Source organism: Sabethes cyaneus, chromosome 3 (genome assembly GCF_943734655.1).
Source record: "Sabethes cyaneus chromosome 3, idSabCyanKW18_F2, whole genome shotgun sequence".
Classification (NCBI taxonomy): Eukaryota; Metazoa; Arthropoda; class Insecta; order Diptera; family Culicidae; genus Sabethes; species Sabethes cyaneus.
Genome location: NC_071355.1, coordinates 81,114,686 through 81,376,862, shown reverse-complemented (window position 1 = coordinate 81,376,862; position 262,177 = coordinate 81,114,686). Strand labels below are relative to the sequence as shown.

Here is a 262,177-nt window from a genome sequence, read left to right as displayed (position 1 = left end):
AGTTGCGGCACGCTTGATTTATGTCATAAGTTATTATAACGGCACGCGATAAACGTCGTCATGTTATTTCCCGGAGCTCGTTAACGTTCACTTATACTAAATGCGCCCTTAAAGGCGATACTTGGTGAAATAAAACGCATTAATTTCCATCTGCATAGGCTAGCATTTATACGAATCCTGATCCCTTCCAAGAACGGTTGCATATGCGGTTTGTTGTTTCTAGAATGGGTGGATAAGCAGCTTCCCGATCAGAACGTTTGATAACAACGACTTTTAAAAGTTAGCAGTTGAAATTCTAGCAAGACTTCTTTGAAACCACATTGCGTGTCATTGATTTCCTATCGAAGGTACATATACCAAACGAATTGACTTATAGGATTAATGCAATCCTTTTATCACTAAGCTCTGACCTGCAGTTTTTTCTATGTAATATGAACAATTTTGTTTCTAAATTTCAAATTAACTGAATCAAAATATATATATCTACTCGATTACTGTATATCACCGTGTTTATAGAAGGACATTTTTGTTTCGTTGGAAATCTGGCAGAATGACGCACACATAATATAGTTACAGATGGTCAATGAACTGAGGTGTCTAGATACCTAGAATGATTTCGTACAACAAGTATGAGTAGGTGGAAAAATAATCCACACAATTGCTATATTACAATAAACTATCGACCACTTGTTAAACGATGATGACAGACAAACTACTTCGAGTTGGTAGGTGTGAATAGCGTGAGACAGTTCCAGTTTGGATGCATAACACCGCCGTCGGTTTCACACACACTGGATAATTATGGGCTTTACTTTTTCCATTTGAACATAAATAAATCGTACATTTAGACAGGAGCAGCTGTTGAATTTCATTTATACGTCCAGTCATACATCATACTGTGTTTGAGTGATACCGAAACTACTAAAATCTGTCTGTCGTGCTCTTCGTACTCCGATTTTACTTATTTGGCAGTAGCACAACAGCCGGCAGCCAAATAAGTAAAAATAAATATAATGGGCACACAAAGAATTCGTTCAATCGACCAATTTTGGTCTTAAATGCCATCATAAGAGTGTCATAAAACCTAAGTTGTTACTTGGGAGTGCTCACACATCGTATTTTCGTAGATTTTAGGACAGCATACGATACAGTCGTGCACGAACAGCTGTAGTGCAGCCAACCAGATCTAAACACGCTACAACATTGACTCTTTCCAACGCGATATGGTGAACTTTGCATCGTTCTGCGTAAATAGTATGAGTACCAAGGCTCAAGTGGATACAGTTCATACTGACTTGAAAGCTGCTTTTGATAGCGTTTATCATACCATTCTTTTGAGCAAGCTGAGGAATCACAAGATTGTGCTAATGGCTGGAAACGTACCTTATGGATAGGCAACTTTTTATACGACTTGATAACTGCCGGCCAACATTTTTTACAAATAGTTCTGGTGTACCACAGGGTAGCATCATGAGGTCGCAGCTATTCTTTATCTACATACATGACGCAGCGTTACTACTCAATGATAGTGCAAGGCTTTTCTTCGCAGATGACTTGAAAATCTAACTTGAAGTCAGATGATTCGAGGCGTGTAGAGTGTTGCAAGAACTTCTGGATTTGTTTGGTGACTGGTGCGTTAGGAATCAAATGTTATTAAGTGTGGAGAAATCAGTTTACAACACACTAAAAGCACAATAGAGTTTGATTACGAATTTTTTCGGAACCACACAGAATAGGTTTGAACAAGTAAACGATCTAGGAGTAATACTTGACGAGAAACTCATGATAAAGTCCCACATTTCTGCCATAATTGACAGGCCTTATTGTAATGTTGGGTTCATATCTAAGATCGCTGATGAATTCAATGACTCGGCTTGCTTCAAAACTTTCTATTGTTCTATTGTTCGGTCGACATTGGAGTTTGCAATGATCGTTTGGACTTCCACAAATTGAACTAGAGTCAACATCGAGAGTTTTACAACATGATGATATTACAAGAAGACTCCTATTTAACGCAATATGCTGCCAACTCTCCCATCGCTTCCAACTGTTTTGCTGACAATTTTAATCTTGACGATCCATTTCGGAACTACCACCGACAAATTCTTGCAGTTTATAATGTAAATGTTAATAATTAAGTAAATTTTAAGTGATTATGTGATTAAATAACTATAATAGACTAGCTGACTATCTGATCTTACTCGGCGATCCTTTATGTGTCAGCCATTGTAGGGTACAGCACTGGCCGTTCAGCCTTATTCTATTATGGGCCTACCGTTTGTTGTCCACATCCTAGCGGGAACTATTACTATTTCCTACCAATATACAATACTTACTACGATTACACGTTTATTTCATGGTGATCAATTGGTTCTTCAGGTAACTCGAAAACAAAGTAGACCCAATGATTAGAAGCATGCCGAAAATACCATCCAAGGCCCTATATCTGTTTGTTAATGATTTCCACCCCTGTCATTTTCAGACCATCTCTTGTTTCACCTACTTTTACATCTGTTACCAGAAATTCGCAGAACACAAGACACCAAAACTAACAATTCTAAAACCACCTGGTTTTATTTTAATTTTATAAAGGTTTTATTGCGGGATTAATCATTACCTCCGGTTTTCTTTTGGTATTACGCAATACTAAGAGGATACGAGTCAAAACACACCTATAGCTAGCTGTAAAACCATAATAATAATAAACCAAATTTATTGTGATTGCTTATGATAAAGTTAGTTGGCTGCACCACGTCCCATATGAACTTACCATACGTGTAGCGTAGCAATATAATATGGTGCACCAAATAAAATTAATCTTATTGCGGTTGTTTGTAAAACTGCAATAAATCTGTTAGTTTTATAGAGCTACTAGCTGATTACCCAATCTTACTAAGGGCTCCTTTGTCTCTCAGTCACTTGTAAAAAGTCAAAGTCGTGGGCTTAAACCGTCATTAGCCATTACCCTTCTTTATCGACATACTTCGTAACCGGCTGTTTAGAGTACAGGAACATTACGGGGCCAGTGTAACGATTCTACTGTCTCTATCAAGCAAGCACCGCCTAGGCGAGATTCGAACATGCGACGACTGGCTTGTTAGACCAGCATCGTAAATCAAAGCTAACTGGGTGGTTCCTCAGTCACTTGTACATCTATTATTGTAACTAAAATTCTCATAATGTAAAATTTAAAACCCTTTTTTCATTTCAATGTGCCTACTCTCTTTGATAGCTTCCCTCATTTTGTCCCCCAGCCAGTTGCAAATCTGACTTCTTCCCGGTAATCCCTATAAATCGACAAAAAACCGGTTTTGAACCTTCCCTATCCCCCCTTTCAGAAATCCAACTTGTACAACTGCTATCATTCCAATTGCAAGAGAAACGCCCCCCTTTACCCATTTAAACCTTTCTTTCCCCTTGTAAGAGAGCATCTCCTGCTTTTGTTAACCCCCCTGCGCTGATTCTTTTATGGCAAAGTACATGTGTTCGACAAACGACGTTTAATGAAGAACAGTCCAGAAGTTTCGGAACTATGGCGAAACATACACGAAACATACTCACGTCCCCCTACTTGTCGATTCTTTCCCAGTCGGCTCCTTCTACTGTCAAGTAGCTAATTATGGATTGGTTTGCTCTATGAAAATCACTATAATGGAAACTAAACAAAAGTCTTTTTTACCATATATTTCTCTTCGGAACCCCCTTTTTTCTCAAAGTTATTTGCACAACTGCAATCGGTTAAAATGCAAGAAGTGCTGATTCCCTTATGTCAAGTATGCCAAGTTTGATGAAGAGCCAGCCTGGCGTTTCGGAGTAGGGGCCTCCCCTCCTGTTACGACCCCCTGTTAGGAACCCCCTGTTATGAACCCCCTTTCCTGTTGTCAACCCCTTCAATTCTGATTCCCTTATGTCAAGGAACATGTATGCCAAGTTTGATGAAGTACCGTCCAGGCATTTTGGAGTTATAGCCTCCACCCCCCCTCCCCTGTTACGAACACCCCCCCTCATATCCCCCCGCCAGTGCTGATTCACTTATATCAAGGAATATGTGTGCCAAGTTTGGTGAAGAACCGTCTAGGCATTTCGGAATTATGGCCTTCCCCCTGTTACGATCATCCCCCCCTCTATTATCAACACCCCAGTGCTGATTTCCTTACATCAAGGAATATGTGTGCCAAGTTTGGTGGAGATCGGTCAAGGCGTTCTGGAGTTAAGGTGGAACATACCGAATGTCGCACGTCGATTATTGCGGTTTTCAACTGCAACAACAATACATCCCCGTGAGCAAAAAAGTTAAAGTTTTGCTGTCAGATCATCCTGATCTATTTGGTTTATAGCGAACATAATACAGTATTCCATAATATAATTAATAAAATTTTAATCAATCTTAATTCGTTTGCAGCATATGCGTATTAAATTTTATCGTGCATATTGATATGTGAATATAATCAACGCGCCATTATAATTTTGCAATTTTCGAAAACTGGTTGTTTTAACAAAATAGTCAGTTAGTAACAATAAAATTAGTTAGTCAATCTCAATTTCAAGCAAAATCATTCTAGTTGCTTCCTGTGACAGGAAAACTGATTGATAATAACTTTCTTTCTGCAAAACACTTTGCTTTGATGATTTTTTGTTTGCGCTAAAATAAAATACTAGAATATGGCAATATGGCCTCGCATAAAAAATGATTTTGGTGTTGAACTAAGCATTCTTCATAATAGCAGCAAAAAAATTGTTTGGTCAGAGTGTTACCGTTTTAATAGCTCTATAAAACTAATAGATTTCTTGCGGTCTGACAAGGAACCGTGATAACATCAATTTTGATTGGTGCGCCATTTTATATTGCTACACCACACTTATGGTAAGTTTATAAGAGACGTAGTGCAGCCAACAAGTTTTATCGTGATAATATAAACAACCACAATAAATTTACTTTATTAACGGTTTTATTATGGTTTTCTAGCTAGCTATAAGTTTGTTTTGGCTCGTATTCTCTTGGTATTGCACAATACCATAATAAAACCAGCGGTAATGATTAATAACGCAATAAAACCTTTATAAAATTCAAGTAAAACCAAGTGGCTTTAGAGTTGTTACTTTGGTTACCGACTTCTTGTCTATTCGGCCTAACATTCATTCAGACTCACGTTCATTCTACGTTGCATCAAATATCTCTTTTGGAAGTATCCTTTTCATCCATTTCCATTTACCTTACACCTGTATATCTCCTCACACGTGGCGTATTACGCCTTGCTTCCGTATGCCTAACATCAATTCATATATCTATTCCCCCTTCTCCGATCGTAGTACATAAGCATAAAGCCAAGGTGGATCGTTCTGTTTCAAACAGTAATCATAGCCCTGGACATCCCAAAAGTCACAAATCACGTTCGACCAAATCGAGTCATTTGGTATGTTGCTCCTTTCTGTTCTTGGTGCTGGTGAGGTCTATAGAGACCTGCCTATACGACACTGCCGTCTTTTCCTAGCCTCCACTTTTTTAGTCTACAGTAGATTGTCCCTGCCCCTGTTTCTGGGCCAGAAATTCTGGCTATGACATTGAAGTAGGTGGCCTATGCGGAAATCCGTATTTGTGCATTATGTGTTAAATATAGCTGGTCTTGATGGACTTTATCATACACTGCTTTGAAGTGGATAACTATGTGATGTATAGATACTTTGTATTACAGGCATTTCTGCAAGATCTGTCGAATGGTGAAAATTTGTTCAGCAGCGGCATGGGCTCCTATGAACTTACTTGATTATTTCTCACGAAACCTTAGGCTCTCAGCGATAGCCGGCGAAACAAAATTTTTAAAAGCACTTCGCAGTAATGAAAAAACGGATTATTCTATTCTATCAACTTCAACATGTGTTTTTTTAGTTTGATCCCACAAGCAACATCTTATATGTAAAGTGAAGAAACGACCTGAGTAGAACCCATGATGAAGTGCCATGCCAATTAAATGGCTAAAAACTGAAAATATCCGTGAAAATATAGATGAAAAATGGCAGATGAAAAATAAACTCAAGGTCAAGCATTACATGTTTTAAAACGCGTATAATCTTACACCGAACCAGGAACATGTCACATCGTGTTTTCAGACGATTAAAGTAGATTGCATTAAAAGTTTCAAATTTATATGAGTCGAAGCATAACTGTACTGAATGTACTGAACTACATAACTGAAACGAAGCCAAGTTCAGTTTCTTTCAGTTTTGTCTCAACGTTTTTCTCAAATTAATGGCAGCTTTATCATATTTATGGGTTTTTCCTATTCTCAATTTAGTTTTCCTAATTTTATTCCAGTATTTATCAACCGTACCTCAGTTTTATTATGAACTTTTGTAGACCGGGGGCCTATTACGGCCTAGATCAATTAATGATAGCAGTGAATACGAATAGAAAATGTCAATACTGTGTCGGCACGAATTCTGCATGCTATGGGATGAGCTCCAATTATACACCAACTCGAAAAAATCTTAGAGGTAATTGGAAGTTGATGCCAACGTCACTACTGTCAGGGCTAGCTGATCAACTCTGCCAATCTCAGAACCGTGGGAATAAGCGTATTTATCTTACTGATTCTTTATTTCGTCTTAGTTATGAGTTCAAGTTTCACAGTTATTATGCCCATTCATCACTTCCAAACACACCAATTAATTACACGTTCTATTTTATATTCCAATATATCTTAGTCGTTCGTTGTTTATTTTCGTTTAAAAAAAAGTTTTGTAATTTTTGTTATACATTATGTTTCCATTTTACTCCACTTGATGCAAACGGTAATAAAACGAAGGAAATACTAAAGCAATAAAAGCAATATATCGATACGCTAGTTAACAATAAATCAAATAAAAGTAGACTACAATGACGGGGATACTTTAAAATACTATTAAAAGAGATAAAGGTACACTTAACGTGGTTCCTATGACGTTAAGGTTGATCGCATCAGCCGGCTATCTCTCTCATACTTGATCAACACGGGTACCGTCGTGAAATTAGGAATTGCTTGAATTTAAAATAGTGCTTTAAAGTTGTGGAATAATTGGCAACCGCAAAGTTATTGGGGCAAAAGTCTATTTATTTTAATGACGATATACTTTTATATTGCATTTTCGGTGGATAGAAACCATTTGAAAATTTCAAACCTAAAATATATTGATAGGTATATCCTAACACTATTTACATTCCAAATATATCATTTGAAAAATAGTAACATAATAGGTTTACAATAATTTCCGCCGCACTAGTTCTGATCGTTTTTGTACGGTAATATAATTTTAATAGATCCCTTCTCCAATGGAGAAAGTATTTTAATTCATCTCCAACCACTAAAATGTTGTTTAGATAATCACAATAACCACATGTTAACATAAGTGTGTTTTTTATCTCACTGCCTTAATTTTTATTCTTGGCACCGATTCAATGACATAGTTAGGTTTTCACTGGTCTAAAAAAAATCAGGACACGATGTTAACATCCGTAGGCACGTCTTCATAGGAATTTATAGCAGGCATGCATATTCATACATACTTGATATAAAATTATGTCCTGTTACAAATTGATAAAATACTTGCCAAACTGAATGTATATCCATGGTATTTCAGTTTCGCAATTAACAGATCCACTAATAACACTCGAAAATCCGCTGACTAGCGCCTTTCCAGTACATCACTTGCCAGCGGAAATCCGTTCCTTGCGGCTTGATGACATGGTACGAAGCTGATTCCCGCTTGAAAAAGTTCTACCCAAACACACGCGCATCGGACGTACTTGTCGGAGTCCGAGATCAAAACCGTTCTGAAAGACGTTCCGAACGATACTGGGAGCCATTATCCCAAACCCGAGGAGGACATCCTCTGGTAGAAACGATTCCACTGATACGCTACTTTACGTGCGTTATGGTTTTTCTACCATCATCGCCAAAGGAAAAGTGCGTCCCGTCCCGATGATGCTGTGCTGCAAGCGACAAACAAAAAAGCACACACAGTTTCCCATTCAATACTTCTACGTTTCGTTTTCATGTTGTTCCCATTTTTGAACACTAAGATGCTGGATGGGATGAATTTTGCCTAGGGCTGTGAAGTAGCTTCGGCATAACGAAAATCTCGATAATTATGGGAAGCACGTTGTTGGTTTGTCTATACGTTGCAATTGAACTATTGTAAACAGCAGTATATGTAAATATGAGAAAATGAATTTCTGCGGCTGTTTTATGGATTACTAATTAATTCATAGCCAAACATTCTACTATCCTCTTTTGAAAATTATTATTTCATTCATCATCTTAAAACGAATATTCTCATAAAGCAGGAGAGTGCAGATCCACAATACATTACAACGCTGAGCTGCAGTTTATTATAGGAGAAATGTAACAAACATCCTAATTACTTCAGAAACCAGAATATACTATAGATGAAAAAATTATCTGTTCCTAAACTTAAATTTGTATTATATTTCGCCAAAGGCCATCGATTTTAATTCGACATAAGATAGAGCAGTTAGCTTAGCAATTTTGTTTTATTAATCAGGCATTAATGTGGCCTACACTGTGTACAGGCGTCGTTTCCATTCGACTCGGACCTCAACGGAGCCTTGCAGTTTGCGACGTGAAGCACAAGTCGGCTTTCACTTGGTTTTTTCGTCTTGGCCTCTGTGCGATGTGGACGATGGGCTACGAGAGGTCTTACTAGATGAATAATTCCGTGGGGCGGCGAATTTTGCTCAACTAAAGTGTTTCGTGGAATTCACGTTTCGTTTTAAAGAACGAGAAAATTCGGATTGAAACAATCGCAGTAGACTCACGCGACGAAAACTGATTGGAACGTGGAACTGCCGAATTTTTACCTACCAAGGGAGGAGTGCACTTAATAGTATTGAAGAACCACAAGTTCGACGTAGTAGTGCTCTGCAAGAGTATGGTCATAAGTTGTACCTTCTTACAGTAAATTAGACAGAAACACAGATCGACCACGTTTTGATTCATTGTCAGTACTTCTCAGAGGTCCGGTGCTAACGTTAAATCGAATCACTACCTAGTGATGGTTAAAATTGTCAGTACTTCTCAGAGGTCCGGTGCTAACGTTAAATCGAATCACTACCTAGTGATGGTTAAAATGCGCCCAAAACTCTCCGTTATGAACAACATTCAGTACCAACTAGAGATGGTCGGGCATGATAATTTGAATACCCTAATCCGACCCGTACACGATTAAGAAAACAAATTAAAAACCAGCACCTGGCCTGAACCCGCAAATTTAATTTTTTTTATACTCGAACCCGATCAGAACAGAATGTGTTCTCTATTGAATACTCGAATCCCACCCGTACCCGATTTCAAAGCAAAAATTAAGAGCCTTTACCCGACCCGAACCCAAATTTTTTTTTTCAATACCCGAACCCTACCCGAGCCCAGCAGATACGGGTACGAGTGCGGGCTTCGGGTAAATTTTTTGCTATTAAGGTGAGCATTTATGGTTCAAGGATTTTAGTTTGCGCTGTATATATACCGCCGAACTAAAGCAATGATGTGGCAATTATTGATGCGCACGCAGCCTCTGTGCAAGAACTTTTGAGGAATAGTTCTGATAATGGGAGTGTTATTGTTTGTGGCGACTATAATCAGCCACGTATCGCTTGGATCATACAAAATGATGTGATACAGAGTCATTATTCCGAGCAACTTCCAGTTGCCAATGCAGTATTGATCGACGGTATGGACTATTTAAAACTATATGAGGTCAATGCACAACGCAATCATCTTGGTCTGCTGCTTGATTTGGTGTTTACCAGTGATACAAATCTGCTAGTTGTACCATCAACACAACCGGACTCCTCCCCTGCTTGTTTCGCTCCCATCAACTGACTGCGTAGAACCCGTTCAGGAGTACGTTATTCCTGTAAGATGCGAGTTAAATTAACGCAAAATTAGCTTTGACGCTTTTTCTGCACATCTTTACAATATTGGTCAGTCCAAATTATACGAAACTGGCTCTGTTGATACCATGGTTGTGCGCTTTTGTGATACCGTTGGCTAATGGCTAAATGATAATTTGTCTCTTGTGGGACCCGCTTCTTCGCACGGTATAAACTAGCGCGATTGAAGCAACCGGATGTCGCCGAAAGCTACGCGTTATCTCTCGAAACCGCGCTGCCGAAAGAGGGTAAGCTGAATGAAGCCCCTCTTGAGAACTGTTGAAATGCCGTGAAAACACCCATTCACAGCATAGCGGAAAAAGTCCTAGGCCGTGTGGCACCGAATGGACGTAACGAATGGTTTGAAGAGGAGTGCCAACAGATAGTGGATGAGAAGAACGCAGCGCGGGTACAGAGCCACGCGTCAGAATCTGGAGCGATACAAACAGAAACGGAGGCAGCAAACCCGATTCTGCCAGGAGTAGAAGCGCCACTAGGAGAAGAAGGAGTGCGAAGAACTCGAGCAGCTGTTCCGCTTTCACGAAACACGGAAGCTCTATGAGAGACTCAACGAATCTTGCAAAGGCTTTGTGCCGCGAGCCGAAATGTGCATAGCTAAAGATGGAGGTTTCTTGGCGGACGACCGTGTGGTAACCGAAAGGTAGAAGCATTACCACGATGAATACCTGAATGGCGTGCAGCCGGAAGACCATGAAAGCGGTGGAAGTGACCTCATATTAAAAATGGAGCTAAAAGCATGGGAATGTATGAAAGTGGAATCAAATTGGAATAACAATTTTAAATGCTAGCCAGTCAAAACCGGTTTCATGACTCGGGAAATCCTGGAGCTTTCGAAGAAAGATCTAAGCATTTATACTGGTCTTGTAACAGGACATTGTCCGAGTGCTGAAGCAAACGGGAAAACTTCAAGATGTTATATGTCGCTTCTGTGTCATAGAAAAAGAAGACTCGGAATACCTGTTATGCCAATGTCTGGTTCTTCGACAGAGGGATGTTAGTACCCTCTGAGAACGCACTCCCAGCGCAGTAGTGCACTTCATTAGTCAAACAATGACGATCGCTTCTGATAGTGGTGCGTCATCTTGCCAATATATCTATAATAAAACGAGGATGTATCACAATAGATCAAACAAATGGTCACAGTGATAAAAATACCAAACACGGAAAAAAGTAACCACATTGGTGTAGCAAGCAACGAAGATGTGCCACCCCCATCGATAAGGGAAGTTAAAGAAGCCATCCAGCGGCTGAAGAACAATAAAGCAGCGGGAAAGGATGGAATTGGAGCGGAATTTATTAAAATGGGCCAGGACAAGTTGTCCGGCTGTCTGCATCAACTGATTGTCAAGATTTGGGATACGGAACGACTACCGGAGGAGTGGAAAGATGATGTTATTTGCCCTATCTACGAAAAAGGCGATAAGCTAGATTATGAGAACTACCGAGTGATCACTATGACGAATGTAGGGTTGCCAAGTGGCCGGTTTTTGGCCGGCCCGACCGGTTTTTCACTTGTAAAGCCGGTGGCCGGTCAATCCGGTAAAAAGGCCGGTTTTCCGACACATGAAACCGGATTTGTACTTTTTGCCTGATTTGTAAAATTTCCTGATAAATTTATAAGCAATCCTGAGTAGTGGATCATTGAAGATTATCAGTTTTGCAGTGACAATACCTTGCTTCTGGCGGTAATATATATTAAATGGTCCACTAGCGCCAGAAGCAAGAAGTTGTTCTAAAACTAAGATAGCTAGTTTAATCCATTCAATGTTCGTTGTGGTTGCGAATGTGACGTCCTGCCGTTAAACCCCCCCGCATGTTTGAAGGCAGGACCAACCGGTTTTTGTAATTTTCCGACTTACCCTACCTGAATGCCGTTTACAAATTGCTGTACCAAATCATCTTCCATCGATTATCGCTAATAGCCCTTACCCTTAGGATTTGTGGGAAGTTATCTGGCCAAATCTTCACTCTACGGGAGATCCTCCAGAAGTGACGCGAATTCCGAGTCCCCGCGTTCATCGATTTCAAAGCCGCATATGGTTGTGTAAACCGACAACAGCTATGCAAAAATTTTGGACGAAAACGGCTTTCCGGGTAAGCTTACTAGACTTATCATAGCTACGACCGATGGGATTCAGTGCTTTGTGAATTGTGAGTATCTCGTGTGGTTTGTTGGACCCATTCGAATCTCGCAGCACGCGTACCAGGAATAACAATATTATTTTACTAGAATGAACCTAAAATGTTTCTTTACAAGATTTTAGTATATAATAAACCTTTTCAGAAAAACATAATCCCAAAATATTCTATCGGGGAAAAGTTGAAAAAATCATGTTTAAAGGTTTTTCCATGAAATAAGCAAAACTCGTACGTTGTTCGGACGACCAAATAGTTTAAATTTACCTCCAGTGTCTCTCAGCCTCTGAATTCGTGAAAATGGTGTAAGAAAGATTTGTCGATAAAAAAATTACCTATAATTTTTCCAAACATGATATTGTTCTATCTCCAATATACACGTCACCAGGGAAGCGAGACCTCTAGCGCATGTAACATGGAAACTAATTTCTAAACCTTCATCTTTTCCTTACATTGAAAAAAGCACAAATCTAACTTTTGATGAATTTCTTCATGAAGTTCTATACAAATTCTTACAAGACTTCTCGACTTTTAGACGACGACTCGATGAAAAACATATTTTGCGTAGGTATGGGAATATTGGGATTTAAAATCTTATAGATTTCTATGCACATGCACTTTCAATACAATTCGCCGGTAACTTCACGCATCAAAACTGCTGCAATCTTTTGCAGAATGTTTCAAAATTGTTTCAAGTTTGAGAATTTAGTCATTAGGGTGAACCTTTTGGTATTAGGGTGTTTCGAAAAGCCGTCACGTGTTTTTTTGTTAGAGACGTTTTAACCACTCGCGGTTATTCGCGAAGACACGAATGTTATTTAAAGACAAACAGTTTTTTAGTTTCCAGCTCGATTTTGATGATTTTCATGGCTGCCAGCAGCAACAGTCCCATTAACAACTCTTTTATTTTGTTATTTTCATGTTGAAATATTTAGTGGCCATGTGGAATTTGTTATTTTCCCCTAAAAGGTCAGAACGTTCTGCAAAACAAATCATGGATTTTAGATTGATTTTTGATGCTGAATATTTAGCCATTTTTCAATTACAAATGAAACCAAATCCATAGATGTAACATAATCCTTCAGAAAACTGCAGAATGATTACAAGGCGAATGATCCTACTTGATAACTTCATATGGGATTTCGAGTAGCTATGAAACCATTAAACGATATGTTAAAACTGTGATGAAAATAAAAAAATTAGCAGCGAAATTTATGACGAAACTCATAAGAAAGTGGTTACGTGTTTGTAATGGCAAAAACGTAAATATAGCGCTTTCTCGCTTTCTGACACAAAAATCCTCAATCAGAAATCATATGAGTATATTATTAGACCCAAGGATGAAATTTTGTTTTTTTTTTGTCACGAGAGAGGGCTTAAACATGCTTTTGATTAGCATTTCCATGTTAGATTTGACATTTGACGTACATTTGATAGTACGATCATTGCCGGTCAGATAGACAATCTGTTGGAATATTTAATTCAATTTAATTGAATATTAATTAAAACTGAATCTCTTGCAATATGAGATTCAAATCTTTTGAGATTCATGCTTGCTGAATGTTGGTTTGCTGTAGTTTGAACTTTCAGGAAAAAAATATCGATTAAAATAAATAACTCTGCCAATACAACGACTTGACGTAATATTTGTAACTTTGTCTACTTACTAACTTTGTAACTTTGTAATTTTGTGCACTTATTATTTATATTTTTTAGAAAGCTTTTGAAAACTTATTAATTTGCTACATTGTACCAAAACTTTCAAAGTTATGAGTTTTTAAAAACAATAAATGTGACGATTTTTGAATCATCCTAAATGAAGAAATTTTAACTTTTTTTTATTTTCAATAGGGTAAATATTGTTTGTATAGCGGAATATTTATATTCAAAATAGAGAAAAAACTACAAACCGACAAGTTTATTGAGCATGCTTTAGAACATCTCGTAGAAAATGTTTATTTTGTGCTTTTTTGAAGCACAGGAATGAATGAAGGAATAGATGAAGGTTAAGAAACTGGTTTCCATATTATATGCGCTGGAGGTCTCGCTTCCCTGGTGACGTGTATATTGAAGATAAAACAATACCATGTTTGGAAAAATGATAAATTATTTTATTATCTACAAATCTTTCTTACACCATTTCGACGAATTCAGAGGCTGAGAGACACTGGAGGTAAATTTAAACTATTTGGTCGCCCGAACAACGTACGAGTCTTGCTTATGTCACGGCAAAAAACTTTGAACTTTGAACTTTGAAAAAACATGATTTTTTTCAATTTTTCACCGATAGAATATTTTGAGATTATGTTTTTCTGAAAGGGTATATCAGATACTAAATCCCTGTGAAGAAACATTTTAGGTTCATTCTAGTCACATAATATTGTAATTCCTGGTATGCGTGCGCAGGGGACTTTGACAAGGTGATGGTTGTTATAAGATTTCAATAAATCCAGTCATTTTATCTGCTTTGCTGTCGACGTGAATGCTGAATTTGAGGCGGTGGAAGATCAGTACAACAGACTAAAACGCAAAGTAGACGGGACTGAGCGCGACAGGGCCCCCTTTGGCAGTACTGTACTAATCGACGGGGATGGGTTTGAGATAGTTGAGGAGTTTGTACACCTTGGCTCACTGGCAACAGAGGAAAATAATACTAGCCGTGAGATATTAACAGCGGAAGTCGCGCTTACTACGGATTCCACAAACACTTGCGGTCGAACAATCTGAGTCCCTGTACAAAGTGCACACTGTACAAAACGCCAATTAGACCGATAGTCCTCTACGGGCAAGAACTCAGAACTTACGGCGAACTCAGTATTCAAAACGTGGTTAAGGTTGCACGGATATGTTGGGCGGGACATGTTGCTAGAATGCCGGACAACTATTCTGCAAAAAATGGTGTGCCCACGAAACTGGAGACCAACTGCCTTGTACCGAAATAGATGAAGAAATTAGATTGATACTGAAATTAGATGGAGAAATAGATGGAGGATGCTACGCAAACCTTGTCGTAAGACGTTAGGCCAATTAAGTAAGTAAGTAAGTGTTAAGAACAATCTTCGGAGGCGTACAGACGAACGGAGTATGGAGCCGAAACTGTGAATTCGCGTAGCTGTACTGCGAACCCAGTATTCAAAGGGTGGCTGATCAGATACGATAGACAAGGCATGTTGCAGGAATGCCTAACAATTACCCTGCAAAGATGGTATTTGCTGGAAATTCGGTAGATACAGGGCGACCAATACGAATGATAGGAGCGGCGAATAGGATGATAAGACCAAGTGGAGCAAGATATTGTAGCGAGTGCACGATCTACAAGTAACTAGAGAGCGACTGCCTACGACCGAGTTATTTGGAGGAATTTTGTTCACCAAGTTTAAGATACAACTACGTTTAGACTGGGTAATTTTGTTTGGTAATATGTGGAATGTAACGTGCTACTAGTTGTAGCTCAGTGTTGCTTCTGTCGCCACCTGAACGTTTGTGATACGGTGCCTTAGTTGCATGAAAACAACAGTTGCATGGAAACAACAGTTGCATAAGCAACAGTTTGGAATAAGTTGCATGCCACATGCTGCTAATCTAAATAGCCGCACCTTTAGGTGGAAAGCTGTCATATCCCAAGCAGCACACGTTTCGAACTTATGGTTGCAGAAACTTGTTTATAACTGAAATTAGTCATAAACGGGTTGCAACGACTGGTTTTGTAACAACTGTGCTAGTATGGATATTGCCTCCTGCTACGCGTGGAGCATTTGCTTCTCGTTGAGTCTTCATTGCAATTGCAATGAAATTAAAACTACACAGAAATAATATAGTCCAGGAAGTTGGGTCCGCTGGATGTTACCAAAGTTTGATGCCTCCCCATTAATGTTGGGTCACAAGTGAACAAACGTTTACTCAACCTTGATATGTAAGTCGACTGGTTTATACCCACAACTGTGCTGTGGGTATCTCCATTTAAAAACAGACAGCGAAATTAAAGCCTTTCCACGGTGAGGGAGGCAAAAAGTGAGGTTTCAGCTAGTTTCAATAATGATTGCTTTTCAGTCTATCAGCTGGCCTTCCAGCCAGGCTGACCATTTATATTCCAATCAAAAACGGTCGAGGTTTTATGATATGCCATCTGCTTACAGATACAAAATAAAAAGAAAAAATAACTAAACAAAGCACGTTTTCGGCGCAGTCATCGTCGTCGAGGAAAATCCACTCTAAGAACCATGTACCGCCGTGTGTAGTCAGCTGGAATATGAAGTAGATGACCACCCAGGCAAGCAGTCAGTGAATAGAAACAGCGAAGAAAAGAAACGAAACATTTCCTCTATCATAATCAAGCAATGGTCAGGAGTTTTCCGATGCTAGCTGTGAAAAGCGATAAGATCTTCTCGGGAAACTACCATAACAACCGCCTCCAATAACGATGACAAACGATTGACGAATCATCGGACAAAAGGCTTTCCTGGTAGTTGTTCGTTTAAATGATCGTTTAGCATCTGCTGTGGTGTATAGTGATTTACTCCAATGTCGTACGAGGTGACAAACCTGACATCAACTGGCAGTACACCAGTTTCCACGGGAGACAGGAACACGACTGACGACGCTCTGTTTGCATGCGTAGGCTTTCTCGGCAGACTAAAACTGCCCCCGTTTCCGGTGCAGTGCCACTCCTTCCCGTCAAAAAAACAGATTATTTGTTCAATCAGCTGCCTATGCCAATGCGAAGCAAAATAGAGGATGATGATGATGATGAGTCAAGTTTAATCCTCCGCGCTCGAAGGACAGAAGCACTATTGACTTTTCCTCAGAATTTTCGTCGCCAGAATGATGGGGAGGCTGCCTGACAATAACGGCGACTGGAAACCAGAAGTAATGGCAACAGCAACATCAACAGCAGCAGCAGCTAGTCGTCGATATTGATTGATAAGGCGTGAGTTGTCGCCAATTACCGTTTTGGTTGTGATTTTATGGAATGTGGAAAATCGAGCATAGCACTCGTTGGTTGTTTTGTTAGTGCTGCTCCTGCTGCTGCTACTGCTGCTGATGATGAGCTATTTGGACGTATGGCTTTCCGTTTAACTATTTCGAGAGGGAAACGCACAACAGATTCAATCTACATACGTTAGTGATGTCCGGGGGAAGATTGATGTGTCATTAGTATTTTTATCACTTTTTTACTTCTGGCTGACATTTCCGTACGATTTCGTAGTTCTGCCACTTTGCTGGGTAGCTTTCCATCAAGCTTTGCTGATGTGTTTTGTCTGTTTTATGAATCCCTCCAGACGAATTGATTTCGTTTCTATGGTGTATTTAATATTTCTGAGGCGATGAAATCCGTAATTTAGTGTTATAGGTGCGGTTTGTTTTTCTGTATAGTTATATAAGTTAATTAAGTATTAATAGTATTATGTTTTCAGGCGCCAAATAGGCTAAGGTTATTTGGTATCATAACTAAATTACTAAAACTCTATAACCACTGCTGACTGGTTCTAAACTTTACATATAGGGTTTATTTCTAATTCCCGTCGTGGTAAGGAAAGCCACTTTAATTTTCATTATTTATCAAGTTGGCTTCGTTGAAGGTCGGCCCACAACGCATCAAATATTTACACTGCTGCAGATCCTCCAAAAAGGCCGTAAATACAGCGTTCCAACGCACCATCCGTTCGTTGACTTCAAAGCCGCATATGATACCATCGCCTGGAAAGAGCTATGGAAAATCATGAACGAGAACAGCTTCCCCAAGAAGCTCATCAAACGCATTCAATCTACGATAGATGGTACACAGTGCTGTGTTCGGATTTCGGGTGGATTGTCAAGTTCATTCGAATCACACTGGTGCCTTCGTCGAGGTGATGGTTTCTCATGCCTGCTGTTCAACATAGCGCTACAAAATGTAATGAACCGAGGGGATGCGGGGCACGATCTTCAACAAGTTTAGTTGGTTCGTCTGCTTTGCCGATGACATGGATATTATCGGCTGAAGCAAGGACAATGCTCGAGGAGGACCTGCGAGTGGTCGGTGTGTTCGAAAGACGAGTGCTAACAACGATCTTCGGCGGCGTACAGGAGAACGGGGTATGGAGGCGAAGGATGAATCATGAACTCGCACAGTTCTATGGCGAACCCAGTGTCCAAAAGCTGGCAAAATCTGGACGGATACGGTGGGCAGGGCATATTACAAGAATGCCGGACAACTACCCTGCAAAGATGGGATTTGCCTCAAATCCGGCAGGAACATGACAACCAGGAGCGCAGCGAGTAACATCGTTAGACCAGGTGGAGCGAAATCTGGCGGCAAGCCACTTAAGTAAGTAAGTTATTAAGCTGTGCTGAATTATCCTTTTTCCGCAAGATGAGTGATGGTTGTAAGAGAAAACAGTCTTCATACATCTTTCGGATGCAGAGCATACGGTTTAACAGAAATAGCACGTGGTCGTTGTCAGGCAGTCTCTTTATGATTAATATGACCGAAAACAAATCTGCCTATAAGAAGCCAGTGGTTCCAAATCACGACGATAAGCAAAACATAACTCCCAAAACATGATTCCGGAAGCTGTACACGACGATGCCGATGAAGTTCTATTGTGTGGTTATGGATGACAAAACCTATATCAAAGTAGGCTTCAAGCAGCTTGCTGGGTAGGACGGTACGGTAATCGGAAGGAGAAAGGTGATAGATATTGCCAAAAAATGTCTTTGCCTGTGACTTGAATGGCGGCTTTTTATTGCAGCCGAGACAATCGATCAAGAAATTCACGTGAACATTTACCTGGAAAACGACTGTTACTTTATCTAAAGCAACATTATTGTTCCGTGCTGTTTTGGCCGGATTTGACATCCTACGGAATGACGGAATAAATCCATTGAAAGATATGCCGCCAACGACGTCCAACTAGTGCACAAGGACACCGAACTCAAAACACCAGAATTCCACTGAAAAAGAACCAAAATTTATTTAAAACGAGACGCAATTTAAGGCAAACTGGCTTCCGGCGACCCAACATTACAAAGCTCGTTCCCGGTTCGTTGGTAGTGCCACCGCTCTGGAATAAGAGGGTATTTTCGCCGCGGATCTTCCAAACCTTCTCTCCTTTGCGGCAGATTTCCTGTAGAGCTACGATGCCAAGTTTACTGGGTTCAAGCAGGCTTTCTGCAGCTAACAAAGTGCACGAGGTCGCCATACAGAACCTGATGGCAGGAATCAGACGAAAAGCCCCGGCAGATTCAAATTCGTAGCAACCGGAAACTTAGCAGAATATTTTTTCTGTGCTTTATACTAATTAAACTTTAAAAAGAAAACGTATGAAAATCTGTGCCTGGAGGCACAACCTCTGGGTAGACTTTTCAAAACATTAATATCAAAACAACATTGCTGCAAGATTTTCAGCACATTGAAATTACACAGTGCGGATCGACTGAAATCAATTTTCATTCCATTAACCATCTTAAGCTTAATGCATTTTCAAGCAAAAGGCACGTCATGAAAGAAGGTGGAAGCAAAATTCAGCTAATTTACGTTCATAATACCTGCAAGTGCCTGTAAGTAAACTGGTAACCAAATTAGCATGAAAAACCTTTCGTTTATTCTAATGAGATAATAGATTGCTAATTCAAATGCCTATGCACCAACAAACGCGTCGCTACCGTTCGACACCGGTAGCCTCCGTTGCAATTTCCACTGAACCTTTTAGTTTTCCACTGAACCATTGACACCAAAACTCAATAGAACGCATCATCCCGTTACTGCTGCTCTTCAGTCAGTTTTCCGTCTCCAACGCTCCAGACAACGGTCCGACAACCGTACCCGCAGCCACGGAAGGTAAACGTAAATAAACGGCTCTCAGAGCGCTAGCAGAGCTTTCTGCTCTCCGGAAAACTCCGACCGTAGTGCATCCCCTCGAAGGGGAAAATGAGTATCCACAGGCGACACACAAACCATCATAGCCTGAGTATCCGGGTCCACACAAGGAATAAGGATGCGATCGATGCTCTTGAAAGAGCGCGAGCGGAAAACTGTCGAATCGAATCGTCCCTCGTGACTTTTGCCTCCCCGTTCCGGTTCACGTGAGTGGTCTAATCATATTTTTCCTTTCAATATAGTCATTCTCGTTTACGTGGACCTTGGCCCCAAAGTGTGGATATTATAAAAATTACTAAAAATAGCACCTATTCAGATTGGTGGGTTCTGCCGTACAGAGATTTTTTTGCAAGGCAATTAATCAGGGGGATTCTTCTGTTACTAAAAGGTTACGATCTTCGGTGAGTATGTTCAATCGAACGGAGCAAGCCATGAGGGTGAGAGGGGTAGCAGTATCAGTAAGCGGCGAGAAGACTGATGAAAAGCGCGAAATGTAAAAAACAGCGTTACCGAAATTCTCACTGACGTCATCCCGGCTGGAAAATGTTATTCATGTTGGTGAATAACTGAGAGTGCTTGAATCTCTGTTGGATTGGAATTTTGTGGTAGAATGGTTGATTGGGTGTGCAGCTTTATGAAATGCGCATCTGTCAGAATAATACATAAATAATGGATTTCAGATTTTACTAAGACGCTAAATAAAACAACTTTAGTCAAACGTTCCCCCCGAATGGTCCTGCGGCCAGATCGACCACGTTCTGGATAATGTTAAGCGCGAGTTCGGATGTAGCAGATGTGCGGTGTTTTCATAGATTAACACTAGATATACCAGCATTTTAAATATACCTATTTATACCAAAACCAGTCAAAATGACTGGTGGATAAGAAACGATTGGTGAACGACTGAATAATGTGCAACACAGACCCTATAGTGGTCCTTAGCCTCTTATCCAACATCTTTTATCTCCACCTCCTCGTGGTAGGGTAACCAACCTGTTTTGGACCTCATCTGCAGCTGTACATAATTTGGACACTTTCATTTGATTTTGCTGTAAGTATCCAAATTATCTACAGCTACAGATGGGGTCCAAAATAGGTTGATTACCCTACCAGCCGGAATACGAGCAACCTTAGCAGAGGTGTGGTAACCAACCCTGGTGGAAATTAAAGCCGACAGGCAAGGAGGCACTGTCTTGTCTCGGCACTATACGATAACAGCCCCATCATGAGACTCGGCAGCATAGCCCTAGTAAGGCAAGCTTTTTATATCTAAAATATTACGAAAAATCAAGAAAATTCATCTCGAAACATTTAGCATGGACAGGCGATGAAACAAGGATTTGGAATGGATGCTTCCTACCTGGAATTGTAAAACCAAATTTCGTGGATGGCGACAGAATGTTGCTCGTTCAGTTAGAACCGCAAAAGTTCGACATTGTAGCACTACAGGAGACCTATCGCAAAGGCGGGAAGGTTTGGGGGATCGTTGGCGGCAAGGCCCAATTTTGCCAGAACGGTGGAGCAACCAACGAGCTGGGAACGGGTTTCGTAGTGATGGGCAGAATGCAGGATCGGGAGAGGATATGTGTGTTGAGGATAACAGGCCGCATCTTCAACTACACCATCATAAACGTGCACTGGCCACACGAAGGTAGACCCGACGACGAGAAAAAAGCGTTTTATGTCCAGCTAGAGGCAACATACGATAGCTGCTCGAGTGCTCGCCACGGGATATCATCGTCATTGGGGACATGAACGATCAGATCGACAGGGAAGCAATGTATAGTGATAACGGCCAGCGATGCACAAACTTTGCAGCTTCCCGAGGCCTGGGGATCAGAAACACATTCTTTCCCCACATAGATCTACGAAACCACCAGGAGATCACCTGACCAACTAACATTGAACCTAATCGACCATATTCTCTTCGAAGGTCGGGTTTTCTCGAACATCACCAACGTACGCTCCCTACGGGGTACGGAAATCGACTCAGATCATTACCTAGTAGCAGTACACGTGCGCTCAAAATTATCGACGGTATATACCTCACGACAAGGCCATCCTCGGTTAAACAATCGATAAATAGACAACCCGGAATGTAATGAGAACTACGCGCATACTATGCGACTTCCTCTGTGGCCAAGTGCTTCGACCCTCGAAGATAAATGTAGCAGGATACGTTCGGCCATCAGTGAGGCCGCAAAACGCCAGAAGAAGAGCTAGAACTACTATTTCAGGCTAGTGAGATGCGCAAGTTCTATGAGAAGGTGAACCGATCTCGTAAAGGATACATACCGAGGCCTGATATGTGTAAGAACGAGCAGGGAAACCTGGTCAAAAACGAGCGCGAGTTGGTTGGTGAGTGGAAGCAGTTCTTTGATAGGGATCTCAATTGCTGATATGGTAAAAGGAAATGGAGCAAAAGTCAACGTATGAGAGTCTAAGGACGTTTCGACTTCCGATCTCAAATCGGTCAACTGAAGAATAGAACCGCCGAAAAGGACCGACTCTCGACAAAACTCTACAAAAATGGCCAAGAACCATTAGGAACGGCAGTTCACTGAATAATTTCATGCTTCGGACTCACCGTTCCCCCGAAATGCTACATTTCTTCCTAGAATCTTGCACCAGTCATTTTGACTGGTGATGGTATAAATGGCAAAAACAAAAATTATATTTGTTACTAATATATATAAAGTAACATTAAGTTCATAAAATGTATTCTCTACTTATAGCTACAAAAGTCATAACATCGTTTCTAAAATCAAATGTTAGATGTTGTAGAAATTTCAAATTGAAATTGCACGACCAGTCAAAATGACTGGTCTGGTATATCTAGTGTTAAACGTTGACTCGGGCAGTTGTGCTATAAGACGCGTTCCGCCAAACATAGGGTACGGGAGGGCATTTTCAGCAGGTTTCTAAATTCAGCCTATTTGCCTTTTCTTTCGACAATAAAAATACTTCCCAAATAGCACACTTTAAGTCCATTTAGTCGTACTTCGGTTACCACTTACAATTTTAATATGTTATAACTATTTTCTCAAGACTGTAAGTAATCTACTATTTTTTATTCAAAGAACGTCAAAACCATCTATTCTTCCACTAGAATTAGGCCATAGGCCGAAAAAATAGATGCCATCGCTTAATGGGCTGAAAATACCCTTCCGTGCCCTATTTGAATCGAAATCAGTTGCTAATGATACATATTGCCTGCAAATGTGACACTCTAGAGCAGAAAGTACTACACTCTAGTATTGTACTACACTACTGAAAGGAGACTCCATCGTCATAAGAAACGTCAGCAGTGGGATCCCATTCTTGCGTATTTCTCGCAAAACACTTCTTCGGATGTCTTTTGAGGCTCAATAAAACGCAACTTTTGGTGAAAAAAGAGATATAGCAGTTTGAACAACTGCTGGTACTGTGTGCATACATTCTGCTACCTGCACACTCGCAAATGTACAGGCTCATAACAACTTTCTGCACAGCCCGCCCGCGAAGCCAAAGCTCACGAACTGTCAACAGGTCGTGAGCACGTGTGGCACACTAGGATGTATTTTGGAAGATTTTGCTTCTTCATTTTACACCCTCGCTTACACACGCGGATAAGAGTGCGGGCCACTGCGCGCGATCATAGGTATCAACTGCTGGGCCGCCATGACGATCGTGAGCGACGACCGTGGTTGATAATTAAATACACACTGGCAAAAACTTGTTCCACTGCATGGGAACATCAGAAAAGGAATCCGAAAGAAGTGCTTATGCATGTGTGTTCGTTAGAACGAAATCGCTCGTGATAGAACATTGAGCCACACGAATGCGGGTTTTACAACACTACCTTTCGGTTTGCAAATTCTCATAATCCAAAAAACAAAGCTTTTTTCCCCATTTGGACATATCCCCATAATTAGCTCTCCTCGGTCAGCGCCCCTTTTGTATACAACAACTTGTACGTCTCTCCGAAGGTAATGAAAGAGAAACACAGGCGTAATTCCTTATATTGTTCTACCGTCGTAGTTGTGACCCTTCCATCTTTTCACACGCTCTTCCTCTTATCTCCCAGCCACTTGTACAACTTTTAACGGTCCAAATGCAAGATAATCACAGCCTCATTGACTTATCCCCCACCCCGTTTTAGCGACCACCCCCTTTTATCAACCCCCTGTGCTGATTCAATTATGTCAAGAAACATGTACGCCAAGTTTGCTGAAGAACAGTCAAGGCGTTCCGGAGTTATGACGCAACTCGTTAACTTTTATATACTTAGGGTATTGTCGGTATCGTCGGGCCATCACGATTTTACAGTTTTAGTAACTGATGATATCTATGATACAACCATTGTAAAACTTCTTACTGTGATAGCTAACTTTTCACTATATTGTGAGTTTCAATCGTATACTCAAAACACCCGTACTGAAATTAGTGACTAAATATTACAAAAAAAGTTTTCCAGGCGCAATGAACTTTTCTTCAAGAAATGATTCATGAAATGCAATAATCGAGATAAATTTTAAAAATGTATGAAGTGTGTTGTGCTGCAAACAAAGACTATAGAAAATCCCCTCCAGTAAGGTGTTTGGGAAGGCTAAGGTGAAATACTAGAAAAACGCTATTTGTAAAGGTTGGGCCACTTGAGTAGTCATGGTTGGGCTACCATAATTTTAAGCGTAGAAGCGCAATAATCGCTAGAGAACGTCAGTAACGTAAAATGTGATGAAATAAAGTAAAATTAATACGATAAAAACCTAGATTTTTGTTGTTCTTTTTTCATTGTAGTTGTACACTTCGGAAAAGGCGATTGTAGCGGTATTGATTTTACAAGATCGCCAAAATTTCGCAAAAATGCAATTAAAAATAGGGTATTTGTACCTATATAAGCCATTGTTTACGGAATTCATTCTTTTCAGGTCTCTATATAGAATTTCAATACGTATGTCTTAGATTTTCTGCGGTGACCCAACCTGTACAACATGGCCCGACTATGACAACATTTCAAGAGCAACATGTGAAAGTCTAAGAATAAGGTATATTTTCGGAAAGTTTTGAACTGATTGTTTGAACTATAAAACCTGATTTAATCCACCTAGTGGTGAAAGGAACCTTTGTTATACCGTCTTACTTGCAATTTGAGATAGAAATCGACACGTTTGGTTTACATGAAATTTTTGGAAATTGAATAAGTTTACAAAATTTGAACCATATAGAAGCACTTATAAATTTTTATAGTTCCTTTTCTCATGAAATTGCTGAGTAAGTTGTTACAAATGAGGGTAAGTGCAAGTAAAAGTAAGTTGTAAGATGAAATATTATTCTTTAACATATACATTGCGTAGTAAAGGTCTAGTTAAAAGGTTTTTGAACTATGCATAATTTCCTGTAACGCCATTCTATTTGATTCACAACAATAAAGTTCTCTTGAATAAATTTCATCAATTTTTATGAACCTTCGGTTACTCACGTTGTTGTATTTTGTACACCATATGTAGGTTTTTGAATGCCATATTGTTATATAGTTACAAATCGTATATTACGTATATACTAACGTATATTCTTCAATAAACTTGTTATGAGCAAAATGTCAGAATTATTCAATGCATTATCACTTTAAATTGTTAGGAAAACAGATTAGCATAAACCGACATCACAGAAACGAAGCAAGTAGCATGTGAGGTGTACCGCAATTGGCCACAACTGGAATTCTCTTTCGTTTCTTCATATGGAAAAATGGTGTCTGTGTGCAGCAAAACTACCAGCAAATGTAAAATGTTTAAAATGTATCCGTCTGTTGGTAGTCGAGTAATTCGGGGTCAAAATCAGGGTATTTTTTATAATCAAAGTTCTACAGTTCGTAAACAAGGAAACATAGAGGTATACTATGTTCAGCAAAGTTGTGTATTTTTATTATTTATACAACTTTGTAATACATGAAAAAGTCATAGAACAATTACAAAAAGAGCTAAAATAGAAAAACTGATTTTTCAAATTCATATACAATAAATAAGATCTCTTCGTTGAAGATATAGAAGGTTACTGTCTTCAGCAAAATTTCTTGTAATAATATGCTCTAAAACTTTGCAGAACACATCAATGTGTTATATTGAAACTGAAGGAAAATAATTTTTTTATTTCACTTTTAGGGGGATTAATCAAAATTCAAATTCTACCAGACGATAGAGCTTTCAATTTCAAGAAACTCTTTCAAAGGTTCGATAAACTTAAAACCAAGTTTTCCTAGTCAAAACTCTAGTGCGCACGTTTTCTTTGGTTTTGGGCTATTGTGCGTGCGAGTAACTGTGTTATAAAAGTTGGCGCGAGTGTTCGAGGGTTAATATCTTTTGACCGCTAAAACCAATTCTTATGAAATTTTGCATATATATTCGTAGTGTCAAAACCTCTCGTTTGATATTAAAATAATTGAAATTAGGTTATTTTTCTTGGTTAAAATCATTATAAATTATTGTTAATTTTGGTATGGTGTATTGAATTACGCATAACTTTCAAATTAAACATCCAATCAAAAAACCATTCAATAGTGATCTATCCGGCTATATTACCTGCCAAATGAAACTAATAGCACGTAAATCGGTTTGGCCATCTCTGAGAAACAGGCGATCATTTGAACCTTGTCAAAACTGGTTTTTTAAGCATAACTTTTAAACCACTTGTTTGTTTTCAATAAAAATTGGCGTGAAGTTTAGCAATAGTAAGAGCTTTTATTTGGTACTAAGATCGATGAAATCGGTTATGTGGTTCCGGAGAAAATCGTGTCACGTAATTTTCACAATTTTGCTTATAACTTTTAAACTAAAAGTCAGACCACGAAACCATTTAATGGTGATATACTAGGTAAAAATACCTTTCAAATAAAAGTTATAGCAGACGGATCGGTTCATCCATCTCCGAGAAATAGGCGATTGAAAATTGAAGCGCACACACGCAAACGCAAGAAAGGAGACACAAAGAGAATCCCTCATTTGCACATAGGCCCTTTTCACATGTTGCTCTTGATTTTTTGTCTTCACGTAAATGCCTATAACTTTTTTATTTTTCAAGCAATCAGCTCAAAACTTTCCGAAAATATACTTTATTCTTAGACCTTTGCAATGATGTATTTAGATTTCCAAAATTTTTTTGGAAACGAAAGTTATGGGCGAATTCCAAAACGTGGCCCAACCACGACAACACTCCCCTAAATATGTTAAAGCCCCGCATATTCAAAGTTGATTTATTTGAGATAAACAAAAATCCCCTCTCCAATTTTTTGATATTATGCACAGAAAACTACGTTCTTTCAAACGCAACCGATGCATTCAACCTCTAAGTCAAGCCTAATTTTCCCTTTGCAAGACGCTTCAAGGAGCATACACCAACCTCTGGACTATCTAATAAATGGTTGTGTGGTAATAGTTTAATTGCCAAAACACTCGGGTGGCAGACAGAGTTAGAGACAAGTAAAATAGAAAAACACCAACTTGGCGGTTTTGTCTTGATCCTCCTCATAATGAGGTTAGGCATTTATTTATTTCTTTATGACGGTAGCAGAAAATTTGGGACGAGTGGGTCATTGAAGCAACGCTTGTAAAATATGTGTAATGTTCCTCTTGACCCAAGCTAGGGGATCTTATTATAGCTTGACTCGATCAGCATATCCCCTAACTTGCAGCGTTGCTTCAATGATCCTCCGTTATCCACCCTATCCGCTTCACGTCTTATCTACCGTTATAAAAACATTGAGAAGCATACGCTGCCGCACAAAGCTGATGATGTACAAAACACGAATCAGACCAGTAGTCCTGTATGGACTTGAAATTGTAACTTTGCTTACGGAAGACATTTGTGATGAAAGGTATTGCGGACTATTTTTGGCGGAGTACATACAGCAAGCGGAGAGTGACGCAGGCGTATGAACCACGAGCTACAGGCACTACGTGGACAGAATCACATCGTACACCTGGCGACAGTCGGGAGACTACGGTGGCCCGGCCACGTCGCAAGGATGCCTTATTACTCGAATGAAATCTGTTTTGCCTGTTCATTATTACCTGTATATACGATTTTAAATCAACTTCTGCGCGATCTATTAAGCATTCTTTACGATTCCGAAATCGTTAAGAATATAATTGCGATAATTGACGTATATTAATATGGGATTTGGCGCCAGCTGGGATAATAATGTCTTCCGCAGCCTAAATCATTGCTGGTTTATCAATATAGGCGAGATACTTTACATGAACTCACAAAACAGTAGTCTAGATCCCGAAACGTGTACCTGATGATGGTTTTTGTATAGATTCGATCAGTGTAATCTAAAGGCCAGTGTAAGGGTTCCAAACAACAGCTGCTGTCTCTAGTGAAGAGAGTACAAGAGCGTAATACAAAGCTACCTAGCAGTATGGATCACGAAACTCTTTTGCAAATCTCATTATGAATTTCAGAATCTAGTTTGCTTTGGAAATGATGCTGCTGTAGTGGTCCTAGAATGTAAATTCGGTATGCGGTAGAACACAAGGCTGTTACGCGTTCAATATTCTGGTCAATATTATGGAATAACTGTATTGGATTGGAGCCTTCTTTCGACTGTAACTGATTACGGAGCACTTGGCAACGCTGATGTGATGCAATCAGTAACTGAGTGAACTGCAAGATAGATTTTGAGGTCCTTACCGTACATGACTCTGTGTCCTGCAGAAAGTATCGTGTAGACATCGTTGTAGTACAGCAAAAATAGCAAGGGTTCAACGTTGCTGTACTAAGGTACACCTGATGATGCTCAATTGACTACAGTGTCTCAACTAAAAAGAATTCGAAAAAGTAATGTAGCAGCTCCATAGCGCCGTAAATGCAAAAAACTACAAGGTATATAGCCCTAAGGGTTGTACGAAAGGGTGACGTAGGACTGTGTCATATAATACTCATTACATTGATAACATGTTTCAATCGATGAAGTATAACTTTATGTCTGATCATTAGATCAAAGACTAATGCAAACTGCATTTATGGCATATGCATATTTGAGTATCTGTGAGTATCATTGTTTGAGTGTTTATTTGTAAAAGAAGAGCGAAATATTCTGATTTAATTCTTCATTGAATCAATGGTGGTTTTGAGAAAAACCGTTTAAAATTGTTTAGTGGCCCTGAAAAGAACTATGTTTGAGCTGATAGCACTTCTTAAAAATCAGTAGTATAATTACTGTTGCCAATATATAGATGGATGTCGCTATTCGGTCCTTTAGACTCTGGAATGATGGTTGCCCGCTAATACAGGAGTGATAGGAAATACCAAATCACTGTAAAGTAGAAATGGATTAGTTTTATCAAAATACTGACCGTCCGTCAGTGCGATCGTGCGATAAATGAGCAGACGGTGAACCTAGTGTGCTATTTTATAGTCACTGGCACTGCCGCTGCTACTTGTAAGCTAGTGTAGGTGGTGGAGGAAACCATATCGGCTGCTGCTGCTTAAACGATTGTCCGACACTGATTGAGCAAGCTATCGAACAATTTCTCATGTCTGCGATGGGGATAATGCAAAATGTAACGTAAAGTGCATCGTGTGGGATGCACGTTGGCCATTGCCCGCTGATTCCGCTTGTCTTCGGGGTCGGTGTTGCCGCCAATAGCCGTCGATGTTGCCAATTGGATTGGAAAAGGGGTGTGGCTTACAAAGTGGTCTCAAAGGTTATCATTTGGATCCAAATCCTTTGGTGTATCTAATTGTCGTCCGTGCCTGTGAAGCTAGGCGATCACAAGGGAAATGTATGGGAAAATTCGACCTTAAAACTTTACACACATTTTCACTATTTAGCGTATAAAAAATTATTATTAATATGTTACTATAAAATTGCTGGACATTTTATCTATCCAACGACATATTAACTGTTATGTTTCGTTCAGTAGTATAGTAGCTATTAGCGTTTAAAATATTTCATTCAAACGTTACCCTTCTATTTTTCGTTTTTACAAAGTGCTACCCAGTCCCAGTATAGTAAACAAAGACGTAGTCCTACGTCAAAATAGAACTGTACTTTCTTCAACAATAATGTAGATAATAATTAGGCATATAATTGCCATTTATATTACTTTTTCGAGTTCTGTTTAGTTGAGGCGCTGTAGTTAATTAAGCATCGACTGAGCAAATAACCGAGAATGAAGCCTGGGTGTGGTCAATACTATCGAACGTAGCTTTGATGTCAATATACACCATGTCGATTTATGCTCCATCTCTCCCATGTTGTAGACAAAATTAGCTAATCTCCGCCAGATTTGTGCTAATCGAGCGACCAGGAAAAAAATCATGCTGAAATTTTAAACCATGTTGAATTTTAGTCTCTTAAATTCACCCAGTCACAAAGTATCAAGTCTCGATATATTCTTATTCCCCCGTGATTGAGTTAATTACGTCGTCTTTAAGCTTAGTTTCCACGTATTAAGTTTGAAGCTTACAGTGATAAAGTTCTGCGAGTTGAAGTAGAATTAAAAGGATAAGTCAGAAATATTTTTCTTCTCGGTAGGAACATGCTAACAACATATCTATATACTAGTATCAATAGCAAAGATTATAGATTATAGAAACCAAATACCAGTATTCAACATTATTTTGAAATCCAAGATGATATACGTGGTTGGGCTTTGAGCGGAATGAGGGTGATTCATAGAAACCAGAAATCGCCATCGGCACCATTTCTAAATCCATGGTAGAGGTTGGAGTTAAAGGTTCTAGAAGCCAGAAATCGATGTCAGATGTTATTTTTAAATCTAATACGGCGACGAATGGGTGGAAAATTCTGCATGAAAAATCTTGCGATGTGGGTATTTTTGTAAAATTGATTTGTAAAAGCCAAAGTAAAGACAAAATCAATTTTTGACCCCATTTCGAATCTATCCGATGGTGGAGGGTGATTGAGCAGGATTCATTCTGTGGATTCTACTTTAAATAATAAACTTATGCTAAACGATATCCTAACCGAAGAACGAAGTCAGTTTTCATCTACAGAATTTTCCTACTGGTACATATAAAAATCAGCTTTAACATATTCCTTTCGATATTTTTATTAATCACCACAACAAAGGATGGTGAAGTCATCTGCAGGCAACCCCTGGCGTTGCTCCAATATTCATCTTGCCTCTTTTAGCCAAGCTGCATTGAGCACTTGCGCGTTTTTCATGCAAAATGCTAGTTTGAAATGCTAATAAAAGTGTAATCGAAATATGTATTAGCATAAAGTTGAATAATATCTGCCGCTTGTATCCCGGGAAAAGCCAACGCTTCAAAACGGGCAGATCTTCAGTTAGCACGACCTGCCTGATTTTCAAGCAAAAGCTTCAACAACACTTTTGCGTGAGATTACACTGACTATATCGTAAAGCACTGGTAATAAGATTTTACACAATGAATTATAAGTACTGTTGGACAAATGATTGACTTTATAACCAGTCCAACAAAGAAACATGGAAACCATAGACTTTAAACTAACGAAAAAACAGAGTTGTGACAGAAAAAATGAGTATTGTCATAAATTTGTCGCTATAAAACTTATTTTTAGATTTGTATGCCTACCGGAGCTAACAATAAATATTTTAAAAGCAAATAAATGATTGACATGAAAAGTTCATAGCTATTTTTAGCAGCCGGTAGTCTAGTAAAAAATCGATAAGGAAAAATCGTCAGCCGTGTAAACGACCTTTAATCATAATTAATAGATTACTTTCCTAAGTTAAATAAGCACAGCTCTTGCCGTTCGGTCTGCTGAAACAAAACAAGTTGTAAGTGTGTAACTTTTAAAACTAGTTCGCTTATAAGGTCACCTTATCGAAATAACGGAGCAGTCAGGCAATTTTCGAAGGTCAAGGAAATTTACTGCAGATTTACGAATAGATATCACAGTCCGTAGTGTGGCACAAACCACACGCGGTTCACTCAACGGAAAATCTGCTTTCTTTGCACCGCACTGTAGTAGGTCCTCCTCTATGCTCATATGCCACTTTCACTGCTATTCGGTCTTTCCGATTCGCTGGCTGCCTAGTTCTTCGCTACATGCTACATAAACACATTCTTAACGTTTCGTTGGATTGGATGGTAAACTTTCATACGTACACATGCTGGCCGCATGTCACATCAGTGAGCAGAAAATCGATAAAATCACACACGAAATGAAAATTACAAGGCTTTATCCTGCTGCTGGCTGGCTGACTGCGGTGCGACCACCGCGTATGTAGATTTGCATATAAGTCAGCTGTTGAGCAGCAGTCAGTAGGTCGCTGCTGGGATTGACTTCCAGTAAAAGGAGCGAACGATTTCGTCTTCCATTCGGGTGAGCATTCTGTGTGTTCTGAAATCCTATCAATTTAAGTAAGACACGGATTGAGCATGGCAGTATCCTCGTCGAAGGTCATGGAATGAAAGTATGCCAGTTGTGTTAATGAGAACTTTTTACAATAATTTTGCAGGATGAGAGGACACAGAGTGAAGGGCTAAGTAAGGATTCCTTTGCGGGATATATTCAGTGTTACAACAAACTGTAAAACTAAGATAACATTTTTATAAGGGGATAGAGAGTAACTATTTCTAGGTATATGGTTGAATCGTGTTTCTGTTTTCCTCTACGAATCCTAAAAGTCTTTATAAAAATTCATTATTGTTTGTGGCTAATTAATTCTACGGCATCCGTAGAGTGGATTAGAAGAAACCGAACATGCTTATCAGTGCTTATCACTGATGTGCTCAAAATGTACTAGATGGCTTTAACCAAACTGATGCCCGCGGCCAAAAAGTACAGTATGCACTTCTCTCCATTTTGATACTTTTTCTTTTGTCAACTTTGGGTTCGCTGTACCTGTGCGAAATACAGTTGCAGTTCCATCAGTTTATAACAATTGTTGACATTTTTCAAAAGTTTCATATAAAACAGATGACAGAATGGACTTAAGAATGAATACAATGGATAAAGGAATCGAATATTTGGAGTTGTCCACTGTTTTTTGATTTTCTCAGATATTGCTTATCTTAAAAGTTCATAACTCGGGACCATCGTAGAACAATCTTTTCTATTTTTTATTTAGTTTTATATGTATATACAAGTAATTAAAAAGAAAATACATTCCTTGGTGGTTAATCGCACGAAAACTTGCTGGAGCGACTGTCGGCACCGCACTGTTTCTATTACACTGATCTAGTAGACAACAGCCTATCTTCTCGGTGATACAAACAAAAGCACAAAAAACAGTCATACAAAAATAATATCGTCGCAAGAGGAGTGCGTGGTGCGAATGTAGAATGATTGTAGAATTGAAGAATAAAACAAAACTAGGTATTAGATTACCTAATATAACAGGCGACAGTAGCTGATCCGATCAGGAGGGCATAACAAGATAATATCAAATTTATAACACATTCTGATATTTATAACACATTGTGTTACAAATCGGAAATAAACTGATCAGGAAGTGAAAACAAAAGTTTCAAGTTTGCAACAGATTCTGATTTACATGCAATACCAGTCTAACTTCAAGTAAAATTTCAAGTTCACTTTTAAGTCCTATTTCAAGTCAAATTTCATGTTTATTTTTAAATCAATTTGAATTCTAAATTTAAGTCGAATTTAATGTCCAATTTCAAGTTTAAATTTTGGTCCAATATCAAATCCAATATCATGTCCATTTGACATCCAATTTCAACTTGAATTCAAAGTGAAATTTCGTTACTAATTTCAAATGCAATTGCAAATTGCAATCTAAGTCCTATTTTATGTTCAATTTCAGTGCATCAGAACGAAATAAGGATTACATGTAGCGAATTCTTATATCTACGTCGTTCAATTAATTTTGCATTAAGAAATTTTTGTCGTCAATTCTAGACTTTTTTTGTTTGATTGGATAACAATTTTGCAAGGATCCGACAACAGCTAGTGTATAAAATGAAAACATAAACTATTGCAGTTGGAAATATACTCGATGCAAAATGCCGCTCCTGTTAAGCCTTCCTTTTATGTATTGTCTGCACTTTATTAGGTTCTAACAACGAATTGAAAGAAACCTTTGTTTTAATAAACGAAAGAGTTATTTTTGAATTTTTGTGGAATCTTAAATATAGCAAACTAGATTTTTTTTTCATTTAAAGCTACGACCATAGCATTGTATTAGGATTAAAAAGAAAATCTTTCATACTTTTATTTTGTTGGTAGACGCTTAGAACAAAACGTAATCAAGGGTAACACGTATCAGCCTAATCAGTTATGTTGGAAACCCATGTTCAAGCATAATCTGCCACATCTCATTTCGTTTAACTGAATCGTACGCCGCCTTGAAGTCTATAAACATATGGTGAATGAAGAATTGAGAAGAGTAATATCTCGGTCTCGACCTTTTTTGTAATTCGAGCATATAGAGACCTCCCAATCGGTCCGTAGGTAGTTTCTCCTCAGTCCCTAGCTTTAGTATAACCTGATGGACTGCATAACACAGCCGTTCGTTATCAACTTTCAAAAGTTCGGCGGGGATACCGTCCTTTCCAGCTGCTTTGCCGTTTTTCAGCTCTCTCGCTGCTTTTCTAACCTCGTCTAAAGTTTTTTTTGTTTAGATTATAGTCACTTTAACCAGTCATTCGTGACTTTTGCGGGGTTGGGATTTGACCCGGCACCCGGGTCCTCGGCGTGAGAGGTGTGTATGCTAACCACTAGGCCGGGACTGATGCCTCGTCTAAAGTTGATAAATTCACAGTTTGTCCATCATCCTCAATAGTTATTCTATTGGTTTTCAACGCCTAGCCACCTATTTAATCCATTGGTTGGCAATTTCGCTGCCCATCAAACCGGATTTACTGGAGTATATTTACAAATTAGGATAATTTTCAATTGATGTTCTATACAACATGATACGTAACAAATAAAAGATAAAGAAGAGTGCTTTTTCCGGTTATCTAGCAGCACAAGTACTGTAAACATCATTGAGAGTTTGCCCCAATTCTGCCACCGTGGTTAAATAGAGTAAAAATTTCGTCCTGTATCGTAAACGAATAACTACAAGTCGCAATTAACAAATTATCGGTAGGAGAAATGCTTTATAACACTTCTAGGTGGACAAAAAAGGGATTTTAGTTATACTTGTTGCGTAATAAAATTATTCTATTTCAAACAATATCATTTTCTTTTTGTTCTATTACTCAAGTGTTCTGGATATTCTCGATGTACCATGCGCCTCCATTGACTCACATTCCCATACCAATTTCAAGTTAAGTTTTCTCAAAAAAGTTCCATAGGCTACACCTATATGAGCAGTGCAGTTCTGGATCGCCAGGACTACACTATGGTAAATATGGTTAAGCTCTACGCCTGTAACCGATAGTGATGTTCCGCCTTGTCAGCTTGTATTGAAGTTTGAGATAGACTGACCGGATTGTAAGATATGTAATAATCAATCTAAATCTTTTTGTTTTCGGGTCTCCTTCCAAAGACGATCTTTTTCGGACCGAAGCAATTAATCCCAACGTGAGTGAAGGGTTGAAACTCCATCGCTGAACAGGAAAACTGGTGCTTGCGCTACTGACTGTTCAAAATAAATAAATAGACAACTATGATAATAACTGACATACATACGATTTTTGGCACAGAATTGTATAGCAGTACGAAGCGAGTCGCACTTAATCGGATATTATAAATACTTATATCGATAAAATGCGTATAATTATTTCTCATCACGTATATCACTTCCAAAATAGTACAGATATGCCAGTTTTGCGCATTATATACGGGTTATTAGCAAGCATATCTGTACGTGATGCAGATTTTTAGCTTTCAACTGATATAAAATAGACAACACAGTGGTGCTTAGCTTCTTATCCAACAACTCCTTCTAGTAGTACCAGTCAGCGGAATACGAGCAACCTTAACGGAGAAAGGGTAACCTTTTTTTACGAGTAGGGAAATCTGGGAAAGCACCTTAGAAGATACGGTACTATCAGACACCTGAGAAGATAACTCTGGGAATGGGGTTTAGGTATCCCGACCCCCCTAATAGGGCGTAAGGATCCCGACCCACTAAAACCCTACTCGAGTCTCCAGACTCAATCCCCCCTGGCACTACCTTATCCGTATTACTGCAGGGAGGGGCTATTGTGCTTAACGCACACTCTTAGATAACTACTGGACTATAGTAGTTAGGCTGTTTATTCGCCGTTGTTTGGCTTTCCAGTGGTTTTGTAGCTTAAGTACAATCTGGGTAGCTGCCGCATTGACCGCTCCCCAGACGTCCGAGCTTTGGTCCTTTGGACTAAGTTATCCGGAGTAGTATCCTGTCCGCTCACTGCCATCATGTTGCTTCTCGCGCCCGCCAAACGAGGGCATATGAAGAAAGCATGTTCTGCAGTTTCCTCAACATCCACGCATTCGGGACACGCGCGGACTCCGCATGCCCAAACTTGTGCACATACTGTCTGAAACAACCATGCCCTGACAGAATCTGTGTCAGGTGGAAGTTGACTTCGCCATGGCGCCTGTTGACCCACCCGGATAGTTCCGGGATATGTCGATGTATCCACCGACCTTTTGTGAAATTAGACCATGCTCGCTGCCATGTGGTCATCGAGGCCGATCTTCTGGTACTCCGCACGCCTCTAGTTCCACGTTGGTTGAAGCACTCTACGTCCTCGCTGATGATGGTGCCAATAGGCATCATACCCGCTAAGACACATATTGCGTCATGTGAAACTGTGCGATACGCACTCACCACTCTCAAGCACGTGAGACGATAGGTGCTTTCCAGCTTGGCTAGATAGCTTTTGGTACCTAACGCCGATGACCACACCGGTCCGCCATACCTGAGTATGGACTGGACCACGTTGGCTAATAGCCTTCACATGCTGCCATATACCGCAGAGCTATTAGACATCATACGAGACAATGCCGAAATAGCTGTGGAAGCCTGCTTGCAGGCATAGTCGACGTGGCTCCCGAACTTGAGCTTGTCGTCGACCATGACTCCCAGAAGTTTTAAGGACCGCGTTGACGAAATAGTGCAGTCCCCGACGCTGATATTTGCTTGCTGTACCAACTTGCGGTTGTTCACCACGATAACCTCCGTTTTATGATGCGCTAGCTTCAGTTTCCTGGATCGCATCCAATCTTCAACAATGCTTATAGAGTGGGCAGCCGTCAACTCAACTTCTCTGATAGATTCACCGTAGACTTCCAAGGTGATGTCGTCCGCCAAGCCAACTATCACCACCCCTACCGGGAACTTTAGCTTCAACACCTCGTCATACATGACGTTCCACAACACCGGGCCCAGTATGGAACCTTGCGGAACCCCTGCGGTGATTGGAACGCACTTCTGACCCTCCTCCGTGTTGTAGCATATCACACGATTCTGGAAATAATTTTCCAGGATCCTGTACAGCGACACCGGCACTTGGACGTTCCGAAGCGAGTTGGCTATGGAGTCCCAGCTAGCGCTATTAAACGCATTTCTCACGTCGAGCGTGACAACTGCGCAATAGCGAATACCTATCCTCTTGCGCTGGATCGCCACCTCGGCTGTCTTAGTGACAGACAAGATGGCATCCACCGTAGATTTGCGATTTTCGGAAGCCGAATTGGTTCCTTGACAGACCGTTTGTACCCTCCGTATACTGTACGAGTCTGTTAAGGATAACCCTCTCCTGCACCTTGCCGTCAGTATCGAGCAGACAGATCGGCATATATGACGAAGGGACACCCGGAGGTTTTCCCGGCTTCGGCAATAGGACCAGGTTCTGTCGCTTCCATCTGTTCAGGAAGTGGCCATCTTCCAGGCATCTACTCATTACTACTCCGAATAATTCGGGAGTCTCCAAAATAGCCGCTTTAATGGCCAAATTCGGGATTCTGTCTGGCCCCGATGCCTTGCTCACCTTTAGGGATTTAGCGATCTCAATGAGTTCCTCGTTCGTAACCGTCACTTCCTCCCCGACCTCTAAACCGCCATCGCCCACGTTACTTTGGATGTTCGGCTGGGAGGCCGACCATCCTACGCTATGGTCTGAGATAGGGTAACCATGACTGGTACAAACTGAAGGTTGCATGCCGGCAGGGAAGAAGGCACTTACGCAAACGTTGAGTGTAGCAAAGAGGAATAGGCTTGTCAGCCTAGAACGTCTGTTCCCTTATCAAGGGTGGCTCTTGATGGCTTGATGATTGCTCTACCAAGTGAGCAGTTGTATTCCAGCTAAGTTAGAAGTGGATTACGACAGCGGCTGAATTAACAAACGTGGTATCTCGGCGCCCTAGTAAGGCCCTAGTAAAGCAATGTACTCCAACCCACCTTACTACGAACATTCAAGCAAATACGAATTGTAATATTCGGCATCGATCTAGGTGAGCGAAACTGAACACACATTATTAGCCGCATCGAGTCGCAGTGGATGAAGGAGAGCATTAAGATCATTTACAGGAAATTTGAACATCAAAACTTTAGAATGCTTCCACCTTCACCTGAAGTTGGCGACAGAAGACCTCGTCAGATTCTCACTGCTTCTAACAAAAGTTCAAAATGCCGAGAACTGTGAGTCCAAGAGAAAGAGAAAAATAGGAGAAAGGAAGTTTTAACAACTACGCCAACGCAACAACAGCACATGTCAAGAAACGTCCAAGGTTCACCCACTATAAAACTTTGTAGTCAATAGGTCATCACATCACAATAATTCATCGACGAACAGATCAACATACTCAATAAGGGACCAAACTACGCAGTAACAACAACATAGAACATCGAGCACACTATCATAGACTTCGACAACTGCAGTTAACATCTGTAATCCTCAACCCTCCTAAATGAATCACGTCAGAACAAATGTCGCCAAAGACATCAAGGAGAATCATCATCCAAAGAAGAGGAACCCTGAAGTACGCATCGTCAAGAAGCTGAAAGAAAAACCAGTATACTACACGAAGGTTGACAAAGGAAACAAGGTGGTCATAATGGATAAGCAGGACTACGATATGCAGATGCTGGTGAAAATCAACAATGGCCTATGTCCCGAAATATTGAAACGAGTTAATCGCACAATAAATGAATTTCAATCAGCGCTACGAAAAACTACAGACATTATACCCTACATTACCCAGAATAAAAAGACACCCCAAAATAAACAAACCAGGAACCGAAATGAAGAAAATAATCACGGTTCACCCACGGAAAAGAGGTGAGATTCCCAAACCGGTCTGCCAGCAGCACAGGGATTTGTCGAGTACCTAAGAACATCGGGAGAACTAAAAGAAGACGACATACTAGTTTCTTTCGATATTACGGTCTTATTCTCGAGCGTCCTCGTGAAAGAATCGATAAGCCTCTTGGAAAATTGCGTGATGATGGAAGACAAAACCTACGTCAAGGAAAGCTTCCAACAGCTTGCAAAGCGACATTTTCAATTTCATCCACTAACGTACGTACAAACATCTTCAGTCATTTTCATTACAACCAAGACCATGAGTCAGGAAATTTACTTGATAGAGTGTCTAGAAAAACGGCTGCTGTCCTCTCTTACGCAACACGATTTTCCGTGCTGCTTTGGCCGGATTTTCCATCCTGGTAATGGAGTGGTATACCACCAACAATCCAATTAAATGCAATGAAGACCCAAAAATCTGTTGTTTGTGAGAAGATATTGAAGGCAAACTGGCGTTTCGTGGCCGATAAAATGGACGAGGTGACAGAATTCGATGGCAATAGTTAACCAAATGCCTTGTGTTTCGGATTTGATGCAAATGGATAACCTTATTTATCACAACAATTGATAGTGCCTTAAATAACAGAATGAAAAATAATTTACTGTCTTAAAAGTTGGGTAATAAATCCGACATGGGAAAAATATTAGTTTACTTTACATCTATTTATACCAAGCGTCATTATGTCTCAGTATAATGTACATCGCAGTGAATTTCTGCTTATGGAAAGCATGGTTCGAGTTGCGATATATTTCTCCATCTATTCACAGTGCAGAATCACGTAAGCTTTATTTTCGAAGTTACGCTTTTACTCTCATTTTCTTCTCTATCTTATGACTAGTGACTTTTCCAACGCTTCGACCAAGGATGGAATGACATTAGCCTTGGCATTTTTTTCGAACTGAACAAGCACGATAAAGATAGCAGTAAGTCGGTATGAAAATTTTCTTTTTTATTGATAGACATAAACGGATATCCATTTCAGCATTATGAGAATTTGAATCAATGAAACGTTAATTTAAAAAAATATAGTGTAAAAGAAGTTAAGTAATGATAAAAGCTCCTATTTATCCAGTGAACTTGCCGACGTCACGTTGTCGTGTTTAGTTAGTAAATATGTAGCTATTCAGAAGGGACAAAGAGTTCCAACAATTGTTTCACGTCATTGTCGTTTATGTGTATTTGCATAAATGCATTTCATTTCTGTATATGCCTCAATTTAAGCAAAATCAAGGTCATTATATTAGCATAAGGCAGATTAATACCGACATCCCTGTTTTCAATCAAATATTTGATTCTGCATCATAACCTCCGCATTCTACATTAAAGATTTATGAAGCTACACTGTCGGCTAAGCATCAATCCATATTCACAATTGAAACTTCTGAAGCAATATCAAAAATTTCCCCATAGGAAAATAATCTCTTTAGAACCAGAGAACGTTGAAAATTTCACTATTATAAAATCACCGAACTGCCATGAAAGTTCAAAGGAACAATTTCAATGTTCAGTTTCTACAATACAACTGTGGATACTTGTAAAACTTTGCTCCGTGACCGGCATATAGCTTCAATCTGAAAACCTCGGCCGGAAGCACAAATCATCGTCACCAGCAGGGTTATCAACATGCACCTCCCATCGGTCACATTCCGAAATATCACTCAACCGGGCGACCGTTGTTCGTCCTGTTCGGCTATTTTGCGTCGGCTCATTGAAATGTAGACAATAGTCATGGAAATGGAAATTACTTGCTAAATAATTTTGCGACATTCTGCTCGTCCAGACCGAGATCCTTGTACAGCCAAGCGCGGCAGCGGGCAAACATCGGGAGCACACGCGCGCACGCACACACACATACGCACAAACACACACGGGGCGCGAGTAAACTTTCACGGACCAGCAGCAGCTGAATCGACGATGGTCGTAGCCGGACCACCACAGCAGCAGCGGTTGCCAGACGTGCACTGAAACCGAACCGCTCTTGTATTAGAATAATTTGCGCCCCTACGGCGTGTGGTGCCTTGCACCATTCGAACCCGGTCGGCCGTCACACAGCGGGATTTCTCCAAAAATATTCAGTTACAGTAACGGATGCCTCGACAGTCTCGGAAGCCGAGCGGTTGAGAGACGATTGCTCTCCGACAGTCAAGGAGATGCGGAATGTCGAGACAGCAGAGTTGGCAGAGTGTTTTTCATTACTGGTTTTGCCAATTTAACACAATTTTTAGGTATTATAGAAAATAGATTTCACTTAAATTGAAGATTTGAAAAAATGTTGTTGGCAGCTTAGTTTACCTAAAAATAAAAAATAAGAAAACTTATCGAATTTAATTCTACTATGTTTATTTTATTCACGACAGATACGTATTTCGCCTACGACTTGCAGGCTTCCTCAGTGTCTGTTTTTGAACTGTGGAAGCCTGCAAGTCGTAGGCGAAATACGTATCTGTCGTGAATAAAATACACATAGTAGAATTAAATTGGATAAGTTTTCTTATTTTTTATTTTTAGGTTTCGTATTCTACTAAGACGCTCCAAAAACTTCAGCTTAGTTTAAAAATCCTTCTCCCCAAGAATTTTTCGTTATAATTATGAAGTTAAAGAGTATATAGGGTAACCAATCGATTTTGGACCCCATAAGCAGCTATATATAATTTTGACACTTACATTTGATTTTGGTGTAAATATCCAAATTATGTACAGCTGCTGATGGGGTCCAAAATACGTTGGTTACCCTATCTACTCTTTAACTTCATAATTATAACGAAAAATTCTTGGGGAGAAGGATTTTTAAACTAAGCTGAAGTTTTTGGAGCGTCTTAGTAGAATACGAAACCTAAAAATAAAAAATAAGAAAACTTATCCAATTTAATTCTACTATGTGTATTTTATTCACGACAGATACGTATTCCGCCTACGACTTGCAGGCTTCCTCAGTTCGAAAACAGACACGTATTTATTATAGATAGACACAATTACACGAAGAGTGTGTATAATCAATTTTTCATGCTCTTAAAGTAAAATAGACATATTACTAGCATTGGTTGAGAAATAACCGAACTAATAGCGGTCGAAACGTGACCAGTTTTTGCAATGCTCTAAACTGTAGATTTTTTGGAATAATATATAAATTTTTATCGGCTGGCTGTTAGGTACAAGACAGTTACGGGGCTAGTGCAAAAATCGTATTGACTGTATCTAGCCGCACCACCTTACTCGAACTTACGCAACCAAATCTTCGAATTTCACTTAAGGAACGAACTTGGCAGTTCATATTTGGTTCAAATTTAGTTCCGCAGAACTTGCTTGCTGAACAACAAGACACTACATTTATAAACCGAACTTAAATCTTAATAAAGTATCCTTATTATTTGTAGCAACTTGAAAGTTCAACATGCAACTTGAAAGAAACCAAGAATTCGGATAATGGTGTCTAAGGAAGGTTAACACCCCTTATGTGTATAGATCTAGGGGAATTGTGTATAACGTGCCCCGCCTGGCCAATGTGCCCCCCCCTTCGTTTTTCCCTAAACAAGCGAAATTAAAATGCAAAACCACCCAGAAACCATAGTATTTGATGTAACTAGCCTACTATGCAAGTATGACAGTTGTCACATGCTGTAAAAACAAAACAAAAATAAATTTGTTTTTGAGCAGCTTCCGATGTAACTTTTGGCGTCATTTCCATAAGCTATTTTCTTGTCAAAATCTGTAAATAACCGGTTGCTGCGATTCGATTGCGTAAAGTGAACTTCAAAAAGACATCCCTGCCAAAAATAACGGTATGAAACGCTTGATTTGCTTTAGCATTTAATATTTTTTCAAATAAGTAAAAGCAGGCCAGTATGCCCCACTTGCGGTGGTGCAATTTGCCCCCCTTGCAAATGTGGCTATAAACATAGATAAACAGATCTAAGTTGAAGCCAATTGCCATTATTTAATTCAATTAGTATTGTAGAGCAACCGTGGTGGGAAAAATTTGTTACCAACGTCCAAATTCTACGTAATTCAACTACCCGGTACAAAACGCCACAGCTGCAGTATAATATGCCCCATGCAGAAAAGAAAAAGTGCACCAGAAGGCCGAAACTAGGTTTATTTTACATAAAATAACGATATTTTGCAAAACAAAGGAAATAGTTTTACTTTCCACAAAATAGAGTTGGTCTGTCACTGGTAGAAATACTCTAATTACCGCATTGGGCATATTATACCTCAGGTGGGGCATTTTACCCCGCGCAGATGAGAAACACAACATTTAGGTGCTTTTATTAAATAATTCCTAGCATGTTTATTCCACAATACTAAATGAAATAAACAATTGCAATTGGTTGTCAGCTTAAATACCAACATATACACGTAGTTGTAACGCTAATAACGGGAAGTATAACGGAGATATATCCATTTATTCTTAGGGGGGGCACATTATACACATTTCCCCTATAGCTTGCTCAATATTTTCACTGTCACTTTCACTTAAGTAAGTAAATAACAGAACTCTAAAGTTGCCGTGAGTTCGCTGCGTAGCACGTCAAGCAGCTTCTGAAAAAACTTTGCCCAAAAATTAATAAAATTAAATATTTAGTTCTGGTTTTTATACTTTTCTACCTTCTACCTACTCCTAACTTCTGAAAATTCGTTTCATGCTAGATAGACCACATAAAAAAAGTATAAACTATTACATTCCGCCTGACGCTACAAGTGACGTGAATTTTGCCAGTGAGTTGTTCTTGAGTGAAGTTCGTTTTGGGGCTGTTGTAAATGAGAAATTAGCACATAGAGTAAAATTAATACAGATCGCAAATTTTAGCAACAGAGCAGTGGTATGCATCCAGGTTACCGAAAGGAGGAATTTGAGTTCAAATTCCCGATGGAGTGATTGTGTGTGGTAAGTTGCAAGCATAAATTCTGACCATATTTCACTAAATCAATTAATATTGGTTATCATTACCATTATCAATAACCGAAATAAATACTAAATGTCATGAAGAAATAAATACAAAACAAGTGAAAATTTACCCCAATCTTTTCAATTTTCTCAAGATTATTATAGTTTTTTCAGCTGAACAGTCTTCTATATAGCACCTGAAGTGAACTTTTAGCGAACTTTCAAGTTCTGTTAGAACTTGCATTGCATTCTTTTCGAAGTGTAATCATCAAACATGAACTAGAAAGTACGGTTAGTTGCTTAAAAATTAAGCTGAATAGAATTCTATTCATGATCCTTACGTTAGCTGATCAAGCCAAAAAATCCACTTTTATCGGAATTTTTGGTTAGTTGGGTAAGGTAGACAAATTAATCGACTACTTCAAAGTATATTGGTGAAAACCGAGAAACATCAACAAACAAACTATAAAAATTGTTACGGTGACTAAAAACAAAAAGCACTTCGAAGTATCTTATATTCTTCATCTATTACCATCGCAAGCGAATGGTCGTGGGTAGCGTTCAATAGGTTACAGCAAACACCCGAGCAATATCAGAAGAGATCTACAGTATTGGTTGTAGTGATAAGTCCACCCAAAGAAAAAGTTGAAGGTTGTGTCTGAGACACTACCGCCGTGTTAACGTTTAAAAATTTAAGCAATGTGTATAACCACCCTTAAGAACTTGACCCCTGGGTGGTAAACGGCCTTGCGCGTCTGTAGACATAAAATACACCCTACAGTGGCTCACAGCCTCTTATTCAGCAACTCCTATCTCCTATCGCTACCTCCTCGTGGTACCAACCGGCATACGAGAAACCTTGGTGGCCCTACCACGAAAAAAAAACTAAAACAATAAACGACGAACAAGAAAATTCGAACTTGAACAATCGGAATAGACCCACGCGACGAAAACGGACTAGGAATTAGAAATTCCAAGGGAGCACTCGAATGTTCTCCGACGTTTTGAAGAGCCGCAAGATCGACATAGTAGCGCTACAGGAGGTGTACTGGAAGAGCTCAACGGTAGGTACGTTCAGTAATGGACATACCATCTACCAGAGCTGCGGCAACACACACGAGCTGGCTACAGCTTTCATAGTGATTGGCAAGATGCGGAAACGGGTGATTGGGTGATGGCCAATCAATTCTCAAATGTGCAGGTTGAGAATTAAGGGCCGGTTCTTCAACATAAGCATCATCAACGTGCACAGCCCTCACCTCAGAAGTACCGATGATGACCATGATGAATTCTACGCGCAGTTAGAAAGTGAATATGACCGCTCCCCAAAACATGATAACAAGATCGTCATCGGGGATGTCAATACTCAGGTTGGTCAGGAGGAGGAACACAAACCGGGTGGTGATTAGAGGGTTCAGTGCACACCAGCTGATCAATGAAATGGTTCTAAGACTTGTCGACTTTGCTGCCTCCAAGACCATGGCCGTAAGACGTACCTGCTTCCAGCACAGACTCCTATACAAGTACACCTGGAGGTCACCAAATCAGACAGAATCACAGATCGACCAAATTTTGATAAACTGTCGGCACTTCTCAGACATTAACGAAGTCAGTTTATCAAAGCGCTACCGTTGACTCGGACCTTGGTTAAGATGCACCCAAAACTCTCCGTTGCGAACAACATTCAGTACCGATGCCAGCCTCGGTTAAAACTCACGCGGTTGAAGCAGCCAGACGTCATCGCTAACTACGCGTACTCATTCGAAGCTGTGCTGCTGGAAGAGGACAAGATGGACGAAGCCCTTCTCGAGGACTGTTGGAATACCATCAAATCAGCCATTAGCAGTGTAATGGAGAGTTCCATCGGGCATATGGCACGGTTGGTTTGACGATGAATGCAGGAGGGTGATGGATGACGAGAACGCTGCGTGGGCGGCCAAATCGTAGAAAGGCACAAACAGAAGAAGATGATGTGAAACCAAATCTTCCGGGAGCAAAACTGAAGAGTTAGAGTGGCTGCATCGTTCTCAGGAAACGCAAAAGTTCTACCAGAAACTGAACGGATCCTGCAAAGGCTTTGCGCCATGAGCCGAAATGTGTCGGGATAAGAATGGCAGTATTTTGACGGGCGATCCTGCGGTGACCGATAGATGAAAGCAGCACTTCAATGAACACCTGAATAGTGCCCAGGCAGAGAACCATGGCGGTGGGGGAACCGATTTCGACGGTGCAGCAAACAAGGAAGAGATGCCTGCTCCAACAATAGGCGAAGTTAAGCAGGTCATAATGCAGCTAACCCTAGCAACAATGTGGGTTTATTGTACTCTTATGGCAGTTTTCATGAGCAATTTTGGCCTTAAATGCCATCATAAGAGTGTAATAAAACCCAAATTGTTGCTTGGGAAAGAACTACAAAGCAGCTGGGAAAGACGGCATCGGAACGGAGCTTATTAAAATGGGAGCAGAAAAGCTGGCCGTTTGTATGCACCGGCTAATTATTAGAATTTTGGATATGAAACAGCTACCGCAGGAGTGGGAATAAGGGGTTATCAGCCCGATCTACAAAAAGGGCGACAAGTTAGACTGTGAGAATTATCGAGCGATCTCCGTTCTCAATGCCGCCTGCAAAGTGCTATCCTAAATGATTTTCCGCCGTGTATCACTAATTGCGAACAGATTTATGGGAACTTATCAAGCCGGCTTCGTCGAAGGTTGGTTTACAACGGGTCAAATATTTACACTGTGGCAGATCCTCTAAAAAGAGCCGTGAATACAGAGTTCCCATGCACCATTTGTTTGTTGACTTCACAGCCGCGTATGATACTGTCGATCGAAAAGAGCTATGGAAAATCATGGACGAGAACAGCTTCCCCAGGAATTCCCCTGACCAAACTGATTTAATCTACGATGGATGGTACACAGTGCTGTGTTCAGATTTCGGGTGGATAGTCAAGTTCATTCGAATCACATAGAGGGCGTCGTCGAGGTGATGATCTCTCATGCCTGCTGTTCAACATAGCGCTACAAGGTGTTATGAACTGATCGGATCGGCCGCTTGGGCAGTAGTATAATGATTGGCGGCGATGAGTTTGAAGTAGTTGACGAATTTGTCTACCTTGCCTCACTGATAACAGCGGACAATGATACCAGCCGTGAGATTAGTAGGTGTATTATCAACGGAAGTCGTGCTTACTATGGGCTTCATAAGTAATTGCGGTCGAGCACACTAAGCTCCCGTACAGAGTGTAAGCTGTGCAAGGCGCTTATTAGACCGGTTGTTCTCCATGGGCATGAAACTTGAACAATGCTCGAGGAGGACCTGCGAGTGCTCGGAGTTTTCGAAAGACGTGTGCTAAGAATGATCTTCGGTGGCGTACAGGAGAACGGAATATGGAGGCGGTGGATGGACCATGAACTCGCACAGCCCTATGGTGAATCCTGTATCCAAAAGCTGGCTAAAGCTGGACGGGCATGGTATGTTGCAAAAATGCCGGATAACTACCCTGAAAAACTAGTGTTCGCCTCAAATCTTGTATAAACAAGACTAGTGATCAACATCGGACCGGGTAAAGTCCGGTCCGATGCCCGGTGCGAAGTCCGATCGGAACGAAATTGTAGAGTTTCGGGCTTCCGGACCAGACTCAAACCAGATCCGGAACAGAGCCAAATCGCACCGGAACGAGATCGGACCTTAAAAGTTCGTTCCGATTTTTAACCGTACCGAACCGGACCGGAACCCGGACTTCAATTTTCGTTCCGATGGCGAACACTAAAGAAACTAAACAAGACGACCAGGAGCGCAGCGAGCAAGATGGTTAGACCAGGTGGAGCGGGATCTGGCGGAGAGTACTCGGTGTCCTAGGAATTGGGAGCGGTATCCCACAACCGAGTTAACTGGAGAAACTTTGTTCAACTTTGCCTTAGGTAAAGTAAGTATACTGAACATAAAATAGAGAAAGTATGTTCCCGCCTGCTGGGGGTAGGCTGTCCCCTGAGATTTCTTGTAAATCTTCATGCTCAAATTAACATAACTCGAACTTACAATTTACTGAAATAAATTATGTATATCAAATCGTAGATTATATGTCTACTAAAAGTAGTGCATAATGTTTAGCGTAATATTTGAAAAAGTTGTTAAGGTTTTGTCCGAGCTTTTTCGGGTTCTACCCCATAGTGAGACGTAACATAACATAGAATTTTTTTTTCATCGTCAACAAAAATAATTATTTCAAGTTAACGTATGTTAGTTTGTAAAAAAACTAAGCTCAAAAAATACATCGCTAATTTAAAAGATAAAAAACCCGAATTAATCCACCTAGCGGCGTGACCTAGCCTTTCTACTGCCACAATAATCATTATTTAATTTCTCAGGAACATCTATGTATAATTAACTTGACTATATTTTTAAATATCCGTTCCGTATTCCTCAAAATCCTTATTTGCCAGTAAAATTACCAACATATTGCGTAGAATAATTAAATTTTCTTTGCTTGGGTGCGTAAATACTTGCAACACCTTATTTAGTTTTATAATCGGTCAGCCTTAACTTTCGGGCTTCAGAGCCACATACGAAACTTGTTTTGAATTGACAATATGAAATATGTTTTCAGAACAGATTTTTTGATAATTAATTAATACCATGTGTTCAAAAGTTAGCATCTTTGAAAAACAAGAGTTCAGAAAAATTATTATTATACTTCGCCTTTGAAGACAAAGGATATCGACAACAAAATGATTAATCTCAAAATTTTACTATTAGTTTGCTTGGCTTTAATTTTGCAATATATCTGAATTAGAAAAAATAACTGAATAGAGCATTAGATATGAAAAAGAGAAATTGAACTTTTTCTTAGCTGGCGCTCCTTCAGATAATTATTTTTGCATGAAAATCAAAACTTATGCTTCTTTTGAATGTACTTTCATGAAAAGATAGTCATTAGCTTGATCGCATCGTTTTTATAATGTTGGAGGGTTAGGAAAACAAGAGGGTTGCAAAAGCTGCGCCTTGAACATGCTTGAGAATGGGAAATATGATCGATATGATTTTCAGTGCTTGTCATTTTTGATTTATTTGTTGAAACATGATACATGACATAAGACATCTGTCCTTTAAAATGTCACTAACGAAAACAAATCTACCGTGCAAACAAAATTACTACCGTGCAACGTTTACTTCCTATTTTTTATATAACATTTCTAAGCTCTAGTATCTATTGATTGAAAAGAGCATCTATTGATGCGCAAAATTTGTTTGAAATACTTACATGCTTAAATTAACTGCTTTTCTTCGCTGTTTGCTTTTCGTGTACAATTGTGAGTAACAGCAAGTGAACAAAATGACAATTGAAATCTGAAATCAAAGAAAAGAAAAAGCTTTTCGATTGAATCCCACTATTTAAAATTTATTTGCAATAGATACGTAGTTCGCCTACGACGTGCAGGCTTCATCAGTGTCTTTTTTCAAAGCGTATACGTATCTGTCGCGAAAAAATATCAAATAGTGGAATTTAGTCGTAAAAGTTTTTTCTTTTCTTTAATTTCAAATTTCGTATTCCACTAAGAGGCTTCAAAAATTTCAGACTATTGATTCAGAAAAGTGAGAAACATCTTTTCTTGAATTTCAATGCAAATTTAAAAATTGCAAATTGTCATCCCAAGTAACAATTTGAGTTTTATTGCACTCTTATGATGGCATTCAAGACCAAAATTGGTCATGAAACCCACCATAAGAGTACAATCAAACTCACATTGTTGCTTGGGATCACATACATACACATACATACATACATACATACATACATACATACATACATACATACATATATACATACATATATACATACATACATACATGCATATATACATGCATACATACATACCTACATACATACATACATACATACATACATACATACATACATACATACATGCATACATACATACATACATACTTACATACATACATACATACATACATACATACATACATACATACATACACACATACATACATACATTTATACACACATACATACATACATTTATACACACATACATACATACACTCATATATCACACACATTGAATACTATCAACATTTGTTTTGATTTCACGCGTTTTAACGGTTTAATATACGGTGCTTAAATGTTAAAGTTTAAATAACTTTTGAATGAACCGTCCGATTTTAAATAACTCGGTTTCGTTTGATAGATCTCAGTAGTGATTTTCAAATAATAATAAAATGTGTGATGTTTTTCATTGAATTAATGCTTATATGTTACAAAAATATGTTTTAAATACTATTTTTTCACATTTCTTTATGAAACTTTCAAACTACAAGCCCAATCGTCATGAAATTTGGAAGTTAAGGGTTTACAAGGCTCCTCTTTCATATGCAATCAATTTTGTTCAAATCGGTTAAGGGACCTATGAGATAATGAAGTCCCATATTTTTCATATTTTTATACATAACTTTTGAACTAAAAGTCCGATCAGTATGAAATTCAATAGCGGCCAATGGGACACCTAGACCTTTCATTTGACACTAAGAACATTAAAATCGGTCCAGCCATCTCCGAGAAAAGTGAGTGAGATTAAAAGCGTCACATACACACACACACACATACACACACACACACACACACACACACACACACACACATACATACACACACACAGAAAATGCTCAGTTTTAGAAACTGAGTCGAATGGTATATGACATTCGGCCCGCAGGACCTTCTTTCCATTTCCGGTTTTCCAAGTGATTTCTATACCTTTATACTATATATTTATATAGTAGAAAGGCAAAAAGCAAGGCGATGGGATCACATTTTAAGGGATTTTGTCTACTGTGCGTCGTAAGTAGTAGAAGACAAAGCGCCTCCATTATTCTCTTGTAGACAATGTCCAAAATCACGATACACTCCACTTGAGTCAAGAGTCTTGATAAATTTTATACCGATTTGGGAACACTTCAGTGTGATAAACAGTGTAATCTTAAGATCGAGTGGACGATGTTTGAGAGCTGTTGAATTTTTTATCTCTCGTTCTCTTTCTCTTTAACAACGAAGCGCTCTGCGTATAAGAATATAAAATCAGTATACGAGTTAAAGATTCAGGTGCTATTATGTTTCTTTGCCTATATAATTCATATACTAAACAATTGCCATACTGGGCTTCGTGGTATCGAAAACCACAAAAACCGATACTTCCTTCAATTGTCAGCTTGTTGTACTGTAGCTACTGTAATCCGTTGCTGCTGGATAATTGTTTTACTCATATGTCAATACTCTCGTTGGTCAAAAAGAACTGCTTTCCGAGTTCAATACAAGCAGCAAACACTAATCGCTGTTTTTACAATAACTTTTCCTTCCAGCATTATTTGCTAGCGAAAACAGTAAACAACCATACAACAAACGAAGCATTTATCCTTCTTTTCCGGGTCTGTTTTCATATTTTATGGCTATCCGAAAATAGTTCGCTACAATTCATCTCAGCTGTCGCCGCAATCAGCCCCGTTTTCGACTTTGTGCCTTTCATCGCAAACTGCACGCTTTATATGTAGGTAGGTACCTACTTCTGTGAACAATCCGCTCTTTTCGGGTCACCCATTAAACTTCTGTTCTGTTCTGTGCCATTCAGGACAATGCAGCAGTTATCGACTTGTTTTTCCGGCCAAAAGCGACCAGCACAATTTGGTCCTGTTGCATTCTTCTTCCACTGCTGCTGACCGGTGCCCGGCCCGGTCGGTGTTTATTCATATGGAAGAAAGTTCGCCTTAATTGTGGCATGCCACTGCTGCACTCCGGTTATTGTTAGTTGTTTTTGCATAGGACGGCATTTCCTGGTACAAACGCTGCTTTGCTTTGGTCTATATGGACAGCAAGTTTGACCAGTGCAATTTTTGTTTTCAAGTTGGAGAGATGCTTTTAAACTGGAGGCATCAGTAGAGTATTTTTGGGGTTTGATAGATGGTGATTAGAATTAATAGGGAATTTTCCTCTGCAATGTTATCTCCGGCAATAGAATCTCACAATAATTTAAAAAGAACTGACCTAGTTTGGGGCAATTTGTTTCCCACCACATTCTGCTGCACAGCTCTTGAAGTGTTTTTTTTTTTTTTGAATAAATATGTATCTAAACACAACCAACGTTTCTTACTCCATTAAAGTGTGACAGTTTTTGCTCAGAACGGAATTTCAAACCAGTTCGTTCTGAGCTCTAGGCACGCTAGAGTGCATGTTGAAGTCACACTGCGTAGCTGGCAGGCACGAACTGGAAACGCAACCTGCATTATCACGTCGTTTGATTGTTTCGTGTGAAAAAAGCATTGTGTGGAAAAATTCTCAATAGGCTATCCTGGGGCGGCAGCTTTTCTCCGTCCATTGTTAGCCATGTATAGCCTTGCTGCATTCCACTTGAACGCGCGGAAGAATCATGCAATTGAGGAAATAAACGTGGCAAGACGGCCTGGCAGACCGGTACAATATAGCCTGGCATAGTAAACAACGAAAGTACCGAACGTGCTGCAATTCCAGCTACCACTACAAGGGCGCACGGGCGCCACGGTAAAATGAAAGGCATCGTTGAGTGGCAATGTAATGTAGCTGCAAGCCTTGAATGCCGCGCACGTCCGCATCCGCTTCATCCCGTTTTGTTATATCGTTTTCCCGACCGGACGCGTGATAGTAGGCGCGATGTTTTCCGGTACATACTGCATTGGTATGCCTTTTTATGAGATTCCTTTCAAAGGCGGTTTATTGTTATCATGCTTCAATTCGACTGACAAAGTCTGTCTGAGTAAAGGCAAACACTGTCAAACCCTTTTACGAATGCAATGTGTTTTTCTGCCTCGTGGCTAAAATACAACTGAATCTTTATGGTCGACCGATGTCACTGAGCTATATCATTGTATTATTCCACCACCAGAGAACGACCGCTGTATGTTTGCGGTTATTTGCCTTTCCATCGATTTATTGGGTCCATGATCGGTAAAAAAATCTAATACTTTTTTGCCGCAAAAAGGGTCTTTCATTCACTTGAGGTTACTATCGAGTTCAACAAACAGTTCTCTTTTTCTCTCTCGAAAGTTTGCCCAACTTATCAATTCAATTTCAAGGCTTATTTGGAACAAAACATGAGTGAACCGACAAAAAGAAGGGCCTTAACTGATCATCTTATGTAAAAATCAGCTGAACTAGCTGCTGTCCAGTTCAATTTTGGTGGACAAAATATGATTCCAGTGGGACGCAGGAGGAAAGTAGAATCCTTTTTGTAAAGCCGGCTCTGTGCTGCGGATTACGCGCTCTTACTTTACCAAGGGATTACATGGGACACCGATTATTTACGGTCGTGTAGCGGATGATTTGTGGAGTAACGCAAAAAGATTTTGGGGTTCGATACTGTGTTGAATTAAATAAAATGTGTATATCGTATGTCTTCAGACATACAATACAACCAAAATAAAACCCATAAATTATATCTTTTAATCAATGCTAGTTTTATCACTATAGCAGAACAAACCAATTTCACACATTTTGAAAAATGTGCTCTGCATATTAAAACAAATTGCAATAAATGACAAATAACATTATCACTTAGTATTCTTCGTATTTCCACTACTAACAAATGAATAAAACCATTATACATAATAAAAAGCTTAACTTTATTAAAAGTTTAATCCATTCGATACGACAGGTAAAAAACTTGTTTTCCGTTAGGCACATTTAAAGGTAAAATCACCATTGTTGCTTGGGATGAATATTATATGAATGCTTCTGCAATGGTTAGTCTTTATGCACATAGCGAGTTGTCATTGTTACATTTCTGTTAGTAATATAACATAATAAAACATATATGAGCATAGGTCTTATGCTGAAAACATATTGCTTAATGCTTTAAAAAAATGACTACTGATTTTTCATGCGATAACGTTGCCACATGGTGGTGAATCCAGTTATGCATCGCCAATCATAGCAATCCGGTTAAGTACAGAAAAAATTATTTATTTATTTATTTATTTCCATTTGGCCGGCCGCCAGCACAGCTAGGGCTATATGGGCCGTCTGTTGATTAAAACTAGATACAATATTATAAATACCTAAATACTACTAACATAATTTTCAAGTACCTAACCTAATAATAATATAATAAGATTTTTCACATATTTACATTTTTTGATAGTTGTTTTTGAATTAAAGTAAATTAATTAGTTGGTTATGTTTATATAAAATCATACAAATCAGTCTCTTTCATAAATCGAATCACATTTTTAATATTTGCTAGATTATCTTTAAGAGTATCAACACCTTGAATAGATAGTTTTTTTCTAATGGCTGAATATTTGGAACAGTGGTTGAATATATGCTTGACAGATATTATTTGTTTACAGGAAACAGAAAAAATTGCAACTACGCTTGATGCTTTGTTAGTGCTACCGGCTCCACCCCCGAGCGAAGAAATTAGACAGTGAAGAAGTACCCCTCCCGTGGACACTTTTATGCGGAAACAGCAAGAAATCATCCAGGAGGAGCGTGACAAACATCTTTCCAGTGAAGCGCAACGTCGTGGTCGTAAAGAACGATAAGATCTAATTGACACTGGACGGCATCGGCTTTACGTCTCACACCAAGGAGGTAAGGAATGTTATCAAGTATGTCTCCCAATCCATGATCCCGTAGATGGCTCTCTGGCTGACGAAGGGAATGTCCAAGCTGCTATTCAGTCCTTCTGGGCTACAAAGAGCCTGCTGGATGTTCCCGCCTTCATCATTCTTTCCTCCACAAAATTGTAATCAACTGGTTCTGCACTCTTCGATACTTAGCCAAACTCTTTCTCGTGGCAATATTTAGATATTCCTATTTAGATTTAGATTCCAATATTTAGATATTTATAATATTCCTCACATGCACACGGAGTTGCTATGAATAGCATAGCATCGCGACATCTTTTACGGTTAAACGCCATTAACCCATCCACCCTCGTGGTTTGAAGCACTTAGCTCCACAGTAAAGGTAGAGCTTCATCCAGCAGGTGAATGAGGCTTCCCACTCAGGTGAAACTGCGACTTGCCGTTACGGATTTTATCAACATATTCTCGTCTTTGCGATAGATCTCTGCAGGGGTACAATGCCAATCTTTTGGGGTTCTAGCTGCACGAGAAGCACCCTATTGTCACTCACAAAATTCAGCGATCTGTAATTCTGTAATTTTTGTACCTTGCCTTCATTCTATATCTTTACATCGTGCAGAATGTTCCTACTCGAATTTTATTAAATGTTTGTAGTCGTGGATATTTTCTTAGGTTACCTTGGTTCAGTTGTATAGTCCACTCTTAGTTGGCCTCGAGGTACGACGCTGTTCTAACAAGCTAGTCATCGTTTCGTATGTGCGAGTCTCGGCTGGACGAGGCTGTTAGAGTCAATAGAATTGCAGCACTAGATGCGCAATTGTCCTGGACTCTAACAGTTGGCTGCGAAATCTGTCGAATAAAACAACCGAAGGTCAAGTTTCGATTACAGTATGTAGCACCAAGACTTTGCTTTTTTTTTGCTTTACTATGACCACGCTACCGATTCTTGCAGTCGGGTTGCCACCTTGACAATACATTTCTTAATTCTACTGCCCATTCCGTATCGGACGCTGTGTTAAGCCGCTCCTACCATAGAATGCAGTAGAATTATCATGAAGAGTCGCCCCTGACATAGAAACAAACGCTCGTGACTGACAAATTTATTCTCGTGTTGGCATTTCGCCTCCTTCTTTATCAGTAACCGAGGATAAATACCTCGGATGCAAGTTGTTACAACACTTAAGTGAATGGACACTGTTTTTTTATAGAGACTTTGCCTTTGCGTTTTGACTTTGGACACTGTTTTTTTCTTTTTTTTTGTGTGTGTGGATATTATCACTACGACCAGCATGTTTGATCTTATCCAGGTGTTGTTCCGCACTTTGTTCTTATTGCAGTATCGCTATAGAGTGAGCAAACTACTTATTATCCGTGCTTAAAGTGTCGGTGTGTTTTCACCACTTTTTTTCTCTACGCTTCTTACTACTTTTCAACCAATCTAGCTCTAGAGCCAGGAAGTGCGGAGACTAGTTATAATTTGTCCTTGGACAAGAGGCTTCATTCGCACCTCGAGCAAGTGTCATTCTTATAACCAGCCCCGGCTAAAGGTTTCATGGTCGGTAAAGTAGAGTTCAGCACAGAGTGAGGGTGTGTATGTGTGTATGTATGTGTTCCTTACTACTTATGCATTACCAATCTCGTTCCTAGAATCAGGAAATGGAACAAGCTATAATTTGCCCTTGAACAAGAGGCTTCATTCGCACCTCAAGCAAGTCCACTCTTATAGCTTGCCCTGGTAAGAGGCTTTCACTGTTAGTAAATGCAGAATGCAGTAGAAAGGATGTGGAGGGGCCTGAGAATAAACCCATGCTAAAGTCACTTAACATCGAATGGCCTGATTCTACTAAGAATCGAACCCACATGGACACTGTTACCAATGGTTCCAAGGTCACACAGTTACAGCTTTACTAACCAATATTCCGCCGCTATAAGAACAATAGATTCTTTGCATTATGGTCCGATTTAATATTAATTGGAATGCGCTCGGTATGACGACGTTATCAGCATTTTGTTTGCATCTCATCAAACAATGTACAGTCATATTCATCGTTATGCTTGGTTACGGATCCATCTTGTAATCGTACAAATAGAAATATTCGAATAACCAAATACTCACGCTGCGGCAAATCCTCCAAAAAGTGCTGCAGTGAAAATTCAGAAAATTTGCACAATTTTTTCATCGATCTCAAAGCTGTATATGATACCATCGACCGCCAAGAGCTATGGAAAATCATGGACGAGAGCAATTTTTCCGGAGAGCTGACACAGAATGGTACAGAATGCTTCAAGGGACTGTCATTCAACGGTCTTTTATGCATGCTGTTCAGCACAGCGCTAGAGGGTGTTCTAAACCAATGGGCAAAGCACACCAAAGCCCGAAGCTGGTGCTTGAAAATAAATACGGTAAATAAAGTACATGTTGGCTGCCGAAACCGACGCTACTTAAGCAGTAGTTTAATGAACGACATCTACGAGTGCTCGAATTGTTAGACACATGCGCAACTCTACGACGAACCCAGAATTCAAAAAGGTGGTTAAAGCTGGACAAATACGTTGGAGAGGGAATGTTGCGAGAATGCCGGACTATTACTATGCGAAGATGGTGCCCAAGTAGCACGCTTTCGGCACTTTTGGTTGCTGCAACGTATTTTGACTGAAATTACTCCACTAGCAGAGTTGTTATAAAACTGTTGTGGCAACTGATTAAGAACCAATTTCAGTCGTAAAAAAGTTTCTTCAACTAAAAGTGCCAAAAGTGTGCTGCTGAGGTAGTCAACACACATTTGTAACAATTGTGCTAGTAGGGTGTTTACTTTAAATCACAGTGACCATTTCAAAACTAGGTGGAGCGTGATCTGGCGGTGAACAAATCGTGTCCTAGAAATTGAAGAGCGGCAGCTCACAACAGAGTTAACTGGAGAAACTTGAATAGATGCTGTTTTTGTTAATTTACTGTTAGGACTGTATTGCAGAATAAGGCCCCCAGTATCAAAGGCCCGGTTGGCTTCCAGTCCGTTCCTGGGTTTGTGTCGTCTAGGAAAAGGACGAACGGCTCGATTACCACTGCATTACGCTGAATAACGCCGCTTGTAATGTGCTCTCCCAGATCTTGTTGCGTTGTCTATCCCGAATAGTAAGTGATTTCGTACGACAGTATCAAGTGGGCTTTTGCAGGGTTTGTGCTACTACGCATCCCATTTTCACACTCCAAAAAATGCTCAGAAATGTCGAAAATGAAACGTGCTTACGCATCATATTTTCGAGGATTTCAAGGCAACATACGATACAGTTGATCGCGAACAGCGGATGGCAGATGATGCATCAAAACGGTTTTTCGGACAAATTGGCCCAGCTGATTATAGCTATATACCTTGGAGCGAGTGTTGTGCTCCGTGCGTGTTTCGGCGGTACCTTCGAATCGCCACCAAATACATAACCGATCAAAAACCAAATATATGGTAGGAAGAGGCTCCTGGGAAAATATTATTCTCTTCCCACGGGCAATGACTATTGACAGCGATGAACTTGAAGTGGTTGAAGAGATCGCATTTGGGATCTCTGATCACTGACTAATGAACAGTAATAATACGAGTAAGGAAAGTTAACGGTGCATTAAAACTGGAATTCAGGATTCTTATTGTCGGCAAGATATTACGATCAACAGCATATGCCGCTGCAGAAATCTGATGATGTTATCTAGGGACTTGAGATTGTAACTTTGCTTAACCTTCCGTTACTCGCGCTGTTGTATTTTGTACATCACTTGTAGATCTTTGGATGCCATTTTGTTTCAAAGTAACACATCGATGTCAAACCAATGTGTATTCTTCAATAAACTTATTATGAACAAAATGCCATAATTATTCAATACATTAATGCTTTAAATATTCAGAAAAATATATCAGCATATACCGAAATCGCAGAAACGATGCAAGCAACGTGTGAGGAGTACCGGAAATGGTCTCTACTGGAATTTTCTCTCATTTCTTCATAAGGGGCCATCCATATACCACGTGGACAGCTTAGAGGGGGGTGGGGGGTATGAAAATGTCCACGCTTGTCCACGGAAGGGGGGAAGGGGGTACGGAAAATGTCCACGTGGACAAGTTTTTTTTTTCATGCAATAGAAATTAGAAACAACTCAATAGAACTGCAATAGAAATTTTTTTACAACTCTTTCCTTCTTTGGGAAATGATAAATGTAACGGAAGAATCCACGAATATTACCCAGTCACGTGACTCATTTATCACATAGGTCGCACTTGCGCCAAATGATTGCATTTTGCCTCAAAATCAAATGCAGATCGCCAAAAAAAGGGCTTCCATGGATAACCTATTTCCAAAAGGCTTCGCCTTCAAACAATTTTACGAATCATATTGCGTCGAAAAGGTCTTGTGTTGCGTTGAAGTAGACGGCCAAGCTGAGATGTTCTGGATAAAGATACTCTAGACAAAGATACGCTGAACAAAGAATAATCGTTAAGCGAAAGTCAAGCTATCAGCTTTCTTGCAGTCGATAATAATTTGCAGTAGGCAAGATCATAAGAATTAAGGTCCCTAACACCTTGCATACGGATTTTAATACGCTGCGGAAATTTTACGGAAAATCCATGGAAAAACTCAAATTTCCGCAACGCCTAAAAAGCCGTATGAATTGTGTCGCGGCCTTTAGACTGGCGCTTCCTTTCACGTCAGCTTTTTGATAAATACTGCATAAATCAAGTTGAAAACAAAATTTAGAACAATGCATTTCTGTTTTGTTAAATTTGACATAAGAAAAAAAAAATGTCCACGTGGACAAACAGGGGAGGGGGGTGGGGGTTGAGGGAATGTCCACGCTTGTCCACGAAGGGGGACGGGGGGGTTGAAAATTGGTATTTTTCTGTCCACGTGGTATCTGGATGGCCCCTAAGGGAAAATAGTTTCTGTATGCAGCAAAACTATTCAGTAGTTAATGATCATTCCGAAAGTGTGCAGAAGTTCGCAATTTCGTTACTGCACGGCGCTAGTGTATGGGTCAGCTTTCTGAATGTGTTGTATCTACTAAATCTGTTTATTCGCAAGGTCTTGCTTTCAGAAAATGTTTTGGGTGGACCAAAAACGCTAGGCAGATGAACGGAAGTTTTAAATTTTCACTGTTAAATAATCACTATGTATTATTACTGTGCAAAATACTTTCTAAACATTCCTGCCCAAGCGAATCAAAACACCCCCTCCCTCCATTTTTTTAAGCTTCCAACAGCAGAAATGATATTATCCTATGTTTTATGTGAAAAACATCTAAGATAATATGATAACTGCTAGGAAAAAATCTATTCAATAGAATATTACATCGTTTAGGAATGATAAAATGATCTTTCCTAATGCAACAACCTGTATCTTCTTCTTCTGCAATTGTAGGATGCACAATTTACAGCGCATTTGAGCGCCGTCTGGTGACAAACTTATAAAATATTATCCCACAAAGGAAAGGTATTGACCTACTGATTAACTTTGCTGAAGACAGCAAAAAGTTTTCTATATAGCCAGGATTCCGAGATATTCCGAGATAAAAAGTGTTGTACAAAATACAACGCGCGAGTATCCGTGTTACAAAAGTTGGCGCGAGTAACGAAAGGTTAAGGAAAATGTCCGTGCACTTGCCCTATTTGAATGGAAGGTGCTGCGGACTATTTTTGGTGGACTACAAACGGAAACCGAACAGGCATTAGTTGAAGACATCGTATCACCTGGCAGATCGAGGAATGCCGAACGACTGTGCAGCGAAATCTGTTCTCTTTGAGAACTCCGTTTGGCACCAGAAAGGCGTTGTCTCGTTATTTAAATAGCATATTAAACTAAACACAAAACAAGCGGCACCTCTCTAAATGGCACACACACAACAAAGTGTTGCAAACTTAAAGCTCTACGCCTCTATAAAACCACAAGTTACACACACTCAAGGTTATGTTTTGTATTCACTGGGATCAGAAGAGCTTATACATTATGGCAGAAATCAGATCAAACCCTTATTAGTAAGCTGTACCGACAGCTAACTAGTTTGAGTTGAGCATTAACACAACAGTTCGAGTCTGGGAAGCTAGTAACTGTAAAATTTAATACTGCAGCGCCATTCACCCTATATTTATCCACCAATGAGGGATTGTGTCGTAAAAATAATGTTTTTGGGAAAATACATTCCCAAATAAAAGGGGTCGGTCCCGGCGTAGTGGCTAGCATTCACGCCTCTCACGCCGAGGACCCGGGTTCGAATCCCAACCCCGCAGAAGTCACGAATGGTTGAAGTGACTATAAAAAAAATCCCAAGTATAGATGACAACCGGGTCCCGAAACAAACATCCTAAGCAAAGCAAAGTCGTGGGCTTAAACCGTCATCAGACATTACACTGCTTTATCGACAGACTTCGCAGCTGGCTGTTTGGAATACAGGAAAATTTCGGGGCCAGTGTAACGATCCTACCCTTTTTCCAATGCGGTACCCATTCGCTGACAGAAAGATAAAAGAAAAAAATCGCTAGTTATGAATTCTACGAGAACATTTGACTCTGTGAAATTGCTAAATATGTAATATTATATTAAGTCATTGAATTAGGGCATTATTTTTAATGAAAAACACTCGGCTTTCATTACTGTACAGTAAACTTTTGAACAATTTTTGTAATCTAACAATTAAAAGGGGTCAATCCCGATGAAGTAGTTGGCATTCAAAACAATTAAAAATGGTGCGAAATTCTATGTCAAAACATTACTGTTACGTATTGTCGCGCTGATCGTCGCATATCATTAAACAGAAGAAAAGCTATAAGCATTTTAAATCATTCATTTCAGTGGGCGGTTTCATGTTCATTTTCACAGTATGCCACCCCCACTGCAGTAACACTTCGTGCTCCTAGTCGTGTCGACTAAAGCTTCCGGTGGGATGCAAGCGGTTCAATCTGCCGCTTTTCCTATTAGCTGCTTCAGTAATACACAATAAAACATTCAATGACGCCACGGGTTGCTAGTTATATTGTTAACATTGTCGCCGCGACTAGGGCACATACTGCGTAGGTACGTGGATTACTCAAGTGACAAGTAAGAGCGGCAGCAAGTCAGCCTGCCGAGCAGAGTGTAGGAAAGATGTTGAAGCCACAAAAAGCTATACTTGTAGGTATATGGCGCTATCGAGTAGACGCCATATGTGTTATAGGGGGCCAAAATAAATGTGGCTAAAAATCGGAACTCAAACATCTTAAAATTAAAGCTTCTGTTATCTCAAAAACTTTATTTGATTTATTAATGTTAACAACACCAAACTTTTGTAGGGTGGTTTTGTGGTTCTTTGAGTCTGAAGCTTACAAAACCTCATTTTTCTAAACATTAATACCTTAAAGCGTGTTTTAGAATGTTCTTTTGACAATTTTTTTCTTCAAAATTTCAAGTTGTCTATTTTATTGTCACCCTACGACATAGGGGAATTTATGTGTCTGGAATTACAGTAGGAATGGGACGAACGAGTGGTTGAAGCGTTTTCGGTTACTATTTGAAAATTTATTGACTCTGGAGTAATTGATTGGTTTAGGCTGTAACTATGTAACGTAAAACCGGTTCGTTTCAGTTATGATTAATCAGAGAGATGTTATTATGTAGGCGTTCGATTCTTTGCTTCGATTTTTCATTCTTTTTGAAAAAGGACATAGTCTGGCAAAGCGGTGCTCTTCAGTTTGAATTTGCTTTTATCAAAATGCTATATTTTAACTAAACACTTTCAAGAAATACGAGTTAGTCAGACAACACTTTTTTTTTAAATTAATATAATTTATAACGACCAAGTGTAACCGTACTTTGACTTACACCCAAGAGACCAATATTTGTGATAGCAAAAGCCGCAATTAACCAAAGGGCTGAGATAATATTTTAAAGTATTTTTTTACGAAAGTTAGTTATTATAAACGAATAATTCACAATGTGTAGGTATTACTGTTACGCGATTCCATCCGCAAACTATTTTGTGAACGAATTTTAAACTGGACGTCAATTTAATAGTATACAAATCAGCTTGATTATCATCCCATTTGATTGTAACCTAGAAAGCTTCAACTGGTTCGGCATATGCTGAGAAAAATCCTATTAGTTAAATCAGCGAGGCTAGACACTCAGGCACGCACGCAGTCATTTGCTCAACTTTCGACAAAAAAGTCAATTGGCATACGTGACTTTGCTCTTGGAGCCTATCTCGACTACCAGCTATCGGCAAAAAGATACAGCGCTCAGCGCTTTTCATCTCAACCAGTCAAATAAACAACGCTCAGCAAGGATTATGTAGGTTCAGATTCTCCTTTCCTAGAAGCTAGAAATTATCGATCAAGCGGAACTTTTCAGCCAGCTACACAAACACACGCGGTTGTCATTTCTGCCGTCGAAATCGGAAGTCCCGAAAGTTGTCATCAACCGTAGCGGACTGCGCGCCGGTCGTGCGTGTCACTTCGCTTTTCACGACAAATAACTGACAGCCAACGAAAGGCTGGCTCCTCGGCCAGGCGGCCCCTCCGAGTGGGTCGGAGTCGGCTATCGAAAGGCGAAACTGACCCGGGAAAAGGTTCACAATTTGCTGATTGCGCTAGCTAGCGGAGAAAATACCGTAGTGACAAACCGCAAGCTTTGGTAATGGGTTTTGGGTTCTGTTCTGGGCAAAGTTGAAATCTAATTTTAAATACACAGAAGCTTAGCGATGACAAAAAGAAAAGAGGCACGGAAAATCCTACCATGGATGCTTTCGACGCCGACGCCCGACGAGGGTGGCGAATGGAAGATAATTGAATATCACCGAATCGACAGAAGGCGGACCTTTGTATGAGTGCGCTTAGCAAAGAAAAACAATTTCTGACTGAGACACACGTACTGATGTTCTATTTTTATCTTGCAAATTTTCGTTCTTATTAAACGGAACTTTCTGGTATGCCATTTGAATTTGAAAGGAAGTTTGCGAATAGGTTCAAGTGGCATTCAGCGGGCTTAACTGCAATCATGTTAAAACGTGTACGAATTTTGGGTTGGAAAAGAGTCCTCTCACTGCTTTCATGTTTGTTCACGGATTATGAAAGACAATCCCCGTATATATTATCATTTGTTAGCTAATAACCCCTTCCGGGTATTATCACAGACCACAGGTCACCCACTCGATTGTGTGACTCACTGCAGTATTGTGTCTGTCTGTATCACGAGTATCAATTGACCGAAAGAAACAACCCCCAGAATAAAGGCAATCCGGTTAGCATTTCGGTGGTGGAGCTCTTCTATCGATAGCACTTGTTGTAGTGTTGACCGTGCAGTCTGGTAGATGTATGTGAAACCGTGAAGCACTCATTTGCTCTTATCGTAGCGGATGGATCGTTACTGTGAACGCACTCCAAGCAGGAGTTGTCGTTGCATCTTTCGTTTACTTCTTCCTACATGACAGGACGTTGTAGTGGTGAGTTCCGAGTTCCGCAATGGCATATTCGACTTGTATACATGTAGTAAAATGAGCCGTCTGTGGAGTCATGAGTACATGGTTAAAAGAACAATTTGCTAAACAATGATGCGCATTGAATAAGAGTGAAATAATAGTTTTGTTTTGGTTTTTATTCACTTTAAAAAGGAATTAACTATGCAATGTTAAATGGCTTGCTAATTTCATTCCGACATGCAAAGTAATACAAAAAATGGGAAATAATACAAGAAATGTGGCGCAGATAAAACGGTATCATGACAGCTATTGGCACTTATTTTACTAGCCATCCTCCATGTTGTCCTAATAACTCCTTTTGAGTCCCAATAACTTATTTCTGGCTCTTGAAATTCATACAAAACTGTTGAACTCAGTGGGTTGCTGAGGATCTTGAAGCGACCAATATCAATGGAAAACTGAAATGATATATGGTTTCAGCAAGAAGGCACAACATGCCACACAATAAGCGTAACACGGATCAATGGTTTGGTACTGGCAAGCCAGTGCAAAAACCCAGTATCTTTTCACTAACAGTTATATAATTATAAAATTTATTAACAATGTAGGGGAATGTCGTCGTGGTTGGGCCGTCTTTTGGTTCATGAATTCCATTTTAAAAGAAGTTTTGGAAATTTAACAAAGGTCTAAATACGAACTATTAATAAGACCTTTGTTCAATTTCCAAAGTTTCTTTTGAAATGAGATTTGTGGACCAAAAGATGGCCCAACCACGACGACATTCCGCTACAATTTTATCACAACTTAAATTAAGCAGAACTTAAATCTGCATACCACAATAGATCAAAATAATGGTCGCAGTGGTCAAATCTTCCGACAAAAAAAAAGCAGCAGCATTAAACATTAAAAATATCATCATTCTGATTATAGGCTAAGCCCAGACAACGGATGGGAAAAAGTGTAAAATAGGTAAGTAGCAATGCTTAAGAAGTTGTGTATCGCATCTTTTACCCAAACTGAGGGATCCGCGCATCGAACCAAGCTATAATTGGTGCCAATTATAACCGGATTTGGCCCCATTTCTCCTTCCAGGCCCTTGTGGATCGCAACTATTGGCTAACCTTTAAACCCCAGCGGGCTGGATAAAAAAAAAAGACTCTACAATCTCCTTATGAAGCGTGCGACGTACTACAAACTACACCAATACAGGCGAGTTCAGTTATTTTTAAACACAAATTGTGCCTCTTCCTCTGTCTATTGTAGTCAAACCACCGACCGAGAAGTTAAATCTAACTCGTTTACAAACCGGAACGACGAAGTTGGGTACCGTTCCTCTTAACCCAACCTAGGAGATCCGCGTTCGAAACTAACTATGCTATTATCCCGACAGATAAGGTACACCGTGACAAGTAGGACCTAAAAAATGCATAGTTTGGGTTTATTCCACTGTGTTTTCTATACCTATGATTATTTCAAAATTCTTTTAGCACAGAAACTCTTCAGTGCTTTCACTTCGAAGAATTAATTACGAAAAAGGCCTATCAATTTACATGAAATGAATCTGGAGGAGAATTTTCAAAATTATGGCGATAGGTCCCACTTGTTCCATTTACCGGGGCAAGTGGGACCTATATTCAAATTTGATTAAAAAGCATAAAATAATAGTAAATTGTGTAAGTTAATATACAGCAATGTTAAAGCATTGCAAGAAGCAATCAAAAACAATGTTTGTACGAAGGGTTCATTCAAAAATAGCGTAACAAAATGAGATCACAACGGGCAACTTTATAATTTATATAAAACACAGATCGTGAGCAATTACGCTGTAAAGCATTATTGTAATGAAATGTAGTTGAATATGTCGTTGTGTCCAATTCTTGCGAGACGTAATTTAGGATTAATCATTGTTTAACCCTCTAGTTTCCAACCCTGCCAATTGGCGGGCTTCAGGAAAAACGTTATAAATCTACTATGCTTATTCGTTTTATGTTGGTACCCACTGATATCTTCTCAGTATAGTGTAATCTAACTATTCGAGTGGTTTGTTTGTTTTATTACGTTAATTTGAAACAGATATTTCGTGCGAAACTTGAAAAATGCCAGAAAACTGAGAAAAAAATTATTTTGCTCTGCAGAGGTAAATTCAAATTGTTGTAAATTGCTTATTTCTTGGAATAAACGAACAAAAAAAATTATTGGTGAGTAGCCGATAAGTTGTACTTCATGGTAAAAAAGGAAATTTGCAATTAGTAGTTTCGGAACTGGTCGATTTTTACCAAGGAACTGACCCCGCCAATTGGCGGGGTTGGGCATTAACGTCAACTTTTTTTTTTGGTAATTTGACAACGTGTTGTTTCCGTTGTATTTATTGATTTTTTCGAGTTTAGGCTAAAAATTTTTGTTATAGGCCTTGTTAGTTTCTTTTATATGCCTTGAAAAATACACAAACATGCAGAGGCATTAAACGGAAAGGGAATTTAAAGGACTTATCACCTAATTTTCAGTGCGCCTTTTTGACGAGCTGCAATTTAGCGCTTTATAGCTATATCGCAAAACATTTTTGCATTTTATGGTATTTAAAAACCATAACTCTATAACCAAGAAACAGATTCAATGAAACAGCGAATTTTGCTGCTTAACGACAAAATGTTGATAAGCAAAACAATTATTCAAAATGGGATCTATCATAGACCATTTTAACCGCAAATTTTAACCTATTCCACTTAATAAGTTTGTGTTAATGAACAAATTGAGTGAATTACCAGTCGATAAAAGATTGTAGTGAACAAATGTGTAGAACAAAAATGAAAAACCCAATTTATCAAACAAATCACATAAATGAGGATTTAAGTTTCATGTTCTATCAGACTCGAATGGTTTTTCAATGGTTACAGTTTCAAAGCATATTATGGTGTAGGCAATCCTGACTAGGGAGCAGCTACTAATGTTGTTGTTCGCTTTTCTAAAATTTTACCGGATCTTTACACGGACAATGACTATAGACAACGATGAACTGGAAGTGGTTGATGAGTTTATATTTGGGATCTCTGGTCACCGCCGACAATGTGACGGGTAAGGAGATTCAATGATGCCTTCAAGCTGGAAGTCAAGTCTAGTTTTTTATCTTTTAATATTTTTTCACCAAATTTGGGAATTTTTTCGAAAATTTTTCTATTTTCATAATATCTATAGATAATAGCCATATGTCATATGATCCCGGAGTTATTCCGGAGTTCCTTGGGGGACCGTGACATGGCTTTTTAGATGAAGTTGCCAAATATTTAAAATTTGTTTGAAATCTGTTGATTTTTATAAACATATCGACTGTGAACAGGACATATCAGTTACTTTACCGCAGGTATGAGCCATAGTGCCCCATCCGAATCCGGGGGGACACTATAAATCCGGAACCGGTTCCCATAAAGGGACATTTCATCATCAGTAAAGTATGTCGTGTCGCATGTCAAAAAACATCAGCACTCGACAAAATAACGATTGGCGCTCATCTCATGTCTCTCAGAGGTCGTATGACCGGTTCCGGGCCCGGGGAGGGTTTCTTTTCTGATTCAAGCACGGAACGGATTTCAAAGGAACTTGTCCGGGACCTGGAATCGGCCATATGGCCAAAAATTTCAGTTGAAGATCATTATAACTAGTTCCATAAATACGAGCACTGTTATAGATGTTCTGAAATGGATGTCCCGAATTAAATCGAAAATTTTGATTTCGCAACTTTTTTGCGCCCAGGTGCCCAACCCCGCCAATTGGCGGGTTACGAATTTTTATAAATAATCAAACTATTCCTGAACTTAGTAATTAGAGAATATTTTTTCCATTATTCTGGCCACGAAATGAGCATTTTAAAATTTTTTCGAGCAAATCAAAAATTTGGGCACTAGAGGGTTAATAGCTCGAAAATACGATTATGATCTGTTTGTTCTACCATGCCCAATTCGGTAGAGCTACTCATAAGAGATAGTTACGTTTTAATAACCACAAGACTTTATTGTTTCAATTCCAGTTGCAGATTTGCTTGATTATATCAAATTTGACTTTCCAAATTCAATTAACATCGTTTAGGTGTAAGCCACAAACCATATAAAACCTTTTACTCTATTTTTACCTTTGTTATACTATATAACAAAGGTTTAGAAATTGGTCGAAAAACACGAAATTGATCCAAGGCCCGGAGGGCCGAGTCACATGTACTAATCGATAGGGTTCGACGAACTGAGCAATGTCTGTGTGTGTGTGTGTGTGTGTGTGTGTGTGTGTATGTATGTGTGTATGTGTGTATGTGTGTATGTGTGTTCGCTCCGAATTTTCTATTGCCTGTTACTCGGCGATGGCTGAACCGATTCGACCGCTATTACTTTTGTTTGAAAGGTATTATTGCCTAGTATATCACTATTAAATGGTTTCGTAGTCTGACTTTTCGTTTGAAAGTTATAAGCAAACATGTGAAAACTACGTGACACGGTTTTCTCCGGAACCACGCAACCATTTTTAACGATATTAGTACCAAACGAAAGCTCTTACTATTACTAAACATTTTGCTAAGTTTTATTGAAAACGGACAAGCAATTTAAAAGTTAGCCTTGAAAAACTTGTTTTGACTAGGTACAAATGAACGCCTGTTTCTCAGAGATGGCCAAACCGATTTACACGCTGTTAGTTTCGTTTGGCAGGTAATATAGCCGGATAGATTACTATTGAATGGTTTTCTGATTGGACGTTTAATTTGAAAGTTATGAGCAATCGAATGCACCACACCAAAATTGACAATAATTTATAATGATTTTAACCAAGATAATTTATCTAATTTCAATTATTTTAATATCAAACGAGAGGTTTTCACACTACGAATACATATGCAAAATTACATAAGAATTGGTTTAACCGGTCAAAAGATATTAACCCTCGAACACTTGCGCCAACTTTTATAACACGGTTACTTGCGCGCACAATAGCCCAAAACCAAAGAAAACGTGCGCACTGGAGTTTTGAGTAGGAAAACTTGGTTTTAAGTTTATCGAACCTTTGGAAGAGTTTCTTAAAATTGAAAGCTCTATCGTCTGGTGGAATTTGAATTTTGATTAATCCCCCTAAAAGTGAAATAAAAAAATTATTTTCCTTCAGTTTCAATACAACACATTGATGTGTTCTGCAAACTTTTTGAGCATATTATTACAAGAAATTTTGCTGAAAACAGTACCCTTCTATCTCTTCAGTGAAGGTAGAAAAATCTTATTTATTGTATATGAATTTGTAAAATCAGTTTTTCTATTCTAACTCTTCTTGTAATTGTTGTATGACTTTTCCATGTATTACAAAGTTGTACAAATAATAAAAATACGCAACTTTGTTGAATTTAGTATACCTCTATGTTTGCTTGTTTAGGAACTGTAGAACTTTAATTGTAAAAAATAACCTGATTTTGAGCCCGAATTACTCGATTGCCAACAGACGGATACATCTTAAACATTTTACGTTTGCTGGTAGTTTTGCTGCATACAAACACCATTTATCCATATAAAGAAACGAGAGAAAATTCCAGTTGGGGGCAATTGCGGTACACTTCACATGCTACTTGCTTCGTTTCTGTGATGTCGGTTTGTGCTAATCTTGTTTCCTAACAATTTAAAGTATTAATGCATTGAATAATTCTGACATTTTGCTCATAACAAGTTTACTGAAGAATATACGTTAGTATATACGTAATATACGATTTGTAACTTTATAACAATATGGCATTCAAAAATCTACACATGTTGTACAAAATACAACAGCGTGAGTAACCGAAAGTTAATAAAAATTGATGAAATTTATTCAAGAAAACTTTATTGTTGTGAACCAAATAGAATGGCATTACAGGAAATTATGCATAGTTCAAAAACTTATAAACTAGACCTTTACTACGCAATGCATATGATAAAGAATAATATTTCATCTTACAACTTACTTTTACTTGGACTTACCCTCATTAGTAGCAACTTACTCAGCAATTTCATGAGAAAAGGAACTATCAAAATTTATAAGTGTTTCTATTTGGTTCAAATTTTGTAAACTTATTCAATTTCCAAAAATTTCATGTCAACCACACGTGTCGATTTCTATCTCAAATAGCAAGTAAGATCGTATAACAAAGGTTCCTTTCACCACTAGGTGGATTAAATCAGGTTTTCCCATTTATTTTCAACTGTTTATGTTAATTTTCCTATAGGAAATGCTGTTATATAGGCGATAATCTTCCACATTTTCAGCGAAAATAGGACAACTTAGTAACGCTAAAATCTGAATTTTAAAACAATAAGTGGATGGAGCAGCGAAAGCCAATGAGGCCCACATGTAATTAATTACTGTCAATATCGGAAAACGAATTATGTCCCCAGCACTAGTCATCCATTCTACCCAAATAACTTGCAACGGTGCCAAAGTACTGTCAGACTTTATGATTCATAATTAAGATCAGAATCGATTGTGTTGCTAGACAGCAGACTTTCACATGTTTAGCTGCTATGGAAGCTTCTGTTTTGATTTATTGGATTGAGGCTCCAGAGTCACTTTGTGTGCTTCATGTACCACACAATTTTTACACATGTAAAGTCTAGTTGATTCACGTTTAACCCATTATGACCCATCGTATGATATATCATACCTCGTCTTCAAAACCTGTTTACTGCTGAATTTCAATAGTTAGCATTGTTAATATATCGCTACAAGAGAGATAAGACGTCAATCTGATGTGTGTGTGATATAATTTGTCAGTTTTTGTCATTTCATCTGTATTTTCAACAGTGCAAAGTTGTGACAAATGGCGGAAAAAAAGTTGAAAAAATGGCGAAAAAATTTTTGTCTCCAAAACGCATGAAAAAGTCTACACTTAGTGACGAAACATTACCTGACATGTAAATTAGTATTTATATGTAAAATCTATCACAAAATTCGATAAGAAATCTGTAAAAAACTTTGTAATTTGTTTGTTTGAAACTGAGCCTATAAAATATTTAACCTCCGATATTTTGGCCTTGAAAGCATTCCAAATGACGATTTTGCGTTTCCCGACACATTCGAGCCATAATATAATAGACTTTCAATTCATTTGGTCCAAATTTAGGTATACCCGGGTCATAATGGGTTAAAAGAGGTAGAAAAGAAGGCAATCTTCAGCCAGAACTTTTAAAGAACAATTTTTTCTTGACTAACGAAACCATAATCCCCTTTGCCAGTATTCCAATCTATATATCTATATTCAAATAATATATTCTTCTTTTATTGTCAAAATGGTTTGGTTGACTTTCTGCTTGTAACCATTCAACCATCTAAAATATATTTTGATTCAGTTTCTTTGCTTTCATAGTGGAAAGGTTTCCATATGGTAAATCATATGTTGAAAAGATACCATTTTATTTTGTAAAGAGTGGTTGGACGCGATAGGTATCATCTATTTAGTATTAATCGGTTTCCTAAAAATTTTGATTTCAAAATTTGTGAAACTTGTTGTAACAACTACCTCTAAGAATGGAATGGAAATGTGGTTTTGTATCGAATGTAAAATTAGGCTTATACAAATTTGAAAAAAAGTTTATGTCGCCCTCCCCTTCAAAAATTTTCAAAATGTGAAGGGGCAAAAAAATAAAATGTAATACTATTATGTTGCACTCGTTTGTGATAAGCGGATTTTTTTACAGTTCAACGAGTTTACATCTCTAAATTACCCAATTTAGCCAAGTTGAAGTAATTATCCCGTTAGTCTCGATCAACATTGCCTTTGATCAACTTTGATTCCTACGGCAGGTCAAAGGCGACTACTTCTGCTTAATCTTTAAGTTCCCGACGTCAGAAGTTGGGGTGCTTACGATCAGACATTTGAATCCATTTACTTTAAATTTTGTTACAATTTAATTTAACTTGAAGAACCGAATTAGATTGAGGCAACAATCAGTTAATCTATCATATTAGTGAAATATGGTACCGCTTTTGACGGAGATATTCCGAATTGCAGTGGGATTAGTTTTTCTCATCATATGTACTAGATAAGTTAAAAATGGAAATAAGACCAATCACGATCGACAAACGACTCTGGAATATCAGCTATCGGTGCTTTCGGAGCGCCAAATTTGTCGTTTTAAGTTAAATTTCGATGTTGTGTTGATTTTACTCACCTATCACATCAATATGCACGATAAAATTTAATGCGCATGTGCTTCACAATTAAAGAAACTGCTGAAAATTTATTATTTATTCTATCGGATATTTTATCGCTATAAATCAAATAGATCAGGATGATCTGATAGTAAAACTTGAACTTTTCTTCTCCCGGCAATACCGTTCTGATTCAAACTTAGAACAGTCTCAAACTTCGAACACTTCAGAATAAAATGCTTTTAGTATCGCTAATATAATAAAATATTATGATTGTTGTATACCAGCGGACAGAGCACATTCTACCAAAAACGGTAGTATACAATAAGCATAATTTTTTATCATATTAGTGATACTAAGAGCATTTTGTTGTGCAGTGTTCGGAGTTTGAGATTGTTCTAAGTTTGAATCAGAACGGTATTCAAGTTAACAAAGCTAGCTAACTGATTTAGCTTCTTTGCCAAGCAACAAGCTTTTTATGCTTTATAGCTCTGTCGAACGAAAAGCTTCAGTAAAGTATAGCGGTGGCTGTCAAGCAATGCATTCGGTTTATTACTGCTTTGAGCTGTGAGTGTGATAAGACAAATTGAGCTTATAACCTGATTCTTCAATAGGTTATAAAAACCTTCTGAAAAGTGAGCCACTTGATCGGAAGACAGTTCTGTAGCGGTCATCAGAAAGTTCTGGTGGAACTGATAGTTTTATTGGCGGTTTTATGAAATTGGTAATGAAAACCACTAGAGGAAAGTAATAAAACTTGCTGCCTGTGATGTCAACTCAGGTTTTTAATTTTGCAATGCAATTTCCTGTGCTCTTAAGTGAACGACTTGAAAATTTCTTTGGCATAGCTTGAAATTCTTTCACAAGTCGGAAGAACATTCTTTATTCTCGGAAGAACAAAATTGGATATACGTAGACTTTTCTAGGAAAGATTGGATGTACACGCGCTTTTGATATTTTCTGGGTTTAAATAGGAGACCAAGCTGCTATTCTGTAAAAAGTCTAAGTATTGGTACTGAGGAAGAGCTCCTGTCGGGATCATTATATAATTATATAGGGTATGTTGCTACATCGTCGTAATTGCCTATTCCCGTCCTATGCAACACAAATTATTAAAAATATCAGTATTTTTATGACACACTATGCAAAACTAGTTATTCCCTAATATTTTAGTTAGTTGTCTATCATACGCAATCAATCAAAGTGAGCTGAGATCTATTTAAATGCTTTTTATCATTAAAGAAGTCCTACCAGCCAAATTTCCTACGTTTTTTCGTGCGACGAAGAAGACAATGTCGACTAATCGTTTTAATTTCCGTCATTGATAAATGAAAATAACTCACGCAAGGCATTGTCGTTATTCTACAGCCAGAAAAACTTGCCTGACCTGCAGAAATTTTGTAGAATAACATTTGTCATGCCGTCCTACACAAATACATGCGCGTTAGCTTCGTAAACATTGTTGTGATTTTTAGTTCGGATGATGAAAAATTTTGTTGGACGGATTTTAAAACAGTACGACGAATTTTAGCAATAAAGTCAGTTGCGTAATTTCAATAATATGCTTTAATAGTCGCTTTTCAGTGATTTCAAAGTTCACGGATCGGAAGGTAAGTGTGTTTTAGTCAAATCAGTACAAGAACTTTTGGAGTATTCACTAAATCCATCCAGCAAATGATGAAAATTAGAATGGCTTTCCTTATTACGACGGGAATTAGAAAAAGACCCTAATTAAAAAAGCCAGTAGAATTAAATGGGAACCCGATCAGGAGGCCATAACACATTTTGATATTTTTAACATATTGTGTTACAAATCAAAAAAAAAAAACTAATTAGGATGCAATTTCAAGTTTGTAACAGATTCAGATACAAGTAGCACATTGAGTTATGGATGAGCTATTTAGATTCCACTACTAAGAATGACACATTTCGCTTTAATAATAAATTATGTTACTTGCAAATTACTTGTATAACAAAATATGTTACTTGCGAAAATTATTTTAATTACCATCATCATTTCAAAAGTATTTTAAATACGTAACTTCACAGTTACTAAAACTTGCTAATATATCTTTATTTACTATGTTATTTTTGGAATGTCTTGAAATGTTGACAATTAACCTTTAACACAATGTGTTACAATTAAGATAAAATCATTACAGGATTTGTTATGAATCAGGTATTAATTAAAGGCAGTTTAGTTATAATTTTTGATATTTTAACCACTTACGGAGGCTAATTTATAGCAACGGTTGTTATAATGTATTATAATATATCTAATTAATAACAACTATTGTTAGAAGATTTGATAACAAAATAACAAAATCTGTTATAATATTATTAGGTCCTCCTGATCGGAAACACTAACATTTTTTGTTTTCTTTCTTATCTTTTCAGTTATTCTACTAAGACGCACAAAAACTTAATTGTTAATTTGAAGCTCTGATTGTCTAGACGCAGCTCTTAATAGCTTATTCAGTTCTTAGAGATTTGCGATACCTAAGATAGGATAAATTTCCGTCATCAAACATCAAACCACCGACCCGCATACGTACAGAGGAGAATATTATTGTTGTAGTCATCAGTGCTGACGAGAATCCCGAATTGCGTTCCTTCACTATTTGGATCCCATTCGGACCAATGTGGTTTAAAAAGGTGTGGATAAAGAAGACATTTGATGGTATTAGTAACGAAAAATCAGAAAACGACGTCAAACAACACAAACCGCGTCGAACAATGGAGTTTGTTTTTGGAGTTTGACGTCACGCTTAACCATGATTGGCCGACTTACGATTTCACCCACACCATGATGTAATTTTTTCATGGCACTAACACTACTTCACCAACATCGCCAAACCAGTATAGACCACATTGTATTCGGACCACACAGAAGATTTTAGTTAAGGATCTTGAACAAATATCGTAGAAATATTGCTCGTTCGACTGGTGAACATGGTGATGGTATGCATAAAATTGGTGTGCAACGTTAGGCATACGGACGAAAGGTATACGAACGATAGGCATACGGACGTTAGGCATAAAGACGTAAGACATACAGATATAATGAACGTTAGGCATAATGGATGATAGACGTAATGGACGTTAGGCATAATTTACAAAACTTCGCTTTTCTATGAATACCGACTTGAGTTAATCATCGTTCTTTTATAATAGATTAAGAACCAGGGCCGCCCATTTAATATAAATACATTTCGCATAATGCTGTTTGGCATGACGTTTGCCATAAAAACCTTGGCATAAACTTAAGGAGCCAACATTAACATTATCCCTTAGTTTAGTTCGAACGAACGGTAGCGAGTAAGAACATTATATACCCAACATTTGAGCAGGTCGAAGGTTGCGAATATTTTCAACGATATTCGGTCATACATTATTCGGCCATGTGTGTTTCGGCCATTTGCGATTCAGTCATTCGCGTTTCGATTATTTATGATTCCATTAGATCTACTATGCCATTTGTTATTTGGTTCAATTGAGTTTCGGCCATTCGTGATTCGGCTATTTGTGTTCCAGTTTTTCGTTTCGAATCGAATGGGTCTTTTGTAAACTAACGCAAGATTGTCTATCTTCCATTATGCCTACCATACATTATGCCTTCCGCACGTTATAACAATCGTCCATTACGATTATGATCCATTATGTTTATCAACCATCATGCCTACCGTCCATTATCCCTAATGTATTTCTGCCTAACGTCTATTATGCCTAACGTCCGCATGCCTAGCGTCCGTATTCCGTAATGGGGCTCTTTCGCATAAAATAACTCCCCTCAACGTCTTATCCAGGTACTCCTTACCTCCTACCCTAATCCCTAATCCTCATCATTATACTAGCCGGGATAAGAGTAATGCTAATGGAGACCGAGTAAGCAACTCCGGTTAAAACTAAGATCGTATTCCGGGGGGCTCCGTAGCCGCAAGGTTACCGTGTCTGCTTTGACAAGCGAGTGGTCGTGGGTTCGAATCTTAGTAGAATCAAGCCATTCGATGTCAAGTGACTTTAACATGGGTTTATTCTCAGGCCCCTCCATTTACCCTTTCTTCGTGCTGAATTCTATATTTACTCTCTGAAACCTCTTGACAGTGCAAATGTCCCTCCTATAGTTAAGTGTACTGGTCAGAGGAACGAATGAGTCCTCGCCAGGGACGGCTGTAATATGGGATAGTGCTGGCAGCGAGGAATAAGTGGGTAAAGTAGATCAAGCTTTGAAGGAAGGGTAACCCCCAATACACGCAAGCACTCATAAAATTTAATAAGCATATCGGTAACTCAATAACGATTATAGCAAAAAGAAATGCAGTGCAGGTCATACAGCAAACACCCGGGCGATATTACAATAGATCAACTATACTGGTCGCAGTAATGAGTCCACACATGAAAAAAAAAGAAGATCGTATTCCGATAGAGAAGAAGGCACTCATACGATTGCTGAGTGTTGGAACAAGGACCAGCCTTATCAGACTTGAGCGTCTGGTCCCCAGGCAGGGACGGCTCTCGGCGGCTTAACGATTGTTCCTCAACCGGTTGTAATAAACGGTTGTACTCCATGTTATAAGCGGCTCACGACAGCGTTTGATTCGGAGCGTGCGGTTTAATTGAAATGGTCCCGTGATGGCCCCTACTGGATGAGGACCCACCTTCCTCTGTGGAGCTAGGTGTTTCGATACTTGAATAAGGGTGGAGCAGGATACACTCGGTACGATTGCGGCCTCATTGGTGAACAAGTCCCGAGTACACGAAATTACTGGTTTGATGTGGAAAGTCAGCAAGCGATGGAGAGGGAAAAAAGGGTTTGGAAAAACAATCGAAGCATTTTCGCGAGGGATGGCCTAGTAACGATGAGCGCGGATTAAACTGACCCCAGTCCTAAGGAAGAAAACGTGCCAGGACAGAGTAAATTAAGAACTAGAATACTATTCCGGGCAAATGACACGCGCACGTTCTATGGGAAGGTGAATCAATCTCGTAAACTATACACACCGAAACCTCATATGTGTAGAGAAGAGGAGAGAAACCTGAGCACAAACGACCACAGGCGATCGACAGGCGCAAGCTGTTCTCTGATGAACATCAGAATGGAGATATATCAGGAAGCGGAACGGAAGTTACCCTGGGAATGCCTAGAAATGCAAATAGTCAACTAGGAATATTCATCAACAGAAGTATTCATTTCTTTGCCAGAAATATCTCTTTCGCTGCAGATGGAAACAAAACAAACATCATGCGTCTCCATTGTATTTTAGCAACTTTGATTCTTAAAAAAATCAAAATCATGAATATCGGTTCGGCCATTTAAAAGTTATGATTAAAAAATCAGTTAGGACGATTTTTGGAGCCATCCTATCTCTGAAACAGGTACCCCAAATACTTAATGAAAAATACAGGTTTAAAATTTTCAAAAAATGAATATGTTTACAAAATTCGGACAAAATCAGACCACTTTTATATTTTGATAGTTCCTTTTTTCATTAAATTGCTGTGTAAGTACAAGTAAATTGTTATTAATTTGAGTAAGTACAAGTAAAAATGAGTTGTAAGAGTACATACAGGGATACAACGATATAAAGCAATTCATTATTTCAAAAAATATCATAATATCAACATCATTAAAATCGGTTAGGTGGTTTAAACGTTATAAATTTTTAAAACTAGATTTAAAGACATAATTTGGGCATAATTATTAATAAATAATTACGATTTTTGGGATTGCCTCTACTGAGGGGTGGCACTCTATGCACCAACTAAAAAGCAAGAAACTATAATTCTTCGGAAAGGAACAAGTAAACAAAATTTGACCAAATGGGGAGCACTTTTAAATTTAGATAGTGCAATTGCTTTATTTTTAGCAAAATTTGGAAGACATGCTTTTCCTATATCTCATTCATATTGATTAAGAGTAATTTTGTTTAAGACAATTCCGATGGAAATGGGTGCATGTTCCAGCCAAGAAATAATTAAAATTAATTAATCATAAAGATATAAAGTTGCTGGTTTGATAGTTTAGGAAATCCAAACACAATTGAATTTATTTGTTTGTTTATAAAATACTCCATTAAAAATAAACTCAATTATATTATATAATGAAAATCCCCGATACTGCACATCATTCAATTCCTACCAATATAGAACATCTTAACTTGGAAACTTACCTTAAATCAGCGATTCATACATCCAGGCACGGCACAGAAGATAAAAGCCGCTGTCGCCGCTTGAACAGATGTCCTGTGAATCCGTTTTCCCGACCTCGTTCTGGGAGCAACCTGATATAGCAAACGATCCGTTGTCGGCCCACTAAACTAATTTTGCCCATACTCGGCAGCACCACCAGCCACACAGATGTACAACATGGATAGCAAAGAACGGCCGCCTACCACTGCTGCTGCTGCTGCTGCTCTTGTATTCTTGTCACCAGAGCACCGAAAACTCCCACCCCCATACACAAACACACATACACTAGCGCACGGGTTGAATCCGTCGATAGCTTCCTCTCGGCAGCTTTGCTAATCCAGTTGGTGGCCCGCAGAAATATCCTCTCGTTGGCTGGCGGCCAACGGAAATTAATTTTTAATCCTTTTTCTCCTCCTAAGGTGCTGGCGTTTGTTTCACTATTTGCGATCCACGTATTTTTTGAAGTTTTTATTCTTGCGCTTCCCGTAACTGCTTGGCTCTGCTTTGGGACACACGAATGCTCTATTTTATTAGCACATAACCTTTCCTACTTCTTCACTACTTATGCTGCCTTTTCGCCTTTGCTGTGCTTGGCGCAAACTTTTGCCGTGTAGAACACAAAGCTCACTCACTCACACCGAAACCCACATCACTCATACTACTGCATAATATTCTGCGAAAATTGGATAATTTTCCCTGGATCCCTGCGTTGGAAGTTTCCTGCAAATCAGCTACCAGCCTTTTCAAAACTCGATAGAACATCCATTTGATCACAGAAAGTAACTTTGCACTCTCAATTAACACATTTGGCAAGAAAAAGCATTGAATTTTAATTCATAATCCCGAAAACGTTATTCCATTTTCCTTCGCAGAGTTCTATCGGAGGCCCTCTGCAGTACTTTTCTGTCCCGTGTATCACTTTGCAACAGTTCTGTCCAGCTAAGCTTCGCTAGTTTTCCACTTTTTCAGCCCAACAAAATACGTTTTCCGTTTCGTAATCCACGCCAAGCGACTGTGATCAGCACTATTTCCGTTGAGATCACTGTTTTCACCGAGTTTTGCGCGAATTTCCGGTCCAGTCGGGGGTTGGAAAAATTTTCTTTTCACTAGCTAGACGTTCTGCTGCAGGATTGACCGACCGTTCCGGAACAAAATCAATTCTGCATTTTCTCGGATGTGTGTGCTGCTCTGCTGACTGCCGTTGCTCGGCTGTGGGTTCTGGGCTTCACTCGTGCTCTCCCAGCACGTACGCGGTTGTCGGAACCGAATCGAGTTCGGCGCTGGTTCTGCTGGCTGCGGGAACGGCGAGAACCTTATTTATACAAGTGACGTGCACGTGTACGAGCGAGTGGGACGATCGTAATACCCACACACCGACGTGCCGAGACTCACCGTTCGTTATCCTTCGAGCAGCACCACCATCAACAAGCGACATCAGTGGCAGAGTGCATCGACTGTTCTATCGTAGTGGGCGGCAGAAATGGGGCACTCTGCCAAGAGAGGGGGCGTGAGTGTATGGCTGTTGCAACAGCACCCGCGAGCGGATTGACCTCGTGCTGGACCCGGTTGCCAGATTCCAGTTGTCCAATGTTGAGTATTAACAAATATGAAAGTTGTTCTTGTGTGCGTTTCCGTGTGTGCCTTTTTCCCGCGGAATTTGCGTTGATGACAGTATGGGGCGTTCTAAAACCAAGTAACGAAGGTATTCCGTAAAAATTTCGTAACTTTTTACATGAAAGCTAGGCAATCTTCAACATTATCTTTAACGTGATAGATGTTTCTAGATTCCTTATTAGAACCCTTTTATTGAATTGTATTGGGGATGCACACGAAATTACCAAATGATGACGGTAGAGGTTTTCTAATCAAAAATATTTTTTGATCTGCAATTTAATTCTTTTTTTTTTGTATTTGCTTTATTGGTACTATATTTTTAATTGTTGTTTATTCATTCAGCCCGTATTTTTGCGAAGACACTGACCATATTAAATGTTTGAAAGAACAAAATCCAGAACCCGAGTCTATGTTATAAATTATGTAGATGCTTATTGACTGTGAAACTATTTTTGTTTAAATGATTGAATGATTTGAATTTACAGTCGCTTGATACCAGCTAACACAGTTGCCTTGGTGAAATGTCATTTGGATACAATTTAACAAAATTAAGAACAAAATACTTCTATTCTGTTACATTACAGAAATCAAAGATTGTTTTTAATACCACCCCTTCATCCACATTGTAAACAAATTAAAAATACGATCCATTCTCTATTCACTATATTTTCAATGAAATGGCAAACAAGCGCATATATAGATACTAGTTGAGCCCGAATCTTACGATCTGGAAAATGTAAATGTCTGTCAAAACTGTGGATGCATTCCATTGACCAGTGTTTGCGAAGGACCTTTGTATTAGTTCTTTGAGCTTAATGTGAAATTTATTTGCATCACAGTATGTGAAGATCTTACGATTTTCGTAATATAGCTCTAAAATGTTGTACATAAAAACGTCAGCCTGAGACTGAAATAGTTTTTATGCTCGCGTTGGGTTTTATTTAACTGAATAAAAAAAACCTGATTTAATCCACCTAGTGGTGAAAGCAACCTTTGTTATACGGTCTTGCTTGCTATTTGAGATAGAAATCGACACGTCTTCGGAAAATAATTCATCTATTGGTTAACGTTGCATTGTGCGTTGGTTTACATAAAAAATTTTGGAAATTTAATAAGTTTACAAAATTTGAACAAAATAGAAGCACTTATAAATTTTGATAGTTCCTTTTCTCATTAAATTGCTGAGTAAGTTGTTACTAATGTGGGTAAGTGCAAGTAAAAGTAAGTTGTAAGAAGAAATATTATTCTTTAACATATACATTGCGTAGTAAAGGTCTAGTTTATAAGTTTTTGAATTATGTATAATTTCCTGTAATGCCATTCTATTTGATTCGCATCAATAAAGTTTTCTTGAATAAATTTCATCAATTTTTATTAACCTTCGGTTACTCACGCTGTTGTATTTTGTACAACATGTGTAGGTTTTTGATTGCCATATTGTTATATAGTTACAACTCATTGTTTAACTAACGTATGTTCTTCAATAAATTTGTTATGAGCAAAATGGCAGAATTATTCGATGCATTAATACTTATGTTAGGAAAATAGATGAGCATAAACCGACATCACAGAAACGAAGCAAGCAGCACGTAAGGTGTACCGCAGTTGACCCCAACTGGCATTTTCTCTCGTTTCTTCATATAGAAAAATGGTGTCTGTGTGCAGCAAAACTATCAGCAAATGTAAAATGTTTCAAATGTATCCGTGTGTTGGCAGTCGAATAATTCGGAGTTAAAATTAGGGTGTTTTTTATAATCAAAGCTCTACAGATCCTAAACAAGCAGACATAGAACTATACTATATTCAGCACTGTTGTGTATTTTTACTATTTGTATAATGAAAAAGTCATACAACAATTACAAAATGAGCTAAAATAGAAAAACTGATTTTACAAGTGCATGTACAATAAATAAGATTTCTCTGTCTTCGCTGAAGAGATAGAAGGTTACTGTCTTCAGTAAAATTTCTTATAATAATATGCTCTGAAACTTTGCAGAACACATCAATGTTTTATATTGAAACTGTAGGAAAATAATTTCTTAATTTCATTTTTAGGGGGATTAGTCAAAATTTAAATTCTACCAGACGATAGAGCATTCAATTTCAAAAAACTCTTCCAAAGGTTCGATAAACTTAAAACCAATTTTTCCTAGTCAAAACTCTAGTACGCACGTTTTCTTTGGTTTTGGGCTATTGTGCGCGCGAGTAACCGTGTTACAAATGTTGGAGCGAGTGTTCGAGGGTTAATATCTTTTGACCGGAAAAACCAATTCTTATGAAATTTTGCATATATATTCGTAGTGTCAAAACCTCTCGTTTGACATTAAAATAATTGAAATTAGGCAAATTAACTTGGTTAAAATTATTATAAATTATAGCAAATTTTGGTGTGGTGTATACGGTTGCTCATAACTTTCAAACTAAAAGTCCAATCAAAAAACAATTCAATAGTGATCTATCCGGCTATATTACCTTCCAAATGAAATTGATAGCGCATAAATCGGTTTGGCCATCTCTAAGAAACAGGCGATCATTTGGACCTTTTCAAAACAGGTTTTTTAAGCGTAACTTTTAAACTGAATATTGGTTTTCAATGAAACTTTGTAAAAAGTTTAACGATAGCAAGAGCTTTCATTTGATACTAAGATCATTAAAATTGGTTGGGTAGTTTCGGAAAAAACCGTGTCTCGTAGTTTTCACATTTTTGCCTATAACTTTTAAACGAAACGTCGTACCACGAAACAACCGAATAGTGATATACTAGGCATGAATACCTTTCAAACAAAAGTAATAGTGGATGAATCGGCTCAGCCATCTCCGAGAAACAGGCGATTGAAAATGAGCTGCACACACATGCATACACACACACACACATACAGACATTGCTCAATTCGTCGAACCCTATCGATTGGTATATGACAATTGGCCCTCCGGGCCTTGGTTCTATTTCGCGTTTTTCGACCAATTTCTAAACCTTTGTTATATAGTATAACAAAGGTAAAAACATCTTCACTTTCACTATTGGTGGGCAAAATGGCTCATTTGTGTGAGTTTGTAAGTAAGTAAGTTAAGCAGCCGATTTGAAAAGTCAAATCGGGCAATTGAGTCGAGTAGTTCAGTCGAGCAGTTGAGTCGAGCAGTTCAGTCGAGTAGTCGAGTCGAGCAGTTGAATCGAATTGAGCTGTCCAGTCGAGCAGTTAAATCAAGTAGTATAGTCGAACAGTCGAGTCGAGTAGTTGAGTCGAGTAGTTGAATTGAGCAGTTGAATCGAACAGTTTAGTCTAGCAGTCGGGTCGAGTTGGTAAACTTCTAACAGTGAAATCGACCAGTCAAGCAGCCCAGTTGAGCAGTTAAGTCAAGCTATGAAATCGAGCAGTCGAACCGAACAGTCCAGTCGCGCAATCGGGTCGAGTGGTAATTCGAGCAGTCAGATCGAGTAGCTACGTCGAATAATAGAATCAAGCAGTTGAGTCGAGTAGTTCAGTTAAGCAGTTAAATCGACCTGTTCAGTTAAGTCGTCAAGTCGATCGTCCAATCGAGCAGCTGAGTCGAGCAGTCCAATCGAACAGTCCAGTCGAGCAGTTCACTTGAGCAGTCCAGTTGAGCAATCAAATCGAGCAGGCTAGTCGACCGGTTGAGCAATCGACAGTCCAGCAGTCGACCAATGAGGTAACTGAGAATAGAAACCATTGCTACAGCCCCAGCCTCTTATGACGTCCTGTCAGAGACCTGGTTTTGGCTACAGACAAGCCTTTTATATAGAGAGATGAAAGATGAATGAATATGTAGAGTCATATCCAACCGAACAGTACAGTTGTGGTACACTTATCCAACACTGATATCAAATTGACGTAGGATAAATCGCCATACATAAAAAATCTACGATTTTGTCACCTTTTTCTTGCGTACTTCCCAAACGCGGACATCAAAATGATTCAGTTTGATCGTCGTAAATAGTGAGGTCCGAAATTTTGAATTACTCGATTACCAATTAATTGTTGAACATTGTCTTTGGGGGCCATCCATATACCACGTGGACACCAAAATTGCAATTTTCAACCACCCCCTCGCTTTCTGTGGACTACCATGGTCATTGACTCTACTCTCCCACCCCCTCCAGTTTGTACTTGTGGACATTTTTCTCTTAAGTAAAATTTAAGACACAGTGTGCTAAATTCTATTTTTAACTTATTTTATTTAGACTAATCTCAAGTTTTTAGCCTTGACCTTGAAATGCGGTCATACATATATATTAATGTTTTTTGAAACGATGGTTCTACAATTGATGAAGGGACGGTAGAGGAAAGAAATGAAAATTTTTTGGTGAACGATGGGAAGAGCGGAAAGGAAGGGGGGGGGGTATTGGTAGCTATGCTTGACAAGTAGTCATTTTGACTCCTACCTTTTGTCCAATGCTGGAAGGTGCATGAGTCGAACCAAGCTGTAATCTGAGATTATAACCGGATTCGAACCCACAACACCCGCCAAGGCAAGTACCAGCGAACCACATGCTCTGGCGGGTGTTGTGGGTTTGAATCCGGTTATAATCTCAGATTACAGCTTGGTTCGACTCATGCACCTTCCAGCATTGGACAAAAGGTAGGAGTCAAAATGACTACTTATCAAGCATAGCTACCAATACCCCCCTTCCTTTCCGCTCTTCCCCTCCTTCACCAAAAAATTTTCATTTCTTCCCCCTACCGTCCCTTCATCAATTGTAGAATCATCGTTTCAAAAAATATTAATTATTTTATTTATTTTATTTAGTAGAAAGAAACTGTACTAGGCATCTAGTCTATTTTTCTTTTGTCCATGATGACATTGACCATTGCGGAATACTGTCCATTACAGGAAAGCCCGTTCGAACTTGACTTTGAGTTGCCGATTCGTCTTCTTCAACGGTATCCCTGTCCAATCAGAGTACTTCAGCTTGGCCGTTGACTTCCTCGCGACACAAAACCTCTTCCGTCGTGGCTTGCAAAATTTTCAGAGGGCGAGTCCTTTCAAGGCGTTGCCCATAGATGTCCGCTGCATTTGATTTTGATGCAAAATACAGTCCACAATCTGTGCAAACCACATCCCTGGCACGAACGCCATTCTCCTACGTTTTTCTTGAAGCCGTTTGAGCTTGCTGGCTCGATTTTACGTCAAATTTGACAGCAGCTGTAAGAATTACGCAATCATACGGTTTTATGCTTCAGAAATTTTGTTACATGTAGGATGTAGATAATGAAACATGTTCGTTTTTTCCACTATCGGAGGCGGCTTCAGCTGACAGCTGTCGTGACAGGGATCTTGTGCAAACGCGACCTAAATAATAAAGTCAAAGAATTTTAATTTCATTTGCAGTCACAACCATTTATACTTTTAGCCATCCACAAAATAAATAAATAAATACCTGAGAGCTGATCATTAACCGATGGACGGTACAGATCATAAGGCGGAGGATCTGGAAAGAATATAGCCTTGGGCCTTATGCTTAACGCATTCCTTAATAAACAAAAATCAGAGGGACACGACCGCACTGGTAAAGTAGGACTACGTAAATCTCTTTGTAGCGATAGTAGCTTGTATCCATGTATGTAATATTACGATTCTTCATGTATAAATGCTCCATGCAGCATATACAGGGTTTGTTGAGACTAGCTGCAGGTTAAGAAAATTCGATTATTTTTAAATGAACGTTAATACCGCCTCAAATCTTGTTTTAATATCAAGCACTAGTTACATATATACGTGTTTTGATGATACCAAAAATTATCTTAAAATGGCTTGGCTGTGCTGTAGATTGAGAAACCCAAATTTTTGTAAATCCATAATTTTTTACATCGTCTTATTCACTTTCATGATTGAAAGCTACTATATAAATAAGTTAAAATTGTTTGCAAAAGGTTTCGTACGTTACTGCTTTATACTTAGTTGATGGTCAAATAAACATTAGCATTACTACGGATCCCTTCTACCTTGTCTTATCCATTATCCATTTTTGAAAGTAATTGATCTAAATATAATGCTTGACTTTTGAAACTATGTAAAGAATTGCAAGCGACTAACTGACGCAAAGCAGCAAATGAAACGTTAAAAACTATTCTCTGATAAGAAAGACACTGATTTTCCTCGCTTTGAAAATAAGCAGTACCTCTATGGATACAAACTAGCAGAGGAAAGGATTACCGCTCACTTTTCCATGACGTTTCACTTTCAGGACATCAAATTGAGTTAGATTCAATGTTTAAAGATAAACTCGATTGAATAAAGGGGTGGTTTTATACTTTAACAAAATTGTTTACTTTCAGGACATCAAATTGGACTAGGTTAAATGCTCAAATGATAACATCGGTTGAAGAAAAGGAGTGATTTTGCACTCTGGCGTACTTCCCAAGCACAGATATCAAATTTGTATAAATTTAAACGTCGTAAAGAATCTTCGACCTGTTGGAACGGGGAGTTTTTGTCACTTTTTTGCAACAAACACGTTCATACTTTATTGACGTCTATTCCAACAAATCAGAATGCGAGAATTTCTTGTTAGACAATGCTTCATTATTTGCAATTTTTCAATACTGTACAGTTACCAAATTTGGGCCAAAGCCCTACGTCAAAAGAAGGAAATTAATCTCCAATAAATTAATCTTTTCTGGTTCTGGGATTTACTAGCCCAGTGCGAGTCCGTCGCATTGGAAGCGGTGCTGGAAAAAATCCATCGGACCTTTTTAGATCATTCCGAAGCAACCCAAAGCATTCATTTATGTCACATTTAACTACCTATTGAAAATAAATTATTTATATGAATATATTATTTACTTGAAAATAAATTAATATGTTAACATCACATAGAACTGAAAATATACACCTTATCTGTAGAAAATATTGGTTCTTCCGTACGTGTGACGCGTACCACTCCAAAGACAACGACTGAACCAGCATCAGTACTACTGTGCAGTCACCGGAAAGCCGTCAATTTCCACTTTACTCCAGATTTCGGTCAATAGTTGTTCTGCATACTGAAAGTTTGTCTTTTCTCGATCTTCATCGACTGGTTTACATTTGGTATCTAAATGGCTTCCAAAGTGATCGTGAGGTAGAATCACTCCAGCTATCTTACGGTTTAATAGGGTCAACCTTTTTTACCTTTTAGAATAGTGGCGAATTGCGGTAAATTCAGCAGCACATCAAAATTAAACGCATGAACGGCAGCATTTGAAGACGAGTATTTTCCGCTGCGGATCGCAACAAAGTTAGGTCCAGAATATAAAAGAGCCGAAGGATCGCCATATATCTTATCGTTCGCAATTTTAATTGTCGTATAGACGCTGGTGAACAATTTATGCCGCGCCGCAACTACCCAGTTATAGTCGGGAAGAGTAACTTTATATTCCAGACTCATTAAGAAATACTATCCCTAATTATTGGCCGCGGTTATGCCAATAGGTACTCGAGCTTTGTCATCCTGCGACTCGATGGCCACTTGGGCGTACCATGAACAAACACTACACCACAGAGTTTGCCTTCAGTAACCGTACGCACTTCTCCACTGTACTGTTGTAGGGTTAATGAAACCGGGGGGGAAACAAACCACTTACACAACCACAAATTAGCAGTCCATTAGAGTTCTTATAAAAATATTTTTCTTTTAACATCAAATTGTTTAGGGTAGCCCAGCGGCATATAGAAATATTGAGATAAACGTGGTTTTTTTAGAAAAAATCAGAGGGGTTGTGTACAAGACATGACCGCATATATAGGTGACGCAGGACTACGTAAGTCTCTTTGTAGTGATAGTAGCATGTATTCATGCTTATAATCATTCGATTCTTCATGTATACATGCTATATGCAACATAGATACATGCTACATGCGTTGTATGTAACATTTATCAAAGTAGGAACATTGCATACGCTCAATTCTCAAAAGATTGTGCATTTGAAAACAATTTAACAAAATCAAGAACACAAACTATTGCTTTCCTGCTACCTTACTGAAATTAAAGATTGTTTTTATTACCCATGGTTCCCCACGTTGAAGGGATTTTACCAATTTAATCCTATTTTATCAACAGCACATCTTTTCACTGCACTTCTAATGAAACGGCAAGCATGCGTATTCATACAGAGTCATATTATAACCGAACACTACAGCTGTAGCACATTTTTCCAACACAGATATCAAATTCGCCGAGGTTTAATCGTCACGCAGTAATGAATTTGCGATCTGTTGGGACAACGAACTTGTGTCATTTTTTCTGGCACACTTTCCTAACACAGACATCGGATTGGACTAGGTTTAATCGCGTTCGTAAGAAATCTGTTGGCACGGGGAGGCTGTGTCACTCTCTCTGGTGTACTTCCCAAGCAAGGACATCAAAATGGTCTAGGTTGAACCGCGGTGTTAAGAAATCTTGTTGAAATGAGGAGACTTTGTCACTTGTTTTGGCTTACTTCCCAAGCACAGATATCAAATTGGTATAGGTTTAGATCATCGTAAAGAATCTTCCAACCAATCACGAAGCGAGAATTCTGGTAAAACATAGGTTCATTATTTTCAATTTTTCAATAGTTCAACATCAAGAGTCCATACTTTTCTTCGTTTGGGTCAATTCTTAGAAGATTTTCCGATCGATTGGTGTAAGAATATTGAAAATCGATTGGAAAACTGCTGAGCTATTAGCGCTTAAAACCTTTCAATTTTCGTGACGCTCGCATTTTTCGATTTTTTGGAATGACATCCTATCTCAAAACTTGCCGTAAGACGTAGTCCTACGTCAAAAAAAACGGGCTGGTACCGAATGGACGGATCATGAATAACCGAAATCCAAATAGCCGAATTTCAACAACAGGCACAGAAGGCCGAGATTCCGTTTCACCGAATCACGAAGGCCGAATTTTCTCGGGTTCCCAAAATAACTATTCAATAAAAAATATGAATTGGCAAGCCGTTAACAAATAGCTTTAATCAAATAAAAGACAAAATAAGCAACACAACTATTTACTATAAAACAAAAAACAAGCTTCAAGAACGCCTTTGTTTAGCGTTCAATAAAAGCGCAACTGCGCCAACAGAGTATTTACAAATTTTGAATAGATGTTTTCATCGAGAAATTGAATTCCGCGAATTTGGAACTTCCCCTAAAATTTTCCCTCAATTGCCTTCCACCCCAACACCTATATTTCGCGTCACTTGCAAATGTTTCCTGAATGATTCAGGGCGAGACACAGGCTATGAGTGTGCGCTGGGGCGTGGGGGAGGGGAGAGGGCAGCCCCCGCCGAAACCACATCTATTTAGGCGCAAGCATTTTTCCAGCTTTACTGACTAGTAGAGATTATCCCTTAGTTAAATCCGAACGAGCGGTAGCGAGTAAGAACTGCATGTGTCCACCGTTTGTGCAGGTTGAAGGCCGTTACTTTCGTACCCAAGGACTTAGACCACCCCTCTCACGCACCGAAACTAAAGCTGTTGCGGCAGAGAGCAGCATTGTAATATTCCCTCGCAGTTAGCTTCTATTGTCCAGCCGAATTTAGTCACAAAAGACTATTGTTCGTTCGACTGAACATTACACGCAGGAGCTATTGTTCTGAACGTAGAAAAAATCTATTTACTACAAGTGTATAAAAGGCGATCAATAAATAACTTTCAGTATTCAGTGCACTAGCAGCCACCGCCGTTGCCGGATGGTTGCCGTAAGACAATCCTGTGTTTTATTTTACTGTGTGAAGAAGCCAGTCCCGTTAGTAACCGGACTACCCTAACGACGATCACGAACAAAGGTTTAGGGTACCGCCAGAGTGCAAGCTACATACGACGCGACGCGACATTTCTTGCTGTAGTTATACGCGCAGCCCTTTTTGGCCCGAAGTAGGACTGTGCATTTAGCAACATGAGAGCGAAGTCGCGTCGCGTCGTTGTCGCGGCACTCTGTACGGGGCCTTATCGAAAAAAACTGGGCTATTATAAAACTGGCACTATGGAAGCATCCCAAGGAGGTTAAATCTGAGGAAGACATGAAAAAAAGTGGATTTCCATGCAGAAGAAACTGCAGCCAGATGTTGTACAGAACCTTATGAGTGGAGTTAAGCGTAAGGTGCGAGCACACGGTTATGGTATTGAAGTTGAATGAAATAAATATACCAAAAGCATACTAAAGGGTTATATTTTATTCATTTCAGCAATGAAATGGCATCGCAGCAGAAACACCAACGAATCATGCACGCCGTCGTGGCGAATTCGACTGTGTCCCATAAATGGATCGGGAAATATCTGAAAATTCATCATTTTACGACGTCCTGGATGGTGAGGTAATTCAAAGAGACCCACACGATTCGGGCACAGACGACAGTGGATAGTTTACAGCGAAAAATCGAAAAAAGCTGGCTTGGTAAAGGTCAGGAAGGTGTTGAGTCTGTTGCGTCTGCAGTGTCAGCTGAAACTTTCGACGCTTCTACAAGGTCAAGTAGTCACCGAACCAGAACGACAAACAAAACATACTTCTTACTTCTACGGGCAGAGGGTCGCGGTTGCTCTTACCGTATCAAGAATTCTTCTCCACTGTACTCGGTCCAGGTTAATTCGTTGAGCGTCTCGACACACGCAAGTCGGTTTCAAGCTGTTCGAGCTATCTAGCACGTCTGGCCCCTGTATTCCTGGTGCCGGTTGGGCTGCAGAGAACAGGTTTCACTGCACAGTCATCCGGTATCTTTACAACGTGACCGGCCCACCGTAGTCTTCCAACTTTTGTCAGGTGTACGATGGGAAGCTCTCCAAATAGTGCCTGCCTGCGCAGATTATCTCTGCCCTCCCAAGGTTTCTAGTATTGATGTCGAGGTCGTCTGCCAAAACTAGGAGTTGGTTACTTTTGCAGAAGATCGTTCGTCTCGTTTCGATACCTGCTCACTGGATTACACTTTCAATAACGATATTGAATAACATACAAAACAGTTCATCCCCTTGCCGCAACCTTCTACGCGATTTGAACGGACTCTAGACTGCCCCCGAAACACGTACGTAGCACATCTTTCGCTCCAGAGTAGCTTTGATCACCCGCGTTAGTTTGTCCGGCAAACCGTACTTGTGCATTATCTGTCGTAGCTCTTTGCGTTCGACTGTATCCTATGCTGCGCCAAAATCCACGAAAACTTCATGCGCGGGCACGTTGTATTTCCCCATAAAGCCCATCTGATACTGACCTATAAATTCTCTTGCTATTGGGAATAGACGACGTAACGAAATCTGGAAGAGTACCTTGTAGATGACGTTGACTAGCGTAATGCCGCGGTAATTACAGCAATCTATTCGATCGCCCTTTTTGTAGTTGGGACAAACCACATCTTCTATCCACTTCTCCGGTAGTTTCTCCTCCTCACAAATCCTTGAAGTTATCCAGTGAAGTGCCGTTACTAGCGGTACGACACAAACAAAACAAGGTAGCCAAAATCTGCTACATAAAACTGTACCGAGAGTGTCTGACGAAACAGACCATGTCCATCCAATCCAAACCATTCATCCATCTAAAGCTCCTGCTGTCTGTCCTGTTGTTTCACAAAGAGCGTGACGCTATTTTGACCGAATTTGGCATCCTGCCACCGCGCGCGATCGATGTCAGACTAATAACAGACAAAGCAATATTTTTGACGTAGGACTACGTCTTACGGCAAGATTTGGCTAGGTAGGGTATCATTCCAAAAAATCTTTCTCGAAAAGTGGTCAGGTTTTGAACGCTAATAGCTTAGCGGTTTCCCGATCGATTTTCAATATTTCTTCAACGGCCTTTAACATTTAAGATTGAAATCAGTCCAAATTGATGTCCTGAAAGTGAAACGTCATCAAAAAGTGCACGGTCATCCTTACCTTTTGCCAGATTGTATCCATAAAGGCACTGCAAGAATATGTTTGAAACGGTTGTCTTGAATTTATGCATGTGACGTGACACAGAATTCTCAAAGCGAGGAAAAACAGTGATTCTCATAAACTTCTTTAAAACTTGAGCCTTCTTTATAAACAGACTTCGCTGCCGGTTATTAGAATACATCATAATTACGGGACTAGTGCAACGATCTTACTGACTCACGCAGCACCGCCCAACCGTTCTTCGATTCGAATACACAACAACTGGCGTGTTGGCCCAGAATCGAACCTTGAAGCTAACTGGGCGGCCGTAAGTGTAAGCGAGGGTGTAAGATGAATAAGAAAAGAAGAAATAAAGCATATCCTGTATCAACATATCTTAGTGTGCCGTTCGAGTTCACGATCTGCTGGTTTCGTGAGTGGGTTGTGCAAAAACCCGCTACGAAACGGTGCGCTCGCGAGCGTGTAGGTAGCAGAACAGAGTACCAGTTGTTGTTTGTCATTCGCTTGCGTCAGTGGAGTAAGCGGTGTATGCTATGATTCTCACATTCCCTCGCGTTAATGTAGATACCATTTGCTTCTCGCTCGATTTGCAACATTGTCCATGAGTACCTTCAATTTGGAAAAATATGCCTGACATTTATTCTCATTGCATTGAATTTTTGACTATATCTTTCAATAGCCTAAGATAAAATTGAGTTTTGGAAACTTGGAAACAAAATATGGAGTGTTGTCATCATTTTCTACAATAGAACCAGCTCAAAAACTAGTTTCTGTGGTTTAATTTATTACCTTCTTTTAAACTTCTTGAACATAATAATTAAAAATTTTGTTTGATAGTTTCCTAGCTTTTTATATTCCTTTGTATTCCTTATCTCATTCTGTCTAAAAACTTTTCCGTCCATTACCTACTGTGTCTTGACGAACCACAATATATATTTTTCCACTTTGTGTAATACTCTACTATTTGGCTAGAAATTTCGACAACATAATACCTGCAAGAATTGCGTTACCTACACTAACCGCAACTAAATGATTCGTCGTGTTAACATGCAATATTTATCTAATATAGTTAAACAGAATTTTAGCTGGAGAAAACCGGCAAAAATAAATGTTTCACAAACATGCAATAACAGATTGTTTAAAACTCTTTTTAAAACCATCTTTCACCGATCAGATCCGACCTTTGAATCCTTTGTAGATACAACAGCTGGCAAAACAAAAATTTGGTCAAAATATAATAGATCAAACTCGAAAGTCCTGTCGCTGTAGGACGCAAACAAATTTAAATGAAAGCTAAAGCCTGACCCTGCGAATGCACTTTCGGACCCCTTGGCTGTGTGCTTCGATCTGTCGCATTCTCCCGTTGGAAATTGCAGCCTTTTACAATTTATATATCACAGAAAAATGTATTTACAGGATTCCGTACAAGATTAAAAAGTATGCTTTCTATAATATATTTTAATAGAAATGTTTCCTCTCCGATGTCAAGCAATTTGGTTTGGATTGCTTTGGACTTCACCTGTAGGTAGGCTTATGGCCCTGCTACAGTCCTCACGGTACTTTTGTTCTAAAACACTACACTAACGGCCAAGCGATGTGGTTGGTGTGTGGATGAACGATGAACTAATGGGTCTCGAAATGGTTATGGGTCTACCAATGCAATGGGTAGACTGCAGTATGAGGAAAACACGATTTCTACACTCGACGCTTTACACCGGGCTGTCGTCTCACATTGTGAGAATGGTTCATTGCGAGTTTATTTTTTTCTTCTTTGTGTTGTTAGCTTGTTGCTTTTTTTATTTGGTATGCACATTGATAGCCCATCAAGGATTAGCTTTTTATTTGTTTTTCTTTTTTTTTAATATTTTACATGATCGTTTTTACTACAATAACTTTCGCATTTAATCGCTACCCTAAGGATATTGAAACTCTTTCGCGATACTACTTCGGATCCGGAGGTGGCTTTCCGTATCCAGTAAACATAGTTTCGAGAGAGCCATCGGAACCGATTCGAATGGTAGAGAAAAGAGGAGCCTGTTTGATAAACAATTGCAGTTATCTGTTTCCTACTAGAGTCTGGCAGTTTGGCAATTCAAGCATATTGGTGAAGAAATTTTCGAAACACTGGAGAGTTATATATAGCGAATAATATATGTATATCTGTGGTTGGAGAAAACGAAGAATTAGTTAGAATAATTCAATTAACCGGCTTGTTTTGAGCGATCTCGTGGAAAAAAACTTAAAACAAAAACCAATTATTATTTTAATAAATTCTGAAAGGATTTTTTGTTTTGTAAATTTTATTATTTATACACTTTGGGTACAAAAATTTAAAAATTGTTTTTTTATATTTTTTCATATAACGGAACAACAACATCTTTTTTGAAGATGTAGTTGGAAATAACAAGAAGGAGATAATAATTGAGAATCAAAAGCATGGAATAATTTGATTTCCAATTTTCTTTTATCAAATATTTATGAAAAAATTGATTTTCTGGCAGAAGGAAAGGAGTTTAATTAATCAACTTAAAAATCCAAGAATGATTTTTATTACGTGTTTTTTGACAAAGAGAGAAAATCTCTATACTTTATTTCCTACACAAAGAATCTATTATTTTAAAAATCATTCTTTATAGATTGGCTCAAAATATAATAGCCAACTCAATTTGATAACCCGGAAAGTAGTACTTCATTTACGTTGTAGAGGAAAACGTGATGTGGATGAATGGCTATTCATATTCTAAGCCAGTACAACCCTCCGACTGCTGTACGGGACTGTGCATTCGTTATTCTAATTCTCTGATTCCTAGCGAGAGTAAATACTACAATTACGTTATAAATATGATCATATAAAAAGTCTAACTTTTACTCGTCCATTGTTTGCTATCCGATGTTGCTCCACTACGTATCTAGTTTTCGTCCTAGTTTAACTATTCGCATAAAGGACCAACTCATTTGGCAATCGCTAAAGTGATATATTAGGAGCCATACCCTTTCAACAAAGCGAGATAAAATTCCCTGCTTCAACAATATACTCTGCTAGACTGACCACATCAAATTTTCGTGAGTACACTCTTCGCACTAGTCTTCTAATCTACGGAAAATTTCGCGTTCCAATGTGCTCATTTCTGCTTGTTGTATTCCATTGATATTTTGGTTAGAATTCAGTCTTTTGATCTAAATATCTTGGTAGAGGTGTTTTTGTTCTTGATCCGAAGTAATGATTATGACATGAGGAAACTCTTTCACGGGTCATCAAATTGAAAATTTCAATTCAGAGATGCTTTTGAAAAACGTGAAAAATGCCACCATAAAATACTTTCGGAGAAAGTTGAATTTTGATTACTTAATGAAAGGCAATATTAAAAAAATAATAAGGAGTAAAAGAGTTTAGGTTTGTAGAGTACAATAAAACCTAACGAAAGTAAAAGTTATCAATTTATGAAATCTACACCTCAGCCACTGGTGCACACTTCAAGTGGTAGTTAGGTATTAAACTAGGCTACTCTATTGTGACTCATTTTGTCGTATTTACAAAACGTTTTCGCTTTTGCTATTTAGAAATATGAAACACTTGAAAACCAGTAACTCTATAGAGGACTCTTTTCTCAACGTTAGTGTTACAGTTTACCTTCGCGCAGTGGTAAACTTGTAGTAGTATAATAACTCTTTGTGATTATTCGACCATTCTACATTTGTTTTTTTTTATTTTTGTGGCTTTAAAGGCAGGTTTAGTTTGTTCTTATTCTCTTAATTTCAGTAACGATTAAGCAGAGTTTCTCGTATTCTCCGTTCTGGTTCGCATAGCGAAAAGTGTTGATTTTTGAACTCGTTTTAACTAAGGCCTTACTCAAAAAATTAAAGAAATCTAACGTCAAGCACTACCAAATATCGTTGATGATAGCGCACGAATTTCATATTGTTTGGCATCACACGGACTGTCCCACTGTTACCGGTAATGGGACCACCGATCGATCAGTGAAAAATCGTCCTTGTCATATACGCTAATCGATAGGACCTTCTAAAGCCCAACTTTTATTTTTCTTCTTGGTCCTGGTGGGTTGTAAAGCTTTATTTCGAAACATTCTTCCTTGGAAATCTTCAACCATTCGCCGAAGTCGACCGGCGACACCCAGTTACAAGGAAATGTTCCGACGTTTTTCGAGTTTTGTTTCAAGGGGGCGTGTACACGTTAAGTTCACCAGTAACATACATGCTAATTGTTGCATCACACCCATATCTGTTCCCTGCGTTTGCGTTCGCACTGTCGCCGTCTCACCCTGTGCTAGCACCAATCCTCGTCGTCCGAGTCCGAATGGCGGGACGAGTGGAGACCGCCCTTCGGTTTGTAGCCGTTCAGTATCGGTGATGGAAGAACGCGGCCGCCGGTTCGACCCATCGCCAGCGCCTGCTCATACGAGAGGGGCACGTGGTGCTCCATGCTGAAACGAGAAAGTACATTTTTATATTTTTTTGAACCCGATTATATTTTTTAAAAATAAAAATATTTTTTTCCTGGTAGGTCTCAGGCTTACACAAAAGTCAAATTTAAGATTAAAAATCAATTCCCCAGAATATTATGTTGTAGGAACAAGTTCATATGATCCATACATATATCCTGTTTACAAAATTAAATTCTGCTCTCAATCGTTTTCACTACCACGACGAGCATAAAAAGGTGACTAGAAGTTGCCTTCAAAAACTGGCTATATTTGGTGATAGACTTACAGCGACCGACAAATGGAAGCCCAGCTTCAAAGGAGTACAAGCGTTGTTTGAAGGCATTCCAGCTGCTTTCTCTGTATTCAAATGGATTTTTATTACCAAATATATGTTTATTCTAGTGCGTGTTTTGATAAGAGAATCAGGATGGTGAATTTTTTCTTATAGCGATGTGGATACGAGTCTCAAGTAAACCGTAGAGTAAACTATTCGATTGAATTATGCAATGAAATCAAAGGTTTTTAATGTCAAACCCACACGGAAAGAAATCTGTTTCAGATACCATGAATAAAATCATGAAATCATAAAGCTTGAATTGCTGGCAAATCATGACTGAAGTTTTTGGAGCGTCTTAGTAGAATACGAAACCTAAAATTAAACAAGAAGAAAACTTATCCAATTTAATTCTACTATGTATATATTATACATAGTAGAATTAAATTGGATAAGTTTTCTTCTTTTTTAATTTTAGGAAATCATAACTCTTTTGCCATATCCGGCAATCATCCCAAGTAGCACACACTAGGTCCATTTAGTTGAAGCAACCGAATTACGACTGAAATTAGTCATAATTCGGTTACCTCAACTACTTTGTAACAACCGTGCTAGTAGGGATGAATAATAGTTCACGATCTTGCGTTGTGTTGTACTGCAAGAAGTTTATGCTATGATGATTATTATTAATGGTGTATTTTCTTAAAACATAAGCTACACACTTAACAAAAAGCACCGAATTCGGTAAAATTTTACCAAAATCTAAACAAAAACAAAATCTAAAATTTCGATGGTGCCAATCGACGTTTACAGATCATTAATAATGTTTGGTGCAATAAAAAATTTTACCGAACGTTCTGCTGTTTAGAATTCGGTAAAATTTTACCGAACCGATAAAGTGTGTAGAAACCTGAAATCATGAGTCATTTTGCTCGTTTTGAAGATTAAATTTCTATTCGTGCATATAAACTTGAATCTATCTAAAATCAGAGCAAAGGGTTCAAAGTGCTCTAAAAGAGGATTGTTACGAAATAAATTTTCCATGGCTATCACTTAAAGATCAAATAGATAACCCTCTATGCTAAGGTGTAATGTGACCTTTGCAAAGGGTTAGGGTTTCCCTCAACCTTATATAAATATCGATCCGCGAACGGAACCCGTGGTTCCGTTTGATCCAATTGAATTGATTTCCAATTGATTGAACTATGGGTTAGGAGAGGAAGGAAATCTTCTTCAACAGCGAGTCATCAAATAGGAAAGTGGAGAGCCATTCGAACAATTTCCGATTCCTGTGACCCAAAGGATCAAAGAACGAAGGAGAACCTAAGTTGTTTTGTACTGTTGTCACGTGGCTCCCCATTTCTCAAAAAATACAGTTGATATGTCCATAGGAAATAGACAAGTGGAGAGGTTTGAGATCAAAACAAGAGATCAACGAAACCTGTATTGTTTAGTACGAGCGCTAAAGATCTGAACAATACGAAACCCAAAGTATGCTACAATATCCACGGTTCCCAAACCCCAGGCAGGGGATTCCTATTAAGGGATAGCTGCGGTTACTAGTCTCGCCATCACTTCCAGTGATTACCCATGTAGGGGAGAGTAGTCAACAGTGAGACAACAGGAACAGTGAGACATCGGGAATAGCTTCGACATAAAACATACAAGATCCATGATATTTTCCTGCAAAGTAAAGTTTGTGAATCTATATCACATAATACAGTTTGAAAAAAATTTGTTAGTTTTTTAGTATATTTTTCAACAAAAGTCGTTTTTGGGGGGGTCAAAGTAAATTTTATTGCGATCATTTTCAGGTGATTTTTAACGGCAAATCGCATAACTAATCCAAATTAAATTTACTACATGGCATCTCATAGGAATGAGAGATAAAAATAAAAAATATAAGACCATCGAATTGTTTGCTAACACCACTATTTCACTATTTCTTATAAAACATTCCTATTGGGAACAGTGAGACAAACAGATGTGGGTAATTTTCAAAAAAAAAATTGTGTTGAATTGTAAATCAATCCATAAAATTGATTGTAAATGAGTTCTGAAGTGTAAGTTGAAGGTCAGATAACCAGGATTTGCCCTTTATATGAATATAAATGTAGATGTGAGAAAAATCGGAATTTTCAATAATGCACAACAATAATGTATCCTTTATGCACAAAATAAACAGTATGACCTCTAAACTATTCTTTGTAACCAAAAAATATGGTTTAAGTTTAATTCTAGTATGTGTCTCAGTATTCAATACTCGTTGTCTCACTCTTCCCACCTATTGGGGAACAGTGAGCCAAAAAGACACCTTCACATTTGCGTTTGTAACTATTTTATCTTTTAACCAAAAGGGCTGAAACTTTTTTTCAGACAACTAGAAGGATATACCTCTCAAATGGATTGAAGACCTCGTTGGTAACTATCACCAAAAAATTTTTAAAATTTTTAGAAAAAAAGTGTCTCACTGTAGACGTCTCTCCCCTACGCAATGGAATCTTCAAATACATTGCAGATCAGGGTTCTCCTCGCATTTATATTTGAACTGATGAATGAATTTTCTCCATTTAAGTAGGCATCAATTGTTGGCTGGCGCTCACCAATTTCTTGACTTGAAATCGTGCACTTACCGCCATTCCATCCATCCACCCGGGCTAACCTAGAACAGGATATGCCACGTGGCTTGTCCATTTTGAATTAACGTTGCAGTTAGCTCTTGGCAAGTCCTATTATAAGGCCTAACCGATTCACCGCCTCAAGTTGTCTAGTAATGATGTCTAGGTCGTCTGCAAAGGTTCAGCTTCTTTTGCTGAAGATCGTGTCTCTTATTTTAATGCCCGCTCACCGGGTCACACTTTTAATAGCGATGAAGAATAACATACAGGACAGTCCATCCCCTTGCCGCAACCTTTTGTGCGATTCTTAGGATTCTTTTCCGAAGTGTATCGAGAAGTTCTAGGGTAGCTTGTTAGTTTGTCCGGAAAAGCGTTCTCGTACATTATCTGCCATAGCTGATCGCGATCGACTGTATCGTATGCTGCCCAGAATTCCACGAAAATATGATGTGTGGATACGCTATATTCCCGACATTTCTAGAGGATTTGTCGGAGAGTCAAAATTTGTTCCACAGTGGCACAGGTCCTCATAAAGCCCGCCTGATACTGCCCTACGATTTTTGTTGCTATTGGGGATAGACGATGTAAAAAAATCTGGGAGAGCCCCTGATAGGCGGCATTAGCTAGCGTAATGGCGTGGTAATTATAGTATTCTAGTCAATCACTCTTTTTGTAGTTGACACAAATCACACCTTCCATCCACTCTTCTGGTAGTTGCTCATTCTCCTAAATTCTTGAAATTGTCCAGTGAAGTGCCGTGGATAGCGGTTCTTGGCCATTTTTTGTAGAGTTCTGCAGGAAGTCGGCCCTTTCAGGCGGCTGTGTTGTTCTTCAGCTGACCGATTCCTCGCCGAATCTCTTCGTGCTCATCGAAGAACTGCTTCCTCTTGTCGACCACCTCGCGCTCGTTTGTAACCAGGTTTGCTGTCTAGGGGCGGACTGGCCCACCGGGCACCCAGTTTCGTTGTTACACAAAATGAGGTTTTGCAAAATTTTTATTCCAGTTAAACTCTTTCTACGACTAATATATGTTCAATTGCTGGGGCCCCATGATTCATGAAATCATTTAAGTAGAGCTGTTGGGCCCCAGCTCCAAAAATATTACCAGCTTCAATTCTGAGTATTTAAAAGTAGAATTAGTATTTCATCCGCAGTCATCCGCAGTGAGTAGTCAACTCATAAATATTGAACAATCGACTCCATACTTAGTTTACTTCAGTGGCGATGGTCCGTTATCGATTCTGCGCCGAATGAGTTATGGTCCTCCAGTACTCAATCCTGGGCTACCTTTCTTCAACCCCCTCGAACACCAACTGAACGTGCATCATCCTCGATAGCGCACATCTGTCAGTGCGATGTCTACTCCGAAGTCTACGACCTCTTCTTGATTTTCTGCTTAAAATAATTTTGGCTACTCTTTGGTCGAGCATTCTCGACGCATATTTGCATTCAACAGCATATTTGCATTCAGCATAACAGCATATTTGCATTCTTAATACAGCTCGTGGTTAATACGTCTGCGCTACACTCCATTTTGGATTTTGTAAAATTTTACACTAGAACCTCAAGCATTTGTCGATCAGCTTCTTTTAGCGTCCATGATTCATGTCCGTAAAAAGCCACCGAGAGGATTAGTGTTCTCTAGAGCGTCAGTTTTATGCGAATTTGCAAGCTACGGGACTTCAGCTACAAAATGTAATACCTGCATGAAGGCCAATTCGCAGCTGCAATTATTAGTCGTTTTATTTTGAGACTTACATCATTGTCACATGTCACGAGCATACCAAAATATATACCAGTTCCGCTTAGGCACCAACACCATTTGGATTTCCACAACATGTACTTCGTTTTGGCGGTGTTAATTTCTCAATAAATGACCTAAAGGCTTCTTTCTCTGCTCTACTTTTGATTTCGGTGGTATCGACGTCATCCGCAAAATCAAAAAGCACGTGAGGTCTCATCTGCTATTCTGACTCATAATTTTTACTCATCCAGCGTCACATGAATCAACGTAACTAGTTCTGTGAGAAAACCATGTCCTAGCGTTAACTGTCACAGCTCATTTCGTTTGACTGAATCGTATGCCGCTTTGAAATCCATAAAAATATGATGAATCTGCAAGTTGTACTCCCGGAACTCGTCAGTTACTAGACATAGGATAAATATCTGTTCCATCGTGAAGCGACCCTCATGAAAACCAGCTTGGTACTCGCCGACGAAGAACTCTGCTAACGGTCTCAGTCTAAAACACAGGACAGGGAGAGCACCTATCACCTGTGGCAAAATTCTTGCACCTGACCGTTTTGTAGAAACTCCGTTTGTCGTTGCAGGCGAACCTCTCCTCTGGACTAGCGGGCACGTGCTCTTCGTACTGGCGTTTTTAGACGGTGAGTTCTTTTTACCGCAGCTCTACTAGGACGAACCAAAAAGATTCGCGCAGAGTCTCTGGGACTCCTCACATTGGAATCGTGTGAAGAAATTCTGCACAGGATTCGCACAGAATACTTTGCTTATAGAAGCAGGATTCTTATAGGAGAATCCAAGAGTTTAATCTCAGGGATAGCTATAACTCGGCACGGGAATCGTCTGCACCATGAACTGTTCTGTTCTGACGTGTAGACGCAGTAAGCTACTCATATATATTGAACTGTTGACATCCTATCATTTATAAAATCAGCTTTTTTGATTCTTGCCATTTTGCATGTAATTAACCCTATAACTTAAAATCTGCAGAAATATTAATGGGTTATAGATGAGGTAAACGTTGCATTGGTGGCAAAGATGCACAGTGGCACTCATCAGAATGTGGAAAGTGCTCTTGCGGGTTCGCTGAAGGACGGTCAGTAAAGAATCAAATATTCACGCTGCGGCAGATCCTCCAAAAAGTCCATGAATACAGAATTCAACGCACAGTTATTTCATTGATATCAAAGTTGGGGATGATACCATCGATCGTAAAATCATGGCCATTCTAACCTCGCAGGCGACTTTATCAACGTGATGGTCTGTTCAACATGCCGCTACAGGTTATTATGAAAGGAGCAACACACAGGCACAATCTTCAGCAAATCTGTGCGTTTATATAACCATCTCCGATGTATGCTACCTCATATGCTAATAGTAATGCTAAAAACATAAGCAGCTCAGCAGAATTGTCAATGTGAGTGATCTGGAACTGAGAAATCAGCCAAAGTGCTGCACCGAGACTGAGTTGATCTTAACTCGTACGTTGTTCGATGTGACAAAGGGCGATATTTGGGGATGATCGTTCAGCTGCCATAATGATTTATGTCGCATCAGAGTTATACATCGTTAGTAGGATGTATTTACAGGCCGTGACCGACGTCCTATTTGCTTAAAATACCTATCAGTTCTTACGTTAGCACAAATTCAGTAATTGAAGAATCAATTAACTTCTTAGTGCGTTGCATGAGAGCTACAATTCTAGTAACTTTGAATGTAAATGAATAGAATTGGGTAATACTTCCTCAATGTAATGCCTAGTAACTTAGTCAACTTCGACAAATCGTGCCTGATTTTCAGTCGTCGTCACTTGAAACAGTCACTAGCTCCAACCAAGGATGGTTCGATCACTTTGACTCAATTTTGATTTATTTGACAGTACCGTCTCAACCGAGCAAAATTTGTTGAAATGAAGTATTGAACATTTGTAGAATAAGTTATTATCTACAATTTTGCTGAACAAAATTTTGCTGTATCTTTTGTAGTTACAGTTCTACAATGCTAGTACCGCTTTAGTAACTAAATGAACGTTCATTTAGTCACTAAAGAGTTACTAGCATTGTAGCGCTGTAACTATAAAAGATACAGCAAAATTTTTTGTTCAGCAAAATTATTGATAATAACCAGTTTTACAAATGTCTCATACATCACTTTGTCAAATTTGGCTCGGCTGAGGCGGTACTCTCTAATGAATCAAAATTCAGTTAAAGTGATCGAACCATCCCTGGCTTCAACTGAAGATTGGTTGAAACGTTTTGTTCAATAAATGAAACAAGTCGCTTCATGTATGAAGCGAAAGTAAAAGAAAGTCAGATTTATTTATTTGTTTCAGGGATGCCGCGCCGAGCCTTCGTCGCAATGTACATGCTGTGCATACGTTGAAAAAAGTCAAATATTGTCAGTGATATTAATCAGCAAATCATTTAGCATAACTTTGGTACGACTATCTCTCGAACGGCTTGTATTTTTTGGGTTAGGATGATAACGATAAAACTTATAAAGGTGATATAATGACGCAGACTTTATATCGATAAAATTTTCGATATACGCTCTCAGAATCTTATCGATTGTCGACAATAGTGACGTCTTCACTATTTACTGTAAAAAATTTTACCCTCGCCAACTAAAATCATTGAGGTGTCAAAAGTTTGAACTGCCCATTGGGCACGTATAAAAATATTATTTTGAATAAATATAGTGTAGTACTATTTAGATTACGTTACATTACGTTCTAAAAGTATGTGCTTGTTCCGTTTTGCACAAATTTCATTTTTCTGAGCACACTGACAATTTGCGGCACTCTGAATATTGGCATGTGGAAATCTTTGACATTAAGAAACGTTATTCATGCAAAACCTTCAAAATCTGTACAACCGCCGCGAACGGACGTAGGGTTCACTGCCAATTCCCGTCGTAGTAAGGAAAACCACTTCAATTTTCATCATTTCTTGGATGGATTTAACGAGTAACCCAAAAGTTCTTGCGCTGATTTGACTCAAACACATTTACCTTCCAATCCGTCCATTTTAATTTCACTAAATAGCGATTATTATAAGCATTTTATTGAAATTCAGCGTGACGGAAATGGAAACGATTAATCTACATTTTTTCTTTGTCGCACGAAAAAAGCTAGGAAATTTGGCTGCTAGGAATTCTTTAATGAAAAAAGCATCTAAATAGATCCCAGCTCACTTTATCGGTCGCGTATGACAGCCAACAAACCAAAATATTAGGGAATAACTAATTTTACATTGTCTGTTATCGAAAACCGTGGATATTTGTAATAATTTCTATTGGATAGATCGGGAATATGCAATTACGACGAAGCAGCAAAAGACTCTGATAAAAATAATTGTTCAAAGATTATTTATTGCATTGTCAGCTTTGGACCCATCGAAGTGATTGATCCTAAAAGAGTGAACGGATACCCACATCATTTGAATGCAAAAGACTCCATGTTTGGTTAACCACGACCAAGTTTTTATTTACAAATGAAAAGGCTTTTATATTAAAATATCGGTTATCGGTTCAACATCGTAATTTTGTGATATCGTCCCAACACCGATGTTTGATATAAAAGGATATCGCGATGTCAATAAACCACTGTTTTACCCATGGCTTAATTGTTCAAAGATTTCTGTGTGTGTTAAATTCCAGTAAAATGATAATCATCCCACTTTGTAAATGATTCGGTATTTCTTGTAAGAGATGACTACCTCTTCCAAGCCCGTTAGTAATTTTCAACATTATTTTTCCCACAAAAATGACCTAGTCAATTTACCCAGTTAATGTAGCGATAAAACGACACATACATAATGGAATAGTTTTATATGTGAAGGTCATGTTCATTTATTAATGCGAATGATTTTTGTTTTGACCCAAAAAAACATTTTCCGCGACCCAATCAACTTACCGCTCGTACTCTCGTTCGAATTCCCGCTCAATCTCCCGTTCGCGTTCGTACAGCTCCCGTTCGCGATCCCGGAACTCGTAATGCACCTGACCGTAGTCCCGAGAATCGCGCGAATCCCGCTCGCGGCTAGTGCGATAACGCTCCCGATCTCGTTCCCGGTCACGCTCTCGATAGTACAGATCCCGGTCGCGATCTCGCTCCCGTTCCCGCAGGAACTCCCGCGGTTGAGGCATTGAGTGAACACTGTGTGGCGTCGTGTGAGTTGAGTGCAATGTCTAGAATCAAGTCAAGGTTGAGGTTATGGAATAATCTAAAAATGTTAAAATATTTGGAGATATAACTTACGTGAGTTGGGCTAGCATTCAGCTTGGGAAAGTTAATGTTGGTTTGTTTTAGCTGCAGCGTCGATGGTTTGCACGGTGTTGGTGGCAATCTTCGACCCTGGCCCTGCCTTCGAGTTACCAGCACGGGATAACTGTGTTGTACGTGTCCTGGTGGACCTGCAGACGGTTTGGAATTGCAAAAGTAACATACTGTGAGAGATTTGCTCACTGAATTTTGAAACCATATAAAGTTAGCACACAAACGCTGTTTTATTCATTATTTTACTATTCACACAGTGTCGACAGATACAAAGTTGTTGGTTTGAAGATGGTGATGAACTGTACATATAGGGTTTTCGTGTTGGGGACATGCAATGACATTTGGGAAATGACTGTTTTAAGTTCAGTCTGCTTGTAAATTCACAGTAAATTGTGATGTTTAACGCAAGAACACGCAAGACGAGTGTTTATTGGACAATCGGTAGAACAGTGAATAGGAGAAGAGCTCGAAGAGCCTAACGACAACAATATGAATTGAGATGAAAAGGAAATGAGCTCGGAGTACAAACAAGAAGGACGTGAAAACGAGAGGATTGTAGACTGAAAAGAAAGAACGAAAAGAAACATTCCAGTACCCATTCCATTCCTATACTTCCGCCGCGCATGATCCCGGTCCCGCAGCTCTTGGAGCAAACTGGCAGGACTCGGCGATCGAGACCGCTCGCAGAGGATCGTCGTGTCGTACGTTTGGTGGGCCGGATGGTTTTTGGGACGATCTTTTCTACTACGATGCTGGGCACTACTATGTACACCAAAACGACTGGGTGATGGCGAACGGGCGGGGCTGGTTGATGCTGACCAGGAACCTATATTGAAGAAGAATGGATAATAGCACAAGAACAGATGCGGAGAGACACAGGAAGCTGGAGAGACAGATATAGCACACCGGTGTCGGCAATGTGTCCCTCGCGTTCAATCTCGCTTCGGATTCGAACAATTGGAAACTGTTGACATACGAGTATACGGCTATGTGAACAAATTTAGATCTATAGCAGAGCAATAAAAACTCCAGAAAAGCTAAAAAAGCCGAAAGATGTTGCATCTCAACAAAGAAAACAAATACTAATCTGAAAATCAAGCATAATTTGAAACAACTCAGCAGCTATCATTTCAATGGTCAACGTTCTTAAAGTTAAACCAAACAAGGGAGGACAACACAAAACTAGCGCAAAACTTGATAGCGAATCCTCTAGCAGGATGAAGAACAGTCGTTGGGAACGAATAAAATCGTTGCTGGAAAGAGAGAAACAATGCGACTCTCACCGTGGCCAGTGGTGAAGAAATGAAATGGGTACTACGGGATCGATGGCAATCAATATGGTGACTAGTCTAATAATATCTAGCTTTATCGGTGAAAACACTATAAATTATTTACACTAAAACTATTGTTGCAACAGTTTGGGTGCTGTTTTTTTTTGTTTGTTTTGCAAAACTACTATACTATATTGTGAGAGAGGAGGCACCTAAGTGGAACAAGTATTCGGTAATATTTAGTATATGTATAACGTGTGTACTGTATTGAGTGAATGAGCCGGTTTGGAGTCGCGCAGAATTTGAAAGAAAAATTCTTACACGGAGTAATTCACGCTTATCGGTTATGTTTAGTTTTGGAAACTAGAAGTGGACTACATGCTCTCTAATATCTAGCTATTCTTAAATTGGTTTTATTTGGATGATAAATGATTGATTATTAGTTGTACTATCACTGTTATTATCATTTATAGTCGGGATGGGAACTATCAATAAAAATCGTTACTGATAACTATCGGTAATATCCATCACGTTACTGATAACTATCAGTAAATATAAGTAATTTTACTCATCATGGCATTGAAGCAAAAGCTAGCTGTAACATTGTATCAGAATTATTGTAAATTTACTTTATAATATATCCTGATTATATCTCGAAAAGACAAAAATTTCTGCAAATTTCAAGTGCAGTCTCGATTGTCTTTTAGAAATCATGTTCCCCGCTATGAAATTCGCATCATTCTCTGAGAACACTAATAATAAGGCAGGAACTATCAAATATTGTAAAGCAATTAGTTGCAATACTGGACATTCGAAGTAATTTATCTAGTAGGTATTTGAATTTTTATTATTGCATGAAACATGTTAAATTTGCACGAATAAGAGTTTAGTATAATTAGTGGTGAATGACCCTCTGGGTTGAAACCACTTTAAAAATTAGAAAAAAATTAGTTTACGAAACAAATCATACTAATACTGCTTTACTAAGTAAACGGCTGAATAAAGGGTGTCCACGGTGAAATTGCAACACACTCAAATTGCTGTAGCTTTCGAACCGTTGGGTAAAATCAATTGAAAATTTGTATGGAGAAAGTGCCATTGTTTATACTGTGTCAGTTTTTTTATCAGGTGCGCAAAGATATGCAAAATGCCTTTGAAAGAACAGCTCGTTTGTGAAAAAGTTCTAAACAAGTAAATCGAAAATCAGAATCTGTCACATCGCCATCGCATCGTGCCATCGGTAAAAAGTTGAGAATCTCAAATTCTGTCTACTGCAAAGGCAATGTTCCAATGAACCTAAAAATACTGAGAACCAAAGCAGAGGGTTCTTTTTAGATCTCCTTAAAAGGAGAATGCTTTTAATTGCTGCTATTCATGGCTATAAAGTAAGTTCTATAAATACTCAGCCGCAAACGGATCCTGTGCAATACCAAGGCGCCCTTCACAATAACCTGCCCTTACCGCATCATGAGGGGCTCTGGTGTGGTGGACCTTTCCTTCCCCTCAACTCGTGGAACTTTTTATGGAGAACAAAATGAAAAATTCTAAACTTCTAGGCACTGACTGCCCTACAAAGCTGTAACCAATGGAGCAACGCAATTAGTCGAACGAAGGAGGAACAGCTGGAATAAATCTACACTCTCGACAGCGACTCGCTGTACTGCAGGACCATCAACGTGCCGTTCCTGATCGGCTGCGAAGCCAACGCCCACCACACGATTTGGGGCAGCACGGATGTAAATAACACGGGTGAGCACCTACTTAAATGCTTAACTGCTAACAATGTCAATGCATGCAATGTAGAGAACGTCCCCACATTTGTTAATACTATCAGAGATGAGGTCCTAGACCTCACTCTGTGCAGCACTTCTATTGCTGAGAAGGTCAAAAACTGGCATGGCTCTGACGAACTTAGATTATCAGACCATAGATATATCGTTTTTGATATTGAGGCACACTCTCGTTCCCTGGGGGAGCACTCAACAACCTTCGTCGGGAGGCTAGGCGTCTATTCAACAGGGCTAAGATCACATCCAATTGGGAGGCCTACAGGGCATCTCTCATCAAATACAACGCAGAGCTTCGCCCAGCCAAAAGGAAGTCTAGAGTTAAGTTTTGCGAAAACATCCAGAGCCTGAGGCGTTGTGACTCCGAAAAGCGTTAGCCATAGGCCATAATAATGGCCTAGAGGAATTAAAAAAAGAAGATGGTACTCTCGCTGATACTACCAGGGAAACGTTGGAGATTCTTATGAACACGCATTTACCTGGTTTGACAGTGACCCCTGGAAGCGACGTCGATGAACAGCAGCAAGTGGAGTCATCACGTAACGTGCACAAACGACACGGTTCTGCACGCTGACTTTCTACGGAGGCTTCAATCAATTAGGCACTCGGCACCTTTGAACCAATGAAGTCTCCAGGTTCAGATGGCATACTACCCATCTTCTTACAAAAAGCGGACGGTATCCTAATGTCCGAGCTCATAAACCTCTTTCGTGTCAGCTTTACGTTGGGGCGTGTCCGGCTGTTAGAGTGCTGTTCATACCTAAGGCAGGTAAAAAACATAGAACCATGCCAAAAGCTTTTAGACCAATTTGTCTGACATCAACGCTTCTCAAGTTCATGGAAAAAATCACAGAAAATCACATCCGAAATGAGTCTTAAAGAACTCCTCTCTGCATGGCAATCAACATGCTTACCAATGCGGTAAATCTATGGAAATCGTACTTTACCGCCTAGTGATGCTGATTAAAAAGTCGCTCCAATACCATAAGACGGCACTATGTGCTTTTCTTGACATTGATGGCGCTTTCGACAATACTCCCTTCGGTTTAAATAAGACGGTTCTCCTTTACAAAGGAACTCATCAGGCGACAATGAGCTAGATTCAAGCAATGCTATCAAGCAGGGAAATCACAGCCTCATTGGGAAATACCTATCAGCATTACGTTACTAGCATTGCATATATACACACTAATAAATCGTATTTGATGCGCAAAATTGGAAAATCCGTGGTATTTTGGAGGCGATATACGGAATGAGGAATAAACATACGCATTTCATCGATATAAGTAATTATATACGACAATATCCGATTAAGCCCGACCCGCTCCGTGCTGCTGTACGATTCTGTGCTGAATATCGTATGTATGTCAGCTATTATCGTTATATACGACTGAAATTTACTTGGGCGGACTATATTAAACTTTAAATACGATTCCGAATTTATTAAGAGTTATTTACCATAATTTTCGGTTATTGATGTACGATTTGGTGCTAACTGGGTACTCATTGGCAGAGGTAAACTTAACGCAGTTCTGTCTAGTCGCGGCAAGGAGCTCTAAATACCACTACTTCGTGGTGTTTATGAGAAGGGCTTAATATAAACCACACCAAACAGTCGTGATGCCATTTACTAGACGAAGGAGACATACACTGATAATAAAACTTGGTGTATAGTACGAAAACGATCGTTTGATTTACGTCTTCTTTCGTTGTTTTCTACCAAGGAGTAAATTCACAAAATCAGTTCTGAATGTTGTGTACATATGAACAACGCTATATTCGTACGAATTATTGCATTTTACAAAATGATTCGTGGATTTTACGAATGTACGAAAAAGCTCACGATAAAAAGAAATATTAGATTTCACTATGTTCCGATAGGTGTTAGTAATAGCGAAATATCAAAATCTCTTATCTCCGAAAAAAGCTGATTTTATCGGGAATTGAACCGAGCTCGTTTGTCATATTTCTTTACGAACAGCCGATGATGCCGCAAACCACAGAACCACAGCTACTACATACCAAGCAGGTCATAATTGCCCGTTTTCGTCGATAACGATGCCAGATAACAACCGTGCAACAAATGGGTTTGGATGCAAGACAGCCACGAATGTGCTTTCGTAGAAAATACGAACCATTAGTAATAACAACATTTGCGGTAAAGAAGAAGCCTACGAATGTTTTTAAATTGTATGAAATTGTTTTTATCAGCCACGAATATAGTTATACGAATGTTTTAAAAAAAATGCGAAATTATATTCTCAGTCTACTCTTACAGTACTCCCCCTACACTGAATGGCGTTAGACTAAGCTTCAGCAATAAAGTTAAACATCTGGGTATTATCTTGGATCATATACTCAACTGGATTGCTCACCTAGACTATGCTGTCTAGAAAGCAATTCCAGCCACCTGGGTATGCAGTTCACTATTTGGCAAAACCCAGGGACTTAAACCTCAACTAGATCTTTGGTCATACACTACTATTGCACGGCCTAGGCTAACTTATGCCGCTCTTGTATGGTGACCAAGGGTGAACGAGGTTACAGCGCAGGCTAACAGCTAACCAAAGTTTAATAGCTGGCATGTTTGTCAGTGTACCACAATAAATCTCAAATAATGGTCGCAGTGGTTCATTCTCCTACAAAAAAAAATGTTTGTCAGTGACCAACACCATGCGCACAATACCAACTGCAGCCATGGAGGCAATGTTATGCTTGCTGCCTTTAAATCTTCATATGAAGAAGGATGCGGAACTCGGTGCCGAATTGGCCACCTTCGCAAACTAAGAGAGTTCAAATTATCACCCCTAGTATTGAAGATCTCTGGCTGGATGGAGATACAGCCTAACATGGAAGTTTAATATAAAGCTGAGCGAAATCTCGCGAAATTTCGAATTACTGACCTGGGAAAATGAAAGGTTTGCTTGCCTCTGAGATTCCTACAATAGAAATTCATATGATACAATTACAATACAATCGTTCAAAGGTTTCAAGGCAGCATACGATACAATCATACAAGAATAGCCAGGGCAGATGATGCACGATTTCTAGAAAAACTGACACGCCTGCTCAATGCATGCGCCTTTCGAATCGATCGAGGGGTGATTCTGCATCTTATTTAACAAAACCCTTTAGAGTGTAGCAGGATAAATGAGTATCGAAACGAGAGACATAATTTTTAGGTATCTTTAAACTCTCTGGCTACGGCAGACGAGCATGATAGTTTAACGATGCGTTAAAGCTAGAAATTGGCCGCGTCGTCCGGATACCGGACGAAAGTAAGGCGAAACCTGCTCTCTTCAAGTACTTCACCGCAGTCAGAGGTAGTAGCGTCCAAAGTGCGAGGTGTATCGATCAGATATTATCAGACTTGCGAGGGTCGAGATGCTAAAGAATTTAGCGAGGAATAGCCCATAACTAGAGATGGTCGGGTTTCATACCCAAAACCTAAATCCCAGTCTGAACCTAACAGGAACGTTTTTCTTTGGTCAAACCTGAGACCGACTCAAGCTTGACATGTTTTGGCTAACCTTAACTTTGTATTTTTAGTTTTTGTCCATCCGAATTTGACTTGAGACCTTCACGAACCTAGATATACTTATTTGCAAGTTTATGGTTTGCATCGCCTTTCTGTTTCCCTTTACATTGAGATTTTTTTTTTGTAAATTTCAAGTGTCCACTGAAATCGTTTCTTAAGTGTGAGATATGTTCCCAGTTTTCTTTGTAATCGCGTAAATGTAAAAATTATAATGCATTCTAGTAATATACTTTAATGTAGTTTTGATGAGTGAAAAGTGCAACAGCTAGATAAAGCAGCACGAGTTATATAACAAAAATTTGATCAGAAACTCAAATTTTCTGGAACATGACGAAATGTAGAATATCAAAAAATAATGAACTTTTATCATCATATTAGGTACATTGGTTTGCCAGCAAAACGATGACTACATAGCCAAACTAGGTATTAAACTAGTCATCAATATTTCAAAATATATTTCATGGTATTCATATTTCGCTAATAAATAATTAAGGGAAAAAAATGAGATAGCGCCCGGTGAAGTATTTCAAAATCTTTTACAGAGTATTTGCGAAGCACAGAAACTGTCCCTTAGCAATGCATTATAACGCGCCTCCATTAATGCAGAAAGACGACAACACATGGTTATTCATTGAACTTATTCTTAGTTCGCGGTCCTGAAAACAATGAAGACGCATGGTAGCTGAAAAGTGCTTCCACCGATTTCAAAAGTGCAAATTGTTGACAACAATAATGCTATCGTTTGGAACAAATTTGGTCGTTAGATCTTGATTAAAGTTGATCGATGACACTAACTTACGATAACATCGTTCAGCAGAATATTTTAATTTGGCAATTTGTTACGAGAATTTTCTTGATTTACTACCTTATATCTACGTTGACTAGCTCTATTTTTGAAAACTCTGTTTTTTTCTAAACATTAAAAAACTATAAAACAACTACCTAGCTTCGTGTACCGACAAAAGCGCACAGACACACAACTACTTTGATCTAATTCGCAAGTAGCATAATGCATAATATAAAGTATGCAAGTATGCATAATATAAATAAACGAGCTGAACAAACTGAATTCCTCTAGACATTCTGCTATGTTCGAGACGTGGAAGAGATTGAACCGGCACGGTCGGTGATGCTGATAAAATGAGAGTGCGAGGTAGACAATTTCAAGTAAAAATTCATAACCTTGTTAATTTTGCTTGTTTTTTATTGTCTGTTACCGTTGACGCATCGGCGTGGTGTTGCACTGTTGTTGTTGTTTGGTTGCGGTTTCGCGTTGACACTATTGCCAACAGGTGGTTTTTTGTTTTCTAGGAGCTGAGTTGAAAGAATCTCTGTTTAGTTGTGACTAAAACACACACGCACGAGTGTTTAGAGAAAACGTAATGCAAAATACTATGAAGAAGAAGCCGCTTAGAGGGTTTTATTTTGAGCAACAGAACATTTGATAGCAATTGGTAATTACTTTTGTTTCAAACAAAATACTACATAGTTACTCACGGCAACGCAAAAAGAAAATAACGAAGAATTTGAAGAGGCAAATATTGTTGAAATTTTCTTGAGGATAGTTAGGTACAGTTTCGACAACTGTGGTGCAAAATAGATAGCTTAGTAGGGATAATCACAGTTGTCGTCTGTTCGTTTTTTTTTCTGATTGATTAGAGATATTTCACAACATCAACACCAACATCGAAACAATCTGGGCCTGACTGGGGCTAAAGTATGAATTTTTAATGAAATACCTCGATTGTGCCTGTGAGCGTAGCCGAAATGATGCCTACCGCGTCTCTGCTCTTCCTTTTGGATTTCGACGACGTTCGATACCGTGTCTGAGAAGCCTATATCATGATGGTGATGTCGCCGTCTCGGGCTCGGTGTTCTTACTAGCGGTGATTCTCTCCTAGAAAATTAGGTTAGAAATAGATTTGAACAATTATTAGTTCGGATATGAACGTCACTAACCTCAAACTAGGTGACCTTCGATGCCCGTTCTGGAATACGTGGCCCGGGCGTAGATGACCATCATCAGCTCCCGTCAGGGATTCCAGCGACGGCTGCCGGGAAACATCCTGTAGCTCCTGCGAGGGTTGAAGCGCACGGTGCAAGTTTCGTGTAAGAAAGCCGCATAATTGAGAACACGACGGACAAAAAAAGGACAAAACAGAGACAGACGAAGAAAGAGAAAGCAGAGAACAGAGAAAACGAAACGGGAAGACAATGGGCAATCGGTTAAAATACGCTACACTAGCTTTCGGTTATTTTAAACCAAGATTCCGTCCTATTAAAAGCTATCAATAATAATCCTAGGGACAAGACTACTTTCACTACAGATAAATCATTTCTAATCGAAGAATGGTTTTTCGATTCATATGTTGTTTCTTCGTTTGGTATCGAAACGTTTGTAATGTTTACTCTAAGGAACTTGGCAAAAAAATCTGCTTTCATCAACCTTTTAATCTTAAATAACTAAAACCAATTTGTCAATTTTGTGAATTCGTTGAATTTGTCCTATATTTATATTAGCCTGAAATGTCGTAATCGGCTGAGCTGATGCACCATGAATATATGATTCATACGTGAAAATGTACCGTTTAGTGTTCCTTACATACTGTGTGAAAAGTGTCTGTGAATTTCTGGTTACAGTTACATTTGAGCATCACAATCACGACTAGAGCATGCGGTTGAGCATTACAGCATTACTTGCAACGAAATAGGCAGGAAAAGCAATATGTACAGCGCGTAGTTATGCACAAGCAGAGATCAGGCCATGCACGAAGGGCTGAGGAGTTTCTGCGATTAAAAAGTATCTACTAACAGTGTCAGATGAGAGAAAAGTCGAATAGAATGGAGACCTTTGCGTTACTTACCGCCATGTTTTTAGCTAAAAATTCTATTCTACCAAAAGAAAGATGATTCGGAAACACGAGGTGGGACTATTCTATTCTAGATTTGTATATTTTTGATAATGGAAATAAAAATTTGTTAGATTCGAAGACAATATCGTCGTATTTACTCGACAAATTGTGAAACATTGAAATATGTTGAATAGTTTTAAAGAGTACCAGAAGAACATATTTGGCAAGAATTCCTGTTGAATATTTTCTAATCTTACTGAAAGGGACATTTTAGTATGACAAATTCTATTTTTAAATCACGTCGACGCCAGTTGAAATCCATTCTACCCATTCTTAACGTCTACTTCTAGACTTAGCTGTGAGTAAATGTCGTTCGATTTGGATGAAACAGTATTTTTCGAGTTTTTTTTTGAAACTTTTGTTGACAATTTCACCAAATTGCTTAGAATTGCACTATTAAATCAGATCGATTAGAGTATGCCTTTTTTAAAATTAATCAAAATAAAGCACACCCCTTCAGAGGAGTAAGAGGTGTGGCCATCATCATCAAAACAGAAGTATATAATCTTCTTGTTTTCTATTAATAAAAGTAAGATACCCATTTTTTGTTCTTTCAAAACTCAATAATGCGTGAAGCAAATTCAACCAAAACCAGCAAATTGAAGAAAGAAAGATTTTTTCTGCATGTTCCAAATTATGCGCAGTTATGTCTCCTTCGAAGAAAACGCGAAAGAATAAGCAACCGCACACAAATAGCTGAGGCTGAGGGATATGAAAATTCAAGTAGAACCTTTAACTTGCATTGATTGGCATCCTATGCTGCGTCTCGGGGTCTAAACTGGCGAGCGCCAATTTATGCAACCATGTCTTCTGATATTTTTTAATGTCCAACCTCGTGGAGCTGTCAGGGAGTGAGGGAGTGGTTTCTATATGAACACATATTTTGAATATTAGTCTTAAGTGTGATGTTCAGTGTGCAGAAAACTCGAATCAATTCGTTCTTCACGTTATCGAGAAGAAAATATTTAAAATGAGCCAATCAATATGATAACAATATTCCTGTGTCACCTGCACTTCACACTTTAAAACATCAGCTATGCATTAATCAGATGTTTTAAAGATGCTTCGACTCTCGAAGATCACCTAGAGATTACCTGACCAACGAACATTGAACCAAATCAATCATATTCTCATCGATGCCGGTTTTACTCAAAGATTACCTCGCGAAGAAGTCGTCCTCCTCCAAAAACATTCGACAATTGAACTACACGCAAGTTGCCGCGAACCATGCGCATCTGCTAGACGGAGCTCTAGCTTGCTCTCAGGAGCTTGGTGCTTCGACCATCGATCACGGATGGATCAGGTTACGCTCGGCTGTCAATTGGACCCCAGCCGCGGGGCTAGGCGAAGAAACTCCGAATGACTGGTTATGGTTTATGGAGAACCCTAGCAAGCGGCGATGGAGAGAAAAAAGCTTAAAAAACTATCTAAGTATCCACGAAGGAGAATTGAGTTGAGTAAGATTCTGAGGAGGAAAAGCGTCAGAAGAAGGACATATAGCTAGAACAACTTGTCCAGGTTAACGACACGCGTAAGTTCTATGAGAAGCTTAATCAATCTCGTGAAGGATACACACTGTCATACGATATGTGTACTTTTCCCTTCGCAAGACGTTTCGATCAAGGAGCATACGCCGCCGCACAAAGCTGACGATGTACAAAACGCTAATCAGACCGGTAGTCCTCTACGGACTTGAGACAGTAACTTTGCTTACGGAAGACATACGTGCACTTGCCGTTTTCGAACGAAAGGTGTTGCGGACTATTTTTGGCGGAGTACAGACGGAAAGCGGAGAGTGGCGGAGACGTATGAATCACGAGCTACAGGCACTGCTTATAGAGATTCCCATCGTACACCTGGCGAAAGTTGGGAGACTACGATGGGCCGGCCACGTCGCAAGGATGCCGGACGACTGTGTAGTGAAATCCGTTCTCTTCAAGAACCCCACCGGCACCAGGAATAGAGGGGCTCAACGTGCTAGATGGCTCGACCAGGTTGAAGCCGATTTGCGTGTGTCGAGACGCGCAATGAATTGGCGACGAGTAACCCAAGACCGAGAACAATGGAGAGGAATTCTTGATACGGCAAGAGCCAACCCGGCTCTCGGCTGAATAAGGTAAGGTGATATGTGTAGAGTTGAGGAAGAAAACCTTTTTACAAATGTGCGCGAGGTGGTCGACAGATAGAAGCGGTTTTTCGATAGGCTTATCATTGGTGATATAATAGAAGGAGAGAAAACGAAATGCATACAAACCATAACAACGCCCCGGCTCCCAATCTTAAAAATATCCGGCGAGAAAGCAGACGGCTAAAGACTAATTGCTGTAATCATTGTAGAATTACACTGATCAACGTTGGCTCAAGGTGCTCTCCTAGATCTTAACACGGAGGCTAGGAGGATTGGTTTACAAATCAGTGCGCCGAAAACCAAATATATAGTAAGAAGAGGCTCCAACACGTTCGTCTCCCACGGACAGTGCCTTTTAACGGCGATAATCTGGCGATAATAAATGATTGATATGTTTGGGATCGTTGGTCACCGCCGACAATAGTACGAGTAAGGAGATTCGACGACACATTCAACCTTGAAGTTCCTCCGCAAGACCATCATCTTGTTATCGCTGAGATACGTATGCGCGTCGCACGTTTCCAACGATGGGAGGAGAAAGTTGGGTGCCGCTACGATGTCCGTCGATTGAAGAATCCTGAGGTGAAAACGGCCTTTGTCGAACAACTTGAATCTCGAGCCTCGGAGCTGCTACCTGGTAGAACCGTCGAAGAGCAATGGACCGGCATCATGAACGTCTTCATCACGACCAGTGATGAAACCCTCGGCAAAGCGCGCAGCGGGCGGAGGGAGTGGATTTCGGATGAAACTTGGAGGAAGATCGACGAGCGGAGAGAGGCGAAAGCCGGCATTGAGCGAGCGCGGACCAGATCGGCTAAGACAGCTACCCGTCAACGATACGCCGAACTGGAGAGGGCTGTTAAACGTGCTTGTAGGCGGCACAAAAGAGCCTGGACTAACTCCCTAGCCGAACAAAGAGAAACCGCCGCCGCCAATGGTGATATCCGTTTGTTGTACGATATTTCTCGCCGCCTTAGTGGTGCCAGGATGAATACAAAGATGCCGCTAAAGGACAGAACTGGTCAGCTACTGACTGACCCTACAGAACAGCTTAAACGATGGACTGAACATTTTGAACATTTCTTCCGAGTTTCAAATGTCAGAGACCAACAAAACCAGCAGCGTATGATGCCTACAGTTCGTCAAATTAATCGCGTCAACTTTAAGGCACCATCGCTGGATGAAATTGTAGCAGCCATCAAGAGTTTGAAATCCAATAGTGCGCCAGGGATAGACTGTATTTCAGCCGAAATGCTCAAAGCTGACCCATCTTTGTCAGCCCAGATGATGCATCAGCTTTTCAGCAATATATGGGAAATCGCAACTTTTCCGGTGGATTGGATGCACGGCATATTGGTCAAAGTACCTAAGAAAGGAGACCTAACTGAATACGGTAACTGGCGTGGCATCACGTTGCTCTGTATTACTCTCAAAGTACTCTGTAAGGTAATCCTCAACCGGATCCAGGAGAAGAGCGACGTTGCTCTCCGGCGGCAGCAAGCTGGATTCCGTGCTGGTCTATCATGTGTAGATCATGTCACAACGCTCCGCATTATATTGAAGCAGATCAGCGAATTCCAGGACTCTCTTTTTCTGGTGTTCGTTGACTTCGAAAAGGCGTTCGACCGGCTCAATCACGAAAACATCTGAGGTGCACTTAGGCGTAGAGAAGTGCCAGATAAGCTATTCCATCTCATCGAGACTCAGGACGAGGCGTTCTCGTGCAAGGTTTCATGGTTTCGTGCAAGGTCCGATCCCAAAGGGGTTACTGCTGGCGTGAGACAGGGCATTTTATCACCGCTTCTGTTTCTCTTCGTTATGGATGAGATATTAGTTGGAGCAATTGACAGACCAAATCGAGGATTGCTTTGGAATCCGCTAACGATGGAGCAGCTAAATGACCTCGACCTAGCCGACGACATTGTCTTGCTCGCACAACGCCGAAACGATATGCAGAGCAAGTTAGATGACCTCTCCGAGAGCTCCCAGGCAGCAGGTTTCACAGTCAATGTAGCGAAAACTAAGTCTATGGTAGTGAACACCGACAATTCCACCAACTTCACAGTAGCGGGACAACAAGTTGAGCAGGTAGACGCCTTTCAATATCTTGGTAACCAGATAACGCCCGATGGTGGTACCAAGACTGATATAGCGACACGGATCAGGAAGGCCAGGGGTGCCTTTGCAGGTCTGCGAAACATTTGAAGCTCAAACCAGATTACTCTACGTACGAAAACCGGAATCTTTAATTCAAATGTTAAATCCGTACTGCTGTATGCCTGCGAAACGTGGTGTGTCGCAGCGGAGACAACGCAAAAACTGCAGGTATTCATTAACCGGTGCCTGCGATACATCATTCGTGCCTGGTGGCCTGATAACTGAACATTCAATGAGAAACTCCATCGTCGGTGTCATCAACGGCCGACAGCCGCAGTAACTCGTGAACGTAGGTGGAAGTGGATCGGACACACCTTGAGGAAAGAAGTGAACGAGGTTTGCAGAGAAGCACTCGACTCGCAAGCAACACAGCTTGTTATAGAATAGTATAACATTACATACATCAGAACTTCTCTATTACCAGAAAAGCGCAAAAATATTGAAGTCTAATGAAACAACAATTGAAAGAAGTATGTATCAGGTTAATTTAAACCATTTTAAAACGTTATTATAGCATAAGCTACAACTTGTTCTTCCAGTAGTTTAAATTTAGTAATGAAGACATAATAAAAACTTCATGTTGACATGTTGACAAAAACAAACATTATTCATTTGTTATGAGCTGTCAAATAAATTCGTGTTATCACAAAACGTCTCAAAACCTTAATAATAACGACACATGTTTTCAAAGCACGTTTATAGTACTCTTAATCGACTACTTTCCATGAATATTATTTTCTAACTTGTTTTGTGTGTTACTTGGGCTGGAATCCACAAGGACAGCGTAGAAGAGGTAGACCCAGAGGCTCATGGCGACGGAGTTTAGCCAACGACATCCGGGCTGTAGACGAGAACCTGTCCTGGCGACAGGTAAAGGCCATGGCGGGTAACCGTCAGCAGTGGAGATCTCTGATTTCATCCCTTTGTTCTGCCGGACCGGCGGACATGGACGCATAAGTAAGTATGTAAGTAAGAGGCTTCGAACAAGGATTATACGCCGCCTCACAAAACGCTAACCACACCGGTAGTTCTCTACGGACTTGAAACTGTCATTTTGTTTACGGAAGACATACGTGCACTTGCCGTATTAAAACGAAAGGTGATGTGGACTAGTTTTGGTGGAGTACAAACGAATAGTGAAGAGTGACATAGGCATATGAATCACGGGCTCCAGGCACGACTTGGAGAGATTTCCATCGTACATCTGGCGAAAGTTGGCAGTAAAACCTGTTCTTTTCGAGGACCCCACTGGCACCAGCGATAGAGTGACCCAACGTGCCAGATGGTTCGACCAAATAATGCCGATTTGTCGTGCCGAGACGCTCAACGAATTGGCGAGGAGGAGCCCAAACCAAGTACAATGGAGACAAGTTCTTAATACAGCACGAGTCACCCCGGCTCCATACTGCTTGAAGAGGAGGAGAAAATAGGCAAAGATGGTACCTTGCTGAAGTTGCATTTCGGTTAATGCCATGGCCGTCTTCGGTTACCTTGTTGCTACGGCGCTGGAGAATGGCGTCAACGTGAAAGCACATTCCCAAAAAACCGTGGTTGAATGCCCAGATCACCAGATCACGGCAGAACAGAAGCTGGCATAGATCATAGCAGTAATTCGGCTGGTGAAGGACAATGCTAGAACGCTGGCGGCGGGTATTCGCCGTTCGGTAGCAACAGCGCTATTATCAGCGGAAGTCGGGCCTCAAAGGAACTCCACATACAGTTGCGGTCGAACCATCTGAGCCTTCGTACAAAGTGCACATTGTACAAAACGCTAATTAGATCAGCTGTCCTCTACGGGCATGAAACGTGAACACTGCTAGAAGATGGCCCGTGATCACTCGGAGTTTTCGAACGGCGGGTGCTAAGAACCATCTTTGGCGACGTGCAAGAGGACGGTGTATGGAGAACAGATTTCTCCTCCCGGATTGCCCCCAGATCTGGAGACCAGCTGCCATGGATCGAATTATATATAGGAATTATGTTACGCAGGCCTTATCATAAGATGTAGGGCCAACTAAGTAAGTGAGTAAGGGCAACAGCGTGTAAACTACTGAAGAAGGGCCCCGTTCATAAAAATATGACGGAGAGCGAGTAGAGAGGAGGTAACTCAGATCAACCTCAATCATTGCGTCATAGTAAAACTACTATGGCCAGCAGGAAACGGAAACTGGACAGCCGGTAGAGCAGTAAGAACTGCTTTTTATGCAAATAAGCAAGGTTTTGACGTTATCATTCCGACGAATTTGGCCTTTTACTTTCTCGTTCGACAGACTTCGCTGCCAACTGTTAGTGTGCAGGACAATTGCAGGTCTAGTGCTACGATTCTATTGACTGTCCCTTGCGAGAACATACGACGATCGGTTTGTTAGACCGGTGCCGTACCTCCAGGCCAATCTGGAGGCTATGCGATTCAAGTAATAGGTAAGTTGCCTTTCGAAGAAGTGGTTTCGGTTCGGTTCGTACGAAAGCTGCATAGTTGTCAAAATCAAAATAAATTTCGAATGCAGCTGTCACGCACCCACAGGATCTGAATCTGAACGATTTGACCAAGAAACTTATGGTTACTTAAGTTGAGTAGCATATACAGTAACGCTAGAGAGCCGTGACTAAGCTGGAAGTTGCGCTACTAAACGAAGATGCAGTTAGCACTTTTCATGTTGACAGTCGCGAATCCATCATCGAGGTAATTTCCAGCAGTCTATCTCTGATACTGAATATTAACTATTGAATAGTATATAAGTGGTATACCCGTGGTGACTACCAGGATCTCTGCTATAGCGTCAGCTTTCGGAATCCGGCGGTAATACAAAAAACAAGAACGTAGGAGTGTAATTGGAAGTGGCCTTTCACAACCTTGCTAGCACATTTATTAACAGTAAATAGTTAAGCTGACTCTTCTATGACTAGTTTGAGTCATTAATCAGTTGATACAACTATGAGCATCGTAACTGTGCTACTTGGGAATTAACTCTTTCTTGAGGTACTTCGGGTATACAGTGGAAGACAAATCTTGTTTACGGATGAGTTGACGGATTCTTTGATTTGAGGGCATGCTGTACCCAGCTAGCACCAACTCGTATATCAATGTACGAAAATTATCGTAAATATCTCCTAACAAACTCGAAATCGTAACTAAAGCTGGATAAAGTGGGACCAAGTTGATTTTTTATTGTATATAATGATAATAACTGACATACATACGATTTTGAGCACAAAATTGCATAGTAGTACGGAGCGACTCGTGCTTAATCGGATATTATCGTATATAAATACTTATATAGTCGTAACGCTCAAAATTATTCATAATCACGTATATCGCCTCCAAAATATTACGGATATGCCAATTTTGCGCATCAGATACGATTTATTAGCATGTATATCTGTACGTAATGCTGATTTTTATCCTTTTTATACATATGAAAATGCTAGCTGGGTATAACCCTGCTGAAAAAATTAAAGCCGAGGAACAACCAGCTCCCGCTTAACGGTGAAATGCTTTGTAGTCACAAGGTGACCGAATCTGCTTTGGCAGGTGGGGAGTCGTAGGCTCGAATCCTAGTAGAATTAGGCCACCCGATGTCAAAGTGTCTTTAGTATGGGTTTATACTCAGGCCCCTTTATTATCCTTTCTGTGGGCTGAGTTCTATATTGCTCCGATGAAGCCTTTTGACAGTGTAAAAACCACTCTTATAGGTGAAATGTGCTGATCAGTTATCGCTCGCTCAATAGCGGTTATAGCAAAAAGAAATCACAATATATCAATAGTACTGGTCGGAGTGATTAGTCCACACATGGAAAGAAATACGGCAGGAACGAGACTCTTAACGATCTTCGGGCTAGTTGTATCATAGTCAGAAAAAGCGTCCAGAGTAGTAGAACGTAGAACTGTAGTACAACGAGAAGAGCATAGTATGGCGTCTGGAGCAGTTAACAAAGCATTGGCGAGTAGCAGACGCCAGCCTCTGGAGTGATGCGTAACACATTAAGATGGTGAGAGTCTTAGGTCTAATGATGTCCTACCACATCCGGTGAGTAATGACCGGAAAAATTGAAGACTATCATGGAATTACTTTTCTCGACGCATGACCGTATGACGTGGCTACCAACACCGTACGTCGCAGAAGAAAAAAATCGCGCTGGAAATGCAGGTTTTTGAGGCGATCGAAGGATCGCGAACTAGATACAGGGGCAGAGCTACAAATTTTACGAAGCTCAATATGCGGGTAGAGATCAATGGTGACAAATAATGTTGCGGGCATGAAACACGATTACCCTAGTGAGAAAACGGCAAAGGCTATCAATGCAGTAGCTAGAATCATGCCAAATGGCTACCGGACTACTAATCGTACCACGGCCGTGTTGCAGGTTTGTGTTTAATCGTCGAAACTGCGTTATGAATGTCCAGCCTGAATCCTAACACTAGCTACTAAGCGGGAAAGCACGAAGTTAAAGAGCTCGTTCCGGCTCATGGTCATCATGAAAGTCGTCAGTGGGCACAGAACAATGTCGTCAGAGATGTCGGCATCATGCTGGTGGAAAACAACGAGGGTTTCGAATAAAAAAAGATACCTTAGGGGTTTGTAAGCTGATGAAAGATCAGTACGTAGAGGCAAAGGAAACACCTTTGAGTACTTGGTATTCCAAAGTACGAGATTTACCTCTTAACGTAGACTGAACAACATGATGAATGAAATATATTGAGAAGAGTAGATGGAATTGAATTGAAATTAAAGTAAAGGGATGACCCGCGAATTGTTAGCGACGACAGCTAGCACATCCCGATAGATGCAATGGAAACGGAGACATTGGAAGCATAATGCAATGGCATGTAGTTAAACAGAAACTCTACAACGGTAGCCGTATAAGGATGGAATTGGTTTGTTGGTCGTCATTTTACTTCATGAACTTTTTTATCAGTTTAACCTCAAATCTATCTCAATTTCCCAAGCTTTTATTTATATTTAGTTTGCATAATTTTGGTTCAGACTTACTTTACGATGCTACTTGAATTCTATTTCAGTTCATTTTTTGTATTGTTTAAGTTTTCTCGTAAGTTTTTTTTTGCTGTTACAAGATTGCTAGACTTCCCTAAGTTCTTGTTTTGTTTTACTGTATCCCCAAAAAACATTTTCATTGTATAATAGCTTCCCAAGTGTTATACGAGTCTTAGCTAACAACAGCTGAATAGGCATCTCTTAAACAAACCTGTTTATTGGGTCCTTATCAAGAACTGGATTAAATATAAGATTGTGGTAATGAGGTTACAATAACGTATGTTGAACTCAGATGCGAACAAAATTTTAAAATTTTGAAACCGTTTCATCCAAATCGAACTCTTGATAAGTATCGGATTGTATCTGTTATTTTGAGCATTTTTTGTAAACGTCACCTTCGGTATTATGACAAATATCTAGAGTCAATGCAACCCTCCCCTGAGATAGTCAATACCCAATTGTGAAGCTTCCCATTACAACACGGTTCTGTAGTATCGCTAGAATTGGTTTTTATGGCACAGCATTACGGAAGAATTCATAATTTTCGTCGGCGATGGGACGAAAAATCTGACCAGTAGTTAACAGCTGTGCGCTAATTGTATCAGCCTAGCGTTTAGTAAACAATGCAGCAATCAGGCAGCTGGCAAAAGCTGCTCCACCGAAATTGTTTTCCAAATGTTAGTGTGTCTATAGCTAGTCTAATCGTTTAACAACTCCAAACTCTGGAACCTAGTGTTCCAGACTACTACAGTTTCACCAATATCGGAGAAAGTCGTCGAATATCGCATCAGGTACTAGTTGACTTATAAGAACCGGTTCGTGAAACAACATTCGCGATCTTCATTAGGGAACGCCACAAGTATCAACACAATTAACCAACACCAAACACATCGAAAACAGGAATTATATTGGTGGTTAAACAAGTTCAATAAAACATATACAGGTACTCTCTCGCATATAAATAATTACGATTAACAGAAAAGGAGGCAACAAACGGACTTGTTTTACCAGTTATCAGCGAGAAATGACACTTCACCTTTCTGTTCCTAAAGATAAATCGTCGGTTCGAGAAAAAAACGAGAAAAGAAACAGAAAACAAATATAGATCGAATGCAGTAGCTAAAATGGTGGTTGAAGATTAACTTTGAAAAAATAACATTTTTGTTTTTGACAACATTTTTACAGCAGTCTAGGGCAGACAATTTAGCCCTAGATAGAAAACAAAGTGAGACGATAGTACAATATTGGTTGGCAAAATGTAGCACGTGCCGAAGGGACCTACCTGAAGGAGCGCTTGCGCATGGTGGTACGTCGCGCCAGGCTGGCCAGAGTACCCTCGTGTTCAGCCTCGTGGTTTCCGTTCGGTGCCGGCACATACAGCAGGTGCGTCTGCGAGTTGACACCTTCGCCGTTCTCAATACTCAGCGAACCGGTCCGCGAGCCGCCCGTTTTTTCGAGGGCGGCCATGTCCAGGATCGCATTGAACAGCGATGGCTTCTATGGGGGTTGGAGTTCGATTGGTCGTTGCATTTCGGCCCGTTGGATGTTTTGGATTTTGCAGTGGATATGTGAGATTTTGTTGTTGTTTTTTTTTTAATTTTTGGTTGCATTGGCAGCCGCGGGATGATGGTATGGATGTTGTGGTGAGGATTTGTGCCGCGCACATTCGCCAGTAGTATGAACACGTGCATTTGGGGTGCAGATTGGCCACAGGCACGGATGATACGGATTTGTGACGTGGTTTGTTTTTTTCAACGTGATGACAGTTTTTATGGTACAATTGAATGCAGTATTTTTTACAGTAGTTTTATTGATGAAAGTTAGCGGAAGCAAGTTTTAATCGAAGCATAAAACAAACAAATAGAATATATGAAATTGTTTAGAAATTTTAAATACAATGTTTAATAGTTAAAGTTTATAAAAACTGCTTTTAACAGGCGGATGTGACAAATCAAGAAATCTTCATCGGATTCAAATACAGAACGAGTTGTTTAGGCTGATTGTTGATTTGTCACATTCTTTGCAGTTGAAATCGACTATCAAATCAGATGATTGCATTGCAAACAGAGGATTTCAATTGCTGCTTTTGGGATTCAATCGTTTGTATTTACAGTTTAGTGGTTTTTTATTGCGATTTAAGTGAAAAAAATGTAAGAAAAAATTGAAATCCACAAAAAGTTGAAAATTGTATGCTGTAAAACATGCAGATAAGAAATAATTTTGAAATTCTATACTAGAAGAAGGTATCGAAAATCCAATTCACTCATCATGCAAAATGTAAATTCTTACTGACTTATTGCAAAATGTATGTACAAAATTCTGATGTGATTTTTGATCGACTGTAGGAATGCTTCATGTTGTTTTCTGGGTTGTGATTTGCTTAGTGATTGTTTGTTGTTGCTACTGAAAAATGGCTATTTTGCAACTATGACTATTGAACAAGAATGGTACGAGTCCTAATGACGTTCTAGATGCTAATACTATCTCGAGACGACACAGAACTTAAAAGAAAACTTCAACTATATTCTTGCTAAGGGCAAAATTAGAATCATAGGACTTCAAAACCAACTATTTACTAAACTAAAAAGCATAGAAATATCTATTACTTAGGGGCTAGAGGTTATGATGCTATTGCAGATTAAATATAGGACAAGTTTTCTCCAATTAGTTGTTATTTGCTGAAAATATTTCATCCTTCTATTCTGTTTTCAGCCTAAAATGAGTATCTAAATTGTTTTTATGAACTACTTTCGTTATTAATTAGCTTGTGTTCTTTTATTAAATGAGCCACATTTGAAAGATAGATATAGATTTGAGAACAGAAAATTCAGCACAATTATCAAAATGTATCGGAATTTATCTCAAGTGAGCTAGAAACAACTTTTATTACAAAGTAAATTGTTATCCTCTAAACATTTACAGTGGTTAAACCATTGAATCATACCATATCATACCTGACTGGGAACGTGTAGCGGCAAATGGACAATCACTTGTATAATGGTGTTTGGCTTGCCTGACACGTACAGCAAATAGGGATATACTACAAAAGTTCAATTCAATGGACAAAGTAGTCTAAGCCCCCCCCCCCCCAACAAATTTTGGATTTAAGTCACTTTATCAGCATGGGTCATTCGTGACTTCTGCGGGGTTGGGATTTGAACCCGGGTCCTCGGCGTGAATGGTAATCACTACACCGGGGCTGACCCCTACGACATTTTTAATATCGGAACTCATTTTCCTAGAAGCAATCTATTTATGTATCTGTGGAAAATCAATTGGACGTTCTTCAAGAAACATTTGCTTGCCTCACCGCATCTATATATATAAGAGCCTAGTCTGTAGCCAAAACGAGGAGCGCGATATGTACTTTCGTGGTAATAATCGAGTGAATTGGAGAAATCTTGTTCATCACGCTTTGTCTAAGGATGGAAAGTCAATATGTAAGTCCTCGAACATTAAGGACAGCTGAGTGTTACTCTCCTCCAGCAATGATGGATCTCCTATGGACTTGAAAGCATTGAGAGCTAGTGCGTCTAAAGAGAATGGTTGTAATAGCTGTTATTCGTCGCTATCACTTAAAAGCAGTACGGATAAACATCATATCCAAGTTACCTGGGCGCCCCCAACAGTAATTTGCCCTTATTGGCGGATCTCTGATGCAGTAGATCAACGCGTACCGCGACGCGCAACTAGTGAGATTTAATAGAAGATCTTAACATAAAAAAACTTCTGGGTTCAGGCAGCCTCGCTTTTTTCCGACAAAAATGTTGAAATGGAGGAGGAGGAGATTATGAGTATAGAGGAGTAGCATGTATTGAACGATACGGTAACAGATGTTTAATCTTGCTCTTCGTCTATCCTCAATACGCCGACTCGTTGCGACGAATAAACGTCACTCTAAGATCCGGACCTAAAATGGAAGAGCTGAGAATGACGTTCCGTGGAAATGTAATCGAACAACAACTCAGAGAAAAATGTGACAAATCTTTTATGGTTTACTTTTTATATAACTGTCCATAATCACTCTGAGCAAACTAATGCAATTGATTTTGAACTAAAAACGGCCTTTAATAGTAATAACTACGAAATCGCCATAGCCAAATTGGAAAACTAAGATTCGGTGCCAGAGTTATCAGTCGATTATGTTTGTATCTCACTTGGTTGGCAGTGAAAACTGTTGATAATTATTCTGACGAATTTTCTGCTTTATCTGGAATTCCTCAAAGCAGCCACCTAGGATCGTTGATATTTCTTTTATACATCAACGATGTCAATTTAAAACTGAAAGTTCCCCATTTGTTCTTCGCCGACGATTTGAAAATTTTCAATCGAATCAACTCTAATATCTTTATTGTGAGTGACGTAATTCTTTTGTCGTGTAAAATCTACATTTCTCCTGACCAGTATGGTTTCGTACCAGGAAGATCAGTTGATACACATTTGTTAGAGTTCACTCTATTTTGCATTAGCACAATTGGCTCGGGCAGCCAAGGTGAAGCCATCTACATGGATTTTAAGTCAGTATTTGTTCGGATTGAATATGATATTACCCTGAAGTAGTTTGCTAAGCTTGCGTTTTCTCAACGACTTTGTCGTTTGTTGGGGTCTTATTTGAAAAACAGGAAGCTACAGGGTAAAATTGGATCATCGCTCTCTGATAGCTTCGTGAATGAGACTGGAGTTTGCCAAGGTGGCAACTTTGGCCTGTTGTTATTCTCGCTATTTTTCAATGATGTAACGGTTCTACCTTTAAGACGTAAACTGGTATATGCCGACGACTTAAACATATACGCTGTTGTGGGAAGCTTGGCCGACTGCTACGTTCTTCAGTCTTTTTCGATTGGTGCCAAAAAAATAGAATGACATTCAGTATTGATAAATGTGTCGTGATTTCATTCCATCGCAAACGGAATCGTGAAATTTTTGAATTAGAATATCGATCTGATACTTGAGCGTGTGGAGTGCATCAAAGATCTCGGAGTTTTAATTGGCTCAAGGTTGACTTTTCGGAACCATCTGTCAGCTATCATCGATAAAGCAAATAGACAATTGGGACTCATTTTCAAAATTGTGGCAGAGTACGACGCTGCCTTCGTTCATAGTTCTGCGCACTTGTCCGCAACAGAAAACTCTTCAGTTGTTTGGTCGCCGAATCGTGGAAACTGGATCCAACGCAAGTTTGTATAGTATGTCCTTAGGTATTTACGATGGAATAACCCGCAGAATCTCCCATCATATGAAACTCGCTGGTCGCTGTCAGTTGTTGAGACTGACAACTCTCGAAAACAGAAGAAAAGCATTCAATGCTGTCATGGCAGTAAAACTTCTCAATTCTGAAGTGGATAGTCCTACTTTACAAGAACACTTGCAGGCAAGAGAATTTCATCATCTTCTTCTTCAGCAGCATAGAGCCGGGGTGGCTCGTGCTGTTTCAAGCACTCGTCTCCATTCAACTCGGTCTTGGGCCACTCGTCGCCAATTTCCTAGTCGTCTCAGAAGTCGCAAATCGCTTTCGACCTGGTCGAGCCATCGTGCACGTTGGGCCCCCCTGTTCCTGGTGCCGGTGGGGTTGTTGAAGAGGACTATTTTTGTCGCACTGTCGTCCGGCATCCTTACGACGTGTCCGGCCCACCGTAGCCTGCTAACTTTCGCTAGATGTACGATGGGAGTCTCCCCAAGCAGTGCCTGTAGCTCGTGATTCATACGCCTCCGCCACTCTCCGCTTTCAGTTTGTACTCCGCCAAATATCGTCCGCAGCACTTTCCGCTCAAACACGGCAAGGGCGCGTATGTCCTCCGTAAGCAGCGTCACGGCTTCAATTCCATAAAGAACTACCGGTCTAATAATGGTTTTGTACATTGTTAGCTTCGTGCGGCGGCATACGCTTCCTGACCGTAACGTTTTACGAAGGGCAAAGTAGGACCGATTTCCCGCTTGGATGCGCCGCTGGATCTCCTTACTAGTGTTGTTGTCCGCGGGCACCAGCGATCCCAAATACACGAACTCCTCTACCACTTCAACTTCGTCGCCGTCAACGGTTACCGTTCGTGGGAGGCACGCATTTGTTTCCTTTGAGCCTCTTCCTTTCATGTATTTGGTCTTCGACGCATTTATTTTTAGCTCAATTCTCCTAGACTCCACTTTCAGTCTGGCGTAGATTGCCTCCGCCGTCGCAAAGTTCCTGGCAATGATATCGAAGTCATCTGCAAAGCCTAGAAGTTGGCTACTCTTGGTAAAAATCGTGCCTCTCGTTTCGATGCCCGCTCGTCGGATCACCCCCTCAAGAGCGATGTTGAACAGCATGCAGGATAGACCGTCACCTTGTCTCAACCCTCGTCGCGTCTCGAAGGGACTCGAGAGTGTCCCAGAGATGCGTACGAAACACATCACTCGATCCAATGTAGCTCTGATCAGTCGCGTCAGTTTGTCCGGAAAACCGTATTCGTGCATTATCTGCCATAGCTTGTCTCGATCGACTGTATCGTATGCTGCTTTGAAATCAATAAAGATGTGATGCGTGGGCACGTTGTATTCCCGACATTTCTGCAAGATCTGTCGGACTTGGACTTGGACTTGGACTTGGACTTGAACTTGAACTTGGACTTGGACTTGGACTTGGACTTGGACTTGGACTTGGACTTGGACTTGGACTTGGACTTGGACTTGGACTTGGACTTGGACTTGGACTTGGACTTGGACTTGGACTTGGACTTGGACTTGGACTTGGACTTGGACTTGGACTTGGACTTGGACTTGGACTTGGACTTGGACTTGGACTTGGACTTGGACTTGGACTTGGACTTGGACTTGGACTTGGACTTGGACTTGGACCTGGTTTTTGACTTGGACTTGGACTTGGATTTGGACTTGGACTTGGATTAGGACTTGGATTTGGACTTGGACTTGGACATGGACTTGGACTTGGACTTGGACTTGGACTTGGACTTGGACATGGACTTGGACTTGGACTTGGACTTGGACTTGGACATGGACTTGGACTTGGACTTGGACTTGGACTTGGACTTGGACTTGGACTTGGACTTGGACTTGGACTTGGACTTGGACTTGGACTTGGACTTGGACTTGGACTTGGACTTGGACTTGGACTTGGACTTGGACTTGGACTTGGACTTGGACTTGGACTTGGACTTGGACTTGGACTTGGACTTGGACTTGGACTTGGACTTGGACTTGGACTTGGACTTGGACTTGGACTTGGACTTGAACTTGGACTTGGACTTGGACTTGGACTTGGACTTGGACTTGGACTTGGACTTGGACTTGGACTTGGACTTGGACTTGGACTTGGACTTGGACTTGGACTTGGACTTGGACTTGGACTTGGACTTGGACTTGGACTTGGACTTGGACTTGGACTTGGACTTGGACTTGGACTTGGACTTGGACTTGGACTTGGACTTGGACTTGGACTTGGACTTGGACCTGGTTTTTGACTTGGACTTGGACTTGGACTTGGACTTGGACATGGACTTGGACTTGGACTTGGACTTGGACTTGGACTTGGACATGGACTTGGACTTGGACTTGGACTTGGACTTGGACTTGGACTTGGACTTGGACTTGGACTTGGACTTGGACTTGGACTTGGACTTGGACTTGGACTTGGACTTGGACTTGGACTTGGACTTGGACTTGGACTTGGACTTGGACTTGGACTTGGACTTGGACTTGGACTTGGACTTGGACTTGGACTTGGACTTGGACTTGGACTTGGACTTGAACTTGGACTTGGACTTGGACTTGGACTTGGACTTGGACTTGGACTTGGACTTGGACTTGGACTTGGACTTGAACTTGGACTTGGACTTGGACTTGGACTTGGACTTGGACTTGGACTTGGACTTGGACTTGGACTTGGACTTGGACTTGGACTTGGACTTGGACTTGGACTTGGACTTGGACTTGGACTTGGACTTGGACTTGGACTTGGACTTGGACTTGGACTTGGACTTGGACTTGGACTTGGACTTGGACTTGGACTTGGACCTGGTTTTTGACTTGGACTTGGACTTGGACTTGGACTTGGACTTGGACTTGGACTTGGACTTGGACTTGGACTTGGACGTGGACTTGGACTTGGACTTGGACTTGGACTTGGACTTGGACTTGGACTTGGACTTGGACTTGGACTTGGACTTGGACTTGGACTTGGACTTGGACTTGGACTTGGACTTGGACTTGGACTTGGACTTGGACTTGGACTTGGACTTGGACTTGGACTTGGACTTGGACTTGGACTTGGACTTGGACTTGGACTTGGACTTGGACTTGGACTTGGACTTGGACTTGGACTTGGACTTGGACTTGGACTTGGACTTGGACTTGGACTTGGACTTGGACTTGAACTTGGACTTGGACTTGGACTTGGACTTGGACTTGGACTTGGACTTGGACTTGGACTTGGACTTGGACTTGGACTTGGACTTGGACTTGGACTTGGACTTGGACTTGGACTTGGACTTGGACTTGGACTTGGACTTGGACTTGGACTTGGACTTGGACTTGGACTTGGACTTGGACTTGGACTTGGACTTGGACTTGGACTTGGACTTGGACTTGGACTTGGACTTGGACTTGGACTTGGACTTGGACTTGGACTTGGACTTGGACTTGGACTTGGACTTGGACTTGGACTTGGACTTGGACTTGGACTTGGACTTGGACTTGGACTTGGACTTGGACTTGGACTTGGACTTGGACTTGGACTTGGACTTGGACTTGGACTTGGACTTGGACTTGGACTTGGACTTGGACTTGGACTTGGACTTGGACTTGGACTTGGACTTGGACTTGGACTTGGACTTGGACTTGGACTTGGACTTGGACTTGGACTTGGACTTTGATTTTGACTTTGACTTTGACTTGAACTTGGACATGGACTTGAACCTGGGGCATGGATCCGAACTTGACCTTGGACTTGGACTTGGACTTGGACTTGGAGTTGAACTTGTACTAAAACTTAGGTTTGGACTTGGTCAGAAACTTAGAACTGGGCTTCAATTTGAACCTAGACTTTTGTTTTGGACTTAGATATGGACATAACCTTGGCTATGTGAATAATGGTCGATTTCCATCTTTGAACGTTAGCATAGCATCGTTAGCAAATTGAGGGCCGATGAAGATGTATTTGTGTTATAAATTCAAATCAGTGCTCACCATAATTTGTTTGATTGAACGGCTATAATCCTCTGTTCTCATGTATCTATTCTAAGATGGGCTCGTTGATTCATTTTTCACTGTCACTGTACTTTGCAACCCCCATTGAACGCTTAAAAACGGTATTCCATCTTATCAGTGATAATTACAATTTATCCATAGTGAAATTATCAATCAGAGTTACTTCAAAAAAGTGAAGAATTAAGAAAAGTTGGAGAATTTTGTAGACTCACAGTGCGCAAAAAAGGAATTCAAACGATTTGTTAATTCACAATATGCACCGCAAACAAATTTCTGTACAACATTTAATCGTAGTTTTGCTTCCAAAAAATGGTGGGTGCAATCGAGTTTAGTAAGTATAAATATTTTACAAGGTTAGTATTTGAGTGGCGGTTGATGACTTTTCTATGTTCAGATGTGTTAGTTCTAAATGATGATTGAAAAAACCCACTAAAAGTCTAAGTTTGCAAACTACGGTCTAAGAAAAAAGGAAGGATTCAAAACAACAATTACCTAGTCAAAAATTTAACCCCGATTTCGGCTCTAGTCAAATGGAACTGGAATATTTGAGGTAGCAAAGAAGTGGTTCTCTTCAACGGGGAGGCAGTTTTTGGGGCGCTGTTTTACGAAAGTCCCCTCACTCGGCTGTTAGGGAGGATTCGCTTGGGAAGCATTCTGACTTCTGAGACAAAGGAAGAGATGTCAACCCTCGATGTCTGGAGCGAGCGGGCTCAACCGGGACTGGCATCTGCCTGCCGGGCGCCGGATGCGGGAGTTTCCCGTCGCACGGGTCAGGATATCTAGTTCTAGTTTCTGGCTTAGTACTTTTCATCTGGACAACATGGTTTAACTTTGACGAAACGGATCGAGAAAGTGCTCTGGAATGAATGGTACAGAAAGTGTCATTTAGGATTTCGTGTGCCGCTGGGAGTTGGGCTGGTTGATGGTCGTGGTCGGGCGACTGGTTTAGGGAAAAAAAGTACTGCTCCGATGCCGAAAGTTGGATTAGATGGCGAATAACTTCTTAATCGAACTAGTTCCAATTTAGGATGGAAGTCGACTTGATGTTAGATTAATGAAACTGCTAATACAAATTGTAAGAATTCAATCTGTGATAATTACACCCATAACATAAGTATTCTATGGAATGGGAATGCTTTGATAGCAGACTACTACAAACTACTATTTTCAACTTTCCAATTTGATTGAAATTTCTACATCAATCAACTAGTTTCCTCAGTTGCATTATGAAAAGTGAAGAAATGCTCGATAATTTTCATACCAGAATTACCGAAGCGTGCTTGGAGCCAAGCTACCAATTAATCAGTTTTTTTTGTTGTAGTACAAAAGTTCAATCGCAGGATTGGATAGAACGTTTCTGGTATGACAAAATCGAATGCTTTTCATGTACAGTTCTGTAGCTTCTAGTGCTAACAGTTTTCTGTAATTTACTCTATTATCTACATCCCGCCAAACAAATTTTTTTATAGGTTGCTACAAAATTCTCCAAAGTCTTTTCTTGGAATTTATGATCTGTCGTTCGAACGTTTTCTAATCCACAGGCATTGTGTTTAAAGTATGTTTCCCGTGATTCGGTTATAGAAAAAGAATTAGGGTGGATTATCTTTGTCATATGATTTTTTCTCTCCAGTGATCCTATATCAAGAACTATACTAAAGTGCTGCATAAAATCTACTCTGAACTAATCTAAGAAGTAGGTATTTTAGTGTGTGGTTGTGACTCTCAATAGTTGTGTTGTTGTTTAGTGATTTTGTAGAAAATCATGAATTACTGATTATTATTAAAATACTAGAGAGAACGAAACAGGGCATCAAGCTTTAAGAGTTAAACCCGAAGTTTCAGTCTAGTCTATGTAGTTAAGTGAACCGAAAAACAGAATATTGAAACAAAACAAAAAAATATTTCAAACAATTACTTAGAACCTTCTATTCTAGATTGAAACTTGACAGTTCAAAAAAAGCCTTTAGGAGAAACGAAAACGTTTTGATAAAAAAAATCAACTAAAAGCAGTTAAGAAGGGAAAATTAAAAGAAATAGTTTTGATAAAGTAGGAAAATTCCAAAAGGAATAAATTGAAAACAACTCGATTGTAGCATTAAATAAGAAGATAATATATAAAAAGTGAGTTGTACCGGCAGTCTGGCCGTGGGACTATTTTTGCTTGCATCTTGAGCCTGTAAAAACGAACGGCCATCATATTACGATATTGTGTTGGTTTCCTTCTCTTAATACTGTTCTTATTGCTAAGAGAAATATTTATCACTGAACTACCACCTACTGTGAAACAGAAATGAAAGCCGAACGATATGTTTTTCGTTTTTTCCTGTATGATTGGAAATAATAGTACTTGAGATGTTCGATTCAAGAAGTTAACCGATTTTTTTTTGTTTTCCGAGTGTAAATTGGCAATTTTAAAGACGTAAATCTGCAATTTGGGACCTAAACGATATTTGGGAACCAAATACAATAAACATACGAAATGACATAACTAAGGGACCGATCAATAATGTCTCTAGACACAGAAAGTGAACGGAACAAAAATGTAGAGAAAGTGATAGATTTAACGACAGAGACGACTTACGAAAACAGTGTTAAGTACTGAATAACTTTCCACTAGACGATAATAAATCGTATATAAAATGCTAGTCGAACAAATCAACGAAACAATAAAAACGTGTAATAACACAATAGGATAACTTTACTCGAACTCGCACGAACCAGCTAAGACATAAATCAAGATCACTGCTGATATCTTCTTTATCGAAACTTACGATCACTTGCTGGTAAAAAAACGAAAACAATCAATCCGACTGAACGAACATGAACGTGAATGGGTATTTTATGGAACATAAGAAAAATCATACAATTTCGATCAAAGTTCTAGTTCTACAACGTAATCAAACAATAAGATCCAACAACGGAAACGAATAAGAACTGATATAGTTGTATCGAATGGCTGAGCACACTAAATTATTTTAGTAGAGCTCACGTTATGTCTAATCGGTTTTGGTTTGTTTTGTTAAAAATTTTTATCAGCCATGGTTTTGCAGTTTCCGATATGTTTCACCTTAGTCTATAGCATTTTGCTTTGTACTCATATGTTTTGCCGAAGAAACCAAAGAAAACGAAAGAATTTTTGTTTCCGAAAACCAATTCTGCAAGCCACACACTTACCGGCAGATCCGACTCAATCTGACCGAATTTCGTATTCCGCCAGGACTCCAAAATGAGCAGCCCGGCGTAGATTTTGCCCACCGACAGCTTGCCGGTGTTCAGTTCTTCCTTTCGGGGCACCAACAGATCCAACATCTTCTTCGCTTGCAGTGGCCAGATATGGCTGATCGTATGTCGCAGTTCCTGGTCCGCTTGGTCCATTTCTTCGGCTGCAATAACCGAAAAAAGAGATGACCGAATTTGTGGAAATAAATTAGTTCAAACTCCACTTACCAGTTCTCATTTTGATGTTGAGGTTTTCCCGGATCAGCGCAAAGAGGGTCGTAGTAAATCCGACCTTTCCCTCCGCGTCCAGTGGCATGTTCATGCGGATGAGCTTTTTGTAGGCGAGTCGGTTGGGACATTTGTTACCAAATCCCAAAGGAGGATCCATGTTTTTCAACATGTCATACATTTCTGTATAGAGTATTTTACCCCTGGCAAAGTGAAAGATAAACAGCATTGGTGCAGACGTCTATGAAAAAGATTCTAAGCTCTCTAGCAACTTACGTAGCATTTGGATCGTACTCGGCCCATATCCGTACAAATTCGTCCAGATGATGGGCTCCGAGAATACTGGAATCACGTGTCAGATAGTCAAAGTTGTCCATAATGACAGCAACGAACAAATTCAGCATCTGTGAAAATATAAATGACGGTGGAATAAGGCGTTTTCTTATAGTTATTCCACGCTCCTTAGTTTGGTCTCATTCCAAAAATTATCTTCTCAATCCCAAACCCTACAATAACGTATACCTACCCACGACATTTATTAACAATTGAAATAGTCATATGCACAATCGAAAGTCTTAAGCCTTTGAGTTGATACTTACAAGAAACGAACAGAAGAAGATGAACGACACGAAGTACGCATAGGCCATCGTCGATCCGCAGGTTTCATTGGTCTTGCCTGCCCTCGGGTCACACGGTCGCCCCTTGAGACATGCCAGCATAATGTTCGGCCACGACTCGCCCGTTGCACATCTGTATTTTCCAGGGTTTTCCAGGGGTTCCAAGCAGTTCCAGGGAGCGGGCCGTGCATTCGCGGGAACAAAAGGGTTGCGCCGGACAGGAACAGAGGCAAAATCGGATTAGCAGGATTCTTTGGAGTTACATTCGCAAAAAAGCAGTAGTACGTAATATGTGTGTTTTCAGGACAAGCTGAGCTGACATACCAGGTGTTAAGTTGGATGGCATTCACTCTGCACTTGGTATGTCACCGTCACTTGATCAAGCTTTTCAAGGGTGTGTGTGTTATTTGCTTAACTGTTAATTAGGCTTAGTGTTTTGTATCATTGTTAAGTGAGATACGTGAGGGGGTTTGTGAGTATGGTATAATGTGTTTAGCAATTTTGATTTTAAATCCACATTTTCTAAGCGGATTTCTTTTCTGATGAGCTGATGGATTTGAAAGCGGTAAATCGGATCAGCAATAATAATTAGACTAATTATTGATGATTCGGATTTTTGGTTTGCAGTATAATGAGTATAGCAAGGCAAAACTAGTCAACTAGTATCTAACAAACTCTATGAATCAATGTTTTGATTCGAACTGAACTGGAACTAGCAATAAACTACTTCGAGAAACTAGCAAGTAATGTGAACTCTAAACAAATAAAACTTATTGAAGTTGCTAAATCCTAGATGAACTAATGAACAGAACAGAGCAATTGGACTCATAACAGGGGTTGCAAACTATAATGCTTTTATCTGTACATTTTGACCGATTTTTGTGCCAAAAGAGTTCAATTCCTGTTGGAAAGGTTCGATTGCGAAGCTGGTTAGCAGTAATGTAGAGTTTACAAAGTGTTCCTCTGATTGGTGTGTTAAAAGAATTGAATTCCTTTCAATGCGGTGTGGTCAAGCTAAAGTTACTTTCAAAAGGTGATGGTAAAAAATCAAAATAAGGACAATATAAAAATCAATTACTCCAATTGGAACACGACATCCCTCTACTAGGGAGCACTGTCTCCAATGTGGCTTGAATCCTTGTTCAAGTGTTCGAGGAATCGCACTATGGTGGGACTTGCCTAGTTCCGACTATGTACAGAATCACTAGATTGGGTGGAAGCTATATCATAACCAGCTACTAGTACCTGTTTGGGTTGTAAGAGTCCTAGGTTTAACTCATCGTACTATGGTTTTCGGTCTCTAGATAAAATATGAATACTACATGTTTTTTTTCTCTGGTTTGATATCATTGACCACTAGAGTGAGATTTAATCGAAAAGTAGATCTAAGTCAAAAGTGAGTCAAAATTTGCGCATGGTGATCTATTACTGCTGGTTAGTAAAAATCGAAAGTGTCCTATCTATCGCTATAAAGAAGTAACTATCCAGACTTTGCAAACACTATCCGTAGAATAAACTAGCTTTTCGGGAGACGCTGCTGGATTGGACGTCACATACAGTTTCGGCCATTAGTGTCGAGGAGTTTCATCACTCATTAGATAAATATTTGCTAAATAGACTCAACCTCATATTTTTTGCCTTGGCCCATAATGAAGCCAAGCATTATTTATTTGTTAACTAGCTGACCCGACAAACTTCGTATTGCCACAAACTAACCTGTGTTGTACATAAATCATGAATCTCGGATGATCTTTGTCACTTCTCGAGTTTTGCAAGCCCCCCAGTGGGCGGCGCTTCCGACGGCGGGACACCGGCAACACTCGCGACCGGCTCGTCCTGAATGATCTAGTGTTACTATAGATAGTTTTTGTGGTCTTGTTATTGATTAATGTTTTATGGAAGAGTCTCGAATTTCTCGAGTTGGATTAGTTTTTGAGTTTCGCAAAAATTTCTGTTTTATTTGTATGAGAGTCCATATCCCCCTACCACAGGGGTGAGAGGTCTCTAACTATCATAAAATAAATTCAAGACTCAAAAATCTCCTACATGCTAAATTTGGTTCCATTTGCTTGATTAGTACTCAAATTATAAGGAAATTTGTATTTCATTTGTATGGGAGCCCACCCTCTTAAAAGAGAAAGGGGTCGTAATACACCACAGAAAAAAAATTCTGCCATCTAAAACTCTCACATGCCAAATTTGGTTCCATTTGCTTGATTAGTTCTAAAGTTATGAGCAAATTTGTATTTCGTTTGAATGGGAGCCCCCCCCCCTCCTAAAAAGGTAAGAAGTCCTAATTCATCGTGGGAAAAATGGTTGCCTCCAAAAACACCCACATGCCAAATATGGTTCCATTTGCTTGATTAGTTCTCGAATTATGAGGAAATTTGTATTTCGTTTGTATAGGACCCCCCCTCCAAAAGTGGGGAGGGGTCCCAATTCATCATTGAAAAAAAAATTGTCTCCAAAAACACACACATGCCAAATTTGGTTCAATTCGCTTGATTAGTTCTCGAGTTATGAGGAAATTTGTATTTCATTTGTACAGGAGCCCCTCCTCTTAAAGTGGGGAGGGGTCCTAATTCACCATAGAAAATTTTCTTGCTCTCGAAAACCTTCACATGCCAAATTTGGTTGCATTTGCTTGATTAGTTCTCGAGTTATGAGGAAATTTGTATGGAAGTCCCCCCTCTTAAAGGGGAGAGGAGTTATAATTCCTCTTATAAAGAGGGGAGGGGTCTCAATTCACCATAGAATAAATTCTTGTCACCAAAAAAAACACCCACATGCCAAATGTTGTTCTATTTGCTTGATTAGTTCTCGAGTTAGGAGGAAATTTGTATTTCATTTGTACAGGAGCCCCCCCTCTTAGAGTGGGGAGGGGTCCTAATTCACCGTAGAAAATTTTCTTGCCCTCGAAAACCTTCACATGCCAAAGTTGGTTCCATTTGCTTGATTAGTTCTCGAGTTATGAGGAAATTTGTATGGAAGCCCCCCCTCTTAAAGGGGAGAGGAGTTACAATTCCTCTTATAAAGAGGAAGGGGTCTCAATTTACCATAGAATAAATTCTTGTCACCGAAAACACCCACATGCCAAATTTGGTTCTATTTGCTTGATTAGTTCTCGAGTTATGAGGAAATTTGTATTTCATTTGTATAGGAGCCCCCCCTCCTAAAGTGGGGAGAGATTCTTATTCATCATAGAAAACATTCTTGCCTCCAAAAACACCTACATGCCAAATTTGGTTCCATTTGCTGGATTAGCTCTCGAGTTATAAGGAAATTTGTATTTCGTTTGTATAGGAGCCCCCCCCCTCTTAAAGTGGGGAGGGGTCCCAATTCATCATAGAAAAAAATTTTGTCTTCAAAAAGACACACATGCCAAATTTGGTTCCATTTGCTTGATTAGTTCTCGAGTTATGAGGAAATTGGTATTTCATTTGTACAGGAGCCCCCCCTCTTAAAGTGGGGAGGGGTCCTAATTCAACATAGAAAATTTTCTTGCCTTCGAAAACCTTCACATGCCAAATTTGGTTCCATTTGCTTGATTAGTTCTCGAGTTATGAGGAAGTTTGTATGGAAACCCCCCTCTTAAAGGGGAGAGGAGTTATAATTCCCCTTATAAAGAGGGAAGGGGTCTCAAATTACCCTAGAATAAATTCTTGTCACCGAAAACACCCATATGCCAAATTTGGTTCTATTTGCTAGATTAGTTCTCGAGTTATGCAGAAATTTGTGTTTCATTTGTATGGGAGCCCCCCCTCTTAGTGGGGGGAGGGGTCTCTAACCATCACTAAAACCTTTCCTGGCCCCAAAAACCTCTACATGCAAATTTTCACGCCGATTGGTTCAGTAGTTTTTGATTCTATAAGGAACACAGGACAGACAGACAGACAGACAGACAGACAGACAGACAGACAGACAGACAGACAGACAGACAGACAGACAGACAGACAGACAGACAGACAGACAGACAGACAGACAGACAGACAGACAGACAGACAGACAGACAGACAGACAGACAGACAGACAGACAGACAGACAGACAGACAGACAGACAGACAGACAGACAGACAGACAGACAGACAGACAGACAGACAGACAGACAGACAGACAGACAGACAGACAGACAGACAGACAGACAGACAGACAGACAGACAGACAGACAGACAGACAGACAGACAGACAGACAGACAGACAGACAGACAGACAGACAGACAGACAGACAGACAGACAGACAGACAGACAGACAGACAGACAGACAGACAGACAGACAGACAGACAGACAGACAGACAGACAGACAGACAGACAGACAGACAGACAGACAGACAGAAATCCTTCTTTATAGGTATAGATAACGGTAGTCTTTTCAATAGCCGGAGGAAATGGTAGAAGGAAGTATTGAAATCAGTGGTGTACTATATCCTAAGGTGTGATAAGACGTCAAAGGGGTGGGCGGAACATTAGGTAAGGAAGAGTGGTCATTCTAGTAAGCGTTACTTCAATGACACTTCCTTACCTATGTTTTGGATCTTTCCTCCTTCACGTTTTATCACACTTTAGTGATAGAATAAAATACGTTTGATTTCATTAGGGGGAAGTCGTGTATGACCGGACAGGCCGCTATGCCCGGACACTAGCGATTTCTTTGGAACTACACTAGCGATTTGGAAAAAATAGAACAAGAATACGTCTAAAGTTCTATAATGTCATTCTTTCCAAATATCATTTCATTTTTTGTTTTTGAAAAATCACCAGTGTTCGGGCATATAAGCCTGACTTTCTTTTACCATTCACTCCGTTTATAGGAAAAACTGTCGTTATAAAAAATTTATTTAAACTATTTTACCCATGCATAAATATAGTTTACAGTAATACATAGCGCAATCACTTGCTGAATTACGGAATAAAATTATAAAAACTATCACAACGGATGACTTTAACAATTTTCAATATATGTCAATACTGTTGAAACTTTTTGATCAAAACCTAAAAAAATGTTTTAATAAAGTGTTTTAATACGTCATAGTTCCCAAAACGGCGCTGCCGGAAGAGGGTAAGCTGGATGAAGCCCCTCTTGAGGACTGTTGGAATGCCGTGAAAACAGCCATTAACAGCGTAGCGGCCGTGTGACACCGAATCGACGTAACGAATGGTTTGACGAAGAATGCCAGCAGATATTGGCTGAGAAGAACGCAGCGCGGGTACAAATGTTGCGAAGAGCCACCCGTCAGAATGTGGAGCGATACAAACAGAAGCGGAGACAGCAAACCCGACTCTTCAAGGAGAAGAAGCGCCACCAAGAGGAGAAAGAGTGCGAAGAACTCGAGTAACAGCGCTTTCACGACACACGGAAGTTCTAGCATAGACTCAACGAATCTCGCAAAGGTTTTGTGTCGCGGGCCGAAATGTGAAGAGATAAAGATGGAGGTATCTTGACTGACGACCGTGCGGTGATCGAAAGGTAGAAGCAACAATACGATGAACACCTGAATGGCGTACAGGCGGAAGACCATCATAGCGGAGGAAGTGGCCACATTGGTGTAGCAAGCGACGAAAATGTGCCACCCCCATGGATAAGGAAAGTTAAAGAAGCTATCCAGCGGCTGAAGAACAACAAAGCAGCGGGAAAGGATGGCATTGGAATGGAACTTATTCAAATGGGCCCGGACAAGTTGGCCGGCTGCTTGCATCAACTGATTGTCAAGATTTGGGATACGGAACGACTACCGGAGGAGTGGAAAAATGGGGTTATCTGCCCTATCTACAAAAAAGGCGATAAGCTAGATTGTGAGAGCTACCGAGCGATCACTATCCTGAATGCCGCCTACAAAGTGCTGTCCCAAGTCATCTTTCATCGACTATCGCCAATAGCCAATAGATTTGTGGGAAGTTACCAGGCCGGTTTCATGGAGGGTCGGTCTTCAACGGATCAAATCTTCACCCTGCGGCAGATACTCTAGAAGTGCCGCGAATTCCGAGTCCCCACGCATCACCTATTCATCGATTTCAAAGCTGCATATGATAGCGTAAACCGACAAGAGCATGGAAAATTTTGGATAAAAACGGCTTTCCGGGTAAGCTTACTAGACTTATCATGGCTACGGTGGATGGAATCCAGTGCTGTGTGAGAATTTCGGGTGGATTGTCGGACCCATTCGAATCTTGTAGGGGACTTCGACAAGGAGATGGTCTTTCCTGCCTGCTATTCAACATTGTTCTTGAAGGTGTTATAAGACGAGCGGCGATCGAAAGCGGGGCACGATTTTCAATAAATCCAGTCAATTTATCTGCTTTGCTGACGACGTGGATGCTGTCGGCAGAACATTTGAGGCGGTGGAAGATCAGTACAGAAGACTAAAACGCGTAGCAGAGAAGATTGGATTGAAGATAGATACGTCTAAAACGAAGTATATGCTGGCGGGCGGGACCGAGCGCGACAGGGCCCGCTTGTGTTGTACCGTGGTAATCGACGGGGATGAGTTCGAGACAGTCGACGAGTTCGTATACCTTGGCTCACTGGCAACAGAGGACAACAAAACCAGCTGTGAGATTAAAAGACGTATTACCAGCGGAAGTCGGGCTTCAAAGGAACTCCACAAACACTTGCGGTCGAACAATCTGAGCCCCCATACAAAGTGCACACTGTACAAAACGCTAATCAGACCGGTTGTCCCCAACGGGCATGAAACGTGGACACTGCTAGAAGAGGACCTACGAGCACTCGGAGGTTTTGAACGGCGGGTGCTAAGAACCATCTTTGGCGCAGTGCAAGAGAACGGAATGCCGGACAACTATCCTGCAAAAATAGATTTCGCATCGAATCCGGTAGGAACAAGACGAAGAGGGACACAGCGAGCGAGGTGGCAAGACAAGGTGTAGCGAGATCTGGAGAGCACTGGGTGCCTCCGGAACTGGAGATCAGTTGCCATGGACCGAAAAATCCGGAGAAATTATACTGCGCAGGCCTTGTCGTAAGACGTTAGGCCAATTAAGTAAGTAAGTTCCTAAAATGAAAAGCATTAAACTTACCAGATTATTTTTAGAGATAACAGAACTTAAATCTCTCTATCAAACCCAAATCCGTATTCTTCCCTTCTCCGTCCCACCCAAATTTATATTCTCCCATTTTCTGTTACGTATTTTCTCATGCTTTATTTCTCTCTCACTAATACATGTACTCGGTGAAATGCTCTTTCTCACTTTGATAACTGCGATATAACAATGCCGAGGAAATGGGGCTCGCCGGCTTACTGCTAAAATTATGCACTTGGTGTGCTTCGAGCTAAGTACCGTAGGACCAGGAGAAGTTCTCATCGGGCCCAGGATACTTCTGAGAAAGGTGCGTGGGGAATCGTGAACCGGGTGGCCAAGGCTCCACTGAAGTTGACACTAACGTATGGCATTAAAAAAAGACTTTTTTCGGATGGTGGTAAAAAAACTAAGCTAATTGAGTTTGATAAATTTCCCATGGAAGGTAATTATATTAGCTTATTTGCAAAAAATCTATAGCTCTATTAGTCGAGCTCTAACCGTGATGGCGAAAGAAGTTAAGCTACTCGGTTCAGAAGTGTGCGCGTTCAAAGAACGCTACCCGGCCGCGTCGAAAACGGACATCGTACGGCACTTCGTGCAGACTTGTGAAAGCACGCACCGCCCCGGTAACCGTGCTTAAGCATTCCCCTCCGTTTATAGGTCACACGCTCCCGGTTTCGGTGTATTTCGCTTGCTCTCGTTCGAACTAATGTGATACCGCACCTCAGTGCCGATTTTTTCTGTTCGGTACAGTATTATGCGTGTTTGGTGCGCTCCGGGCCAAAAATTCGATAATTTTTACTGAGCAGCAGCAGCTGATATGGCACAAACACGACATTGTGGCAGGCACCCGCTACCGTTCATAAGTTTATACCGTATCGCACCAAGCAGTTACATAGGTTCTTTAGGTTTGCGAGCGAAACCGTGCCAGCTTACACCAGCCGGCACCTGCTAGAGCACGACTAAAGCACGGCTAGAGAACGAAGCCCGAACGTCCTGACAACTCAGTCACGTACACCGAATATGAACGAATAAGAAAGAAAGCAAAGAGCGAAATCACGTTGGTACGGTGCACACCGGTTCTTAGCCGAAGACAAAGCACTTCGATCAGGCTTTTGCGTTTTCGGGGAGCGTGCCAATAGCAACGCCAGTGCGTTTTATTATCAAAAGTACCCGTTGCGGTGCCTATCTGAATGGGTAGCAGCCGTGTTGCACCGGACGGTGTTTATAACAAGTCTAACTTTGTGGACGCCGGATAAGCCCGTTCCGGCATTTACAACATATTGGCACTATTGGACAACAGAGCATCGAAAGAAAGTCCGATTCCGGACGGCAAATGACCCGCGACATGAAGCTTCAAAGGAAGACCGAGGGAAAAGTGGCTACATCGCTACGTGCGCTTCGCCGGGAGGTCGGTGTAACCGGCCAAACAGTGAAAAAGCACCTAGCGAACATGGACATACAGCCTTTATTGCGGTTTTTCTCATCTGACATGCTAACATTCATAATTGTCGGCTCTCAAAGCACGGTTACCATTACCATACCATATATATAGATTTTACAAGGCGCGCCCGACCAACAGAGTTTGAGTTTAAGTTTATTATAGAATGGTTTAACCGACGCACTATGGGCAAAAACGAAAGAAAAAACGGACGCAATTAAGATACGGCCTGCAGGTTTATAAAATATAAATGATCTTATGTAAAATTTTCCGGAGAATCGCTTGGTGCCCACCCCTTTCGTGTTTATCATCGGGAAGTGCCCCATTTTGCTCATTTCCCCCTATTTTTAATATGTTTCACCCTTATTGGACTGTTCCAAGCAAGACTTTGAGAAAACAAAAGTTGAAAACCTAATAATTCTATGTAAAAAAGTCCGCAGAATCGAATAGGGCTTATCTCATTTAGTTTAGAGCACATTATTTTTTTTTGGTTGAGCTCCCGTTATCAAACCGACTATACCGAAGGGGAATTCAATCAAAAAAATTAACGTGCTCTAAAATAATCGAGATAAGTTCTATTCGATTCTGCAGACTTTTTTACACAAAATTAGTAGATTTTTGCGGTTTGTTTTCTCAAAACCTTGCTTGGAATAATCCAATAAGGGTGAAAAATGTTAAAGATAGGGGAAAATGTGCAAAATGGGGCACTTCTCGATGACAAACAAGAAAGGGGTGGGCACCACGTGATTCTCCGGAAAATTTTACATAAGATCACCTATATTTTATAAGCCTGCAGGCCGTATCTTAATTGCGTCCGTTTTTTCTCTCGTTTTTGCCCATAGTGCAACGGGTCATTCACCAAGTCCGACTAACAGACAAAGCACAAAATCTTCCGGATTTCTGGCAAAGTGCCCGATTTTTGTTTTACCGGCTTGGAAAAATTTCATCATATCTCATTTTATTCAAAATGTTATATATATGACCAACGAAATGTTAGTGAAATATCTGTTTTACTAGCATCTGATGATAGTCGCAGGATAGTAGACTGAAACGTCAAGTGTTAACATTGGATTGCGATGTTGTCATCGTTTCACCGAAATTAATCAACAAATATTATAAATAAATAAGTAAATAAATAATGTTTAAGATGCTTCCCATAAACTGCCCCTTCCTCGAGCCAAATGAAGCGTAGAGTTTTGCCAACCCCTTATTTTCGTTAGCCAGATTTTCGAAGCAAAAATCCTTTTGGCGATCCTGCCCACAAGTAATGTTTTTCCCAAAGGCTAACGCATTTAAAATTTTCATGCAATCCGTTCAATCGCTGTTCGCTAACTTGAAGTTGAACTTTTTATAGATTGATTTATTTAGTTCTAATCAAATTTATCGCAGTTTCTCGAACGAACGTATTTCAATTGGCCTACGGTATATGTATTATAGCTAACCATCCAGCAGCGTAACAACCCCTCAATTACTATGGAATTCATTTTGCTGACGCGAGAGATCTGAACTCAAATGCAAATTCATAACGATTCACACAAACACACATAATATGTATTTAGAAAAATCTTCAGATCAAAGATGTTTGATGATCGCGAAAATCGCGATCATCGTGAAAGACACTCGGATAGTCACAGATAGGACGGACACGTTTGCACATCACACATACACGCACACACAGTCGAGTTCGACAAAGAGAATGAAAGATCGAGAGCGAGACAGAGACGGACAAAGTGTTTGATTTTGTTAGAGGCGTTGTGTAAGCAATCAAGTGTGGACCTACCTGAACAGTAGCATCAGTCCTTGGACAAAGGAACGGAAGTTGTTGTGTCTAGTGATAGCTGATTCAGGCTCTAGTTCAATATTCCCAAACACCTATGGCGGTACATACACACATATACATGGCGCGAAAAGTTGTACGGAAATTTGGTTGGTTTAGTTTAGTTTAGCGTAAGTAATCGGATTTATTATCTGGTTTGCCGTAGCGGTATGTACTAAACTTTGTCGCTTTTCCCTTCTTTTTTTTATTTGGTGTTAAATAGCATTTTGTGATAAAGGAGCATCGGGGGGAGTTATACATAAGGAAAATACTAGGAATCAACAAAAGTGGTAAATAAACAAAACTTAATGGTTTAGTAAACAAATCAATAGTTTCTTGCTGAAAGGTGGTTAAAAAGCGCATTTTGGATGTTATCCTTTCGATTGCTTGTAGAGATTCTAGAAATCTATTTCAAAGTGAGGGTCAATTACTTGAATATTACAGTCTAAAAATTTTAATTTAATTGTCGCCAATCAATTGGAATACTGCTAGTCTAGTGGAACTCAATTTTGATACCTTTTTGGACGGATTTAGTTTAACACATTTACAACATGCTTAATAATATGACTTTTGTAATGTTGAACACAAATATTGATCTTGTTATTTTCATTTATTTAAACGTACTGTCATTGTTTGTGATGGTCATACAATAGGTATACTAAAGCTTTATGCTACAGAAATCTCTGTACATCTGAACTCGATTTCTAATAAGTATTTTTAGTCTTTGAACTTTTAATAAACACACGCCCATCATTAGTCTTTTTTTCACAGATTTTTATCGTCGTTATTCAGGAGAATTTTAATGGTTGGCAATCAAACCAATTAGTACATTTTTATGATATTTAGTTTATTTATTGTCGAAGATGAACATGTGCGAATGTGGACGAAATAATTTGAACATTGCAGAGGAATTTTAAGGCGATCTACAAACAGTCCATTTAAAACCTAGCGTCCGAAAATCGTCACGCTACTGTATGACCACCCAAACAATCGGCCGGTTTGCAATGAAACTGGCCAAAATTGATCTAATGCACAACAATAAAACGAACCTTTTGCTGTAGTATTTACATACCGTCCAATGGAATTACTCGAAACTACACTGGCAATGCAAAACGAAAATAATGCACACACAGACAGACAGACAGACAGATGAAATACTTCAAACGATGGCACACACTTCCGGGAAAGCAAACTGTCACGGCGGGTGGTAGGTGTCACTATGAGTAGTTGGGGCCTAACTGGCAAGCAGGTTGTATTAAATTGCAAGGCACTACCGGATGTACTCTTTTTTTTTTGTTTTTGGTTCTGTAAACTGTGGACGGACAGAGTTGCTTGCCTGGGTGAAAAGGCTCTACGTTGAGTATAAAAAAAACTTTACTAAGGAGTTTGGTCATTACCGAAAAAGCAGCAGTAGCGCTCCGAAAAATGTCTGAAAATTATTATGACGATTTAAGGCGGTGTCCGGATCGAACTTCATATTTCCGAAAACCTGATTGGTTATTATGATTTATTTTGGTTTCAGGTCGTGAGTTTTGATTTTGGGATCGTTTTGCGATCGGTCGATATTTGAAATGAGTGATTGCAAAAAGAAATGGAAAAGTTAAAATCATCTATTCTAGGGAAAAAGAAACGAAACGGAAAAAAATCTCATTAAAAGGAAACCAGGTTGAATTGGGCGCACTTATTATAGCTAATGTCGAATATCGAATGCAGAAAGCATCGAAAAAACTGGCCAAAATGTGAAAAATCCAACGAGGTAATAAAAATCGCAGAAAACAACTGATAAATGGTCCGAAACAACCATGAACTGATTAAAAACTCCTTCATGCTGAGAAGATATTATGATAAATATTTCGAATGGAAAAAGCATAACTCGAGTGAGCATAAATAATGTATCGCAAATGGAATCGCTTATTTGCTGAGTTGATTGTTTTGCACTATTCTGTGACCCTCTTCTAGTAAATTTTGACGCTTCTGTAAAAAAAAACCAAAGTATTCAGCACAGTAACGAGGTAAAACAAGAAACTAAATCGAACTGAAACCAATTAAGAAAGGGGAAAACGAAATAGTTATGCGTTTGCACTTGCTTTGGCTGATAGCTGGGCACACGCGAAGTTTTTGCATAGAAGGAAACCTGACGAGGAAGAGGCAGAGGAGTTAAAATCGGTCTAAGATAATGAAAAATACCTGCATGCCAATAATTGCGTAGATAAAAAATAGCATGGCAATCAGCAAACAGACATATGGCAGTGCTTTGAATGATTGAACAAAGGTCCAAAGTAATATTCGTATTGTATAACCTTGTCGAAGTAGTTTGATTAATCGTGCAGCACGAAACAGTCTTAAAAATCCAACGTTGAATGAGTTTTCCTGTGGAAGGAGAGAGGTGAATAGCAAAAATAAAGATAAATTAGAATCATATCGTGATTTAGTTAATTTTATTAGGTTTCTAAATGATAAACATACCAGGTTTTTGAGCTATTTGAAGAATCGTGACAGTAGTAACTACTAAACTATCAATTGCTTGGCATTCGTTGTAAGATTTAACAAGCCAAATGTAAATCGAAAAAGCAGTCGATTAAGAATTGTTGCTATCAAAACCTGGTATCCTTTATTACCGAAAAGGGAACGATTAGTACTTACCCCTAATTCTAAAACTAATGCGTCGATAATACTTCCAATAACTGTTATAAAATCGAATATATTCCAAGGATCTTTGAAAAAGTTCTGCAGTTAATGCGGGGAAGAAACGATAGAGAACGATGGAAAAGTTCGATTAGTACAGTGCAATGGTTTACGAACAGAAATAAACACAAAAATAAAACCAACCGAAAATCTCTATTCAGTGAATCGGTGAAGTGCGACCAAATGCTAAAATGTTCTCTATTAATTGTATATAAGAAAATGATAATTGAAACTAACTCTGAAGAGAGAAAAAGTTAAAAGAAAACATTTCAAACTGATTAAAATCTAGCAAGAGCTTTAAATAAAACTACGGGAAAGGAGCAAAAATTATCGGACTACGGCTTTAAGATAAAATTTACGTATGAAACAAAATGGCCATCGTTGAGAGGAGGGATGGCCGATCGTTCTAAACTAAATACTATTTTCAGATGGCTTTAATATATATATTACAGGAAAGAAAACTAAGACAACGGAACTGTCTAGAGGGTCGTTATCTGAGTGTACTACTGATAGAAACGGAACAGGATGACAATGATGAGGCGTGAGCTGAACTACTGAGAGGAGAAAAAAATGGCATTGTTTAGTAAAAGTCGTGAAAAACTCGTTTCGTTGCATCGCCGGGAACAGAGTTTGTGCGCTGTTTTTTTTTTCGGATGAATTACCGCACCAAAAATAAACGACTCAAAACGGTTGTTGTTTGAACGGTGATCTTTGACGATTTTGATAACAGAAAAGAAAACAGAAAAGTGAAAACAGACACAGGATATCGCGCAGTGCTACCAACCTTACATCCGAATGCGATTAGTTTCATTATAGTCTCCAGTAAAAAGAAGAATGTGAATACCAAATTCATGAAGCTCAGTATGTCAATCAGTGTCGGTGGCGCATCGTGAAACTGAAGGAAGGGGCAATAGCAATGGTAAACGTGTCAGTAGTGTTGGGGGTAAGCAATCAGGTTGTGGTTGTGGTCGGAACGTTGTTGGTAAGATTTCCATTTATCGCGCTGACAAGATAAGACATGACGTTTCGTCGTTGGAGAGTGGTTCCGAAAGATTTTATTTGATTCGAGGGCACGCGCGAGTTTCTAATTGACATCCGTGGGTCAATGGTTTACTGCCGGTTCTAAATCGAAGACGAGATCCTACTTCAAGCCGCCTTTCTCTTTCTAATATTTGTACCGCAGTTAAGAAACCAATAAAACGAAAGACAGCATGCAAATTTTTGATGCCAACTCACGCGGTGTTAAATTCTTGTTGCATCGGCTGTTCAGTATAAAATAAGGACCTGCATAAATCTCACGGTAGTGCAAGTTCATTTCAAGACAAACGAATGTCCTGTCGAAGAAACGGTGCCGTTGCAAAGAACCAAGCACATCAACACTCACATTCACATCAAGGCACATCGACCATTTGCTGAGTTGGTTGCTGAGTACGGTCACATTCTGCGTGTGGTGCTGGCAATCACATAACGGAATCCACGCCTCGTGTTACATGCTGCGTTCCGACGACATCTAAAGCAATATATACAGTTCACTGGGACATGCACATGCAAATGAATAAATCAGGCAAAAATGACATGCTCGAGAGATCATGCAATAAGAGTTCATTCTCATGGAGGTGGAAGCAAAAATCCTGAATGCAAGCATGCGAAACTTATCTCAATGATACCCTGATACTTGCTACATTTATTCTGTATGAAAGTTCATCATCGAATACGTTAATTTGAACAACGGATAATCTTCATTTCGATAACAATAATCATTGTGAGAAACACCGATTAATTACGTATTGTTTATAATTTCGATTATAAGATTGTTTATAATATCGGCGTAATTGATCATAATGTGAATTGATTGCTACATTTTTGACGCGTCTTCTGTATGATGAACTATACCATTCATGCAACTACAGAAAAAGTTCTTACTTTGCCGGGAATGTACTTGTTTTACTAACTAAATTATTTGCATGCAGATTTCCTACTTCAGATATATATCACTAGCACTAGCAGTAACTAAGCTGCCTGCTAATACTATAATTTCTAAACAGATTTGTCATATATGTATTCTATTGATGGAGAATGGTTTGAACAATGAAATTTATGGCAGTGTAAATTAGCTTTGCAAACTAAACTAGTGAAAACTAAATACTGTTCGAAAAGATCCATTTCTTTGTTGGCTGAATTATTTTTATAGTTACTCAAGGGATACTCTTTACTCTTTACTCTTTACTCTTTACTTTTTACTCTTTACTCTTTACTCTTTACTCTTTACTCTTTACTCTTTACTCTTTACTCTTTACTCTTTACTCTTTACTCTTTACTCTTTACTCTTTACTCTTTACTCTTTACTCTTTACTCTTTACTCTTTACTCTTTACTCTTTACTCTTTACTCTTTACTCTTTACTCTTTACTCTTTACTCTTTACTCTTTACTCTTTACTCTTTACTCTTTACTCTTTACTCTTTACTCTTTACTCTTTACTCTTTACTCTTTACTCTTTACTCTTTACTCTTTACTCTTTACTCTTTACTCTTTACTCTTTACTCTTTACTCTTTACTCTTTACTCTTTACTCTTTACTCTTTACTCTTTACTCTTTACTCTTTACTCTTTACTCTTTACTCTTTACTCTTTACTCTTTACTCTTTACTCTTTACTCTTTACTCTTTACTCTTTACTTATTTTACTCTTTACTATAAAAAGATGTGGCTTTTCGGTCTAGGGTTTTTTTTACGAAAACTTTATTTTACGTTTTCGGCTGACGTTTCGAAGACCTATGCCTTCATCATCGGAGCAAAACGTTGAAAAATGTTTTCTTAGTCAAGTGCTTAAACATGAGAATGTTAATTTTGTTTAACCTTCTATAACTATAACCTTACGCGCACATCACAAGCAGATCGATTATTACTTACTTTACTCTACACTTACTTTACTCTTTACATACTTTACTCTTTACTTACTTTACTCTTTACTTACTTTACTCTTTACTTACTTTACTCTTTACTTACTTTACTCTTTACTTACTTTACTCTTTACATACTTTACTCTTTACATACTTTACTCTTTACTTACTTTACTCTTTACTTACTTTACTCTTTACTTACTTCATTATTTACTTACTTTACTCTTTACTTACTTTACTCTTTGGTTTACTTTACTGGTTGGCTTACTTTACTCTTTGGTTTACTTTACTCATTGGTTTACTTTACTGTTTGGTTTACTTTAATCTTTGATTTACTTCATTCTTTGGTTTACTGTACTCTTTGGTTTACTTTGTTCTTTGGTTTACTTTACCCTTTGGTTTACTTTACTTTTTGGTTTACTTTACTTTATTTTTCAATTTCAATTCAACAATACTTTTCAGTTTAGTACTCTTCATTTTATTTTATTAACTTCGGCTTTTAAAGGCCATTGCAAATTATTTTTAAAATTTTTGTTATGCTTCCTTTAAAATTGACGAAGAGCAAAAGAAAATTGTCAGACTCGAGTAAAATGATTTAGCGTAAAATCAATTTCCTAAAGCCTAAAGAACTCGATGAATTAGTGTACGAAGAGTTTACGCTTCTAGCACCAGAACGAAACAAAAGTAAAAGTTCAAACAATGTAATGGTCGAAAAGCGGTAACTTTTTCCGATTTTGTCTCCTTATGGCAAATTTTTTGGATGGAAAGTAATAAGGTTATTATAAATTATTTTTATAGTTTTTGTCCCAACCCCCTTTGTAATTGGCATTTGTCTTTCTTTTCGTTGATTTTTGCGTGGAAAATAAAAACGTACGTATAAAGAACAAGAATAGATTCAGTTTTCACGTTTAAACTTTAAGTAAACATGCTGTTTTTTTTGCCCGAATAAAAAAATCTTTTTTGATTAAAGCAGAGGAGCGTTTGGTGCGGAAAATGTTAGACTGAACCGTCCGTGATATCGCGGCAAGCAATTCAGTCGAGTAGGCGAGTCGAGCAGTCGAATCAAGCAGTCGAGTCAAGCAGTTGAGTCGAGCAGTTAAGTCGAGCAGTCAAATAGAGCAACCTAGTCGAGCAGTTGAATCAAGCTGGACTCTGCAGTCTACACAACTCAAAAAATGAGTGTACGAGTGGAGTTAACGCTTCTAGCACGAAACAGAAATGGAAGTTCGAAGTTCGAACAATGAAATTTTCGAAAACCGGCAGAAAATTTTTTCTATCGTTTTTGTCTTCCATTTCGTAAGATTTTGCATAGAAAATAACGTATATGTGAAAAGAAAGATTTGGTTTTCACGCATTTTTTTTAGCTCGATTAAAAAAATCTGTGTTTTTTTTCGCCCCACCATCCCCTTCAGTGGCCCAACACCGGAAGGACAAAAACTTTATAAAATATTTGTAATGGCCTAACTCATTTTTTAAAATTTTGCGGCTTGGTCCGGTCTAATTTAACACCGACCATATGTTATCGTGACAAGCAATCGAGTTGAGCAGGCGAGCCGAGCAGTCGAATCAAGCAATCGAGTCAAGCAGTTGGATCGAGCAGTCGAGTCGAACAGTCAAGTCAAGCAGTTAAATCAAGCTGTTCAGTCAAGCAGTCCGGTCAAGCAGTTGAGTCGAGTAGTCGAGTCGAGCAGTAGAGTCGAGTAGTCCAGTCGAACGGTTTATTCGAGCAGTTGAGTCGAGTAGTCCAGTTGAGCAGCTGAATCAAGCGATCGAGTCAAGTAGTCCAGTCGAGCAGTTGAGTCGAGTAGTCAAGTCGAGCAGTTGAATCGAGCAGTTAAGTCGAGCTGTCGAATCAAACAGAAGTCAAGTAGTTGAGTCGAGCAGTCAAATCGAGCAGTCTAGTCGAGCAGTTAAATCAAGCTGCTCAGTCAAGCAGTCCAGCCGAGCAGTTGGGTCGAGTAGTCAAGTTGGGCAGTTAAACCGAACAGTCGAGTCGAGCAGTTTAATCGAGCAGTCCAGTCGAGCAGTTAATTCGAGTAATCCAGTCGAGCAGTTGAATCGAGTAGTTTAGTCACGAAGTGGAATCGAGTAGTCTAGTCGAGCAGTTGAGTTGAGCAGTTCAATCGAGCGTCGAATCGAACAGTTGAATCGAGCAGTCTAATCGAGCAGTTAAATCATGCTGTCCAGTCATGCAGTCCAGTCGAGTAGGCGAATCGAATAGTCCAGTCGAGCAAGTCAATCGAGCAGTCGGGTCGAGTAGTAAGTCAAGCAAATGTATCAAGCAGTCGAATCAAGTAGTTAAGGCGAGTAGTCCACTCGAGCAGTTAAATCGAGCTGTTCAGTCAAGCAGTCAAATCGATCTGTCCAATCAAGCAGTTGAGTAGAGCAGTCGAACCGAACCGTTCAGTCGAGCAGTTCAGTTAGGCAGTCCAGCCGAGCAATCAAATCGAGCAGTCTAATCGACCAGTCCAGTCGAGCAGTCTTGTCAGCCAGTTGAGCAATCGAGCAGTCCAGCAGTCGACCAGTGAGGTGACTGAGAATACAACCCATTACTACGAAAGCATGACGTCCTGTTAGGGACCTGTTTTTCGTTACCGATAAGCCTCTTATGACATCCTGTCAGAGACCTGGTTTTCGGTACAGACATAAGCCTCTTATATAAATAGATTATATGAATAGATTATTTAAATAGATTATATAAATAGATGAGAACATTAAAAGTTGTTCTCACTGTTAAACCACTACTACTTTGTATACCTTCATGTAATATAAAATTTTGTTTTTCGTATTGATATACTAAACGCTCGCTTATGTGGTCAATAAAATTTTTTCTTATTTTTGCGACACTGGTATCAAATTAGCCGATTTGAAATAGAGCAAACAACAAGAAATGAATCCTTCGTGATTGTGGTGATTGTTCTTACTGGCATTTTCCAGGAAGAATTGTCCTCTAAATAGTGAACAATGGACACATATTGTGGATTGCTACGCTACCATTCACTAGCATTACTGATGGGAGCCTAATGGAAATTGGATGATGGTATTTCTACTGTTTTTTTTTTATTTTACATAACAAAAATGATAAGAATTATTTGAAACCATAAGAAAAATCAAAATAATACTGGCATTCAAAACAGGATAATAAATTTTCAATTTTTTCAGTGCTCGTTGCTGCCACTGTCGTTGTTCATATTTACGGTTCGTTAACAAATAAATGTACATTTTTGAAAATAAAAAAAATCCATTGAAATTTTATTTACAGTTGTTTTGAAAAAAAAAAACAATATCATAAGATGAACTGAATTTAATGTGAATTAAATATGTTCTGGATTCTTTAATTACTATACAATTATTTGATTAGAAATAAAACGAAAATGATCGCTCAAAGCTACTTGTAATGGATAACAAAACAAAGTAAATGAAGAATGTTTTTGTATTTAAACAAAATCATACCGGTGTGATTTATTCGCTAACATCGTTAAATGTACATAACATGATGACCACTGGTACTGCGATCTCCATGCGATATACCCACCTTTACGCCAAATCCGATAATTTTAAGTATCGTCTCAACACTAAACATCCCGGTAAATCCCATGTTGAGATACTTTAACGATTTCTCAAACTCTTTTCCTTGATTGTGATACTGTCGAATTGGGAAGGCCAGAGGGGATGCGTGTATCGAGTAGTATGTGATTTTTTGTATAAAAAAAATTGGAAAAGTGTTGCGATTGCAGGGCAGTTATGTGTTGAGATAAAAAAATATATTGAATAAAAGAAATTGTTGGGAAGAAAAGTGTCAGTGTACATTAGTATGTGGATTATGTATGAAAGGGATGTTATTCGAGAGCGGGCCAATCGGAGTCGTTCCGAGCAAGGACGCATTGATGTACGCATCAGTGATTATTTTGCATGATTTTTTTTATCGATTGGTTGTCCGAACCGAAGAGGTGATGGTAGTGACAAAAAGCAGCAAATAAAACAGTTTAAGGTTAGTTCTTTTTACTTTTTTTGAACAGGAGAAACACTAGAGATGGATGGGGTGGCTTTTCGAAACGAATAGATTTAGAATAAATGTAATCTACTGATACTAGAGCCTTATGATGGGGGAAATCGAAAGGCATTAATACTTTTCTACTTCTTCGATAGTCGAAGAGTATTTATTTGTGATCTTTTTATCGAGGGCACTCGTAAAGTTAGTTGTTCTATGTTTAGTCTATGAAGTGTGTGGAGATAGCAAGTGAGAGAAACCGTGTTGAAAAACGAACTCCTTCCACTCGTTGTGAAAACTTTGCAATATAGCAAAAAACTGTGAGGATGACAACAGATTCACGATGAAAGTCTTCCACATTACAAACTTATAACAAATTAAATAGACAGCATGCCACTTAAAACAACAATATAGATGCTTTAAAGACGCTTTCACAAATCCAACAACATTCATGCTAATCGAACGATAAATCTTCGAAGGTGATGCCAAATAGGAAAGATCGTATTTGGAAAAAATAAGACAACACTGTTTTTTACGATATACACAAATGAAATCGAAATTAACACGCACAGAAATAAGAGAAAAAAAACGCAAACAAGTAAACGAACCAATACACAAACATGTTGGTTGACATGCACGTTGATGAGTAGGTCGGAACGGATGAAACCAGAAAACAATCAACTGGTGCTGTTATGTATAGGACTTATTTCAATGCATTCGATTCAGACAAAGTACAACCGAGCTACAACAAATACATAGTATCATGCCAATAAGGAAAGACAGCTTGTGAAACCCAAAGTTGAAGGAGTAAAAGTAAATAAAAACACCAGTAATTAATAGGTATTCGCTTCGATCCAGTAGTTGGTTGCATAAATTGGGATATTTCATAGTGCCTAACTTGAATTGCATCTTGCTCTTAACCAAGCATTTGAATAACATAATTGAAAGCTCGTTTTACGTTTTTACAACTACAATTAAAGATGCATAGTTACAAATATTCTATGGCAGCGTTATACCAAGTCACGTTTAAAATTAAATGAATATATCTAGCACCAGCAGGCTAATTTAGTAAAATAGTCATCCTTTTAAAATTCAATATTGTAGAGCATTGATTCGTATATGTTATATTTTACTATATATTATATTTTGAAATTCTAATCATGCTCTTTACGTAGGAAGAGCAATGAAAAACTAAAGAGTAAATCGTTATAAAACTGATACTAACAATTCGCCTGGATCGGAGCGAGTGTAAAAAGGTCATTCATTCATTCATTACAATAATATTAAAGCCGTAAAATATCTTACAACAAATTATAACCATTAATTACTTTACACTATTATATAATTTAAATATTTTGATATTTAGAGTGTGTGAGTATGCTCAAACACAATATCAACACCAAATTAACCAGATAAAGAGAACATATTGATAATAATTGAAACATTTTTCTCGAACAGCTCTAATGTATGTTCCATACATTGCATTGCATTGCAGAGACAGAGGTGGATACGAATGGTATTGATATCCGAGTCCGACTTTTGGCTATTGCTACCGATAGTAAACAGTGCAACCAAAGTCTCCATCTGTTGCGGTCCTCCACAAAGTTACAGTAAACATTCTCCCTGCCTTTTCGAGATGCAAGCAAGGAATCCAACAACTTTAGCGCAGATTAGGTAACCAATTTCGGTGGAAACCAAAGTCGTATGCGTACAGAGAAGGAGACACTCATGCTTTTGTTGAGTGTTGTCACAAATTTGGATTTATGATAACGGCTCATTGTATAAAAACATGGATACAACTAAGGACATGGAACGTCTCGACCCTTGCGCAGCAGGACAAGCTTACTTCGTTGACTATCAAAGCTAATCACCTAAAGCTCAAAATAGTGGGACTGAGTGAGATCCATCGGCTAAACACTGGTGAGAGCAAGACATTATTCCATCACTAAAGGTAACTTTCAAATCGATTTAGACTAGGGCTGTCGGTATTGAGCACTTTTGGTGAAAACCGGTATTTCGGTATTAGCGTAGAAAATACCGGTAGTACCGGTAAAATACCGGTATTGGCAGATTATTCGCAATCAATATAAATGTTGATGTTTTTCAGTAAATATCTTTGTTTTTCAACTATTACTTCAGTATTGTTGCTTTGCAAAATAGTATTAAGGCAGAAATAATACGCTTAGCGATTTATTTCCTTTGGTAGAACGAATTTTGATGTCAACGCTTCTAACAATTGAAGAAACTTTCGCTTTCATCGAAGTTTGACGAACGGCTTTAAGCGCATCAGGAATTTTCCTATCATTTCTTCAAATTTATAGTAGGAAAACCCGCTTTTAACTATTTTCAAAAATCTCCGTATTGCAGCTTATAGTATAATGAATGCACTGGTCTCTTACAGTCTCTTCCCGATTTTTTCTTCTATTCCTAAACCGGAGCCCTTGCATCGTCGTGCACAGATACCTTCTCATCTCTGCTTTAAATCCCACTCTTCTTAGATAGTGACTTGAAGATATCATCTACTTGTTTAATCAATATATCACATGAAAGACTTGAAAAATATTTCAATTTCTCCTGGTAGGTCCTTTGATGCCAAGAATACTCAAAAAGCGCGAAAATTCCCATATTCTAATCACGGACCGGCATCGTCGAAACAAATAAATGAAGCTGACTTTCTCGAACCTTCGCTTCATACATGAAGTCACTTGTTTCATTTGTTGAACAGAACGTTTCAAGCAAACTTCAGCTGAAGTTAGTGACTGTATCAAATGACTACGGCTGGCAGTCAGGCACGATTTATCGATGTTGATTAAATTCAAAGTTGTTAGCCTGCTAGTGAATATTTGAATTGTTAACACTTCACCATGACGACTGGTTTTAAAGTTTCATTTGTATTTTGCTATATACAAATGAAACCGGTCATCATGGTGAAGTGAAAATGGTTTCATGATTGAAGTCAGTTTTGAAACGAATCGGCGTTGCTGCAGTTGAAACTGAAGTTTCATTACTTCATTGTTGAGTGACTATTGTATTTACTATTGTAAGCGACGGGCCCTGATCTTGTTTCCTAAATTCGTTAAGAGAGAGCTTCGAATAGTTGGTGGCTTGTACATATGTATCAAGTCAAGTTGTTCGAAAATAAATTGAAACGTGACGTCTGGCTTATACACTGAAACATTTGCTTGAAACATACAGCATCTTTGTACTGTGCCTTAAACGGGTTCAAGAGCTATAATCATTTGACCCACAGTTTCGCCCTATTCATTGCTAGTAGTCGAAGAATCTCGTCAGCATCAACACGAAGTTGTTTTTCTATGAGTTTTACAATCTTTTATCATACTTAGTTCTTTTTTGAATAAGGATACTAAAAAAACTAGGATATTAGAAAATACCGGAAATACCGGTTTTTTGCCTTTCCAAAACCGGTATTTCGGTATCCAAAAATTGGCCGGTATTACCGGTTTCGGTACTACCGGTACTACCGGTTAGACAGCCCTAATTTAGACGGCTTCAACGCGCAGATTGGCTCACGGTCACGTCAGACCACGGTCTAAAAGAGATGAACGAGAACAAAGAACTGTCTGCAAAGTTTTGTGGCCACGAGTGAGTCCCCTACTCTTCCCTATCGACTAGCTCGTAAGGTCATTTAGATCCCCATGATGGCCGAAGACCAAACTAAATAGACCACATTTTCATCAACCGAGAGTTCAGAGAGGGCTTGATTGATGTACGCATTACGCAACAATGCAGCACTTACATGTTAGATCACATCAGACCACCAACTCATCGGTGATCGCTAAGATACGTTTGAGCGTCGCTCGTTTTCAACGATGAGAAGAGAAAGTCAGATGCCGTTACGAAGTCCACTGGCTTGAAAATCCTGAGATGTAAAATGCCTTAATTTTTTGTATCGACTGCTACGATTGACCGGCTTCTAGCAACACATACCGCAGTGCCACTACGTAGCCCTCGAAACCAGCGTCAGCCGGACGACGCACTTTTGAATCTGCAGCGTAGCAATCAACGCTGACGACCTGCCCTTGTCGTCCTCATTCATCACTAGTGCAACGAGAATCAACGGGTGATGCGACCACAGTCGGCCAACGACCCGTTTTCAAACGAGCAATGGAACAAAGTCGTGCCTTTTCTGTTTCCGACACTCAGCCATCGCTAACACATCTAGCATCGGCCTGTGACGCTGCCGCATCACCATCTTACTATTAAGCGACGCAAAACCAAGCTATTGCTGCAGGGAACAACAATTCTAATTATACTCATCAGCGAATAACAGCAGCTGATCAACAGATAACCAATCAAATTAGCCTTATCATTACTGTAAAGCGAGAGGGAGAGATAGATGGAAGGTGATAATACCTCTTTTTTATAGGTTCTGTGTTCTTTGAACCGCTAAGATGGTCGTCGTCTTCGCTAAGTGTAATAGTGGCACCATCTAGACGCGAGTAGATAATCGTCCCAGGTGTAAAAATTCACCGTTTCTTTGCGCAATTTGGGACCCATCTTCCACAACCTGCCCAGAGGAGAGGTTTCGTGCCGGGCACCCCTAACCGAGAAAGTGGACTTCTTTCAGAGGTGGTTCTTAAGCCACTCGTCTTAAACGGCCGGAAAAGCTTTGGTGAACGGAGGGAAATTTTGGGCAAACCGCCTCGAGAGTCGCAGGACAACAAAAGCTCGTGACTCTCCACAGTAAACATCAACCACTGAGGTACCGTCGTTAGCTGAAACTGAAGAAGCGATCAAATGTATGAAGTCCTATACAACTTCTGGAATAGACTGCATTTCAGCTGGGCTGCTCAGAGCCTGCAACTTAGCTCAAAACCAACTTTATATTGTCAGCGCAAATGTTGCATACATACACTCTTCAGCAATATCTGGGAGCTTGCCAAATTTCAGATTATACATGGATGTTGTTACGACACGACGCCCTGTATTATATTGCAGCAATTTCAGGACGTTTTCCTTTAGTGTTTGTTGGTTCCTTACGGCCATTCGATCCTGTGCACATTCGATTAAAGCGTACAAGACCGGAGAAAAGCTAGTCCAATTCATCGAGGCTCGAGCTGTGAAGATCTATTTTGGACGCCAAACAACACCAGGTGGTGGTGCCTGCGCAGAAGAGGCATAGCCAGAGGTTCATGGCGCTGCAGCCTAATAGTGAAACCGAACTTTATCTTTTTATTCAGCCGAACAGATGGGCATGGACGCATTAGTGAGTAAGCAGGAAGCATCAGTTTTGAACTTCTTGGGAAACAAATCAAGCCTGTTTGTGTGGTGGTCAATCAAAGGCCGTCCCTGCACATTGAGAATTAGGAGTAAATAATTCCACTATAGTATCGATAAATGCGTCAGAAACCATATTCACCTCTTATGGACAGTGACTATTGACGGTGATGAATTAGAAGTGGTTGTCATGAGTACACATGTTTGGGATCCCTGGTCTCCGCCGACACTGATTTCAGTAAGGAGATCTAACAATGAATTCAAGCTGGAGGTCGAGCCTACTTTTCCCTTTGCAAGACGCTTCGATCAAGGAGTCGATGCCGTCACTTGCAATAACGAAAACGCTAATCAGACCAGTAGTCCTCTACTAGGGAGTGTAACTTTGCTTACGGAAGACATTCGTTCACTTGCCATATTTGAGCGAAAGGTGTTGTGAATTTTTTGGCGGAGTACAAACTCAAAGCGGTTAGTGACGTAGGCGTGTTAACCGCAAGTCACAGGCACTTACAAGTTGGCAGGCTGCGGTATGTCGGCCACGTCACAAGGATGCCGGACGACTGTGCAGTGAAATCAGTTCTTTTCAAGAACTCCATCGGCACTACCATAGCAGAGCACAACGTGCTAGATAGCTCCACAAGATTGAAGCCGACTTGCGAATGCCGATACGCTCAATGAATTGACCATGTAAGTTGTGTGGAGTTCATTCGCCGCGCTACTGCTAGTGAAAGTCTCTATACCACAAACTGCAATGGCGTCGGGTGAATTAACTTCGCCACATCCAGAGAAATAGTACCATCTTTGGACGTCGAAATACTCGAAAGAATACTTGAAAACGCCTCAATGGACAGGCTTCTTCTTAGATCAATCAAATTCTGGTTGATGGTCGGCATTTTTCAGATATTACAAACACTTGGAGCTTCCGAGTAAGATTCTGATTTCCCCCTGCAGATATGCTACCGCGATACTAGAGTTGCTGAAAAGAGACTTCAGATTCGTAAAATCTGAACGCAAGCGCATGGATCGCGGTGAATAACACTTAGCACACTAACAATCAGGTTTAGAGAATCCGTTAGAGGTCGACGACCATAAGGTTTAGCTAGTCTCACTTTAATAGATTACCTACGAATGACCGAAACACAAATGGCCGAATCACGAATGGCCGAAATAACTAATGGCATAATATATCTAATGGCCGAGTCACGAATGGCCGAATCACGAATGGCCCAATCACAAAAGGCCGAAACACGAATGGCCGAACGTTATATTCGGCCAAAACTATTCATGGCCTTCAACCGGCACAAACGTTGGGTACATGCTGTCCTTACTCGCTACCACTCGTTCGGACTTAACTAAGGGATAATCCCTACTAGTCACCAAACCTAGGGAAATGAATGCACTTAAATAGAAATAGCTTCTGCGGGGGGTGCTTTCGACGGCGGGTCGCCGCGCACACTTGCAGCCTGCGGCCGTCTCACCTTAAATCATCTAGAAAACGTGATAATGACACGATAAATAGGTCTCGTACCTTGTGATGAGCGTAAATCATTTGCGTTTAGAAGAAAGAAGAACTTGCAGTCATCTATACTCTATAGTAAATAGTTGTGTTGCTTATTTTGTTTTTTGTTTGATTAAACTTATTTGTTTTTTATAGAATAGTTATTTGGGCATTCCGAGAAAATTCGGCCTATCGTGATTCGGTCTTTCGTGATTCGGCTTTATGTGACTGTTGTTGACTGTGACTGTTTCGGACATTTGGATCTCGGACATTCGTGATTCGGCCAGTTGTGTTTCGGCCTTCGGTACCAACCCACTTTAACGTAGATAGAAACAAATTTATAGTGAAGATTCCATAGTAGAGATTTTTCGTAATTATATTTACACAATGCTATTTACAAATTAAATCCCATTAAACAAATCATGCAATGATTTATAGCACGCAATTGAAAACTAAACAGAAGTAACGGTACGGAAATTCCGGAACTTATGGAACAGACAATGATTCTGGACACTTAAATATATGATATAATCTAAATAAAAATTACATGTTAACAACTCAACCCAACAATTTAACAAGACAATGAAGGGATCATAAACAACATATTTAAATATTACATCCTAGCTGTACCCGCATGCGTTGCCACGCATCCAAAAAAAAGCAGAGCCATGGGTATAAACGTTCTGATGAGAACTTGACCCTTCTCTACCGACAGACTTCGCAGCCGGCTATTAGAGTACAGGACAGTTACGGGGGTAGTGCAACGATCCTACTGACTCTATCTAGCAGTACCGCCTAGCCGAGATTCGAACATACGACGATTGGCTTGTTATCAGCATCAGATCAGCATCGTACCTCGAAACCAATTAAGCGGCACGCATCCAACTTTAAGCGAATAGGGTATTTTCTGTAGTAATAGGACACCACACGAACGGGTTTACCTACCTGGAAAACAATCACTAATCACATTTTATTTGTGGTACAGTTATTCTGTTATACTTAATTTTCATGACTTCTGCCTAATATTGATAAAAAATAAATTTTTCCTATATACCTCTCCATAGCATCTTACTACCATTCTTTCGTGAGTGGTTTGATACAGTACGAGAGCCGGGAGCTGAATATGTTTGCAACATTTCAATTCGAAAAAATCAAATTTCGCAACATGAACACAATAAAACAATGTTTACCAACTATTTATTGGTTCAGGTGTCAAACATTATATTGCGATTAGCGAAAAATACAAAAGAAACTGAGATGCATGAGAGAGTAATGTTGCTGCGCTGAATCAATTTATTGTCGCGCAAAATTGGGCTGTTTCCAATATGTACAATATGCGCTACAAAGGAACGACATCTGTTGTATTCAACAGGGAAACATTGACAGTTTCAAGCATACTCTCACGCATGGCGCATGATGAGACACTAGCGCCAACTTCTGTTCTTTATTATCAGAAACTAGAGGCAGTGTCCTATTATGCAGAAATATGCCACAAAACTTGATGAGTCGATCTTTTTTCTGAACCAAAACTTGCACACAACATTAGGTTGCACCTGGCGGTGAATCGCAGGAACGGCTGTTCATTCGCTTGGGGTTGCGGTTTTCTTTACCTACAGGCCGAATAAGGTTCCTATGTCATTAGATTCAAATTCCAAATGAAAGTACAAATGTTAATACTTTGTAATGCATCACGAAATAATGATTGCACTTGTAGCGACCCTGTCGACATTCAACTCAATTTAGAACCCAGCCTAGGTACGGAGATTTGATCACGATCGATTTATGGCCTAGATGATTAAGTTCATACTTCGTTGGTCAGGAAGTTGAATGACCAAAGGTAGCAAGCAATGGTTAATAAATTTGCCGAATTGTAGTGTGTTACAAGTTACAACGCTTCAGGACTTGGCGTCTCCAAGCTCGCGTACGCTAAGTAGAGGGGTCGCTCTCCACTTAGACAATTACTATTTTTTACCCACGGGGCGTGGCGTGGATGAACGCGCGCGAACGAAACGACAGGGGAGCTCAGCGAACGGGGAAGGATTCGGCTATTGCCAGAATAAACGGGACGCGATTTTCAAAAAGGAGCATTCGCATAGGGCAAGTGGGGAATACAATAGCCCAAGGAACATTTTCGTTGTATAATAGCTTATCAAGCCCTTTTCCAACGGATATTAGCTATACAATAGTCGAACAAGTTACTGTTAAACAAAAATGTTTGTTGGGAGGTTAGGTAAAGTTCGAATGTATTACTGAGACATAAGCTAGTTTGAAATTAGCAAGTCAATTAGTACGTGGACGGTGAGGAAATCGTACTTTCATTTTTTATTCCGCATGGTTTAAAGGTAATAGGATCCTCGGCACATCCTCATCGTTTAATGACAGCGGTGGGATCCGAACCCACGCCATTTCTTACTGACGAGTTAAATCAAATAAAGATATTTGCAACCCCAATTAAAAGAGGTTCATGGAACTAACCTGTTCTGAAATGTTGGGGAAAGATATAGAAATGCTTGGGGATTCAAAAACTGTCAAAAAGTCAATTTTTATAAAAAATTGTTTTAGTAGGGCTGCTCAAACAGATGATTCAATTACTCTCTCCTGACAATAAAGAAACTGTCAGTGGTGAGCAGGGCTTGAAAAGGGATCGCAAGTTGAAAGTGACTGCCGTGAATACGAACTTTCCGCATTCAAACTCCGCTTTTTGAACGATCATTTGACTGCTTTTCGAATCCAGTCAATCTGCCGCTTGCGCTGCTGCCGTCTTATAATTCATACGGCATCTCAGCAAAAGCAAACAGTCAATCTCCCGTTTTGCTTTGCGCTTTGAGAATATAAACTGCAAACTGACTGGAAGCATACGGTGACGTATTTTTTCGTTTCTCTTTTTGTCTCCAAATCGGCTGCTCACAGTAATAGTTATTACTAGTCACAGTAATAGTCACCCGGACGTCGGTCCGACGCAAGCAAAATATTCGTTTGTATTGGACGGAGTCTGACCGACTTCTTCCATGCACATGTAGTGGTTGTTTTTTTTTGTAGTATTGAATCATACGATTGTGCGGTTGCTTTTCGTTAGCGTGGTGATTGCCAGTCATTTGACTGTTTTGCAGTCATTCGCTGCTCCAAACGGTAAAGGCAACTTGATCGAAACGAAAATGTCAGAAAGCTTTAGAACGCGTTCATTCTGTTGCGTGCATTCGGCGTTTGACTGAGCAAACTGCCAGTTGTGTTATGCATAGCGTTCGTATTCCACCTCTAAACGGACGGTGTGAACTTGAATGCGCGTTGGTGTAACTGCGGTAGAAAAAAAGGATCGGTCGAAGCCCTGGTGGTGAGAGTTAATAGAGTTATTTCATTCATATTTTGTGAAGCTTTCCCCTACAGTGGAATATTTTGTGACTAACTTTTTCTAGATATTTTTTCGGAGCTGTTAAATTGCATGTATTTGTATTAAACATATTTGTTCTATTAACCTTGCTTCATGAGATACGATTTTTTTAAGTAGTAAATCTAGTCACGGTCACAGGTGTACGGCCGGTCGTTAGATATTTGACCATAGCTCTGGAACAAAAATTTTTACAGAACAACTAGAAAAGGAAGTCTGCAGTTCTGTTCTACTTCAATAAAATCGACCGAATCCTATCCTCAATTCCAAAATATTTCAACTTTAATTTTTGTTTTAATAAACCCAACTAGATAACATTGTCTGTTCCTTACATGCTAACAAACACAAAAAATCATTCAGACGAGATAACCAATAATAAAACGAAAAACCAATAGTAACATGCACAAACTTGCAGTACGTTGCACAAGAACATAAAAGTTGAAATCATAACGTTATACACAGAGAGAGAAGTTCAATGCACAAATGTTCGATCCCGTTGTTGTTCTATCGTCGTCAGAATTCATCAACCACAACCAATTTGGGAACTCAACTCGACGCCGCAAGTTTTCTGTTCTAATCATAAATATTCCGTTAGGGACCATTCATAAATAACGTATTGCACTTAGGGAAGGGGGGTTAGTAGCAATGAGGTACACTCCAATAACCCACTATACAAAATACCGTTAGGTTGGGGGGCGGAGGTTTTGAAAATCATTGTAATCTGCGCTATGAAATTAATCAATCTTTGCGTAAGATATCAAACTTTTAGCTTGAAAAAGCTGCGAACGTCTATTGAAATGTATCAATCGTGCTGGTCGAGTTGAGTTCATTGGCTGGTTGGATCCACGACTGTGCGTGTGTGTATTGGTACACTGGAATGAACCGTTCGTTTTCTACGGAAAGATAGAGTGGATTCAACAGGTGGTTGAGTTTTCTTTTTTTATACAGTTTTCCTAATCGGGGTTGCAAGAAAATATTTTTGACTACTAGATGGCAGTGTTCTTGAGGTGTGGGGAAATTTAATCGCGATGGTCATATACAGGTATTTAACATTCCTGGCGGGCCAGGAGAAAACCGATTTTGTTTGCGAGTTGAGGAGTTTATTTGTAACCTACGGACTGAGAGCATTTACAGTGGATAAAGGCTGAGCCGTTCCTTTTATTGGAAAGCTGCAACCTTTCGGGAAGATCTGTTCCTCTTTTAATGCAGTGTAATCTTTGATTTTGTTTATATCGAATGACGGGTATGTTATGGAAATCGAAGATTACACTGCGTAGGAGTTTTTTTTATTGGGGTGTAAGAATTGGGAAGCTTGGAAGTGGGAAATACGTACCTTCATCATTAGTAGTAACGTATTGAACACGATCAACATCATTATAAAATATTCGAATGGCGTGGAAACGACTATGCGCCAGACTTTGTATTTAAAACTATTAAGTTTGTTTGGCATATATCGTTCTAACGGTCTAGCACCTATCGTAAAATCTATGCACGATTTCTGAAAGTTTTTGCCACGTATGAGTAATAAAATACTATCAAAGAATCAAGCGGAAATACCTGATTTTTATCTATTTCTCCGTCCTGCAGTTCGGCTTCACCTTGCTCTTGAAATGTAATGATAATCAAGGCCACGAATATGTTAACGAAGAAGAATGGAAACACTATGAAATATACTATATAGAATATGGACATTTCTATTCGGAAATTTTGGATTGGACCCTTGTCTTCGTAGGTAGCGGCCATCGAGTTTTGTAGTACCCTGGAAGAAAGACAAACGAGCGGTTGATGGATAGAACGTTCGACCGGACGAGTGAAGGTCAAAACTTACTGAGGCCAACCTTCACCGGTTTGCACAGCAAACAGTGTCAGCATGGCAGTCGCCACGTTATCGTAGTGAAAGCTCTGCGTTCTCCACTCCCGAACCTCCCGTCTCGGCAGCTGGTCAGTACCATCATACACGAAGAACGAACCTCTGCAAGTAAACATACGCTCGTTATCAATTGTCTTCGATAGGTGGCGTTCAACTAAACTTACTTGCACTCCTCGCTGGTGTGTTTGCTGTCATCGGTGCAGTAGAAGAACTTGCCGTTGAATAACTGCACTGCGATGACAGCAAAGATGAAATGAAACAGAATGTACACGATTAGGATGTTGGTGACGTTTTTAAGCGAATTGACGACACAATCGAAGACCGCTTTTAGCTTCGGAACTCGTTTGATTGTTTTCAGTGGACGCAACACTCGCAGTACCCGAAGCGATTTGATTGTGGACAAATTTTGACCAGCGCTGCTACCCCTGTTAGGAAAAATAAAAACCGAACAATGTGTGAGTGCTGACTGCTGATAATAAAAGTGTTGGTTTAAAGTTACGTCATATCAAAACCGAAGCTGACGGCCGCACAGATGACGACCACGGCATCCATAATGTTCCAGAATTCACGCAGGTAGCTTCCCGGATGGAGAATAACACCCAGGTCCACTACTTTCAGCAACATCTCGATCGTAAACACTCCGGTGAACGCGTAATCGAAAAAGTTCAGAATCCTATTTCGCTCGGACTCTTCGTCCACCGGATCTTCCGCAGCTAAGGCAATCGATGACAGTGAGATGACGACCATGATGAAGAAATCAAAATAGCGTAAATTAACCACCCAATGTGCGGCACAACGTATTCTAAAATGAAAAGAATTTAAATTATAAATTATTTCACCAATTAGGATAGATGCTTTCTATGGATGAGATCTTACGGATTTGTTGGCGAAAGTACAAACATCGACGAGTACGGCAGCATTGGTTTGGGCCCGTCCGGAATATCATCGTCGTCTTCTTCTTTTTCATCTTCTTCTTTCTTATTCGACTTGCTACCGTTCCCTCGGGACGGCGAAGGTGACGAAACCTCTACCCGCGGCGGCGACCCGTCGGTCTGCAGATGCAAAGCTTCCATTTCCTTGTCCAGTTCCATCTGCTGCTTTTCCTTGTTCTCCTCCATCTGTTCCTCCTCGGCGGCAGTTAGCTCTTGTGCGTTAGCCAAATTATCAACGGCGATAGCCAAGAACACATTTAGCAGTGTGTAGTTACCGAACAGCACCAGGATAATGAAATACAGCGAGTAGATCATACCCTTCTTGTGGCCTCCCTGAGATTCGATACCCTGGTACATTACTTCGTTCCAGTCCTCTCCGGTCAAGATTTGGAACACCGTCAGCAGTGCGATCGGAAAAGTGTTGAAATTTGTTGGCGGTGTTCCGTCCGGCAAATTGAACTGTCCTCCGAACAGTTGCATGCCCAGCAGTGCGAAGATAAGTATGAACAGGAAGAGTAGGAACAACAGGGAAATGATGGATCTCATCGAGTTGAGTAACGATATCACCAAGTTGCGCAGTGATGACCAGTATTTTGTAACCTTAAATATCCTAAGCAGTCGTAAGGCTCTCAGCACCGACAAACCGAAAGAGCCGCCCTTCACCGCGGACCACACTACCTCGAAGATGGACCCGCTTATGACTACGCAATCGAACCGATTGAAGGACGACTCGAAATATATCCGTGGCCCGAGAGCATACATTTTGATCCACATTTCCATCATGAACAGACCGAGAAACGCATACTCGGCTACATCTGCAAAACCAAAAGATCAGAATTAATTTTAAAATACCTAATATTTATTTGAGCTATCAAAGGCTTACAAAGAAACTGGGTTAACCAGTCCGGTTGACCGTAGTGCTCGACGGCGACGCAAACTGTGTTAAAGAACACCAGCACTATGACGAACCAGTAAAACCATTGCGTTTTTACGGTGTGCCGGATCCAGAAGCGAAACCGTTTTTCCGCTCTCCAAAATCCTTTGCATTTGCCCTGCGTTCGAACCTTGGACTTGAGGTAGCCTGTTTGTGCACAAGAATGCAAGAAAAATAGAAGCGAATGGTGTTAGTACCGATCACGATTGTTGATCGGGTTGTTGTTTTGGCTTTTTTTTTGTTCTGATAATGGCAAAATAAAAGGTTTTGAAGCTGCATTTTAGCTTAATACGAAGCAAATTTTTAGGTTTGAAGATTATTGAAGTATTTCATATCATCTACCAAGCAAGTTGAAAAATATAATTTGTTTAATTAATGTGAAGGGTTTCACTACTTGATGTTTGCTTTAGATTATTTCTGTTTGAGCAATTTGAAACAGAAATCCTAAACTCGTAGGGGTTACCAAAATTTGTTTGAATTTGTTTTTGACTTAGACGGCTAATAAAAATTTAGTAAAATTTGATCTAATACTTAAGCTTTTTCTACTTCACCATTGGTGTTATATTTATACGGTTTACAAATGAAAGCTACCAACATAAAAAACTCAATCGTATTGACTTAAACTTAAACTTAGCTAAATATGTTTAATTAAAACGTTCCCTAGACAGCTGACGAACTTCATTGAAGTCTATATATTTTATCTTCTTAATGTCTTAATTGGTATAAGTTCGAGTTTATTGCAGAATGTATTTCTCATTAGTAGGTAGTATATGATATTGAACGTGTATAAATTAAGGCAAGTCAACGGTTGATACTATCCAAACAGTAAAAGACGGCGGCTGAACAGGATCGAAAAGGCGATCGATATTGTCCCGTGATAATAATAGACATTAAAAAGGCCTTCAACAGTGCCAGCTGAGAGGCCACCTCAGCGTCACTGCATAGAATTAAGGTCCCTGACTCTCAGAACAGAGTGTGGGTCTATGAGACTGTCAGAGAGCAGAGATCTGTGGATATTTCGGCGGATGTTCCTCAAGGCTCCATCCTTGGTCCAACGCTTTAGAATGGGTGTACGATGAGTTGCTGACACTGAAGCTACCCAAACGGGCAATAATCGTTGGCTTTGCGAACGACAATGTACTGTCGGAAGCAGGAGAGACGCTGGAAGAGGTACAAAGGGTAGCCACCGAGGTGATCGTAATGATTGAAAATTAAATGCAAGGAACGAAGTTGCAGATGGCGCAGCATAAAACGGAAGTTCAGTTGTTAACCGCAAAGCGGTCCGGGTGTCAAAAACCCAGCCGTGAAATGGCCGTGAAAGAATGGAAGTCATGTTGGTCGCCATTTCTGGATCGGTACACATCCCACATCCGGTATACGGAGCAGTGCGATGACACAGTCTTTTCCCGTAGTCTCCCTGCAGCAGTTCTAGGGGGCCAGCTAGAGCTTGTGGCTATACGGCTAGAAATCAAGAAGGCGCTCGGTCCAGATGGAATCCCAAACGTGGCCCTGAAGGCTGCAATACACGCGTTCCCGGATACGTTCAGGACAGTGCTGCAAAGATGCTTAGAAGATGGCAGGCTTCATTTTGCTCATCTTAGGCATACAGAGGCAGAGCAATCTGCTTCTCACAACTATCAAGTTGCTTTCGTTTTCTGTTCAACCGTTTCCTCTCTCTCCGGACGATGCCTAAATACTGTTTTCTCTTACGACCACTCGTCTTGCGCAGAAGGAGCACAACGACAAGCAGAGCTAATATTTACTTCACACACTGGAGACACAAGACTATTCGCTCCGTGTCACAAAGAGAATATGCGATAGGCAATTATATGGACTGGAACGATTTGCTCCGTGACCTTGAGAGCATGCATGCTCGGTAGCACTCCGGCAGAAAAAGAAAGATGAAACCAAACTGATGGTCACTCGCCGGCAGAGCAAAGCAGAAAAGCAAAACAAAACTCGTCGCGTCGGAGAAGGTAACATCCGACTGAGTGAGAGCAAATCGATTCGTCTTCTGTGCTTTGCCAATAAAACACCGAGAATTGAGATATTTTGCAGAGCACGACAGAAGCCTGGAAGATGGTCACCTCCGGAACCAATGGAAGCTCCAGAAGCTAGTGCTAGTACCGAAACCAGGAAAACCTGCGGTGGATCCGGCGTCGTACAGGCCGATATGACTGCTGGATACATGTGAAAAAGTCCAGGCGAAGATTATCCTAAACAAGCTGGCGAGGTACACGAAAGGTGAACACGGTCTGTCGAACATGCAGTTTGGGTTCCGGACAGGGAAATTTACTGTAGATGCTATCCGGATAGTAGCCTAGTGAGCGGCGAAGTCGTCCAAACAGAAGCGAGGACGAGATCGTTTATGCGCCGTCGTAACGATCGCCCCAAAAAAATGCGTTCAATAGTGCTAGCTGGTTGGCCATTGCCGAGTCTGCATAGAATGCAGGTCCTAGAGTATCTATGCAGGGTTCTGGAGAGTTACTTCCGAAATCGAGTGTTTATCTATGACAAGCGGCAATAAACGATGAACATTACGTCGGGTGTTCGGCAAGGCTCCATCTTGAGGATGTACAATGGTGTACTAGCTATGAAGCTACAATACAGTAGTACAGTAGCCGTTGGCTTCGCCGACGAAATTGTGTTATCGGTGGCCGACAAATCACAGGAAAAGGTGGAACTGGTGACAGAGGCGATTGGAAGGATCGAGAACTTGTTTCCGGGGGGCAAAGCTACAAATTGCCCACCATAAAACGGAGATCCAGCTGGTCAGTAATTGCAAAGCAGTAAAGCGGGCTATTACCACCATTGGAGAGCACGTCATTACATCAACGCATGCTATCGAGCGTCTTGGAGTAATAATAGACGACCGGCTGAACTTCAACAGCCATATCGACTACGCCCGTGAGAAGCCGGCGAACGCTATCATTGCGTTAGTCAGAATTATGTCAAATAGCTACGGACCTAGTAGTAGCAAGCAACGGCTGCTGGCTAATCACAACGCTACGAACCAGGCGGAATCACGCAAAGCTGAACAGTACGTACCGGCTCATACCCCTGAGAGTCGCCAATGCGTACAGAACCATATCGTCGGAGACAGTATGCATTATTGCAGGAATAATCCTCATTGTCATCACGCTTGTGGAAGATAACGAGCGTTACGGACGAAGAAGAACCAGAGAAGTTCGGAAGCTGGTGAGGGTGAAATCATTGGCCAAGTGGCAGCAAGTCTGGGACACGACCTAGAATTGTAGATGGACGAACCGACCTATACCGGTTCTGTCGACTTGGTTGAACAGGAATCATGGAGAAGTCAGCTTTCACGTGACTCAGTTTCTGTCGGGTCATGGTTGCTTCAGGCAATACCTGCACCGGTTCGATCACGCCGCGGCGCCATTCTGCCCGAAATGTAGAAGAATGCGCGAAACACCATAGCATGTGATCTTCGAATATCCTCAGTTTGCTATGATGTGAAGCGAGATGCCATCCGTGACCGTTGGGACTTATAGGAAAGGGACGTAAGTGGAATGGTGCAAGTGGACGAAATGTTTCCGAAGGAAATCATTTGGAATGCAACAGAAGCGGAGGGCCGATCAGAAAACATGCTAAATCCCAAGTAGCCTCAGCTCAGCCTTATGGATAAGTAGAAAAACTTTCGGAAATAAATGGGGACTGAAACCTAAAATGATTCATTGGATCTACACAGCAATAGTAAGACCCAGGATACCATATGCGGCCTTAGTTTGGTGGCCGAAAACAAAGATTAAATATGCTCAGAAGAAATTAGAGAAGTTGCAAAGATTAGCTACAATCTCCATAACCGGAGCAACTAGCAGTACGCCATCAAAAGCGTTAGACTCTATTTTAAGTTTGCTTCCACTGCACTTATTTGTTCAACTAGAGGCTGAGAAAAATGCACTAAGGTTAAGGAGAACAAAAAAATTCTTTGATGGAGACCTTAGGAGCCATCTCAGTATCTTAAAGGATTTTAAAATTAATCCCATATTAACGCATGAGGACTGGATGGATAGGTAATATAATTTTGAATGACTATTCCATGTAACAGAAACAAGTCGCACGGAGTGGGAATCAGGTGGGCCCAATATTAAACCAGGATCGTTAATCTTCTACACTGACGGTTGTAGCTGGCGTAACGGGCCCCGGAGTCGACATATCAATATCCATGGGCCAATGGCCGACTGTTTTTTAAGCAGAAATACAGGCAATAATTGAATGTGCTACAGTTTTTCTGCGACGAAATTATAGACATGCAAATATATGTATATTTTCTGACCGCCAGGCTGCTTTAAAAGCACTGAAGTCAGTTTCGTGTTCATCTAAACTGGTTTGGGAATGCTTTCAATTGCTACAGCAGATGGCTAGAAAAAGCACAGTAAATCTTTTATGGGTCCCTGGGCACTGTGGAATTGAAGGCAATGAAAAAGCAGATCAGTTGGCAAAAGCTGGATCGATTAAATCTTTCATTGGACCAGAACCACTCTGTGGGGCCTCAGAATGTACCATTAGAATGGAATTAAAAAAACTGGGAAAAATCAATGATTGATGATGTCTGGAAAAAAAATCTAACAGCTCGACAATCAAAGAAATTTATATCTCCTAATAAAACAATAACCCAGAAACTTCTTAGCCTCCCAGCTAGCATTTTCATATGTATAAAAAAGGTAAAAATCAGCATTACGTACAGATATACGTGCTAAATAAATCGTATTTCATGCGCAAAATTGGCATATCCGTACTGTTTTGGAGGCGATATACGTGATTACGAATAACTTTGAGCGTTACGACTATATAAGTATTTTTGTACGATAATATCCGATTAGGCGTGAGTCGCTCCGTACTACTCTACGATTTTGTGCTGAAATTCGTATGTATGTCAGTCATTATCATTATATACGACAGAAAATCAACTTGATCCCACTTTATCCAGCTTTAGTTACGATTTTGAGTTTGTTAGGAGATATTTACGATAGTTTTCGTACATTGATATACGAGTTGGTGCTAGCTGGGCTGTCTAAAAAGGACTTACGTACTTACTGTGACCTCGTAACAGGCCACTGTGCAAGTAATATCACTTAAAACAACTGGGATAATTAGAAGATGACACGTGTCGCTTCTGTAACCTAGAAAGTGGAAATGCGGAACATCTACTATGCTATTGCGTGGCACTACTTCATAAAAGAAAAACTTTCTTTGACATGACTTTAATACAACCCTAGGATGTATGGATAAATTCTCCCAATAAACTTTATTCGTTGTATAATACCTTATTGGGACAATGCCGTCGATCAGCAAGTGAAAATCACTCATACTAATAGTGATATGACACCCTGATGTGGCGTACAATAAACTGAGGCCTGCCACAATAGATCAAATAACTGGTCGTAGTGGAAAGTGTACCCAACAGGAATAAAAAAGCGTCAGCAAAATGTACTGGAAACGAAAGCGGAGCGGTTTTCACGAGGGAGCAGTACTTAGCTTGATAAGAAGTCCTGCGACGGTACCGTGAGGTAATAAAAGTCAGGACGGTCGTCATGCCCGCATCAGTTACGTCCCGACAGATGAACTGGAAGTGAAGCAGCCGGCGTGTCAAGAAATCCGACGAGGGTGGCCGTGAAAGGACGGAAGTCATGTTTGTTCGCCATCACTAGATCGGGACACGTCTCGACAGGTGCAGGAAAATTGGATTGTCGAGCAACAGCTAGAGAAAGAAAGTGTGGGTGAAGATCCGGAGAGAGTGGCCATGTAGGAATGGACATTCAGATTCAGACAGATGACGGTCGCCATCTTCGGGTCAGTACTCTTTCGACAGGGGTACAGAGTGGTATCAAGCTGGATTTCGTGAGGGTCGCTCCACGACAGATCAGATGTCTACCCTTCGCCAGCTACTATAAAATTTCCGGGAGTACAACTTGCAGACTCATCACCTGTTTGTAGACTTTAAGGCAGCGTACGATTCAGTCAAACGAAATGAGCTTTGGCAGATAATGCTAGAGCATAGTTTATCGACGAAACTAGTTTAGCGGGTGCAACCTCGACCGTTGTCGTGACGTTGGATGAACTGAAGCAAGTCGATACACCCACTAACCTGCTATACAACATTACCTTGGACCTTGGTGCAAAACGAAGAACAAAAGTGGATCGAAATGGTGCTATCAACACAAGATCTCACATGCTTCTTGCTTTTGCGGATGATGTCGATATCATCGGAATCAACCGCAGAGCAGTGGAAGAGGCCTTTGTAGCAGACAGCGGTGGGCTGAGTAAGTGTGGCCAGAATACCCAATGATAGAGCAGTCAAAATTGTTTTCAGTGGAGAACCAGGAAGATAGTGGAGGAGGCCTTTATAGCAGACAGCGGTGGGCTGAGCAAGTGTGGCCAGAATACCCAATGAAAGAGCAGTCAAAATTATTTTCAGTGGAAAACCAGGAAGATATCAAAGGCTCCTGGGTCTACGCCACACCCGATGGATGTGCACTGTCCAAGATGATGTATGTTCAGTTGGTGTTCGAGAGGATTGGAGAACAGCAACCCAGAACCGACAGTACTGGAAGACCACAGTTCGTTTGGCGCAGGATCGATAGTGGACTATCGCCACTAAAACAACAACAACAACAACTGGAATATGGGCATCAGAGAAGAGTGAAAAGAATACGTGAATTCGTAAATCGTAAACATGTAGCAAAGGGAATCAAGCAATACGGGGAATGTAAGATGGACTGATCCCGAACGTGTTCGCGTAGATGAGCAAAATATAAGGAGAAATTAACCTCTGCCTGACACAATCCTGTCAGGCCATGGATTAGAGTTTAGACATGCGAAGTCCTTGTCTATCTGGCTTCCGGAGTACGCTGACGTCGAAGAAACACCGAAGTACGAGACCTTTGACTATCTACTATTTAGCTCAATCTAGAATGCACGGTTTACCAGTGCGGCTGCGGATACCAGCGCAGATAACGTCCTCCAATATGTCGTGATGAAAACACGTGGAATATGGTAGCGTTACTTTAACTTAATGGAGCGTTGCTTTAACTAAATGGACCTACATTGTGCTACTTGGGAAACTACTACCGCTGGACAATTTTTCGGTGGTGTAGGGTAAGTCCACCCTCGGACTAACTAACTTGCTGACAGAAACCTTCAGAACTAACAAGACTTGCAAAAAGGCTTCTGCCGTGCTCTGCAAAATATCTCAATTCTCGGCGTTTTACAGGTAAAGCGCAGAAGACGAATCGATTTGCTCTCCCTCAGTCGGATGTTACCTTCTCCGACGCGACGAGTTTTGTTTTGCTTTGCAGTGCTTTTCTGCTTTGCTCTGCGGCCGAGTGAGCGTCAGTTTGCTTTCATCTTTCTTTTTCTGTCGGAGCGCTGCCAAATGCATGCTCTCAAGGTCACGGAGCAAATCGTTCCAGTCCATATAATTGTCAATAGCATATTCTCTCTGGGACACGGAGCGAATAGTCTTGTGTCTCCAGTGTGTGAAGTAAATATTAGCTCTGCTTGTCGTTGTGCACATTCTGCGAATTACGAGAATTTTGTTTTCAGATGAAAAAACCTTTAGACTTTAAAGCAGCGTGCGATTCCGTGAAGTGAAATGAATTTATAGACTTCGTAGACAGCGTATGATTCAGCAAAATGATAGCATCATTATGAAATCTCAAATGCTCCTAGGTTTAGGTATGTTTCCACCGTAGAACGTTGGAAGAGCTCTTCAGACCCCTCACAAAGGAAGCGGCGAGAATTGACCTCGACATAAACAGAGTTCGAACGAATTAAATACGCAGTGGTTGGTTGGATGGCTGTTGATGCTGTGGTTATTGGTGGAGTTCATCTCAAAGTGATAGAATAACTAGAGACAATGTGCGTGGGATTTTTGAGTAACTACTACCAAATTCGCCTAATTTTATACTTTTAAAAGTTTTAGAGATATTTTAGTTTGTATATTTTTTTATCGATGATCTAGTTGTTCAGATTTTACTTATTTCCATACTTATGTTTCAACATTTTTTATTTTACGAGAATTCTGTTCTCTGTATATTCTGTTTTCTAAATCCTTTCCTTTTTACCTTTTACTTCTCTAAAAACAACACCTTCACAAATTGTTTGCTGGAAAAAAGATCGAAAGCTAAGGCTTACTTATCCGCGCGGCATATTTCGGCTCTACAAGCAGGTAAATTTACTTAAGTAATTCGGCTACGTAAGGATTTACAAGCGCAATTGTCTATGGTTGCTTTTGCTTGGCGGGCTACGACTACGGCTGCTTCTGTAGCTTTTAAATTACCTTTTTTACGTTTCGTGACACTAACTGAGTGCGAAATTTACCCCCCAGCGATGACCCGTTAAAGATCGAGGGTACGTTTAAAATCGTTTAATTGTCGGATTGATCAAAGGAAATAATTGAAAAAAAAAACAAAATAAATTAACCTCCGTAATGACGCAGTGTATTATACAGTATATTGGCAACACTTCCGTTGCCATGGTGACGCTTAGGTGAAGTGAATCTTTACTCTATACACTGCAGTTAGAGCTGTTGCACGAAAGAAACACGATACTCACCATCATCGGCACAATCGTCGTCCGGATCGTCCTCCTCGGTGTCAGTAGATTTGGATTTTCCAAGATTTTTCAGCTTTTTCCGTTTGGCAGCCGCTCGTCTGCGAGCTGTTTTCAGTCCGTCGATGAACGAGTGGTTGAAGATTGCGTGAAAAATAAATACATATACATGTAGTTTGTTTTTGTTCGTACTTTTTAACTAGTTACGGTGGCAACCCAAATGGCCTACCCACACCATAGTACAGCAGGACAAAACCTACTGATAAGGATGAACATTTGACAACTTGCTCCATTCCAAATAATACACTTCGTAAGGTTCACGGTGGAGAAAAAATTCATTTGGGTTCATCCGTCTAAGCGCATGCCCAACACAAACCATTTTTAAGGCTCCACGTGTAGGTGAACTTTCAATGTTTGAATGTAATAGTTAGTGATTCGCGTGCAGATAATGCGCTATGAAACCAATACAAAATTGACCGAAATGTCAAAGAATGGGGTTTGAAAATTTGTCGAGAGCGATAATATCATTCTGTATCAATTTATTTCACAATCGGAAAAATATCGACTCTATGAATAAAATATCCAATAGCTGCATGTGTTTGGCCCTCTTTCCTACCACTTGACACACACATGGAAATTGTTATGAATTTTGTTTTGCTGTCCTTTAACATCGTAGTTTTGTAGTTACTGTCACAACATAATCATAGGCCTACCTTCCATGATGTGCAAGCGTTCCTCTTCGGTGGTTCTCTCTTCTGCCAGGATTACTTCCTCTGCAAGTGGTTGGTAGTCCCGGTATCCAATCATTGCAAGACCAAGTAAAGCGAAACGGTAAATGAATATGGGGCAGCAATTAGCGAACCAATTAAGCATATCATAATTGAAGCACAATATACAATGAAGCATAGCATCGAATTCTATTCTATAGTGGAGTGACACTACGGGCCAGATCAGCTAAATTTGGCCCGGTGCCTACGGGTTTCCCCACCAGGCCTCGACGGAAGGTGCCACGACTGAGTTTATGTGAAAGGCAGTAGTGCTAAGCTAAGAAAGTTAGTTCAAGCGATACTATACCGGCTTTACAGATCCACTCGACGTATCCATTTAGTTCCTTCTCGAGCTGCTGCTGCCGACGAAGCTTTAGAAACTCTTGCCTATTCTCTACCTTCTCCCTTTCCTTAGCAAACTCACTGTTGGATGGGTGGTGGTGATTATGGATGGAGCAGCACGGTTAGCGACGTGGTCAGAGGATGCATAGCGGGAAGATAAAAAGAAGCAAGTTTGGCAAATTCGGATGAGATGAGACATATGAGATGACTGCAAAGTAAAATTATAATCAACTCGCTCCTGAAAGGGTATATCACAGCAGCAGCGACGGGTAAAAATGGGTTACATTTACAAAATGCTTGACATTTGCGACAACAGACATCATCGCAACCGCTTACCATGCGTTACCATCGTGTTATGTATTTTTAGATTGTGCCTTTGAAAAGATTTCAGGAATCGAGTTGGTTTATTTGAGTGTCTGGTTCTGGATTATGAAGCTCTACTAAGTTTGATTTATTGGAAATATTACAAATATTAATGCACAAGGCGCTATACTGATACTAGCATTTGTGAGAACATCTTCCGCCACGCTGACTAGCCTACCGTTAGCCTAGTGATCAAAGAGATATCGCAGCATAGCTCAATTTTTTTATCGTATTCGATGGGAATCGGATGGCGCTAGTTGAGGGCTAAGGGCTAAGGCCTTGTCAATATTTTTTGCCCGTGTCGCCTGTAGTTTATTTCACAGCAAATTTTGGAAATACCACAATAATTATATGATGATAATGAAAAATTATTTATATAAAACTTGTGAACCTAGCTACAGTCATTTAGTTAATATTAATGCACACCTAATTTTATGAATGTTTTTTGTAGCATTCTTTCAGCTTTTCAATGGTAGTCATAAAATGAAAATCGGTTGGGGGAGTCATGGCGAGAATGGCTATTTTTTTATTTTGAACATCCAATATAGCGACCAATTCCAAGATGGCCACGAAATTTCTTTTTACTCCATTTGAAAGCCCTGTTCTTTTTAACTGAATCGTACCATTCGTTTGTTGTTTCATTGCAAATTTATAAAATACCACATTTTGGATCTCAAGGTTTGCCAAAAACCCATCTTTTTTTTAAACTGCCGGGACCCTTGACGAACGAGGGGTCCACTGTTTCGGGGTATTCAAAGTATAATTCTCAACTTTTAACCATTTGCAACCAATCCAGTTCAAAAGTTCCAATATTTGAAGACCTCGTGTCAGTAGTGGCCCCGTTTTAACGTGAATTACTCAATATCGAAACAGTCCAAGAGAGTTCAGTGTTGCCCTCCCTCTCTTAATAATATTTATTTATTTTTATAAACAAAAACCATTCGAAACTGAGCTAGAAAGTTAAATTTCTTATGGAAACCACTTATTTTGTATACCTTGTTTTTTGTTTCTTGCTTCTTGTTTCTTGTTTCTTGTTTCTTGTTTCTCGTTTCTTGTTTCTTGTTTCTTGTTTCTTGTTTCTTGTTTCTTGTTTCTTGTTTCTTGTTTCTTGTTTCTTGTTTCTTGTTTCTTGTTTCTTGTTTCTTGTTTCTTGTTTCTTGTTTCTTGTTTCTTGTTTCTTGTTTCTTGTTTCTTGTTTCTTGTTTCTTGTTTCTTGTTTCTTGTTTCTTGTTTCTTGTTTCTTGTTTCTTGTTTCTTGTTTTTTGTTTCTTGTTTCTTGTTTCTTGTTTCTTGTTTCTTGTTTCTTGTTTCTTGTTTCTTGTTTCTTGTTTCTTGTTTCTTGTTTCTTGTTTCTTGTTTCTTGTTTCTTGTTTCTTGTTTCTTGTTTCTTGTTTCTTGTTTCTTGTTTCTTGTTTCTTGTTTCTTGTTTCTTGTTTCTTGTTTCTTGTTTCTTGTTTCTTGTTTCTTGTTTCTTGTTTCTTGTTTCTTGTTTCTTGTTTCTTGTTTTTTGTTTCTTGTTTCTTGTTTCTTGTTTCTTGTTTCTTGTTTCTTGTTTCTTGTTTCTTGTTTTTTGTTTCTTGTTTCTTGTTTCTTGTTTCTTGTTTCTTGTTTCTTGTTTCTTGTTTCTTGTTTCTTGTTTCTTGTTTCTTGTTTCTTGTTTCTTGTTTCTTGTTTCTTGTTTCTTGTTTCTTGTTTCTTGTTTCTTGTTTCTTGTTTCTTGTTTCTTGTTTCTTGTTTCTTGTTTCTTGTTTCTTGTTTCTTGTTTCTTGTTTCTTGTTTCTTGTTTCTTGTTTCTTGTTTCTTGTTTCTTGTTTCTTGTTTCTTGTTTCTGGTTCCTTGTTTAAATTCCGATTTCCGAGTTTTCATTTCCGTTCTTCGAATTTTGAATACTCCATATCTGATATCCCATTTACGATTCGATTCGAATTTCGATTTTCGTTTATTGATTTTCAATTTTCAATTTTCAATTTTCAATTTTCAATTTTCAATTTTCAATTTTCAATTTTCAATTTTCAATTTTCAATTTTCAATTTTCAATTTTCAATTTTCAATTTTCAATTTTCAATTTTCAATTTTCAATTTTCAATTTTCAATTTTCAATTTTCAATTTTCAATTTTCAATTTCCAATTTTCAATTTTCAATTTTCAATTTTCAATTTTCAATTTTCAATTTTCAATTTTCAATTTTCAATTTTCAATTTTCAATTTTCAATTTTCAATTTTCAATTTTCAATTTTCAATTTTCAATTTTCAATTTTCAATTTTCAATTTTCAATTTTCAATTTTCAATTTTCAATTTTCAATTTTCAATTTTCAATTTTCAATTTTCAATTTTCAATTTTCAATTTTCAATTTTCAATTTTCAATTTTCAATTTTCAATTTTCAATTTTCAATTTTCAATTTTCAATTTTCAATTTTCAATTTTCAATTTTCAATTTTCAATTTTCAATTTTCAATTTTCAATTTTCAATTTTCAATTTTCAATTTTCAATTTTCAATTTTCAATTTTCAATTTTCAATTTTCAATTTTCAATTTTCAATTTTCAATTTTCAATTTTCAATTTTCAATTTTCAATTTTCAATTTTCAATTTTCAATTTTCAATTTTCAATTTTCAATTTTCAATTTTCAATTTTCAATTTTCAATTTTCAATTTTCAATTTTCAATTTTCAATTTTCAATTTTCAATTTTCAATTTTCAATTTTCAATTTTCAATTTTCAATTTTCAATTTTCAATTTTCAATTTTCAATTTTCAATTTTCAATTTTCAATTTTCAATTTTCAATTTTCAATTTTCAATTTTCAATTTTCAATTTTCAATTTTCAATTTTCAATTTTCAATTTTCAATTTTCAATTTTCAATTTTCAATTTTCAATTTTCAATTTTCAATTTTCAATTTTCAATTTTCAATTTTCAATTTTCAATTTTCAATTTTCAATTTTCAATTTTCAATTTTCAATTTTCAATTTTCAATTTTCAATTTTCAATTTTCAATTTTCAATTTTCAATTTTCAATTTTCAATTTTCAATTTTCAATTTTCAATTTTCAATTTTCAATTTTCAATTTTCAATTTTCAATTTTCAATTTTCAATTTTCAATTTTCAATTTTCAATTTTCAATTTTCAATTTTCAATTTTCAATTTTCAATTTTCAATTTTCAATTTTCAATTTTCAATTTTCAATTTTCAATTTTCAATTCTCAATTTCCAATTTTCAATTTTCAATTTTCAATTTTTCAATTTTCAATTTTCAATTTTCAATTTTCAATTTTCAATTTTCAATTTTCAATTTTCAATTTTCAATTTTCAATTTTCAATTTTCAATTTTCAATTTTCAATTTTCGTTTTTTGTTTTTCGTTTCTGGATTCTTGATTTAGGATTTTCGATTCTCGATTCGATTCTGCTTTCAGGTTTCGATTTTAGTTTTCAGTCTTCGATCTTCCATTTTCGCGTTTTGGTCTTCGATTTTCGATTTTTCATTCATAATTTTCGGATTTTGATTTGCATTTTGGTTTAGCGATTTTCGGCCCTTCGTCTTTGCCTTTCGGTTCTTGATTCTTGACTTTCAATTTCCGGTTGTTTCTTTTCATTCACCAGTCTTCAATTTTCATTTGTTGATTTTCGATTTCCGATTTCCGACTCGAAATCTTCGATTTTTGATTTTCATTTTTAAATTATAGATGCTCAATTTCTTTTTACTTGTCTATGTTAAATTTTTATTATTCGACTTTAGATTTTCGATCGTTAGTTTTCAGTATTCAGGCTTCAATTTTCGGTTTTTGGTTTTCGATTTTTCATTCTCGATTTTCCATTCTAGATTTTCGAAGATTTCGATCGAAAATTTCGATTTTCGATTCAGGCTTTGCGATTTTCGACCTTTCGTTTGGATTTTTGATGCTCGATTTTTGATTCTCGGTTCCGCGATTTTCGATTGCTAGATTTCAGTCTTCAATTTTCGGGGTTTGGGTTTCGATTTCTTGCTTTGGATTTTCGATTTTTGGTCTTCGATATTTCATTCTCGATTTTCTATGTTTGGTTTTTAATTTTCGATTTTTTGTTCTCGATTTTCAATTTTCTGCTTTCGAATCTTCGATTTTTCAATTTTTAATTTTCAATTTTCAATTTTCAATTTTCAATTTTCAATTTTCAATTTTCAATTTTCAATTTTCAATTTTCAATTTTCAATTTTCAATTTTCAATTTTCAATTTTCAATTTTCAATTTTCAATTTTCAATTTTCAATTTTCAATTTTCAATTTTCAATTTTCAATTTTCAATTTTCAATTTTCAATTTTCAATTTTCAATTTTCAATTTTCAATTTTCAATTTTCAATTTTCAATTTTCAATTTTCAATTTTCAATTTTCAATTTTCAATTTTCAATTTTCAATTTTCAATTTTCAATTTTCAATTTTCAATTTTCAATTTTCAATTTTCAATTTTCAATTTTCAATTTTCAATTTTCAATTTTCAATTTTCAATTTTCAATTTTCAATTTTCAATTTTCAATTTTCAATTTTCAATTTTCAATTTTCAATTTTCAATTTTCAATTTTCAATTTTCAATTTTCAATTTTCAATTTTCAATTTTCAATTTTCAATTTTCAATTTTCAATTTTCAATTTTCAATTTTCAATTTTCAATTTTCAATTTTCAATTTTCAATTTTCAATTTTCAATTTTCAATTTTCAATTTTCAATTTTCAATTTTCAATTTTCAATTTTCAATTTTCAATTTTCAATTTTCAATTTTCAATTTTCAATTTTCAATTTTCAATTTTCAATTTTCAATTTTCAATTTTCAATTTTCAATTTTCAATTTTCAATTTTCAATTTTCAATTTTCAATTTTCAATTTTCAATTTTCAATTTTCAATTTTCAATTTTCAATTTTCAATTTTCAATTTTCAATTTTCAATTTTCAATTTTCAATTTTCAATTTTCAATTTTCAATTTTCAATTTTCAATTTTCAATTTTCAATTTTCAATTTTCAATTTTCAATTTTCAATTTTCAATTTTCAATTTTCAATTTTCAATTTTCAATTTTCAATTTTCAATTTTCAATTTTCAATTTTCAATTTTCAATTTTCAATTTTCAATTTTCAATTTTCAATTTTCAATTTTCAATTTTCAATTTTCAATTTTCAATTTTCAATTTTCAATTTTCAATTTTCAATTTTCAATTTTCAATTTTCAATTTTCAATTTTCAATTTTCAATTTTCAATTTTCAATTTTCAATTTTCAATTTTCAATTTTCAATTTTCAATTTTCAATTTTCAATTTTCAATTTTCAATTTTCAATTTTCAATTTTCAATTTTCAATTTTCAATTTTCAATTTTCAATTTTCAATTTTCAATTTTCAATTTTCAATTTTCAATTTTCAATTTTCAATTTTCAATTTTCAATTTTCAATTTTCAATTTTCAATTTTCAATTTTCAATTTTCAATTTTCAATTTTCAATTTTCAATTTTCAATTTTCAATTTTCAATTTTCAATTTTCAATTTTCAATTTTCAATTTTCAATTTTCAATTTTCAATTTTCAATTTTCAATTTTCAATTTTCAATTTTCAATTTTCAATTTTCAATTTTCAATTTTCAATTTTCAATTTTCAATTTTCAATTTTCAATTTTCAATTTTCAATTTTCAATTTTCAATTTTCAATTTTCAATTTTCAATTTTCAATTTTCAATTTTCAATTTTCAATTTTCAATTTTCAATTTTCAATTTTCAATTTTCAATTTTCAATTTTCAATTTTCAATTTTCAATTTTCAATTTTCAATTTTCAATTTTCAATTTTCAATTTTCAATTTTCAATTTTCAATTTTCAATTTTCAATTTTCAATTTTCAATTTTCAATTTTCAATTTTCAATTTTCAATTTTCAATTTTCAATTTTCAATTTTCAATTTTCAATTTTCAATTTTCAATTTTCAATTTTCAATTTTCAATTTTCAATTTTCAATTTTCAATTTTCAATTTTCAATTTTCAATTTTCAATTTTCAATTTTCAATTTTCAATTTTCAATTTTCAATTTTCAATTTTCAATTTTCAATTTTCAATTTTCAATTTTCAATTTTCAATTTTCAATTTTCAATTTTCAATTTTCAATTTTCAATTTTCAATTTTCAATTTTCAATTTTCAATTTTCAATTTTCAATTTTCAATTTTCAATTTTCAATTTTCAATTTTCAATTTTCAATTTTCAATTTTCAATTTTCAATTTTCAATTCTCAATTTCCAATTTTCAATTTTCAATTTTCAATTTTTCAATTTTCAATTTTCAATTTTCAATTTTCAATTTTCAATTTTCAATTTTCAATTTTCAATTTTCAATTTTCAATTTTCAATTTTCAATTTTCAATTTTCAATTTTCGTTTTTTGTTTTTCGTTTCTGGATTCTTGATTTAGGATTTTCGATTCTCGATTCGATTCTGCTTTCAGGTTTCGATTTTAGTTTTCAGTCTTCGATCTTCCATTTTCGCGTTTTGGTCTTCGATTTTCGATTTTTCATTCATAATTTTCGGATTTTGATTTGCATTTTGGTTTAGCGATTTTCGGCCCTTCGTCTTTGCCTTTCGGTTCTTGATTCTTGACTTTCAATTTCCGGTTGTTTCTTTTCATTCACCAGTCTTCAATTTTCATTTGTTGATTTTCGATTTCCGATTTCCGACTCGAAATCTTCGATTTTTGATTTTCATTTTTAAATTATAGATGCTCAATTTCTTTTTACTTGTCTATGTTAAATTTTTATTATTCGACTTTAGATTTTCGATCGTTAGTTTTCAGTATTCAGGCTTCAATTTTCGGTTTTTGGTTTTCGATTTTTCATTCTCGATTTTCCATTCTAGATTTTCGAAGATTTCGATCGAAAATTTCGATTTTCGATTCAGGCTTTGCGATTTTCGACCTTTCGTTTGGATTTTTGATGCTCGATTTTTGATTCTCGGTTCCGCGATTTTCGATTGCTAGATTTCAGTCTTCAATTTTCGGGGTTTGGGTTTCGATTTCTTGCTTTGGATTTTCGATTTTTGGTCTTCGATATTTCATTCTCGATTTTCTATGTTTGGTTTTTAATTTTCGATTTTTTGTTCTCGATTTTCAATTTTCTGCTTTCGAATCTTCGATTTTTCAATTTTTAATTTTCAATTTTCAATTTTCAATTTTCAATTTTCAATTTTCAATTTTCAATTTTCAATTTTCAATTTTCAATTTTCAATTTTCAATTTTCAATTTTCAATTTTCAATTTTCAATTTTCAATTTTCAATTTTCAATTTTCAATTTTCAATTTTCAATTTTCAATTTTCAATTTTCAATTTTCAATTTTCAATTTTCAATTTTCAATTTTCAATTTTCAATTTTCAATTTTCAATTTTCAATTTTCAATTTTCAATTTTCAATTTTCAATTTTCAATTTTCAATTTTCAATTTTCAATTTTCAATTTTCAATTTTCAATTTTCAATTTTCAATTTTCAATTTTCAATTTTCAATTTTCAATTTTCAATTTTCAATTTTCAATTTTCAATTTTCAATTTTCAATTTTCAATTTTCAATTTTCAATTTTCAATTTTCAATTTTCAATTTTCAATTTTCAATTTTCAATTTTCAATTTTCAATTTTCAATTTTCAATTTTCAATTTTCAATTTTCAATTTTCAATTTTCAATTTTCAATTTTCAATTTTCAATTTTCAATTTTCAATTTTCAATTTTCAATTTTCAATTTTCAATTTTCAATTTTCAATTTTCAATTTTCAATTTTCAATTTTCAATTTTCAATTTTCAATTTTCAATTTTCAATTTTCAATTTTCAATTTTCAATTTTCAATTTTCAATTTTCAATTTTCAATTTTCAATTTTCAATTTTCAATTTTCAATTTTCAATTTTCAATTTTCAATTTTCAATTTTCAATTTTCAATTTTCAATTTTCAATTTTCAATTTTCAATTTTCAATTTTCAATTTTCAATTTTCAATTTTCAATTTTCAATTTTCAATTTTCAATTTTCAATTTTCAATTTTCAATTTTCAATTTTCAATTTTCAATTTTCAATTTTCAATTTTCAATTTTCAATTTTCAATTTTCAATTTTCAATTTTCAATTTTCAATTTTCAATTTTCAATTTTCAATTTTCAATTTTCAATTTTCAATTTTCAATTTTCAATTTTCAATTTTCAATTTTCAATTTTCAATTTTCAATTTTCAATTTTCAATTTTCAATTTTCAATTTTCAATTTTCAATTTTCAATTTTCAATTTTCAATTTTCAATTTTCAATTTTCAATTTTCAATTTTCAATTTTCAATTTTCAATTTTCAATTTTCAATTTTCAATTTTCAATTTTCAATTTTCAATTTTCAATTTTCAATTTTCAATTTTCAATTTTCAATTTTCAATTTTCAATTTTCAATTTTCAATTTTCAATTTTCAATTTTCAATTTTCAATTTTCAATTTTCAATTTTCAATTTTCAATTTTCAATTTTCAATTTTCAATTTTCAATTTTCAATTTTCAATTTTCAATTTTCAATTTTCAATTTTCAATTTTCAATTTTCAATTTTCAATTTTCAATTTTCAATTTTCAATTTTCAATTTTCAATTTTCAATTTTCAATTTTCAATTTTCAATTTTCAATTTTCAATTTTCAATTTTCAATTTTCAATTTTCAATTTTCAATTTTCAATTTTCAATTTTCAATTTTCAATTTTCAATTTTCAATTTTCAATTTTCAATTTTCAATTTTCAATTTTCAATTCTCAATTTCCAATTTTCAATTTTCAATTTTCAATTTTTCAATTTTCAATTTTCAATTTTCAATTTTCAATTTTCAATTTTCAATTTTCAATTTTCAATTTTCAATTTTCAATTTTCAATTTTCAATTTTCAATTTTCAATTTTCAATTTTCAATTTTCAATTTTCAATTTTCAATTTTCAATTTTCAATTTTCAATTTTCAATTTTCAATTTTCAATTTTCAATTTTCAATTTTCAATTTTCAATTTTCAATTTTCAATTTTCAATTTTCAATTTTCAATTTTCAATTTTCAATTTTCAATTTTCAATTTTCAATTTTCAATTTTCAATTTTCAATTTTCAATTTTCAATTTTCAATTTTCAATTTTCAATTTTCAATTTTCAATTTTCAATTTTCAATTTTCAATTTTCAATTTTCAATTTTCAATTTTCAATTTTCAATTTTCAATTTTCAATTTTCAATTTTCAATTTTCAATTTTCAATTTTCAATTTTCAATTTTCAATTTTCAATTTTCAATTTTCAATTTTCAATTTTCAATTTTCAATTTTCAATTTTCAATTTTCAATTTTCAATTTTCAATTTTCAATTTTCAATTTTCAATTTTCAATTTTCAATTTTCAATTTTCAATTTTCAATTTTCAATTTTCAATTTTCAATTTTCAATTTTCAATTTTCAATTTTCAATTTTCAATTTTCAATTTTCAATTTTCAATTTTCAATTCTCAATTTCCAATTTTCAATTTTCAATTTTCAATTTTTCAATTTTCAATTTTCAATTTTCAATTTTCAATTTTCAATTTTCAATTTTCAATTTTCAATTTTCAATTTTCAATTTTCAATTTTCAATTTTCAATTTTCAATTTTCGTTTTTTGTTTTTCGTTTCTGGATTCTTGATTTAGGATTTTCGATTCTCGATTCGATTCTGCTTTCAGGTTTCGATTTTAGTTTTCAGTCTTCGATCTTCCATTTTCGCGTTTTGGTCTTCGATTTTCGATTTTTCATTCATAATTTTCGGATTTTGATTTGCATTTTGGTTTAGCGATTTTCGGCCCTTCGTCTTTGCCTTTCGGTTCTTGATTCTTGACTTTCAATTTCCGGTTGTTTCTTTTCATTCACCAGTCTTCAATTTTCATTTGTTGATTTTCGATTTCCGATTTCCGACTCGAAATCTTCGATTTTTGATTTTCATTTTTAAATTATAGATGCTCAATTTCTTTTTACTTGTCTATGTTAAATTTTTATTATTCGACTTTAGATTTTCGATCGTTAGTTTTCAGTATTCAGGCTTCAATTTTCGGTTTTTGGTTTTCGATTTTTCATTCTCGATTTTCCATTCTAGATTTTCGAAGATTTCGATCGAAAATTTCGATTTTCGATTCAGGCTTTGCGATTTTCGACCTTTCGTTTGGATTTTTGATGCTCGATTTTTGATTCTCGGTTCCGCGATTTTCGATTGCTAGATTTCAGTCTTCAATTTTCGGGGTTTGGGTTTCGATTTCTTGCTTTGGATTTTCGATTTTTGGTCTTCGATATTTCATTCTCGATTTTCTATGTTTGGTTTTTAATTTTCGATTTTTTGTTCTCGATTTTCAATTTTCTGCTTTCGAATCTTCGATTTTTCAATTTTTAATTTTCAATTTTCAATTTTCAATTTTCAATTTTCAATTTTCAATTTTCAATTTTCAATTTTCAATTTTCAATTTTCAATTTTCAATTTTCAATTTTCAATTTTCAATTTTCAATTTTCAATTTTCAATTTTCAATTTTCAATTTTCAATTTTCAATTTTCAATTTTCAATTTTCAATTTTCAATTTTCAATTTTCAATTTTCAATTTTCAATTTTCAATTTTCAATTTTCAATTTTCAATTTTCAATTTTCAATTTTCAATTTTCAATTTTCAATTTTCAATTTTCAATTTTCAATTTTCAATTTTCAATTTTCAATTTTCAATTTTCAATTTTCAATTTTCAATTTTCAATTTTCAATTTTCAATTTTCAATTTTCAATTTTCAATTTTCAATTTTCAATTTTCAATTTTCAATTTTCAATTTTCAATTTTCAATTTTCAATTTTCAATTTTCAATTTTCAATTTTCAATTTTCAATTTTCAATTTTCAATTTTCAATTTTCAATTTTCAATTTTCAATTTTCAATTTTCAATTTTCAATTTTCAATTTTCAATTTTCAATTTTCAATTTTCAATTTTCAATTTTCAATTTTCAATTTTCAATTTTCAATTTTCAATTTTCAATTTTCAATTTTCAATTTTCAATTTTCAATTTTCAATTTTCAATTTTCAATTTTCAATTTTCAATTTTCAATTTTCAATTTTCAATTTTCAATTTTCAATTTTCAATTTTCAATTTTCAATTTTCAATTTTCAATTTTCAATTTTCAATTTTCAATTTTCAATTTTCAATTTTCAATTTTCAATTTTCAATTTTCAATTTTCAATTTTCAATTTTCAATTTTCAATTTTCAATTTTCAATTTTCAATTTTCAATTTTCAATTTTCAATTTTCAATTTTCAATTTTCAATTTTCAATTTTCAATTTTCAATTTTCAATTTTCAATTTTCAATTTTCAATTTTCAATTTTCAATTTTCAATTTTCAATTTTCAATTTTCAATTTTCAATTTTCAATTTTCAATTTTCAATTTTCAATTTTCAATTTTCAATTTTCAATTTTCAATTTTCAATTTTCAATTTTCAATTTTCAATTTTCAATTTTCAATTTTCAATTTTCAATTTTCAATTTTCAATTTTCAATTTTCAATTTTCAATTTTCAATTTTCAATTTTCAATTTTCAATTTTCAATTTTCAATTTTCAATTTTCAATTTTCAATTTTCAATTTTCAATTTTCAATTTTCAATTTTCAATTTTCAATTTTCAATTTTCAATTTTCAATTTTCAATTTTCAATTTTCAATTTTCAATTTTCAATTTTCAATTTTCAATTTTCAATTTTCAATTTTCAATTTTCAATTTTCAATTTTCAATTTTCAATTTTCAATTTTCAATTTTCAATTTTCAATTTTCAATTTTCAATTTTCAATTTTCAATTTTCAATTTTCAATTTTCAATTTTCAATTTTCAATTTTCAATTTTCAATTTTCAATTTTCAATTTTCAATTTTCAATTTTCAATTTTCAATTTTCAATTTTCAATTTTCAATTTTCAATTTTCAATTTTCAATTTTCAATTTTCAATTTTCAATTTTCAATTTTCAATTTTCAATTTTCAATTTTCAATTTTCAATTTTCAATTTTCAATTTTCAATTTTCAATTTTCAATTTTCAATTTTCAATTTTCAATTTTCAATTTTCAATTTTCAATTTTCAATTTTCAATTTTCAATTTTCAATTTTCAATTTTCAATTTTCAATTTTCAATTTTCAATTTTCAATTTTCAATTTTCAATTTTCAATTTTCAATTTTCAATTTTCAATTTTCAATTTTCAATTTTCAATTTTCAATTTTCAATTTTCAATTTTCAATTTTCAATTTTCAATTTTCAATTTTCAATTTTCAATTTTCAATTTTCAATTTTCAATTTTCAATTTTCAATTTTCAATTTTCAATTTTCAATTTTCAATTTTCAATTTTCAATTTTCAATTTTCAATTTTCAATTTTCAATTTTCAATTTTCAATTTTCAATTTTCAATTTTCAATTTTCAATTTTCAATTTTCAATTTTCAATTTTCAATTTTCAATTTTCAATTTTCAATTTTCAATTTTCAATTTTCAATTTTCAATTTTCAATTTTCAATTTTCAATTTTCAATTTTCAATTTTCAATTTTCAATTTTCAATTTTCAATTTTCAATTTTCAATTTTCAATTTTCAATTTTCAATTTTCAATTTTCAATTTTCAATTCTCAATTTCCAATTTTCAATTTTCAATTTTCAATTTTTCAATTTTCAATTTTCAATTTTCAATTTTCAATTTTCAATTTTCAATTTTCAATTTTCAATTTTCAATTTTCAATTTTCAATTTTCAATTTTCAATTTTCAATTTTCAATTTTCAATTTTCAATTTTCAATTTTCAATTTTCAATTTTCAATTTTCAATTTTCAATTTTCAATTTTCAATTTTCAATTTTCAATTTTCAATTTTCAATTTTCAATTTTCAATTTTCAATTTTCAATTTTCAATTTTCAATTTTCAATTTTCAATTTTCAATTTTCAATTTTCAATTTTCAATTTTCAATTTTCAATTTTCAATTTTCAATTTTCAATTTTCAATTTTCAATTTTCAATTTTCAATTTTCAATTTTCAATTTTCAATTTTCAATTTTCAATTTTCAATTTTCAATTTTCAATTTTCAATTTTCAATTTTCAATTTTCGTTTTTTGTTTTTCGTTTTTCTTTTTTCGTTTTTCGTTTTTCGTTTTTCGTTTTTCGTTTTTCGTTTTTCGTTTTTCATTTTTCGTTTTTCGTTTTTCGTTTTTCGTTTTTCGTTTTTCGTTTTTCGTTTTTCGTTTTTCGTTTTTCGTTTTTCGTTTTTCGTTTTTCGTTTTTTGTTTTTCGTTTTTCGTTTTTCGTTTTTCGTTTTTCGTTTTTCGTTTTTCGTTTTTCGTTTTTCGTTTTTCGTTTTTCGTTTTTCGTTTTTCGTTTTTCGTTTTTCGTTTTTCGTTTTTCGTTTTTCGTTTTTCGTTTTTCGTTTTTCGTTTTTCGTTTTTCGTTTTTCGTTTTTCGTTTTTCGTTTTTCGTTTTTCGTTTTTCGTTTTTCGTTTTTCGTTTTTCGTTTTTCGTTTTTCGTTTTTCGTTTTTCGTTTTTCGTTTTTCATTTTTCGTTTTTCGTTTTTCGTTTTTCGTTTTTCGTTTTTCGTTTTTCGTTTTTCGTTTTTCGTTTTTCGTTTTTCGTTTTTCGTTTTTTGTTTTTCGTTTTTTGTTTTTCGTTTTTCGTTTTTCGTTTTTCGTTTTTCGTTTTTCGTTTTTCGTTTTTCGTTTTTCGTTTTTCGTTTTTCGTTTTTCGTTTTTCGTTTTTCGTTTGTCGTTTTTCGTTTTTCGTTTTTCGTTTTTCGTTTTTCGTTTTTCGTTTTTCGTTTTTCGTTTTTCGTTTTTCGTTTTTCGTTTTTCGTTTTTCGTTTTTCGTTTTTCGTTTTTCGTTTTTCGTTTTTCGTTTTTCGTTTTTCGTTTTTCGTTTTTCGTTTTTCGTTTTTCGTTTTTCGTTTTTCGTTTTTCGTTTTTCGTTTTTCGTTTTTCGTTTTTCGTTTTTCGTTTTTCGTTTTTCGTTTTTCGTTTTTCGTTTTTCGTTTTTCGTTTTTCGTTTTTCGTTTTTCGTTTTTCGTTTTTCATTTTTCGTTTTTCGTTTTTCGTTTTTCGTTTTTCGTTTTTCGTTTTTCGTTTTTCGTTTTTCGTTTTTCGTTTTTCGTTTTTCGTTTTTCGTTTTTCGTTTTTCGTTTTTTGCTTTTAGTTTTTCGTTTTCCGATAGTTAGTTTTTAGAAAACGTCTTATGATTTTCGGTTTTTGGTTTCCAACATTCCATTTTATATGTTTTGGTTTACGAATTTCAATTTTTAGTTTTCGAATTTTAATTGTCGACTTTTGATTTCTGATCTTCGACTTTTTCGATTCATTGAAAATTTGGTTTTTGAATTTCAATTTTTGGCTGCCGATCTTCGATTTTTGATTTCTGATTATTAGTTTTCAGTCTCTTATTTATGATTTTTTGACATTCGATTTTTGTATTTTTGATTTGCGGTTTTAGATATTTGGTATTCGATATTTGGTTTTTGACCTTCGATTTCCAATTTTCCATCTCCGATTCTCAGTTATTGATACTTGAGTTGAGATTTTCGATCACAAATTTTTATTTGCAGTTTCTGGATTCTTGATTTAGGATTTTCGATTCTCGATTCGATTCTGCTTTCAGGTTTCGATTTTAGTTTTCAGTCTTCGATCTTCCATTTTCGCGTTTTGGTCTTCGATTTTCGATTTTTCATTCATAATTTTCGGATTTTGATTTGCATTTTGGTTTAGCGATTTTCGGCCCTTCGTCTTTGCCTTTCGGTTCTTGATTCTTGACTTTCAATTTCCGGTTGTTTCTTTTCATTCACCAGTCTTCAATTTTCATTTGTTGATTTTCGATTTCCGATTTCCGACTCGAAATCTTCGATTTTTGATTTTCATTTTTAAATTATAGATGCTCAATTTCTTTTTACTTGTCTATGTTAAATTTTTATTATTCGACTTTAGATTTTCGATCGTTAGTTTTCAGTATTCAGGCTTCAATTTTCGGTTTTTGGTTTTCGATTTTTCATTCTCGATTTTCCATTCTAGATTTTCGAAGATTTCGATCGAAAATTTCGATTTTCGATTCAGGCTTTGCGATTTTCGACCTTTCGTTTGGATTTTTGATGCTCGATTTTTGATTCTCGGTTCCGCGATTTTCGATTGCTAGATTTCAGTCTTCAATTTTCGGGGTTTGGGTTTCGATTTCTTGCTTTGGATTTTCGATTTTTGGTCTTCGATATTTCATTCTCGATTTTCTATGTTTGGTTTTTAATTTTCGATTTTTTGTTCTCGATTTTCAATTTTCTGCTTTCGAATCTTCGATTTTTCGGTTTTAAATTTTTGACTTTCGATTTTTATCTTCGATTTTCAAATTTTAATTTTTGTACTTTTGATTTTCGGTTTTTGGGTGTGGGCTTTCAAGTTATGATCAACGACTTTTAATTTCAGTTTTGGGATTTTCGATCCCCGATTCTCGATTCTCGATCGTTTCGGGGGTGACATTGCGATTCTCGTTTCGAGTGATAGTTTTCAATTTTCAGTTGTTAGTTTTAACTTTTCGGCTTTTGATTTTCGATTAGTGTTCTTCAAAATTTTATTCTCGATTTGCCATGTTTGGTATTCGATTTTCAGTGTTCATTTCTCGACTTTCGATTTTGGATCTTCGATTTATATATTTTTGATTTTTGATTTTCGATGTTTGGGTCTCGTTGTTAAATTTACGGTTCTGCTCGACTTTCAAGTTTTGATTATCGATTTTTAATACCAATTTTCGGATTTTTATTTGCAATTTTCATTTCTTGATTCTCGATTTTCGATTTCCGATTATTAGCTTTCTGTTTTAAGTCTTACGTCTTCAATTTTCGGTTTTTGGTTCTCGATTGTCGTTTTCTTTCATTTGTCGACTTTCGATTTGCGCTTTCCGATTCTCTATTTCCGATTTTTGATTTTCAATTTTCAATCTTTGATTTTAGATGCTCAATTTATTCTTACTTTTCTATGCTCGATTTTTATTATTTGAATTTCGTTTTCAGTCTTCAGTCTTCAATGTTCGGTTTTTGATTTTCCATTTAGGTTTTGCGATTTTCGTCCTTTCGTATTCGATTTTCGATTTCCGATTGTTTCTGTTTTCTGTTTTCTGTTTTCTGTTTTCTGTTTTCTGTTTTCTGTTTTCTGTTTTCTGTTTTCTGTTTTCTGTTTTCTGTTTTCTGTTTTCTGTTTTCTGTTTTCTGTTTTCTGTTTTCTGTTTTCTGTTTTCTGTTTTCTGTTTACTGTTTTCTGTTTTCTGTTTTCTGTTTTCTGTTTTCTGTTTTCTGTTTTCTGTTTTCTGTTTTCTGTTTTCTGTTTTCTGTTTTCTGTTTTCTGTTTTCTGTTTTCTGTTTTCTGTTTTCTGTTTTCTGTTTTCTGTTTTCTGTTTTCTGTTTTCTGTTTTCTGTTTTCTGTTTTCTGTTTTCTGTTTTCTGTTTTCTGTTTTCTGTTTTCTGTTTTCTGTTTTCTGTTTTCTGTTTTCTGTTTTCTGTTTTCTGTTTTCTGTTTTCTGTTTTCTGTTTTCTATTTGCTGTTTGTGTTTGCTGCTTTCTTTTTTCTCTACAAATGATTTATAGTGCTATTTCTCTTTGTAATGCGAGTCAAACATACAACAAAGCTGCCACATCCCATCGAATATCAACCACGCGCTAGAGCTCAGCCATTTCGTACAATTGAGCAGTTCGAAAGAAGCTTTTCAGAGCTACGAAACCTGCTTGCGTGATCCAGTCTAGGTAGGCCGTCATGGCTTCTGCGAACATTTGTCGCTTCCGGCACTTGTGAAACTCTGCCCGGCGTTCGACGCGACCTCGCTCGTTGGAAAATTCCCTTTAGCGTCGTTGAGGTTCCAAAATTATTAATTTTCGTTTGTTTGATTTGGCATGTATTGGACAAAATATCAATCACACTTACCCACTGAGAACACCGAGAACTAGGTTGAGCATGAAGAATGACCCCAGCACTATCAGTGGTACGAAGTAGATCCAGTTGAAGGTTGATCCTAGTGCGTCGTTGGTCTGGTTGAAAGGATTGAGCGGTTAAAATGTGTACGCCTGCTCGTGCTAGAAGAGTTAAGAACTTACCCAGTAGAGGATTGCCGTCCAACCTTCCATCGTAATACACTGGAACACGGTTAACATGGCAAAACCGATATTGTCGAAACTGGTTATTCCAAAGTTGGGACCTTCCCATTGCTCCACGCACGTACTCTCACTGCTGTTGCACACGTACGCACCGGTCGGTGCTATCGTGTCATTGTCCGCATTGCATGGCGTCGGAAATTCGCCCTCCTTTACTATTTGAGCTGTTGCCGAGGAAGACAAAAATCTCCTATTTAGATCCAGTCGAAATGCTATAGTAATAGTCCTTCGAGTACTTACAGATATCTTCTAAACTATAACAACTTCTATGCAGAGCACCAGAGTAAAATTCTAAGCCTATGATTGCAAAGATAACAATTGCAAACAAGACCAACAATCCTATTTGCAGCAACGGTGCCATGGCTTTGATGATAGATTTTAAAACTACTTGTAAACCTGGATGGGATCAGAGAGATAAGCATTAGTAATGTGAACCTGCCTTCCGTACACCATCTATCTAAACGCTAGTCAAAAAGAACAAAATTCTAAATTGTCAAAAATGTTTCTCTATCTACGGTATTTTTTTAAAAAAATGGCCAATATCTACAAACTAAGTATTCGATTTGAGCTTAATCTAGCGCTCGCTACTCACTAGGAATTCCAGACACTAATTTCAGGGGCCGTAACACACGGATTGCCCTCAACGTTCTCAGATCTACTTCCGGCCCCTTTTGTGGGAATAATGTGATGAATCTGTATAGAGCAGGAAAAAAACAACGGTAGCACACCGGGGGGTGGGGAACGAAAGGTTGTTGTTGTTGTTGATGTTGTTATAGTTGTTGTTGATAGTAGTTGTTGTTATTGTTGTTGATGTTATTATTGAGGAGGCAAGAATCAAAGAAAATTGGAAATAGCACACTATTACTATCGATGATACTACAAATCTATCAAAACTGAAGGAGATTGTATTTAAGTAATTCGGTTATATGTTGTTATGCTATTCTAAACTAAGTATAATGTGGCTTATTATAAATGGCGCAAAATGTTGAGGAGCAATCGAGGGAAGCTTTCCGGACTAGCTATGGATGTATTTATTTTTAACAGTTTAATGGTTATCTTCCAGGTAAATGGAATGTTATCATTCGCTATATGTGTTAATTTCTCAAAATTAGAGCAACTAGCAGTTAAGTGGTTTTATGTGAAGCTGTGAATCGACTCGGGACGAACGTTTCCGATGCGGTTAAAAATTTACAAATCAGTACGCTTTCAATTTTACATGATAAATATGACATTTCTGGAAAAGCAGATGCAAACTATCAACTGAATTGGAAAAAGTCTGCTAGAAACACTTTTATTTATTCAACAGTTGCAATTGAATGCCTCAGTTCAGAAATTCTTCTTAGTGCCAGTGACTAATAACCATGCGTCCACTTTATTACAAAAGCACCATAATAATATGGAGCCTTTTGAAAAAGCCGAAATACTGAAGGCACGTAATATGAGGCGGAAATGCTAATCAAATTTATCAAACTGGATTGAGCTGGTTTGGTATTGATTAATTTAACAATATTAGTTAGATTAGCTTCATAACTGTGAAAATTGGAAACTTGTCGATAGTTTTGGAGGAAAGCAATTAACTGTAATTATGATAGATTAGTCCCTCGATGTCGATTACTCTGTCAATTGTTTGATATCGTACTGTATGTGTTGTTTTGTAACTTTGAACTAGACCGCCTTGACTACTTTCATAGCAGCTGCGGTCACCAGGACTATTTCACTATATTTTATCTAAATGAAAACTATTTTCTATTTCTAGCATCTGTAAAAGGAAACCACACACACACACGTACAGACGAGCACGGAACCGTGCCCGTCCGTAGGAGCGATCAGCTAGTCGGGTCAAAAACTCAGCAGAATCTCTATTCTAGAGCACTCTCGCAGAACGGGAAACGAACGAACCAATTAGCTAGGAATGAACAAATTTGCACAGTCGTTGCGCAAACCGGGATCGGTGGCTTACTTGGAATCCTACTAACGAGTTTAAGCGGTCGCAAAACACGAAACGATCGAAGCATTCGCAAATCGACATCAACGTTTGCTTCGGCGAATATAGTCATTGAGCTGCCAGGGTAGGCGGTAAATCATGGGATAATGGGGAACAAGAAACCGATTAGTATTTCCTCGCAGGTGTGGAATGCACGTAGCGGTAACTATAGTTTATCGCTTCGGAAAGCTTCCGATAGGTTAATTAGCGCTGCTTTGCTTTTTAGTTTTCTTTTGCTCCCCGTCAGAGCAAACAAGGAGCAGCGCGTCGTCTTCGGAGGCTAGATGCTAACTGATTGGCTCGATTTAGAGGTACTTTATGGAAAATATTTTTTTTTTGTAGTTGGAATTTTTTGTATGAATTTTTTTAAGATTTTCTAATTTGGGTTAAACCTTTTACTCTATTTGGCTGATAAACGAGCGTGTTGAAAAATGTGTCGCCGAAACCAATCGTACACTTTATATGCAACACCATTTAGTGTTCAGCATAAAGCCTACACCTACCGACGAAGCTTAACACGACCCATGGGGGGTATTAATTTGTCATCGTAATTCGTAGACATTCGCAGTAAACCGAGTATAAAAAGCACCTTAATGTTGGCTGCCTCCGCCCGAACAACAATCATTTTAATAGCAGACCGGCACAGTTTCCTGTTGCTATTAGCCTATAATAATGATAATAATGTGGAAAACAAGGTGTGGTAACCAGCTTACCCCGTGACTACGACGAAAAAATCCATAATGTTCCATATGTTCCTGAGGTAGGAGTGTTTGTGCATAACGAATCCCAAAGCGAGGATCTTCAGCGAGGCTTCCACGCAGAAGATACCCAGAAAGTAGGCCTCCGTCTTTTCCAGTTTCTGGGCGAGCAAAGTCTTGTCGCCATGGGGCAGATGTTCCTCGAGTGCCAGCACCACGCAGTTAGCAATGATTGTCAGCAGTACGGCATACTCAAAGGGTGGCCATTCGATAATGAATCGTGTGTATCTGGAGGGAGATGATGTAAGGCAAATAGTGATTACCTCGTGTAAACCAAGTAGCGATGAAATTTATTGCTAGTCCACCTACTTTCTAATGATGTTATCCTCGGAGAGGATAAAAAGCGACGTAGGCCCGCCTCCCGATGGAGCCTGGCCTCCCTGACTACTAGGGCCGCCCATCTTATCAGCTAAGTAGTGGCCTCCTTTGCGCCCAAATTGGCCCCCGTTGGAGCCCTGACCTGCGAGCGCCGCTTCTTGAGCCGCTGCCAACCTGCGAACAAGCAAATAATAATTTAATAATTAGTTATGTATCATATGTGAGCTAGTCTGCTAGAGCTATTCTATGGGAAGCGTACATTGAATGATATTGAAGCAAATAATTGGAGTCAATTATGCAAATTGTTACACAAACTAATATCCCCATCAATTCCCGGCTCAATTATTATACACAGCGACCTTGTTTACGAAAATGATTTTTGTTACTTCATTTTTCCTAACTTTCTACTTGATAGATCGCTAACTGTAACATAAAGACTAATATTTTAAAAGCTATGCGCTTGCCAATCACACGGAAAGAAATCCGATACCGAAACCATGTATAAAATCATGAAATCATAAAGTTGGAATTGCTGTCAAATCATAACTGAACTGCTATATCAGACAGCACAAAATCATGAATAATAGTTCATGATCTTCGGTTTTATTTTACTGTAAGAAGTTCATGTATTATGATTATTATTTATTTTCATAAAACATTAGCTTAAAACCTGAAATCATGAGACGTTTTGCTCATTTTAAAGATTAAAATTCTATCCGTGCATCTTCTGTCCACTAATTTATAGTTGGTAGTTTTTTTTGCTGTTTCGAGGGAAATTTTTTTATAGGTTCTAAGGATACAGAAAACACATTTTCAGTTGGTAGTGCCTATCTTATAATGAGCGTTAAAAATGTATGAAAATCAAAACCCTAATAATAATTAGGGAATAATTTCATAATCGAGTAATAAAATCAATTTTTTATTTTGGAATGATATCATTATTTAATTTAGTGCAAAACGATTTGATATTCAGCTCTATAAGCCTTCTTGTGCCTTGGGTTGCTTATATGTGGCTTTCACGGCAAACTCAATATCTTTTTACAACAACATCCATTGTCATATTTCTGCGTAATGTTAACAGGTAGTATTTTGATCAGTTCCAGTTTTCCTCTCTATAACCTTCGATGCACACTCAAACTTACAGAAAATCAGAAGGGTTGTGCACAAGACACGGCCGCATAGGTGACGTAGGACTACATAAGTCTATTTGTAGCGATAGTAGGAGTACCCATGTATGTAATAATACAATTCTTCATGTATACATGCGTTGTACGTAGCGTTTATCAAAGTAGGAACATTGTAAGTATACGTTCAATCCTCAACAGATTTAGGAGTTATTTATATGAATTGATTGAATCTATTTTATTAAATGGAAACCAAGTCACACTAAACCAAACAGTAAATCAATTTTCATGATCTGTTTCTACGTTGAATAGTGTTTTTCCTCTTGTAATCGGTACACGGTACGCGCAAGTTTTCAAAAAACTGAAAATTTTATGCAAAACTTTTCTGCGGCTTACAAAAGAAGAACACTGATTTACAAGCTGCAGACGCTTTGGAAGTAGTAGAAAATGTCGTCCGTGACCAGAAAACTTATTCCCGCCCGTTGGTCATCCGCAACGGCGAAAAATTCAACTTTTCCCTCGTTACCTGTGTTATTAACGTATTAACTGGACAAGAAATATAATAAACTCTTCAATTGTTGTGTGGCCCTTAAAAGAACCGATTGTTTGATTATCATAACTCCAGCTTGCAATAAACTTGCACTAACGCACTTAACGTAATTTTCTTTTCGGTAAACGGCTTGTTGCAACGAACCAACCGGAAAGCCACAGCAGCTATGCGATCGACGAAACCGTTCGTGTATAGCCATGAGTCACGATGAAATGCCAGTCCAGGTGGCCAGCTGCAAGCGACGTGGGATGATTCTGGTCTTTTTGTTGCCGTGAGCAGCACTTCTGCAGTTAATTATTCCATCACGGCAGCCAGCTCCAGCTTCAATAGTTTCCTTTCCTCAGCAGCCGATGAATACGACCGACCGGGAACTGCCGACGTGCACGACTCGAGCGTAACTTTCGTTTGCTCTTGATGCTTTCTCCTTTGTCGCGTCCAGACATGCCCGTAAGATGTTGGCAGTGGCTCAGCTGGCGTTTGAATAATGCTGTTCGCCGGCTTACCTCGTGTTATGTACCAGAGCAAACGAAAAGAACCGGTCCCGTTTATTTTTCGTGGTCCTTCATTCTATCATCTACGTTGAATAAAATGGAGCATTTCAATTCAGTCTGAACAAAAGAGCAATGTTATCAGCGAGCCGTTCGCCTTTTGCTGTCAAAGAAAAATTACGTTATCCGCACGCAGGCGGGCGGATTGTGTGGTGACGAGAATATCAATCTGCAGCTGGCTGTCCGTATCGACGGAGAAATGAACAAATTTTTCTTCGGGAGTTACTAGAGGTGTTTTGCTAAACATTCAAGCTATGGTATTGCCCAAGAAAAGTGAGAAGAATGCCGATATTTCTAACTTTGTGTCAATTACCAGACACCGTCCTTTTGAGGATAAAAACATGCTTTTATGAAGATATAAAAGATTATTGTTCTCCGCTGATCACAATCAGGGATGGAAAAAAATCGCTTCTAGCGATCAAGATCATAGAACCGATCAGATTCAGATTTATTGACATCACTACTTGTAAGCGACAAACACTTTGTCGCGATCCGTACAGATTATGATAAACCTCATGTCAGATCATGTTCACTGCATGATTGCGTGGAGAAATATAACAGATACAGACAATTGGTTGTGTGCATCGTATGAATCACAATACAAACAACATATGTGACCTTTTTTCTCGTAGCTAGGTAAGATGTAACACTGTGATCGACTGCTAAGACTGTTAAGAGAACAAAATCTTGTAATCAACGCTAAAGATTCACTGTTTGTCATGATCTGTACGGATCGTGATCTGTGCGTGTGGCGATAACTCACATATTTTATCAAAATCACTGATCTTCCATTCCTGATCACAATAAAGTTTATTGGGCCAGCAGTATTTATTAAAACAAAACGTTGGGTTTAGTTTTAATGCGTTTTCCTGCGCATTTGTTGCGGCGAATCAGTGTTTAATTTGATGTTAATTTGGTTTTAATTGCTATCACTTATTCACGGCAGACAATTTTTCAACGTGACGATTTTTGAATATTGAGCACAATAAGGAATTATCAAAGCAAATAGCAATCAAGGAGAAATGGTAGAATTTCATTAAGTTCTCTTGTTCTCTTTGTTATAGTAGAATTAAATGGAATTTTCCATCGACTTTCTCGTTGATTCCTGAATTGTACCAAGACTGGTTCGATAATAATTGGAAATTATTAGAACCAATCACAAAGTGACAATTTCTACTACGACCGAGTTAGAGTTATTTTCAATTTTTCAAAGACGCGCATTGGTTAATTATTCTCAATTTTTCAATAGTTCAACATCAAGAATCCTAAGCTATTAGCGTTTAAAACCTAACCACTTTTCGAGAAAGATTTTTTGGAATGCCACCCTATACCAGCTACCTTCCTGAAAGACGTAGTCTTACGTCAAAACAACGAAAACGGCGAATAGCATCATGTTTCTATCTGTGATAGAACTTTAATTAACTCTTAAATAATAAAACATCTACGATTTAAGTGCATTTTGTCATTTTTTATTGCTCACCCTTTAGCAGCTTAGAGCTCGGTTGGCTGGTTCTGTATCAGAACCCGCTTTCCGTTTGTACTCCGCCGAAAATAGTCTGCAACACCTTTCATTCTAATACGGCAAGTGCCACCTAATCCCACAGTCCAGGTACGACCGGTTGGAGACTGTCATGCTTTTCGTAGTCTAGCAGTGAAGTATCTAGACTTGCCGTATTTGAACGTTGCGGACTATTTTTGGAGGAGTACAAATGGTTAGCGGAGACTGGCGTTGGCGTATGAACCACGAGTGCAGGCACTACTTCGGAGATTCCTATCGTACATCTGGAATAGAAAGCACCAGGAATAGAAAGGCCAAATGTGCTAGATGGCTCGACCAGGTTGAAGTCGACTTAGTAGAGTAGAGTAGAGTAGAGTAGAGTAGAGTAGAGTAGAGTAGAGTAGAGTAGAGTAGAGTAGAGTAGAGTAGAGTAGAGTAGAGTAGAGTAGAGTAGAGTAGAGTAGAGTAGAGTAGAGTAGAGTAGAGTAGAGTAGAGTAGAGTAGAGTAGAGTAGAGTAGAGTAGAGTAGAGTAGAGTAGAGTAGAGTAGAGTAGAGTAGAGTAGAGTAGAGTAGAGTAGAGTAGAGTAGAGTAGAGTAGAGTAGAGTAGAGTAGAGTAGAGTAGAGTAGAGTAGAGTAGAGTAGAGTAGAGTAGAGTAGAGTAGAGTAGAGTAGAGTAGAGTAGAGTAGAGTAGAGTAGAGTAGAGTAGAGTAGAGTAGAGTAGAGTAGAGTAGAGTAGAGTAGAGTAGAGTAGAGTAGAGTAGAGTAGAGTAGAGTAGAGTAGAGTAGAGTAGAGTAGAGTAGAGTAGAGTAGAGTAGAGTAGAGTAGAGTAGAGTAGAGTAGAGTAGAGTAGAGTAGAGTAGAGTAGAGTAGAGTAGAGTAGAGTAGAGTAGAGTAGAGTAGAGTAGAGTAGAGTAGAGTAGAGTAGAGTAGAGTAGAGTAGAGTAGAGTAGAGTAGAGTAGAGTAGAGTAGAGTAGAGTAGAGTAGAGTAGAGTAGAGTAGAGTAGAGTAGAGTAGAGTAGAGTAGAGTAGAGTAGAGTAGAGTAGAGTAGTAGTAGTAGTAGTAGTAGTAGTAGTAGTAGTAGTAGTAGTAGTAGTAGTAGTAGTAGTAGTAGTAGTAGTAGTAGTAGTAGTAGTAGTAGTAGTAGTAGTAGTAGTAGTAGTAGTAGTAGTAGTAGTAGTAGTAGTAGTAGTAGTAGTAGTAGTAGTAGTAGTAGTAGTAGTAGTAGTAGTAGTAGTAGTAGTAGTAGTAGTAGTAGTAGTAGTAGTAGTAGTAGTAGTAGTAGTAGTAGTAGTAGTAGTAGTAGTAGTAGTAGTAGTAGTAGTAGTAGTAGTAGTAGTAGTAGTAGTAGTAGTAGTAGTAGTAGTAGTAGTAGTAGTAGTAGTAGTAGTAGTAGTAGTAGTAGTAGTAGTAGTAGTAGTAGTAGTAGTAGTAGTAGTAGTAGTAGTAGTAGTAGTAGTAGTAGTAGTAGTAGTAGTAGTAGTAGTAGTAGTAGTAGTAGTAGTAGTAGTAGTAGTAGTAGTAGTAGTAGTAGTAGTAGTAGTAGTAGTAGTAGTAGTAGTAGTAGTAGTAGTAGTAGTAGTAGTAGTAGTAGTAGTAGTAGTAGTAGTAGTAGTAGTAGTAGTAGTAGTAGTAGTAGTAGTAGTAGTAGTAGTAGTAGTAGTAGTAGTAGTAGTAGTAGTAGTAGTAGTAGTAGTAGTAGTAGTAGTAGTAGTAGTAGTAGTAGTAGTAGTAGTAGTAGTAGTAGTAGTAGTAGTAGTAGTAGTAGTAGTAGTAGTAGTAGTAGTAGTAGTAGTAGTAGTAGTAGTAGTAGTAGTAGTAGTTGTAGTAGTAGTGCAATATCTAGACGACCATCTCAAAACAGCACAGCAGTTCAATGATCTGACGAGTCCGGTTTTCTTAAAGGAACTGATCATGAAACTCTCGGATTGAATGCAACTCGACTGGGCAGTTTTCAAGAATCTGCATCATCTAGTGACACTGTATACGTTCGGCGAGTTCTCATCTGGTTTGATCACGGCGGTAAACAAAGTTTTCTTGAACGTTCCGGGACCAACTGCTACAAAGTTCTACACGTAGGGCGACCAGGAGCAACAGAGCAGAGAGGTTGAAATACAGGTATCGTTCAAGCCCACTCCGCAGACGCAAATCTAACTCCCACGCTAAGCAGTACCCTACAATCTCCGAACTAGGCAAGAAATGTACGACTTCCGAGCTAACGAGTGTCTCTTCTAGTCACGTAACTTCCGGCGACTTGCAGTGGCCTCTTTTCCGTGTTCTTCCGGTCTCCTGCATGGTAACAGCGAATCCAAAACTATTTATACCTCCATTGTCCAAGCAGAAACGCTAATCCTAAAGTGAAACCAAAACGTAACATGGCTTAAGCCAAAATCCTGAGATGTAACGCTCGACATCTCCACCAAAAGTAACTATTCTTGCTAAATTCTGTCTAATTCGCGTACGGTTAGCCATCTAGTACTACCCACCGAACTTGCTTGAACCACCGCAAATGGGCAAAAACGAGCTCGTAATCCCAAGAATTAGAAGCCGCTAGTTTGGAATCTTACAAGATACCTATTCCTATGTAAAAAAACTGCAGGAAATCGATTGGTGAAGGTTTCATTCTGCGCAGACTTCGGGAAGTGGTTCATTTTGCCCTATTATCCCCAAAAATCATGACAAAAACTAATTGAATAATATAGAAACTTATTTGCCGCCCGTGAAATGAACTCAAGTAGCTTCCAAATGTTGTCTTAACATCATAAGAATCAAATCCCATCCATTCCATACTGCGCGAAATGCAAGAATAGTCCATTTTGCCCAATTCACCACCACTGGACCACGTTGGCTAAAAGCCTTCGCTTGCTGCCATATACCGCAGAGCTATTAGACATCATACGAGACAATGCCGAAATAGCTGTGGAAGCCTTCTTGCAGGCATAGTCGACGTGGCTCCCGAACTTGAGCTTGTCGTCGACCATGACTCCAAGGAGTTTTAAGGACCGCGTTGACGAAATAGTGCAGTCCCCGACGCTGATATTTGCTTGCACCGACTTGCGGTTGTTAACCACGATAACCTCCGTTTTATGATGCGCTAGGTCCAGTTTCCTGGATCGCATCCAATCTTCAACAATGCTTATAGAATGGGCAGCCGTCAACTCAACCTCTCTGATAGATTCACCATAGACTTCCAAGGTGATATCGTCCGCAAAGCCGACAATCACCACCCCTACCGGGAACTTTAGCTTCAACACCTCGTCATACATGACGTTCCACAACACCGGGCCCAGTATGGAACCTTGCGGAACCCCTGAGGTGATTGGAACGCATTTCTGACCCTCCTCCGTGTTGTAGCATAGCACACGATTCTGGAAATAATTTTCCAGAATTCTGTACAGCGACACCGGCACTTGGACGTTCCGAAGCGAGCTGGCTATGGAGTCCCAGCTAGCGCTATTAAACGCATTTCTCACGTCGAGCGTGACAACTGCGCAATAACGAATACCTGTCCTCTTGGGCTGGATTGCCACCTCGGCTGTCTTAGTGACAGACAAGATGGCATCCACCGTAGATTTGCCTTTTCGGAAGCCGAATTGGTTCCTTGACAGACCGTTTGTACCCTCCGTGTACTGTACGAGTCTGTTAAGGATAACCCTCTCCAGCACCTTGCCGGCAGTATCGAGTAGACAGATCGGCCTATATGACGAGGGGACACCCGGAGGTTTTCCCGGCTTCGGCAATAGGACCAAGTTCTGTCGCTTCCATCTGTCCGGGAAGTGGCCAGCTTCCAGGCATCTATTCATTACTGCCCCGAATAATTCGGGAGCCTCTAAAATAGCCGCTTTAATGGCCATATTCGGGATACCGTCTGGCCCCGGTGCCTTGCTCACCTTTAGGGATTTAGCGATATCAATGAGTTCCTCGTTCGTAACCGTCACTTCCTCCCCGACCTCCAAACCGCCGTCGCCCACGTTACTTTGGATGTTCGGCTGGGAGGCCGACCATCCTACGCTATGGTCTGAGATAGTGGAACGTCGGCCGTGGGACGACTCAGCGGCCTGGGGCCAGGGCCTTGGCTCGTGGCGCGGAAAGAGGCCCTCGATGATCCGCTCCAGCATCTCTGGCGATTGCTCAGCGGGCGCCATCACACTCTTGGTCTTTACCATTACGACTCTGTAGGCATCACCCCACGGGTTCGCATTGGCACTAGCACATAACCTTTCAAAGCAGTCTCGTTTACTAGCTTTTATCCCGCTCTTAAGCGCTGCGCGTGCAGCAACAAGTACTACTCGACATTCAGCCCTGCCTTCATCCGAACGAGCTCTTTGCATAATTCTCCTCGCACGAAAGCACGCTCCGCGGAGTTCCGCAATTTCATCTGTCCACCAGTAATCCGGTGACCTGCCATACCTAGGTCGACTTTTCCTAGGCATGGTAGCGTCACACGATCGCGACAGTACCTCAACCAAATGATCAGCGTTCGGATCGGGCATACCGCGATCACCGCACTCTCTCCGGATCGCCTCCACAAATACTTCGGGATCGAAGTATGATGTCTTCCATCCACGGGTGGTTGGAGTGTTGGCCCTACTCGCCGCCTGCCGCCTCATTATCTGACCGACACCTTAGCGGACCGCCTGATGGTCACTGTGAGTGTAGCCATTATCTACCCTCCAGTCTCCTATCAGACCAGGACTGCCGAAAGTCACGTCGATGATAGACTCCGCACCGTTCCTACTGAAGGTACTTGTGTTGCCGACGATGGCCAGATCTACGTTAAGCTTTGCCAGAGCTTCAAGCAGAATCCAACCCCTATGGTTCTTGCGACGACTTCCCCACTCTACCGCCCAAGCGTTAAAGTCGCCCGCCACAACCACCGGCCTTAAACCAGTCAGCACAATTGATACTCGGTCTACAATCCGCGTAAACTGCTCGATAGACCAACTCGGCGGAGCATAACAACTGCAGTAGAACACTCCACCCACTTTGGCAACCGCAAATCCCTCGTCTGCAGTTGACACAACCTCCTGAACCGGGAACCTGCTTGTCGTCCATATAGCCGCCGTCGCAGACCTATCCGAGACTCAGTTGCCGTTTCCGGCAGGGACGCGATATGGATCCGAGACTATGGCAATGTCCATTGCTGACTCAGAAACGGCTTGGTGTAACAGCTGCTGAGCCGTGCTGCAGTGGTTCAGGTTGAGTTGTGTCACTTGCACTATGAACGTGGCTTAGTCGCCGGCATACCGGCCGGGCACCTTGGACCTCCCGTTACGTGCTTTGCGTCCCGTTTACCGGTACAGATCAGGCACTTGCGAGGCTCCGCGCAGTCCTTTGCTTTATGGCCAGTACTGCCACATCTCCTGCACAACTGGCTCCTATCTGGCCCCTTGCAGTTCCAGGCTTTATGTCCGTGCTCGAAACACCGGAAGCAAGCTTCCGACTGCTTGGACACGCTCAGTGGGCATACCGACCACCCCACTTTTAGCCTAGCAGCTTTCAGGGCTTTGTTTCCGTCAGTCAACGGAAGTCGTATGGTGGTTACCTGGGTCCCGGCCGGACCCTTGCGTAGGCGAATCGCCTCGGTTGCCACCACCACTCCACTTTGCTCTTTGAGAGTTTGTACGACCTCACGCACGGTGATCTCGTCCAGGTTCTTAAGCTGGAGAGTCACTTCTGGTGTGAGAGCACGTACCTGCACTCCGTCCCCGAGCACTCCTTCCGCTATGGACTTGTATGCGGAACTTTTCTTTGTGGCGTCCTTCTTTAACTCGAGGATCATATCGCCCGTGCGTGAGCGGCGGATGCTCCGTACGTCCGCGCCCAGATCCTTGAGTAGGGCGTCTCCTCTCATGGCCTTCAGAACCTCCGAGTATTTCGACCCGTCGGTTTTCAGAATAAGAGCGTCGCTCTTCTTCGCTCGCTTTCTTGCCGGTTTAGGTGGAGCAGTTTTTTTACTGGAGCCTCCTCCGCCTTTTCTCTTGGCCCTAAACTCGGTCCACGGGCCACCTGTCTTGGAGCTTCCCGCTGGTTCATCGGTTAGCTCTGCCAACCCGCTAGCCTGAGGGCTTTTACCGATCAGGCGTTTTTTCGGTCCGCCAGGGGTGCTATCCCCCGGGGACTGTCTCGGGCGCTTGGCGGATGCCTTACCGCTGCTGGTAGCGCTTTCCGTAGCCTCCTGGGCCGCGTTACGACACTCCGTCAACGGGCAAGCGTCCGTTTGTACTACCTTCGACGCCTTCACGGTCACCTTCTTAGCCTCTCCTGCACGCGCCACGAGGTCGTTGTGCGTTTTGGTCGCTGCATTCAAGGTTCTCCGAAGCATGAGCAAGCTCTGCTTCAGGTCCTTGGAGAAATTGCCGCGACCTGACGTAAACTCGATTATTACATCGAGCTGCTGTGACGCTGCTACCACTTTAGGTACAGCGTCTCTATTTTTTTCCATCGCCCTGATAAGCGCTGGGCCGTTCATCGCTGTGTCCGGCGTGGTAGGCATACCGCTGCCTTTGCCACCCACACTAGCGCTCCTAGTTGCATCCTTCTCCACCCTTGGTGGAGAACGCTGGATGCCTCCTCTAGCGAACGGGTTTTCCACCGTATCTACACTTGTTGTATTTTTGATTTTGTTTTCCATAAAAATCCCACGAGTTGAGGAGAAAGAAAAGTCCGCCACATCAGAGCCCCTCATGATGCGGTAAGGGCTGATTACTGTGGAGGTCGCTCTAGTACTCCACAGGCTCCGTTTGAGGCTGAGTATTTATAGAACCCCCCCCCCCCCCCCACCATTCATCCCTCGGCACGGGTCGCATGACATCTTGGATTAGGGGTTTATCCATTCATGTTTTTACTTTTAGTCATGGATAATAGCTATTAAAACCATCCTCCTTTGGGGGCTTTGGACCCTCTGCTCAGGTTCTCGGTATTTTCAGGTTCATCGAACATGCTTCTACCGAGATCCGTCATTTGCAGGCGGAGAGTTTACACTCAGCCTTCGCATGAAATGCACTGAAATGCACTTGGCACCGTTCATTTAACGTTTAACTTTCATCGATTTTGACTTCTTCGGGTTAGTACTCAGATTGGAGATGGCCAGACGTTCGAAACAACGATTCGAAGCATTGTTGAACGGTGAAGATGAAGTTATCAACAGAAACTGGATAACGATTGTGGATGATGGACAAGCTGTGGATCCACCAATTCTGGACGAGGTTAAAAAAATCAGAGGGGTTGTGTACAAGACACGACCGCATATAAAGGTGACGCAGGACTACGTAAGTCTCTTTGTAGTGATAGTAGCATGTATTCATGCTTGTAATCATTCGATTCTTCATGTATACATGCTATATGCAACATATATACATGCTACATGCGTTGTATGTAACATTTATCAAAGTAGTAACATTCAACACAACACATGACGTTCAATTCTCAAAAGATTGTGCATTTGAAAACAATTCAACAAAATCAAGAACACAAACTATTACTTTCCTGCTACCTTACTGAAATTAAAGATTGTTTTTATTAGGTCCATGGTTCCCCACGTTGAAAGGATTTTACCAATTCAATCCTATTTTATAACAGCACATCTTTCCACTACACTTCTAATGAAATGGCAAGCATTAGAGATGGTCGGGTATGAAAATTTGAATACCCGAACCCGACCCGTGCCCGATCAAGAAAAAAATTGAAAACCCGTACCCGACCCGAACCCGCAAGTTTATTATTTTTGATACCCGAACCCGACCGCAACCCGACGGGTACGGGACGGGCCCGGGTACCCGACCATCTTTAGTGTTAAATGTGGTCAATAGGGATGCCCGACCCGACTCGTACCCGATTTCAAAAACAAAAATTAAGAACCCGTACCCGACCCGAACCCGCAAATTATTTTTTTTCAATACCCGAACCCGACCCGAACCCGGCGGGTACGGGTACGGGTGCGGGTTTCGGGCAAATTTTCCGCTACCCGACCATCTCTAGCAAGCATGCGTATTCATACAGAGCCGTATTATAACCGAACACTACAGCTGTAGCACATTTTTCCAACACAGATATCAAATTCGCCGAGGTTTAATTGTCACGCAGTAAAGAATTTGCGATCTGTTGGGACAACTAACTTGTGTCATTTTTTCTGGCACACTTCCCTAACACAGACATCAGATTGGACTAGGTTTATTCGCGTTCGTAAGAAATCTGTTGGCACGAGGGGGCTTTGTCACTCTCTCTGGCGTACTTCCCAAGCAAGGACAACAAAATAGTCTAGGTTTAATCGCGGTGTTGAGAAATCTTGTTGAAATGAGGAGACTTGGTCACTTATTTTGGCTTACTTCCCAAGCACAGATATCAAATTGGTATAGGTTTACATCATAGTAAAGAATCTTCCAACCAATCAGAGCGAGAGCGAGAATTCTGGTAAAACATAGGTTCATTATTTTCAATTTTTCAATAGTTCAACATCAAGAATCCATATTTTTCGTTTGGATCAATTCTTAGAAGATTTTCCGATTGATTGGTGTAAGAATATTGAAAATCGATCGGAAACCCGCTGAGCTATTAGCGCTCAAAACCTTTCATTTTTCGTGACGCTCGCATTTTTTGATTTTTTGGAATGACACCCTATCTCAAACTTGCCGTAAGACGTAGTCCTACGTCAAAATAGCGAAACAGGTGAAAAACGGCAAAGCAGTTGAAATGGACGGCATCCCCGCCGAACTTTTGAAAGTTGGGAGTGAACGGCTGTATTGTAGTAATACATCAGGTTATACTAAAGCTATGGACTGAGGAGGAACTACCTACGAACTAGCCATATGCCCTATTTACAAAAACTACTATCGACTAGAATGCAGCAATTATCGAGGCATTACTCTCCTCAATTCTGCATACAAAGTTCTCTCCCGCATCTTGTTCCTCCGGCTGAGGCCATTGCAGGAAACCTTCATTGACGAATACTAGTGCGAGTTTCGAGAGGGACGCTTCACGAAAAACTAGATGTTCACCTTGCGACAAAACCCCGACAAATTCCGAGAAATCAACTGGCAGACTCACCATTTGTTTACATATTTCAAGGCAGCGTACGGTTCGGTTAAACGAAATAAGTATTGGCAGATTATGCTTGAACATGGTTTTCCAACAAAACTTACCGTGCTACCCTTGATGGTTAAAAACTAAGCGTCAAGTCAAGATAGCATGTGAGACATCGGACTCATTTGTGAAGTTAGATGGTTTGAAGCAGGGTGGCGGGCTATCGAATTCAACAATGCATTGGAAGGTGCTATTCGAAGGGCAGGCGTACAGAAAACTGACACAATTCCATATACTCCTAGGGTTTGCGGACCGTTTGCGTAACCGTAGAGCTATGGAAGAAGCGTACGCGCGTCTTAAGAAGGAAACTGTCAGAATAGGGCTTACACTTGAAAATGAATAATACATGCTAAACAAATTTGTCTATAAAATCATTCAGCAGTTTCTCTTCCGACAACATCCATATTCGCTTAGCAAAAAAGCCCATAGTTTAATGCTGATGTTACTAAATACCACTTGTTGAGTTTGGCCAATTGCCCAATTTGGCCAATACAAAAAAAAAAAATTAATAGTTTATTCCAAATACAAAATAAAATAACAAAACTACGTTTTAGCTTCACTACTCAAACTACTACTACTACTACTACTTCAAACTACTAAGCAATTATGGAAGCCACCATTATTTGCGTACAAAATATCGTGTTGTTTGCAAAGGACTCGTTCAGAAGAGACCAGTTCTAACTGGTGGCACTCGTTTGGACACTCCTAGCATTTAAAAATAGCTCTGCGTGCTATTGTGCACACCTATTGGATAGCCGATCGTCCTATGTATGCAATAGGACACTAATTTTATTTTCCTTAGTCTTCTCAGGAAAACAAACCGGTCGACCAATGAACCGGGTGAGAGGCGAGTAAGAGTATCATGCGGCTATATCTATCAGTACGATATGAGCACCTCTCGTGCAGTCTGCCGCTTGAGAACTATTATTATCCCATTATTGGTGTCTCGTTCGAAATTCGATTCCAGACTTGATATCTACCTATGTACATCGCATCGGCGGAAAAATATACATGCTAGAAAAATCCCTCGAAACAACGAAAAAATAAATAATCGATTTTCCCGGCCATCAATTTGTGGTTTGGGGCAAACATAAGCAACCGAACCGAAATTGCCGCTTGGACTCTAGATGAAACATGATATTGAGATTAGGGTCACATAAAAAATTGATTATGTACAATGGAATTGAATCACTGAGAAAATAATAGACGGTAAGCGAATATTTGGTATTTTCAGTGAGAAGAATTCTCTGCATCAATGGACTTCCAATTGCATATGGTGAAAGAAGCGGCTTTTGTTTACTTTAAAATATTGTCATTGTTAAATTTTGAAGATCTGAGAGTTATTCCAAACTTTCCACAGTCAGTTCTTTTATATTAGCGTTAATTATAATATCAGTCAAACTTATGCAAACTTATGGAAACGCGTAATGCCAATAGTTAGCTTAAATTTGGAAGCCCAGTGAAAATCGAAACAATATATAGCTCTTGTTGTTTCATGTTTCCCCTAGCAGGCACACATGTTTTATGTTTTCGAAACAAATCCAGCTGGTACATAACACGTTTGTATCCTCGATCTATAATACCTCGTTTATGCAGTGTCACGCGACAAATTTCCCAGCTCTAGCCATAAACGTGAAACGAAAGCTCTCCATCCACATTCAGGTTGAGCAGTACCCTCTTGCCTGCACAGGAGAAATCGATGAAAGTCATCCGACAATCTCGGTCACACTGGTAGAGTAGTTCGCATGCCTTGGGCGCTGCATCGATCGTGACTGCAACCCATCTGCTCCGGGAGAGGATAAAACTTTTCCAACCACTTCATGCGTGCTAAAGCTCTAATAGCAAATAGTCACTCAAGTACGGGATTAAAAGCCGACGGTAATTTTTTTTTCTTATTTCGTCCATGCGGACAAACTGAATGAGACTGAATGGGTTTCCGCACAGGTAGGCAGCTAAGTGAAAAAGCAATCCATCAACACATCGCCTGGCCGTTGACAATTTTTCATTGTTTTTCACTACATCCTGTCAGCGAGCTGCAGTAAACAGAATATCGCTTCAGGGACAGTTCCCATCACGGTCGTCGACGTCGGCAATCTGGGTTATCCTTGGTATATGCTTTGACGATGCGGCAGCAGGTTGCAAATCATGGAACTGCCCGAACAAATTTTGTATTTGAAAGTTGTTTTAAAAGTGAGGCAAAAAGCATTCAATTCTGTTTTTCAAGAGTTAATATGAAATAACGAATTTATTGATCACATAATGCTTTAAGCCATTTTACTATATTAATTTGGTTAAATGTTCTTTTAATTTTAACAGAAAACTTCCACCAATCAGGTGCAAACAGTTGACACTAAACAATGTATCACAACAAACATGAACTCAAATAGTGCTTTCCATATTTCTTTATAACTAATTTTACTTGCATATATTGAGTGGACCTAATACAGCAACGCTCGCTAATTCTTTTTCGATGAAAATTAGAAAATGTGACACAGCGACACCCCAACAAACATTTTTGTGATATAACAGCTTATCATGCGCTAATAACCCGGTAATTAGCTATACAACGGTTGAATAAGTTATTAATCAACAAAAACGTTTGTTGGGACTGGCTGGTTCTATGTAATCGAACTTCAATTGGTTCATCAACTATGATTAGAACCTGAGAAAATTATACTTTCCATTCGGTTTTAAGCTGCCATGCACAGAAGTTAACTGAAAACTGTGACATCCGCTTGCCGAACATCAGCAACCGGCTAAAACTGGAAAGTGACAGTTGCATATTATGCCTACGTCACATTTTAACATTTTGGCAACATTAAAATCATGTTGGGCCAAGTACAATGCTTAGAATTCTGCAGCTTTTTTGCGGTATTCTGTGTTGCTTGTTTGCTATATCACATATCATTTAAACTCTCGTTCACATTAAACTTGCCACGGAGCATCGTCACCATAAATTTTTATCCAGTATAATTTAGAAGCAATTTTCTTCAAACAAAAACGGTAAAATCAGTGCAATTCATGAGAGCTTTTAAAATGACATAAATATAATTAGACACATTGTTCACAGTAATGCACGACACTGTGATAATTTATTAAGGTTTGATATTCGTTGCCAGCGAAAGAAAATGGCATAAATGTCAAATCCCCATACCAAACAAGATTAATGTGCTACGGGTTTGCTCAAACATTAAAGTTACTTATATATAAAACGGACTATGATCGTGCTAATTATTTGTGATGTCTTATTAAATAACGAAAAAGTGATTCATTCAATAATGTAAAATTAATCCTTGTTCCAACTGAAAACGTTTGTTGCATAGGTAAATTTCGTCACTATCGTGAAAAGTTTGTTAATCTTTAATTTACCAAAGCAATTTTTAAATGTCCGTTTATTTTAAGTGAAAGTATGCAGCAGCATTATTGAACGGAAAATCTATAATGAATTATTTTAAACGTAAGTTCCCCTTTATATTTAAAACACTCCGTGTCGATACTACATACAGATAGTCAATGAACTAGAAGGGATTTGTGTAAGTCAAGCGTGCGAGGTTTCGAATCGTGTTCAACCCCAAGCACAGAACAAAATGTCGAAAGGATAGCGGAAAAATATTTAAACTCTAGCCTCTGTCGGCCCCTGCTATATTCGAGAGTGGCAAGCTAAAAAGTTTCACCGTATTCCTTTAGGATCATTCCGGTAGTAGAAATACGCTACACGAATGGGACCACTCGGTTGCTCGGTAGTAGTCCCGACATCAAAGCGCTCCGCGGTCTATTTCGCCTCTTGGACAATCCATTCGACATGACGGAAAAGGGATTGACAGTGACAACAAAGCCACAGCCACTACTGACGTCATAGAAGAGTCACTGTACTCAGCATTAATTATTTCGAGAGATCGAACACTCTTTAAGAAGTGTACCCAGTAGAAAGCCGCCATCAGAGAGAGAGAGAGAGAGAGTGGCAAGTTGTCGACAAGCATGGCATATTTCTAACATCCGCCCTTATATGCTAAACTGATATTACAAGCGAGATAAATTTGCTGCAGACTCGCGAGTGCAGTAAGAGCATTGCATTACTCCTTCCACTACACCGTACCGGAAGGAAGCCTTTTGCGCGGAAATGCTGCCTAAAAAGGGTGGCATGCAATATACATCTGTATGTGTGGGCTTGCTTACGTTCGCTGTTAAAGACAAGCGAACCAAGCATCACCCCTTTTTGCTGTCAGGCATTTGAAAGTTTGTTGACGGTTTAAGTACAATGTAATGTAATGTAAATTACGAATACGGAGGAAAATACATGAAGTAATGATTCATGTGGCAATCACAAACGAAACGAGATGGCTTTGAATTACTGTCACTATAGTGACAGCGTCTCTATTCGATAATACTAAAATTCAGTTTCAAAATTTTGTGCGAACCCTTTTCGGTCCTTTATCTTTTGTGTTTTCATTCAAATGACACGTGCTCTTCTCGGCAATGCTTGAAAGTTTCATAGGCAGATGATTCCAAACTAGGGTTGGGAGTACCGACAGCATTTTTGAGAACCGGTATTTCGGTACCGGAAGGTTCAGTACCGGTACCAAAAGTTTTTGAAAAGAAATTCCGTGTTCTTAGCAAAATCTGGTAATACTAATTTATTTGAGGCACAATTCTTAGGTCAACTCACCCCACCTTGCTGTCACCATTTCATTTGTACTGTCATTCACTGCTGGAGTCACCCAGGAGCTTTTCAAAATCACTAATTGTGTTCTCATCTAAAAAATTTAGGTCACTATGAAAATAGAGCCCTTGTGAAAATGTATATTCTTGGTCTTAACAGAATTAGCGGTTGTAAAAATATGAGAGATTCCCAAACTACACCGGGTGAAAATCGGGAGGCTACGATGGGCCGGCCAAGTCGCAAGCATGACGGATCAATGTGCACTGAAATTTGTTCTCCTCGAAAACCTCACCAACACCTGGAATAGAGGGGCCCAACGATCAGGTTGAAGTCGACTTGCGTGTGTCCAGACGTTCATCGATTTGGCGACGAATAACCCAGGACCGAGTATTGTCGAAACAAGTTTTTGATACAAAACGACCCGCCGGTTTAATGATGCTAAAGGAGAAGCTTGCCAAAATATATCTTTCAGGTGCACAGAATATTCAATGTACTGTCCACCTTGCGGAAACGAATCTTAGTAACAAAACTTCCAGAAACTAAAAATACTTTCTCAGAATCTATCGCTGAAGGACTAACTATACTCAAGGCACCGAAAAGCATAGCCCAATACTTAATCCTTGAGTTTCCATGTAAGCGAATTCATTTCGCGGAGTGATTTGGTGTACGTGTATAATCTAGCTCCTTAAAGCTGGAACTGCCATAAGGTGAAATGTTGTTTTTGTGAATTTGTGAATTTCAAAAGCAGTTTTTTTGTTTGAAATAAAAATGCTGTTCCTGAAAATATATTCTTTGTGTTCAGATGGGCAAAAACTACAAGGTATGCAGCCCTAAGGGTTGTGCGAAAGGGTGACGTAGGACTATATCAGATCATTAGATCAAAGATTGATGTAAACTGCATTTCAGGCATATGTAAGTTTATAAGAATCTGTGAGTGCCATTAAGAGAAAAAATGAAATATTCAGATTCAATTCTTCATTGAATGCAATGGTGACTTTGACAATACGTGGACGGGGGTTCATAAGTACAACGCCTGCTACCATTGAGATATAGAAATTTCTTTTGAAAATCACTTGTGTACATCATAAAGGTTGAAATAGTAATGAATGATCAGGCCACAGATTATTGTATTAAATATGATTATGTGTAGCTTGACATGTTCCAATAATCTTACTTCAACTCGCTTGTGACCTTTAAAAGGGCCATTGGTTACAAATAACAATAAAGCCAAAGCACGTTCATCGCAAATATAACGTACCATTCGAATGTACTTCTCTTTTGACATGAATGGCAACAGGCACGTAAGTTAGCGGCGTCGATTAACTGTCTCTTGCTCCGAGAAAGTTTTACTAGTTTACTTTCACAGCTTACCGCTTGTTACATAGCGGAAAATATGACACAAACGCAAAAATTTCTGTTTTATTTGTATGAGAGCCCTTATCCTCCTACCACAGCGGTGGGGGTTCTCAAACCATCGTAAAATAAATTCATGCCTCCAAAAACCCCCACAATTTGGTTCCATTTGCTAGATTTTTTCACGAGTTATGAGGAAATTTGTATTGAGGCCCCACCTCCCAAACGGGGGAGGGTCATAATTCATTATATAAAAAATTATTGCCTTCTGATACCTCCACATGCCAAATTTAGTTCTATTTGCTTGATTAGTTCTAGAGTTATGAGGAAATTTGTATTTCATTTGTATGGGAGCCCACCCTCTTAGAAGGGGAAGGGGTCTCAGTACACCATGGAAAGAAATTCTTACCTCCAAAGTCCCTCACATGCCAAATTTGGTTCCTTTTGTTTGATTAGTTGTCGAGTTATGAGGAAATTTGTGTATTACTTGTATGGGAGACCTCCCCCCCCCCCTTAGAAGGAAAAGGGGTCTCATTACACCATAGAAAAAAATCCTGCCTTTTGAAACCTCCACATGCCAAATTTGGTTCCATTTGCTTGATTAGTTCTGGAGTTTTGAGGAAATTTGTGTTTCATTTGTTTGGGAGCCCCCCTCTTACGCCCTCCTTAAAATTGCTTTCTTACCTCCCATGAAATTGCTGGTCATTTTATCTATCAAACGACACATAAGTTGTTCAGTTTCACACAGTAGTTCAGAAGTTATTACAATTTGAAATCTTTCGTTCAAACGTTACACTTCTATTTTTGTTTTCACAAAGTGCTACCCAGTCCCAGTATAGTAAACAAAGACGTAGTCCTACGTCAAAAAAAAATGCAGCCAATACATTTTTAAAATCTGAACCCCAGTTTTGGGTCCAGAACCTGCTTCCGAAATTGGGCTTTCTGACGAAAAATTAATGACTGCTCATTTCCCGTTGAGCGTCTGAAGTCCGGTCAAATTTTTCCTTCATGATCAGCCATTTTCATCCCCATAACTAACGCACAACAATTTCCTCAATCTCGTTGCTGCTGTTAAATCATTGTAGCAACTTATCCGCTTGTTGCATCAAAATATAACGCGCAGTTAAGAAAATTATTTTAAAATTGTTACTCATCTTCAAGAGGACGCTCATTCTCCCGGTGGTACTCTTGAAAGACAGCGACCGACGAGCTCTTGGCGTTTTCGAGCGTAAGATCCTGCGATCAATTCTTGGCGGCATATTAGACGACGGAGTGTGGCGCAGGCGCATGAAGCATGAAATATACCAAGTGTACAAAGATTCGGATATTGTGAAGCGATTAAAATAAGGCAGGCTACAATGGGCTTGCCATGTAGCAAGGATGTCGGATGAGAGACCAGCTAAAACAATATTTAGCAGAGAACCCGACAGAGGCCGACGACTTCGAGGCAGACCCCGTACCCGTTGGGCGAGCGCTGTTGACGAGGATGCCAGAACAGCGGGTGTTAGGGGCGACTGGAGGGTGGCAGCCCAAGACCGAATAATGTGGAGACGATTCCTGAATTCGGCATGGATTCGATAAGCGGATTGTCGCCGAAAATGTAAGTAAAGCAAGTATCGGTATTCCCGGTTCCGGTACTCCCGGTATTCAAACCCTATTACAAACTATCAACACCCACTGGTGGGTTGAGTTATCTCCGCAGTGGTTCAAAGGATCATTCCTACCGGCGATCCACAGGGTTTGGGAAGGGATAGTGGATTCTAATCTGGTTGTAACACTTCGATTACAGCTTGGTTCGATCCATGGATCCCCTAGCTTGGACAAAAAGAAGCGGTAATGCAGCGTTATGTTGAACAGCAGGCATGAAAAACCATCACCTTGACGAAGCCCTCTGTGTGATTCGAATAAACTTGATAATCCATCCGAAATCCGAACATGTCACTGTGTGCCATCCATCGTAGATTGAATCAGTTTGATGAGCTTCCTGCAAGTTGTTCTCGTCCATGATTTTCCATAGCTCATTCCGGTATCGATGGTATCGTATGCGGCTTTGAAGTCAACGAACAAATGGTGCGTGGGAACTCTGCATTCAAGGCTCTTCTGGAGGATCTGCCGAAGTGTTAATATATGATCCGTTGTAGACCGACCTTCGACGAAGCCGACATGATAAGTTTGCACAAATCTGTTTGCAATTGGTGATAGCCGGCGGAAAATGATTTGGGACAGCACTTTATTGGCGGCACAGGCACAGTTCTCACAGTCCAATTTGTCGCCCTTTCTATAGATCGGGTAGATAACCCCATCTTTCCACTCCTCCGCTAACTGTACCGTATCCCAAATTCTAACAATAAGCCGGTGCAGACAAACGATCAGTTTCTTTAGTCCCATTTTAATAAGCTCCACTTCGATGCCATCTTTCCCAGTTGACTTGTTCTTTAGTTACATGATGGCCTCTTTAACTTCGCCTATCGTTGGGGCAGGCACCTCTTCCCCGTTTGTTGCACCGTCGAAATCGCTTTCCTTGCCGCCATGGTTTCCCACCTGGGCGCCAATCAGGTGTTCGTCGAAGTGCTGGTTCCAGCTATAGGCCACCTCTCTATCGTCCGTCAAAATACTACCCTTCTTATCCCGACACATTTCGGCTCGCGGTACAAAACCTTTCCGGGTTCCGTTCAGTTTCTGGTAGAATTTTCGCGTTTCCAGAGAACGATGCAGCCGCTCCAATTCTGCACCGAAAGATTTGGTTTCGCTGCGTCTTCTTCTGTTAGTGTCTTTCCACGTTCTGACGTGTGACACTGAACTTCTTAACGGCCCGCACAGCATTCTCTTTATCTGTCTCCCTCCTACAATCATCGTCAAACCAATCGTTCCGCTGATCCCGTGCCACATGCCCGAAGGAGCTCTCCGCTGCACTGCTAATGGATGTTTTGATGATGTTCCAACAGTCCTCGAGAGCGACTTTATCCATCTCGTCCTCTCCCGGCAGCGCAGCATCGAGTTAATGCGCGTAGTTTGCGGCGACGTCTGGCTGCTTCAGCCGCACGAGATCTAGCCGAGGCTGGCGTGGGTATCGAATGTTGTTCACAACTGAGAGTTTTAGGCGCATCTTAACCATCACTCTGTTGTGGCCCGAGTCAACCTTAGCGCTACGATAGGATCTGATGTCGATAATGTCTGAGAAGTGCCGACTGTCGATCAAACGTGATCGATCTGCGATTTTGTCTGATTTGATGACTGCCAGGTGTACTTATGTGCTCGAAACAGGTACTGCGTACGGCCATGTTCTTAGAGGCGGCAAAGTCGATAAGCCTTAGGCCTAGTTCATTGGTCCGTCGGCGTGCGCTGAACCATCTAATCGCCGGTTTGTATCCCTCCTCCTGACCGACCTGAGCATTGAAATCCCCAATGACGATCTTGTTATCATGTTTTGAGCAGCGGTAGTATTCACTCTCCAACTGCGCGTAGAATTCATCCTTGTCGTCATCGGTACTTCTGACGTGAGGGCTGGACACGTTGATGATGCTTATATTGAAGAACCGGCCCTTAATTCTTAACCTGCATATTCGAAGATTAGTTGGCCAGCACCCAATTACCTGTTTCCACATCTCGCCCATCATTATGGAAGCTGTACTCAGCTCGTGTGTTGCCGCAGCTCTAGTACATAGTATGTCCATCTCTGAACGTACGAACCGTCGAGTTCTTCTAGCACACCTCCTGCAGCGCTACGACGTCGAACTTGCGGCTCTTCGGAGAGCACTCAAGCACTCCCTTGGAAGTTGAGAGATTGGCAGTTTCAGGTCCCGAGTTTCTCATCCATAGTCATTTTTCGTCGCATAGGTCTATTCCTATTGTTCCAGTCTGAATTTATTCTTCGTTCCGTGCTTTAGTTTTTTCGTGGCGGCGCACCGTGGGATGAAACCCAAATCTAGCTGGACAAAAGTAATTACGCTTAAACCGTTAGTCCTAGGTATAAAGTGTCTTCGGAGAAAATTTGTTATTTCAACTTCCGCATTTTTTGCTGTATATGGCATTAGGGTGACCATTATAGTAGGCGTGTGCAAAATATAAACTTTTTTATGGTTAAAGTTAGCTGAATAAAATGTTCTGCAAAGTTAAAGAACATTAAATTTTGAGTAACTTTACTAAAGAAATAAAAGCCCTATCTTTTATGGTTGATGGGATGGGGCAATTTAAAGTTTTTTGGTCGGGGTGGACCTAAAAAATCCGTTTTTCCTTAATATCTCCTTTCGAGTTCAATTCTCACAAATCATGCCTTCTGAGTACTTTCACATCCATTGAAAACGCACATTTTGTTTGAAGGAATCAGGTCACTATCTCCTTCGGTTCTGAAACTACAGACAGTTTTTCTAAAAAAAATATGCTTTTTTCAAATGTAAATAACGTAAAAACTGCTCAAAAGCAGCACTTGAAATTTTGTATGGAAGTTTAGTAATATATTGGCCACCGAAATTAATTGAGATCGCATCGGTCCAGGTCGGCCCTTTTTTGCTAGACCGTATTGAATATGAAGTAAAAATTACCATTTTACTTACCAAAATCACAATTTTTACGGTAATAAGATAGATTAAAAAACAAAAATAATTCTAAATATTTGTATTTAACTTAATCATGCAAAAAAATACAAATAAAAAATAGGGTAAAGAACTAGTTTTAAGCAGTCTAAGCGGGTCACTGATTGTTTTACCTTATTACAAGCGATGGGTTGACTAAGTGGGGGATATCAGCATACCAATCTTCTTGCTATCTTTAGTTCTTCAAGCTGTTACCATTGGAAGACACTATTGTTGAGCTAAACTTTTGATTTTTCGCTTTAAAAGTTTGAGAGGCGGAACTAATTTTGAACACTCCGAACCCATTTTCACCCGCAAGGTGCTATTTTAAGCAATCCTGAAATCTGAATTTTTTTACGTCCCGTTAAAAAATCCCTCGAACTTTTCCCCCTATTCAGTAAGTTCGCGTTCCTATCCGCGACCTACTAATCGGCATCTGATGTGTAATCGGCATAGCGTATCGGCATAGATGCGTAAAATGCCATCTGTCTAAATTGTTTATCGGGGCATACACTCACCGCACCGTTCGGCAAACGGTATTCGTCGTCTCTTTTATTCTCTGGTGTTCTTATGGGAAACTGCGAGTTTGACGTCTCACTCACTGTTCATAAGGATGGTGGGAGAACAAAAGAGGTAAACATATAGCAGTACAAACGATCCGACTCAGAACAGTGTTGTCAAAGCAAATAGCATTGAAACACATCGTTGCTTTATTAAATCACTGAGAAAATCTTCGAAAATTATTGAAAAAACTTTCTTTTTGTGTTGTTTTTAATAAAGAAAAATTAATTATGAACATACATTTCTCTTGAAAGTATTGAACCACGTTTTCACCATAGGAGGTTTCAGGTAATTTCAAACTTAAAATTCTTATTTCCAGAACCGAAACAGTGTCTTGGCAACACGATAGTTCATCAGTTGTGCTGCAGCTGCTGCTACTGGTGAACAGGTTCCGTCAATTCAGAATTTGTTTTCAGTTTTGTTAGAAAATAATAAAACTTTCGGCTAGTGACAAAGCCTTAGATAATAGAAAAAAAGAGTGTGAATAATATGGTATGTGACAATTGAGTGCTTGACTTTCAGAGTGGTTGTAATCAGTGCTGAAAATTTGATGAATTCGTTAGTAGCTAGGTGGCGATTGCTGAAGAGCAGCTGAAAAATATACGTTTTTGGACAACAATTTTTAATTCATCATATTTCTTGTCGGAAAGCAAGTAAATTGTGTTTGTGTGAATCAAATGTATGGTTAAGTAATTTGTGAAGATGATCCTATCAAAAGATTTTGAAAATATGAATAAAAAAGTGCATTTTCGGATCATTTATGTTCAACTGATTAAAATAGGTAACACTGCTTAACTCGTTCCTTACCCTAAGTAAAATGGTAATTTTTACTTCAACATTCAATACGGTCTAGAAAAAAAAGAGAAGAAAGTCAAAGTAAAGTAAAGCTTTGGGTATAACAGTTTTTACGACTTGACACTTATTTATCGACAGGCTTCGCAGTCACTTATTGGAGTATGGGAACATTACAGGGCTAGTGCAACGATTCTACTGAGGAATGAGAAATAAGCTCGAAAGGAGGGATGGAGAAAAAACGGATTTCCCTATCTGTGCCTGTTCTGCACGCTTTTCCAGGTCTACCAACTCTTGTTAGTTTTCCCCAGCCCTCGCGTCGACTCACCGGGCTGGCACAGAATGACCGAATAACAAATAACTTTGACTTTGAGTGATTCGACCATTCGTGCTTCGGCCATTTGTAAATCGCCCATTCGTAAGTAATCCGACTTACCCTATATGCAGTGCTTTTTGAACTGAGTCGATTGGGCCTCTTACAAGGTAACAGCGGGTACCTACCGACCATTATGCCTACCATACATTACGCTTTCCGCATATTATGCCTATCATCCATTATGCCTAAAATATTTATATCTAACGTCCATTATGCATAACGTCCGTATGCCTATCGTCCGTACGCCTCCTATCGTTCGCACTTTTTTTGACGTAGGACTACGTCTTACGGCAAGCTTTGAGATAGGGTGTCATTCAAAAAAATCGAAAAATGCGAGCGTCACGAAAAATGAAAGGTTTTGCGCGCTAATAGCTCAGCGGTTTTCCGATCGATTTTCAATATTCTTACATCAATCGATCGGAAAATCTTCTAAGAATTGACCCAAATGAAGAAAAGTATGGATTCTTGATGTTGAACTATTGAACAATTGAAAATAATGAACCTATGTTTTACCAGAATTCTCGCTTCGTGATTGGTTGGAAGATTCTTAACGATGATCTAAACCTATACCAATTTGATAGCTGTGCTTGGGAAGTAAGTCAAAACAAGTGACAAAGTTCCCTCATTTCAACAAGATTTCTTAACACCGTGGTTCAACCTAGACCATTTTGATGTCCTTGTTTGGGAAGTACGCCAGAGAGAGTGACAAAGCCCTTCGTGCCAACAGATTTCTTACGAACGCGATTAAACCTAGTCCAATCTGATGTCGGTATTAGGGAAGTGTGCCAGGAAAAATGACACAAGTTCGTTGTCCCAACAGATCGCAAATTCTTTACTGCGTGACGATTAAACCTCGGCGAATTTGATATCTGTGTTGGAAGAATGTGCTTCGTGTTCGGTTATAATACGACTCTGTATGAATACGCATGCTTGCCGTTTCATTAGAAGTGTAGTGAAAAGATGTGCTGTTGATAAAATAGGATTGAATTGGTAAAATCCCTTCAACGTGGGAAACCATGGATAATAAAAACAATCTTTAATTTTAGTAAGGTAGCAGGAAAGTAATAGTTTGTGTTCTTGATTTTGTTAATTTTTTTTTCAAATGCACAATCTTTTGAGAATTGAACGTATGCAATGTTACTACTTTGATAAACGTTACATACAACGCATGTAGCATGTATATATGTTGCATATAGCATGTATACATGAAGAATCGAATGATTACAAGCATGAATACATGCTACTATCACTACAAAGAGACTTACGTAGTCACCTATATATTCGGTCGTGTCTTGTACACAACCCCTCTGATTTTCAGACAACTAGAAGGATATACCTTCCAAATGGATTAAAGTGCTCGTTGGTAGCTATCACCAAGAGATTTTTGAAATTTTTGGAAAAAAAAGTGTCTCACTGTCGACGTCTCTCCCCTAATAGCATATTTTCTTCGAAACGCTATACACCTACCACTAACAGTTCTAGCGTAATTACAGTTATCCACCTAGATTTGAGTGCTACGTGCGTGTTTAGGGACACTCTCGAAGCCTTTTGAACCGCACAGAACATTGCTGCAAAAAGTTATCGTTATTGAAGGAGTCATCCGATGATCGGGCTTCCGAACGAGAGGAACGATCTTCGGCAAAAATAGCCAACTATTAGCTTTTACAGACGACCTCGACATCCTTGGGACGGCGGAGGAAATCTACGCCAGACTAAAAACCAAGGCTACCCTGCTAGCACAGTTGTTTTAAACTAGTTGTGGTAACCGATTAATGACTGATTTCAGTCAAAAATAGGTTCCAGCAACCAAAAGTGACAAAAATGTGCTACTTGGGTAGGTTAATTGGGTTACAAATCAATGCGTCAAACACCAAATATGACGTAGGAAGAGGCTTCAGAGAAAACAATGTTCGCCTCCCACGGACAGCGATGATCTGGAAGCATTTGATGAGTTCATATGTTTGGGTTCTCTGGTCACCGCCTATAATAATCCATGTAAGGAAATTCAACGACGCATTCAAGCTGGAATACGGGCCTACGTTTTCCTCTGGAAGCCGTTTCGATCAATGAGCATACGTCGCTGCACAAACCTGACGATGTATAAAATGCCAATCATACCGGTAGTCCTCTACGGACTAGGGACTGTAACTTTGCTTACAAAAGCCTTACGTGCACTTCCCGTATTTGAACGAAGGTGTTCAGGATTCTTTTTGGCACGGTACAAACGAAAAGCGGAGTGTGTCGTGGACGTATGAACTATGAGCTGCAGACACTACTTGAATAGATTCCTATCGTTCACCTGGCGAAAATCAGGAGGGTACGGTAGACCAGCCACGTCGCAAGGATGCCGGACGGCTGTGCAGTAAAAGCTGTCCAGTGTCGAGTACAGTGCAAACAAGTTCTTGATACAGCCAGAGCCACCCCGGCTCCCTGCTGGTAGAAATTAGAAGTAAGGAGGTTCCAGTGAAAATAATGTTCGCTCTCACCGACCGTGACTGTTGACGGCGATGAACTTGAAGTGGTTGATGTTAATGAGTTCATATATTTGGGACCGATAATAACACGAGTAAGGAGATTCCACGACGCACTCAAGCTGGAAATCGGGCTTACTTTTCTCCCGCCAAATGTTTCAATCAAGGAGCTTACGGCATCACATAAAGCTGACGAAATTACTTACTTACTTAAGTGGCTTGCCGTCCAAAGACAAAGCCTGTTGAATAAGGTTTCTCCAATTAACTCGGTTGTGGGCTACCGCTATTCAATTCTTTGGACACCGAGTACTTTCCGCCAGATCTCGCTCCACCTGGTCTAATCCTCTTACTCCTCCTACCGGATTTAAGGCAAACACCTGTTTTGCAATGACTGGGTTATAATCTCAGATTATAGCTTGGATCGACCCATGCACCTTCCAGCATTGGACAAAATGTAGGAGTCACAACGACAACTTGTTAAGCGTAGCTACCAATACCCCCCCCCCCCCCCTCACCTTTTCACTCTTTTCCCTCATTTCAAAACTTTTCATTACTTTCCCCTACCGTCCCTTCCTCAATTGTAGAACCACCGTTTCAAAAAATATTAATATATATGCTTGACCGCATTTCAAGGTCAAGACTAAAACCATGAGATTTGACCTAAATTTATATGCATAAAGAACCCAAAATCAGCAAAGTGTTGCAAGTAACCCCGTGTATATGGTAACTTGCAGCACCCATTTTTTTTTGTATGCTAGAAGGGCATTGGGTTAAAAGACCACTGCGACAGTCTTAATGATCGTCTTTTGTGGCAGGCCCCGATTGCTATGCAACAGCCATATTTTTAGATTCATTCAGCTGTTATTTTTTGTCATAATCATAAATGAAAACTAGAGGGAAGTCCCCCAGGGCCAGACAGCTCCCAATACCGGACACTTCTGACTTTCATAGTTGAAATGGTGCACCTTAGTAGATAGTATGATAAAACCATTAAAAGGACAAAAAATTATCATATGTGATTTTATAGATCAGAATCATTCATGAAAACAGAGATTTGTTAGTTTTTATCTACCGCCAACCGAATTGTTATGCTTCGAATAATTTTCGAATCAGCATTTCAGTATTATTCAGTCGCATAAAATTTCGTTTTCCATGTATAAAAGATCTTTCATTGTATAGCTTTCAAGCTCCATAGATAATTTTTCCACAAAGATATTCAATTCGCCAAAAATAAATAGATTGTAGTGTAGTCAGTGATTCCCGTCACCCAGTACCGGACACCGAGCCGTCCCCCAATACCGGACAGCAAAATGCTTTGCTTGGTTCAGTTAAATTCTTAATGAAATTAAGATTTTGAAAAATAAGGTATTGAGGAGAAAGAAAACATCACTTATACCGAACCGATTACCTTTCATATGACAAAAACAAGGAAACCATTTGATGATTAATTTTTCGAAGAAAACAGAAGGGATTCGATGTAGTGCATAAAAAACTGTTAATTTCTATGCAAAGCAATTTTTCAAACATCTTTAATCAACGCGTATATAAGCAATAAGAGATTTTAAACATTCTGACATGTATTTTTAAGATTTATAATTCTTTACGATAACTATAAATTTCGATGTTTCAATGTTGTCTGTAAATGTGTTGATTCACTCTAACTTGTGCTAATACCGTCACATTTGCCATGAATCACCTAAAGTAATTAATTCTTCACGTTTTGTTATTATGATACAAAACATTTACTTTTCCAGTTGCTCACCGCGTCCCGCCCGGAAAACATAAAGTACTGTATAATGAAAAATAGAGAAAAAAAATCCTATGCACGTATCGAGAAAATTAAAAAAGAAAAAGACGATGGGCAAGACTCGCCGGCGGTGTACCACCTAATTGGCGACGCGAACTCACTTCGGAACAAAGGAATCTTAAGAGCGCCCGCTTTCCTTACACGGTGCTCCCCCTCCGTCGGATTTTAGTTATCCTCGTTTCGTAGCTATGCTGCCTAGTGCTAGTGTGTAGCTCAGCAGTTTGGACTGACTGAGTGACCTTCCTCTGCCATTGACTGTGGGAGGTGGTGCAGTATTCTTGTAAAACGCAGGAGGTGAAGTTGAGTTTATCGATTTTTAATTAGTTACTGGCAGCTTCCTTTCTATCCAGTTAACCATGTAGGCAGCGTAATGTTTTAAAAGGAGTCAAAAAACGGTTGATCAAGATTAAAAGACCAGCGATGGGTAGAACTGTAGTAAAAACGAATAGGTATTGTTTTCTTTTCTTTCTAATATAGATAACATTTTTAGAAGTCTGCCCACCATAGTCATTGTTTAAAATGGTTAATTTGAACATTTCACTTGCATTAACCAATTAATTAAAAAGTTCATAAACTTTTGATCATGAATGCAGATTTTACCAAAACTCGAAGTGTTCGAAATATAATCCAGATAAATAAATGGCTTTGAGTTGCTTTTCGAAAGGCATATTACAATTGCATATGGATAGCAAAGAACGTTACAACATTTTTCTTTAATCTAGCATAATCAACAACAAAACATTTCCCGGTCGGGAGTCTATGCTGTCTGACTAATGCAAAGCTAGAGTACTACAACTTAAATAGCGTTGAGAACTTTTTTCTGACCAGAACTCGAGCATACGTTGAGTGGTTTATGTTACTAATCCTTGTTTTTCACTCACTTTCTGCAAAATTTTTTTGTTCCTTTTTTTTGGTTTGTTCGTGCTGCTCTTGATTGTACAGCCACTGTTGATGTTTTCCTCTGTGACTGCTCTAAAATAAAGCATAATGACAAAGACTGCATAGATGTTGGTACAACTCGATGCTCTCCACTTATTGTGAGTACAAACCGTTTTTCAACTTTTGTTGAAACCAAAGAGAAACTTTTCATTTCGGCTCTCATGAAAAAGCAGAAAAATGAAGAGCTAGCAGTTAACAATTCTTCTACAAGTAGACTAACGAGAGCGCTATATTGTATGGAATTGCATGTTTCTGAAATAATTAAAGATATGAGTTAAGATCTCGCATAATTCAGAAAAAGTCCCATATTTTAGAGCGTCATTTTTCTAGCATTCCCCACTTTCAAGTGTTGCCTGTCTCGGCTCCAATGCAATGGGGGCCTTTCTTTCCCGTCCAGCGCCACATTGTAGTGAAACGGAAGTTCGAGGGAAAAGCAGTATAGTTGCTACCCTGTTTGACCCAGTTTCGTTTCCTGTCTAGAGTGTTTGCGAATCAAAGCGGAAAACTGGAGTGGGTGTGTGTGGGGTGGAAAAGAAATGTTGCCCACTGATACGCTCGTGGAGACATGCTGAAGCTGAAATATTAATTATGCTTCCAGTAGCAGCCGAGCAGCACTTTTGATACTATTTGACACCACGTGTTTCGGCCTGGTTTTCTCAGAACAACACATCTACAGGGCATTACAGCTAATTTATCAGACCACCGCAAGCCGGGTGCTCGGCCCCGCTAGTTGAGAAGTTCACAATACGGGTTTCTTTTACTTCTGACAATTATAGTTTCTTTTCTGTTTTGCTGGAACAAAGGGCAAAGGGTCTAATAAAGGGTTAAGAGTAAACAATAATCTTCTTTTTCTTTCAACACATTTACTTTGAAATAGAATCAGGGTCTTTGAAATAAAATTATTTTACAGTCCAGACCAGAGGCTGCATGTAATATTGTGCGGTGCCAATGTTCTATATGTTGTGCTTTGAAACAAAATATTAGAGTTTAAATTATATAAATAACCACGATAACAGTGCATTTACTCCTGTAAAGTAGTATTGTATTTCGTGACTTTAAATGTCAGCCCTTTTAATCAGTAGTCAGTACATGCTTCATGCTTGGCTGATTTGCTATCCAAGCTATACCGATCTTCGTGACTAAACACTCATGCCGAAGCCTCGAGCCCGATAGTTCTATAGTAATGGCAAGGAGAAACAATATTTGGGAATGAGCCGATAGCACATTAAAATGAATTAATCAACAAAATTGCTACCACACCAAAATATTACACCATCAATCATTATTAGGAGTGGTCATGGCTCAGTGAGTCGAAATCATGGCTCAGTCACGGCATAATTTAATATGATTCAAAGAGATTCTTATATCATGCTTCCTCTTTCAGAAATTACACGGTTTAGTAGATCTAAAGCTTTTCGATTCAACAAAAAATCAATAAATTATAATTATGCTACTTTTTTCCACGCAATTTCCACTAAAAATCAAATGTATTGCACCGAAACATATTCGACAACCTCGGTAAATGTCCAGTATTTCAAACTGCAACGTTACCTTGTGTCCCCCTTTTCCTAAGAATCGATAAAAGTATGTGGTCTTCTACAAGGTTTTCAATAAAATTCCCTATAAGGTAGTATAATACTGTGGATTGGTTGATTGTTAATTTTTGAATTTTTCAGCCGTGGATTGATTCATCTGGTTATGTTTTCTGCCATGAACATCATAGTTCAGTTTACTTCAGTTTCATTAGTTTAAGCTATGTAGCGATGCATTTAAACAGTGTTGAATAGCAACGTTCCCTTAATAAAGGAAATGGGGACAGCTTCATTAGATGTGTTGCTCTGTAGTGCCTGGTGGATTACGGTTAACGAAGGTGTTGCATGGTTTCCGGGAAATGGTAGGTACATTGTAGGCAATTGCATATGAAGTGTTCCACTGAAAAGGGCAAACATCGCATTACTTGTGGTACCCCTCTTTCGGCTCCCGGAATTGTGAGAAAGTCTAGTTATGATCAGCACTTGCTGGCCCTCCTTGTTGAGCGGCATGCTACTCTCCATCTGTAGCGGTTATAACGTGTTTTAAATTTCAGTCTTGTTAAAATCATAGAAATTCACACCTAAAAATATATATTGACATTTCATGAAACATCTGTTTGATATTTACGTATAGGCTTTCATGTAACGTATAGGCTCCATCTTTCTTACTTTAGTGATTGTGAAGAATACTAATGTTTATCCCTTCACAAGTTTCAATGAAAATGATTAACCATTCACTGGACCACATCGTCCATACTGATGGATTAATCCAGAATTTTGTATCTCAAATAACAGTTTTAAAATAGAATATTCAGAATTTCTTCCGCTTGCGTTAGGTTTCCCTCGCAATGAAAAGATGTAAATGAATAATCACAAATCATAGAGATTCGACATAGAGAAAACTATCCAACCATGAAATATTTGTAAATTTCTTTCTTTCTCTTTTTATTGACTCTTTAGCAGTCAGACTTATTGACAGAGCAGTCAAAGACCTTGGGATGGCGGAGGCAGTTTGCGCCAGGCTGAAAACGGAGGCTAGGAGGATAGGATTACAAATCAATGCGTCGGTAAATAAATATATGGTAGGAAGAGGCTCCAGAGAAAGCAACGTTAGCCTCCCATGGACAGTGACTATTAACGACGATGAACTGGAAGTGGTTGATGAGTTCGTATATTTGGGATTCTCCGCAAGACGCTTCGATCGAGGAGTATACGCCGCCGCACAAGGCTGACGAGGGGGCCAACGTGCTAGATAGCTCGACCAGGTTGAAGCCGACTTGCGTGTGTCGAGACGCGCAACGAATTGGCGACGAGTAGCCCAGGACTCAGTACAATGGAGAGGAATTCTTGATACGGCAAGAGCCATCTCGGCTCCCGACTGGTAAAGTAAGTAGTACTCAAGCATACTTGTTTTTAGACAGCAATATTGCGCATTGAATGAATTTATCATCAAGGCATTCTGGTTCTGCATGTTTGAAGGATCATTTTAGACTCATTCAACAGGTTATGAGGACTAGGAATGGGAAAACTATCATTAATTACTGATAGTTATCAGTAAGCAATAATATCACTAAGTATCAGTAAAGTATGTATGTTCGAATCTCGAACATACAAACCTTACTACCTCGTTAGAAAAATTAGTTGGATTAAAGTTAATGATCGGTAGTTACGTACGATAGACGAGAGTGACACAATAGGTATGTCGTCGTTGTCGTCAGCAGCCTAGAGCCGGGGTGGCTCGTGCTGTTTCAAGCAGTCGTCTCTATTCAACTCGATCTTGGGACATTCGTCGCATATTTCCCAGTCGTCTCAAAAGTCATAAATCACTTTCGACTTGCTCAAGTCATCTTGCATGTTGAGTCTTCGTGTTTCCAGTGCCGGTGAAGTTGTTGAAAAGAACTGTTGTCGTTGCTTTGTCGTCCGGCATCCTTACGACGTGCTCGGCCCACTGTAGCTTACCGACTTTCGTCAGATATGATGAGATGAGAGTCTCTGGGATTCTCCAGCAGTGAAAGTATGTCGTGATTCATATACTTCTACCCTTGATGGGAATCATGCCTCTCGTTTCGGTACTCGCTGGTCGGAACACCGCCTCAAGAGTGATGTAGAACAGCATACTGGATAAGCTGTCACCTTGTCCCAACCCTCGCCGCGTCTCGAAGGGACTCCAGTGTGTCCCCGAGACGTGCGAAACACATCACTCGTTCCAATGTAGCTCTGGTTAGTCGCGTCAGTTTATCCGGAAAACCGGTTTCGTGCATTATGTGCCATAGCTGGTCTCGATGGACTGTATCGTATGTTGCTTTGAAATCAATAAAGAAGTGATCCGAGGACACGATGTACCCTCAACATTTCTGAAAAATCTGTCGGATGGTAAAAATCTGGTCGGTAGTTGCGCGAGCCCCCATGAAGTCCACCTGATAAATAATAATGTAAAATTACAATGAATAATTATTATTATTATTATGTATATTTACATCATCTGACACGAAGGTCTACATGAACAAAACTAAAACTTAACATCAGTCAAAATTGGTAAAAACTATACACACGATTTCTAAAACAATCACAAGTTATACAAAAATCAAACAAATGATAAACATTATTAAATATAACACACATTGCTCGAATCGGTTCATTTTGGCCATAGGACGTCCGATGGAAGGCTGGGCGTAAAAAGCTGCTTGATCGTAGAGACCTCGAAGCGGCGTTTATGTTCACTTGCGCCAAAATGTTGGGTGCGTCTATTTCGCCATAGAGCAATTTTGCGATAAATACTGCACGCATACAATTTCTTCTTTTCTCCAAGGAATCCATGCCTAATAATCTGCAGCGACTTTCATATGGTGGGAGCTCGACCGGATTAGCCCACGGAAGGAACCGCAATGCTGATCTAATAAATCTTCTTTGAACAGCTTCAATCCTTGTAGACCACGATGTCGAATATGGACTCCAAACTACTGCTGCTGTTTCAAGGATAGACCGAACTAGCGAGCAGTAGAGAGATTTCAAACAGTAAGGGTCACGAAAATCCCTTCCAATTTTCATGATGAATCCTAAGTTTTTGTTTGCTTTTGCAACGATGTGGCTATAGTGGCATTGGAAGGTCAATTCGGTGTCCAACAAAACTCCAAGATCCTTCACTACTGTTTCACGTTGAATAGGCTGGCAATTAATGGTGTAGCAGTAGTCTAGAGGCGATTTTTTTTCTGCTAAACGAAATTGCTATGCACTTTGCTACACTGATAGTAAGTCGGTTGCACGAGCACCATTTAAAAAACAAATCGGCTAACTGTTGAAGCCGCCAGCAGTCCTCCTTCGACCGTACGACGCGAAAGATTTTTAAATCATCAGCATACATCCGACAACCAGGTGGCAGTGCTAAGGAGACGTCGTTGAAGAAAAGCGAAAATAACAGCGGTCCCAAATTACTACCTTGCGGCACGCCTGACTTAATCTGAAACTCTTGGGACTTGCAGTCTCCCAATTTTACTGATAGGAAGCGGTTGGATAGAAACGATGTTAGCCAAAGCACGAATGAATCAGAAGCTCCTAGGCGCTTCAATTTCGCTAAAAGCAGACGATGGTTGACACGATCGATCGCAGCTTTAAGATCGGTGTAGATTGTGTCCACCTGGGCTCCATTCTCGATATGCTAGATACAAAATGAAGTAAATTCAACCAGGTTTGTGTTAATTGAACGACCAGGGCAGAACCCATGCTGATCAGCTGAGATGTAACAAGTAACATTGCGCTGTACTGCATCACTTATGAGTATTTCAAATACTTTAGATCCCGCACAAAGTGAAGTGATACCTCGGTAGTTTGAAACATCGCTTTTATTTCCTTTTTTATATACGGGGAAAACAAAAGACGACTTCCAAATTGATGGAAACTTTTCCTCGCGAAGAGATCGGTTGATTATCTTGCAAAATGGATGTATGAGAGGGACTGCACATTTTTTCAATATGAGAGCAGGAATACCATCCGGCCCAGGATTTGCAGACGATTTCAACTTATTAAAAGCATTCATAACTTCGTTCTCGGAGAAACTAACAATCCTGATATGACAGAGGTTCTCTGGAACGAGCTTAATAGCATCCTCGATATCTTCAGTAGTTACATCACAATCGCCGAAAACACTCGAAAATTGATGAGCAAATAAGCCGCAGGTATCTTCGAGCCTGCTAGATGATTGCTCACCAAGAAACATTTTAGCTGGAAGACCGCTCTCCTTGCGTTTTTTGTTTACAAACGACCAGAACTTTTTGGGGTTTCGTCTCAAGTCGTAATGGTTACAAACACTTGCGGTCGAACAATTCGAACGGCGGGTGCTAAGAACCATCTTTGGCGGAGTGCAAGAGAACGGTGTATGGAAGAGAAGAATAACCCACGAGCTTGCACGTCTCAACGGCGAACCAAGTATTCAGAAAGTGGTTAAAGCTGGACGGATACGTTGGGCAGGACATGTTGCTAGGATGCCGGACAACTATCCTGCAAAACCTGTTTTCGTATCGAATCCGGTAGGAGCAAGACGAAGAAGGGCACAGCGAGCTAGGTGGCAAGACCAGGTGGAGCGAGATCTGGCGTGCACTGGGTGCCCGCGGAACTGGAAACCAGCTCTCATGAAGCAATAATATCACTAAGTATCAGTACGATTTCACTGTTATTGATGCTTACTGATACAATTATATCGTACCGTTAGGAAAAACGAGTGTGACACAACATGTCGTCATTGTCATCAGCAGCCTAGAGCCGGGGTGGCTCGTGATGTTTCAAGCAGCCGTCTCCTTTCAACTCGATCTTGAACACGCATCGCCAATTTCCCAATCGTCTCAGAAATCGCAAATCACTTTCGACTTGGTCGAACCATCTTGCACATTGAGCCCCTGTTCCTGGTACTGATGGGGTTGTTGAAGAGAACGGTTTTCGTCACTCTGTCGTCCGGCATCCGTATGACGTGCCCGACCCACGGTAAGCTACCGACTTTCGCCAGATGTATGATGGGAATGTCTCCAAGCAGTGCAAGTAGCTCGTGATTCACATGCCACCGTCACTCTCCGCTTTCAATTTGATATTTGTATTTGCCAAATATCGTCAGCTCGAACGCGGCTTCAAATCCATAAAGGACTACTGAACAAATAAGGGTTTTGTTCATTGACAGCGGCTATGCAGTATCGTAGCGTTTAGCGAATGACAAAGTAGGCCCGATTCCCCATTAAACTGCGCCGCTGGATATCCTTTCTAGTGTTGCTGTCCGCGCTCACCAGCGATCCCAAATACACGGACTCATCTACCACTTATAGTTCGTCACCGTCAACGATTACCTCTGTGGGAGGCACGGGCTTGTTTCCTTTAAACCACTTCTTTTCATGAATTTTGTCATCGATGCATTTATTTTTAACCTAATCCTTCTAGACTGCACTTTCAGTCTGGTGTAGATTGCCTCCGCCATCGCAAGGTTCCTGGCTTTGATATCAGTCATCTGCAAAGCTTAGGAGGTTAAGCGATGCGATGTTAGCGATGTTAAACAGCAAGCTGGATAAGCCGTCACCTTGTCTCAACCCTCGTCGCGTCTCGAAGGAACTCGAGTGTGTACGCGAAACACATCACTCGTTCCAATTACCTCTGATCAGTCGCGTCAATTTATTCGGTAAACCGGTTTCGTTCATTATGTGTTATAGCTGGTCTCGATCGACTGTATCGTACGCTGCTTTGAAATCAATAAAAATGTGACGCGTGGGCACGTTGTACTTCCGAGATTACTGCAAAATCTGGTCTGCACTTGCCCGAGACACCAAGAAGCACGCTTGGTAAATTCAATGTAAACTTACAATGAGTAACGCAGTTGTAAAATTACAATTTCCTATATTTTTTGCTTAAATGCCGTGATGGGTAAAATTACTGATATTTGCTGATAGTTATCAGTAACGTACTGGGGACTACTGATAGTTATCAGTAACGATTTTTAATGATAGTTCCCATCCCTACACCCCACTGTTATCAAACTGGTACATCTCTACTAGGATGCTTACTTTATGTGCTTGGGTCGACAAATTTTGAAGTTTGGTTCGGTTTGAACTAAAATTTTAGTACTGTACAAAATTTTTGTATTAAATTTTTAATAATATGGAAAAATAAATGCTGATTTCTTCTCTTTTGTTTAGTTATTGAAGGTTTGAAGTAATTATTTTTTTCTCGCTCCTCCCCCCCTTCAACAAAACTCTTAAGTCGCTTTTTACGCGAAGAATACGTCCCGCGTAAATCAAAACCGCGTAAATTCCGAAATTCGCGTAAAAAAACATGTAAAAAGCGACTTTAGTGTATTTAGAGATCAGGACATAAACTTTTTCTCAAATTTGTATAAGCCGTATTATACTGGAAAAGCTGCTGCATACCACGGATGCAACATTAATTTAATTAGACCCGAGTGGTCCCTTAAGAAAACTTTTAGAGCTCTCTGTGAGAAACGCGAAACTTCAAGTGTGCGGCAGTTCACCCACGTCGGGATTGATTACTTTGGTCCACTTATGATTAAAATAGGCCGTAAGCAAACCAAACGTTGGGTGGCATTGTTTACAAGCCTAACGATCAGAGCAATACATCTAGAGGTTGTAAATGACAAAGAAATCATACAAGTTCATTAGAAGCTCGAATAAATCGATGAGGAGCACCTCTATAGATCTTCACGGATAACGGGACCAACTTTATCCCGACAAGCACGGGAGCTTGAAGATCAGATTAAGGCGATTAATAATGGGCTCGCAACAACTTTCACAAATGCCAATACGCAGTGGAAATTCGTTTCACCAGCATCTTTGCACACGGTCGGAGCGTGGGAAACAAAGATGAGGTCTGTTAGGTCAGCAATGAGATCACTAATGCAATTACGAACGCTTCTGAAGAAATTTTCCAGATAGCCTTTGTGAAGCCGAGTCGATGGGTGGATTCGTGATCACAGTATGAAACTCTTACGCCTAATGATTTTATTCTGCTCAGTTTTAGTGGAATGAAACAATCTGAACAGCCACCAACGATTTGCTGAAGTGCGTACAAAAAGGTGATGTTGTATTGATCCTGGACGAAGGAGTACGAAACGGATGGATATGAGCAAGAAAACCGAAGGTGATACCTGGAAAGGATGAGCGCATCAAGCAAGCCGAGATTAAAACTGCTCTGGGAGTTATAAGCAGGCCAGTAGCTAAAATAGCATTTCTAGACGTTGCTGATACTGGTAAAGTTGCTAATTTGGAACAGCTACGGCAGGCGTTACGATCAATACGCTAGCATCGTATTTTACCGAAAGGCACGCTGGTAACGAGAGAACAGGAACCGGAATCAGAACACAGTCATAATGACATGTTCATTTGTATTCACTGCTTTAACCGATTGTCATACCTGGAGAAATTTTGGATTTTGAATTATTCTGATTAATTTTTCTACTAATAATTACGTAATAAAGTTAATTACAACAATTCTTAGTTTCAAAATAATAAGTACGTGGCTACACAGAGTAGACACTCAGCAAGTGAGGTTGGGAGCACCGTTTGTAATTTGTAATATGTGATTTGAAAAATGTTTTTTGTTTTTATACAAATTAGTTGATCAAAGAATAAAATTTTCCAGGCGTCTGATGATAGATGAAGCTTAGTAAAAACGTTACGCGCATCGAGAAAAAAAAGAGTTCTATTTTACCGAGAAACATCAACAAAACATACTATCAAAAATTGTTACGGTGATTAAAAATAAAAAGCAAAATAGAGATGCACATGAGTTATCTTAAAATTTGGTTTTTACTCTCTCCTGTAGTGTGGATCTTTTTGGTTCTAAGTATGTTTACGAGATTAAACAGAAGATTCAAGAATACGGTCATAGCAACAGTATAGAGATTATAAAAAAACTAATATTGTTACTAGGGCTACCGCTATCCTCGCTTATACTAAATTATACAGGGTACTCCACCTTTTATGTCGGTATTTAAACGCTGTATAACTTTCACATTTACCAACCGATTTCTTTCATTAGATATGTTTTAGAAACGCCATTTCAGTACAATTTTCGCCATGTATCGCTTCACACTGAAAGAACGTGTGGGCCGGGATTTGCGCCAAAACCATCATTGGTCCATCTTTTTTCAAAGAAAATGAAACTATCGATGGAAATCGATAGCGGTGGATGTTGGCTCATTACGTCTGCCCACGAATGTGCGAAAAAGGTCTAGAAGGTTATTAGTTTCAACAGGATGGTGCACCATGCCGCACTGCGAATTCAACAATTCAATTTTTGCAACGAAAATTTCCGGGTCTGGTGTCAAAAAGAGGCGATATTGTCTGGCCACCCAGATCACCTGATTTATTCCCCCGGGCTTTTTTGTGGGTTTATCTGAAAAGCAAGGTTTACGTCAACCAGCCACAAACTATTGACGAGCTCAAGGCAAATATTCGTACGGAAATCGACGCTATAACACCCGAGATGTTCAAAAAGGTAATGGAAAACGCGGAAAAAAAGGAGTCAATTTGTAATTTCTTGTAAAGGTGGTCACTTAATTGATATTGTTTTTAAACACTAAACCAAGAAAATTAAAATGAATTACTAATAGAAATCGGTTGTTTTTTCTTAAAGTTATTCAATGTTTTCATACCGACATAAAAGGTGTAGCACTAACATTAGCCAATCGACTTTTCTAGTATTTGCTTTCTATATTGTTTAATAGCGATGTAGCGCATCTTTATGTTTATAAGGCGATGACATTCTGTCCTTTTATTTTATTAATCCTCTATCATGTAAAAATATAGAAAAATACATGTCACTTTTTTGCGTTGCATATAATATTAATGGAAATCTCTTTTTTCGCATTTCGCTGAGCTAATATTCATTGTCAAATGATGCTCATAGTTCGACGCTACTACATTTATTAATATCATCATTTAATTGGCTAGTAGCCATACACCAAGACCAAGAATATACGCACCGTCAGATTATCCAAATGTGTTCTATTAGGAGACGACCACTCGGCCATATTGGTTACACGATGCCGAATGGACTCATTTGTCCGGCAGCGTTTTTCCGCACGATCTCAATGAACAATTCCACTACCTTCCGACGAGTAAAAACCGTCTGATACTGCTAGACACAGCTTGGCAGCTGTTAAGTAGTTCGCGATTTTCGAACGCGAAATTTAACAGAACAATATTCTTCGGTGGCTGACACTATACAGCAGCAAATCCGCCAAAAAGTGCCGTCAGAGGCGCTAGAAACGTTTTCACCGTATCACAAACACACCCGCAAAGCTTTTTCGGGATATCACGTTGACAGCTTTCCACCCCCACGAAATCGTATACTCAGGCTTCCTGCGATTGCTTTGTGTATGCTTGCTAGCACTTGGAGCTTCGCTTCTGTAAATCAGCTCACTACCACTACTATGATAAACAGTTTTTTCCAGCTTATTTTCTCATTGATCTTGAAGCTTAATGATTTTCCCAGCTTGCATAAAACCTAATTTTCTCGACGCGTACACATTTTCTAATAATTTCACTTCAACTTTTCCCCAAACCCAGTGCCACATGCATACTGAACACGAATTGTGTTACATATCTCGCAGTTGAAAAACAAAATTTTCTCACACTATCCTTCCACCCACTGGAAAATATGGCAACCAGCACGAAAAAAAACTAATTTAATTAATTCCACGCTGCATCGATTTTTAACCTATTATCTAGCTTCGAATTCAGCACCAAACACATCACATCACCTTTTGCGCGCCGAAATTCTACATTCCGTAGCCAAATTTTGCTAATAAACGAGAAAACCAGCAGCAGAAAAATTTTTCTTTCTGCTGACACAATTTTTCCTTCACACACCCCGAAAATGGACACGTCCTAAGAGCCCGTCTTAGCGTGTATGAACTGGAGCAAAGTTCGAAAACGAATGAATGAGGCCTGAATGGAAATTTTCTTCCTAACGTGGGTCTTCGCCAGACACATGCTGTGTATGAATAGGAAAAGCCTATCCAGACAGACCACCCGTCTGCCGATCGGAGGGGAACTTAAGGGGAGAATGAACCGTTTGTCTGGCATCCGTGTGTGGGTGGTTTTGCATCGCCGTAGTTGTGGGAAGCTCCCGCTTCGTTCGTTGGTATTGGAGCCAGCGAAACGTAAACAGTTTGGACTTTCAAAAGAAAACGACGCGGTTTTTGCCTGGAGGCGGCGAAAGGGAATGGAAATAAACATTCGGTCGGGTGCAGCCCGGTGTGCGGGTGCGGGTGGCTGGAATGTTTTGCAAAGCGCGATTTCACGTGGGACTGCGACGACAGTAAACGGTGTCAATAGAGCACCGAGTCAGCCGACACAGGCGATGCACATGTGCGAGTGTGCAACGCGTGCCCCAGAGCCAATCAAACGCCAAACAGGTGTCCGGCTAATCTTGGCGCCAGGTGGTACTTTTGTTAGCTACTTCATGCCGCAGAAATATTGCTTGTGTGACGGTTGTAAAATATATGTACCTTGCAAAGAGGGTACTAAGGGAAGAAATTCCTCCAATAATTTGAAAGTTCAGTGAGCTAATTAAGAAATGTTAATAACTATTTGTCGCTTAGCACTGGAAAACTTGAACAATGAACTTGACCATTGACTTAAACTCGAAATTTATTCAATGGAATAAAATGTATTCCACAAAACACCAAGAGGGCACTACAAAAAGAGTCAAACCACCAAGTCACAAGACCCGTCGGTTAAACCACTCTTTAATAAACTCAATAACAAAAGCAACGCCAAGTCACAATCATACATCCTTTGATAATCGGTGGTGCTATCGCAGTTTCAAGACAAAAATCAAGCGTGAGTGAAAAACTTTAGCACCTTATGTCAATATTCCGTAATTGATCTTTGAGCACAGTTCTTCGCTCTGTACTCAGTTCTTCAATTTCTGCATCACGACACAAATTCGAATATTCCTTTTACCTCGTTTCCATACCAGACTTCAGTTTCCAGTAAATTCTTGTAATATATCGATATAATCGACTGAAGGGAAAGGATGGTTGTGCTTTTTTCTTTAACGATTTATTTTCAAGACATTGAGTTCGTCTAGGTTCAATGTTCGAATGATAAACATAAAACCAATCGAAATGAAGAGATAGTTTACACTGTTACAAAACTGCTTACTTCGAGGACATCAACTTCCACTACGTTAAATCCTAAAATCTTATATTCAATATATCAATCCATGCATATAAAATTTTCTGATCGATTGTTGCAAATATCTCGAAAATGAATTGGAAAATGAGTAAGTTACAAGCGTGAAATACATGACCACTCTTCGTTTCATGTTCATTTGTCGTACTTTCAAAGTGTATCCGAATATAGCAAACCAAAACGTAGCTCTATATTTAGAATACATAAGAAAAGGACCTACGTTTTAACATACCCAATATCAATGGTTAAAACCTAGTAGGAAAGGAGACGGTTATGCATTTTGTAATATATGCAGCAAACACACTAGTTGTAGTGGTGCTATACCAGAAATGAAAAGACACGAAATGCGAAATATGCATATTAAACATCAATAAATTAGTATCAATTACTTTAACAACTCTACCGGTACAGAACGGATGTGATATGGAAACTAGAATGTGTATTTGGACTGCCGAACAAAACCGTTCAGCAATCGGGTATAGAGGATTTAATCAAATTTTCTAAAGCAGCTTTCTCTGACTTTAGTACTGTAAAAAATATAGTTCGGCCAATAAATGTTCTAGGTGCAACACATCGCGACGAGTTCACCGACTCGCAACTATCTAGAAATCGACTACCTCGATTTTAGAAAAGTGACAAAGTTGCCCATTCAAACTAATTTTAACCTAGATCAAGTTGACGTCCTGAAAGTAAAACTTTTTGTTGAACTGTAAAATCTTCCTGTACCTCCCATTGATTTTATCGCTTAATCATTGAACCTCAACCAGCTTGATGTCCTGTAAGTAAACCGCTACAGAAAGTACGCGACCGTCACACCCTTTTAACCGATTTTAATGATATACTTTAATGATAATGATTTTAATGTTACGATTTGCTAAATATTCTTGCGGCTTTATGGAAGATTAAAAAATTTCTCGATTTCGATTAGTTTTTGAGTTACGAAAAAATTTTTATTTTATTTATATGACAGTACTTGTCTCACTACCACAGGGGTGAGGGGTCTCAAACCATCATAACATAAAATCATGCCCCCGAAATCCCCTACATACCAAATTTGTTTCAATTTGCTTTATTAGTTCTCGAGATATGAGGAAATTTGTATTTCATTTGTATGGGAGCCCCCTCCCCCCTCCAAAATAGGGGAGGGGTCCTAACTCATAAAAAAACTACAAGGTATACAGCCCTTAGGGTTGTATGACAGGGTGACGTAGGACTATATCGGATTATTAGATTAAGGACTAATGTAAACTGCATTTCTGGCATGTGTATGTTTATAAGAATCTGTTAGTGCCATTGTTTAACTGAATTTTTAAAAGAGAAGAGCGAAATATTCAAATTCAATTCTTTATTGAATGCAATGGTCGCTTTGAAAATACGTGGACGTGGGGTTCATAAGTACAAAGCCTGCAACCATCGAGACATAGACTTTTCTTTTAAAAATCACTTGTGTGTATCATGAAGGTTGAAACCTTTGAAAGGTTCATTACCAAATGACCAGCCCACATATTATTGTATTGAATATGATTATGCGTAGTTTGACATGTTTCAATAACCTTACTTTAACTTGCTTGTGGCCATTAAAAGGGGCATTGGTTACAAAAAAACATTAAAGCCAAAGCACGTTCATCGCAAATATGACGTGTTATTCGAATGTCCTTCTCTTTTGACATGAATGGCAACAGGCACGTAAGTTAGCGACGTCGATTCACAGTCTTTTGCTTCGAGAAGATTTTACTAGTTTACTTTCACAGCTTACCTCTTGTTACATAGCAGAAAATATGGCTCATACACAAAAATTTCTGTTTTATTTGTATGAGAGTCCTCATCCTCAAACCATCATAAAATAAATTCATGCCTACAAAACCCCCTCTCCATGCCAAATTTAGTTCCATTTGCTTGATCAGTTCTCAAGTTATGAGGAAATTTGTGTTTCATTTGCATGGGAGCCCCCCTCTTAGAAAGGGAAAGGATCTTAGTGCAGTATAGAAAAAAATCCTTGCTTAGGAAACCTCCACATGCTGAATTTGGTTCAATTTGCTTGATTAGTTCACGAGTTTTGAGGAAATTTGTCTTTCATTTGTATAGGAGCCCCCCCTCTTACACCGTCCTTAAAATTGGTCTCTAGCCCCCCATAAAATTTCGTACAGTACTTTAGTAGTTATTAGCATTTGAAATCTTCCATTCAAACGTTACACTTCTATTTTCGTTTTCACAAATTGCTACCCAGTTTCAGTATAGTAAATAAAGACTTAGTCCTACCCCCCACCCCCACATGCCAAATGTAGTTCCACTTGCTTGATTAGTTCTCGAGTTATGAGGAAATTTGTAATTCAGTTGTGTGCGAGCCCCCCTTCTTAAAGGGGGTAGGGGTCATAATTCCCCTCCTAAAGAGGGGAGGGGTTTCAATTTATTGCCTCCAACAACACCCACATACGAAATTTGGTTCCATTCTTGATTAGTTCTCTAGTTATGCAGAAATTTATGTTTCATTTGTATGAGAGCACCCCCTCTTAGTGGGGGGAGGGGTCTCCAACCTTCATAAGAACCTTCCCCGGCCCCAAAAACCCCTATATGCAAATTTTCACGCCGATCGGTTCAGTAGTTTTCGATGCTACAAGGAACATACAGACAGACCGACAGAAATGCATTTTTATAGGTATAGATACCGTAAACCGTTGAACAAAGTACAAAGTACTGTGGATTTTGACATAGAATTATGTCTTACCACAGGGTGTCGTTCTAATCTAATCTAATCTCATACTGACGACGTGTCTTACCACAGGGTGTCATTTCAAATTTCATTTCAGGCAAGCGTCACGAAATAATGAAAGATTTTGTACTGCTTTTAAAAGTTCATAAATCCATCGAGTTAAAAATGTGTGAAGGTCTATGCTAGGGACACGAACGCGGGTTGACGCAGAACTGCGAACGAAGATACAATTACACAATACGCGATATTTCAAAAATGTTTAACAGTTCACTTATTTATTAACCAATGGCTTGAAAAATCACTTTTATTCCTAATACGCATATCATTTATATCAACCAATTGTACATATCATTCGTATCAATTGATGTATAATTATACCACTGCATTCTGCAGGCAACGAAAGCTATTTGTTAACTTGCTTACGAAACTTTCTCTAAACATAGTAAAATATAGCTTAGAAAATTCTTGATCGTTTGCTGTTATTTTCTCATTTTTTTAAATTTTGCAGCTTGGTCCGGTCTGATTTAACACCGACCAATTATTGGACGCACAACTTTTGGTTAAATAAAAAGTAATAAAGAATTAACCTGCTTTATCGTTTACAACATTGATTCGCATTCATCAATTTCTTCGAAAATAGTTAAAATTATCTTTCATTATGACAGATTGATTTAAGTTATCTTTATCAACTAATATACGGATTTCACGCCGCTTCGACTTTTAGGAAATTTTATGAATTTTCATAAAAAAATACTGAAAAAATAAAAATGAATTTCTACACTGAAAAAAAAAGGATTTTAAAAATTAAAAATAGATTTCCCAAAAAAACGCCATCTCAGAAATTGATGAAATTTTTTCTGAAGATATATAAAGTTTTTTTTAACAAAAACTTATAGCTATTTATATCTGTTTTTCAGTTTGCATAAGAAAAAGTTGTCAAACAGCCACTTGCAGATTTGTTGTCTCTCTGAAACACATTATTATGAATGAAAAACTTTTTTCCTTTTCGACTCCCTTTAGTCAACCCTCTCTCCCTGTGCTGATTTTAAAGGTGGGAAAAACGACTTTTGTGTGAGCGGCTCTGAACCGTTCAATTGCTATCACGAACCCGGTTCACGGTTCGTTTGTTCATCAAGTTAACGGTTCGATGGTTTGTGAACCGTTCGTTCATCCTCGGCTGATTATATTACAGTTGGATTTCGAATTTGGCATGGTTCGATTTTAGCATGGTTCGATTTTGGCATGCCTCGATTTTGGCAACAAAAGTATTCGTTTTTGGCAACACAAGGTATTTCACTTCCAAATATATGCTTAAATATCATTCAGTTTCTGCATACATGCTTTAAATGACGAAAAAATGATGCCTTCAGTATGTTCATGAAAAAAAGTTATGTGGTTTCGAACAATAATATTTTTATTGCCGTAGGACTACGTCTTACCGCAGGGTGTCAATAACTTATTTGCACCGGACGGATAGCTCTTAACGGACTTTTTAAACATAAAATGGTTGCAATTGTTAATTAATGATATTGAGTCAATTTCTTGAGCATTTACGTTAAATTTTTTCATATCGAAAAAGGGTCTCGATTTTGGCACGGTTTCGATTTTGGCAACATAGGCGACACGCATTTGTTGCCAAATTCGAAATCCTACTGTATGTCAAAGTACATGTATGCCAAGGTTGATGAAGAACCGTCAAGGCGTTCAGGAGTTAGGGCTGCGTTAATTTTTCTATATAGGGTAAAGAACTAGTTTTAAGCAGTCTAAGCGGGTCACTGATTGTTTTACCTTATTACAAGCGATGGGTTGACTAAGTGGGGGATATCAGCATACCAATCTTCTTGCTATCTCTAGTTCTTCAAGCTGTTACCATTGAAAGACACTATTGTCGAGCTAAACTTTTGATTTTTCGCTTTAAAAGTTGGAGCGGCGGAACTAATTTTGAACAGACCGAACCCATTTTCACCCGCAAGGTGCTTTTTTAAGCAATCCTGAAATCTGAATTTTTTTACGTCCCTTTAAAAAATCCCTCGAACTTTTCCCCCTATTCAGTAAGTTTGCGTTCCTATCCGCGACCTTCTAATCGGCATCTGATGCGTAATCGGCATAGCGTATCGGCATAGATGCGTAAAATGCCATCTGTCTAAATTGTTTATCGGGGCATACACTCACCGCACCGTTCGGCAAACGGTATTCGTCGTCTCTTTTATTCTCTGGTGTTCTTATGGGAAACTGCGAGTTTGACGTCTCACTCGCTGTTCATAAGGATGGTGGGAGAACAAAAGAGGTAAACATAGCAGTACAAACGATCCGACTGAACAGTGTTGTCAAAGCAAATAACATTGAAACACATCGTTGCTTTATTAAATCACTGAGAAAATCTTCGAAAATTATTGAAAAAGCTGTCTTTTGTGTTGTTTTTAATAAAGAAAAATTAATTATGAACATACATTTCTCTTGAAAGTATTGAACCACGTTTTCACCATAGGAGGTTTCAGTTAATTTCAAACTTAAAATTCTTATTTCCAGAACAGAAACAGTGTCTTAGCAACACGATAGTTCATCAGTTGTGCTGCAGCTGCTGCTAGTGGTAAACAGATTCCGTCAATTCAGAATTTGTTTTCAGTTTTGTTAGAAAATAATAAAACTTTTGGCTAGTGACAAAGCCTTAGATAATAGAAAAAAAGAGACTGAATAATATGGTATGTGACAATTGAGTGCTTGACTTTCAGAGTGGTTGTAATCAGTGCTGAAAATTTGATAAATTCGTTAGTAGCGAGGTGGCGATTGCTGAAGAGCAGCTGAAAAATGTACGTTTTTGGACAACAATTTTTAATTCATCATATTTCTTGTCGGAAACCCAGTAAATTGTGTTTGTGTGAATCAAATGTATGGTTAAGTGATTTGTGAAGATGATCCTATCAAAAGATTTTGAAAATATGAATAAAAAAGTGCATTTTCGGATCATTTATGTTCAACTGATTAAAATAGGTAACACTGCTTAACTCGTTCCTTACCCTATGTAGATATATTATCAGAATATAAACTTGATTACTGTTTGAGGAATGCAGAATTCAAGTTGAGCTTTCGTATCGAGTCGTGTCGTGTCGAGCAGAGTTGAACAGTGCAATAGAGCAGCCGAGTAGAGCAGTTCATCTGAGCAGCCGAGTCGAGCAGTCAAGTCGAGCATTGAAGCATTTGAATCGAGGAGTAGTCAAATCGAGTCGAGCAGTGACCTCGAACATTTGAGTTCATCAGTCCAGTCGAGTAATTGAGTCGGACAGACGAAACGAACTGTGAATCGAGCAGTCCAGTTGAGCAGTTGTATCCAACAGTCCAGTCGAGCAGATGAATTAAACAGTCGTGTCAAGCAGTCGCGTTAAGCAGTTTAAGTTGAGCAAATCGAATCGAGCAGTTGCATTGAGCAATCGTGTCGAACAGTTGCATCGAGGAGTTCAATAGAGCGGTGGAGTTGAGCAGTCGAATCGAGTAGTATAGTCGATCAGTTCAGTCGAGTAGTCTCGCAATCGAGCAGTCAAGGTGACTGAGAATAGAACCCGTGGACAAATTTGTATTTCCAGTTGCATTAATTTTATCGAAAAATATGTACAAAAGTTCTCTGTGGAAATTCGTGAACGAAATTTGCGTTCATGTCAAATTTATAACACCGGAGAGAGTGGGTTTTATTTGAAATAAAGCGGTGCCCTCGACAACGTACCTCGATACAGATTTAGCTGGTGCGCTAGAGATAGAAGCAAACAAAGAGCGCTCAACTTTCATGCCATGTTGAAACACGGATGGATCTTTAAAGCTTCCGGTCATTGAAAAATAGTTGCCAGTTTATTATAAATCATCAATAAATGCTTAGAAGACGCGGGAATTATTTAAGGCATGATTTTTTTTATCAAATTGTGCCACTAGAAACCACTTTTTTTTTAAACAATCAGATTATCCCGTAAAAGCTATTCTGGTTCTTGATAACTGCTAGGACCATTACAGTACGGAGGAACCACGAACGAGCAATGGAGCCATATATTGCAAATTATTGTCCCCCAATACAACCGCTGTAGCCCAACCGATGAATCAGCATATAATACAGCCAGATTAAGACTCATTACAAATAAATCATGATAATGTAAAATACGTCAATATTAGGGACGCGATGTTCTGGATTGCACAAGCCTGGGAAGCTTTATCTGAATCTGCCATTCAGATGTCTTGGAAAATGCTATATGAAAAAACTCTGGGTAACAATGAAGATGATTTACTATCGTCCGTACTACAGGGAAGTCTTACTCAAGAGTATTGCGAATAAATTCGGACAACAGGAAATAATTGACAAAGAAGATGCGGAGTTGAAGATTCTAATGGAGAATTGAAGGTTCTAATGAAAACGAAATTATTGAGAAAGTGCTCAACCCATCAGCTAATAATCAGTCCTGCACTTCAAACCAAGTTGTTGAAGAGAGCCTTTAAACATCTGCAACAGTTAATCCAAAGATGAATGTATAAGCATCTGCTTTTAATGGCATCGATGTTTTCAATAGCTATTTCACAAATTACTATTATATTTGCTGTACCACTCAATGCATAGAAAAATTTCTGATCGATTGATGCGAATATCTCCAAAATCCATTGAAAAATGACTGTGCTCTAAGCGTGCAAAACATAACCACTTTTCGTTACATGATCATTTCTCGTATTTCTAAAGAGCACTCCAATACAGAATACTAAAATGTAGTTTTATGTTAAAAATATTTGACAATTGAATTGTTCTTCAACTGCTAAATGATGAAAATCCATCAATATTTTCAGAGTAAAATTATACCATTCGGTTTTTTCCACGGTTACGAAAAAAAGTGTTTCCCCGTTCCAATAGGGTGGAGATTATTTTTGTCACTTAAACCTAATCTAATGTGATGTCCCGTAAGTAACCTGATTTGAGAAAGTGCGCGACGATACCACAACTTTCAACAGTTGCATCGACATGTGCTGACATATTACGTCAGTTCTTATAGTAAAAGATGAAAAAAGTGATGTAAGTTTTGTGCTAATCTTTAAATTTATTTTCGTACGTTTGTGCATAATTTGGCCCGAATCGTAAAAAAAGGTTTTGGCAAGCAACTTTCTACAAAATTTTCCACAGTTAAGAAAAATCGAAAGACAAATCGGAACAATGATATTAAGAAAAGTTTACAAAGCAATGTTCTTGTTCGTCAATTCACAATCTTTTAGTAATAAAAATTTCACGATAAGGCTTTTTCTCTTGTCTTTTTTTTCTATAGTATTTACTGCTTTGACCTTCTTACAATAAATTTCGCTTGTTTTTTCATTCATAGTAGCAACCATTTATGTATTTATTTTATTCATTTATTTATTTCAACTAGCTTTCATTTCAGACATTATCTGGTATAGTAACCACGCTTTATGTAAACATCTATTACTCCAACCTACCTAAGAAAATATTTTCATCGTTCTGTAAAGCTTGCATTCGCGTAATAATTTCGTAGCTTTATTTTGCTATGAAAGCATAACAAGACATAAATCTAGTATCATTAATATAAAACTGTGATGCAATCCAACGCGTATAGCTCAAAGCACGTGCTTTGCCATACCACTGCATTGAGCAACCGAATGCTCTCTGCCATAATCGATTTTCCAGAAAGCTCACCAGCTACCTATAACCACTGAACATAATTTTCCCGCCTACCGTAGTTTGCTATAAAGCTCAGCATCATGACTACAGTTACAGTGTAGCACGGGTAAAACTAAAAGTTCCGATTGTACTCACATGATGTCTCCGAGTTTCAGTCTTGTTTGTATTAAAGCACAGCTCTTGTGGTCACTGGTTGTCACGGCCCGGCGCCGGCGGGGACTGACGCGCGGTGTGATTAGGCCTTCGGGTGGTTCCAGTTGCATGCTAAGGTTGTTTCCCAGCCGGACCATCGGCGACGAACCACGTCGCCGGGTCGACATGTGTCGGCCGCCTACACTACCGATCATCTGCAAACAATAACACAAAAGGATGGGCAAATTAATACAAAGACTATATTTTCTATGTAGTAATGTAACTCTGGAACGTAATCTATTTTTTGTAAGAACAGAGCTATATGATAACAATAGTATTTTGACGGGCATCTGGGAGGCTTTTTCATTCATCTATTGCGTCAATATTTAAATTCACCCACAGAACATGTTAATATGACGAATATTTTCGCAGCTTTCCGCACTGATTAGCAATGATGTAACAAAGCGATTGTAAAGTTCTTTTGAAAATGTGAGAATTAATTTTATCTCTGTTTAATTTCATGAATGATTGGAATCATTTGAATCAATTTATACTAAACTAGTCCGGCCAGATTATATTTGCTATTTCCTCCATTAGAAACAGTTTGAAATATATTGAGCAAAGATTTAAAAAACTATTTAAACAACTAAGTTGAGTTTCCTAATGAATTAAACTTTCTTTTTAATCAGGACTCGCTACTAATTCTTAACTCACATGGTGGTTGTTGAACTAATGCATTGATCTAATTGACATCCATCATCTTTCTCAATCAAGGTTTGAGCATGCGACTCCGATTAGCTCATGAAACCAGTACCTAATCCAAACACAAGACTCCTGCTCTATCAAAGTGTCTTCCTATTCTGCTGCGTGTTTTATATTCCAGCTTTCACCAGAGCAACATTTATTTTAAATATGCAACAATTTTTTTATTCAGATGCAAATTGCTATCCCTCTCAGTAGCAGCGCCTAGGTTCACTTCAATTATGCATTTTTTGCATGAGTGCTTCGCCTATCCTAATGACTTCCCCGAGTCGAGCGATTATGAAGAGTAAGACCGAGTGAGTGTCTGGAAAAGCTTCTTCTTCCTTTAGTCGCTGACGCTGCCAGCAAGGAATTATCCTGATCCATTACTTCATCGCGGGTGTCCATTTAACTAACCAGGGCGCTTCATTCACGCCTAATATACCTAGTTTAAACTGCACTGGATTGCCAGTTCATATCCTTCGCAATGGTCAGTTTCGTTTTTTTGCTCAATTTTCCAAGGAATCATATAAATCCACGGAATGGTTTTCCAGGCGCCAACTAGAAGAGCTAGAGCGGAAGAAAATAGAAATGGACGCAGCGCCCAGTGAGGTGAACATTATTATAATGGAATATCCTGTTTACAATCAATCCCTCGCTCTCGGTTTCAGCCAGCGTAACGGTGCTATTCTTAACTACTTTCATGCGCGTTCTTTAGATTTTCAATGAGGCACTTTCCTAGTGCACAGAAAACACCATTTCGGTGTTGGTCTGCATACAGTGCATAACCATTGAGTGTCGAGAGAAATTGTTCGTGCTATCCATTGTTGTTTGCACCTTGCACCTTGGCTATGAACCGTTTCGTTGTGGTGGCATAATAGTAAACCTTGATAGCTTGAGCTCATAATGCACATTCAAAGCGTTAGGATTTTTTTAAAGCAAATAGCTCGTTTTTCATCATATATTTTAAAACAAATGTTCGACAAAAACGAAAAATATACTTCAATTCACATAATGATAAATGAATGTCTTTCTTCTAATGTTCGTCTATAACTCTGATCAGCCAAAGTAACCGTAAACATTAGCCTATAAAGTATCCACAGTCAATCCTTTGGTGCTCCCTAATTTGCCTAGCGTGTAACCCCAGGCATAGAAGTCGAGAAAATTCCAATCAGGCGAAGAGGCAGGCCAATCTTTGAAAGAAATAAAATCCGTAGAATAATTCTACAATTATTGTCCTCATACCAAGCCTGTGTAGCTTTCGCCTGGTGAGACGGTGCATAATCTTGTTGGAAGCAGTATGGTGCATTGTTGTAGTGTTTTTTGACGATGGGAAGCAAACGGTTCTTCAAAACATTATCAATTTAATAGTTAGTGCTGATTTTTACACCTGGTTGATTGAACAGCAACGGAACTTCTAAATATTTGGAGAAACATCCCCCCTGTAAACTTTATAGAACCTTTGAACAGGCCATTTGTCCTCTGTAATATCAGAAAGATGTGCTACATCTATCCGATAACTTCACTTCAGCAACAGTAAAAAGCATGGAGGTCTGTGCCTAGGGGAACGAGTGAGGGGTTCACGTAGGACTACGAACGGTAGTATAATTGTTGAATGTTAAATGAAGTTTAGATTAAATGTCCTAAATGTCTGTAGTCTAACTAACTATTCTGTGATATCATCTACAACACTGGTTCGCTTTCGGTAATTTGCACAAAATTGTTGATAGCACCACTCATTGTGATAGACTGATTTGATGTATACACTCAAGTACTTTTTTACACGGTTTAATTTCTCAATTATTAGGAACGGGGCAACTTAGGGACCATTCATTTATTTCTCAATACATTTGGAAGAGGCCCGACTTTCATTACGTAGTTTGTAAATGGTCCCTAAGTTGCACCGTTTTTAAGTAATCGAAAAAACAAACCGTGTAAAAAAAGACTTGAGTGTAATTGCCTTACAACTAACAACTTACAACTAATGTGGACAGCCAGTTAAAATATCAATTAGCATACGTCCTCTGCATCTAACTAATTCCTTTCGGCACTCTACTTTACAGCGATTTGCGTACTTGATGTAGACAAAGATACAATCGAAACTTTGTAAGGAATTGCAAGCAATTAACTGATGCAGAGCAGCAAATGAAACACTCAAAAACTATTCTCGGATCAGATACGTCACTGCACATGCATAAATATCACCAATTCCGAACCACCAGTTCCGAACAAATTCTTGCAGTTTATGGATGCAATTTGGCAAAAAAAGAAGAATAATTGCACACTTTTTTGCGACGTTTCACTTTCAGGACATCAAGCTGGACTAGATTCAATGTTTAAAGATAAACCCGATTGAAGAAAAGAGGTGGTCTTCAACAAACTTGTTTACTTTCAGGACATCAAATTGAACTAGGTTAAATGTTCAAACGATAACATCGGTTAAAGGAAAGGGGTGGTTTTGCACTCTGGCGTTTTTCGCAAGCACAGACAATAAATTGGTATATGTTTAAACGCCGTAAAGAATCTTCGACCTGCTGGGATGGAGGGGTTTTGCTACTTATCATGTAAAAGGAAACCACACTAAACAGAACTAAACTGTAGTGTGAAGCAAGATAATCATGAAGAAAACATATGGAGAAATTTGACCTTGAAACTCAACATAATTCAATTCTCGGGTAAATTTTCAAATAGACCTAAGTGACAATGAAAGATTCTCTTCGCGTCTCCTCTCTTCCGCTTTTTACGGCGATCCTACTGCATTTTAACACATCAGCTTTGCATAAAACGGTTGCCGGAGACACTAGTTAGCTAAATGTTTTGAAAATTTCCTTTTCTATGCATTTATGTAGTCGTGAAAGACGGAAGAGAGGAGACGCGAAGAGAATCTCTCATTGTCACTTAGGTCTATTTGAAAATTTACCCGAGAATTGAATTATGTTGAGTTTCAAGGTCAAATTTCTCCATGTTTTCTTCATGATTATCTTGCTTCACGGCACGGTTGGTAAACGGCCGGATAATGCGGAATATAGACCCCATAGTGGTTGTTAGCCTCTTATCCAGCAACTCCGATCCCGACCTCCTCGTGGTACCAGCCGGAATACGAGCAACCTTAGCGGAGATCGGGTAACCAACCCCGGTGGAAACTAAGGTCGTATACTAACCGGGAAGGAGGTAGTGAGTCTCGGCACTATAAGATGGAAGAATAAGGACGACGAATGGAGACTTGGGACCTGGAACTGCAGATCGCTAAATTTCGCAGGTTGCGAGCGGGTGCTGATTGAACAGCTGGAACCCCGCAAACTCGGCATCGTAGCTCTGCAGGAAATCTGTCGCAAAGGAGAGAAGGTATGGAAGATCCGTGGCGGAAAGGCCCAGTTTTACCAGAGTGGTGGCGCTACCATCGAACTGGGAACGGGCTTTGTAGTGCTGGGCGGAATGCAGGATCGCGTGATAGATTGGAAGGCGATCAACGAGAGAATGTGTGTATTGAGGATAAAGGGTCGTTTCTTCAATTATAGCATCATTAACGTGCACTGCCCGCACGAAGGTAGACCCGACGATGAGAAAGAAGCGTTCTACGCGAGGCTGGAGGCAACGTACGACAGCTGCTCGTCACGGGACATCAAGATCGTCATCGGGGATATGAACGCCCAGGTCGGTAGGGAAGAAATGTATAAACCGGTGGTAGGACCCCATAGCCTGCACACCGACACGAACGATAACGGCCAACGATGTATAAACTTCGCAGCTTCCCGAGGCCTGGTGATCCGAAGCACCTTTTTCCCGCGCAAGGATATCCACAAAGCCACCTGGAGATCACCTGACCAACGTACAATGAACCAAATTGACCACGTTCTCATAGAGGGCCGGTTCTTCTCTAACATCACGAACGTACGCTCCCGTCGGGGTGCGGATATCGATTCTGACCATTACTTAGTAGCAGTACATGTGCGCTCAAAGCTGTCCACCGTATACCGGACACGTCAAAGCCGCCCTCCTCGGCTGAACATCAGGCAGCTAGATAACCCACAAGCTGCCGAGAACTACGCGCGAGTACTGAATGAGGCACTGCCTTCTTCCGAGGAGTTAGGTGCTTCAAACCTCGAAGACGGTTGGGGCAGAATACGCTCGGCCATCGGAGAGGCCGCTACCGCGGCACTAGGTATTGAGCCTCGGAGTACACAAAATGATTGGTTTGATGGGGAATGCCAACAAGCGGTGGAAAAGAAAAAAAATGCTTGGAAAAATTATCTAAGTATTGCCACAAGAGAGAACCTGGCCAAGTACCGACGAGCTAGGAACAAGTTGACCACGATCCTGAGGAGAAAAAAGCGCCAAAAGGAGGACAGAGATCGTGAAGGATTGGAGCAACTATTCCGAGCTAATGATACGCGCAAGTTTTATGAGAAGGTGAACCAAACTCGGAAGGGCTACACACCGAAACCTGACATGTGTAGGGACGAGGGAGGGAATCTAATTACAAACGAGCGCGAGGTGGTCGACAGGTGGAAGCAGTTCTTCGATGAACACCGCAATCGCGAAGTCGCAGAAGGAGGCGGAACGGAAATTAACCTAGGAGCGCCCATGGAAGATAGTGATGTCTTAGCACCTGATCTCCAAGAAGTCAAACGAGAAATCAGGTTACTGAAGACCAATAAAGCCGCTGGGAAGGACCGCCTACCGGCAGAGATTTATAAGCATGGCGGAGAAACGCTAGCAAAGGCTCTACACTGGGTTATTTCGAGGATTTGGGAGGAGGAAAAGCTACCGGAGGAATGGATGGAAGGAGTGGTTTGTCCCATCTACAAAAAGGGTAATCGGCTAGACTGCTTCAACTATCGTGGTATTACGCTGGTAAATGCCGCCTACAAGGTACTCTCCCAAATCCTGTTACGCCGGCTGTCACCGATAGCACAAGGTTTCGTAGGGAATTATCAGGCGGGTTTCATGGGGGCTCGCGCAACTACGGACCAAATTTTTACTATCCGACAGATCTTGCAGAAATGTCGGGAATACAACGTGCCCACGCATCACATCTTTATTGATTTCAAAGCAGCATACGATACAGTCGATCGAGACAAGCTATGGCAGATAATGCACGAATACGGTTTTCCAGACAAACTGACGCGACTGATCAGAGCTACATTGGATCGAGTGATGTGTTTCGTACGCATCTCTGGGACACTCTCGAGTCCCTTCGAGACGCGACGAGGGTTGAGACAAGGTGACGGTCTATCCTGCATGCTGTTCAACATCGCTCTTGAGGGGGTGATCCGACGAGCGGGCATCGAAACGAGAAGCACGATTTTTACTAAGAGTAGCCAACTTCTAGGCTTTGCAGTTGACTTCGATATCATTGCCAGGAACTTTGCGACGGCGGAGGCAATCTACGCCAGACTGAAAGCGGAGTCTAGGAGAATTGGGCTAAAAATAAATGCGTCGAAGACCAATAACACATGAAAGGAAGAGGCTCAAAGGAAACAAATGTGCGCCTCCCACGGCCGGTAACCGTTGACGGCGACGAACTAGAAGTGGTAGAAGAGTTCGTGTATTTGGGATCGCTGGTGACCGCGGACAACAACACTAGTAAGGAGATCCAGCGGCGCATCCAAGCGGGAAATCGGGTCTACTTTGCCCTTCGTAAAACGCTACGATCAGGAAGCATACGCCGCCGCACGAAGCTAGCAATGTACAAAACCATTATTAGACCGGTAGTTCTTTATGGACTTGAAGCCGTGACGCTGCTTACGGAGGACATACGCGCCCTTGCCGTGTTTGAGCGGAAAGTGCTGCGGACGATATTTGGCGGAGTACAAACTGAAAGCGGAGAGTTGCGGAGGCGTATGAATCACGAGCTACAGGCACTGCTTGGGGAGACTCCCATCGTACATCTAGCGAAAGTTAGCAGGCTACGGTGGGCCGGACACGTCGTAAGGATGCCGGACGACAGTGCGACGAAAATAGTCCTCTTCAACAACCCCACCGGCACCAGGAACAGGGGGGCCCAACGTGCACGATGGCTCGACCAGGTCGAAAGCGATTTGCGACTTCTGAGACGACTAGGAAATTGGCGACGAGTGGCCCAAGACCGAGTTAAATGGAGACGAGTGCTTGAAACAGCACGAGCCACCCCGGCTCTATGCTGCTGAAGAAGAAAGAAGAAGTCTATTTGAAAATTTACCCGAGAATTGTATAAAAGATTGTTAGCTATATGTTAGGTAGGGTAAATTGTCAATTGTTGCACAGGTCAGCACTCGCCTACATCAATTTGATGATTTTGAACAAATGAAGGCAAATTTGTATTTGGCAAAACCGCTTAGTACGCCGATAAACCAATATAAAATAGGGTCTCATAGCCATCTGTTTGGCATTTCTTTCAAAAATCGTGTATAACGAGTGTTTTGCGTAGCATCTCTGTACCCAATTATTGCACACCGAAATAACCTTCAAATTTTACTATTGCACACCTTACGCTCAATTGTTGCACAGCTTTTGTTTTGATTTTTCCTTATTATTATATTGGCTTTATTGCCAAGTTGTGTTTGTAGACAAAGCCACTTACATATACATATACTGATTCTACAGATTCGAACCCATGACCATTCGCTTGTCAAAGCAGACTCGGTAACCTACGCTTAAAAACCACGTTGATTTACTAAGAAAATAGTAACATTCTGATGGATAATGAAATTATCTAGCCGATGTTGTTATCATATTACATTTAACTTAATAAACCGTCGTGGTTGGTAGTGCAAACACTACGCAGTGTGCAATAATTGGGTGGCGTGCAATAATTGGCAAATTACCCTATATGCTGCATATAGCATGTATACATTAAGAATCGAATGATTACATGCATGGATACATGCTAATATCACTACAAAGAGATTTACGTAGTCCTGCGCCACCTACATGTGCGATCGTGTCTTGTACATAACCCCTCTGATTTTTGTTATTTATCAATTGAAAAATAATGTACTAACTCTTTCTCGAATCGACTGGTATGCAAATCATTGAAAATTATTCAGAATTGACAGAGTTATTAGCGCTCAAAATCTTTCATCATTTCGTGACGCTCGCCTGAATCTAGATTTCGGAATGACACCCTGCGGTAAGACGCAGTCCTACGCCAAAAAATTATTACATCAAATTTACATATTTCAAGGATTTTCGATATCATTATAAATTATGTATTTTTGCAGTTCAGATTAACTTGATTTAGAGGGTAACGGTTGAGTAGCATGGTATCAAGCTGCGCTGAACAGTACCGTTCTCACAATACAAGAACTTTCTACAAATTTGTCGTCGCGGTTAGAAAATTGCCAATCATTGGCCTTGCCAGCGTGGCAGTGTTTTGTCAACACTCACGCGTTGACAGTTCTACACGAGCTTTCCTGTAAGTGCGAGCAGCCTACGAAATCCCTTTCAACGCTGGCAAGGCCAATTCCTGCTAAACTTTTTTCACGTATTTGTTAATTGAATGATAATAGTTTATTTTTGGAAATTCATTAGGCTTATACAAACTTGCTAAAAAGTTTATGTCCTGGTCTCGAAATAATGTCGAAGAGGGGGGAGGGGGGGGGGGGGTTGCAAGAAAAAAAATAAAACCAAACCTTTTGTAACTGAACAAATATAAAGAAACAAGTGTTTATTCTGTTTATTTTTGAAAATTTAGTGCAAAACGTTTATCCTTTACTTAACTTTTGACGCTGGTTCGCCCACGACAATTTTTTCACCTTTATACGTCAACGATGCAAACCGTTTCGTTAACAGCTCTTTGGCCTCTTTAATTCCTTCCATGGCGAGCTTCTGGTAGTCAATTTCCGGATGTTTCTGTTGTGCATCTCTCCACTGTTTCTTGCTTAGCAAATTCCGTACCTTTTTTTCATCATCTCCAATATGTTTCCGAGCAAGCGAAACACCCATAAGTGCTATGTTAGCGACACTCATAAATCGCTCAGCGGGATTTATAACTGAAAACGAGCTTATTAACTTATTTTCCGTAACTTAATCAAGGAACATACCTGAAAAGTTTGGAGGAGTGCGCACTGCGCATAGGAAATCTAAGTCCAGCTCAAGAAAAAGGGCAATGTAGCTTAACATGACCTGTATGGAAGTAACGTTATGATCAGGACCACCATCTGTTCCAATAAAAATCATGAGGCTACGATAATCAGCAACTTTCATGTTTCCAATCAGCTCGGCAGCATGCCGAAAGGCATTGGACGGTTGAAAAATTGCATCTTTGAGTGTGATGCTTGGCTGTCCCCTGTACCACGAATCAGAAAGTTCAGTTGGTGGGACAAGCTTGATCGATACTGACGGAATTATGAGCTGGGGAATGTTGTCGTGGTCCATTGCGTTAAGGCCACGGTTGTCTAACCCAGCCATCAAAACTGGCCTTTGGCGACGAGTAGCACTTACAGGGGCCCCTTCATATCCAACTGGAATAGAAGCTTTGTCATCCAGACAAAACATCAGCGAGTGTTCTGAAAATTGTCCTGAAACAGAAAGAAAATCAATTTAAATTATGACAATCTATCTTTAATTTACCTGACATGATTTTCATGTACTGGAACAGTTTGGCACCGTAATGTTGATCCACATGTGCTTTGTGT

At 39.0% G+C, this 262,177-nt stretch overlaps 1 protein-coding gene across 1 annotated transcript; it reads right to left on the bottom strand.

Moving 5' to 3' along the window:
• Positions 1-95,186: 95,186 nt before the first annotated feature.
• Positions 95,187-253,033, bottom strand: LOC128743783 (voltage-dependent calcium channel type A subunit alpha-1). The gene is made up of 34 exons (XM_053840449.1): positions 252,822-253,033; positions 201,257-201,439; positions 200,903-201,175; positions 198,798-198,898; positions 198,446-198,601; positions 198,149-198,369; positions 197,979-198,082; positions 180,643-180,758; positions 180,282-180,341; positions 179,572-179,676; positions 179,297-179,320; positions 177,786-177,791; positions 170,944-171,141; positions 170,005-170,875; positions 169,628-169,930; positions 169,293-169,553; positions 169,087-169,230; positions 168,816-169,017; positions 168,592-168,756; positions 156,685-156,795; positions 151,035-151,145; positions 150,209-150,292; positions 149,753-149,935; positions 147,530-147,621; positions 137,255-137,405; positions 136,932-137,059; positions 136,656-136,858; positions 136,383-136,591; positions 113,779-113,894; positions 113,559-113,716; positions 105,819-106,049; positions 105,206-105,360; positions 104,861-105,135; positions 95,187-96,312 (listed from the first exon to the last, which is right to left on the bottom strand). Exons 1-34 carry the CDS (start codon positions 253,031-253,033, stop codon positions 96,156-96,158), a joined length of 6,069 nt encoding a protein of 2,022 aa, XP_053696424.1. The 3' UTR covers positions 95,187-96,155.
• Positions 253,034-262,177: the final 9,144 nt, after the last annotated feature.

What these genes read in the sequence shown, in the direction of transcription:
- LOC128743783 (XM_053840449.1), bottom strand. Translation starts at nt 253,033, where the DNA reads ATGATCGGTAGTGTAGGCGGCCGACACATGTCGACCCGGCGACGTGGT. An exon ending in ACCGGTGAAGGTTGGCCTCA is followed by an intron (nt 169,018 to 169,086) that starts GTAAGTTTTGAC and finishes TCTTTCTTCCAG; the next exon opens with GGTACTACAAAACTCGATGG. An exon ending in TTCGAACGAGAGTACGAGCG is followed by an intron (nt 96,313 to 104,860) that starts GTAAGTTGATTG and finishes TTCTCGTTTCAG; the next exon opens with CATGGAGCACCACGTGCCCC.